A 288358-nucleotide genomic window follows, 5' to 3' on the forward strand; every position below is an offset into this window, starting at 1 on the left:
GTTACCTTAGTTATGTTAGAAGTAGTCTGCTTTTAGCAACTTTAGGCTGGAGTCACACACAATGTATAAAAAAATCGGTCTGTTTTACACAGACGAGAATTGCAGAAATGTTCCCTGAACAATGATCCGCATGTCATCCGTGTGCAATGTGAGGATGCAATTTTCTCTCATCTAAGCATCCGTGTGACATCCGTGTGACATCTGTATGGCGAAATTTTCTCGCCAGCTTGCAAAATGGACATATAATGGATCCATGGCCTCAAATATTCATGAAAACATATATATATACTGTATATTTATTTATATTTCATACAGAGATAGATAGTAGAATAGCCGGTAATTCATTTGTCGGCTTCTGTAAAATCATTACAAAACCCGACAGGATATGAGACATGGTTTACATAAACCATTGCAAATCCGTTAGATTTATATATGTCCCTCACTAATAATGTCAGTAGTGTGTGTGTAAAATTTTGGAGCTGTGGGTGTTAAATTAAAGAATGAAATCAATGAAATGAAATATTCTCTGCCAGAGAGGGAAAGCCAGTGACTGAGGGCAGATATTAATAGCCTAGAGAGGGACCAAGGGACCATGGTTATTGGCCCCCCCCTGGCTAAAAACATCTGTCCCCAGCCACCCCAGAAAAGGCGCATCTGTAAGATGCACCTATTCCGGCACTTAGCCTCTCTCTTCCCATTGCTCTGTAGCGGGTGGCATATAAGGTAATAAGGGGTTACTATCACCTTGCTATTGTATGGTGACATTAAGCCTGGTTAATAATGGAGAGGTGTCAATAAAACTAGTCTGAAAGGGTTAAAAACACACACATTAAGAATAAAGACTTTTAATTAAATAATTAAACACACATTTTTGCCATCTTTATTAAACTCCCAATCCAATCGAAGCCCTTGTTCTCCTGTAAAAAATCCAAAATAAAAAAATAACAATATCCGGTCAGATAGGGAGGCTGTGCAGGCAGCTTTTCATTCATTCCGCAGTGGTTTACAGCCGAGGTGTAGCATTAGCACCGCTCCCGATTGTAAACTATTTAACCCCTTGAGATGGATTGCAGCGTGGGACATTACTGTATGGTGGCTAGGTATGGGATATTGTTGCTTTTTTATTTTGAACTTTTTTACAGGAGAACAAGGGCTTGGATTAGATTGGGAGTTTAATAAAGATGGCAAAAATGTGTGTTTAATTATTTCATTAAAAGTCTTTATTCTTAATATGTGTGTTGTTTTTTTAGCCCTTTCAGACTAGTGAATTAATAATGGATATGTGTCTTATTAACACCTCTCCATTATTAACCAGGCTTAATGTCACCTTACAATAGCAAGGTGACATTAACCCCTTATTACCCCATGTGCCACCCGCTAGAGGGCAATGGGAAAAGAGAGGCTAAGTGCCGGAATAGGTGAATCTTACAGATGCGCCTTTTCTGGGGTGGCTGGGGGCAGATGTTTTCAGTGGGGGGGCAATAAACATGGTCTCTTTCTAGGCTATTAATATCTGCCCTCAGTCACTGGTGGAGAATATTGCGCGGGAGCCCAAGCCAATTTTTTCCGTGATTTAATTCTTTAATAAAACACCTACAGCTCCAGAATTTTACACAAACTCACACACTACTAACATTATTAGTGAGGGACATATAATTAGTGAGGGACATACAGTCATATGTTAAAGTTTGGGCACCCCTATTAATGCCCATCCAGGATCCAGGAACTCATAAATAGCTACAGGAAGCAACTAGAGGCTGTTATTTTTTGCAAAAGGAGGATCTACGAAATATTAATGTAACTTTTATGTTGAGGTGCCCATACTTTTGCACCGGTCAAATTTTGTTTAAATGCAGATTGCACATTTTCTGTTAGTACAATAAACCTCATTTGAATCCAGAAATATAACTGAGTCCATCAGTTATTAGATATATGAAACTGAAATATTTGTTCAAAAACCAAAATTGTTATACAGAAAAAAGGTTAACATTAATAGGGGTGCCCAAACTTTAACATATGACTGTATATAAATCTAATGGATATGCAATGGTTTACTGTATGTAAACCATCTCTCATATCCTGTCCAGTTTTGTAATGATTTTACAGAAGCTGACAATTGAATTATCACCTATTCTGCTATCTATATCTCTATGAAATATAAATATATACATATGTGTGTCAATGACTTATTATTTATTTATATAGCACAATTGATTCCATGGTGCTGAACATGAGAAGGGGTTACATACAAATTACAGATATCACTTACAGTAAGCAAACTAACAATGACAGACTGATACAGAGGGGAGAGGACCCTGCCCTTTCGGGCTTACATGCTACAAGATGGTGGGGAAGGAGACAGTAGGTTGGTGGTTTGCAGCAGTTCCGGTGTTGGTTGAGGCGATATCTCCGGTAGTGGTGAGAAGGTAGCGGGGTCACTGCAGGCTGTAAGCTTTCTTGAAGAGGTGGGTTTTCAGGTTCCATCTGAAGGATCCGAATGTGGTTGACATATATATATATATATATATATATATACAGTATATATATAAAAGGCTGAGTGTAGAGCCCCACCCACTCCGCATAGCCATAATCACTATAATATCCCACATCATCTCGTCAGCCAGAGCTACCGGACTACTACCCCTAATATCCCACATCGTCCCGTCAGCCAGTGTCATCGGACTACTACCCCTAATATCCCACATCGTCCGGTCAGCCAGTGCCACCGGACTACTACCCCTAATATCCCACATCATCCCGTCAAAGCCACCGGACTACTACCCCTAATATCCCACATCATCCCGTCAGCCAGAGCCACCGGACAATTACCACTAATATCCCACATCATCCCGTCACAGCCGCCGGACTACTACCCCTAATATCCCACATCATCCCATCAGCCAGAGCCACCAGACAACTGCCGCTAATATCCCATATCATCCCATCACAGCCGCCGGAATACTACCCATAATATTCCACATCAGCCCCTCTGCCAGAACCACCGGACTACTACCACTAATATCCCACATCATCCCGTCAGCCAGAGCCACCGGACTACTAGCCCTAATATCCCACATCATCCCGTCAGCCAGAGCCACCGGACTACTCCCCCTAATATCCCACATCATCCCATCAACCAGAGCCACTGGACTGCTGCCCCTAATATCCCACATCATCCTGTCAGTCTGGGGTCAGAACCAGAACGCTGAGTGGAATGGTCCTAACTTCCATACCAGGGATCCCTTTAAGAGAGGTCTGGGGTCAGTACCAAAGTGCAGAGTGGATTTGCCCTCAGTTCCATACCGGGGATCCCTTTAAGAGAGGCCTGGGGTCAGTACCAAAGTGCAGAGTGGATTTGCCCTCACTTCCACACCGGGGATCCCTTGAAGAGGGACCTTGGGTCAGAACCTGAGCGCTCTATGGATTAGCCCCAACTTCCATACCGGGGATCCCTTTAAGAGAGCCTGGGATCAGAACCAGATTATTTAAAGGAAATTGCCCTGACTTCCATACCGGGGATCACTTTAAGAGATGCCTGGGGTCAGAACCAAAGTGCTGGATGGATTTGCCCTGACTTCCATACCGGGGATCCCTTTAAGAGAGGCCTGGGGTCAGAACCAGAGCGCTGAGTGGATTTGCCCTTACTTGCATACCAATGATCCCTTTAATAGAACTCTGGGGTCAGAATCAGAGCGCTGAGGGATTTGCCCTATCTTTCATACAGGAGATCCCTTTAAGAGAGCCTGGGGTCAGTACCAGAGCATTTGAAGGCAATTGCCCTGACTTCCATACCGGGGATCCCTTTAAGAGAGGCCTGGGGTCAGAACCAAAGCGCTGGATGGATTTGCCCTGACTTCCATACCGGAGATCCCTTTAAGAAAGGCCTGGGGTCAGTACCAAAGTGCAGTGTGGATTTGCCCTAACTTCCATACCAATGATCCCTTTAAGAGACCCTGGGGTCTCTCTCTCTCCCCTTTTCCAGAGTTCTGTTGCTTTAAATTTCATACACTGGCTGCTGCGACGGATCCGTCCAAAAACTGGATCCGATGCATCAGTTTTTTGCAAATCTGCAACGGATCCATTTTTTTCACACTTTGACAGTTTGGTATGGAGGATGTGTGATGGGTTTATGGGCACGGGAGGGGGGATTCATTTCTGTCATATGCTTGCTGTTCCTTTCTGGGGGGCAGACAATGGCTGGGAGCTGATGTTCCCAGGGATGCTAGATTTCTCCCACCATGTCAGTGTCTGCTGAGGTGTTGTCAAGTGGGAAAACTTGCTCATAGCAACCAATCACAGCTCAGCTTCTTTTAACCAGCTCTGGTGAAATGAGAGATGCTTAGTGATTGGTTGCAAGGAAAACTGTTGCTCATAGCAACCAATCACAGCTCAGCTTCTTTTGAACAGCTCTGGTGAAATGAAAGATGCTTCGTGATTGGTTGGTGATACACACATACATACATTCAGTTTTATATATAGAGATATACCCTGCATATATACACTGCTCAAAAAAATAAAGGGAACAGTTAAACAACAGAATATAACTCCAAGTAAATCAAACTTCTGTGAAATCAAACTGTCCACTTAGGAAGCAACACTGATTGACAATCAATTTCACATGCTGTTGTGCAAATGGTATAGACAACAGATGGAAATTATTGGCAATTATCAAGACATCCTCAATAAAGGAGTGGTTCTACAGGTGTGGAACACAGACCACATCTCAGTACCAATGCTTTCTGGCTGATGTTTTGGTCACTTTTGAATGTTGGTTGTGCTTTCACACTCGTGGTAGCAGGAGACGGACTCTACAACCCACACAAGTGGCTCAGGTAGTGCAGCTCATCCAGGATGGCGCATCAATGCGACCTGTTGTAATAAGGTTTGCTGTGTCTGTCAGAGTAGTGTCCAGAGGCTGGAGGCACTACAAGGAGACAGGCCAGTACACCAGGAAATGTGGAGGGGGCTGTAAGAGGGCAACAACCCAGCAGCAGGACTGCTACCTTTGCCTTTGCTCAAGGAGGAACAGGAGGAGCACTGCCAGAGCCCTTCAAAATGACTTCCAGCAGGCCACAAATGTGCATGTGTCTGATTTCACAGAAGTTTGATTTACTTGGAGTTATATTCTGCTGTTTAAGTGTTCCCTTTATTTTTTTGAGCAGTGTATATACCTATACTATATGTATACATGTATTCTATCTATTCTATTTTAACTTGTCAGTGTGATTTTACAGTATACCACACTGAATTGCCGACTTTTCTAAAGGACACTGGTGCGTATTTCTCGCAAGTCACATGCATGGTCCATCTGTAATCCATTTTTTTCTCGCACCCATAGACTTGCATTGGCGAGTCTCGGGCGTAATACGGTGCAAATCGCAGCATGCTGCGATTTCTCTTTCACATATAAGATGGGCGACAAAGAAACCGATGATGGGAGCTGCCCCATAGAATAACATTGGTCCGAGTGCTATGCGATTTTTTTCTCCCATAGCACTCCTCCGTATTTCTCTCTAGTGTGACTCTGGCCTTAGCCTAATGTACATGGGTGTCTAAGTACAGAGTACATGGTAGCCCATTTGATTAGGAAAATATATGTAGATCGATAGATTATACTCACATATTATACAGTATATAGACATGCGGCTAACAATCGGTTAAGCATATTCTCCATGGCACGCTGTGCGCCTTCACAACTGCTCAGCCCACTCACAGCTCCTCTGCTCCATATCCTCTCCAGCATAGACATCACTGAAGTGTTCAGAATCAGATTATTAAAAAAATACTCCCACTCCAAGCTAGAAAAGTGAAGAAGATCAGAAGGAAAAGTTCATGTTAAAATCTGCTTTCCTGATCAGATACAGAATCATACAGCACAATGCCCACTGCCTTAATGTTCTTTTCAACCTACTGTAGGACATGTTTTCCTAAAAATCCCAATGATAGAGTTTTCCAATATTTGGCTTAAGTCTTTATTTATTATACTTTCTTATATAGCGCTATTAATTCTGCAGCGCTTTTACAGGCATCATCATCACTGTCCCTATTGGGGCTCACAATCTATTCCCTACTACTATGTCTTTAGAGTGCGGTAGGAAACCCGGAGAACCTGGAGGAAACCCATGTGAACACGGGAGAACATATAAACTCCTTGCAGATGTTGAATAATAATAATGCAAACTGCGCGGTCACTGTCAATAAGTCTACATACATCAGGAGGATAAAAAAAGCTAGTTCCTGCTATGATATATCAAGGTAAGGATAACTCCTTGTAAATGTTGTCATTGGGGGGATTTGAACCTAGGACCCCAGCACTCCAGTGCTACCCACTGAGCCACCATCTTAATTTATTTCAATAGAGTTCTATTCACACTAGTAAATATTTCTCAATACGATGCAATCGAACTTCTTTGTATTCTGAGTCAGCAGCTACTGTACTTTCTCCCATGTGGGAATGTTTCCGATATTATCAGCATTCTTACTTGGTATCTATGGAAGACATCTGCATAGAGGTTAAGGTATAACTGCAATTATGTTCCGTGATCATTTAATTCCGGACTTTGGACCAAGGACCTGAATTTCAAGGCAGAGCTATCAATCTCACCCCAGCGCCACCCACAATGAATTGCTTAGCACTATAAACAATTGGGCATAACACCGATTTGGTCATTACAATATCCATACTAGTTTTGAAATGGACACGGAACAGATCCCTTTCACCTTACAAAGACCAAACTAAAATTGTTGCGATGACTAAAAGATGGAATTGAATAAATATATAGAAATGTGCAAAAGCTTTAGACAAGAGTGGAAAAACTGCTGCAAAGTGAGAATACCTGAAACAACAGAGGTATTAATAGCTTATTTTTACCAAATAACAAAATGCAAAGTGGATAAACAAAAGAGAAATAAAAATCCAAGAAATATTTGGTGTGACCACCCTCTGCCTTTAAGATATCATCAATTTTATAGGATTATAACCAGGTGTATCAGTGGCCAATTATACCAAACAGGTGATAATCATCATTTTCATATGTAGATGGAAACAGTCATTAACTGAAACAGTTGTGTTACAGACTTTAATATGGGGAGTGTCACGATCACGTGTGTCAGGACGCAGATGATACCGCAAGGCAAACCCATAACACACGTGACCCTGGATACACCGCCTCCAGTGGGGCGAATTTAAATAATAGAACGTGCAGGTGGATACGCCGCCTCCACCTGGCGAATTTAGGTATTACACGTTATAAATACATTTCTGGAAACACCGCCTCCAGTACGGCGAATTTAAATAATAAGGGGGAACCTGGGTAACTTTAACAATGGTGGGCCCTGCGATAGGGAATGGGGACATGGAGACCTCCTAAGCTCCCCTGAGCCAGTGTCCCTGCACTCCTAACATTCCCTATACAGGCTCCGCACCTGTCGCCGCACGCGAACCTTAACCCCTTGCTCGCCCTGACCCTAAACCCTCACTAGGGAATGGGTCGGTGCGGAGACTAATCCCACCACTGCACTAATAACACACATGAGGAAAGAGACAATACAGGGGAAACACCACTTAGCTTTGCTCTGTTGCGTGCGCTCCTAGCAACAGAGCCCACCACCTGTGTGCATCTTCTCCTCCACCCTGATCCATCACCATAACTGGATCCGTCACCATCGTGCAGCCTGGGAGCAGAGTCCATCACCACTTGCAGCAGTCCAGTACACAGAGTCCCAAGATGAGTCCAGCCTCTGCCAAGAACCCAAGCATGCTCGAATCCAGTTCTCAGCAACCAAGTCGCGAATGCTGAGTGCAACTCTCTTCCTAGTCGCCACTCCTCTAAGCCATGCCCGCACTTCCCGCCGACACCATAAACTGCGACTCCACCAGGCCATGCCAGTCCTTCCTGCAGACACCATTAGCTGGCACTTGTTCTCTCTGGCTGACTGCGCAGGACTCCTATCCAGCTCCATCCTTCCACCAGGCTCTCCAATAACTCAGCAAGAAATATCACCAGCAGTGAGTGAACACCCTGAGACCCATTTATAGAGTGTCACACCTGAACCATAATTAAGTGCAACCTAACCTAAGGTGCAATACCACTAACCACCACCGGGGACAGTCAAAACACCTTTGAACTTAACCAAAGTAAAAAAAGTTCAATTTGTGCTTTTAATACCGCCAGATCCAACACTGGATCATGACAGTACCCCCTCCTTAATGAGGGGCCTCTGGACCCTCAAGAACACCCCTCATTAGGGAAACACCTACAGCGGGGACGCCCAGATCCTGAGTTCACCCCACCATTACCTGACACTTCAGGTTCATGACAAACACCGCTGGTATTGGCAATACATGTTCATTTTGGAGGCACCACTCATCTCCACAGCGCCGACCTGGGGAACGAGATTATGTATGTGTATGTATGCTAAGAGCTGATCAGACTCCACAACACATTTCCAAGATGTTTTTTGGTGGCACCCATACATGCTCGTTCACACACAGGTCCGGACCTGAACGTTTATTGCACACATACATTTGTCATAACTTGGTGAACTCACTCTGGACTTGACAACAGAGGCGTCCCCCTGTCACCACACTCACACCCCCACTATTCACCAAGGGACACCACCCTCCAACCCTTTCACCATGAGGACTGTGCCTCCTAGGGTTGGTTAATGGCGAGGGTAGAGATTTGTCCCTACTCCCCCACAGCACACCTGCTACACACACCAGGAGGAGAAGGGGACCGGGAAATGGAGGAAATATACTCTTGCTGGTCGCCTCCACACGACCAGGAGGGCGGCTTCTTCGATGGTATGAAGATTTGGCGTAAAACCCAGCGGACTATCACACCAGTCAGCTCACCACAGGGGCGTACCCCTTCACCTCGGGGAATACCAGGCAGCTACGTGGGGCACCATTCCTCCCACCTGCCTGGGTGCGCCCGCCTGCATGAACCAGTCCTGCTCCCCAGCAGCGACTCTAGGGGGTTTTAGTACCATAGCCGCCGGAATATGGAGGAAAATATATACACTCGCTGGTCGCCTCCACACGACCAGGAGGGGGCGGCATTGAAGATTTGGCATGAGCCCCGCGGACTATACACCAATCTGCTCCCTACAGGGACGTACTCCTTCACCTCGGGGAATACCAGGCAGCTCCGTTGGGCACCATTCCTCCCACCTGCCTGGGTACCTCCCCGTGCATGAGCAAGTCCCGCTCCCCAGCAGCGACTACACACCTAGTCTGCTCACCACAGGGATGTACCCCTTCACCTCGGGGAATACCAGGCAGCTCCGTGGGGCACCATTCCTCCCACCTGCCTGGGTACCTCCCCGTGCATGAGCAAGTCCCGCTCCCCAGCAGCGACTACACACCTAGTCTGCTCACCACAGGGATCTACCCCTTCACCTCGGGGAATACCAGGCAGCTCCGTGGGGCACCATTACTCCCACCTGCCTGGGTACCTCCCCGTGCATGAGCAAGTCCCGCTCCCCAGCAGCGACTCTAGGGGCTTTTGCCAGACCGCCGCCGCCATTTTTATTTCCTGGTACTCTGAGCACAGGCCCCAGACCCTGATAACTGCTGCTGCAGCGGCTCTAACACATCATGCCGCTCCCCACTGCACCTCAGTGAGGCCCGGCAGCAATTACAAATAGGTCTCCACATGGCCAAAGCTCACCAGAAAAAAAGGTATGGCTGGTGATAATGTCACGATCACGTGTGTCAGGACGCAGATGATACCGCAAGGCAAACCCATAACACACGTGACCCTGGATACACCGCCTCCAGTGGGGCGAATTTAAATAATAGAACGTGCAGGTGGATACGCCGCCTCCACCTGGCGAATTTAGGTATTACACGTTATAAATACATTTCTGGAAACACCGCCTCCAGTACGGCGAATTTAAATAATAAGGGGGAACCTGGGTAACTTTAACAATAGTGGGCCCTGCGATAGGGAATGGGGACATGGAGACCTCCTAAGCTCCCCTGAGCCAGTGTCCCTGCACTCCTAACATTCCCTATACAGGCTCCGCACCTGTCGCCGCACGCGAACCTTAACCCCTTGCTCGCCCTGACCCTAAACCCTCACTAGGGAATGGGTCGGTGTGGAGACTAATCCCACCACTGCACTAATAACACACATGAGGAAAGAGACAATACAGGGGAAACACCATTTAGCTTTGCTCTGTTGCGTGCGCTCCTAGCAACAGAGCCCACCACCTGTGTGCATCTTCTCCTCCACCCTGATCCATCACCATAACTGGATCCGTCACCATCGTGCAGCCTGGGAGCAGAGTCCATCACCACTTGCAGCAGTCCAGTACACAGAGTCCCAAGATGAGTCCAGCCTCTGCCAAGAATCCAAGCATGCTCGAGTCCAGTTCTCAGCAACCAAGTCGAGCATGCTGAGTGCAACTCTCTTCCTAGTCGCCACTCCACTAAGCCATGCCCGCACTTCCCGCCGACACCATAAACTGCGACTCCACCAGGCCATGCCAGTCCTTCCTGCAGACACCATTAGCTGGCACTCGTTCTCTCTGGCTGACTGCGCAGGACTCCTATCCAGCTCCATCCTTCCACCAGGCTCTCCAATAACTCAGCAAGAAATATCACCAGCAGTGAGTGAACACCCTGAGACCCATTTATAGAGTGTCACACCTGAACCATAATTAAGTGCAACCTAACCTAAGGTGCAATACCACTAACCACCACCGGAGACAGTCAAAACACCTTTGAACTTAACCAAAGTAAAAAAAGTTCACTTTCTGCTTTTAATACCGCCAGATCCAACACTGGATCATGATAGGGAGGTTGTGGAAGACTTTTTCATGTCACAGGTCATACACCATGGCAAGACTGAACATAGTATCAGACTGTGAGCCCACGTAGCGATTTTTAAGCGTTTTTGCCGCAATTTTCGGCACGAAAATGCTGCGAAAACGTTTAAAAATCATGTACAGAACGCCCCCCATGGATTCCTATGGGATTCCGCACATGCTGTGCTAATGCTGCGCTTTTTTCCACGGTGGAATCGCATCGCGGAAAAAAGCACAGCATGGTCATTCTTTTGTGCGGAATCGCAAAGAATTGCCACGATTCCGCACCCATAGGAATGCACGAGAATCGCTTACTTCCCGCATGTGGCTATGCCCACCATGAGGGAAGTTAAGCGTCTCATGTGCGGTTGGTACCCACGGTGTGGAGGAGAGGAGACTGTCCTCCAGGCCCTGGGTACCATACCCCTGTAAAAAAAGAATAAAAAATAAAAGCCTTTTTTCACATGGACATTCTGCTGTTGCGTGCATGTTATCCTGTGTCTCTTTTCTCCCTTTTTTTCATATGTTCGCGATTTTGCCGCGATTTTCGTGTGCGATATTCAAGCACTTTCCAAGCGATTTGAAGCATCGCTTGGAAAGTGATTGACAGGTTGGTCACACTCGTCAAACATAGTGTTTGACAAGTGTGACCAGGTTTTTACTATTGAGGCCGCCTATGCGGCATCAATAGTAAAAGATAGAATGTTAAAATGCTAAAAAAAATAAAAAAATCGGGGTATATTTACCTTCCGGCGTCCCGCGCTGCATTCCCGGCCTCAGCGTTCCCAGTAATGCCTTGCGAGACCTGTGATAACGTTGGTCTCGAGTTGCTATAGCGATCTCACGAGACCGCTAGAGTCACGCGAGACTACGTCATCACAGGACCGTGCCGCAAGGCATTACTGGGAACGCTGAGGCCGGGAATGCAGCGCGGGACGTCGGAAGGTAAATATACCCCGATTTTTTATTTTTTATTCTTTTTTTACAGTGGTATGGTACCCAGGGCCTGGAGGACAGTCTCCTCTCCTCCACACCGTGGGTACCAACCGCACATGAGGCGCTTAACTTCCCTCATGGTGGGCATAGCCACATGCGGGAAGTAAGCGATTCTCGTGCATTCCTATGGGTGCGTAATCGCGGCAATTCTTTGCGATTCCGCACAAAAGAATGACCATGCTGTGCTTTTTTCCGCGATGCGATTCCGCCGCGGAAAAAAGCGCAGCATTAGCACAGCATGTGCGGAATGCCATAGGAATGCATGGGGGGCGTTCTGTACACGATTTTTAAATGTTTTCGCGCCGAAAATCGCAGCAAAAACGCTTAAAAATCGCTACGTGGGCACACAGCCTGAAGATTAGGGATGAGCAGACCCTTGGAATTTCGGTTGCTAGAAATTTAGCTGAACTTGAGCCTGAAATTGAACCCCACTGACATCTATGGGGACCCAAACTTTGGAGCTTAAAAATTCTCTTTCTCCCCTTGTCATTTTCCACAAGGATACACGTTCCCCTTTACATCCCAGTCTTAAAGGGAATCTGTCACCCCATTTTTGTCACCCCATTTTTGCCTATCAGCTGCCGGCATCGCCATCAGGGACTTATCTACAGCATTCTGTAATGCTGTAGATAAGCCCCTGATGTAACCTGAAAGATAAGAAAAACACGTTAGATTATACTCACCGGTGCAATTTTTTTCACAAAGGGTAATAAGAAAACACAGACCTTATAATAAGTTTGAAAGGTTTCCTAAACACCAAGCTACCCAATAGATGGTAAAAAATTGCTGTTTTGGTAAATGGCAGGGCTCGGAAAGGAAAGAGAACTATTTGATTTTTGGAGTGTAAATTTGTAGTGGAGTGTAAATTTGTCACTTGTGGGGGGTTAAGCTACGGTGATTCATGAAACTTTATAACATTTAGATGTGAAAACAAAAAAATTACCTTTTTTCCACTAAAATACTTTCTTAGCATCAAATGTATAATTTCCACGAGAAGTAGTAGACGAAAATGGACGCCATAGTTGTGCAATTTTTCCTGAACGTAGCAGTATCACATATGTGGTAGTAGACTACTGTTTGAGCTTATGGCAGGGATCGGGCGGGAAGCAGCGCTACATGGTGTAAAGCCGCATCTTCCATGTCCGTGCGGTAATGAGACAGTGACCCAAGAAAGTTCAGCTTAAATGTCTTTATTTGCTAACTTACAAAAGAAATCCAAACTTTTTCTTCCAGTTCGCAAACGGAAAGTCTATATCATTACGTATCCCATCCACTGCCATGGACGACTGCACCACCATATAATGCGTAAGTGCGGTAATGGCTTTGCTTTAGTCTCTGGCTCTGGTCTGTGTTCCCTCTCACACAGACAGACATACACAGAACCTAGTGCTCTGATGCTTGCAAAATCAACACTGACAGACCCAACCCTTACCTGAAAGTTTAAATGGGAAATGTGATCATGGGCCACTTCCAAGACGAGGACTAGAGTGAGAGATCCATCCCACTTCCTAGAGATCTCTCCAAAAATTAAGCCGATGTCAGGTTTTCCTAAATCTGACTTGGTCAAATAGCTATACCAAGTCCACACTCACTTTTATTTTGCATTGTAACAGCTGTGGCTGTAATTACAACACTCTCCAGCAGGTTCAGTATGTTTCTATGCATATCCAGGGGGACACATAACGACCCTCGTATATGATTCCCCTCACTGCCTCACAATGGCTTTTAGAATGTAGATTCTGTTTGAATAGATTGTGGGCTCCATTTGTCAAGCCCCTGAGGGGGCAAAATAGCTGAAACAAACACCACAAGTGACCTCATTTTTTAAACAAGACCACTCAAGAAATTCATCTATGGGTGTACTGACCATTTTTAACCTACAGGTGATTCACAAAACTTTATAACATTTAGATAGGAAAACAAGTTATACTTTTTTCCACTAAAATACTATTTTAGCACCAAATTTATAATTTCCAGGAGGGGGTAGGAGAAAATGAACCCCATAATTTAATATGCAATTTTTACCGAATGTGGCAGTATCCACACATGGGAATGTGTGGTTGTACACTACTGTTTGAGCACAAGGCAAGGATTGGATGGAAAGGAGCGCTACTTGACTTTTAGAACACATATTCTGTTTAACTAGATTGAGGGCTCCATTTGACAACCTCCTGATGTCACATATAAAAAATACAATTTTATTAAAGCATCTAGTAAAATCCAATCGACAGGTATATATGGGAAAGATGTAGAAAAACGCACACGTAATGGTGGTACATAGGCACATGCAAAGGGACGTGCACATCCAGATTAATATATATTAGCAATATATACAATAATCACACAATTGTGATTTAACCCAAGTGGGGAAGAGAAAACCACTATAGTATATAATATATTGTCAAAGGGAAAATAATGGACACACAAGTGCACAGCTGGGATATATGCCACAATCATTTCCCTTAGCCGTTTCCATAAAAATCCCACCCTGCTAGCTGCAAGTGACCTCCATGTTATTAATCATGCCGTGCTCACCCGGGTTAAACCACTGTCCCTGCTGCTGCTGCGACTGGCTGGTAATTTAACTCCTCATTTATTTGTTACCTTGGGGTAGTGATTAATAACATGGAGGTCACTTGCAGCTAGCAGGGTGGGATTTTTATGGAAACTGCTAAGGGAAATGATTGTGGTATATATCCCAGCTGTGCACTTGTGTGTCCATTATTTTCCCTTTGACAATATATTATATACTATAGTGGTTTTCTCTTCTGTTGTGAGTTCATTTTCCCCTTCATTACTGAGGCCCGAGGAACTCCCTCTTCTGGTAAAGAAAGGTAGTGAGCCTGATTATCAAACACCTGAGGCTGATGATGATGACTGGCTGAGTGGAGTTACTGACTGGATATAAGGCTGCCGACGCCCTTCTGCCCTGCGGGTGATTTCTCTGTGGGATCCTTGGAGACCAGTCTGAATTCCTGCTCCTCTAAAGCTAAGTTTGCTGCTCGGCCTTTTGCTTTGGTGCTTTGACTTTGTTTTGCTTTGTTTTTCTGGATTTCTGCCATTCCCTGCTGGGGTGTGCTGAATTCATTTAGCTCTGTCTTCTGAAAATACCTGAGTGCTGATTTAGTTTTTGAAGCCTAGCTGCTTCAGGGCCTTTTTCATATCAGCTTGTTGGCTTATGTCTTTGATAGGGTTTTGGCAGATTGCAGACAGCAGCCTTCCTGTCCTTTCCTACCTAGGTAGTTTTGGGCCCCGTCTTTGCTCAGTCTATCTTTCTGTCTGTGTTAGTATTTTCATCTTGCTTCACCGTCATTATATGTTGGGGGCTGCCTATTGCTTTGGGGTCTGCTCTGGGGCAGTTTAGATTTCCCCTTTCTTTCTTTAGGCCTATGTAATTCTCCAGCTGTGATCGAGGGGTCTAGGGCATCATAGGAACCCCCCACGGCTACTGCTAGTTGTGTTGATAGGTTCAGGGTCTGCAATCTGATAGTTGCCAACTTCTCTGGTTTTCTGGACTTAGCTTGTATTTCTGCTTTTGCCTCCTACGGTGACTCATTCATAACACTCTTCCCCACTTGGGTTAAATCACAATTGTGTGATTATTCTATATATTGCTAATATATATTAATCTGGATGTGCACGTCCCTTTGCATGTGCCTATGTACCACCATTACGTGTGCGTTTTTCTACATCTTTCCCATATATACCTGTCGATTGGATTTTACTAGATGCTTTAATAAAATTGTATTTTTTATATGTGACTTTGGCCTTGTATTCACCTTTTTTTGGTATAGTTATGTGTTGTTGGTGATAGGTAGCTAAATCCGCAATAAATTTATGGTAGATGTACTAGCAAAATACCATGTATATATGTTTGACCTGCTGGTGTCACCCTCCTGATGTGCCACATCAGCAAAAAACCGTCCAGATGGCGCCATATTGGAAACTCCATTGTTTAAGGATTTCATCCGGAGGTGTAGGGAGTACTTTGATCCCACAAGTGCATTACAGAATTTTATAACATTATGAAGTGGAAATACAAAAATTACATTTTTAACACTAAAATGTTATATTTGCTGAAAATTTGTCAGTTATACCAGGGTTAATAGGTGAAACTGGACTCCACAATTTCTCTCGAACACAGTTATGCCCCACATGTAGTTGAAAACTACTGTTAAGCTGAAGGTCAGGGCTGAGAAGGAAGGAAAGCTATTTGGAGCACAGATTTTGCTGGAATAGTTTGAGGGTGACATTTGCGCACCCTCTAAAGTACAAGAAAAATAGAAAAACCCCAAGAGTGACCCCACTGTAGAAATTTCACCTCTAAATGAATTCATCTACGGCTTCAGGGACTATTTTGTAACTTTCGCTCTGTTTTATTGGACAGAATTGCAAATATTTAAGTTTAGTGCCCATACGTTGTTCCCCCATACAATATAGAGACCCCATATATTGTAGCGTCCCATACATACATTATGCCCAGCTTGTGTTTCTGGAGACACAAACCCCGTAAATTGTTAAGTGTGCTCTCCCTGCTACAATAATACAAAACATGTGGCCGTTTAATGCACAGTAAGGCTTAGAATGAGGTGAGCTTTTAGATTTGGAAGTGCAGATTTCACTGGATTTTATTTGAGAAGGTGTGGGATTTTGTGCGGGATAAATTATGATTTTTATTGGTAACATTTTGGGGTCCATAACATTTTTTAATCACTTTCAGTATAAGGCTGGGATCACATTGCTATGTTCGATGCTGAGCACTTACGTCAGGGTTTCTGTGTAAAATGCGATTCAAATTAAACCCCTAACGGAACCTCCCACCATAATGAGGCAGATGGAGACACTTTGGACTTCTGCACCGGTGGTATCCATCTTTTTAGACATTCACAGAACTGTGGTCGACCACACTTGTGCACTAAAAAGTATCCTAAAATGATTGGACACCACTGGAACAGAGACCAGACAGAGATTAAACTGACTCGATCTGCCACATAAGCGAGTGGTTTCATTGAGTGTTTTGTCTGAATTGCGGTTTTGGGGATTTACACAGAAATACCGACATAAGCGCTCAGCAGTGTGCACAAGATAAATGTGAGCCAAGCCTTGTTTTGATTTTTTGGGAGGCAGAATGAACAGATAGACAGCAGTATAAGAATAGTTCTTATTTTTATTTTTGTGTGGTTCACCCTACAGTATTAGTGATAAGACAGCTTTATTCTTCTTTATTCTTCTGGTCAGTGCAATTCCAGCAGAACCCGATTTATTTGCTGCTATCACACAGTAAAAATGCTTTTTCATTTTAAAAAATAGTTAGTTTGTCACCATATTCTGAGACCTGTAACTTTTTCATTTTTTTTTGTAAACAGAGCTATATAAAGGGCTTATTTTTTTGTGCAACGAGTTGGAGATTTTATTGGTATCATTTTAGGGTACATAAATTTTTTTTATTTTTTTTATTCAGATTTTTCATACACAGAATGAACAAAAAACAGCAATTCAGTAATTGGTTTTAATCTTTTTTTGCGCCGTTCAACATGCGGTAAAAGCGATAAAACTGATGTATTCTTTAGGTCAGTACGATTACAGCGATACCAGATTTATATAGTTTTGTTATGTTTTGCTGCTTTCACAGACTAAAACCAATATTTTGCAAAAATGATTTATTTTTTTTTTGCATCACCATACTCAGAGCTGTAACTGTTTTATTTTTTTCCCGAATGAGCCAAATTAGGGCTTGTCTCTTGTGAACGATTTACCGTTTTTATCTATACCATTTTTTTTTTACATTCTTTGGATCGCTTGTTGTTATTTAATTTTTTTGTTGTATCTGTACGATGAATATCATTTTATGTCAGTACCACATTTTTGGTGTGTTTTTTATTATTTTCTTAAGGTATTCCCCGCATAGATTAAATAACAAGACAGTTTTATAAATTGGTTCAATCCAGACGTGACGATACCAATTAAATCAATAGAGGGATCCATTTATTATATAGTGCTAATACGACATAATGATCCAGTCTGAATCACTGTAACTCTCCATGTGAGGACAGAAAATGTGATCAGAAATAAGCACAATGACAACAAAAATTTAAGAAAATTTAAATTACAGTCTTTATTGATACACAAAATTACATACAAAAAAATAAAGAGTAAAACCAATGCCTCTAATGCGAGGGACGCATCAGGCTTAGGACCCCGTTAAACATTTATAAGAAAAATTATGGAATATAGGCTGTCAGTAGATGGATAGAATGCATCATAGATATGGGACAATTAATCAAATTGCATATCATATGTGAAGGTTCTCCTTAAAAAGTTACATTAATAAACTTGAGAATAATAATAAGGTGCTTGTGCATAGGAGGTAGAGATCACAATATTTAGGCAGTCAATATATTGATAAAGGTGTCTTTAGCATGTATAGAAATAATATTTCATTCCTCAATCTGGGATAAACAAAATAGAAAAACCCAAGCTGTCAATAATGCAATAAGACTCAGTATAGTAAATTAATATCTCTATATATAAATCTGAATGTGTGTTTGTGTTTCACCAACCAATCACGAAGCACCAGAGTGGGACACCAACCAATCACGAAGCAGCAGAGTGGGACACGGTTGGAGAGCAGGGCTGAGGACGGATGCAGCAGGACAGTGCATGGAGAGAGGGGCTGTGAGGAAGACAGTCTTCAGGACAGGGGCCGAATAGTGCCGGCACCCTCCCAGCCCTGTCCCGGCTCAGTCGGTGCTCCCCATCGCCAACTGTGCTATCCCCCCTCTCCCCTGCAGTTTCCCGGCCTAAATTTAGTCCCCGGCTTCTACTGCGGCCTACTACAGCGCTAGGCCACGCCCCCCCGCAGGCCACCCAATCACACGCGCTGCAGCTCTGCTCTAGCTCCGTCCGCTCCCCCAGCTCCTCCCATTCTGGCCGTCCGCGCTAGGCCATGCCCCCCGCAGGCCACCCAATCACATGCGCTGTAGCTCCACCCACTCCGGCCGAACGAACAATCTGCACACCTCTCTCTCCTGGTCCCGGCGTCACCGCGTGTGGTGCATGGAGAGTGGGGCTGTGGAGGAAGGAAGACAGCGGGGCTGTAGAGCAGGGGTCTCAAACACGCGGACCGCGGTGCACCACATGTCTCACTCCCTGAGGCAGGGGGAAGGCACGCATTTAGGAGAGGCGATGTCATTGGCTGTTCTGTGTGCACACACTGCACTGTGTACGAGGTGTATGGAGCGGAGCCCTGTGAGTACGAGATGTACGGAGCAGAACCCTGTGTGTACGAGGTGTACGGAGCCCTGTGTGTATGAGGTGTACGGAGCGGAGCCCTGTGTGTTCGAGGTGTACAGAGCCGTGTGTGTGCGAGGTGTACGGAGCAGAGCCCTGTGTGTACGAGGTGTAAGGAGCGGAGCCCTGTGTGTACGAGGTGTAAGGAGCGGAGCCCTGTGTGTACGAGGTGTATGGAGCGGAGCCCTGTGTGTACGAGGTGTACGGAGCCCTGTGTGTATGAGGTGTACGGAGCGGAGCCCTGTGTGAATGAGATGTATGGGGCGGAGCCGTGTGTGTATGAGGTGTACGGAGCCCTGTGTGTATGAGGTGTACGGAGCGGAGCCCTGTGTGTTCGAGGTGTACGGAGTGGAGCCCTGTGTGCACGAGGTGTACAGAGCGGAGCCCTGTGTGTACGAGGTGTATGGAGCGGAGCCGCGTGTGTACGAGGTGTGCGGAGCTGCACGTGTACAGGGTGTATTAAGTTTGAAAGGAATGCGGCCCCCCAGCTCAAATTTTTTTTTATGTGCGGCCCATTTACTCTGCCGAGTTTGAGACCCCTGCTGTAGAGGGAGAGAGCGGGAGAGCAGGGCTGTGAAGGAAGAGAACGGGGCTGTGGACGGAGAGAGCGGGAGAGCAGGGCTGTGAAGGAAGAGAACAGGGCTGTGGGCGGGGAGAGCAGGGCTGTGAAAGAAGAGAACGGGGCTGTGGATGGAGAGGGGGAGAGCAGGGCTGTGAAGGAAGAGAACGGGGCTGTGGATGGGGAGAGCAGGGCTGCGAAGGAAGAGAACGGGGCTGTGGAGGGAGAAAGCGGAAGAGCAGGGCTGTGAACGAAGAGAACGGGCCTGTGGAAGAAGAGAGCGGGGCTGTGGAGGGACAACGGGACATGGATGTAGAGCGCGGCTGTGAAGGGATAGAACGGGACGGCGGGTGGAGAGTGGGGATGTTAAGGTAGACAGCGGGACCCACAGTTACACAGTTAGGTACTATGCCCGGGCAATGCCGGGCTCTTCAGGTAGTACCATAATAAGCAGGGATAGCTTGGGCTACAATTATAGCCGTAATCGGAGAGTAAAAATACCTAGAGATCAGGGTTGAGGGACGTGGCACGGACCCTGCATTTATTTTAAGTAAGTCATATTATGGGCATTGGCCCACTTGTATTATGCTATAGGTTGATCTATAGGTTTAAGCCCCAATTGGCTCCAAATTCCCGTGGGCGATAGCTGTACATGAGAGCTGCCACAGGGTGTCAGCAGTCATGTAGAGCTATCACCCCTGAAAATTTCAGCTGTGGGGCGGAGCTATTCTTATTCCCGATCACACTTTTAAAATGGCGATAAGGGAAAAAGGCCCCTTAACGGACGCTGTTCTTATGCATATCGGCGGTCGTTAAGGGGTTAAGGTGGAACTTTCACCAAACTTTCCATTTTGAACTGGACACATGATGAAATAGTGGTTTTCCGTTGTGGAGATATTAGTACAAATGGGTGTTATCAGAAAGCAACTCTTACAGGAAGTACACTCCCTCAGTGAAAACACCCACTGATCTGCATGAGAATCTGACTCCAGAGCTTATTTTTTCAATAAAGGGGGCATTACCAGTGTGAGACATGTAACTAACACAGAACAGGATAACTGGACTTTGCCTCCTTATAAACAAATTTGCTGCAGCTCTCACAGCTCAGTCCTCTCTGCCTGTAAGATGGAAGTTGAGAGGAACCTGCAGATGTGTCAGGTATAATCACACACAGCTCTGCAGTGAGATCAGGAGAGCGGCCATTACACATCACACTGGTGATTCCCCTTTTTTTATAATAATCTCTGGACAGATTCTCATGTAGATCAGGCCCATGAAAAGCAAGGCAAAAGTGCGGAGGTTATGGAGGAGAGCCCGAGAATCTGCTGGGACACCGGACACATACGACTTTATATATTAGCTAAAACTTAGTTTTCTCTGTAATTGCCTATTTATCCACTGCAACAAAGGTAAGCAATTATGTTCGATAAGAAGTTATTCTATATAAAGAGCCTATTATATTGACATTGTTTTACTTACTTTGTTGGGTCAGATATTTATAACAGCCGACATTTCAACAGAACAGATCAGATCTGTTTTGTCTGGATTTCCCCTTTGGTTGCAGAGGTTAATATGAATTCAAGATCCCCCCTTTTCTAATTGTACTGAACAATGTTTCGCAATGTCAGTCACTAGACTGTTAAATGGAATCTGTCACCCATTTTTTGAGATATCATGTAAAGATATCATTGAATTGTGTGTTACCCAAGTATTCTAGTCATACTTTTGATCCCCCCTGTCTCCGCACGTTTGATGCATAAATACCTTTTTTATCACTCTTCCGATTTATGGAAATCGCCGCGGTCGGGTCCCATGGGCGTGGCTTATTCTCCTCCCCCCCTTGGCTTGCTGTACGTAATTTCTTCTGTGAATATCACAGATGCCGGTTTATTTGCGCCTGCGCATTGACAAGGCTGTTCGTACTTGCGCAGTATGCTTTGTCCATCTGTGGGCAAAGCATATAATCGCTACTGCGCATGCGCCGGTATTTTTCCCTGCGTCTATGACCCGGAGGCCCACTCTGGATGTCGATAAGGGTCTAAACTGAGATTAGAAAAAATAATTAGTCCGCCCCCACCCCGGTATTGGCACTCCTCTTGTCCATTAGGCTTGTCTGCCATGGCAGCATATAGAGAGTCAATGGAATGCAACTACAATAATGTAATACCAGACATAGGACATGGAATGAGGGTGGTGCCACTTCTGGATGAAAGTGAAGCAGACCCTTTTCCAACCCTCATAAAATAGCAAAATGCTATAATACTCAGGTCCTGCATTTTAACTCCTAGAAATGTTTTTCCTTCTTTCTTCACGTATTTGTATCTAATACCACAAAATATAAACACAATGTACTCCTAATATTCCATTCAGGCAGGTACATGGGATCAATAGACATTGGATAATTGAACCAATTCATCTTCCTATGTGGAACTGAATGGAGCCAGGAAACCCATTGTCACAATCCATTTTTGGATTTGTGACAGGTCTAGCTCTGCTTTAATTTAAACGTTATGTTTTGCTTTCGTGCCAGCAAGGGTTAATGTCAGGTTTCCTTGCTGCAAGCTGCTGAGTTGCTAGGTCAGCTGATGTTGGTGGAGACCACTCCCACCACCCTTTAAATAGTCACATGACGTATCAGCTGACTGTTGGTAATAGAGTTTTCTGTGTGTGCCAGCCTTGGAGTTGCAGCTCTCTGTTGTCAGTGCTGAATCTGCTACTTCTGTGGAGTTTGGGTCCTGCTTCCATATCCCCTGTGGTGTGGAGCTTGGCAGTGGAGCCTGGAGTTAAGTTGCTTGATTATTTACCTTGTCTGTCTCATGCTTGGCACTATTCCCTGTGTCTGTACCATCTACAGTGGCGAGGCTTGCGTCCATGCCGGCCATTGAACTAGCCAGGGTTTAGTGAGGTGACAGCTAGGGACCAGGTTCGTGACAGCAGCGGGGGAAAGGACCTGCATAGGGCATTAGGAGAGCTTAGGACTAGGCAAACTGAGTTAGGAGGTGCCCCATTCCTCGTTCCCTACTATTAGGGCCTTCCTCCTTTTTCCATTTTGTTGTTGGTGTTTGTTGAGCTGTCCGCTGGATCAACCCTTGTGGTCATGACACCTATTCAATGCTTACATCTAATAGCAAAGTGTATTCAATTTTTCAATCAACTCCAAGGTGCTAATCTTGTTGTTTTAAAAGGGTTAGGTCACCATGTTTTTGCTACCTCATCTGAGAGCAGCATAATGTAGGAAAAGAGAACCTGATTCCAGCGATGTATCACTTAGTATAGTGGGTACAGCAGTTGTTCCACAATCACAATTTTTAGACGTAGCAGAGCTGAGAAAGCTAACTCCACCTACACCACAGCTTTCTGTATACAATGTCTATTGACAGTAAGCTGTTTATCAGAGGAGGCATGGGCAGACCAGTGATCACATGAGCATCAATCTGGACAGTGATCATCTCCTGATAATAAAACCTTCATTGTTTGGAAAAAACAGCACACAGTGTAATAAGTGACACATCCCTGAAATCTATGTCTCAACTCCTTTCTCATGCTGTCTTCAGTTAACAAAGCAAAAACTTGTTGATAAATTCACTTGAAAGGATTATTCATTTCTATGTAATTAGCAGGGCTGCCAATTTAACTTTTTTTCTGGACAGGCTATCAAAAAATCACAGCAATCAAAAAAATCACAGAAAAAATATTTTTTGAGGACACACTGTGAATCCATAATAAATCATTAGCTGCATATATGATATACTGTATGTTTTTATATGTAGACATTAGCTGCATGTACTGTAAAATGATAATTAAAGTCAAAATGATCTGTATAAATGACTTTAGGTTTTAAAAAAAAATTAGAACAAAAAGGAGCCCAATTTTTATGGACTCTCCTTGAATTTCTGCACAGTTGGCAACCCAGGTAATAAGACGTCTGGTAGAATTCACTGTTTGCAGTGTCCATTTTTTAGATAAGCTCTTGGAGCTCCCATCAAACGTTACTATAATTTACATATACTTGTACACCTCTGCCTGCCCTGAGATTTGGTCCTGAACATATCCAGCTGATAAAGGGGCATGTAACCTGTGGTGGCGGACAGGTGTTATCAGCCTCCGAATGTTTCACATTCAGACGGCAAAGAAGAGGTCAGGAAAATGCCAAGGATGCCGAAAGTACATCGGAAAGTTGGAGAACTTTTCAGAATGCAATAAATGAGATTCGCTTACGTAAGACTGGAAATCCCTTCTAACAGCTCAGATTTTTTCATGTTAAAATCCTGCATAAGCATCAGCCGCTTAAGATGTTGTGTTCTGGAGAGAAGCCAAAACTTTGTGTTCATGGAGAGAGCAGATTTTGCTAGAATATGTAATGTAGTCATGTGCACTTTGACATATTTTATTTATGATAAAAGTATTGAGAAGGGTAAAGCCTGAAACAGAGATAGTTGTGTGTGTAGAAGGGAGACTCGGACGTATAGACTGGTGTATATAGGTCAGTCTGTCCTCCCTTGCTTCTGGCCGCAGATACTGCAGTATGATGAGATGGTTAGGTCTCTTCTCTCTGTTTCCATGACTACCACTGGGCTTATTCCATGTTGGCTTGATACAGAGCTGAGCTGCATCGTTCTACGTAACACACTCCATCCTCCCTCACTACCTATTACTCTTGCTCCAGCCCACTTTTTATCACGGTCTCCTTCTTACCATTCCGTTTCACTGTCCCCAATTCCTGACTTCATCTCCCTCCGATTCTATGAAAACGGATTACTGCTGACCGTTCAGGAGGTAGGTGGCAGCTCCCTCCCTCCTTCCCACACTAAAACAAAACCTTCACTCGGATCCATCCGGTGTAGGTGGATCAGGGTTACAGAAGAGCGTGCATGAGGTCGCTTGCTAGATGTGGGAGTGTGTGTCATGCCTCAGCTTCTAATTTCATGTAGGCTACTAATCCAACCTTCATTGTCCATAAACTAATTAAAGCAGATCATCATGTCTCAGAATAGGTTCTTACTTTTTTATTGTCTTTTATCCCTAGGGCCTATCCTTCCCCACCAGCCTTTGACACTTTATAGACCTTGCCAAAATGACCAGCAGTGATGGGGATTCATTAGAGCCACTACTTGGTCCTCTAGAGTTGGAGTGCAAGATATGTTACAATGGGTTTGATACTAGGCAACATCGACCTAAAGTTCTGGGTTGTGATCACCGTATGTGTGCTCGCTGTCTCAAGAAGATGGCGTCAAACTGGACTCAAAGCCCACCGGCTACAATAAGCTGTCCATTCTGCCGTCAAGAAACCGCATTGCCTGAAGACCTTCACCTTTTACCAGATGACAGCGGCCTGCTATCCAAACTCAGCTGCCATGAATGGATCCACAGACGTGGTTGCACTGTGGCACCAGAGGTCATCTTAAGTCCTGGGAACTTGTGTCCTAATTCCTCCGAGTGCCTAGTCATCACCATCATGGAAGTCTCAGATGATACTCCAGAGCCTGGTGAGCAGACTCCAGTGCTAGACATCCTAAGGGTGAAGATATCATCAAGTCTAGCATGGCTACCTGGATCATGTATTCCTCACCGCTGCAGTCCTTGCAGGCCTGTGCCACGAATCCTGCTAGGTTTCCTGTGCCTCGTGTACATTAGTTCATTGCCACTTGGTGTTTATCTCATGATGACTGGGCATCTTCTAGGCATTATCCTGGTCAGCCTAGTGCCATGCACCCTAATTCTTAGTCTTTTGTGCTATTGTTTCTGCCATGAGCTAGCTGCCTGCCTTGCTAACTAAAACCAACACTGATTGTGTAAAAACTATGTCACCAGCACCCCTTCACCTTCACTGACAGTGCCAAGCCTATGCCTCTAATACACTTTGGTGTGCCAAGCCCTACACCCTACTTCTATTCCATTTGTGTTCTTCGGTATAATCCATATCATCAATTTGAATCACAAGAGTCTGTGCTTGCACATTGAGAATATGAACCTCTCACCCACTCTCCCTCACCATTATTCTGCATTTACTTCATGTAATATTACCTAACAAGCATCAAATTGATATTTTCTGACAACCTCAACCCCAGAAGATATCATTAGTTGAAGGTTCATACATTGGACACTTTTTCATTCATCAAGGCAATAAAAGTTGCCTTGGCCTAGGTGTTCATAAAACTAAGTGTAAAGGTAAAATTCACAACATTTCTACAAATGCAATAATAAAACAACTCAGAGGACATTTCTAAGCCAAAACCCTTGAGACAAACCTGTTTCATTAACAAAGCAATCAAACATATACATAATCTTGCATGCAAGAGATTGATGAGATTAGCATAAGAATTACTAGTACCATTCATTTTGCATAAAGTACTAATATGCAAAAGTAAAGTGACGTAACCATAGAGAATGGAATATATTGTGCAGACTCTTGTAGTGTTAAGAAAGTTACTGATGCCCTCCAGAGAGTGATGATAACGGAGGCACTTATGATAGTACTGGTCATGCTATGTTATTAGGCAAGGGCTAAGGCTTCTCATATTTATATGTATATTTTATTATCCATGCTAGCAAAATCATGTTGCAGATAAAGTGAGTTTATTTTCTATTTTGTATGTGTATTTCTTATATGAAGGTTATCTACATCATGTTTTAATGCACAAAATTGATTTATATTCCGTTTTAAGAAAGCAAAAAAAAAAACAAGGATAGGTTTTTTTCCCATGGTTTATGCTTGATGATAATTTTAGCATATTTTAACCTATATTTACACCAATATTTTGTGCCAAAATGTTTATGCATACTTTTTAAAGCCATGCGCCTTTTCTCTACGCCACACCCACTTGTTGAGCGAATCGCAAAAAAGTGTTTAAAATATACAACAAATGTGGTGCAAGGCATGTATGACACCTTTTTGGTGCAAATTGAGCCATTATCCATGAATGTAATGTAAATATCCCCATTGTCCTATCATAATAATAATAATAACAACAAAGAATGTATATGAGATATTACATACTTCTACAAATAGTTTACAATACATATTTGAACAACAAGATATATACTTCTTCAACCACACCAAAATCCATTCTCAATTTTTTTCTACAAAGATAAAAAAAAGAGTGTCAGGTTCAGATAAGGGAGCTAGGAAGTCCGCTCACCTTGCAGATATATTTTACTACCAAACAATTTCAAAGCAATCGTTAGTATATATCATCTGACGCCACCTCTATGCCCTGTCTAGGGCTGGCACCAACTCTCTTGGCAATTAATGGAAAATAAAAAATAAGGGGATATAAAAGTGCTGCTGACAAATCCAGAGGTGCAGTATATACTTAATTTATTGATAACAGCAATGCATTTCAGCATCATTCAGATGCTGTTATCAGGCTCACAAATACAACTTGGTGGGGCATTATCAATTTTTTACCTTTAGAAAAGAGCCAGAAGGTTGTATAACTTGGACGAGAATCATAACGTAAAACTGGAACAGGTTGTCAGCTATCCCACCTGAGCGTGCCAGCTGAATAGAATTACATGCTGTCACGCATGGGCTGGGAGATCAGTTGGTCAGTCCGTGCATTGCGTTGCGTTCCTCGTTCGAGTTATACGGCCTTCTGACTCTTCCCTTAGATTCGTTATGATGACTCTTCAGCAGAGTTTATCTGTCCCCTTACTTTTGGGTTCCCATAAATCGATTCTAGATTTCTATTACTGGAGAGCATTGTGGGAGCTCAGATGACTCCTTTAAAGTTGGGTGTAGGACAGATTCAGCAAAATATTTAGACTTCTGTAATACAGACTTGTTATGTTCCTAGTGGCAACCAAGAAATTTCTTATTTATCAGTGTAACGGTAAAAGACAAAATATCACTCAACTTCAGTAAAAGTGTGAGTTTGCAACGTCACTCTGTAAAGAGGACCTTTCATTAAAAATTTCAGGTTGAGCTGAGTACACAATATTATTTTATAGTGGCTGCACAGCGGAATAAAATGTTTTTTTTTTTAATTTTGCCTCTCCATAGTAAAGATATTAGCAATCTAAGTATTTGGCAGTTGGCACCTAATGAGTTAACCTTTGATAAGTTCAAGTGGGTGTTATCAGACAGTTTTCACTGGGGGTGTGTGCTATGGCATTGCCCAATCAAAGCAGGCAGCAACACAGCTGCTATTACATTGTGTGTCCAGTTTAATATGAAACATTTGGTGAAAGATTCTCTTCAACTTTTAACTTACAGTGGTTGCCCCCTTCCTAATTCTCTTTTATTTTGCGTGTTTGTCACACTTAAATGTTTCAGATCACCAAACAAATTTAAATGTGAGACAAAGATAACAAAAGTAAACATAAATTGCAGTTTTTAAATGAAGATGTTTACTATTAAGGGAAACAGACATCCTAACCTTCTGGGCACTGTGTAAAAAAGTGATTGTCCCCCTCTTAAAACATAAATTAATAAATTAACTGTGGTTTATCACATCATTGGGAAGCCAAGTTCAAATTCCCTAGCCACTCCCAGGCTTGATTACTACCACACCTGTTCTCAATCGAGAAATCACTTAAATAGAACGTGAACAAAGTGAAGTAGACCAAAAGATCCTCAAAAGCTGGACATTATGCCGCGAAAGAAATTCTGGAACAAATGAGAAGCAAAGTAATTGAGATCTATCAGTCTGGAAAAGATTATAAAGTCATTTTTAAAGCTTTGGGACTCCAGTGAACCATTGTGAGAGCCATTATCCACAAATGGCAAAAGCATGGAACAATGGTGAATCTTCCCAAGAGTGGCTGGTTGATCAAAATTACCCCAAGAGCCCAGTGAAGACTCTTCCAATAGGCCACAAAAGACCCCACCAACAACACCCAAAGAACTGTAGGCCTCACTTAAGGTCAGTGGTCACGACTCCACCATAAGAAAGAGACTGGGCAGAGTTCCAAGACGAAAACCACTGCTGAGCAATAAGACCATAAAGACTAGTCTTTTGCCAGAAGACATCTTGATGACCCCCAAGACTTCAGGAAGAATACTCTGTGGACTGACTAAACAAAAGTTGAAATATTTGGAAGGTGTATGTCCCATTATATCTGTTGTAGAAGTAATACAGCATTTCAGAAAAGGAACATCATATCAACAGTAAAATATGGTGGTGGTGGTAGTATGATGATTTGTGTCTGCTTTGCTGCTTCAGGACCTGGAAGATTTGCTGTGGTAAATGGAACCATGAATTTTGCTGTCTACCAAAAAATCTTGAAGGAGAATGTCCGGCCAACTGTTTGTGACCTAAAGCTGAAGCGCACTTGGGTTATGCAGGAGGACAATGATCCAAAATACACCAGCAAGTCTATCTCTGAATGACTAAAGAAAAACAAAATTAAGACTTTGGAGTGGCCTAGTCAAAGTCCTGACCTTAATCCAATTGAGATTCTGTGGTATGACCTGAAAAAATGATCGGAAACCCACCAATGTTGCTGAATGACAACAATTCTGCAAATATGAGTGGGCCAAAATTTCTCTAGTGCATTGTAAAAAGCTCATTGCCAGTTATCGCAAAAGCTTGATTAATAAGGGTGGCCCAACCAGTTCTAGATTTAGGGAGCAAAAAATTTTTCACACAGCGCCCTGGAGGTTTGGATTTCTTTTTCATTTAATAGTCAAGATCTTCATTTAAAGACTGTGTTTTGTTTTCTTGCGTTATCTTTATCTAATATTTAAATTTGTTTGGTGAACTGAAACTTTTAAGTGTGATAAACATGCAAAAGAATAGTAAATTAGGAAGGGGGCAAACACTTTTTCACACCACTGTATGTGCTTTGAAAAGTGATGCCAGGCATAGCACTTATGATAAAAAAGGTAAGTGCAGGTGTGAGACTAGGCAAAACTGCACCCCATTGGCCAATGGCTTCACCATGTGGTCTCAACCTCAGGTCTCATTCATCCATTTGTGATTTTTCTTGTATGTAAAAACATACACCTTTGTTGAATGTTTTGGATCAGTGTCAGTTTTTTAATCATTTCCTATACATCAATTTAAATTTGGACAGCACACGGATGTCACACTTATGTCATCCATGTGCTGTCTGTGATATCCATGGATTCATAGACTTGTATAGATAAATTTGATCTTAGATTTGTATCAAAAATAGACATGTATCTATTCATTATAACAGGTACGTGTTTTATCTGTGAAAAATACTTATGCAGCACACATGGGAAGCGGACGTCTGAACGAGGCCTTAGGCTGGTTTCACATACAGTAAGAGGCTGTTGAGTTTTGATCAGGAGACTGTCCTCTTCACACGGATGGCCATCATGGACTGCGAATGTGAATGCAGCCTTAATAATGGTCAGTGCAGTGTCAGACTGAGGTGCCAAGGGCCCACCAGTAACATTGACTTTGGGGGCCCACTTTTTACCTGCATACAGATATTTCACTCCCCTCATCCACTAATTTACCTATATCTCTATATAATAATGAACTGGGTAGTTTGGTAAATGAATGATGAGATGCTGCTTTTTTTCTGTACAGAGTGAATCAAGTGAATTGCGCCAAATATTGACCATACAGTGGGATTTGGGGCTCAGATCTGAACAGGGGCCCACCGGGGGATTCCCCTGTTACCCTATGGGCCAGTCTGAGCCTGGGTCAGTGCATCAGTAAATGGCATAGGCCAACTGGAATCAGTTAACCGTTCAGGTTTTGTGACAAATGGCACTGAAAAAACGCCGCAAAAACACAACATGTGCACACAGACTTACAGTTAGGCCAGAATCACACTTGCAGTGTTGTGCTTTTTTTTTTTTTTTTATAGTCAAAGCCAGGAGTGGATTCTAAAGGAATAGGAAATATAAAGGAAGTATTTTTTCTTTGTGAATCTACCTTTGGCTCAAAAAAGTGCATGTGTGTTTCCTGCCAAAATTAAAAAGCATTTTTCACATCTTGGCTTTTTAGAAATCTAATTAAAATGATTGCTCTGTCAAAACAACTACGATACTTTAAAAAACAAAAAAAACCTATTAATAGATATTAAACCTGGTGTACTTACTTTTAGAATTCGTGTCAGAATGGCTGTACAGTATATTAAAATAAGCATTTCACGAGTTCAGCTATAGAGCGAGATTGCTCATGAGTCCAAGTGTACTTAGTGACAGCTCCCCCACAACCTGACAAGTAGCGACGTGTACTGAAAAGGGTGAGATTTCAGCGGAAGCAGGGAGGAGGGACACTGAGGAACTGCCATCTAGAGAAGTGGGTAAAGATTGAGTTTACAGACATCCTGGAATTTATTTTCAAAGAAAGCTCAGCAGATTCATAAGGTGTAATTTCTATTTAAATGTGTGCAGATTGTATTATGAATCCTGGTGACCGGTCCGCCTTAAAAGATATGTACAGTTTGAAACTCTGTCAGAACAGGATGACTGACAGATTCTCAGTTAACTCTTTCTGCAGTCAGCAATGAAGTACAACACCAAGGTGGTAGAAGTCAAATGGTCCAAATTTTTTAATGAAACTCTTATGAAACCTTATTATTATTTCAAAATGCATGCATTTAAGTATTAAAAGAAAGCCCCAGAAGGTGTCCATAACCTTTGTCATGTAGAAGTAGAGCAAGGCACTCCTGACAACAGGTGCACCAGTAGGAGCCTATGTCTAGGAAGAACTTGACACTCAGTTGATGTAGAAAAAAGATGATTTATTTGCAATCCACAGTGAACATACATGACGTTTCGGTCTCCGTTTAGACCTTCTTCAGAAATACTGTGTATAATACAAGCGAAAAATAGAAAAAATAAATAATGTGTAAACAAGTATAATTCTAACCATCTAATTCCTGATAATCATGGTGTTCATGTCAAGTTCTTTATAGATATCATAACCTATGTGATCATCCATTCATTTGAACTTGCAGGATTTCGAAAGATGGCTAAAAAAAAAACACTACAGTCTTCCCTGAATAATTTCTAAGGGTGGCAATTAACTATCCTGGGACGAATCGGTCTGAGAAGTTAGTTAATGCCATGTAAAGTGGGCACTTTTATAATATGGATAAAAGAAATACAGGGGGCTCTTAAAGAACTGATTCCAATAATTTACCTTTAAGTGTCTGTAGGTCTGTTCAACAAATCATCCATTCTGATAGATATTTTAGGCCCCATTCTTGGAATCGGGGGTGACCTCTGGATTAACAATACTTTGAAATGTTGGGGCTATCCCTCTAGTGTGAAGGATGCCAATTATGCATTGTGCTTCTGGATAACTGTATGGAAGCCACACGACCTCTGCAGATTGTCACTCCTGAGAGACCACACTCTTTTCTGTAACAGTTTGGGAGTTCCAAACCAACTCTGCTTTTATTTCATATGTCATTTCTCCCCAGGTGAGGTGGCCAGTCTCTAGGATGTGTGATATAGTACAAATACAGAAAATATGTATCATTTATGCACAATACAGTGGGATTTTTAGGTCTATCTACAGCTGCATTTTGACAACTATGCACAATGGCATTTTATACTGTAATAATAATTTCTCACCTCTTTATAATAAGAAACCTTTCAGATTCTTAAAAACTGATGTTATAAAAACAGGAATACAGCGATGCTTCCATCCCACTATACTAAACGTGCAGCTGAAGGTATAGTATGCTGCTCACGTTGGCCATCACGTTAAAAACTAGTAAGAGCTTTCCTAGCTGGGTTTAAAGTGGATGCCCTGATGGACAATTGGAGTAAAGCTGCCCCAGCATTTGCTTTTCTAGCCTCTGTTTATCAGAGGTTAACGCTGGAGCAAGCAGAGCATAGAAACTTGCTGTTCCTACTGTCACGGGGATACCGCAACAGAGAGGAGCCAATAAACCATGGTGTTTAACATACTTATGCACTGATTAGAAGTATTTCACCATCATATTAAACTGTGCAGTTTCTTCCTTTCTAGCAAACATGTGGGGGTTTAATCTGTACAGTTGAAGCTGGGGCTTTCCTACCTGAACTGTCTCAGCTGTTCAGTGTTGGCCACTCCCCTCAGCTATATATGCTGGTATCTGGCACCTAGGGATTGCCAGTGTTAGATCGTACTGCCTGGTTCTGGAGTTGGCATTTCAAGTGTTCAGATTGCTGCTTTGGAGTTTTGTCTGTGTGCACATCCTCATCCTCTCCTATTTGGTATATCCTTCCTTAGGGTGTGTGCACACGTTGCGGATTTGTCTGCGGATGCGCAGCGGATTTGGCTCTGCGGATGTGCAGCAGTTTCCAAGGGATGTACAGTACCATGTTATCTTATGGAAAACAAAAACCGCTGTGCACATGCTGCGGAAAAATCCACGCGGAAACACAGTGGTTTATTTTCCGCAGCATGTCAATTCTTTGTGCAGATTCCGCAGCATTCTTATACCTATTCCATTATAGGAATCTGCAGGTCTCAAAATGCAGGTGAAATCCACACAAAATCTGCAGTAAAAACGTGGGTATTTTGACCTGCGGACTCTGCAGATTCCGTGCAGAAAAATCTGCAGACAAATCCGCAATGTGTGCACATACCCTTAAACACCCTTGTGTCTCACTCTGTTTGGTATGTGTATTTTGTATGGTTGGTATTTTCATGTATCCTTATCCATCTTCCCTTGCTTGTCTGGTTAGTGTGTTCCTATACACTTGAGCTTCCCACTACCCTGGGTGGGGGAGGGGACAGATAGGGGTGGATATAGGAGCAAAACAAGGCAGGTGACCCCGGCGTCTCCATCTTCAAGAGTAATCCAGGGATAGACTAGGGCACCCCTAGCTTTAGGAATCTGGCTTGTGCCCATAGTCCCAACACCATCGTGACACCTACATGAGGCATGACACGGAATGTACAGTGGTGTCTGCCTTTTGCAAAAGCTCTTTTGTTTTGCCTCAGAAGTGAGACCTATTGCAGAATCCTACATTAGTTTATAATGTATCTAAAATAAGTAAGAGTGACAAGTTGAGTGCCAATATTTGCAGACAACAGCAATAAGCCCAATGTGCTGAAGTGGTTTAATTTCCAAAAAATTCTCTATAGTAGACTAACATTGAAGGCTCTGTTTGCTTCTGTATGACACTTGGAGTATACAACTGCATGCTTATGCTGTAGAGGGACTGTCTGTGGCAGACTGCAGATGGTGCTGTTCTAGGCTATATTGTATGACCTTTATGATTTGTTGTGTCTTGTTCTTGTAATGCTCCATGTTCATGATGCAGATAATGGTTACGGATTTCCCAATTGAAACACTTCATACACTTTTTGTCTTTGAAAGAACTACATGCGCATATAAATAAAGAACAACTGAGATTCCAGTAATCAGACATATGGATTTGCTATGGAGGTTTTTTCATAGGATATGCCTTCAATCCTGTGTGTTTGGTCTATTATTTTCAGATATCCATCAAAGTCTATGGTGCTATTCACATGGCCGTGATTTTTTGCGGACTGTGTGTCATTGATCAAAATTACCTATACAAATCTATGGGTATTTGAAAATCACTGACATCATCTGTGTTCTATCAATGTGCAGTCCGTGGTTAACATTGTAACATAAAGTAGAAGATTTTGGGGGGTTTTTCATATGTGAAAAGTCACTGATAAAACTCAGATCCAAAACACTGAATAATAATAATGGTCCGTGTTTTAATGTAAAATATAAAATTAGAGACGTCTGAATTAGGCTAAATGAGGATATTGCAAACAGCAAAATGTTATCACTCAAGGGGAATACATCATCTCAAAAGATATATGCAAACAAAAAACCCACTTTAATCATCTCAGGTCATGTTCCATAGCCATTTGTAGCTTAGCTAACTCACCACCTACTTTACAGGAACACCTGGGTGCCAATTCATCTGCAAGAATCATTTCCAGAGATTATCATTGGAAAGATTCAGGAGGCGCCCGTAGAAATCAGGATGGTTGTAAGGTTGGCACTTGAAAAACGGATTCCATTAATAGCAATAAGGCGGTGTATTACTCTTGAAAGATTTGTGCATATTGGCCCCGGTCATTCAGCCTCGATTACAAGGGCAATGCAAGTATGTTATAACATAGTCACAGACAACTATAATATTATGTAAAGGAGACGACAATGTGGCTGAAATATGATCTATAAATAAATCCCCTTGAGAATAGGACATTGGCATTAAGCAGCGCTTGCTGCGCAAGTAACCAAGGTCAGAACATTGCGCTCCATTCTGCATAATGGCTGAAGTACATAAAAGTGTTACCTGAACATGTGAGAAGCTTCCTGATGTTCCAATACTGCGCTCTGCATATCTGCCGCCAGTGGGGAGATGCTTTTCTACAAGCTACAGAATGACAAACCACAGGGTCCATTTCTTTTTTTATTGTACATTTCTTTATTAAGAAGAAACGTAGGCAACAGTACAGCAAAGGAAACAAATGCAGTTACATCAGAAATCTAAGCATCAAGTATGCTGTGTGTTGCAGATCTTAAGAGCAGTGAAACAGGGAAATAACTATAGACAATAACAGAAACAGCGAGAAATGAAAGAAGTTACCACATTGGAGCATTTATGGCAAAAGGATAATGAATTCAAAGACGATGTCAGCATTGGCTAAGACGGGTCATTAAAGACCCATTATTATTATTATTATTTATTGTTATAGCGCCATTTATTCCATGGCGCTTTACAGGTAAGGAGGGGTATACATAAAAACAAGTACAATAATCTTAAACAATACAAATCATAACTGGTAGAGGAGGAGAGAGGACCCTGCCCATGATAATAGGCCTTATTTAGCAGTAGTTTTGTACGAGCGAGAAGAGCAAGTGGGTGTATCTGCATTGCCAGGGTTCGACCGGAGGCGTGGAAACAGGGGTGCAGATCCCTACACGTTCGGAGAGTCCAAGGGAGGGGACTAAGGCTTTGATAAGGTATGGGGGGAACTGAGTATGGTCACTTTTTGGTCATATGTTGTCTCCAAGGAGCCCATGCCTCCAGAAACAGATGGTGTGAATGGGTCTCCCAACTGGAGAGTTCTTTTAGCCTATATATTGAGTTAATTTTTTCAAACCACTCTGACAGAGTAGGTGGTGTTGGGTTTTTCCAATGGGATGGGATTAAATGTTTAGCTGCACTCAGGATTAGTGCTAACGGCCCATATTTCTTTAGTTTACAATCCGCTGAAGGGCAGGAGAGCAGCACCTCTTTGGGAGAAAGATATCTGGGGGTTAGCTTAAGATCTAAAGGTTTTGTTCACTCCCGACCAGAATTCTTTAAGGAGTGGACAGGTCCAAAAGATATGTGACATGTTACCCACTTCCAAACCGCATCTCCAGCAACTCTTCGACTCAACCAGGCCCAAGTGATGATGGACCTCTGGAGTTCTGTACCATCTAGTGATGATCTTGTATGCATTTTCTTGTAGCAAGGTGCATCTGGAGAAACCCCTTGAGTTGGTTAAAATCTTATGTATCTCTGGATCTCTTAAAGTGATACCCAGTTCTTTCTCCCATGAGAGTAAACAGACTGGTTTCGATGTTAAGGTGGGCGCAGTAATATTCATATAGATTCTGGACAGTAGTCCCTGTATGGGAGTAGGGAGTTTCGTCAACATTTCAATCCAGGACCATTTTTTGGTTGTAGTGTATTTAGAATTTAATTTTCTTAGAATTTCAGTGGCATGAGCTACCTGTAAGAAGTTTCTAGGATGCACCTGGGATCCTTGGGCCAGTAATCAGAGAGGGAGATATTACCTAGGTCTAGATGTGAAACAGCTTGGTATGGCAACTTATGCCATAGATTGAACAAATCTTTGTAATTCGTATCGAGATACAGAATAGAACTGGTGGGGGTCAAAGCGGGGGGGTTGTTCGACGTGTTTAAAGACTTGCTCAAGTCCGCTTTAATTTTTAAGGTAGCTTGGGTGATTGGGTCTAGTTTCAGGTGGGAGGGGGGAACCAGGTTATTCCAGATGTAGTGATACATATCTTCCTCTAGGAGGAGCAGTTCCAAATTATTATGGGTTGGGGATTTTTGAGCTAATGCAAGCTTTAGCCACCTACCAACGTGGATTGCTTTATGATATGCAGGGAGATCAGGGAAATTCAGGCCTCCTGATGATTTTGGGAGGGCTAAAAATCTGTGTGAAAGCCTGGGTTTTTTTGAATTTCCAGACACACTGTGAGATGTTTTTCATGATGGCGGTAAAGAATGTTTTGGGGAGTGGGATTGGTATCATAGACATTGTGTATATTACTTTAGATAAGATATAGGTTTTAAATATGTTTATTCTTCCCATCCAGGACAGATATGGTTGATCGTAGGACTTCAGTTGTCCTTCAATTGTTTTGATCAACTTAACAAAATTTTCCAAATAGAGATTTGAGGGTTGGCTAGTGAGGAAGACCCCTAAATATTTGATACGGCCAGAGGGCCATTTGAATGGAATAGCTCCCATTAGAAAAGAAATGTCATCATTCAGGACTGATACATTCAGACCCTCCGACTTATCCCATTTGATTTTTGAAGTCAGAAAGTTCACTGAATCTATGGAATAGATCAATTATGTTCTGAAGATCCGTCCTGGGGTTAGTAAGAAGGATCAACAGATCATCTGCAAACGCTGCGTATTTCTGTTCAGTATTTTTAACTTTCAATCTGTCGGATAGCCTGAATCAGCGTTTCTATCACTAAAATAAAAAGGGTAGGTGATAGGGGGCAGCCTTGGCGTGTGCCATTTTGGATATTGAAGGTCTGGGAATAGGTCCCGTTTACTTTTATTTTTGCGGATGGGGTAGAGTATAGAGAGAATATGGCTTTGACCAAGGTGGGGGGGAAACCAAAATTTTCAAGAGTTTTTGCCATAAAGTGCCAGTTTATTACACGGTCAAAGGCCTTTTCGGCATCAGTAGAGAGGAGAATTAAGGGGGAATTTGATTTAAGTGCGTGGTTGATGGAGAGGAGAACCTGTATTGTCTTTTCCCTCCCTCCCTTTTACAAATCCTGCTTGGTCTGGATGGATCAATTTAGGGAGGAATTTGCTAATTCTGGTGGCTAGGATTTTAGCCCATACCTTAATGTCCGTGTTTAGCAAGGAAATGGGACGGTAACTGCCACACAGATCCGGGGTTCATTCCTTCTTTGGGGATGATGGTTATGTAGGCTTCTAGCGCTTGCCTGGGAAGGGGTGCACCATTTAGGAGTTCATTAAAGAGGATAGATAGGTGGGGGGCCAGGATATCTGCAAATGTTTTATAGTATAAAATCGAGAACCCATCTGATCCTGGCGCTTTGCCTTTAGGTACCACAGGGTCCATTTCTAAATCTACTTAAGCAAGAAATAGCGCAGAGTAATTGATATACGTGAGACACTTCAGTTTCCCAATGCCATGTATTCACAAGAGTTCAAGTCTTAAAAGGAATCTGTCAGCAGGTTTTTGCTTATCTGAAAGCAGCATGATAGTAGGGGCAGAGACCCTGATTCCAGTTAACTGACTGCTTGCAACAGTTTTGATAAACTCACTGTTTTCACTGAGGCAGATCTAGCACTTCTCTGAATGCTAAGCTCTGTATAACCCCACCCACACCACTGATTGTCAGCTTTCTGCTTACACTGTGTATAGGCAGAAAGCTGCCAATCAGTGGTGAGGTTATACAGGGCTCATTAATATGGAGGACTACCTAGCAGAAAACTGATGATATATTTAAATTAATTTATTCGGAAAATATAAACTACTGCTAAGACCTTGTTCAATGGAATCTGGTTGCAAGTGTTGTATTGTTACATTCTCCTTCCATACATTTTTAAAGATGGACCTGAAGGGGGTGTGGCCTAGCACTCCATGTGAGCAGACTGCTTTTAGGACTCCTCAGCTGTAATCCTGATTTTATCTGGCTAAAAGGACCTTCAGAGTACTGATGCTGCCCTATACCGGTGGCAGAAGATTGCAGGAACCAGCCCTGACGTGCGGTGTGACTGAGGATTGTGGCTACGGTGAGAAGGCAGAAGGATGCAGGTGCTGGGAGCCAGGAGCATGATGGTGCCAACAGTGTGGAGGCAGTGGAGAAATCGGATGCAGCTAATGCAGCATACAAAAAGCGGTTGGAAATTGTTGCTAAACTTGAAATATTTACGTGGGTGGACGGTGCAGCACAGGAGATAGCTGAAGAGGGAGGAGACCGAGGAGAAACTGAATGGAGAAGATATGGAGGATTGTGCAACACAGGAGGGGCCAGAGGGAGAGGAGAGAAGGCAGGAGCAGAAAAGCATGATGCAGGAGACTTCTGAGGAGCCCATAGTAGGGGAACCCACAAAGAGACATATATGATCTGGTTAAGTTTTGCAAAACTGCATTAACTACCCTTACAAAGAGAGTGGACGGTATAAAGGAGGAAATGATCAATATGAAGGCAGCCATTAACAAGGCTGATGCCAGAGTGGGGGTAGTGGAAGAAAGAGTGAGCACACTGGGGGACCAACTTTCTAAGCTGCAGAAGTCTCACACTCAATGTCTGCAGCTGTGTGCCATTCTGGCTGATAAAAATTATTTAGAAAACCGCTCCAGGCGGAATAAAGTGCAGTTGGTGGGCATCCCTGAAAAGGCAGAAGGGACTGATCCTATAGCATTTGTTGAGGACTGGCTCCGCAATAAAATAGGCACTAACAATCTGACCAAGCCGTTTGCAGTGGAGAGAGCACATTGACTCCCCCTGAAGCCCTCCCTCCGGCTTTCTCCCCACGTACCAACCTGGCCAGGATCCTTAATTACAGAGATAGAGACATTATTCTACGGAAGGCAAGAACGGCTAAGGATATGAGCATTAACCGCCAAACAGTGTCCATATACTCAGACTACTCGGCTGAGGTTCAGAAGCAAAGAATGCGGTATGGTGGGTGAAGAAAAGGTTCAGAGATATGGAACTGGCGTACTCTACTTTGTATCCTGCTAAGCTCAGGGTTGTGGCCCTGGGATCTGTTAGTTTTTTCCACCTCCGGAGGCAACTAAGTGGCTAGACTTGAACGAGAAAAGTATCAGAGCTGGTAAAGGGAGAAGTGAGAAGACGTGCTGAGAGACCTGGCGGTTCATATACTTGTGAAAGATGGATGGTGCTGTTATACAGAGGCTTTTTGTTCCTGCGTTCTAGTTATCATGGTTAATGGAGGGACAGTAGATGATAGCGCATATAAGCATAGGAGAAATGGAGGGATTGAAAGTAATTTAAAGTTTCGAGATAATGTTTCTGAGTTTGCTATAGAGTTACCCACTCTCTGGTTTAGAGGGGAGAAACACATTGGGTGTCTTTGGTAATGGTTTATGTTCATCAACAGTGGGGAGGGAGTGGGGGAGGCCCTTCAGGCTATGGGTTGGTTCTAGGGGTTCTTGGGAGAACTGTCCTCTATGGGATTGGGAATGTATACATATAGGGGAATATGGTGGGTAATAAGATTAAAATTATTAATTGGAATGTGAGGGGATTGTCTGATGGAACACGAAGAGCGGCGATTATGGACTATATTAGGAAATGGGGGCCGGATGTGATATGCCTTCAAGAGACACATTTGATTGAGAATGTGGAGATATTGAAGAGAAGATGGATCGGGAAGGCATATCACTCCACATACTCCTCATACGCTAGGGGGGGTTTCGTTGATGGTGGGAGCTTCCACACCCTTTGAGAAAATTGAAAGCCATGTCGACAGTGAAGGCCAATACGTTTTTTTAATTTGTAAAATTTATGAACAATTGCTATGTATAGTGGGCTATGTACATGCCACCTCCGTACTAGGGGAAGAAGATCCAGGAGGTGATAGAATTGTAAAAAAGGGGTGCGAGATTACCGTTGTTAATTATTAGCAATTTTAATAATGTGATGGATGAGGGATGGGGCAAACAGGGAATAGGAAAAGGTGACCGAAAATTGACATAATTTGGGAACTATGTGAAAGAGCTTGGAATGATAGATCTGTGGAGGGTGAGAAATGAGGATGTGGTGTGTTACTCCTGCTATTCTGCTACTCATGGATCTCTCTCGCGAATTGATCTGGTGCTAGGTAATGAATTGTTGACACAATCGATTTGTGGAGTGGAATATCTTCAGAGAGTGATCTCGGACCATAAGTCTCTGGAGTTGCTTATTAAAAAGACGGGGGGGGAAGGTCTAGACAGGGGAGTGGAGGCTTTATCCACTATGACTGGAACATATTAATATGGAAGCAATAAAGGGGAGTTAGATGAATATTGGCAGATTAATAACGGTAGTGCTGACAGGCGAGTGGTGTGGAATGCCATGAAGGCATATTTGAGGGGTCTTCTGTTTCGATAAATTTCTAGATGTAAGTCTAAAACTAGATCAGAAGACAGGGCAGTGATGGAAGCTTTAGAAGGGGCGGAAAGGGAACTGATAGTGAGTGGAGAGTCAGAACGGGCTCAAGGAAGCTCAGGAGGGAGTCAACAAACTATATATAAAGAGAGTAGAGGAAAAGAGCTTTCCAGAAGGCACAATTCTATGATGAGGGAGAAAGGGTGGGGCATTTGCTATCAGTAGTGGCGGCAGCACAGAGGGAATCCTCATTTGTATACAAGCTAAAGATGGATGAGGGGATGGAGGTGGTGGATAGAGGATATACTGGAAGGTTTTAGTCGGTTTTTCGAGCAGCTATATACTTCTAAGTCAGGAGCCTCATCTGCAGAGATGGAAGGGTTTCTTGGGTCGGCGGGACTCCCTAGGATTGTAGAGTGACAGGAGGAGATTGGAAGAGCCTGTAACACAAGAGGAGGTTGAAACAGCTATAGTGTCTATGACAAATAATAGGGCTCCGGGGGCGGACGGACTTCCGGGCGACATCTATAAACAGTTGGTTAAGATGGTTGCACCTAGACTAAAGGCGGTCTTTGAGGAGGCTTTGGAGTGTGGTGCACTGCCGTTGTCCATGAAGGGAGGCTATGGTAGTGGTCATTCCTAAGGAAGGTAGAGACCCGAAGTTGGCAGAGTCATACAGACCCATTTTGTTGCTGACGGCGGATGTAAAAATTCTGGCCAACTGATTAACAAATATGGTGCAAGACCTTGTCCACTCCGATCAATCTGGATTTATGTCGAATAGGTCTACAGCGAGAAACATACGTAGACTCTACTTTAACCTGCAGCTGCCATCGGATAACAGGGGTCGTAGAGTAGTAGTATCATTGGATGCGCGTAAAGCATTCAACATTATCAAATGGAGTTATCTTTGGAAGGTGTTGGAGTCCTTGGGATTTGGACCAACCTTCATATCATGGATACGGCTGTTGTACACATCCCCAACTGCTAGGGTCAGGGTTAATGGGCAGACATCCAGACAATTCGCTCTTCATAGGGGGACCAGACAGGGGTGTCCGCTGTTTCCACTGCTTTTTGCGTTGGCGGTGGAGCCCCTGGCACAGACAACTAGAAAGGCAGCCTCGGTCAAGCGGTTTAAGTATGGACCTATTGAGGAAAAAATAGCTTTATATGCAGATGATGTGTTGCTTTTCCTGGAAGACCCTGATGAATCCTTGCGGGGTGTGATGAGCATCATTGGGATATTTGGGGTTATGTTAGGCCTGGAAATCAATTGGGAGAAATCCAATATTCTAGCTGTGGACGGTAGTGAAGATCTTAGGATAGAGGGTGATGGTAGTAGGCTGGCGGTTCTGCGGCAGTTCAAGTACCTGGGCATTCAGATATTGCTCCTGAGTTATAAAGACTTAAATCTGATCCCGCTATTGGGTAAGTTCAGAATCAAAGTGGGAGCATGGTGTAGATTACATCTATCAGTGTTAGGAAGGACAAATCTGATTAAAATGGTACTGATGCCCCAGGTGTTGTACATGCTGCACAATGCCGCAATATGGTTACCTAAGCGGTGGTTTCGTACAATCAATTCTATATTTAGGGATCTTGTGTGGGGGAAAAAACAACCGAGGATTAGAATGGAAATATTACAGTGGCTCAAAGATGAGGGGGGGCTGGCACTCCCGAGCCCGTGAATTTATTATCTAGCAGCTCAGGACCAACAGCTGAGAGGATGGAGAGAGACAGAGGGTAGGGGTTCCACATGGCAGATATTGACTCAGGTGCTGGGGAGAGATTCATTGGTTCAAGGACTGCAGGCAGGTAGTTTTAGGAAACTGGGACTGTCATGCCCCACTCTGGCCCTGGTACACAAGGTGTAGGAGGAGATTAAAAGGATTAGGGCAATGGAGGCCCTGACGAATTATTCCCCTATATGGCAAAATGAAAAACTGAAGGAGTTTGACAAAATGGGGGAATTTAAAAACTGGACGAGGAAAGGAATTCAATACATGGCCCAATTACAAGACTCGCAAGGACTAGCGACTTTTGAGAAACTACAGGAGGAATATGAGTTATCCGAGATCTGTGGGTTCCAGTATAGACAGCTCTGTCATGCTTACATAGCGCAGAGTAAGACGGTTTCTATGAGGGTCCAAAAAGACATATTGGTGGACTGTGTGTAGTGAGGGGGGAACAAAAGGAGTTATGTCAGATATTTATAAGGACTTAATGCACACCTTTTTAACTAATTACCCGATTAAGACTAAAGAGAAGTGGGAAGACGAATTGGGGCCGATAGAAGAGGATAAGTGGGAGGCGATTATGGAATATATACCCCAATTGTCACTGAGTGAGCCAGGTAGACTCTCACAAATATATGTGCTCCATAGAGTATATAGGACACCCGAAAGACTATTTAGGGCAGGACTGAGAGACTTCTGGATGCCCTCGTTGTCCGGCTGATGGGGCAGGGATCTTACACATGTTGTGGCAGTGCTCCATACTGGACAGCGGTTATTAACACTATAGAGGGAGTGTATGACTGTAGAATTGAGAGGGATCCTGTGGTTGTATTTTGAGTTATGTGGAGGAGATTCAGATTCAAAATCAGTTCAAATTGGCGATAGCTAGGTTGTTATACACTGCGCGTAAATTAATAGCCAGGCACTGGATAAATGAAGAACCGCCGACGATACAAGAATTAATTAGACAATCAGACATTATTGTAAATATGGAAAAAGGTATTCATGCCAAAAGAAAAAGGGAAAAAATGTTCAATTCATTGTGGACACCGTGGGTGGAGAGACGATGATCCCGAAAGGAGGACGTACTTCTGAGTATATGTTGCTGCTTTTACTATAAGGGGGGAGGGAGGGGATGCGCTGTAATTGAAAATATGTGACCTTGTTGGACATTGTAATGTCTGGACTTTGTTCTCTGTTTGAATTTAAAAAAAAATTATCTGATTAAAAAAAAAAAAAAAGAGGGACCTGAAGAGTTCTGGGGGTCACATACATAACAGCAACCATAGAATTACCATGTAACAAACACAAGAGACAAGTGTTTTGTACTTCATAAGTCAATTTAATACACTTGTACAGAGGCCAGAAGTTCTGTACAACCAACGCTCTGTTTTCTATATGAGGTCATCGTCCTTATTATCGAGGAAAGAATTCGTAATTTACACATGTAGCCCATACAATATACAAATATGTACATATCCACATTAAAAAAACACATTCATTTGTTCTATAGTTTAAAAAAAATTACAATATATCTTGTATACCGGGTTATGTTAATGTTCTGAGAAAATATTCGGTTTGATCTGTCATACAGCCCACTACAGCACTACAGAGAAAAGAACAATTATGCCATATGGTGCTCCATACTGCTTCTAGGGGAAAAGATCTCTGTAATACAGATCGATAGAGAAGTCAACAGAAGGAAACTGTATGGAATCAAAGGCACAGAGGTACAGCAGAGCCTTATAAAGGCCCCTTAGGAGTCTTACAGTGCCCCATTACAGTTCCTTACTAGGTCTGGCCATCACTCGGGGTCGTAATTTCACATTGAGGAAAGGTGCAGATGACCATGTATTCTCTCATCCGAGAATATGATCATCTGAAAAGCACTTGTGCGCACTTAGCCTAAATCAGAGCCATCTAATGGTTCCAGTGGTGCAGTAAATTTCTGATCTTCCACTGGGAATGACTAAAAGTCTGTTTTCTTCCAATCATTGATAGATCTGATACCTTGGAGTCTGTTACCGGTAGTATTAGGCTCTCTACAGCCCCGATGTATGCTGCGGTGTAGCCATACAGCTTATGTCAGCCAATAATACTTAATACTCGAGTCAATAAGTTTTCCCAGTTTTTTGTGGCAAAAGTAGGTGCCTTGGCTTATACTCGAGTATATAGGTACTGTCACACTTAGCGATGCACCAGCGATCCCAACGATATGACCTGGTCAGGATCGCTGGTGCATCGCTAAGTGGTCGCTAGTGAGCTGACAAACAGGCAGATCTCACCAGCGACATTGCAGCGGTCGGCGGTCGCTACTTGCCTGTCAGACGAGGCGATGAAGACGTCCTCCCCCCCTTGCCCACGCGTCGCTCGTTGCCACAGCAGGAAGCTGACGACGAGAAACGGCCCAGGCCGTTCTCGCGTGACCAGCGGGGGAGCCGGTCGGAGGTAAGTATCACACATAGCGATATCGCTAGCAATATCGCTGCTGCGTCACAAAACCAGTGACGTTCTAGCGATATTGCTTAGTGTGACGGGCCCTTATACGGTTAATATTATTATTACAGAAGTTGTATGAGAATAGATAAGCAAAAACAAAAGAGAACATTCAGCTCACCCCTGAGATGTAATTCCAAGCACAAGAAGGAGCACGGCTTCCTCACTGCTGCACAGCGTCCAAGGCAATAGGAAAGATAGAAGTGGATCCAGCTCACTCACAGGGCTTATTTAAAAATTAGAAAATTTTTATTGGATGATCCTTAAAAAATTCAAGATGACAAAACAGACATCTCAGATGGCACAGCAATGACGGGGTGATGTGTAATGAGACCATATGCGTTTCGAGCAACAGACATCTGAGATGTCTGTTTTGTCATTTTGAATTTTTTAAGGATCATCCAATAAAAATGTTCTAATTTTTAAATAAACCCTGTGAGTGAGCTGGATCCAATTCTATCTTTCCTATGAGATTAGATACACATGGCTGCAATCTCATCTCCTGAGATCTTGATGCCAAGATCTCCATCTGCGCATGCGCCGCTGGGGACACCCGCAGAACCGGACACCTGCAGCGGCGCACTGCACATTGGACACAACCTCATCCCAGCCTACAGTATCACCCCCTCCTACCTCCTCCAGCAGCCACCCTGGGACCCCAATTCACCGCAGCAATCCCCCTCGGTAAGCAATAAGACGCATGGATTATAAGAAGCACCACAATTTTATTAAAAAAAAAATCCTATTTTTCTCCTCAAAGTTTGGGGTGCGTCTTTTCATACGAAAAATACTTTACATTTCTGAGATTTTTTTTTTTACCATCAAACCAATCAATAAATGAAAAAAATACATCTAGTTTTATTATATAAAGCTAATTCACGGTGAGACAATGTGGTTTTCGAAAACATTTAGTTTAGGAGTTTCTAATGATGTCAATATCTGCGGTTGTAGCTGCTGAACGCAGTCTCCTTGTTTGCAACCAGTCCTGGTCATATCTCATAGCACCGTGAACCGCTGCCACTAACTCATGACCAAAGAAAGCTTTTCATCATCTTGAGTTTAAACATTCAAGGATCCCACTCATTGACTACAAGCACAATCCTTGAAATCCACTAGGAATTGCTGCACAAAGTATACTAGAAAATAGCACACTACATAGTAGTGCAATAATTAGGCCAGGGTCACACAAGCATAGATTCTCTCATGCGAGGGAATTGAGTCGATTATGCTGATGACACGCCACTCAAACTCTGATTCGAGAATAGTAGCAAATGTCAGGAGAAGATGGAGAACTTAATTTCTCCATCTTCTCCATTCTGAGACTGCGGATGTTGGACCGCTCTCGGATGAGATTCAAGTGCAGTCCTATGTCTTACACGCACCTGTAGACTTGAATGGGTGCGTCTCATCCGATTTGTGGAGCAAATCGCAGTTCAGGTCTGTATAAAAAATGCAGACCTAAACTGCCCAATATATAACATTGGTCCAAGAGCTATTTGATAAAATATTGTATAACACTCGGCCGAGTTATACATTTGTGTGAACGAGCCCTTAAAGTGAGAAAAGTGGGATTTTATTTATAGTGTCTCCGACTGATAAAGTTTTTTCTATTACCTTCCTGATGTACTGTGAAATACCATAAATTATTAAATTGGATGATTTCATAGCAAGACATTATTAGTATCACACTAAAGAAATAAATATATCCTCAAGGTATTTTCTTTTATCACCTTCGTAAAAATTCTTTTAAATGGCTGCCATTACATGTCCCATAGTGTTTGTCTTCCAGAACGGACAGCCTCTTAATTAATTTCACTAATTATAGCAATGATATGTTCCCAGCTCCTGTCTTAGCTAATATATAATTCAGCTGTTAGGCGACGGTTGCACTGTAAGTTGTAATAGCTTTTATAAGTTGCCAATGAGGTTCATCCAGTAATAGATATAGCTAAAACTGCTGAACACATAAAATTTGGGATACAGTGGTATTAAAATACACTGAACACAAAAAATACACAATAAAGTGAACAACCTCAATTCATCTAAACGTTTTGGGTAAATACAATGAAGCATCTGTAGACATTTGCTCATTTAAAATGAGTGCTTCATGTCAATTTCTGTATGCATTTTTTTCCCCGCAAAGTGGCAATGAGACGTTAAAACTTTCATTTTGTTGGTACTGCAATACAACTTCTAATTTTCTGCCTGGAAATCTGGACAAACGAAATATGTAGCATATGTGCTGCATTTGAACATGCTCTTTATGAGAAAGTTAAACACATGACCTGAAGGATTTCTGCAAGAATGTTCGCTGGGAACAGAAAAACAATAAAGGACGAAAAAAATATGGTATTGTAAATAAATTCCTAAATACCTGAAATTAGCAAATGACACTTCTTTTGTTTAGGGAGGGAATCACTATAGTATATTAAAATTGTCGATATCTTGTAAAACTGCCCTACAATGATAACAGGATAGGTGCCTGTAAGCATGTGTAGTAGGAAGCTCTGCTGCGGTGACCTGAGGATAGATAGCTTGAGATTAGTGGTATAAGTTATCTCTAGGTCACCATAGGCACTCAACATTCAGAAAGACAGGTAGGACAACAGTGTGTGCTGCGTCTTCTCATCTCAGAACTCCTGCTATCTCCAGTATTTATATAAAATAGACAAGGTAGACAACACAGAGCAGCTTCCTATTACCTCAGCACCTGTGGCATCTTCTCCACCATTAGATAAGACAGCCAGCAGTGTAAACAGCATCTTTTTACTTCAGCACTCTTTGGTCCTAATGTACCAACTGTTTTTTTAAGCCATTTTCCTTTTTTGTCTTGTGGCATTAGAGTTTGTCGCCAAATTCAGTGAGAACACAATTCACCGGGGGAGGTGGGGAGACTGGGTGAGGTGTTTAACGTATACCACATTATGTCAAGCTATCTCTACGTCACCGTAGACACTCAACATTCAGAAAGACAAGTAGGACAACAGTGTAAGCTGTCTTTTCTTACCTCAGCACTCCTGGTATCTCCAGAATTGGGTTAGAGAGATTTGTTAGACAGCAGAGTAATAAGTCTTTACCTAACTTAGCATCCCTCGTTTCACCACTGTTAGATCAGGTAGAGAGGGAGGACAGCAGTGTGAGAAGCCTCTTCTTACTTCATCACTACTGGTATTTCCAGTATTAACTCAAAAAGAATGGATAGAAAGCAGTGTGAGCAGCCATGTCTTACCGCAACACTCTTGATATCTCTAGTATTAAATCAGATAGATAGGGAGGAGAGCAGTGTGAGAAGCCTCTTCTTACTTCATAACTCATCATATCTTTAGTATTAAATCAGATAAGACAAGGTAGACAGCAGTGTGAACTACCTCTTCTTACTACTCATATCTCTAGTATTAGATCAGATAGACAGGGTGGACAGCAGTGTGATCAGCCCCTGGTATCACCAGTATTAGATCACATGGTCATGGTGAATAACAGCGTGAGCAGCTGTTTTTTACCTCAGCACTCCTGGTATCTCAGATATTAGATCAGATAAACAAGTTGAATAGCAGTGTTATCTTACCTTTTCTTACCTCAACATACTTGGGTACCTCCACCAGTATATCTTCCTACATATGAAGGGAGTGGAGAAAGCCTCCTATTGCATATACTCAAAAGTACATATTACTACTCTAGGAGAGTTTTCTGTCAGAGTAAGAAGATGCTGACCATTTTAATGTACTATAGTGATAACCTCCCAAGCCAAAAACAGTGTGATTTTATAATTCAAGGTATTCATTCCTAACATTTCATTTTTTTATTCCCAAGATGTCCTCTAAAATAGCACTCCATTTTTTAATTCATCCTGTCATAGGTTCCCCAGTTATATAATTCAGTCAGTATTGCCCTATTTAATTGTCCCTTTCTATCTGGAAATTCATGGTATACTTCTCTTCAGGTAGGTTATATGATCACCTGGCGTCCTCCAATTGTATTGCTTGATCTTTTTTTTTTTAAGGAGGTCACCATCTCAATCAAAGATACTGAGGTGAAGGGTATGGGGGGAGAGACAAAAACTGTTATCAAAGATAATAATGATGACTGCACAGTGCCTGTCACACAATTATAACATAGGAGATCGTGGTTCAGTCTCCTAACTATATACTTATAATCTACTGGTTTATTTAGAAGAATATAGGAGAGAAGGATAACCAGAGTGTCCCACAGCAGATGCAGATGGTACTGGCTATAGCTGGGTCATGTGGTGCTGTACGGATTTTCACATTTTCATTCATGTCTACGTTTAAAGTTGCTATCAAAGACTGAAGAGATGCTTTGAACTTTTTGCAATTTTCTATGTAACATATTGTAATGTAAGTATAGATCCCCTTGTAATGTGAGCCATTCTACCACATGACCACCAATGTGAGACACTTTTGATCTCTCACCATATTTTTTTGTCTGTTTCTATAGTCTGAGTGTGGTTCCAGCATCACTTGTTCCAGGGAAAAAAAATCTGCAGAAACTGTGCGGGTTTCTTTTCTGTGGTCAGTCATATCCTGTGTCACTTTGTATAAGTCTGAAAACTTCAGCATTCAGTTTATTTGTTAGTTCACAAACTTGGCTTGTAGTCAACAGACTAATAAAGGCCTGAATGCTGATTGGCTGATACTGCTGCTTTTCATGGAGTAGTCCTGACTCAGGTAGTTTAAGATGCTGATGAAGAGTGCAGGACGCTTCAGACAAAACTCCGTTGACCTCCGTGAGGGATCAGGTGCAGAAACAAGATTCTCATTTGGCACACCATTCTCAAATAGAGGACAACAACATCTGACAAATCAATAGAGACGCAAGAGACAAAACAAAGCCAACTGCAGTGCAGGGTGAAGGCAGAGAATGTCTACCCACACTGCTCCAATCACAGTGAGAAATATAGCAAGCTGCTCTCGGTTATCTGCAATGATAAACAACCCTTCACAGGGTGGATGTCAGATTCAATGGCTAATGTGTAGCCAGATGCCATGGACAAGTGTTTATTGCAGAGGAAAAGGGAGGAAGAGGATTACCGATTTTATGATTATCCATGTACTCGGGGGATTAAATACCAAAATCTGCCCTAATCCCTTTAATCTGATAAGAGGAGGGAGTAAAATCACAGATCAGACACCAGTTCCTGCACCAGAAGAGGTGAAAGTGTAGTGTAACTGTGACATAACATGTATTCTGATCATTGCGTATGATTGTGCATCACCAGATCTGTGTCCATAGAATAGGAAAACAAATGCTTGCAAAAGAGAAAGGAAACATTAGTGATGAATGAGCCCAGGGCAGCGGAGGCTGTGCAAGCAGTTTCCTCAGCAACTGTCAAAGGCTGCCCTCAACATACACAATGCCACGCTAACAACTGCTGGCACGCTCAAGAAAGCCAAGGAATGAATGACTATTTCGGAAGATCCATGTTCAGTTCAGCATGAGAAATGCTCTCATTTATCATTCTCACAGGGCCGGTTATAGTCTACAAGGCGATTTCTGTATCATGATGTAAATAAGTGTAAAGTATAAATGTGCAGATTGATGACATCAAAGATGGCCAAGTCACCGAATAACAGAATTCATAGAACCATGTCTGCCACTAATCTGCCAGGGTGATCACGTCATACTGTATCTCCTGCTGTAGAGCCGGCTCCGTTTCCGCAGTGTACACAGTCTGAGCCATTGCTGCATCTGCCACGGCTGAAATACAAAAGCGGGTAATGATTGTGCAAAGCGAAGCCATGTCTAAATAGTCATGTATTGTACTAGTGATGCCAACCTGTAACGGCAGAGTGGGCTGCAGCTTCAAGTTGTTCCTGAGTCAGAAGTTGTTGCGTGGGAGACATGGGCACAAAATGGATCTGCTGAGTGAAGAAATTCAATGATTAATTAACGCTTTGCCCTGAGCACTTTTCGCCTCACTCCCAATGACCTTGATTATAGGATATGGCTCAGTGAACCAGACAATACCCATTAGCACTCTAATAACATAGGCCACAACTTGCATGGGTGGTGGGCAGGCTACTGTGGCACGCAGGAAAGTCACTACAATATCACAAAGGGTAAACATGGCATCTAGTCACCTGGGGGTCTTGGATAAATTGTCCTCCTGCTTCATACTGAATGTGAGTAATTTGTCCATCTTGAACCTAAAAACGTCACAACATGTAGAAATTAAAAGACAGTAACAACATCAAGTTTACCAGAAGTGTGACACAGTCAGGACTAACTGGTTAAAAAATTCTGGTTTTAGACATTACATGTCAAAGGATAACTAAAGGCGCTTTTGAGATTAGAAGAAGGCATTTGATTTTTTTTTTTCTTACAACAGCACATGGGTTGTATCAAATTATAGACTTGAACCTATTTACTGACTTGTGACTGAGCTGCAATACTAAAGATGGCTCATGGATAAAGCCCCCGTCACATACAGCGATCTCGCTAGCGAGATCGCTGCCGAGTCACTAGTTTTGTGACGCAACAGCGATCTCACAGCAAGATCGCTGTGTGTGACAGTTATCTGCGACCGGCCCCCCTGCCGGGTATCGCTGATCGCTGTTGAAATGTCTGGACATTTTTGAGGTCGCTGGTCAGAACGCATCGCTGCGTGTGACAGGTGGGAGACGAGCAACTAGCGAGCAGGAGCTGGTAACTAAGGTACACATCGGGTTTCTAATGGGGCGCGCTGCGCCTAGAAACCCGATGTGTACCTTAGTTACCAGCGCGCTGATGCAGGGAGCTGGTAACCAAGGTACACATTGGGTTTCTAAGTGCTGCGCTCCCCTTAGAAACCCGATGTGTACCTTAGTTACCAGCTCCCTGCATCAGCGCGCTGGTAACTAAAGTACACAGCGACGCCGCGCGCTCGGCTGATTGACAGCTCACCAGCGATCATGTAGCAACTCACCAGCGATCCTGACAAGGTGATATCGCTGTTGGGATCGCTGGTGAGTCGCTATGTGTGACGGGGTCCTAAGAGTGGTGCTCTTTCGAAGAAAAAAAGCAGGCAACCTCTTCTATTGTAAAACAGATAATAATCACTGGAATAAGCCATGTTGTATGCTCACAATGTGTGGAAGGTAAAACTACATTAGTGAGTCCGCCATCCCAAATAAACTAGTGTCAATAATTAGAAAGGTGGATACTGTGATTTACAACCAGAGGATGAGAAATAGTTACCTGAATATGGTGACCTTCAGGGAGCACAACATATTCCTGTGGAATGAGGTGAGGAACTCCATCTTGGGAAATGATGTACTGAACCTAAAGAGAGGTATATCGGCAACGAAAACAGTAAGAAATCTCTCTAAGGGTATGTGCACACACTGCAGATTCACCTGCGGGTTTTTCCCTGCGGAACCGCAGGTAAAACCGCAGGTAAAGTGACCTGCGGTTTTGCTGCGGTTTTGCCCTGCGGTTTCACACCTCTACTATGTTAAAGGTGTGAAACCGCAGCAGAATCCGCAGAAACAATTGACATGCTGCGGAAAAAAAAACGCAGCTTTTCTGCAGGTAAAAAACGGCAGCGTGAGCACTGCGGTTTTGAAAACCCATAGGCTAACATGGTACTGTACCATGTCTGCGGAACTGCTGCAGTTCTGCAGGGCCAAAACCGCAGCAAAACCGCAGCGTGTGCACATGGCCTAAAGTGTTGTCCGTACACTGATGACAACGATGAAAAATTGTTCGCTATCTGGCTAAATCATTTCTTGGCAAAATCTGCTTGGAATTCAGCAGTGGGACCAAGGCAATCAGCTAATGGCCCCAGGGGCCATATTCTGAAAGGGGTAGTTTCTAATGAAACTGTCCGTGTAAAGAAACGCAAGATAGGCTATCCAAGTAGGGTGCTACTCTGGTCTGCTCTGTAGCTGCAGAGAGCGTCATCTTCTCAAACTTGTGAAGACATTACCTGATTATCTGCTGTTACGAGCTGCTGGAGGGTCTGTCCATCTGCAGTTGTAATTTCCTGAATGTAAGCTGTATCCTCCTAAAGAAGTGAGACCGAAAAAGGAGATTTTTGTGTACTCACCGTAAAATCTCTTTCTCTTAGCCTTTAATTGGGGGACACAGAACCGTGGGTGTTATGCTGCTGTCCACTAGGAGGCGACACTATGCATAATCTGAAAAAGATTAACTTTAGCTCCTCCTCTGCAGTATACACCCCTGGACGGCGTCAGCCTTCTCCAGTTTTGTGCAAAAGCATTAGGAGGAATATACCAGAAACATAACCATGCCTGTAAGAAGGCTACCATAAATGAGCTCAAACAATATGAGAACCCAGCTCAAACAATATGAGAACCCAAACGTAACAACGGCCCGCAAGGGCAACAGGGTGGGAGCTGTGTCCCCCAATTAAAGGCTAAGAGAAAGAGATTTTACGGTGAGTACACAAAAATCTCCTTTACTCTGTCGCCTTATTGGGGGACACAGAACCGTGGAACGTCCCAAAGCAGTCCCTGGGTGGGAAGCAGTGGACGAATATTGTACTGACAGTTCCCTAAATTTGGGGTACTGCCGCCTGCAGGACCCGTCTACCCAGGCTCGCATACCCTGAGGACTGGGTATGCACTCTGTAGTGTTTTGTAAATGTGTGCAGGCTAGTCCAAGTGGCTGTCTTACACACTTGATGTGCCGAGGCTTGATGCTGAATGGCCCAAGAGGCCCCTACCGCCCGCGTAGAGTGAGCCGTGATACCGGCCGGAAGAGCAGAATTGTTAAGGCGGTAAGCTTCTTGAATGGTGGACTTGATCCACCTAGCAAGGGTGGCGTTGAACGCCGGTAGGCCCTTGCGAACGCCTTCTGGAAGAAGGAAAAGTGAATTAGACTTCCGGAAGGGAGCAGTCCTAGACACGTAAATACGCAATGCCCTGACAAAGTCTAGCGTATGCAGAGCCTTCTCCACTCTATGAACGGAAACCGGGCAAAGAGATGGTAATGAGATTTTCTCATTGAGGTGGAAGGTGGACACAACCTTCGGAAGGAAGGATGGCACTGTACGGAGAACCACCTTGTCCTGATGAAAAACCAGGAAGGGTTGTCTGCAGGAAAGAGCTGAAAGTTCGGACACCCTGCGTAGCGAGGTGATTGCCACCAGGAAAAACCACTTCCTGTGACAGAAAGCGGAGTGAGACCTCCTTTAGGGGTTCAAAAGGAGGTGACTGTAGTGCTGTCAAGACCAGGTTGAGGTCCCACGTCTCCGACGGATGTTTGTAGGGGGGAACCAATCGAGAAACCCCTTGGAGAAAAGTCTTCACTTGCGGATTGTTAGCAAAATGCCTCTGAAAGAGCACTGAAAGCGCTGACACCTGGCTCTTAAGCAAGCCCAGGGATAGCCCGGCGTCCAGGCCTGACTGAAGGAAACCGAGGACCTTTGGAAGAGAATTGGGGAGTGGGATGTGCCCACGAAATTCGCACCATGTGAAGAAAGCCTTCCAGGTACGATAGTAAGTTTTGGCTGAAGTTGGGTTTTGAGCCCTGATCATGGTTTTAACAACGTCCGATGAAAAAACCTGCTTGGGTCAAAAACCAGGTCTCAATGGCCACGCCGTCAGATTGAGAGCCCCTGATTTCTGGTGGAAGAACAGGCCTTGTGACAGAAGTTCGGGACGTGTGGGGAGACGCCAGGGAGCGTCTGCTGTGAGTTGCACTACGTCGGCGTACCATGTACGCCTGGGCCAGTCTGGAGTGAATAGGATGGTGGGGAACACCCTCTTGTTTGATCTTCCTCAGGACTCTGGAAATCAGGGGAAGGGGTGGAAAAATGTACAGAAGCTGGAACTGGGTCCAGTCCTGAACCAGGGCATCTGCTCCGAGCGACTGCGGATCGCGCGTCCTGGCCATGAAATTGGGAACTTTGGCATTGAGATGGGATGCCATCAGAACCACGTCCGGGGTCCCCCAACAATGGCAGATCTGATGGAAAACTTCGGGATGGAGAGACCACTCCCCCGAGTCCATTCCTTGACGGCTGAGATAGTCGGCTTCCCAGTTGTCCACACCCGGAATGTGGACCGCAGAGAGTACCGACCTCGCATCCTCCGCCCAGTGTAGGATACGTGTTACTTCGTTCATCGCCTGGATGCTGCGGGTGCCGCCTTGATGGTTCACGTATGCCACCGCCGTGGCATTGTCCGACTGCACTCTGATATGAGAGTCTGCTAGCAAGTGATGGAAGGCTTTCAATGCCAGGAAGATGGCCCGAATTTCCAAGATGTTGATGGGCATGGTCACTTCCATTGGTGACCACTTGCCTTGCGCTCTGTGATGTAGGTGTACCGCGCTCCAACCTGTAAGGCTTGCGCCGGTGGTCAAAACCTTTCAGTGACCGGAGAGAAAAGGATTTTCCCATTGCTAGCGAGGTTGGCTGGAGCCACCAGTGCAGGAAACTCCTGGTTTTCGCTGATAACAATAACTCTCTCTTGAGGGAGAACAGATTCCTGTCCCAGGACTTGAGGATGGGGTCTGAGGTGAATCTGGGCAAATGGTACTGCCTCCATTGCCGCTGCCATCCTGCCCAGTCCGCTCATGGCATACCGGAGAGATCGGGGGAAACCGCGGAGGAGAGTGTGAACTCCCAAACGGAGGACCAGTGCCTTGTCCCTGGGGAGGATCACCAGACCCCTGGAGATGTCAAATAGCATCCCCAGGAAGGTCAGAGACTGACTTGGGGTAGTCGAGGACTTCTGTAAATTGACTAACCATCCCAGGCGACTCAGAGTGTCGATCGTGATTGAGACTTTGACCTCGCAGTCCTTGAAGGTGGGGGCCTTGATGAGGAGGTCGTCCAGGTATGGAACAACTACTATGCCTCTGGAGTGCAGAACGTCCATGGTAGCTGCCATGTCCTTTGTAAATGTTCTGGGAGCAGTGACGAGACCAAACGGGAGGGCCACAAACTGGTAATGGTCTTGGTTGATTGCGAGTTTGAGAAATCTCTGATGGGCGAAGCAATCGGTATATGCAGGTATGCGTCCTGTATGTCTATGGAGGCGAGATATTCTCCTTCCTCCCTGGACGCAACGATTGACCGGAGGGATTCCATGCGAAGGTGACGAACTCGAACATACTTATTCAGTTGCTTGAGGTCTAGTATGGGTCGGACGCTCCCTCCCTTTTTGGGCACCACGAACAGGTTGGAGTAGAACCCTCGTAAGCGCTCGTCTGCTGGAACCGGTATTATGACTCCTGCTTGCAGGAGGGATGAAACCGCTTGATGGAAGGCTCGAGCTTTGAGAGGAGGTTTTGGAGGAACAGAGAAAAAACCTGTGCGGTGGGCTGGTAGTAAACTCGATTTTGTATCCTGAAGACACTATTTCCTTGACCCACCTGTCTTCTGTAATAGGCAGCCAGACCTGCTGAAAGAGTAGCAGTCGTCCGCCTACAAGTGGGGTGTTTTCCGGAGGGGATGAGTAATGATGAATGAAAAGTCTGAGCTTTCCCTCCCTTGGATTTTGCCTGGCTTTCCTTTGACTGCCAGTTTCTGTCCGGCCTCTGTGCCGCCCGTGTGTTGTCCCTGAGAGGGGAACTGTTATGACTAGCCTGAAGAATTCCGAAAGGAACGGAAACGAGATTGATTACGTCTTTTAAACGTGCGTTTTGGTTTCAGCTGAGGGAGGGAAGTACTTTTACCCCCGGTAGCATTGGATATCATTGTATCCAGCTTTCCACCGAAAGGACGGCCCCTGAAGTACGGGAGATTTGTTAGGGACTTTTTTAAGGCCGCACTCGCCTTCCATTGTCTTAGCCAGAGAATATGCCGGATTGTGATGGCATTTGATGCTATTTACGCTATCCCTCTTGCAGAATCCAACGCTGCATGGACCATGTAATCTGTCACTACTGCAATTTGCACCGCCTGGTCCGCCAGTTGAGGATTTGAAGCTTGGAGGCCCTGTTGTAATAGATCAGCCCAGGCCATAATGGCCTTGGCTGCCCAAACTGAAGCAAATGCAGGAGCTAAAGAGGCACCTGCCGCCTCGGAGATTGAACGAGCCATGCGTTCTACCTGTCTGTCTGCTGCGTCCTTGAGGGTTGAGCTGTCAGGCAGCGAGAGAAGCGTTTGTGCTGTCAGCCTAGAGACTGGAGGATCCACTTTAGGCGGATCTGTCCAATCCTTAGTGTCCTTCTGTGGGAAGGGGTACTTTGCTTTCAAGTATTTGCGATTGGCGTTTTCTCAGGCTGCGAAAAATGCTTAGAAAGTATTTTTTTTTGTTTTTTGAAATTCCGGGTGATCAAGAAAGACCTCAGATGGTTTCTGAACACTTTCAAAGGAAATCTTGTGTTCTGGTACTTCAGGGGTTGGATCAGAAAAGTCTAGCACCCGAAGGATGGAAGAGATTATATCCTCAACTAGCGCAGCATTGTTAGGGGGACAAGGGAGCAGAGCGTTCCTTGTTTCGTTATCTGAGTTGGAGTCACATATGCCCTCTGAGTCTTGTGTGGTCTGGGATCGTTGTGGAGATCCACATTGTCTCTCTGTATCAGGGGACGGTCTCGGTGACCTGTAGCCACTGTCTCTCCCTGGAGGGGGACGACCTAGTGCTATGTGAGGACGCAGATGAACGCGACCTGTGGGTCCGCTTACGTCTCGAACTGTCGTAAGCGGCCTGTTCCTGATACCGGACGTCCCTTTGCTTGGTAACGTTCATAGTCGAGACATGACCCTGCAGAGCCTGCAGTAGTGAGGAGGTCAGGTTATCTATAGACTTTGTTATAGACTGCGACATCTGAGTCGCCCATTCTGGCGCAGTAGCGGCCGCAGAAGCGTTGCTGTTCTTTGGGTACAGTCCCAGCAGTGCGGGTACGTGCTGCCGCTGGGGAGAGTGGCCTTGCAGGCTGTGCAGACTGCGCAAAAGCAGTCTTGCCTGGTCCTTTTTTGAGCCCGACATAGTAACTATTCGCAGAGGCCCTACAGGTGTATCTACGCAGAGGAAAGGAGGGGTAGGGGAGCGTTATAGGTTACAGGAACTCACAGCTGAGTACAAAGGACCCAGCTGTGATCTTACCCCACCGGTGCTCCCCCTAGGTCCAGCGCTGGTAAATCCTCTTGTGCCCCCCAGAGACTGCTGTGCTGCCTTCAGTTTCTTCAGGTGCAGCAAGATGGCCACCGGATTCTGAGGTGGAGGGGGAAGGGGGCGGAGAGCTGAAAAGGGCGCGCGGAGCTATGTAAAAGCGCGCCCTTCCTGTCTCGATCCGCCCCTTCTATGACACTGTAGTGTCATTTTTCGTCATCCGGGGGCGGGCCGGGAGGCGGGAATAAGGCGGCGACTTCGGCTAGGCCGAAGCCGCGGCCTAAATTTGATAGCTCATGCCCAGAAGGGCTCCAGGACGGCGCGGTTGTCCGGGGGAGGGTCGGATTCCAACCAGACCCCCCCGGATTGAACGGTAGGCTAGCGGTGGGGACATGAGCGCCACCTGGGCCCTGTGGGGGGTCCCTTTGAGGCGCTATGCAGCTGGTGCTGCCGCAGAGACAGGGGTGCCGGGAGCCCTGTCTCTGACAAGTGCCATGCCTGCCTGCACCTCCCCCGGTCCAAACAGGAGCCCGCAGCTGGGCTGGGGTCCCTGGACATGTAAGTGGCCGAATGGTGCCTGGTACAGGCCATACCTGCGGTGTCTCGACCTAATGCCCCCAGAGGGGGATTAGGGAGGGTGCTGCTGTCACCGTCAGGGGGCTTCGTCCTACCCTCGACCTCAACCCAGAGCCCAAGGAAACTGGGGAAGGAGGGGGGGTTCTCGACTTCGAACCAGTACCCGAGGGACTGGGGAAGGAGCGACATGGGGAAGAGCCATCTCGACCTCAACCGGGTACCCCTTAATAGGGGACCGAGGAGGGAGCCATGCCGGGGGTCTCACTGGAGACCCACTTTTCTTCATCTGTAATCCGTTGAAAAAAATTAAGGAAAAAAACGGAAGAGAGAAAAAAATCTTAGGTGTGCCTCCTTGCGACACTAAGCAAAAACTGGAGAAGGCTGACGCCGTCCAGGGGTGTATACTGCAGAGGAGGAGCTAAAGTTAATCTTTTTCAGATTATGCATAGTGTCGCCTCCTAGTGGACAGCAGCATAACACCCACGGTTCTGTGTCCCCCAATAAGGCGACAGAGTAATAATGATTTCAAGATCTAGGATCTCGTAGATTAGAAAGTTTGCCAAAGTTATAGAATGCCTTAAAGTACAAGTTAGTTAAAGGGGTTTTACAGTTTTTTGAAAGCCCTGTTCCCCGGATTTGCAGATTGCATTGTTCTCCTGGGGATAAGGGGCTGATAAAGATTCTTTACAGTAGAAAACAAAAAAGCACTTGACCGATCAAGTGCTTCTGTGTATGGGAGAGATGGATGAACGATTGGCCGAAGCATTGTTTGACATACAAGAATCTGGTGTGTATGGTCGGCTTTAAGGACTTGCACAGCCCATTAGAGAGTAGGTGGTCATTAAAGGGCTAAGAAATGCTTATTTTTACTATTTAGAATTGTTCTTAAAGGAATGAAACTGATCAAAATCACCTCAAGAGTGTAGCGCAATAAACCATAAAATGTCAGGAAGAAAACATTAGTACAGTATATACATATATTTTGCAAACATAAAACGGGCATAGAAAGTATTTAGCCATAAATCATTATGCACATTCTAACCTGGTTGCTCACAGTTTCCTCTGGAGACAGGAATATGTGCTCTTCATCCAGGCCTGGTACAGATGTCAGTTCTGAAGAAAAATTGACAAATATGGTTTAAGACATCTAAATATCAACATTTCTCCATTAAGACGATGATTAACCGTGGCTTGTGCAGGGGTCGCCAGAGATGGGTAATACAGCTCTACGACTTCTGTCCTAAAACAGTGTCACTCTTGTCCATGGGATGTGTCAGGTATTGCAGATCAGCCCCACTGAATGCAGATAAGCTGTAATACCACACATGGCTCATGTACAAGACTGTGGAGGAAAGAGGAATTTAATTGACAAAGTCAAGTCCTTATGCTCATATTTACCTGCTCGCTGAGGCTGCTCTACAGTCGCTCCAGTGTGAAGTCTTTCAATATGGAATTTTAGATGACCTTTCCTATTAAATCTGGAAGAAAGTAGAAACACAAACGTCTAAGTACTATTAAAACCTGTATATGTTATCTAAATAACAGGGGTCCCTTGCATCTGCTACCCTTCCGGGGTTTAGCGCTGCATGTCGCCGCTACTCCATTGATAGTGTACAGTCAGCAGCGGTGACATTATGTCATGCAGGCTGCTGCCAATCACTGATCTCAGCGGCCCTGATGATGTAGCCAGTGCAAGCTGCTACGGTTAGTTAATGGCTGCAGTGCTGTTTACATGCTGTCACCGCTGCAGTCTGTGCAAAATCAGCGGAGCAGCAGCGAGAGGTAGCACTGGATCCCAGGAGGGAGTAACAGCTCACTTTGTTTTTCTTTTGCCTCTTTGAAACGGGACAACCCTTTCAACTAACACACCGAAAGCAGAAAGATCCTTAGCATAAAGAGGAAATAGGGGTAAGGACCTACATAAACAAACAATACAAGGAAAACTGGTGTGCCTACCTCTGTCCACACAAGTGACAAGTATGCGGCCTGTGGTTGGTGTGTGTCATCGCATGTCTGCTTAAATCTTTCTTATTCCTGGAGGCAAAACTGCATTGATTGCAGCGGTGAGGCCGGAGATCAGAGTGAAGAGTCATATGATCCTGGTAGAAAGACAGGAAGAAAGTCAGACGAATCCAAGAAAGTCAGCAAATTCCCAGCTGAAAATACAAATGTAATCAAAGAAAGGGACATACGGCTAAGCTGCTGGGTGGACTACAGTCCTAAAATCTTACCCTCACGTCAGCCCATGTTTCAGCAAAGAAAGTCCCACAGTCTGGGCATTTAAATCCACTGCCTCCTTCAATATGGGCTCTTTTATGGCTCTCCATTTCTGCACGTCCCCAGAAGGATGAATTACAAATTTTACAGGAAAACTTTTTTGTTGTAGGTGGAGGCTGATCGGAGGAACTCTATTAAAAAAAATATCATTATCATTAAGATATACTGCTGGAAAGAAAATATGGTTAAGTAACTTAGTATGAGAATCTTACTTGAAGATGCTGTGGCTTGTTCAGAAGCTGTACAGTATTTTTGTCTTTCCCATTTTCTGCCATCAGTATATGAGGAGATTTAGGGGGTGCATCATTCTCACTGAAGCCATAAAAATAAAGTGTTACCATTAGCTCCATTCAAAATAGTGCCATGACACATTCCCAATGAACAAATTGTAAAGCCCACGTATACCTGCAAAACGGGGTCTGCATGTTGTCTGCATTTATAAGGCTGTATTCTGCTGTGGTGAAAGCCGTATTGATTGTGATCTGCTGTACGGTACCCTCATAGCCGGCTTCTGTCATGCCAGTCTCTCCATAACCAGCCTCTTGCACTTCAGTCACTTGCCTCTCATCCATATGCAAAGTCAGAACCTGAGCCATTTGTGGTTCCTGAGATGACGCTTCTGGCTCTTGACCATTAATGCATGCTGCCGATTTTACTACAGCCACCTGTAGTGGACCAGAGAAAATGTTTGCTTCACCTTGCTTATACATGTAGACTACACCCAACAAGGCAGCACCTTCTTTGTATCTGTACTGAATATTTATGGCCACTTACTTGTAATGGTCCTCCAGGACCATCTCTTTGGGCGCTCATGTTCAATAGAAGATCGAGAGCTGCTTGAGTGGCAAGTTCATCACCTTCTCCACCTAAAATAAAAATGTGCCCACCAACCATAAGTAATCGGATTTTCTACCTTCTTCTTTGAAAAAGTACAAACACAATTATAATTGGATATTGCAGAAACAAAGGGAATGATATAATCTCACCTTGTTCATAAATTATAGTAGCAGCTTCAAGTGTATTCTGCTCTTGCCCTCCATCCTGGGTGGGATGGTGAAGCATGTGATAGGAAAGATCACTGGGTGGATTCTGTAAGAAAATATGAAAATATCAAATACCAGATTTTCTAATGTCCGCCCATAGTTTTATTAAATTTCCATCATGCCAATTAACATCCAATTTTCTCTTTAAAGCGGCCCCTAATATTCATCAATTTTCTGTGTGAAGTTTGGTTCTGTGGACCGAACAACTGAGCAAAATATACCGATTTACACTGATAAAAATTGATGCAATGGAGCATTCACATCACTTTGTTCAAACCTGATGATATTGGTTTGTGCAAGAAGGGACTGCAGTGACGCCAAGCACTTCATATAGAATAGGAAATGCATTTACCTTTCAATCACACACCACTTCAGGCACTCAATATAATTAAAGGGGACCAAGTAAATGTAGTTTCCTTAACTGTTTTTTCTGAAACTAAGACTAAACATTTCAGGATCTCAATGACCCACTCATCAGATTATTTATATATAATGTAATAATGACCTGCACTTTATTGACCTCTGCTTCTTGCATAGTTTGAGTCTGGACCACTGGTTGTTCATGCTGTTGTTTGAGCTCTTCAATCTGTTGAGGAGAGAAAAAGGGCCGCCGTCGGCATGGTGCTTCCTCTGGGTGTCGCTGCACCCACTCCTGGTACAGTTGCGTATGTCGACACTTAACATGGAGACGTAGATTTTTCTTGTGCTTGGTGGTGAAGTGGCAATACTCACAGGAAAATGGCTTCCCAGCTGATAACACAAATTAAGACCATCAAATTCTATGATATATACAAAAACCATGGGCCACTGTCATACAAAACTTACCGGCATGTTTGGTTGCCTGGTGAGTGAGCAGAAAGTCCTGTCGGAAAGTATGATATTTGCACTGGTTGCATTTAAAGGGCTTGTCATTCATGTGAGTGAGCTGGTGATTCAGCAGTTGCTTTCGGTCTTCACACATGTAGTCACAAAACTCACACTTATACCTGAGAGAAAGAACAATAGATTTCGGAAATGCTATTGAGTAATGTTGTGTTTAAGAAAATACTCTAAAGTATTACTATAGGTATTATAAGCTACATTTACAAACTTTCTGCTTGACAAAACTAATCTAGCAAGGGTCTTCTTCAAGGGTCTTCTTCAAATTCAGCATGAAGTGGTACTTTTACTACTGCATCTTTAGTACATAGTAGAGCACGCATCTTTGACTGTTATGACCTGCTACAAACATGACGCATGGTCAGACACCTGCATTCCTAAGGAATCTTACAACCCCTTCCTCATGATAAATGGCCTCCAGTTCATCAATATTCTTGGGTTTACGCTGCAACCGCCTTCTTCAAAGATTTTTAATGGAGATCAAGTTAGGCAACTGTGGCAGCCACTCCACAATCTTCCAGGACTCCTTCTGAAACAAAGCCTTAGTGGACTTTGAGGTATCTTTGGATTAAGGTTAAATAATGGCTAAGCTTCAGCTTTTTCTCAGAAGGCATGACAAATTCTCTTTAGATCTCTTGATATTTTGATTGAATACATATTGCATTTACACGCTGCAGGTTTCCAATGCCAGGGGAAAAAAGCAGCCCCAAAGCATCACCAATCCACCACCATGATTCTTTGCAGGCAGGGTCCTCTTTTCAGTATATACAGGTGTTTCTCACAAAATTATAATATCATCAAAAAGTTAATTTATTTCAGTTCTTCACTAAAAAAAGTGAAACTCATATATTATATAGAGTCATTACAAACAGAGTGATCTATTTCAAGTGTTTATTATGTTAATGATTATGTCTTATAGCCAATGAAAACCCGAAAGTCATTAACAGTAAATTAGAATACTTTATAACACCAGCTTGAAAAATTATTTTAAAATCTGAAATGTTCGCCTACTGAAATGTATGTTCAGAAAATGCACGCAATACTTGGTCGGGGCTCCTTTTATATCAATTACTGCATCAATGCGGCTTGGCATGAAAGCAATCAGCCTGTGGCACTGCTGAGGTGTGATGGAAGCCCAGGTTGCTTTGATAGTAGCCTTCAGCTCGTCTGCATTGTTGGGTCTGATGGTTTCAAGCAGCGATGGTTTCAAGCAGCTTGGACTGTGTGCCTCTCCACTTTTCCTCCAGACTCTGGGACCTTGATTTCCAAATGAAATGCAAAATTTAACTGAAAACAACACCTTGGACCACTGAGCAACAGTCCAGTTCTTTTTCTCCTTGACCCAGGTAAGACACTTCTGGTGTTGTCTATTGGTCATGAGTGGCTTGACACAAGGAATGTGACACTTTTAGCCCATGTCCTGGATACGTCTGTGTGTAGTGGCTCTTGAAGCAGTGACTCCAGCAGCAATCCACTCCTTGTGGCTTACCCTCCTTGGAAAATGTGTCAATGACTGCCTTCTGGACATCTGTAAAGTCAGCCATCTTCCCCATGATTGTGCAGCCTACTGAAACAGACTAAGGGACCTTTTTAAACATTTAGGTAGCCTTTGCAGGTTTTTTTTGTTAAATTATTCTAATTTACTGAGATAATGACTTTTGGGGTTTCATAGGCTGTAAGCCAAAATCATCAACATTAACAGAAATAAACACATGAAACAGATCACTGCTTGTAATGACTTTATATAATATATGAGTTTCACTTTTTGTATTGAAGAACTGAAATAAGTTAACCTTTTGATGATATTCTAATTTTTGGAGAAGTACCTGTACTTCATTCTTCTTCCTCTAGACACACCTCTGATCCATAGGTCTGAAAAGTTCCAGTTTAGCTTTTTTTCCCTCCACAGAACAAAATCCCAATACTTCTGAGCTTTATGATATGATTTTGATCTTATTGGCACAGACATTTCTTGTGCTTTAGGACCAGTCAAGTTTGTGACGTGAGATTTCATGCTTGGAGACCTTCAGTGCTTAGTATGTGCCTTAACATGCAAAGTGAAATCTCAGTGCTTGCTGACGATGATAGCTTCCTCTTTCTTCCTTGTCCAGGTAGTGTATCTAGTGTTCTTCCCACTGTATCTCTAGGAACATTCAATCCCTTTTCTTATCTAATTGTACGCTCTTGTGCATGCAAGGCAATGGTTTCTTTTCTTAACTCTTGGGACCACACTTGTGACTTATTTCCATTTTTATATTTCTAGAATAAAATCAAATGTCACAGTCAACAAACCCTTCACTAGTCCAGGAAATTGAGGTGATTTATCTCAAGAACACCTGATGCAACAAATGAAGCCCTAGATTCGTTGTATTGGGTATATTTGATGCAAATTTTTGCACTTATGAGCGTTGCTATACAATAGATTGAATAATTTTGAAGCTCCATTAGTCATTAAAAGTGACATATTGTGATGACTTTGGAGAAACCACTTGTTATATTAATTGTATTGAGCTATTTAAACGGTTCTTGTATGATTGCTTTATTGCAATAAATTGTTGCAAAGTAACTTTATTAGCAAACTGTACACTGGGTTGAATAATTTTGATTACAACTGTAATAGGAGTCCTGTGGTCATGCCACAGAAGGAGACGTTGTAGAGCGAAACTCAAATTGGAAAAGCACATAGTGATCTAGCATTAATGAATTGTTATATGCTTCTATCCATCCTTTCTTTTTGAGAATTAATTAATTAATAACCCACTATTATAACCACTCTTAAAAAATAGAGGTTGCTTTCTAACCAGCATACATCACAATTTTTTTTAGAAATCTATATTTTTGTATTCACCTTATTTTTATACAGAAGTTGGACATCTGCCCTGTTGATTTGAGGGTCCTGCAACTTTCGCTCTGACTTATTCTAAACTCAAGCTTCCTCATGAATTCAACATGTTCATTAGCAGCAATAGATTAAGGCCGGGGTCACACTTGCGAGAAACTCGCACGAGTCTCGCGTGTCAATACCCAGCACTGCTGCCGGCACTCGGGACTGGAGTGTGCGGCTGCATGTATTTCTATGCAGCTGAGCGCTCCGGTCCGAGTGCCGGCGGCAGTGCTGGGTATTGAGACGCGAGACTCGTGCAAGTTTCTCACAAGTGTGACCCCGGCCTAACTCTGACAAAGGTCACCCAGCCTGTGATGATAATGTGACTTCTAAAAAGTCTTCTGTGAAGAACAGGAAGTGTGAGTCCAAAATAGCATCAAAGGCTTGTGTAAAACCTACAAGATTTGTATATTAAAAAATATACATTTAATTTTAATTTAATGTTAATTTTATTATTTGTTATGGTATTTTTAATTTTGGTACAATCTGTATTAAAAAATACAGATTGTACCAAAATTAAAAATACCATAACAAATAATAAAATTAACACTAAAACCTGTTTTAAAGAGGTTGTTCGGGACTTTTACACTGATCGTCCATCCTTAGGATTGGTAAAAAATATCCCGTCAGTGGGAATGAGATACCTGGACGCCGATGCCGGATGGAAGTGTTCAATTGTAAAGCTTCATAGCACAGCTCCGTCACCTGCTATGGCCAAGTACTGCACCTCCAATCCTATTCGAAAAAATAAAAGGAGGATGTGCAGTACCCACCCGCGGCCATTATACAGCTGATGCTGATCAGTTTCACAACTGGGCTGTTCCGCCAGCTCTGAGTACAGCTGGTTTTGGGGGTGCCGAGCATCCCACCTCACCTGTCAATATTGATGACCTATGCTAAAGATGGGCCATCAATGCAAAAGCCCAGGGCAATTTCTTTAAGTAATAGGCCATTATCTTATGATACATTCCCCATAATAAATTGATAATCAACAGAAAATAAAAAGATTGCAAAAATGATCTGACATGGACAGCAAAACAAACCAAAGATCAATACAATCCACCATTAACGCCCAACAAAATGAATACATAAACAGGCATTGAAATATGGTCAATATCTATTAAGAATAAATGAATCCAAGGTCATGTGAAGATTTCAAATGAATCGGATACATGTACAGCCTGGAGACAAGTAATCAATGCGTTTAATATAGCGAAATATTTAAAGGCTGATCCATTTAATTAGCAAGTTGTTAATGAGCCAGTGGAAGAAACGGCCACATCACAAAAATCACATTAAAAAGACTACAACAAAACACACAATCGATAAAAGTGACCTCGAGGTAAAGCCTGTGCCAAAGTAAAAATACCATAACATCAAATAATAATGAGGCTTCCAATGGCGGGGCAAAACACATTAGAATTGTAAAGAATAAGAAGAAATCACATGAAGCACATTACTGAATAATGGGAAAAATGCGAAACCAGTATGGGGGTGCAGACTAATCAGAGTAATAGATGGGAGGTAAAAATCACACCAAACTACAGGTAAAATGAGTGTCCTAAAGGCAAGTCGCTATTAATGACGGTATATTAAGTGTTAATAGTCTACATAAGGTAGCAGCATGTGCAAGTAACATGAAATACTGGGGGCTATTAACAAAGAAAGAGCAATCAAGCTTTAATTAGCTTTCATCCATCGAGGGTGCGCGTAGCAATAAAAGCTAAATGATGAGTGGTGGCTGTGGGAGAAGCTGGCGCCACTACATTTTCTTATATATGAGCCTCAGTTTATTTCAAACACAAAGAAATATGAATAGAAAGATATATCGAACCACATAATATAATAACTCAGGAAAGCAGGGAACTAGAACAAAATGTAGGCACTAGGAAACAAATTCCATCTAACAATTAAAGGGAGATAATGGGTCACCATGGTCTTGCTACTTAATCTGAGAGCAGTATAATGTACAGAGAGCCCGATTCCAGCAATATGAAGTTTACTTGGCTGTAGTTTTGATATAAACACTGTTTTACCAGGAGGAGGGTATTACTGGAGGACTAGTAAAGCTGCTGCCATGTAGTCCTCCATATTCATAAGCTTTGTGTAACTCCGCCCACACCACTGTGTGGAAGCTTTCAGACTATGCAGTGTACACAGAAAGCTGCCAATCAGTGGTGTGGGCGGGGTCATTCAGAGCTCAGCATTCAGAGAACTGCTAGATCTGCAGCTGAGAAAACTGTGATTTTATGAAAATGACAGAAGCCCAGTAAGTGATGGCTGGAATAAGGGTCTCTTTCGCTACATCATGCTGCTCTAATAGGGGCTAGCAAAAACCTAGTGACAGCAGTGACAGAATTCTTTTAAACCCGTCCCCCCAATTTCCGTTTTTTCCTTCCCTTCTTCCCAGAGCCATAACACTTATTAGACATATGAGGGTTTGTTTTTTGCAGGACGAATTGTACTCTTTAATGACACCATTAATTTTACCACACGGTGCACTTGAAAACGGGGAAAAAATTCCAAGTGCGGTAAAATTATGAAAAATAAACCCATACAATTCTGACATTGCTTTTTGGGAATTATTTTTATGGTGAACATTTTGTGGTAAAAAATGACCAGTCAATATGATTCTCCTCATCAATACCAAACATGTCCAGTTTGTTTAAATTATTTTAGTGGTGAAAAAAAAATATCAGAAGTTTGCAAAAAAAATTTTTGTTGCCATTTTCCGAGCAATGTTACAAATTTTTTTTTTTGTGGAACTGGAGCGACCAAAAACCCCCATAATTTTAGCGTTCTTTAAATCTCTCCATTTACAGTGTTTACCGATTGGATTATTTGTCCTTATATTTTGACAGATCTGACTTTTCTGAATGGGGCGATACCACATATGTGCATTTTTTAAATATCTTTATTTTCAATGAGGGGGGGGGGGGAGTGGGTTGATTTGATTTGAGGGAAGGAGGAAAACTCTACCTCAACAAAATGCCTGATAAATGAACCCTTCTTGACTTTGGAGGTTGGCAAGCGAAAAAGGCAAGCAGAAATGGGAGCCCCACCCAATGTCGTCTTGCCCTAGGAAGCCCTGCAAATGCAAATGCCAACCCCCTTACAAAAATCTCTAACACAGAGGGGACAGAAATAATATCCATTTAATCAATAATTATCCCCTTACATAAGGGGGACAGGAACCTTATCCATATAACCAATAATTATCCCAAAGATTACAGATAAAACAATATAGGTGCCTTGCCAATATATAGCGACTGTAGACAAGGTGCTATAGTGCTTGTGAAAATGATCTCACTGGGCGCAATAGGGTATATTACTCAGGTAAGGTAGGAAGAGTAAGGGAAATCACAGATAACAAGGAACCACATTTCTACCAAGCTCACCATATTCATAAAGGACAATAGTAGGATAATCTAATACCAGTTCACCGTGACCTCGATGCGTTTCCCCATTGTAATGTTGGATCATTAGGATGTGTATAGAGGGTGTTCCATCATATAAATCTTATTAGGGTGGAGACACATGGATGTCTGCGTGTCTGTCCATAATATGGATGCCTATAAATAGGTCCTCATTGGTCGATGACTAATAGAGAGGCAGAGGGTATAAGGAGACCCAGTAAAATATGTTTCAATTAATAATAAAGCATTTTTAGTTATGTAAACTCTCCAAGATCAGCAAAAATTTCTCCAATTCCGGTGTCTTTGCAGTGTGGTGAAGAGCACCGGGAAAATGACCGACAGTAACCAATCAAAAATAATCATCATTGGTGCATACAAGAAGGGTAATTTCAGGTCATTATATTCTCGCCAAGGCATTGGATGTGGCTTACCGATCCTTAATTGCTGCCGTTGCTTGCGCACGAGACTGTGCTGACGTGAACCTACTCGTCACAGCTCCCACGCTTATAGCCAGTGCATGCGCAGGACCCACGCTGAATATCACGGCTTCTCGGTGAGATTACGCTGAGGATATGTGCATGCGTTAGGTCAGGTTCAGCATCAGCGGCTCATTTTTATGGTCTTTACTACAGGGGGGGGGGGGTATGGATTGAGGATAATGATGCAGAGCAGCCTTAAAATGCACCCAGAGACATGCCATCTTACTAAGCACCATAAAAATTAGCACCAAATAAAAATACACACATCTCTGGAACCATATGGTGGATTTAAGAAAAAAAACAAACTACTAATACACAGAGAAGCAGCAGAAATAAAATAGAAGCAAAAACTGCCACTTTTGACCTGGTGACAGGAACTCTTTAAAATGTACCTCCAATGATAAGGAAAATGGATTTTAAGCAAAAATGTGTCTAACAATCATATTTCTATGCATGCCATCTCTTAATATTAGCAAGATAAGAAAAAAAATGAAAAAGCAGCACAAAAAGGAAGGAAGAAAAAATAGATGGGTGCAAGCCTTCCAGGCATATACCAATCCTCAAAAATAGTCCATCAAAGATGAAAGCAGCACACCATATAGACTTCAAATAGAGTGATGTTTATATTAGCCCATCCGGCTATGTGCCCATACAGCAACATTTAGGTTCAAATGGGTGCAGGACTTTCTGAAGACCAATCAAGATCGTGTTTTTCCTAGTACGCAGTCCTTCTAACGTTTGGGTTGCTACCCAGAGGCAGAATCTGCTGTACAAGTTATTTAGAGAGATGGCCAGACTCTGTACTATATTCGTTTCTCGATACAATTGGAGGTACACTTGAAATCATGGTCAGCGTAGGATTGTTCGGAGAACAGCTAAATCTCCCGACAATGTCCATTTATGATCGCAAGTTAATGTGTCGGTAAGAAGGAAGAGTAGCATTGCTGCTACTCCCAATTTCTTGGAAAAGGATGGACAACGCAATTGTCCCTTATTCTAAAACTTTTAAAGTCTGCTGTCCTATCCATATCATCATCAGCAGAGAAGTCAGCTATGTAAAGGAGTTACACAAACTCGCTACTTAGCATTGGAGTAGTCTTTTAATGAACATTTTTTTGAGTTGCCTAATTTTGCATTTAAGTTAAGCAAATGGAAAACAATGTCCATAGCTTTTTAATGTTAACTGGTTATTGTGGAAACCTTCGGAATTGAGTTAGCAAGACTACAACCTACTATTCTGTTCAAAAAAGCAATGTAATTGCCTTTCACTTGTTTTGCAAAGTCTTTAGTGGACGAGCAACGAGCATAGCAAAAGTCTAGTTTTGAGTAAAGACAGTAAAAAACATTCTCAAGGAACAGATCAACCTATTGTGGTTTTATGAAATGAAGCCTACTCAATACATTGGAGAAAGTAATATTTTTATATAGGGGTGTCCACTACTATCTGAGGACAAACTGGAATTGTGAGGTGGTGGACCAAAGAAGAGAAAATACTAAAGGAGCACTTGAAGTCAAGAAGATGAAAATGTACTGAGATAAACGGCAGCTTTGGTGATGCAAGGCATACTATGAAGTTCTTCTTAGAGAAAAAAGGGCACAGAATTTCAGGTAAAGAACATCACGCTTACCATTAAGCATGGCAGTGTATCAGTCATGCTTTGGGGTTGTGTTGCAGCCAATGACACAGGGAACATTTCAAGGGTATAGAGAAGAATGGATTCAATGAAATTTCAACAAATTCTTAATGCAAACATAACACCACATGTAAAAAAAAAAGCTGAAGTTGAAAAGAGGATGGCTTCTACAAATGGATAATGATCCTAAACACACGCCAAAATCCTCAATAGACTACCTCAAAAGACGCAAGCTGAAAGAATTTTCCTACTTTCAAAACGGGGTGCTCCTATGTACTAACCATGCAGGTTGCCCAAACATTTGCATTGGCCCATTATCCTTTTGTAATTTTTACAATGCAAAAGATTAAAATAACTATATATGTTTACCTAAAGTACAAAGGAAATGTGTCATCTTTAACTTTACGCCTTTTAGAGATCATTTCATCTTCAACTTACTTAGGCTAGGTTCACATTTGCGGATGTCCGAGCTGCGGAGGTCTGTGGACTTTCTCCGTGAAGCTCCGTCCACTGCCGCACTTCCTCCGGTCAGCTCCGCCTATGTCCGCATACGGCCTGCGTATCCTATCTTTAACATTGGCTACGCAGGTCGTGCGGATGCGTTATTTTGACGATGCGGCGGCTGCATCAAATTCCAACACTTTGCGTTCAACGCGGGTCGACGCATCGGCAAAATGACGCAAGCGGAGGCATCCGCATGACCTGCGTACCCAAACTTAAAGATAGGGTACGCAGGCCCCATGCAGAAGTATGCGGATGTAGGTGGAGCTGACCGGAGGAGCTACGGCAGTGGGCGGAGCTTCATGGAGGAAGTCCGCAGACCTCCGCAGCTCGGACATCAGCAAATGTGAACCTAGCCTTAACTGTTCACAATAACAGTATTTTGACCAGGGGTGCCAAAACAATTACATGCCACTGTATAATACTCAACAGAAAAATGGCCACTACTGACCTGATAACAGATCCTGTAACTCCAAAAGCCCTTCCGCCTTCGCCTATCAACCACATCAGGGCCATTGCCCCCTTTCATTAGCAGTCTGTCAATGATAAGTCTACCTTCAGCCCAGGCTCTCCCTCTCCTTGCAGTATCCAGAATGTTTCCCATTACTTATCTCAACATGCCCTCTCCAGACAGAAAATAACATACAATTATACAGACCATTGTATGCAGCTCCCGGGATCAGTCTTTGCTAACAAATGAAAAACAATTTCTAACATTTTCATTAAAAAATAGAAAGAAATCCATTGCTGTATTTTTCAGCCTTCCCTATTATCTTGTTCAAAAAGATTTTGAAATATTACTCACTGGGCACTTATACTGCGCTTGTTGTACTCAGGACGGAGGTCATTCAAGCCCAACATGAAGATGAACCTGGAAATAAACTCCGGCTTTCAAGGTTGCCATGACAGTTCTTTATAGAAGGCTGGCTTTGCTCAAAGTTACTTCATCCTTGACATTCATTTAACTAGAAATGATGTTGGTGTAATCATTCAGACCCGATGTCAAGGTTATACCAGGCAGGCTATGGTACTTCCAAGAGGAGCAGAGTGGTAGTCTCGGGGAATGAAGGAAGAATAACATTCTGCTTTGAGCGATGTTAGCATCCAAGTCATAACCATATACCAATTTTAGATGGTGTAGTCTTGACGAAGAAAAGGAGAACTCTTCTTTACTCCACCATCTGTGCCAGGGTCATGGAGGGCTAGCCGAAGCTGAGCGGGGGCACCATACTGACTCTTAGGGTGCCAATCTCCACAGCATCGTAGGGAGAACATTAGGCCTTAGATTAGGGTGATTATCACCCATACCCTTTGCTATGATATATCTGTGATCCATTTGGTCTATTTATCAAAGTAGCCCCTCTGGTGATGTGTGTAGCAACTAGGACCTCACTCACCTGATGAGATATATGTGCACTGTAGACTAAGATACTTACCATTTTTTGCTCTCATAGATGTCTATATGTGTGTTTGTTTTTGATTCACGGTGGTGGTATTCCTTTTCAGCGTTCAACAGGGTCAGTAAGGGTGAGCCGACGTTGAGGGGGGTGCCACACACTGCAGTCTCCCTTCGACTTTCCCTGGATTTGCTGGGGAAATTTTCTACAACAAATCTTATACATGTGAACAATCACTATGAATGCATGGGGTACATATTTTATCTTATATTGGCCTGAGCTACAGTTATGGCCAAAAGTATTGACACCCCTGCAATTCTGTCAGATAATACTCAGTTTCTTACTGAAAATGATTGCAAACACAAATTCTTTGGTATTATTATCTTCATTTCATTTGTCTTAGATGAAAAAACACAAAAGAGAATGAAGCAAAAAGCAAAACATTGATCATTTCACACAAAACTCCAAAAATGGGCCAGACAAAAGTATTGGCACCCTCAGCCTAATACTTGGTTGCACAACCTTTAGCCAAAATAACTGCGAACAACCGCTTCCGGTAACCATCAATGAGTTTCTTACAATGCTCTGCTGGAATTGTAGACCATTCTTCTTTGGCAAACTGCTCCAGGTCCCTGATATTTGAAGGGTGCCTTCTCCAAACTGCCATTTTTAGATCTCTCCACAGGTGTTCTATGGGATTCAGGTCTGGACTCATTGCTGGCTACCTTAGAAGTCTCCAGTGCTTTCTCTCAAACCATTTTCTAGTGCTTTTTGAAGTGTGTTTTGGGTCATTGTCCTGCTGGAAGACCCATGACCTCTGAGGGAGACCCAGCTTTCTCACACTGGGCCCTACATTATGCTGCAAAATTTGCTGGTAGTCTTCAGACTTCATAATGCCATGCACACGGTCAAGCAGTACAGTGCCAGAGGCAGCATAGCAACCCCAAAACATCAGGGAACCTCCGCCATGTTTGACTGTAGGGACCTTGTTCTTTTCTTTGAATGCCTCTTTTTTTCTCCTGTAAACTCTATGTTGATGCCTTTGCCCAAAAAGCTCTACTTTTGTCTCATCTGACAAGAGAACATTCTTCCAAAACGTTTTAGGCTTTTTCAGGTAAGTTTTGGCAAACTCCAGCCTGGCTTTTTTATGTCTCGGGGTAAGAAGTGGGGTCTTCCTGGGTCTCCTACCATACAGTCCCTTTTCATTCAGACGCCGATGGATAATACGGGTTGACACTGTGGTACCCTCGGACTGCAGGGCAGCTTGAACTTGTTTGGATGTTAGTCGAGGATCTTTATCCAACATCCGCACAATCTTGCGTTGAAATCTCTTGTCAATTTTTCTTTTCCGTCCACATCTAGGGAGGTTAGCCACAGTGCCATGGGCTTTAAACTTCTTGATGACACTGCGCAGGGTAGACACAGGAACATTCAGGTCTTTGGAGATGGACTTGTAGCCTTGAGATTGCTCATGCTTTCTCACAATTTGGTTTCTCAAGTCCTCAGACAGTTCTTTGGTCTTCTTTCTTTTCTCCATGCTCAATGTGGTACACACAAGGACACAGGACAGAGGTTGAGTCAACTTTAATCCATGTCAACTGGCTGCAAGTGTGATATAGTTATTGCCAACACCTGTTAGGTGCCACAGGTACGTTACAGGTGCTGTTAATTACACAAATTAGAGAAGCATCACATGATTTTTTGAACAGTGCCAATACTTTTGTCCACCCTCTTTTTCATGTTTGGTGTGGAATTATATCCAATTTGGCTTTAGGACAATTATTTTTGTGTTTTTTCATCTAAGACAAATTAAATGAAGATAATAATACCAAAGAATTTGTGTTTGCAATCATTTTCAGGAAGAAACTGAGTATTATCTGACAGAACTGCAGGGGTGTCAATACTTTTGGCCACAACTGTAACAGGAGAAGTTGTCCCTGAACTGTCACTGTATATAAAGCTGCCTTCTTCCACCAATGGTAAGACAATGATGTACTGGGGTGTTTTGATAATCCGATTTTTTTACTTTGACAAAATTGTGAATTGTAGAGAAGGCACATGGCAAATGAATTTGATTAAATCACCCTACCTAGGCGGCATCTCCCTGAGCCATTTACAAGGGGTTGTCCATTAGTGGAAAACCCCTTTAAAGAGAATCTGTCACCCCTTTTTTGAGATATCCTATAATGATATCATTCAATTGTGTGTCACATTAGGATTCAGTTAGTACTTTTGCTTCCCCTTGACCCCGCACCTTTCATGCATAAATACCTTTTTTATATCGGTTCAGATGTATGTAAACTGCCGCTGTCCGGTCCGCTGGGTGGGGCTTATTCACCTGCTCCCCCCCCTCCCTGTCTTGCTCTACGCATTTTTTCTTGTGTAGAGCAAGACAGGGAGGGGGGAGCAGGTGAATAAGCCCCGCCCAGCGGACCGGACAGCGACAGTTTACATACATCTGAACCGATATAAAAAAGGTATTTATGCATGAAAGGTTCGGGGTCAGGGGGAAACAAAAGTACTAAGAGAATCCTTATGTGACACACAATTGAATGATATCATTATAGGATATCTCAAAAAAAGGGTGACAGATTCCCTTTAAAGGAAAATTCCAGTAGAAGTTATCTCCTATCCATAATATAGGTGATAATGAAAGTTCAGCATTCTAGCAACTGATGGGAATGTCAGAAATAAAACACCCGACCTTTCTCATGGTTATCATGTATACTCTGGAGAGGTGGTAACTTCCTGCTGCCAGAATACCCCTAACTGACATCGGACGTAAAATTACGCCGAACTCAGTATCCCCCGCTTTGACGGCGGTGAGCCCACCTCAAAGCCGGGACATGTCAGCTGTTTTGAACAGCTGACGTTTCCATATTAGCCACGGGCGGAATCGCGATCCGTCAGCGGATATTAACTTGTTAAATGCCGCTGTCAAACTCTGACAGCGGCATTTAACAATCGCTTCCGGCCATCCGGCCGGAAATGCGCTCACCGTTGACCCACGTCACGTGATTGCGAGTCATCTGTGTGTCGGCATGACAACCAGAGGTCTCCTTGAGACCTCTATGGTTGTTGATGGCGGATTCTTGTGAGCGTCACCCGGTGGTCGGCGCTCGCATCAAGTCTGCAATTCAGCTACATAGAGACGATCTGAGCATAGCCTCTATGTAGCAGAGCCGATAAAGTTGTGGCAGCTTCTAGCCTCCCATGGAGGCTATTGAAGCATGCCAAAAGTAAAAGAAAAACATTTTTAAAAATATTAAAAAAATAAAAAAACACTCCCCTTTTGCCCCATTCAAAATAAAACAATAAAAATAAAATCAAACATAGACATATTTGGTATCACTGCCGTTCAGAATCACCCGATCTATCAATAAAAAAAAGGATTAACCTGATTGCTAAACGGCGTAGTGAGAAAAAAAAATCAAAACGCCAGGATTACGTTTTTTTGGTCGCTGCGACATTGCATTAAAATGCAATAATGGGTGATCAAAAGATTGTATCTGCACCAAAATGGTATCATTACAAATGTCAGCTCGGCGAGCAAAAAATAAGCCCTCACCCAACCCGGGATCATGAAAAATGGAGACGCTACTGGTCTCAGAAAATGGCGCTTTTTTTTTTTTACACAAATTTCGGAATTTTTTTCACCACTTAGATAAGAAAGAACCTACACATGTTTGGTTTCTAGGAACTCATAATGACTTGGAGAATCATAATGGCAGGTCACTTTTAGCATTTAAAAATCCAAACAAAAAAACAAGTGGGACTGCACTTTTTTTGCAATTTCACTTGGAATTTTTTTCCTGTTTTCTGTTATAGGACATGCGAAAACCAATGGTGTCGTTCAAAGTACAACTCGTCCAGCAAAAATAAGCCCTCATACGGCTATATTGACGGAAAAATAAAAAAAAAGTTATGGCTCTGGTAAGAAAGGGAGCAAAAAACTAAAACGCAAAGCCAAAAAAGCTCCAGTCATGAAGGGGTTAAGCCTGCCATACATTTTAGATATGTATATGTTCAAGCCTTCTTTGACTACACAGCATTTAATCAGATGGCCATTTTCAGTAAACCAAGTGGCTTAGACTTTTATCTTTATGTTGACTCTTCTTGAAGGTTGAATTGATATTTGTAAATTGATGAATGGTTGTTATTTACCTCTTAGATCAGCTCCTACAGTTTATTGTCTGCTATCTTTACAAAACAGGGATGCATGGTCACTGAACAATGATATTTGCTGATATGTTGATGACACATTATACCAGGCCATGCACTTGCAAACATTGACTTGGAAACATTGAAGGACAAACTAAATAATCAAACAATGCGAGTTAATCTCCTCACCCCTTCCCCTTGACCTGTGAGTAAAGGCTTGAAGAACAGATGGGCATTATAAAAAAAAGGGGATATGCCTCTGTAACAATATAGATCCAGACTTCCAAAGCATCCAAAGAAAGCTCCATCATGAGGGACACAGATTTGAGGCAGGATGCCAGCTTAGGAGACCACGGCCCTGGCAGACAGAATACAGATCTGCTCCACTGACCATCGCTGTATGGTTCATTATAGTATTGCCACACTGGTTTTTACCCGGATAAAGTAGAGTAGTATTTATGCCCACGGTAAAAGGAGAGTAGAAGTTTGGTGGGATGAGCCCTGGTCCATGCGGTTATGACTAGCGGACTAGAGCACCCACTGACCCCTGTGTCTACACACCTACATCCTAAGGTAGGTAGGGGGTCATGAGACCTTTAAAGATCCAACAGACAAGTGATTTCCAGGGAAACTGCTTTTGTAAGATGCAAAGAAATATTTTTGCACAATCACATTTTTCCAACTTCTTGGTAAGCAAAAGCAACTGTAAGTGTTGAAAAGAAAGCATTAAAACTTCTATTCAACATTTTTATTTTTAGGACTAATGTGTAATTGTACGATTTAGGATTTGTACTGCATATGAGGTGGTGTAGATAAATTAAGCTGCTCATAAGACCAAGTGTGCTTAGACATCCGGTATCTCCAGCTGTTGTTTATGCTCTGCTGTCTGCTGTACGGCACATTCAGAAAACCACAGAGCGAGCCTTTTGTGTGTAGCTGCGATAATAAATGCGGTATTATAGTAACAGAATAGATTGCATATTGTATATGAGTACTTGGGTATTACCATACAATAAAGAAGAATACAGAGATATTTATCCAGCTATAAATAACTATATTAAAAAAACATTTAAATAAATCACTTGTGGAGAGGTTACAATCACATAATTACCTGTTTTCTTCCACGCAGTGCAGGTGAGTCAGAAGATGATTCTTAAATGTATACCGCTTTTTAAAGGCTTTACCGCACTGCAAGAAGACCAATGTCACCAGAGCAGTTTTAAAACAAAATGTATATATAAAAGTCATATTTTTTGGACTATAAGATGCACTTTTAAGCAAGAAAAAAATCTTGATAAAAATTGTGTGCATGTTATAGTCCAGAGGCAGATACTGGCTAGCTGAAGGACCTTTCTTGTCATGGGATCTGTCAAATGAATGAAAATTCAAAATCTAATAGTGTATACAGCAGCAGATGTGTGTGTGTGTGTTTGATGCTGTGGCTGTCCTGTGTTTCTATGCTGATGTAGCAGTGCTGTGTGTGCTAATGTAGCAGTGCTGTGTGTGCTAATGTAGTAGAGCTGTCTCTGTTTAGCTGGGCTGTGTGTGTCAATGTAGCAGAGCTGTCTGTGTGCCAATGTAGCAGAGCTGTCTGTGTGCCAATGCAGCAGAGCTTTCTGTGTGCCAATGTAGCAGAGCTGTCTGTGTTTAGCCAAACTGTCTGTATGCTAATGTAGCTGAGGTGAATCTGTGTATCAGAGCTGCATGGATGTGTGAGAACTGCGTGAGTGTATCAGAACTGTGTAAGTGTAGCAAAGCTGTGTGTGTATTAAAGCTGAGTGTGCATGTACCGTGCATGCAGTTTACTATGCGTATTTGTGTGTGCAGCAGAGTGTACATAAGAAGCGTGCTGTAAAGCTATATCTGCAAACACTAACAATAGATCTATTATCTCTCTAGTCTATGCTCCTGCATTAAAATTAATGATATTGACCTGTATACATCATTACTCCAACAGGGATATTTTAATTAGTAGGACATTTTTTTTACAATTTATTGCTGACTAAAACCTGGGTTGCATCTAATAGTAAGGTGCATCCTTATGGGCTGAAAAATACAGCTAAATAAAATGGCAACTGTTTTGGGTAATGTACCTTGTCACACATGTGTGGTTTCTCAGTGCTGTGTGTCTTCATGTGCTGCGTCAACCGTTTCTGCATGGTGTATACCCGATTACACACAGGGCAGGGGTAGCTGATGTTTTTTGCGATCTGTAGGGACAAAGCAGAAAAGAGGTGTAATCCAAAAGGAAGACAGTTCACCCACAACCTGGAAACTCATCTATGACTGCAGGTAACCCTCATCGAAGTAGTGGCTCAGATGGAGAATCTATTTGAGGCTGCTTTGCCTTGCACAACCATTATTCTGAGTCATGTAAAGAAATGGGCAGCTAAATGCTGTCCCCCCTCAGATCACACAGCCACTGGGCCGCCGTTGGGAATAAAGAAGGAAGGATGACTGAATCAGATAAACGTTTTTATCATAAGAATGAGGCCTTTTGTTAATCTCAAGTTTCATTTATTATACAGCAGGAATACAATAAAAAATAACACCTCTATGATGAAACTTGGGGAAGATTCCCCAGAACTGATCACGTTGTCATTATTGGATGATGGAGACAGCTTAACGCTCTCTCTTTTTCCTCCTACAGGCCCATCATCTCCTGCACGCCCATTACACTCATATGCAATAATGTACATCAGTGATCCTCCATAAGACCCTCACATCCGTGTGGGGAAAAAAAATCACATCATGCACTTTTCTTTTTCATTTTATATATGGCAATAGTGGACATAATGGTAGATAGCTGCAACACCCATTTGGATGCAGACCAACCCCCAAAGCTACACAAGGACCCAACACATCCACACTTTGCGGACTTGACTGGCCCAGTTGTTACAATGGCCATTGGAATCTGGCCTAAATCAGACAGCGACTGACAAATGCGCTTGCTAGAACGTAATTCGTTGGAACTGCCATGTAAAAAACTTGCCTAAAATCATGAATGGTTAACATTTTGAGTACAGAAGGGCTTTACTTTTGATGTACAGTATAAGGGGATCACAGGACAAGGCAAAAACAATATTGTAAATTATCTCTTTTCTTACCATTAAACATTTCTTTTTTCTGAAAAAAATGGAAAAAAAGTGTAATGTTATAAAGGGATATCAGTAGAACTAATCTATATAAAAAGAAAGATATGAATTTTATTCCATTTATATAAAACAGTACATCAATCTGGAAAAGATGTAGATATAATTGACCCCACAACATTCTGGTAAAAAACTAACAAAGGCCTAGAGTTGGTGTAAATTGATTTGCAGAACCAGATCTAGTGATCTGTGGCCATTGGATGGGTGCCCTCCCTGAGAATCACCTGTTACCTACTAGCATCTGCGGCTCTTGTTTTGACTAGCCACCAGGGGCGACATCACATGTGTGTCATACCACACTGATAATGTTGTGTCAGGTGGATGTCGGCAGGTCCAATGTGGATCCCCGGAATCCCGTCCAGTGGCCACAGAGCAGAGGCATATCTGGGGGGGGCAGCCTTGGCATGTGCCACGGGAACAACCGGCAAGGGGGACAGTCAGGCCACCTAATGCAGTGATCCGGAGTGTCTCCATCGTTGGCTGCATTCTGCATTGCTGACAGCTGGCACAGAGAAGCTGCAGCGCACCGGCATCCAGCGATCAATTGTACTTACAGACAATTGAAGCTCTGACCGCCGGGCCACAGAGATGCCAGCAGTGTGATCAGGTCATGTGATCATGCTGCTGACCTCACTAGCCGGCGTGCAGAAGAGAGAGGTGGTAAGTGCTCCTGTGCCTGAGGAGCTGAAGACACCGAAGATGTGTGTTCGGGGGATTTATTCAGTGAGTGAGTGTGTATGTGTGTGTATTTATTCAGAGTGTGGGGGGATTTATTCAGTGTGTTTGGGTGTGTGTGCTTGTGTGACATTTATTCAGTGTGTGTGCGCATGCGTGCGTGTGTATTCAGTGCGTGTGTATGATGTATTCAGTGTGTGGGATTTATTATATGTGTTTGTATAATTTATTCATTATGTGTGTGGGGGGATTTATTGTGTGTGTATGATTTATTCGGTGTGTGTGGGGGGGGATTTATTGTGTGTGTGTGTGTGTGTGTGTGTGTATGATTTATTCAGTATCTGTGTGTGGGGATTTATTGTGTGTGTGTGTGTGTGTGTGTGTGTGTGTTACGTGTATGATTCATTCAGTATGTGTGTGGGGGGATTTATTGTGTGTGTGTATGATTTATTCAGTATGTGTGGGGGGGGATTTTTTGTGTGTGTATGATTTATTCAGTATGTGTGTGGGGGGGATTTATTGTCTGTGTGTGTGTGTGATTTATTCTTATTCAGTGTTGTGTGTGTGGGGTATTTATTCTGTGTTTGTATGATTTATTCAGTGTGTGGGGGGGATTTATTCTGTGTGTGTATGATTTATTCAGTGTGTGTGTGTATGTTGTTATTCAATGTGTGTGGGGGATTTATTCTTTGTGGAGGGGGATGGATTTATTCTTTGTGGGGTGTGATGGATTTATTCTGTGGGGGCAATGGGGAGATGGAAGTGTATTCAGAAGGAGTAGCAAGGGGGGAAAAAATGTGTGTGGACACAGTATGGGGAGCGAGGGTGATGGATGTGTGAGGAGGAACTATGGGGAGAAAGGGTGCTGTGATGTGTGCGGACACAGTATGGGGAGTCGGGGGGGATGTGTGAGGAGGAAATATGGAGAGCGAGGGGGTAAATATGTGATGAGACAGTTTGGTTAGGAGGAGGGGCGTACATGAGGAGGGAAGGGGAAACGTGAGAATACCTTATGGGGAAAGGAAAGTGTGAGTGGGCACAGAATAGAGACTGAGTAGGGTGGTGAACAGTGTAAGGGCACAACCAGGAGGAGACAGTATGAGTAGGAGGAGTGTAATGAAGGGGAACAGTATAGAGACTGGGCAGTATGGGGGGGGGCAGAGTGATAGAGGACAGTGTGAAGACAGGGTCCAGTATGGAAAGGAGGGGGAGTTGTGGAGGGCATTTTCTATAAGAAGGACAGTGTGAGGGTCATATCTTGTGCAGGAAATACAGTGTGGGGCAATTATTTATTCAGGGGCTCAGTGTAGGGCAGATATTTTTTATTCATGATTATTATAATGACACTGCTATCTTTAAGGGCATCGTGTGGGAATGTGCTGCAGAAGACTGGAGAAGATGGAAGTCTGCAGAGAAGAGCTGGAAAAGATGTAAAAGAAAAGAAAGAACGACTCCAATCAGAGACAATGTCAGCTATCAGTTACCTGGATGTAAATTTTTTATGTGATACTGACCAATTCTCATATTTTTATTTACCAAATATACTCGTGTATAAGCCGACCCGTGTATAAGCCGACCCCCTAATTTTGCCACAAAAAACTGGGAAAATATATTGACTCGTGTATAAGCCGAGGGTGGAATCCATAGACTATGCCCCCATATGCTGCTCCATAAGTAAGTTAGGAGTATTAAATGAGTTGCCAAGTTTGTGCTGAGTCTGCAGTCACTCTATGTGACTGCAAAGTTCTGAATTCTCACAGTGCGCACTGCACACTGTTAAGATTCTCTCCAGCTGGCAATTTGCATATATGAAGTCACATACTGACTAGACATATGTGGCCTCACTGAATGAAAATGAATTGAGCGAGGCCAGACACATCTTTTGTCGCGTGTAGTCAGAAGTATACAAATCACATACTTGTGCTGACATAACCGTCCCCTCTTGCCACTGGCAAGGGAGAATCCTAAAAGTGTGCACTACATAGACTGACTGCAGACTTTGATCTCACACCTGGACGCACCCTTTCATTATAAAATGAAGTTCTGTAGCCAATCCTAACAGCGTGTAATATCCTCACTGTCAGGATTCAGATCTGCAGGTTCCATCAGTCATCACATGGCCACTTCCCTCATATGCGATTTTCATACCGACGGTCACGTGACAATGAGCTTCTCCTAGTTTTTCACTAAACATTGAGAGAATTAGGGAGAGCAGCTCGTCGATACGTGACTAAGTGTGTAAATCACATACAGTCGTATGTAAAAGTTTGGGCACCCCTATTAATATTAACCTTTTTTCTTTATAACAATTTTGGTTTTTGCAACAGGTATTTCAGTTTCACATATCTAATAACTGATGGACTCAGTTATATTTCTGGATTCAAATGAGGTTTATTGTACTAACAAAAAATGTGCAATCTGCATTTAAACAAAATTTGACCGGTGCAAAAGTATGGGCACCCTTATCATTTTCTTGATTTGAACACTCCTAACTACTTTTTACTGACTTGCTGAAGCACTAAATTGGTTTTGTAACCTCATTGAGCTTTGAACTTCATAGCCAGGTGTATCAAATCATGAGAAAAGGTATTTAAGGTGGCCACTTGCAAGTAGTTCTCCTATTTGATTCTCCTATGAAGAGTGGCATCATTGGCTCCTCAAAACAACTCTCAAATGATCTGAAAACAAAGATTATTCAACATAGCTTTTCAGGGGAAGGATACAAAAAGTTGTCTCAGAGATTTAACCAGTCAGTTTCCATCTTGCTGCAGATGGTGTCACTGTGCATCGGTCAACAATACAGCGCATGCATAACGCCTTTTTGTATGACCAAACAACTCAATCTTTGTTTCATCAGTTCACAGGACCTTCTTCCAAAATGTAACTGGCTTGTCCAAATGTGCTTTTGCATATCTCAGACGACTCTGTTTGTGGCGTGCTTGCAGAAACGGCTTCTTTCGCATCACTCTCCCATACAGCTTCTCCTTGTGCAACGTGCGCTGTATTGTTGACCGATGCACAGTGACACCATCTGCAGCAAGATGATGCTGCCGGTCTTTGGAGGTGGTCTGTGGATTGTCCTTGACTGTTCTCACCATTCTTCTTCTCTGCCTTTCTGATATTTTTCTTGGTCTGCCACTTCTGGGCTTAACAAGAACTGTACCTGTGTTCTTCCATTTCCTTACTATGTTCCTCACAGTGGAAACTGACAGGTTAAATCTCAGAGACAACTTTTTCTATCCTTCCCCTGAAAAGCTATGTTGAATAATCTTTGTTTTCAGATCATTTGAGAGTTGTTTTGAGGAGCCAATGATGCCACTCTTCATAGGAGAATCAAATAGGAGAACTACTTGCAAGTGGCCACCTTAAATACCTTTTCTCATGATTTGATACACCTGGCTATGAAGTTCAAAGCTCAATGAGGTTACAAAACCAATTTAGTGCTTCAGGAAGTCAGTAAAAAGTAGTTAGGAGTGTTCAAATCAAGAAAATGATAAGGGTGCCCATACTTTTGCACCGGTCAAATTTTGTTTAAATGCAGATTGCACATTTTCTGTTAGTACAATAAACCTCATTTGAATCCAGAAATATAACTGAGTCCATCAGTTATTAGATATATGAAACTGAAATACCTGTTGCAAAAACCAAAATTGTTATAAAGAAAAAAGGTTAATATTAATAGGGGTGCCCAAACTTTTACATATGACTGTATGTGCTGGAGGGGGGACCAAACTGAATTCTTGCCCCAGGTGCCACAAAACCAAGACACAAGACTTAAGTCAGAATGAAGACTATTACGTAATTCTAGTTGTCCGCAACTTTCTTTACATTATTATGGTGTTTTTTCTTCATTTTTTTTGTGTCTCTTTATAGTGTAAATAATAGTGTAGCTTTAAATCACAATAAGACAGCTTTTCAGTATTTGCACTGCAGCGTCTATCATTATAGGACAAGATTAGAATAAATGGTATCAACCTCTATTATAAGTCTGGGGGAGGATAGGTAACATAGGATCCAAATACTGACAATAGGTGATGGTGACCACGCAGGTCCTTCTTCCCCACTCTGCATGTCACAGAGCATGCCCACTGCCACATAGATAGTGCACAGCTCATGACTCACAAAAATGCTGGTCACTAAGGTTAAATGTCAAAAAAAATGTTCCTTAAACACTCGGGTAACTTAAGAACTATATAATTATCTGATACATCACATCTTACCGTTCTTGCTGGTGTACAGCAGAGTGTCTTATCACATCCTTCTTGTAGACACTTGTATAGTTACACTGATCACACTTGTGCGGTTTGTTTCCCTGGTGGTTGAACATGTGTTCCTTACAGAAAAATAGAATGCACTTAATATGGAATCTAAGAAAACACAAAATATTTCATGTAGCCCAACAGAAAGGAATCACAGGATGTTAAATTTGGGAATCGTTGAGGCCAGTGCAACATTGGTGAATTGACCTGAGACGACACATCACTAAAACAGTGGAATCCATATCCGAGGACAAGCTGAAACGCATCTGGACAGAATTCGACTACTTTAAATATTTGTAGCGTATAGAAAATCTTTGATCGATACTTGTGTCTTTTCATGTTAATAAATGTGTTATGTTACTTCGGTTATGAATACTGAGGCTATAATTTTACACCATCCTTTTTTAATCACCCTGCAAAAAAATTAGAAAAACATGGTTGCTTTCTATCAGAAACCACTCCACTCGTCTATGGCTTGTGTCTGAGCACCACTGAAATAAGACTGAGATGCAATACAAAACACAACCTGGAAGAAAGTACCCCTGATAGCAATTTTTTTTAAAAATTTGTACAACCCATAAAGTCTTATCATTCTACTGATCCTAGTTCATCAATGCATATACAATATGTATACAATATATATACATACAGTACATCTACACTCACTGGCCACTTTATTAGGTACACCTGTCCAACTGTGTGTTAAGACTTAATTTCTAATCAGCCAATCACATGGCGGCAACTCAGTGCATTTAGGCATGTAGACATGGTCAAGACAATCTCCTGCAGTTCAAACCGAGCATCAGTATGGGGAAGAAAGGTGATTTGAGTGCCTTTGAACGTGGCATGATTGTTGGTGCCAGAAGGGCTGGTCTGAGTATTTCAGAAACTGCTGATCTACTGGGATTTTCACGCACAACCATCTCTAGGGTTTACAGAGAATGGTCCGAAAAAGAAAAAAAATCCAGTGAGCGGCAGTTCTGTGGCCGGAAATGCCATGTTGATGCCAGAGGTCAGAGGAGAATGGGCAGACTGGTTCGAGCTGATAGAAAGGCAACAGTGACTCAAATTGCCACCCGTTACAACCAAGGTAGGCAGAAGAGCATCTCTGAACGCACAGTGCGTCGAACTTTGAGGCAGATGGGCTACAGCAGCAGAAGACCACACTGGGTACCACTCCTCTCAGCTAAGAACAGGAAACTGAGGCTACAATTTGCACAAGCTCATCGAAATTGGACAGTAGAAGATTGGAAAAACGTTGCCTGGTCTGATGAGTCTCGATTTCTGCTGCGACATTCGGATGGTAGGGTCAGAATTTGGCGTAAACATGAAAGCATGGATCCATCCTGCCTTGTATCAACGGTTCAGGCTGGTGGTGGTGGTGTCATGGTGTGGGGAATTTTTTCTGGGCACTCTTTGGGCCCCTTGGTACCAATTGAGCATCGTTGCAACGCCACAGCCTACCTGAGTATTGTTGCTGACCATGTCCATCCCTTTATGACCACAATGTACCCAACATCTGATGGCTACTTTCAGCAGGATAATGCGCCATGTCATAAAGCTCGAATCATCTCAGATTGGTTTCTTGAACATGACAATGAGTTTACTGTACTCAAAAGGCCTCCTCAGTCACCAGATCTCAATCCAATAGAGCATCTTTGGGATGTGGTGGAACGGGAGATTCGCATCAGGGATGTGCAGCCGACAAATCTGCGCCAACTGTGTGATGCCATCATGTCAATATGGTCCAAAATCTCTGAGGAATGCTTCCAGCACCTTGTTGAATCTCTGCCACGAAGAATTGAGGCAGTTCTGAAGGCAAAAGGGGGTCCAACCCCTTACTAGCATGGTGTACCTAATAAAGTGGCCAGTGAGTGTATATTTATAAAACTGAATGTATGTATGTGTGTATCACCAACCAATCACGAAGCATCTTTCATTTCACCAGAGCTGTTCAAAAGAAGCTCAGCTGTGATTGGTTGCTATGAGCAACGGTTTTCCTTGCAACCAATCACTAAGCATCTCTTATTTCACCAGAGCTGGTTAAAAGAAGCTGAGCTGTGATTGGTTGCCATAAGCAAGTTTTCCCACTTGACAACACCTCAGCATACACTGACATGGTGGGAGAACATAAATTCCAAGCCATTGTCTGCCCCCCAGAAAGGAGCAGTGAGCACATGACAGAAATGAACACCACCTCCCGTGCCTATATACCCATCACACATCCTCCATACCAAACCGTCAAAGTGTGAAAAAATGGATCCGTTGCAGATTTGCAAAAAACTGATGCACTGGATCGGGTTTTTGGATGGATCTGTCGCAGCAGCCAGTGTATGAAATTTATAGGAACAGAACTCTGGAAAAGCGGAGAGAGAGAGACACCAGGGTCTCTTAAAGGGATCATTGGTATGGAAGTTAGGGCAAATCCACACTGCGCTTTGGTACTGACCCCAGGCCTTTCTTAAAGGGATCCCCAGTATGGAAATCAGGGCAATTGCCTTCAAATGCTCTGGTACTGACCCCAGGTTCTCTTAAAGGGATCCCTGTACGGAAGATAGGGCAAATCCCTCAGCACTCTGATTCTGACCCCAGAACTCTATTAAAGGGATCATTGGTATGCAAGTAAGGGCAAATCCTCTCTGCGCTTTGGTACTGACGCCAGGCCTCTCTTAAAGGGATCCCCAGTATGGAAGTTAGGACCGTTCCACTCAGCGCTCTGGTTCTGACCCCAGGCTGACGGGATGATGTGGGATATTAGTGGTAGTACTCCGGCGGCTCTGGCTGACGGGATGATGTGGGATATTAGGGGGAGTAGTCCAGTGGCTCTGGCTGACGGGATGATGTGGGATATTAGGGGGAGTAGTCCAGTGGCTCTGGCTGACGGGATGATGTGGGATATTATAGTGAATGTGGCTATGCGGAGTGGGTGGGGCCCTACACTCAGCTTTATATATGGATATAAACATCATAATTTGTTATAACTAACCGTAGTTTGTTACTATGCCTGGGCAGCGCCGGGCTCTTCAGCTAGTATAATATATACAACACGTGCCCTCACTTGTACAAGGCTCCTTCATACTCCAAAATAAAGACATTAGTTTGTGAGTCCCAGCAGGGGAGAAATATTTTCTGCGTACAGCACCAAACGAAGGTGTTATTAATATAGAAATAATAAGAAATCAGAAATAAATACAGCAATAGATGTTAAACAGTTGTGTGAAAAAGTGTTTGCCCCGTTCCTGATTTCGTATTCTTTTGCACGTTTGTCACATTTAAATGTTTCAGATCACTAAACAAATTTAAATATTAGACAAAGATAACACAAAAACACAAGATGCAGTTTTTAAATTAAGGTCTTCATTATTAAGTAAAAAATAAATCCAAACTTACTTAAAAAGTGATTGCCCCCTAAACATAATAACTGGTTGCGCCACCCTTAGCGGCAACAACTCCAATCAAGCGTTTGCGATTACCGCCAACGAGTTTTTTTTTTACAATGCTCTGGAGGAAATTTGGCCCACTCAATTTTGCAGAATTGTTGTAATTCAGCCGCACCCTCCACACTGGAGGGTTTTTGAGCATGAACTGCCTTTTTAAGGTCATGCCACAGCATCTCAATCGGATTAAGGTCAGGACATTGACTAGGCCACTCTAAAGTCTTAATTTTGTTGTTATTAAGCCATTCAGAGGTGGACTTGCTGGTGTGTTTTGGATCATCCTGCTGCATAACCCATGTGCGCTTCAGCTTGAGTTCACAAACAGATGGCCGGAGATTCTCCTTCAGGATTTTTTGGTAGACAGCAGAATTCATGGTTCCATTTACCACAGCAAGTCTTCCAGGTCCTGAAGCAGCAAAACAGCCCCAGACCATCACACTACTACCACCAGGTACAGAGACTGGATGACTCTTTGATGAGTCATTGCAGTGATCTTGGGGTAATTTTTGTTGGCCTTTCACTCCTGGGAAAGTTCCCCACTTTTTCATGTTTTTGCCATTTGTGGATAATGGCTCTCACTGTGTTTCGCTAGCGTCTCAAAGATTTAGAAATGGCTTTATGACATTTTCCAGACTGATAGATCTCAATTACTTTGTTTCTAATGTGTTCTAGAATTTCTTTGGATCTTGGCATGATGTCTAGCTTTTGAGGATCATTTGGTCTACTTCACTTTGTCAAGCAGGTCCTATTTGAGTGATTTCTTGATTGATAACAGGTGCGGGAGTAATCAGGCTTGGGTGTGGCTAGGGAATTTGATCTCCGCTTCCCAAAGTTGTGATAAATCACGGTTAATTTATGCTATAAGGGGGGGCAATCACTTTTTTCACACAGGGCCCTGTAGGTTTAGAATTCTTTTTCCATTCCCCTTCCCTTCATTTAAAAACAGAATTTTGTGATTACTTGTGTTATCTTTGTCTAATATTTAAATTTGTTTGGTGATCTGAAGCATTTAAGTGTGACAAACATGCAAAAGAATAGGAAATCAGGAAAGGGGCAAACACTTTGTCACACAACTGTACATGCAATGTGGAAACTTTTTACGTGAATGATAATGGACTTTGACATGTTAGCAGCTATGATTTAATACATAAAACTAGGCTTTAATACATTCATGTTCAATTTAAAATAAAATATAATGCAAAAAAATTCTTACCTTTAGAGAAGACCATCTCCGGCACTGATAGCTACACTGCTGGCACTTAAACATTTGAGGGTCATTGCTATCATGTGAGTTTACATGGAAAGAATAATCTTCTTGTGTAAGGAACCTAGAGCCACAGACCCGGCAGATGAAAGGTCTGAGCAAAGGCTTATTTGGTGGTTTATAGTACCTGCATTGAAAAGGAAAAATCAATAACAATCATATATGTCATGCTCCTGAAATTCTACATCTCTTCAATCTAAAATGTGTAACCCAAAATAGCTTTTTGCACTTAAAGAGTACTTTTCACAAGTTTGAGCATGTTAAATTAGCTACATCACGGAAGTCACTGCAGAGCTGAATAACATATCGTTTTTATTTTTTAATTTCTCCTCTCTGCTCGGGAGATATTAGCTTGTAAAGTTTAGGATATAATTTATGATAAGTCCAACTAGGCGTTACTAATAGTGATGAGCGAGTATACTCGTTGCTCGGGTGTCCTCCGAGTATTTTGGCGTGCTCGGAGATTTAGTTTTCGTTGTCTCAGCTGCATGATTTGCGACTGCTAGACAGCTTGAATACATGTGGGAATGCCTGTTTGTTAGGGAATTCCCACATGTATTCAGCCTGTCTACAAGTCGCAAATCATGCAGATTAGACGAGGAAAACTAAATCTCCGAGCACGCAAAAATACTCGGAGGACACCTGAGCAACGAGTATACTCACTCATCACTAGATACTAGACATTTGTCTCTTGGGGAGTGTGCTTTTCCTATGCATGAGGTTGACCAATCATATGCAGGCAGCAACACACGGGTGGTTGGAGAGGACACGCCCCCACAATAAGTTAGACCAGGGTTTCTCCTGTGTGAGGCATGTGATAACAGACATTCTGCTCTCCCTGAAGAGCTGGGTGTGATAAAGTGCCAGTGGAGCAGGGTTGAGTGTGATTACGAATATCTTTCATCTCATGGCAGTCAGTGTGAAGAGAAGGGCTGACTGACATCAGAGCTAAAAACACTGACAAGCAAGCTGCAGCTGCAGAGGTATTTGTAATGATGAAATGTGTATGTAATCACAATCATCTCTGCTCTACTCCCTGCACTTTCTACTTTCACACCACTCTTCAGTGAGGCCAATGACGAGAGCAGACGGTCTGCTATTATATGTCTCATAATGAGAATGCCTGTTACAAGCTATTGTGAGGGCACCTTCTTTTTCCCCTGTGTGTTGCTGCTTGCTTATGACTGGTTAACATCATTCAGGGGCATAAGTACACACGCCTGAGAGTAAAATGCCTGGTGACGCCCCTTCGACTTACCATAAATTATAACCTAATCTTTACAAGCTAATATAAGAAGAAAATATAAAAAACTATGTTTTACTCAGCTCTGCAACCACTTTTCCATGAAATGGCCAGATTAACCTGCTCATTCTGGCAAAGGTCCACTTTAAAGGGGCTTTCCGCTAGTGAGATGCCGTTGCTGATATAATTAAAATTGCAACCCATCCTCAACACGTGTTAGTACGAGCAGCAAACTGATGACATATAGCTCCCGAGCCATGTGTTTCAACTGGAAAGAGCTGTATCACATATTCCTCAGTCGGCAGCTGGAGAACGGCTGTCATATGTTAAGAAATATCTCTCTTCCTTGAAGGAGATTATCTCATGCTTCATCCTTCTCAATGTTTATTTATTTTCCAGTTGGGCACAGACAGTTTCTATGCTCTGCTATAAAGCTGTCAGACTGACAGTGGAGGAAGACCAAATTTCAGATCCTCGGGAATCACAACACGGGTTAAAACAGATTTCTTCACATATCTCAGGCGTGCTCCTTGCTGCTGACGGTGTATGTGTGATACACCTTTTGTCAGTTGAGACACAAGTCTTGGGGAGCTGTATGTCTTCAGTCTGCAGCCCGTACTGATACGTGATTATGACGGGCTGCATTTAAAATAATATTAGGTACTTCATTTTATCGCATTCTTTCAGAACCCTTTTAAGGACGAGACCAGTTCTTCAGTCTTTTGTGTTGACATCTTTTTTAACTGACAATTCATGAGTACTTTCTATTCAGTTAGGTCATGTGATCCCACGATGACCTCCTGAGAATTACATGTCTTTATCTTCACCCTAGTAGGTTACCATCACATTTGCCAGCACTGCGTGTGATGAAACTGCATGGAATGTACCACAACTCTGTCAGAGGGAGAAAAGAATCTTCTATCACAGGTAATAAAGGTTATTTACACAGCTCCCATTACACAGTTATAATGTAGGAAATTAAAGCTCAGCCTCCTGATTGTATGCTGATAATCTTGTGCTGCCCTATACAAATCAGTATGTACTATGCACACTGCTTTGCCATTTCGGGACCTCCCACCTATTTCTTTATGCAATCCTGACCACCTCTTGCTGCCATACGTAGACAGATATTTCTATTTTTATTTCATTATTATGCACTCACCTTCGGCTTCTATAGCGATGATACTTTCGACCCCGGAAGTGTTTAGGGGGACGACCTCGTGGCCGACAAGTTAGCTTTTGCTCTTCTTGGGGTGAGCAAGAAGAAGGATGCTTGTTTTCAAATTCAGAGAGGATGACATTAATTTCCACTGGTTCATTCATTGTAGACAATTGTGGTGGACCAGTATTCACGTCAGGAGCTAGGAAAATAAAAATGCTTTGTCTCCACTAAGATGTCAAAAAATAAAACATACAGTCTTCCATAATCAAATCAGATAACTGGAGTCGTCAGAAAACATTTTATTTTCTATTACTGCTATATGTACATTCAGCAGATTTGATGCAAAAAAACAAACATTCATTGTGATTTTCACTGCAAAATCACCAGAAATCCACAGCGAAATGTGTTTCATCTACATTGCTAATACTGGATTACGCTGCAAATATGCCACTAATACGTATCTTTGCAAAGCCAATTCACATGTGTATTCAGCCTAATGCTGTTTATATAGCTAAATGATAACTTTTGCCATTGTCATACCTAAAAGACACGTAAGTCATACCTAACACCCCTCCATATAGAGAAAGCATTAACAATTTTTATACCACATCATACAATATAATGTATGATGTAGAAACTGATACATTGTACTGTTGCCCTTTACTAGAAAATGTCACACACTATACTAGCTAGACAAGCCTATGTCACTGTGTGCAGGTCTTCATCATCAGTGACAGTAGAGACTGCTTTGCTTTTCAAGACAGCAATGGACTATTGTAATGGGGAGACACACAGTACCTTGTGAACGTGGAATCTTACGTGGGCGCCCAGGCCGTCTGCGTGGCCTCTCTTTTGCCAGAACACCCATAGAGGATTCAAAGTGTGGATTACGAGTGGCATCCTCTCCTGGACTATAATCACTATCATCTGCAACCCGTAAAAAGGGAAACAGTGTATGAAAAGAAAGTCATTGTATAATAGGCATTGTCATCCTGAGAGTGTAGCCGAATACAAATCAATTACAATATTAAGGGCCAAGGTCATCTTTGATATGGAAAAACTATCATTTTTTATGTTAGTGGTTACATTTATGTAAAAAAAAATTAGCAAACGTTTCAGTTTGCAATTTTTATATAGCGCTAACATATTCCGCAGCGCTTTACAGTTTGCACACATTATCATCACTGTCCTCGATGGGGCTCACAATCTAAATTCCCTATCAGTATGTCTTTGGAATGTGGGAGGAAACCGGAGAACCCAGAGGAAACCCACGCAAACATGGGGAGAACATACAAACTCCTTGCAGATGTTGCCCAGGACTCCAGCGCTGCAAGGCTGCAGTGCTATCCACTGAGCCACCGTTCTACCCTACCATGGTTATGCATTGTGCAGATTAATCCAAATGCGACTGCTCTCTTGTGGGAACGTCTCTCCCAGTAATATGGGCAGCATGTGAGATCTGCGTTTGTTTCTCTGCGGATATCAGGACAGGTTGGACCCTGCATTTGTGTCCTCTTCATGAGCTTTCCTCCTTATGTTTTCTAGTTTCTCACTGAGACTGTAAATGTGCTGTGCCCTCTCCACACTGCAGATCTGTATACAACAGTCTCTCCCACCCCTGCTGCTATCTCTAACACTGAGAGGTGAGGGAGCAGCAGAGAATCATCACAGCCACGAGCCCTTATGGATTTCTGACAGTTTTGTAGCTCATTTAGCTAAATAGAGGACTTACAAACATCTTAAGCAGCAAAATTGTAAAAAAAAAAATTAACAAACTATTAGAAAGTTGCTTACTCATGTATTTAGGAAGCAAATGACCCCCCAAAAATTTTCCATGGAAAGGTATACATAGCTTTTAAAAGTTTCCTGTATAAAACCTCAAATGAGAACACAACATTTCTTACCATTGGGATCATCTATTGCTCCAGCATCCATAATATCATCTTCATCTTCGTCCTCCTCTTCTCTCGGTCGTACCAGCTTGCGGACTGTTTTTTCATCTTTATAAGCTAAAAGAAAAACAAGTGATGAAATGTGCCTATACCAAAACTAAGTGGATGGGTATCATCAGCACAGCACCACATTCATCACTTAAAGATGATTAACACTCTGATGACAGCTAAGAATAAATGGCCACCAGGTAGAAGTTCAAAATAAGGAATTGAGACAAGAACATACAAACTTTTCTAATATTGGAGATCTACTGTGTTATAGATTTTATTGAAACATGACAGGAGACCTCGCACATTAAGGTAGGGTAAAAACAATCAAGTTTTCCATTTGTCTTCTATTAGAAATCCTCTCTGTAACCAAGAACAGAGGTATATCTAATTAGATAGGTTACAGCACAGTCTAGGCTACAACCACCTCTGTAATGGCTGGTTTCCTAGGCAAGGAGCGCACACTTGCAAACTGTTTGTTGTACACCTTGCAAGTGCTACTGCGAAGCTGGCAGGTTTGTTGGCTCTGACCAACTTCAGTGTCCCTGTGCTCCCCCTGTGCAGAGAAAGGTCACCTCTGCTAGCAGAATTGAAGAGCGCACACTTCAGGCAAATGGCTCATCAATGCAGCTAGCTGGTCAGAAATCTTCAGGAGCGCACAGGCAACCAGAAAGCCAGTAGACAGGGGAGTAGTGAGCTCCTGAAGAATAAATCAGAGACAACCCCTTTAAAGGGATTCTGTCATTACAAGATGACTGTTCAAACCAAGTATAGGCGCTCAGTGCACACTTAGTGTGGCCAAATATTTAAAATACACCTCCCCACTTGCTTGATTTCCATTTATCTCCATCCTTCTCTGGCTCTATGAAGCTAGAGCTGTGAAATCATAGAAGAGGAGGTGGAGACAGATAGAAAACAAGCAGGTGGAATGTGTATATATAGGATTGGGCCCGCCATAAGTGGCGGGACTTAGTTTGAACAGTCGTCCTGTGCTGGCAGAGTCCCTTTAAATCTGTGATATCTATGAAACCATTCTTTATTTAATTTTAACATTTGTTTTGAAAAAAAGAAAGCTGATCTCTTATTGGTTGCTATGAGCACTGCTGACACTTTACAGTGTTTCGTGCATGATGTCAGATACTTTCCAAGAGCAGCTTTTAATGAGCCATATTGCATATATAGACCTCAGCTATATCAATGTGATGAGACTGCTTCATTTTCCATTGAGCACCAAAGATTATACGCCAAATATTATGCCACTTGGGAAAATACGTTGTGGTGTTTTGGGGGCAGTGACATAAAGGCACTGCAAATTGTAAAACTGAATATGCCATCATATCTAGAGCTTCTGGGCCTTTTTGATGTTCCTCTGAATGTAAATGAGTGCCTTACCTGACTGGATGTGGCGCTCTTTCACATGGCGGAGGAGAGTTGACTTGGACGTACTCTTGTATTGGCACATCTTACACTTATACTGCTGAACCACTACAACCTCCATCATCCCTTCTAGAGCTTCTAAGTCAGGCACTAAGTCCGGAGCACCAGATGACCGTGATGGCGATCTCTCTTTAACAGCAACAGGACTCACCGTCAGCGGGTAACTAGATGGGACTGTAAATTAATGAAAAATAAGTTTCACACCTTGAATTTTTGTCTTTCAGTTTTGCAGTGTAAACACAATACACAATGGTCTACATCCCATCTGAAAACTTCCCCTCTCTGCTAAAGACAGCCAAATATCTCTACATCTGGCAGTGAAGAAGTTAGCCACAGCGTCTCAAATTTAGGGTCCCGTCACATTTAGCGATGCACCAGCGATCCCGACAACGATACGACCCGGTCAGGATAGCTGGTGCATCGCTAAATGGTCGCTAGTGAGCTGCCACACATGCAGATCTCAACAGCGACGTAGCAGCGGTCGGCGGTCGTTACTTACCTGTCAGACGCGGCGATGAAGACGTCCTCCCGCCCGCGTCCACGCGTCGCTCGTCGATGCCAGCAGGAAGCAGCCGACGAGAAACGGCCCAGGACGTTCTCGCGTGATCAGCTATAGTCAGCGGGGGAGCCGGTCGGAGGTAAGTATCAGACAAAGCGATATCGCTGCTGCATCACAAAATCGGTGACGCTTAAGCGGTATTGCTAGCGATCTCTCTTAGTGTGACGGGGCCTTTAGTCATTGTACCTATTTTATACCACACTCCCTTCACCAGCAATATCATGGGGTTTTAGGCCCAAATGGAATCTTCCATGGTAGGCGAGGTAGATCGTATCCCATGTCTAGCTATTGTTCACACGTATGATCATTTAGAACAGATCACACATTAGCCTCCTGTATCTTTTTAAGTCCTTTAATTGGGTCCTAAAAAATAAACTTGCTACGAGTTGATGATAAGCTCAGGAAATCAAGCTACAGAACACAATGAATTAGCATTATGGTCAGAGACAGGAATCAGTGGTGATGTCTATATACATAGCATGATATCGCTAATGGCAGTGATTGGCTGCCACATGTGTGTATAGACAAAATGTGATCAACTGCTGGGAGGAAAAGAGACTGGCAGGATCAACTAAACTGGTGGTGTTGAAATGGCAGGGGGCTAGAAGGGTTAGCAGCTTCTTAAATAAATAATATATGATTTTATTACACACACACACACACACACACACACATACACGCAAAGTGTGGACAATATTCCGCAAAGTAAGAATGCTTAAAAAAAAGTGTAAATCGGCTCGTGTTTTGTTAATTGATAAAAATATGAGTAAATGAAAGAGTAAACTAAATTGAATTAAGATTTGGTGTGTGCAGCTTTTGCCTTCAAAACAGCATATACAGTGGTACTGTGGCATGTAATAGTTTTGGCACACCAGATCAAAATTACTATTACTGTGAACAGTTATCAGGCAAAAAAAATCTATATACATTTTCATCTTTTACATTTTAAAAATTACAAAAAGAAAAATGGGCCGATGCAAAAGTTTGAGCACCCTGCTTGGCTAGTACCTAGTAAAACCCTTTTTGAATGCACTGCAGCTTGTAAACGCTTTTGGTAGCCAGCCAAAAGTCTTTCTTTCTTGTTTGAGGGATTTTCATCCATTCTTCCTTGGAAAAATCTTCCAGCTCTGTGAGATTCCTGGGGCGTCTTGCATCCTCTGCTATTTTGAGGTCTAGCCACAGATTTTCAATGATGTTCAGATCAGGGGACTGTGAGGGCCATTGTAAAACCTTCAGATTGCACCTTTTGAGGTAGTCTATTGTGGGTTTTCACATGTGTTTAGAATCATTCATTTGTAGAAGTCATCCTCTTTTCAATTACAACTTTTTTATAGATGTTACACTTGCATCAAAAATGTGATGAAATTTCATTGAATCAATTCTTCTCTCTACACGTGAAATGTTCCCTATTACAATGGCTGCAACACAAAAATAAAGCATGATTGATCCAATGCTATGCTTAATGGTTGGAGAGAGGTTCTTTTCCTACAATTCTGTGCCCTTTTGTTTCCACATATACCTTTGGTCATTGTGGCCAAAGAGTTGGACTTGTATACAAAATACATAAGGCTTGTTTAGATGTTCTTTTTTATTCCGATGATTCTTACATCAAGGCCATATTTGTGCAAGTGTCTCTGAACAGGAGAACAATGTACAACCAGAGTCTGCTAGAACTTTCTGGAGGTCTTTTGTAGTCAAGCGACGGGTTCTTATATGTCTCTTTAGCAATCCTATGAGCAGCTCTCACTGAAATTTTGCTTGGTCTTCCAGACATTATCTTGACCTCCACTGTTATTGTTAGCTTCAATTTCTTAATTACATTTCGAACTAAGGAAAGGGCCACTTGAAAACGCTGTGCTAGCTTCTTATAGCCTTCTCCTGTTTTGTGGGTCTCCACCATTTTCAAAGAGCTAGGCAGCTGCTTAGAAGAACTCATGGCTGCTAATTTTTGGCACAAGGTTTGAGGAGGCTTGATTTTTATAAAGCTGTGAAATTTGCATAACCTGGTGTTTACTAACAATGATAGTGAACAAGCCATAACCATAACAGGCTAATAAAGGTCTGAGACCTTGGTCAAAGTTATCTGAGCACACAAATCTTCAAGGGTGCCAAAACTGTTGCATTTTCCTTTTTGTAATTTTTAAAATGTAAAAACTCATAGAATCATAGAATGTTAGAGTTGAAAGGGACCTCTAGGGTCATCGTGTCCAATCCCCTGCTCAAAGCAAGGATTCACTAAACCATCTCAGACAGATGTCTGTCCAGCATTTGACTGAAGACTCGCCACCTCTTGTGGCAGCATGTTACACTCATTGATCACCCTCACTGTTAAGTTTTTTCTAATATCTAATCTGTATCTTCTCCCTTTCAGCTCCATTCCATTGCTTCTCGTGTTCCTGTGTGAAAATGAGAATAATGATGATCCCTCTACACTGTGACATCCCTTCATATATTTGTAGACAGCTATTAAGTCTCCTCTAAACTTTAATTTTTGCAAGCTAAACATTCCCAAATCCATTAACTGTTCCTCGTAGGACATAGTTTGCAGTCCGCAACTGAAAATACCATATATACTTGTGTATAAGCTGAGTTTTTAAGCACTTTTTTGTGCTGAAAACGCACCCCCTCGGCTTATACACAAGTTAATTGTCCCAGAGGGCCGGTGGGGAGAGGGAGCAGCAGAGCAGCGGGTCACAGGAGGCTGTAACTGTGCCCGCTGCTAAAGAGAAATTAATATTCATTCACTGCACTGGCAATGAATTTTAATTTCTCTTATAGCGTGCACAGTGACACTTGCAGCTTCCGGCTTCCAGAAGACATCCTACTCACTTTCCTGCGTGTCCTTGCTGCATCTTGTTGGTTACGGCGCCAGCAGCATTTCCAGCTGAGCGATCACTTGGCCCTGCTAATTACGGTCATGAATATGCATGCCTCTCGACTCCAATATTCATTACCTTAATGAGCGGGGCCACATGTCGCTCGGCAGGAAGAGCTGCTGGCACCGCAACGAGATGCATCGAGGGTGCGCAGGAAGGTGAGTTTGTTTTTTTTTTTAAAAAGGAAACATGCATACAAGGACAGGGACGAGGAAGATATGCATACCAGGACAGTGACGGGGGAGCCATGCCTACAAGGACAGGGACAGGGGAGCCATGCATACAAGAAAAGGGGATAAGGAGCCATGCACACAAGGACAGCGATGGGGGAGCCATGCATACAAAGACAGGGACCGGGGAGCCATGCATACAAGGGTAGAGGATAAGGAGCCATGCATACAAGGATAGGGACGGGGAAGCCATGCATACCAGGACAGCGATGGGTAAGCCATGCATACCAGGACAGCGATCGGGGAGCCATGCATACAAGAATAGGGGATAAGGAGCCATGCATACAGGGACAGGAAAGGGGAAGCCATGCATACCAGGACAGGGATGAGGGGACAAGGCATAACCGGCTTATACTCGAGTCAATAAGCTTACCCAGTTTTTTGTGGCAAAATTAGGTACCTAGGCTTATACTCGAGTATATACTGTATGTTTTTTTCCTAAATTACAAAGGAAATACGTCATCTTTAACTTTATGCCTTTTAGAGATCAATTTATCTTCAACTTGCATAACTGTTCACAATAACAGTAATTTTGATCAGGTGTGACAAAACTTTTCAATGCCACTATATTCTTCTAGGTAAACTTGGACAGTTTTTGAGGGAACTTTGTAAGGAGGTTGGTTCCAAACATCTAGAACAACTAGCCCCTTTAAATATTTCACCATCTTACAATTCATACACAAGCTTGAATTTGACTTAATTTCCACTGTTCCAATCCATCCAATCAATAGAATTCCCACAATTGTAGATTATTCCTCATAGGCATATATTTGGTGCACTAGTCGGAGTTACAATAAGTATCCTGAGGGAAAGCTACTTAAACCTGTGTGCTTCCAATGATTTCAATGAATCTAATGGGGGTGGCGCTCCAAGTAATGTCTAGATACCTTACTCCGAAAATCCACCCAATTTAACCCATCCTTATATAGATGAAAGCTGAGATACTAGGAAATACACCCATGTACTTGGTAAGCAAGTAAAAGAAGGTTTAGGTTACTATTCATATGTCCATAAATTTTAGTACCTGAGAAAACAGGAGTTTTGCTCATTTGGTCAAAAAGATTCAAGCTCTGAGCACATATTTATGTGTCATGTACAGGTGATTCTCACAAAATTAGAATATAATCAAAAAGTGAATTTATTTCAGTTCTTCAATACAAAAAGTGAAACTCATTATATAGAGTCAATACTAACTGATCTTTTTCAAGTGTTTACTTCTGTTAATGTTGATTATTATGGTTTACAGCCAATGAAAACCCAAAAGTCATTATCTCAGTAAATTAGAATACTTTATAACATCAGCTTGGAAAATTATTTTAAAATCTGAAATGTTGGCCTACTGAAATGTGTATTCAGTAAATGCATTCAATACTTGGTCGGGGCTCCTTTTGCATCAATTACTGCATCAATGCAGCGTGGCATGGAGGTGATCAGCCTGTGGCACTGCTGAGGTGTTATGGAAGCCCAGGTTGCTTTGATAGCAGCCTTCAGCTCATCTGCATTGTTGGGTCTGGTGTCTCATCTTCCTCTTGACAACACCTCATAGATTCTCTATGGGGTTAAGGTCAGGCGAGTTTGCTGGCCAATCAAGCACAGCGATACTGTTGATACCAGGTATTGGTACCTTTGGCAGTGTGAACAGGTGCCAAGTCCTGCTGGAGAATAAAACTTCCATCTCCAAAAAGCTTGTCGGCAGAGGGAAGCATGAAGTGCTCTAAAATTTCCTGATAGACGGCTGCGATGACTTTGGTCTTGATAAAACACAGTGGACCTACACCAGCAGATGACATGGCTCCCCAAACCATCACTGATTGTGGAAACTTCACACTAGACCTCAAGCAGCTTGGATTGTGGCCTCTTCACTCTTCCTCCAGACTCCAGACCATGATTTCCAAATGAAATGCAAAATTTACTTTCATCTGAAAACAACACCCTGGACTGAGTAACAGTCCAGTTCTTTTTCTCCTTGGCCCAGGTAAGACGCTTCTGGTGTTGCCTATTGGTCATGAGTAGCTTGACACAAGGAATGTGACACTTGTAGCCCATGTCCTGGATAAGTCGGTGTGTGGTGGCTCTTGAAGCAATGATTCCAGAAGCAGTCCACTCCATGTAAATCTCCCCCAAATGTTTGAATGGCCTTTTATTAACAATCCTTTCAAAGCTGCAGTTATCCTGGTTGCTTGTGCACCATTTTCTACCTCACTTTTTCCTTCCACTCAACTTTCCTTTAATATGCTTGGTTACAGCACTGTGTGAACAGCCAGCTTCTTTAGCAGTTACCTTTTGTGGCTTTCCCTCCTTGTGGAGTGTGTCAATGACTGCCTTCTGGACATCTGTCAAGTCAGCAGTCTTCTCCATGATTGTGGAGCCTACTGAAACAGACTAAGGCCTGTTTCACACTTCCGTTTTTGTGTCCGCCAAACGGATCAGTTTCCGTTTTTTTGACGGAAACGGATGCCAACGGATCCGTTTTTAAAAAACCAGATCCGTTTTTTTGACGGATCCGCGGTAACCGTAATGGAAGTCTATGGGACAAAAAAAACGGATCCTGCAAAAAATGGCGGATCCGTTTTTTTTACGGAAAACAACGGATTTTGACGGATTTGAAAAAACGGAAGTGTGAAACAGGCCTAAGGGACCTTTTTAAACACTTAGGAAGACTTTGCAGGTGTTTTTTGTTAATTATTCTAACTTATTGAGATAATGACGTTTGGGCTTTCATTGGCTGTAAGTCATAATCAACAACATTAACAGAAATAAACACTTAAAATAGATCACTCTGTTTGTAATGACTATATAATATATGAGTTTCACTTTTTGCATTGAAGAACTGAAATAAAGTTTTTGATGATATTCTAATTTTATGAGAAGCACCTGCATGTGGCATATAATAAAGTCTCTATAAATCCAAACTCTAAATATTTGTTGCTAAACAAACAACATTTTCACTTTGCCTTTATCCTTTAGAAAAACCATCATGCTGCAGTCTGGAAACTATCTACAAGCTTACTACTGACTACACAAAGCGTTAAAGAGGTATGCCCATCTGGTACATTTCTGGAGTAAGGACTAGTTATGATATAAATGTCGAATAGTGGGACGGCCATCTATCTCAAAAAACAATGCGCTTTCCAACTCATAAATGAAGGTGCGGACATGCACATGCTTCTTTCTCCATTTTTTCCATGGGGGGTTTTCAGAGCCATCATGTAGGCAACATATAGCAAAATGATCTTTGGATAATAATTTAGATAAGGTACCAATTTGATATGTATTACTAAGTTATCTGACTTTCTAGTAGACCAGTAAGCTGCTAGGTGCTTCCTACTGGGTCCTGGCCACCAAGCTTCCAGCCATATAGTTGGGATAGGAAAGCTAATTATCAGTGTTGTGTGTGAAGAGAGTCAGATGACTGCTGCTTTCAATAGACCCCAGAATGAAGCAGCTTACAGGAGAACAGGGACACCTGGGCTAATTGGACTACTGTATATTAGTAAGTTATCTACTGTACAATTGAATTATTACAAAGTAACACAATATAACCCATTAGTCACGATTCCGCCTATCAGTGTGTCTGGACGCAGTGAATGACAGCATTGCCAGTCCAATCTAGAACAGGGGCATGCTGAGTTGCCAGAATGGTGATTGACAGGTCAGCTATCCAATCGTATGCTGGGACGTGCTGAGCTGTCAGTATTCTGAGTGACAGTTTAGCTGTTCAATCAGGACCAGGGTGTGCCAGAGCTTCATCCATGTGTTTTTCAGAGTAGTTACCTGGCTATTTAACCAGCTCTCTGCCTTAGATTGCTGTCAATTGTAGCTTTGCTCAAGAAATGCGTGTTTGCTCTGTGCTCGTACTCTTGTATTCTGATCTTTGCTGCTCGACCCCGGAATTAACTTGACTATCCGTTCTTGGAATTCTGACCTATGACATACCCGCCTGACTTTTGACCTCGGATCTCTTATCTACCTTTTGTTCATGAGTATTGACTAGCGTCACACCAAACAGCTCAATTCATAAATGTTATTAACAAAAACAATAAGATCTGCCAGAACCAGCCGGCTCACTGACAATTATTGATATTCTGTACTGAATAAACCAAAAAAGATGAAGACATAATCAGTCAGTGAAATATGGACCTTCACTATATTTTTAGCCCAAATAACATATTTTTCCTTACCGCCCTCAGGTTCCTGCAGGATCAGATACTGGGTGATTTCAGAATTTCTTCCTTCGGTACTTGTAACAATACAGCCTGAAATGTAGAATTTGTCTGATTTACTCTACATGTACACATCTGACAAATAAAATGACAATGTTTCTGACATTATCCGTCAGATGTCTGGTCACATGATCATAGAAGATTGGTCTGGCAAGATGATCTTATGTCCCATCCAATAAAGTATCTCAAGAATGTGAAGATAAGGGCAGTATCATAATTCTACTGCATAAAATAAATTAGAAAAAAAATAAATATTTTGCCAAAATTTGTCAGTAAAACATATAGGCTCCTTGAACTGTGTCTTCTGATCCAACAGATCAAAATAAATATATTATATTAATATATGACATATCATTTGTATAACCAGTCAACCTAAGTGTACACGTAGCATGGATTGTCAGTACCTTAGAGATACATTTTTTTTTTTACTTTGTATGCATGAAAAAATCTGTGCTTTAGGTAAGCGCTGATATAATGTCCATTTTGAGAACACGTTTGTAATTTTACAACCCTTTTAAGAATAAACGTTCTCTCTAAAAGTACAAGGGGCCAATTTTTCCTATCATATTTATGAGGCACTTAAGTGTAGGCTGCATATAAACTTCTTATCTCAATGAGAAAGTCAAAGGAAAGTTTATGAGAACCAGTATTCCATTTACACTGGGAATTTTATCGTATCGAGAGAGTATTGCATCACATGAAAGTTGCAGTTGTCTACAGAATGACCTGATCTGGGAGGGATCCACACTTCTTTTCAGACGATGCAATACCCTCTCACAAATTATATGCTCTCCTATTACTACCAGTATGTTTGGGGAGGCAAAAAATGTGGCACTAGTGAAATGAAGCTGGTAGCCCACCATCTTCAGCCCAGGCATTATCGCTTGGTCAGTGGCTTCTCTTCAATCACAGTTACAGAACTGAGGGAACCAACTTCCAACTTGCCTTCTGATAGCAGATAACTAACTAGGCCCATACAATATGATATTACTAAAGGCCCCCATACACAGAGTAATGTTAGCCGAAGACACCAACATAGACGTCAGCCAACACTCGTAATGCTTATGGGAGCACCGGCCAACTGATGGCTGGAGAAGAAGCCGATCAAGCCTGTCCAATTTCGGACTGCCATTCAGAAAGGTCAGCTGGAGATAAGCTGCCAGGAGAGATATCTGTTGGCGGCCTTCTTATAGAACACATGAGCACTTGTCTAAGCGTGCGCTCCTGTGTATGGGAGAGACAGCAGAAGCAGCTATTGGATGAACGATTGGACAAAGCATCGTGCAGCCGACAGCCATCTAATGTGTATGGCCGTCTTAACTCTTGAATCTTATTTTAACGCCTCTTCGTTTGCTCTCTAGATATGCCCATTGTAGCAAATATTTGTCTGATTAAAAGATAATTAACTCCTGCATAGATGAACAGATTTCACTCTGCTTTCCTGTTCATATTGATGGCCAATTGTTGGATTCTTATACACAGCCCCAATGTTGCATACTTATGGCAGTCCCAAAGTTGTCACCATGGCTACAGTGGGAAAAAAAAGTATTTAGTCAGTCACCAATTGTGCAAGTTCTCCCACTTAAAAAGATGAGAGAGGCCTGTAATTGACATCATAGGTAGATCACAACTATGAGAGTCAAAATGAGAAAACAAATCCAGAAAATCCCCTTGTCTGATTTGACAAGATTGATTTTTCAAATTATGGTGGAAAATAAGTATTTGGTCATTAACAAAAGTTCATCTCAATATTTTGTTATATATCCTTTGTTGGCAATGACAGAGGTCAATCGTTTTCCGTTAGTCTTCACAAGGCTGGCACACACTGTTTGTGGTATGTTGGCCCATTCTATCATGCAGATCTCCTCTAGAGGAGTGATGTTTTGGGCCTGTCTCTGGGCAACACGGAATTTCAAATCCCTCCAAAGGTTTTCTATGGGGTTGAGATCTGGAGACTGGCTAGGCCACTCTAGGACCTTCATATGCTTCTTACGAAGCCACTCCTTCATTGCCCTGGCGGTGTGCTTGGGTTCATTATTATGCTGAAAGACCCATCCACGTTTCATCTTCAATGCCCTTGCTGATGGAAGGAGGTTTGCAAACAAAATCTCACGATACATGGCTCCATTCATTCTTTCATGTACATGGGTCAGTCGTCCTGGTCCCTTTGCAGAGAAACAGCCCCAAAGCATGATGTTGCCACCCCCATGCTTCACAGTAGGTATGGTGTTCTTTAGATGCAACTCAGCATTCTGTATCCTCCAAACAAGAAGAGTTTTGCTTCTACCAAACAGTTTTACTTTGGTTTCATGAGACCATATGACATTCTCCCAATATTTTTCAGGATAATCTAAATGCTCTCTAGCAAACTTCAGATGGGCCCGGACATATACTGGTGTAAGCAGGGGGACATGTCTGGCACTGCAGGATCTGAGTCCCTGGCAGCTTAGTGTGTTACTGTTGGTAGCATTTGTTACGGTGATCCCAGCTCTATGCAGGTTATTCATTAGGTACCCCCGTGTGGTTCTGGGATTTTTGCTCACCATTCTTGTGATCATTTTGACCCCATAGGGTGAGATCTTGCGTGGAGCCCCAGATCAAGAGAGATTATATGTGGTCTGGGAGGTCTTCCATTTTTTTTTTATTATTGCTCCCACAGTTGATTTCATCACACCAAGCAGTTTGTCTATTGCAGATACAGTCTTCTCAGCCTGGTGCAGGGCTACAATTTTGTTTCTGGTGTCCTTCGACAGCTCTTTTGTCTCCACAATAGTGGAGCTTGGATTGTGACTGTTTGTAGACAGGTGCCTTTTACACTGATAACAAGTTCAAACAGGTGCCATTACTACAAGTAATGAGTGGAGGTCAGAAGAGCCTCTTAAAGAAGTTACAGGTCTGTGAGAGCCAGAAATCTTACATGTTTATAGGTGACCAAATACTTAATTTTCCAACATAATTTGCAAAATAAATCTTACCAAATCAGACACGGTGATTTTCAGAATTTGTTTTCTCATTTTGACTCTCATACTTGTGGTCTACCTATGATGTCAATTGCAGGTCTTTCTCAGCTTTTTGGAAGAACTTGCACAATTGGTGGCTGACTAAATACTTTTACCCATTAGCCATTCACACACATATCTCTATACTTCTTCACAAGTTGGTTCTACAGTATATGTGAATATATATTTGTGTTTATGTATTTAGTTGATTAATATATACTTTCTTACCAGATTTTATTCTAATTTTTTTACACTGACAAGCAAAAGGTTAACAATGTTTTGAACTTTTGACTTTCAGGCTCCATATCTTACCATCCACTACGGCTTCCAATGTGAGACTACCATCATTTTATAGACAATCATCTTGGCTATCTCATACCTACATTTGACCTGAAACTATTTTGTATATGACTAGTTATGCAGATTCTTGTAATTTCACTGCATTGTTCTCATTTTGTTCCTAAAAAAAGCTAAATTTTAATTTGTATTATTTGGTAGTATTTTGTAAATTAACCTTTGGCTTTTAACACTTCCTGAATCCTTTTGGGCATGCTCTCAGTCAGTTTCAAACATGTCTTGACCGAAACCTGATCCCTGGTCTCTTCTACACGTTCCCATAGTTGGTGCAGACTGGTTGACTCACTTGGGTATGCATACAGTTTTTTCTTCAACTCTACCCACAAGTGTTCGATTGGGTTAAGGTCTGGGGACAACGGAGGACAATCCAGCACCTCTACTTTATTGTCATTGAACCATTTTTTCGCCAATCTCGATGTATGCTTTTGGTCGTTGTCCAGATGGACACCAAGTCATCCTTTTCATACCCATAGTACTCCAGTGTAAGAAGTAACTCATCTTGTAGGATGCTCACATACAATTCAGCATTGAGACCATCATCGATGCTGGTCAAGTATCCAACACCTTTGTCTGTGAAACATCCTCATATCATCAAGCATCCTCTATCGAACTTAACAGTTTCTTCAATTTTTCAATCCATTAGCCACTTTTTCCCTTGTTTCTTTCAGACCCATTTGCCCCGTCTAAGCCTAGTCTCATAGCTCCAAAACACTGTTTCCAATCTTTTTCTGTCCATTTTTCTGACATTTTTGCAAACTCAAGCCAACGCTTCTTATGCGAATATTGAAGCCGAGGCTTCTTCACCTTTTTTAGGCCCACCATTCCAGCATCGCATGGTGCTTGCATAGACATCTGTGATCACATTACTACGAAGCATACGAGCCACCTCCACTGCCATGATTGTCGCGCCACAACGGATAGAACTTGTGCTGAGCTGTCTTGTTGACTCCGATATTTTGCCTGGACGTCCACCCCTTGGGTTTTGAACAGATAGATGGACTGGACTTCGTTTCATATTCTTTCAACTTGGCACTCACAAGCAGTATTTTTTTGGTTGAGACTGCCATCGATGATTATTTCTCTTTTCTGGGGAAATCTTCATGGCTGCTCCTCGATTTAAACCAGTGACCTTTCGCTTGGGAATCAACCTAATAACACACTGAGCTATTAGGGAATGTGAGAACAGGATGTATTTTGTAGTATACAGGAAAAAAAAAAGATTTTTCCATGACCATGAGCGAAACAAATAACAATGCAGTGACATATTAATCTGCATAACTAATCATATGCTAAATAGTTGCAAGTCAAATTTATGTATGATATAGCCAAGATGATTGCCTATAAAATGATGGCAGTCTCGAAGCAGTAGTGATTGGTGAGATAGGGAGCCTGAAAATCAAATGTTCAAAACATTCTTACCCTTTTGCTCTTCACTGTATATTTGTATTCTTACTAGTTATGATTAGTGAGAACCTGTTATGCACATGTGGTAGTAAACATGGGGTAAAGGATCTAACTATGAAAAAACTGCACAAGCCTCACCTGGTTTCTGTACAGACTACAGTATCCAGTAATGCAGGCCCTAGAGGCTCCAGAGCGACCTGGATAAATCCTGAAGGTAAAACTAGAGAGGAAAACTTGGACCTGGCTCCCTGAAAGGTCGTCGAGTGTATTACGTACCTCCTGAAGCTAGGGAGTTGTGCAGCATACGAAATAAATCCCAGCAGTACACTTATCTGACTGGCCTAGTCACTTGGAAGTAGTACTAGAACTCCAAGCAGAATCCACTGAAGACTATCACCAGCAGAGAAGCAGGAGGGAGGTTTAAGTAATAGCACCTACAGTGTGACAGGACGACTAGATAATAAATTCTTTCTTTATTCTTTATAAATTAAAAATACCTGCTGTCTGAAAGAATTCGACAAAGATAAAAGGTAATCAGCACCCAGACAGCAAGAGAACCTGCTGTGGCTCAGCGGACAGAAGAGCAAAGGGCCGCAGGATTGAACCCCGAGGCATGACAGAGCCCCTTTCAGAAGGGGACCACTGATCACCGCATGTCCCACTCCCACAGCCCCATAAAACAACCAATTTGATCGGCCAGGAATTTTTTATGCAGCAGAGGTAATGTACTTTAGTGTTACGTGCCAGCCATCTAGACCTTGTTAGGCTTGAGACGTACAATGCAATTCAAGTGATTTAGCTCTTAAAATAATCTCTCCTGTTAAAAAAAAATATGAACAGGGGCTGAGTTCATGAAGCAACCTGTTAAATATTTTTACTAAAAATGAATCATATGAGACTTTTTGCAGCCATCACACATTGTGCAAGATGCAATTGTGCATGTCAGGGCAGCATTTGCCTAGCATTCCTCTTCCCCTCATCAGTAGTCCTCTGTAGATTACATTGTTTTGTTGGGAAATATTTAAGCATTTTTTTCCACCACAAGATCCTGAGGTTTTTTTGGGTGGTAGGCATGCATATCCTTCTTCACTGAACTGACAGGTCACAGAGGCTAGAGCTACATAAACACTCTGAACTACAGAACGGCAGAGGTCACACAGGGACAAATTTAGACTGGCGGCTGGAGGTACACTTGGAACAAGTTCTGACTCACAGTGTGGCTGACAATAAATGTACATACAAACGATGGAATGAACGGATTAAAAAGTGGAGTTTTTTTTCCTTACCTTGAATAAGCTGAGGGTTGATTGAGCCATGTATAATTCGATCCACAGCCGAGTTGGCAGAATAGGTGTTTGCCGGGAATTCAGAAGGTATAATCACAGGCCGATGAGTCTGGGTAAGGATGGACTGACATATGCTGCATACCCCAGGTACAGAGCAGGCTTCAGGCTGGCAAGGAAGGATCTGCGTGTTCGATACGGCTCCCTAAAAAGAAAACTCATTAAGCAAAAGTCGACATACATAGTAAAGTAAATAAGCGAATACAAGCAAACTGTGACCATTGTTATCCACATAGGGATAAGAATTTTGAGTCATAAATCTACCAAGTCCAAAGCTGCTTTCTATCTAGGTCTTCCATCTAGGACTCAAGCAAATCAAGGTGACAGCCCTTGTGAGAGATCTGATGGTAGCTGACAAGTTTCTTTTTAATAAATCTACACCAGAACACATCTATTTTTACAGGTAATTTTTCATATCTTATTTAATGGGAAACCATCTTAAATGATCAGTGGGCTTTGTCTGGTATTACAGCTAATCAACATTTGAAGAAAAAGGATAAGATTCTACAGTGGCATGCAAAAGTTTAGGCACCCCTGGTCAAAATTACTGTTATTGTGAACAGTTAAGCAAGTTGAAGATAAAATGATCTCTAAAAGGCCTAAAGTTAAAGATGACACATTTGTTTTGTATTTTAGGCTAAAAAGTAATACACATTGTCATTTTTTCACATTTTAAAAATTACAAAAAGAAAAATGGTCCGATGCTAAAGATTGGGCACCTTTGGAGATTTGTGTCAGATAACTTTGACCAAGGTTTCAGACCTTAATTAGCCTGTAAGGGATATGGCTTGTTCACCCTCAATGTTAGGAAAGGCCAGCTGATGCAGATTCCACAGGTTTAGAAACACATAGCCTCCTTTAACCTTGTGCGAAAAAACAGCCAACATGGGTTCTTTTAAGCAGCTGCCTAGCACTCTGAAAATGAAAATGGTGGAGGCCCACAAAGCAGGAGAAGGCTATAAGAAGATAGCAAAGCGTTTTCAAGTTGTCCTTTCCTCAGTTCAATATGTAATTCAGAAATAGCAGTTTACAGGAACAGTGGAGGTCTGGAAGGCCAAGCAAAATTTCAGAGAGAGCTGCTTGTAGGATTGCTAGAAAGGCATATCAGAACCCCCACTTGACTGCAAAAGACCTTCAGAAAGATTTAGCAGATTCTGGAGTTGTGGTAATTGTTCTACTGTTCAGAGACACCTTATCAAATATGGCCTTCATGGAAGAGTCATCAGAAGAAAACCTCTCCTGCACCCTCACCATAAAATTTAGCATCAGAGGTATGCAAAAGAACATCTAAACAAGCCCAATGCATTTTAGAAATAAGTCCTGTGAATCGATGAAGCTAAAATAAAACTCTTTGGTCGCAATGATCAAAGGTATGTGCAGAGAAAAAATTGCATAGAATTTCAGGAAAAGAACATCTCTCCAACCATTAAGCATGGGGATGGATCAATCATGCTTTGGAGTTGTGTTGCAGACAATGGCACAGGGAACATTTCACAGGTAGAGGGAAGAATGGAGTCAATGAAATTTCAACAAATTCTTGATGCAAACATAACAACATGTGTAAAAAAAGCTGAATTTGAAAACAGGATGGCTTCCACAAATGGATAATGATCACACACATCAAAATCTACAATAGACTACCTCAAAAGGCAATAGCTAGAGGTTTTTCAATGGCCCTCACAGTCCCCCAATTCGATCATCATTGAAAATCTGTGGCTAGTCCTCAAAATAGCAGTGCATGCAAGACGACCCAGGAATCTCACAGAAATGGAAGAATTTTCCAAGGAAGAATGGATGAAAATCCATCAAACAAGAATTGAAAGACTCTTGGCTGGCTACTAAAAGCGTTTACAAGCTGTGATATTTTAAAAGGGAGTGCTACTAGGTACTAACTATGCAGGGTGCCCAAACTTTTGCATTGGCCTATTTTCCTTACTGTAATTTTTAAAATGTAAAAAATGACAATATATAATTTTTTTGGCCTATAATACAGAGAAAATGTGTCATCTTTAACTTTAGCCCTTTTAGAGATCATTCCTTCTTCAACTTGCTTAACTGGTCACAATAACAGTAATTTTGACCAGGGGTGACCAAACTTTTAAATGCCACTGTATTATCTAATATTTCTGTTATGCCCATCAGGTATCTGAATTTACATGGGACAACCAGCTACTTTGGAAAACTACACAAGATGCATTTAGGACTAGTAATGTATATAGGGAATCTGTCAGCAGGTTTTTGCCACCTCATCTGTGAGCACCATAATGTACTCAAACAGACCCTGATTCTAGCAATGTATCACTAAGTTTACTAGGTGGAGCAGTTGAGATAGAATCAGAGTTCTTAGATGTAGAATGCAGCAGAGCTCAGAAAGATAATCCCACCCACACCATGCTCCACGAGTACATTGTCTTTGACAGCGAGCTGCTTATCACAGGAGGGGCGGAGTTGCTGTAGCAAGGAAGTGCCATGTAGTCCAGGCATGATGATCACCAGGTGATAAAACCTTCATTGTAAGCAAATAACAGGACACAGCACGATAATTGACAAATCCTTGAATTCTGTGTTTTAACCTCTAACTCATGCTGTCCTCAGATTACATAGCAAAAACCTAGTGACAGATTCCCTTTAAGAGGTGTTGCTGTATCAAATTCCTACAAACTAAAGAACTATCTCTACATATTTTTCCTTTTAACCTGTAGCAATCGTACATAGGAAACACATAGGAAAGAACATACTGTGTAATCATGATGCACGGTGATGTCTGGCACCTGGGTGAGCATGATGTCTGTGGTCTGCCTCCCGTCAGCCTCCGTATTGTTGACACTGTTCGTATTTAGCGCAGGCTGTTGAAAATCTGCATTTTGCTTCAAAGTCACTTGTACAATACTATTACTTGAACTTGGTTCTGTTGCTTCTTCTACACCTACAGTCTTGGGGATTTGTTGCCTGGTTGTTTCGGGTTCATTTATGCCATTAGGTACATATACAACGTCCATGTCTTGGCTAATTTCTTCATTAGAGTTCTCTTTAGAAGGAGACCTTTCAGAAGCCATATTTTCCCTCTGCATGATATCCAGATTGGGAGTGGCTAGATCTGATGTACTGTCTTCTAGATCCGGGTTAACCAAATGCAAACACTGAGAAATCTCTAGCTTGCGTATCTCTGTGTTGAGCAGATCCTGTTCTTCATGAACCATATCTGAGCTCCTATCTATTGAACTCTCACTTATATCCATGCATACTTGACCATTTGCGTCAACCAAGTATTTTTTTTTGGCTATGTAATCTGAGCTGTGCTCTATCAAATCATTCTCTTTTGTACTTGGTTCAATGGGTTCCTGGCTTAAACCAGACTCTTTTGTGTCCTTTTCCTTCCTACTCAAACTGTTCTCTGACTCCACTGGTTCTGCGCCTCCAAACTCCAGCTTGCGGGATGCAATATCATCTGAAGTCAGTTTATCTAAGCTTTGTGGGTCTAGGTTTAGCTGCAGTATATTGGTCGTATTGCTGGTTTCTGGTGGTGTAGGCAACTGAGGTTCAGGTTGGTTAGTGCCATCTTCATCCATCAACACAACAATGGTCTCTTGTCCTCCATCAGCGCTCAAAACCTCTACATCTTTCTCCATTTCAACAACAGGAATCTGTGCAGAAAATTACAAAGCATACAGCTGCAGTTATTTCTTTTTAGATATGCTTAAAATAAGGACAAAATGCTACTGTACATAATCTTAAATGGCCTCAGATAAAATAATACATATAACATACATATTAGACAGAATAAGCATCATTTGTTCCACCTCTATTATTTATACAGAATATGGTAGACTAAATAACAAATGCAATAATGGTTCATCTTCTCCAAGACCTTAACATAGTAGAATTATGGTGATTGTCTCATCAGAAAAAAACCCCTTTCCAAATACATCTCTGGCCATCAGATGACTTGCAAAAGGTAAGGTGTTGATAGCTCATCATCTTGCGACAGTGGCCATTGCATTGAAAACCTGGTGTGTAGTTACTCAGGGTAAGCGTAGGTCCACCAAAAAGAAGCCAATGATGAAGTTTTCCATTCTAACTCATAGAGGTTGGGTCCCGAGTAGATGGATGAACTCTTTCTACAATGTCAATATTTCCTACTACAATCCATGGACATGGGTTGTGTTCATTTGATAATCCCTTAAAAAATGTCTGTAGGTTGAACCTAATCAGCCTATAATGCTTGGGGAGGTGTTCTGATCCTCAAAAATGGCAGATGTGGTGAAATGGGGGAGAAGGATTGGAAATATTGGTGTTTAACACGCTTGATCCTTTGCTCCTGCGGGATATTATCAGGAGGAACAAGTTAATCCCGTCCTCCCCCAAAGACAAAATGTATGATCGATCAAGTCGATGAAGCATCTGCATGGCGGAGGTTGTAGAAATATTTGTTGGCTCATTGAGTAGTCAGCCGATAGTTATTGTAGAGCATATCAATACTAAAAATATCGTAGAACATTATGTACACAATTTGTTTCCACAACAAAGCCCATATTCAATAATTATATTTTGATACTGCGTGTACTCAGAATTTGGGAAGAACAGTTTTCCACCCTCACATAAACAATTACCAAAAAGTGCTTAAAAGTCCAAAGGTTGGTGATGACATAGAAGTTAAACAAGCAACTGCATCCATGTCCAAGAGCTCATCCATGTACTGACTGTGCTATACGATTTCTGAATGTTTACTTGGGTACCACTGGTGGAGTACTAAATTTAAAAAGGATGAAATTAAAGGAGTTTTCTGATCTTTAAAAAATGTTGGAAATTTTTAAATGTAGTATAATCACTCATTATTGCACTGTCTGCAGCTTAAATGTCTCTGAAATGACCATGTCCGTAATGCTTGTGTGTTCCTGTACTCTGAATATGTGGTTACCCATCTCCTTGTTGTACAGGAGGCCACACATCACATCCCTCTTAAGCCCCCGTTACACATAACGATGTCCCAGCGATCCCACCAACGATCCGACATGATGGGATCGCTGGGACATCGTTAGGCTGATCGCTGGTGATCTGTCACAAGACAGCCCCTCCAGCGATCAGGACCAGCGACGCTGGTTTCTAATGTACGGGTATCCAGGAGCCGCGGCTCCTGGATAACAGCTGTTTACCTTGGAAACCGGCGTACACGCTGGTTTCCAAGGTACACATCGGGTATCTATGAGCCGCGAGACTCCTGGATACCCGATGTTTACATTAGAAATCAGCGTCCAGTGTCGTTGATCGCTGGTCTCTTGCTGCCACACGCAGCGATGCGCGCTGGCCAGCGGGAGACCAGCGATCGAAAAATGGCCCAGGCCGATCGAGCACGATCAGCAATAACCGGCAGGGGGGCCGGTCGCTGATCCCCGTCACACACTGATCTCGCTGGCGAGATCGCTGTGGCGTCACAAAATCAGCGATCTCGCTAGTGAGATCGCTGTGTGTGACAGGGCGTTAACCCCATTATTTCCAGCCTTCCCCCTCTCCATAGGTAGTGTGTTTCACATGCTGGGCAGCAGATTGTGCAGTGTCAGTGTGCAGCTAGACTAAAAAGCAGTATCAGGTCTATGTTGCCTCTGAAGACAAGTAGTAAATACAACACTTACACCCTGAAAAAGAAGAGCATGCAGGCAGCTGTTAAAAAAGGCAATCTCTGTGAGAGTAGAGGTATTATGGCAACTGTTGTGCTATGCATGGCAATCCTACTTATATCAAGCCCTGGCAGCATCAGAATTACTAAGTACTATGCACGGCAGGGCAAGATAATAAAGTAAAAAAATACTTCTAAATAATGATTGGATCATCTAATGAATATTTAGAAGACCAGGAAACTCACCAGAGCTCCTGTAATGCATATGTTATTAGCGGTCCATATAATACCATATTACGGTATTTATCATTTATTCTGGGTACCATACTGATCCATGATTTGCAAGCAAATTGGGTCAAACTTCCTGAACAATTCATTTTTTAAATAATTGTATCACTTCTCCTCTTTGATAGAATAGGAACATTTCAGGCACGGAGCTAAGTGTTGTGAAATGTGTCAAACCTACTAAAGATAAGTATTACGTTTTTGGCTTGAAATAATGATTTACATCTAAACAATCCACGAGGTGACAAAAGGAATAGAAGTGAGCCCAAAGTCCAGTAATCTGCACTATTCGCCTTATATACAGTACTGTATATTCCTGCATTCAATAGTAACACTATTGGCAAAATTGCTTCCATAGTTACTAGTAATGCAAAATGAAACATCAAACAGCTTGATGGGGTAGGATTGAGCAGTATATACAGGATCAGAGAAGGGCTGAAGAAAGCTGTACATATAAAGACACAGGAAAACGGAAGATAAATCATCTTTCAGGCATATTATTTTAATTTATTACTTTAAATACCAGCAACCGGAAGAAGGGGGCAGATGAAACATTATTTCTATCTATTAGTCCTTAGGGATTTTCCACAAAGATGTCCTGTGTCTGGTTTAGTGTGACAACTGTCCTATACGTATGTGAATCACGGCTGAGGAAGTGATCCGGTCGCAGGTATGACTCAGAAAAAGTCACCACCCCTCCACTATCTATATACATGTCTTGACGGAAAAGCGATATCTTATTTGCAAACATTTCCTTTTATGTATGCACAATCAGTAGATGCTGGAGGCCAAACATCAAGGGAAATGGAGGTTACGGTCTTCGCTTGTAGAATAAATAAATCAGGAAAAATAAGTGTGATATGAGAAGGGCTGTATATACAAAATGCCACCAATTTCACAGACCGGTCTGACTTATCTGAAAGAGATGCCTAAAGAAAGGAAAAAAGAAAGGAGCAATGTGCAAAGCCATTGTGTACACACCAGTGAGCTTCTACTGAAAACAAGCCGGAGGGCCTCTCCATGGAGAATGTGCTTGTTAATGTGGTAATAGGAGCTGCAGACCCAAAATATTCCCATTTTAAATAACAGGACATGCTCTGCAAAGCCCTCCACTAAGCCTGGCCAAAGCGGAGCTCACGTCTCCCCATAGCTATGCATTGTGCCCAATGTATAACTGGCTTCTGCAGATGAAATTTATTCACCTCACTGGAGCAAGTAATATGGCAATTGCTACTGGCATTTATGCATGCATTCAAAAAGTAATGTCTTTCAAATATAAATGACAGAACGCGGCGAAGACAAGAGAAAGGAGGGGGCAGATGAAGTTGTCATAAACGGTCTTCTGCCCTTTACAGAGGAACAGCATGTAGCGAAGCCCAGAACGGAGGTCTGGGATAAGATTCATGGCATCTTTTCTTCCCTTTTTATAACATCACAGGTGTAATATCTGTTACCATGGGGGAGCTTGAGGACTGATAACACTGAGTATGGGTATGTGTGAGGCTTTATTCACTAGCATTGGGCTTTATTTGCGTGAATAAAGTCTGAAGTACTTTTCCTGCCACCAAAAACACCAGATTCCAGACAAACACCGTAAAACGTCACGGGATCAGATAAGATTCACCTGTCTCCATTTGACAACATAGAGCGGGTGAAAAAAGTACTGAACACATCACCAATATTTCTAAAAGGTGCTATTAACATGAAATTCTCATCAGATGTCAGTAACAAAACCCATCCAATCCGCACAGGAAAAGGAATCAAACCACAGATATCCATAAATTAAGTTATGTGTAATAATAAGAAACGACACAGGGAAAAAGTTTTGAACACATGAAGAAAGAGAGGTAAAAAAGCAATGGAAAGTCATGACACCTGCTGAAATCTATCAGTAATTAGAAAATAATGCTGCCACTTAAGTGAAAAATAATATCAGCTGGTACATCTGATGGCCTATTAAGAGGCGTCTCATTATCAAGGTGCCACACAAGACACATCTCACGATGGGTAAAACCAGTGAGCTGTCTCAAGACCTTCGCAACCTTATTGCTGCAAAACATACTGAGGACATTGGTTACATCAGAATTTTTAAGCTACTGAAGGTTCCAGGGTGTTAGCACCACGCCGGATCCCTGCTGACAGGCAGGGTCTCCGGTGTGTCATTTCACTCACCAGCGCTGCAGTCAGTTCCTCTTTTCCTCATGCTCTGCACGCTCCCAGCAGCACTTCCAGCCAGGCTTCCAGCTGTATCCTTCGGGCACGTGCGCATGCTCCCTCCCTCTTAAAGCGCCAGCGCGTTCACTTCCTATTTCCTCCCCAGCCAGCGGTTGAGAGGCATTATGTATATATTGCTTCCTCTGCACTGGGGAGGTGCCTGAGCAACCTTCCTGTTTTGCAGTCTAAGGCTAGTTTCACATTAGCGTTTTTTTTGCGCAGGGCATCGTGCGCATAAAAAACGCAAAGAAAAACGCATGCAAACGCAAAACGCGCGTTTTTTTAGCGTCATGCGTACGCCGATGCGTAAAAAAACCGCAGCGTTGTTTGCATTTTACATGCGTTTTTGCATGCGTTTGCGTTTTTTATGCGCATGCGTTTTTAGGTGTGACATTTTTTCCATTGTCTAGACCACATTCCAGACTTGTTTACCTCAAAAACGCATGCGCACAAAAACGCAAGCGTGCGCAAGACCATGCACACGCATGCGCTCCCATAGACTTCAATGTGTTGTTTTTGCGCATTCCGTGCGCAAGCGTGTGCATGCGTTTTTTTGACGAGACAGGGCGGACCTAAAAATGCAACATGTTGCGTCTGGCGCGCCTGGCACGAAAGACAAAAAAACGCATGCGCACGAAAACGCAAGCGTGCGCAAGACCATGCGCACGTCATGTTAAACATAGGTGCGCAGTGCACATGCACACGGGTGCGCATGATGCGCTAATGTGAAACCAGCCTAAGTTGTGTAAGGTTGCATACCAATCCCTGCTGCACTCTCATGCGAACTCTGTCTGCTGCATTCTAATACAAACTCTGCCAGCTGCTCCCTCCAGTCTGTCCTCTGCGTTCAGCTGCTGAGCATCTATTGGCCTGTCCTGGAGTGGCACCTGGCGATCATCGGGAGCCAAGTCTAACCTCACCATCAGAGGTTCTAGTAAACAGGTGTTCGCTTAGTCAAGCCCCTACAGGCTCTCCGTGGCACAGTGGTTCCACAAATCACGCCCGTGACAGTTTGCTCAGGCCATGGATCCCGCTGGACCACAGATTCATGTACCATGTACCAGAAGTTTTGCCAACAGAAAGACACACAGGAAGAGCTGTCCAGACAGTTGCAGTCCTTAACCATTAAGATGGAGGCCTTAAACATCCCTCCAGAGTTCCAGCATGTTGAAGCAGCCTTGTCTTCTCCAGAGACTTCCCAGACAGTTTGCTTAGTTTGAGATCCAGGTCCCTGACTCGCAGCTCCACCATGTTTTGACGGCAATCTGAAGCTCTGCCGCTGGTTCATCAATCAGTGCCGGCTACATTTTGAACTTCTTCAGCACCACTTCCTGTTGGCCCGAGTAAAAGTGGTGTTCCTTATGTCGCACCTTGGAGGCGAGGCCCTGGCATGGTTGAACCCATTATGGGAGAGAGAAGATCCAATCATCTCCAATTTGCCTGTATTCTTGGAAGCTTTTCGCAAAGTGTTCGATGAACCCAGGCGAACCACCTCTGCAGCGTCCGCTCTTCTCCGTTTACGTCAGTCCTATTCTTCTGTGGGGCAATATTCGGTACGCTTTCGCACTCTGGCGTCCGAACTTGGATGAATAATGAAGCTTTGGTGGTGACATTCTGGGAAAGGCTTTCCGGAGATATTAAGGATGAGCTTGCTGGTCGAGACCTACCAACTACCTTCGACACCTGATCTCTCGTCATCAGTATAGACCTCCGATCCATGAGCGTGCTAGTGAGGCGGCACGTGAAAGAGAACCGTGGCGCCTGGCTCTGTCTTTTCAAAGACGGCCTGTTTCTTTGCCCTCACTTGTCGAGGACTCATCTGAACCTATGCAGATCGACCACCTTGCCCTTGCTAGATGGCGACTGAGGGATCATCGAGCTAAAGGCCAGTGCCTGTATTGTGGAGATATGGGTCACTCCATTCGAGTCTGCCTGGTGAGACCGGAGAAGATCCTGCATCTAAGGGCAGTAGGAGAGGCTTCTCTAGATGGAAAGGACATCTCTCTACCCCAAACCCTTACTGTAGCCATGACAATCGGTGAATCCCAGTTTGTTGAGTCAGTGTATTTGGATTCCGGGGTAGCCGGAAATTTTATCCTTCAGGCTGTAGTGGATCAGTTCCAAATCCCAGTTCATCCATTCCAGAACGCCCTGGCAATAACATCTGTCGATGGGAGATCTCTTCAGGAGACGGTTCGTCTGGCTACTGAGCCGCTTGAGGCCCATATTGGGATGCTTCATACAGAAAAGATGGTCTATGTTCTTTCCCACATGTCTCATGCCTTTCTCTTTGGTCTACCATGGCTACAACAGCACAAACCTGTGTTGGACTGGAGAACTGGAGAGGTGCTCCGCTGGGGACATTCCTGTCAAGGGAGGTGTCTGGCTCCAGTACGTCCGGCTAAGGCTCCGTCTAGTCTGGCATTGCTGCCCGGTTTGCTGTCTGCATATTGGTCCTTCGCCGATGTATTTGACAAGAAGGAGGCAGAGCCTTTGCCTCCCCACAGGCCGTTTGACTGACCCATCGAATTGATTCCCGGAACTACATCCCCTAGAGGCCGAATTTACCCTCTTTCCCCATCTCAGACTCAAGCTCTGTCGGACTACATTCAGGAGAATTTGTCCAGGGGCTTCATTCAGAAGTCCTCCTCTCCTGCTGGCTGGTGTGGGGTTTTTCTTCGTTAAGAAGGATGGATCATTCCGAACCTGTATTGACTACCGAGGTCTCAGCCAGATCACGGTGAAAAATAAATACCCTATCCCACTGATTCCTGAGTTTTTTGACTGATTAAGAGGTGTCAGCATCTTCACCAAATTAGACTTAAGAGGCGCCTACAATCTAATCCGCATTCGCGGATGAATGGAAGACGGCTTTCAACACCAGGGACGGACATTATGAATACCGAGTGATGCCCTTCGGTCTTCGTAATGCACCAGCATTGTTCCAAGAATTTGTCAATGACATCTTCCGGGACCTGCATTATTCCTGCGTTGTTGTGTATCTGGACGATATTTTGGTATTTTCCACGGATCTCGCCTCCCACAGACGAGCAGTTCGGCAAGTTCTTCAGCGTCTTAGGTAGAATCGTCTCTATCCCAGGTATGATAAATGCGTTTTTAAACAGTCCTCTCTACCCTTCTTGGGTTACATTACCTCGGATAACGGAGTCAGGATGGATCCTGAGAAAATCTCTTCCATTCTTAAATGGCCGCTACCCGTGGGAGTCAAAGCAATACAGCGATTTCTTAGCTTTGCTAATTATTATTGGCAATTCATCCCTCACCTCTCCACACTGAACGCTACCATCTCTGCTATGACCCGAAAGGGAGCCGATCCAAAAGAACTGGTTCTCCGAGGCTGAAGAGGCCTTCCACTCTCTTAAATGGTCCTTCTCCACCACTCTGCATCACCCATATTTGAACAAGTAGTTCTTCCTAGAGGTGGACGCATCCTCGTTAGGGGCTGGAGCTGTGCTCACCCAGAAGTCCTCCCTCGGGTCACCGCGGGTCCTTCTCTAAGGTTTTCTCTGCTCCTGAGCGTAACTACTCCATCGGGGACCGAGAGTTACTCACCATTAAAATGGCTTTGGAGGAGTGGCAATACCTGATGGAGGTACAGTCTTTCCAGTGGTCATCTACACGAGGGGTCTCAAACTCAATTTACCCGGCGGGCCGCTGGAGGTAGAATCTGGGTGAGGCTGGGCCGCATCAGGTTTTCCAGAAGAAAAGCTCTTACAAAAACATTCCAATGTTATCAAATGTCTTTATTTTTTCATCTTATTTTGTGTTAAAAAATAAATTAACAAAATCATAAGAAAAAAATAAATCAATCAGTAATAAATAAATAAAATGAAAATGATAATAATACAGCAGATATAGAAGACTGAAGAAACCACATACAGTTGCTGCCTAGAGAAATGTAATTATTATCATTCAGATTCAGAGGTCTGTATTAACAGTTCTTTAATATTTAACTTTCTGAACATGAATGGAACATTGAACATAAGCTGTTTTGAACATGGCTTCTTCTGCCTACTTCTTGCTGCTAGAGATCTGGCAGTGCTTACTCTCGCATAGCCGAGCCACATTTGGCTTAAGGGAGGAAGCAGTTGAGACCCTCAGTAGGGCTTGAAGATGCTCATCAGTAAGTCTGGACCTGAATTTGGACTTATTGAAGTTCAAGGTAGAGAAGAGCTTTTCGCACAAGTATGTGCTCACATAAAGACACATGGTCCGCTTGAACATTCGGGAAAGCTCAGGGAAGCTGGGGGGCAATTCTCTCAAAAATGGCCCGAGCTTGTCTGCTTTTCCACTCACTTCCCTGAACTTGGCTTAGAGTTCAGAGTTGCACTGCAGGTCAATGAGCTCCATTTGAAGCACAGGAGGGGCATCTTGCACATCAAAGGAGAAGGGGTCCGCAAAAATTTGAAATGTGGCTCTGTGCATCTTGAAGTCTGCAAATCTGTGATCAAATTCCTCCTGTAGCTTCAAAATGACATCCATATACTCCTCACCACTGAATGGTGTGCCTGCTTCCATGCGTGCCTTGCATGATGGGAAATGGCAAAGGTTTATCTGGGAAAGCTGGGCTTTCCATAACATAAGTTTTGTAGAGAATGCTCTCATGTTGTCATAGGCAGCACTGACAAGTTGCCCCTGGCCTTGTAACTTCTTGATCAGTACATTAAGCTCATGTGTGATGTCAACACAAAAAAAGCTAAGTCCATGAGCCATTTTGGATCACTTAGCACAGGAACAGCAGCCCCATCTTTCTCCATGAAGGCTTTCACTTTCGCTCTCAACGCAAAAAAGCTCTTCAATATGTTTCCCCTGCTGAGCCAACGTACCTCGGTGAAGTAGAGCACATCCCCATATTCTGACTCCATTTCCTCTAAAAAAGCACGAACCCTTCTGTGGTTTAAGCCCCTGGATCTGATTTGGTTGATGCATTTCACAGCGAAAGACATCACATTGTCAAACTTCAGGCATTTGCTGCTGCAAGGCCTGCTGATGAATAATGCAGTGCAGAGCAATGACCTCCTCCACACCTTCCTCTTCCAGTTTTTTTTTTAACAAGTGCCATCAGTCCATTTTTCCTCCCTGCCATTGATGGCGCTCCAACAGTTGTTATTCCAACAAACCTCCTCCAAGGTAAACCGGCATTCTCAATGGCATCACACAGCTGGTGAAATATCTCCTGAGCGTGATCTGGCCATGCATTGGAATCTCTGTGAGCAACTCCTCTATGACTTCAAAATTGTCACCAACACCACGGACATACAGTAGTTTGCGAGCTGGGCAGTGTCGGTGATGTCTGTGGTCTCATCAAGAGCAACTGAGTATACACTGAAACATTTTGCTTTCTCACACAGTTGATCATAAATGTCACTTGACAGGTCAGAAATGCGCTCTGCTACGATGTTGACAGAAAGGCTGATGTTGCTAAACTGACCTTTCTTTTCTGGACAGACAATACTTGCAGCCTGTAATATGCACTTTTTTACAAATTCACCTTCTTTGAATGGCTTTCCTGCTTTAGCAATCACCTCACTAACCACGTAGCTAGCTTCCACTGCTGCATCATTCTCTTTGGCAGCTTTCTTAAAGAAATCTTGTTGCCTCAGTAGATATCTTTTAAGATTAGCAACCCGGTTTGCTCTTTCATCTCCCTGGTATTTTGCATACTCCTCAGCATGTCTAGTTATGTAATGACGCTTCAAATTGTATTCTTTGTGCACTGCAACTTTCTCTGTGCAACTAAGACACGTGGGGATGCCCCTGTGCTCAACAAAGAAATATTGCACTTCCCACTTTTCCTGAAATTGTCTGTGCTCATCACCAACCTCTCTCTTCAATGCAGGCTTTGAAAAAGACATGTTTGGGGCTGTGTCATAGATAATTCCACTTGGGGTCACTGTTTCAGTGTTAGCCGAAGCGTCTTTTCCCTTTTTTTTTCTGTCCCGCTGAGCAGCAATTTCTGCGTCCGACTCCGCTTCTGAGCCCGGGGTAATGGCGCAAGTTCGCAATAAGGCCGGCTGATATCCCACCTACGAGAGCAATATACTGCACTGCCCCACCGCTCATTCTGAACCCGGCGCACCTGAGTCTGTGGCGCGGTCTGGTCCCTGCTCGGCTGCTCCTACTGCATGTGCTGTGAGTGTGACTCATATGCCTTGCCTGCTGACAGCAGGCTGCTGTGACTGTCTAGCCATCATCATACTCACCTCATCCTGCAGCAACTCCGATGGTCCAGCGCCATCTTCTTCCTGTATGAGCACGCGGCCACACGTCAGGTGGTACCGCTCATTAAGCTCATGAATATGGGTGCCACGCCTATGAGAGTGGAGTGGCGTCCATATTCATGACCTTAATGAGCGGTACCACGTGTGACTGGGATTTCACATGCGAGACTCGGCCGTGTTTCTCACATGTGTGATCCTGGCCAAGATGAGGGCCGCAAACTATTGTCCCGAGGGCCCATGGGGTGAGGGCTGCAAACTATTGTCCCGAGGGCTGCGAGTTTGAGACCCCTGATCTACACGGGGCATATAGCCAGTCTGCCCAGAGACTTAATCCACATTAACCCCTTCACCCCCAAGGGTGGTTTGCACGTTCATGACCGGGCCAATTTTTACAATTCTGACCACTGTACCTTTATGAGGTCATAACTCTCGAACGCTTCCATGGATCCCGGTGATTCTGACATTGTTTTCTCGTGACATATTGTACTTCATGTTAGTGGTAAAATTTCATTCAAATAACTTGCGTTTATTTGTGAGAAAAACGGAAATTTGGCGAAAATTTTGAAAATTTCGCAATTTTCCAACTTTGAATTTTTATGCCCTTAAATCACAGAGATAAGGCACACAAAAAACTTGATAACTAACATTTCCCACATGTTTACTTTACATCAGCACAATTTTGGAACCAAAATTTTTTTTTGTTAGGAAGTTATAAGGGTTAAAAGTTGACCAGCGATTTCTCATTTTTACAACACCATTTTATTTTTAGGACCACATCACATTTGAAGCCACTTTGAGGGGTCTATATGATAGAAAATACACAAAAGTGACACCATTCTAAAAACTGCACCCCTTAAGGTGCTCAAAACCACATTCAAGAAGTTTATTAACCCTTTAGGTGCGTCACAGGAATTTTTTTGAATATTTAAAAAAAAATGAACATCTAACTTTTTTTCATAAAAAAAATACTTCAGGTTCAATTTTTTTTATTTTACCAAGGGTAACAGGAGAAATTGAACTGCAAAAGTTATTGTGCAATTTGTCCTGAGTACGCAGATACCTGATATGTGGGGGGGAACGACTGTTTCGGCGCATGGCAGAGCTCAGAATGGAAGGAGCGCCGTTTGACTTTTTCAATGCAAAATTGGCTGGAATTCAGATTGGACGCCATGTCACGTTTGGAGAGTCCCTGATGTACCTAAACAGTGGAAACCCCCTACAAGTGACCCCATTTTGGAAACTAGACCCCCCAAGGAACTTATCTAGATATGTGGTGAGAACTTTGAACCCACAAGGGCTTTACAGAAGTTTATAACGTACAGCGGTACAATTAAAAAATCATATTTTTTCCACAAAAATGATCTTTTCACCCCAATTTTTATTTTCCCAAGGGTAACAGGACCCTAAAAGTTATTGTGCAATTTGTCCTGAGTACGCTGATACCCCACATGTGGGGGTAAACCACTATTTGGGCGCATGGCAGAGCTCGGAAGGGAAGCAGCGCCATTTGACGTTTTTGGCTGGAATTGAGATCGGACACCATGTCGCGTTTGGAAAACCCCTGATGTACCAAAACAGTGGAAACCCCCCACAAATGACACCATTTTGGAAACTAGACCCCCTAAGGAACTTATCTAGATGTGTGGTGAGAACTTTGAACCCCCATGGGCTTCACAGAAGTTTATAACATAAAGCCATACAATTAAAAAATCATATTTTTTAAACAAAAATGATCTTTTCACCCTCAATTCTTATTTTTCCAAGGGTAACAGGACCCTAAAAGTTATTGTGCAATTTGTCCTGAGTACGCTGATACCCCACATGTGGGGGTAAGCCACTATTTGGGCGCATGGCAGAGCTCGGAAGGGAAGCAGCGCCATTTGACGTTTTTGGCTGGAATTGAGATCGGACACCATGTCGCGTTTGGAAAACCCCTGATGTACCAAAACAGTGGAAACCCCCCACAAATGACACCATTTTGGAAACTAGACACCCTAAGGAACTTATCTAGATGTGTGGTGAGAACTTTGAACCCCCATGGGCTTCACAGAAGTTTATAACATAAAGCCATACAATTAAAAAATCATATTTTTTCCACAAAAATGATCTTTTCACCCTCAATTCTTATTTTTCCAAGGGTAACAGGACCCTAAAAGTTATTGTGCAATTTGTCCTGAGTACGCTGATACCCCACATGTGGGGGTAAACCACTATTTGGGGGCATGGCAGAGCTCGGAAGGGAAGCAGCGCCATTTGACGTTTTTGGCTGGAATTGAGATCGGACACCATGTCGCGTTTGGAAAACTCCTGATGTACCAAAACAGTGGAACCCCCCACAAATGACACCATTTTGGAAACTAGACCCCCTAAGGAACTTATCTAGATGTGTGGTGAGCACTTTGACCCCCCCAGTGCTTCACAGAAGTTTACAACGCCCGGGCGTGAAAATAAAAAATTCGTATTTTTTCCACAAACATGATCTTTTAGTCACCATTTTTTTATTTTCCCAAGGGTACCAGGAGAAATTGGACCCCAAAAGTTGTTGTCCAATTTGTCCTGAGTATGCTGATACCCCATATGTGGGAGAAAACTACTGTATGGGCACACGTCGGGGCTCGGAAGGGAAGTAGTGACGTTTTGGAATGCAGACTTTGATGGAATGGTCTGCGGGTGTGATATTGCCTTTGGAGAGCCCCTAATGTACCTAAACAGTGGAAACCCCCCACAAATGACACCATTTTGTAAACTAGACCCCCCAAGGAACTTATCTAGATGTGTGGTGAGCACTTTGACCCCCCCAGTGCTTCACAGAAGTTTACAACGCCCGGGCGTGAAAATAAAAAATTCGTATTTTTTCCACAAACATGATCTTTTAGTCACCATTTTTTTATTTTCCCAAGGGTACCAGGAGAAATTGGACCCCAAAAGTTGTTTTCCAATTTGTCCTGAGTACGCTGCTACCCCATATGTGGGAGAAAACTACTGTATGGACACATGTCGGGGCTCGGAAGGGAAGCAGTGACGTTTTGGAACGCAGACTTTGATGGAATGGTCTGCGGTTGTCATGTGCGTTTGGAGAGCCCCTGATGTACCTAAACTATTGAAACTCCCCACAAGTGACCCCATTTTGGACACTAGACCCCCCATGGAACTTATCTAGATGTGTGGTGAGCACTTTGAACCCCCAAGTGCTTCACAGAAGTTTATAACACTCGGACGTGAAAATAAAAAAATCATTTTTTTTCCACAAAAATGATATTTTTGCCCCCAATTTTTTATTTTCCTAAGGGTAACAGGAGAAATTGGACCCCAAAAATTGTTTTGCAATTTGTCCTGAGTAGGCTGATACCCTACATGAGGGGGTAAAACACTGTTTGGGCGCATAGCAGAGCTTGGAAGGGAAGGAGCACCATTTGACTTTTTCAACTCAGAATTGGCTGGAATTGAGATCAGACGCCATGTTGCATTTGGAGAGCCCCTGATGTGCCCAAACAGTGGAAACCCCCAATTCTAACTCCAACCCGAACCCCAACACGCCCCTAACCCTAGCCCTAACCCTAGCCCTAACCCTAGCCCTAACCCTAGCCCTAACCCTAGCCCTAGCCCTAACCCTAACCCTAGCCCTAACCCTAACCCTAACCTAACCCTACCCCAACACACCCCTAGCCCTAACCCTAGCCCTAACCCTAATGGAAAAATGGAAATAAATACATTTTTTTTATTTTATTATTTTTCCCTAACTAAAGGGGTGATAACGGGGGGTTTGATTTACTATTTATGGCGGTTTTTATGTTTGGCGGCTGTCGCACGCTAAAAGACGCTTTTTATTGTAAAAATAGTTTTTGCATCACCACATATTGAGAGCTATAATTTTTCCGTATTTTGACCCACCGAGTCATGTGAGGTCTTATTTTTTGCGGGACGAGTTGACGTTTTTATTGGTACCATTTTCGGGCACGTGAAATTTTTTGATCGCTTTTTATTCCGATTTTTGGGACGCAGAATGAACAAAAACCAGCGATTCATGAATTTCTTTTGGGGGGGGTGCGTTTACACCGTTCCGCGTGCGGTAAAATTGATAAAGCGCTTTTATTCTTCGGGTCAGTACGGTTACAGCGATACCTCAGTTAGGTCTTTTTTTATGTTTTTGTCGGTTTTATGCAATGAAAACTATTTTATATAAAAAATAATTATTTTTGCATCGCTTTATTCTGCGAGTTATAACTTTTTTATTTTTTTGCTGATGATGCTGTGTGGCGGCTTGTTTTTTGCGGGAAAAGATGACGTTTTCAGCGGTACCATGGATATTTATATGCGTCTTTTTGATCTCGCGTTATTGCACTTTTTGTTTGGCGGTATGATAATAAATCATTATTTTTTGCTTCGTTTTTTATTTTTATTTTTTAAGGGGTTCGCTAAAGGGGTTAACTAATGGGACAGTTTTATAGGGCAGGTCGTTACGGACGCGGCGATACCTAATATGTGTACATTTATTGTTTTTTTTTTTTATTATTTTAAAAAAATGAATTTATTGGGGAATATTTTTTTTTTTTTTACTAATTTATTTGGCGATTTTTTTTAATTTATTTTTACACTTTTTTTTTAATTTTTTTTTACTTTATTACATAGTCCCAGGTGGGACATCACTGTCCTGTGACAGATCGCTGATCTGTCACATCACAGATCACTGTGACAGATCAGCAATCTGTCACAGGCAGTGCACAAGGCTTCCTCATGCCTGCGCTTTGCAGGCACTGAGGAAGCCAGCTTCCCCAGGCCCCCGAAGGCCCCCGTCGCCATCTTGGATTCGGGGGCCTGGAGGATAGGAGTCCCCCGCAGCAGCGCTGCACATTGCGCTGCCGTGGGGGGCTCAGGGAAGCACGGAGGGAGCCCCCTCCCTGCCGATGCTTCCCTTTAACTCCCGGTACACCGCGATCGCGTTTGATCGCGGTGTGCAAGGGGTTAATGTGTCGGGGGCGGTCCGTGACCGCCCCTGACACATTGTGCCGGGTGTCAGCTGTGATAATCAGCTGACACCCGGCCGCGATCAGCGGCGCTGACCACGTGGGCTCCGCTGATCGCGGTAGACGTACTATCCCGTCCCCGGTCATACGGGCCCGGGTACCGTGGACGGGATAGTACGTCTCATGTCAGGAAGGGGTTAAGCTAGGTGGTCTTTGTTTTTTGCCCGCTTTAACTTTCTTTTACATTTCAGGTCCGGTGACAAGAAGGTCAGAGCCGATGCCCTCTCTCGCTCTTTCCTGTCTGAGGATCAAGAGGAGGATCCACAATTTATCATTGAACTGTCCAAGATGGTCACTGTTGCTCCAGTCTGTCACGAATTCCCCCAGGGAAGACCCTTGTGGGTGAATCCGAGAAGAGAGTTTTGTCTTGGGGCCACTCGTCCAAGGTGCCTGGTCACGCGGGACAAAGGAAGACACTACAGTTGATTTCTCACCACTACTGGTGGCCGTTTATGAGGAGGGAGATCTATGCTTACGTGGCTGCATGTCCGATTGGTGCGCGCAATAAAGTCCCCAGACTTCCTGCTAGTTCTCTCCTGCCGTTACCTGTACCATCTGGTCCATAGCAGCACATAGCTATGGACTTCATTACAGATTTGCCAGTACCCGAGGTTGCACTGTCATCTGGGTAGTCGTGGATCGCTTCTCCAAAATGGCGCACTTCACCCCATTGTCTGCTCTTGCTTCATCATACATATTTTCCGCCTGCAAGGATTTTCTCATAGAATCATAGAATCGTAGAGTTGGAAGGGACCTCCTGGGCCATCTGGTCCAACCCCCTGCTCAAAGCAGGATTCGCTAAATCATCCCAGTCAGATGTCTGTCCAGCCTCTGTTTGAAGACTTCCATTGAAGGAGAACTCACCACTTCTCGTGGCAGCCTGTTCCACTCATTGATCACTCTTACTGTCAAAAAGTTTTTTCTAATATCTAATCTGTGTCTCCTCCCATTCAGTTTCCCTCCCATTGCTTCTAGTCTTTCCTTGTGCAAATGAGAATAAAGTTGATCCTTCTACAATGTGACAGCCCTTTAGATATTTGTAGACAGCTATTAAGTCTCCTCTCAGTCTTCTCTTTTGCAAACTAAACATTCCCAAATCCTGCAACCTTTCCTCATAAGACAGGGTTTGCAGACCGGTCACCATTCTGGTCGCTCTTTTCTGAACTTGCTCCAGTTTGTTGATGTCTTTTTAAAAATGTGGCGCCCAAAACTGGACACAATATTCCAGATGAGGTCTGACCAAAAAGGAGTAGAGGGAAATAATGACTTCACGTGATCTAGACTGTATGCTTCTGTTAATACATCCTAGAATTGCATTTGCCTTTTTTGCTGCTGCATCACACTGTTGACTCATATTCAGTCTGTGATCTATTAGTATACCCAAGTCTTTTTCACATGTGCTGTCACTTAGCCCTATTCCTCCCATTCTATATATGCTTTTTTCATTTTTATTGCCCAGATGTAGTACTTTGCATTTCTCCCTGTTAAAAACCATTCTGTTAGTTGCTGCCCACTTCTCCAGTTTATTTAAATCTTTTTGAATCCTCTCTCTCTCTTCTCTAGTATTAGCTATCCCTCCTAGCTTTGTGTCATCAGCAAATTTAATCAGTTTACCCTCAATTCCTTCATCTAAATCGTTGATAAAGATGTTGAACAATACAGGGCCCAGGACAGAACCCTGTGGTACCCCACTTGAGACATTCTTCCAACTGGATGTGCAGCCATTTACGACCACTCTTTGGGTCCGATCACTAAGCCAGTTATGAATCCACCTAACAGTTGCCTTGTCCATTCCATACTTAGTCATTTTTTCAATAAGGATTGTATGAGAGACTTTGTCAAATGCTTTGCTGAAGTCAAGATATACTATATCTACAGCATTTCCTTGATCCACCCAATCAGTGATACCGTCATAGAAGGAAATTAAGTTAGTCTGACATGACTTATTAGCTACAAACCCATGCTGACTCTGTTTAATCACTTCATTCTTATCCAGGTATTGACATACATGTTGTTTAATAATTTGTTCAAAGATCTTTCCTGGTATAGAAGTCAGACTCACCGGCCTATAGTTGCCTGGGTCCACCTTCTTCCCCTTTTTGAAGATAGGAACAACATTTGCTCTTCTCCAGTCTTCTGGCACTTCTCCTGTTCTCCAAGAATTTTCAAAGATTATGGAGAGGGGTTCAAAAATGTCTTCTGCTATCTCCTTCAGTACTCTGGGGTGTAATTCATCTGGACCTGGAGACTTGAATTCATTTAGGTTAGCTAAGTGTTTCCTCACTGTCTTTCTGTTTATAGATATCCTGGATTCTTCTATTCCCTTAATAGGACAGTGAATAACAGTTGATGTTACATTTCCTTTCTGAGAGAAAACAGATGCAAAATAGGAATTTAAAAGTTCAGCCTTCTCAACATCCTGTCTTACCATTTCATCATTTTCATCCTGTAAAAATCCTATAGCATCTTTGACTTTTCTTTTACTTTTGACATATCCCCAAAATCCTTTATTATTGCTTTTGACATCTCTTGCAAGCCTCAATTCATTTTCAGCTTTAGATAATCTGATTTGTGCCCTGCAGGTTCTGCAGACAGCATTATATTCTTCTTTAGATATGCCTCCCTCTTTCCGTTTTATAAACATTTTTTTCTTCCTTTTTAGCATGTGGTTAAGTTCTGTGTTCATCCATCCTGGTTTCCTTAAATGCTTCCTATTCTTCCCTCTTTTTGGAATTGTTAACAACTGTGCTTTGAGAATTTCATTTTTCAAGATTTCCCATCCTTCCTGGACATTTTTGTCTTTAAGGATATCCAGCCATTGGATCCCTCCAATTCTCTTTCTGAATCCCTTAAAATCTGCCTTTCTGAAATCTAATCTTGACGTCTGAGTCTTCACAGGTCTTCCGCCTCTAGTTATCCAAAATTCTAAAATAGCATGGTCGCTACCTCCTAGGGTCCCAGCCACTTTTACCTCCTCAACCATTTCCTCCCTGTTTATAAGGATTAGATCCAAGGTAGCAGTTCCCCTTGTTTTCTCCCTTACCTTTTGGAAGATAAAGTTGTCAGCAAGAGAGGATAAGAATTTCCTTGACCTGTTAGTTTTGCCTGAGAGAGATTCCCAACAAATGTCTGGATAGTTGAAATCTCCCATGACAACTATGTCATATTTTTTGGAGAACTTGGCCATTTGATGCATAAAGAGTTCATCCATATCTTCAGCTTGCACAGGCGGCCTGTAGTAAATGCCTACAATGGTGTCCTTTCCATTGTTCTTTCCTTGTATTCTTACCCAAACAGTTTCCACAGAACTCCCAGTCTCTGAAGCTTCAATCTCTGTGCAGATATACGAGTTTCTAACATACAATGCGACACCTCCTCCTCGTTTATCAAGTCTGTTTCTTGCAAATAAGTTGTAGCCTTCTAGTCTTGTATTCCAATCATGTGTATTGTCCCACCAAGTTTCAGTGATTCCAATGACATCATATTTCTTTTCCTGTGTTAGTAGTTCCAATTCTCCTTGTTTGTTGCCCATGCTTTGTGCATTAGTTTGGAAACATTTTAGTTTGTGATTGGTTTCTCTTTCTCCAATATTTTTATTAATTAGATTCTTTCGTCTTTGTTCTTCCTTTCCACTTCTAATAGCAGAGTTCTCAATAGCATTTGTCAGGTGTATGGCTTTTTCTGGTCTTTTGCTTCCCTTCCCATGTTGTTCTAGTTTAAAGCTCTCCTTACAAGTGTAGCAAGGCGACTTCCAAATACATGCTTTCCAGTCTTCGTCACATTGTGTCCAAATGAGGTTCGCAGTTCACTCTAGATTCTGGCGATCTCTCTGTAAACATCTGGATATTGCCTTGGATTTCTCATTGGCCTATCACCCCCAGTCCAATGGGCAAGTGGAGCTTGTCAACCAGGTCCTGGGCAATTACCTGTGGCACTTCGTCAATGTCCACCATAATGATTGGGTGAAACTGCTTCCCTGGGCTGAGTTCTTGTATAACAATCACATTGGTGAAGCCTCGGGAGAATCTCCTTTCTACATTGTGTTCGGTCGGCAACACGAGGTTTCCCTCTCGGTGACGATTCCTTCTGATGTCCCTGTGGCAGATGTCCTCTCCAAGGATTTTGTGAATTTGTGGGAGGACACCAAAGCCACTTTAGAATCATCCTCCGCACGTATGAAGCGACATGCAGACAAAAGGCGTCTGGATCCTCCGTGGTTATGCCCTGGTGACAAGGTATGGCTCTCGTTCAGGTATGTCCGGCTGAAGGTTCCTTCTTACAAGTTGGGTCCTCGTTTTATGGGGCTTTTCAAGGTGTTGAAGCGGATCAACGAGGTCTCCTATAAATTGAAGCTGCCTTCTTCTTTACGGATTCCAAATTCCTTCCAATATCTCTACTAAATCCAGTCATCCTGAGTCCCTTCTTCTAGGATCCCAGTATCACGCCATGCCAACTGCCTCAGATGATATTTTTGAAAGTGGAGAACATCTTGGCCATGAAGAAGGTGACGGGAAGGGATTTGATCCCGAAGACAGATCCTGGGAGCCGAAGGAGAACATTCATGCTTCGATTCTCCTCTAGAAATACCTCAATGGCCTGAAGAGGAGGAGGCGTAAAGGGTGGTACTGTTAGCACCATGCCGGATCCCTGCTCTGACAGGCAGGGTCTCCGTCGTATCATTTCACTCACCGGCGCTGCAATCAGTTCCTCTCTTCCTCATGCTCTGTATGCTCCCAGCAGCACTTCCAGCCATGTCCTTAGGGCACGCGTGCTCCCGCCCTCTTAAAGGTCCAGCGCATGCACTTGCTATTTCCTCCCCAGCCAATGGTTGAGAGGCATTATGCATATATCGCCTCCTCTCCACTGGGGAGGTGCCTGAGCAACCTTCCTGTTTCGCTGTCTAAGTTGTGTAAGGTTGCATACCAGTCCGTGCTGCACTCTGGTGCAAATCCTGCCTGCTGCACTCTGATGCAGATCCTGCCTGCTGCACTCTGATACAAACTGTCTGCTGCACTCTGGTGCAAACTTTGCTGTCCTCAGGGTGCATATGCTGGGCGTCCGTTGGTCTGTCCTAGAGTGGCACTTGGCGTTCATCGGGAGCCAAGTCTAACCTCACCATCAGAGGCTCTAGTGAAGTCAGGTGTTTGCTTAGTCACACCCCTTCATGGTCTGTGGCACAGTGGTTCCACAAACCACGTCCGTGACACAGGGTGCACTGTTGTGGCCATAAACCAGACAAGACTAGGATCTCCTCGTAACATTTCAGACACAGGAGTGAAAATAATTATCAAAAAAGTAGTCCAAGAGTCAAGGACTACCTGTAGAGAGCTACAGAAAGTCTTGGAATCAGCAGATACCATTGTTTCAAAGAAAACTTTAATACAATCAACCTCCATGGCATGTATCAACTCTCACAACCTAAGACTATCGCTGAACAAAAAGCATGTTCAAGAGAACTTTCAATTTTGCTCAACAACATTTAGAAAAGCCCGTGAAACACAGAGAATATAATCTTCTTAGATGAGACCAAAACTGAACTCTATAGATGCCATAATAGACACCATGTTTGGAAGCCAAAAAGCACTGCATATCACCCCAAAAATACCATACCAACAGTGAAGTTTGGAGGTGGGAACATCATGGTGTGGGCTGTTTTTCAGAATACAGCACTGACAAACTTCATATAATTGAAGGAAGGATGAACAGACAAATGTACCGAGACATTCTTGATAGAAATCTGTTGTCAAGTACCAGGATGACGAAGATTAAACAAAGGTGGACATTTCAGAAAAACAATAAGCTTCTACAATGGCCCAGCCAATCACATGGCCTGAATCCAATCGAAAATTCATGGTTAGAAACTAAAGCTCAGAGTTCACAGAAGTAGCCCACGGAACGTTCAAGATTTGAAGAGTGTGGAAGAATGGGCCAAAATAACACTTGAGCAACCAGTTTCTCCATTCTGGAGGCATCTTGAAGCTGTCATCACCAACACAGGCTTTTGTACGAAGTATAAAATAAATTTCAGTAAGCGCGTTCAATATTATTACCTTGTGTAATTTTTCATTATTACACATAATTTAATTGATGGACATCTATGGTTTGATTTGATTTTGATTGTGGATTGGATGGGTTGCTACTGACATAAGGTGAGAATTTCAAGTCCATAGCAGCTTTGGAAAAATATTTACTTAGAAAATTGGTGATAGACTAGAAGGGGCTTAGCTGAGAGGGATTCTGGTCTACGCTCAGTATAATCAGCACATACATGTTGCAATAAAGGTAAAGTTATCAAGTTTATCAAGGTCTAAGATCTATGTACTGATTACCAGTACAGTAAAAACACATCGACCCAAAGTCTTTCAACTGTATACGTCGAGCAGCTAAATGAATATTGTGGTTCTCCTGAGGAAGAGGTTGGCTCAACTTCGAAACACACTGAGAATAAACCGCACAATCTAATCACTATTCACTTACTATGCTCTCCGGATTTCTTGAATCTAGCACTGCAGCTCAGGCTACTACTCCTATCCTCCTACCAATTGTTCCCAATACTAGCAGTGGGATATTGGCCCCAAACAATTTATTTTTTGGGCACGAGAGACAGATTTCATTCTTATCAAATGGCCATTTATAATATCTGCTTAAAAGAAAAAATATATATGTATAAGAACTCATTCAGACATCCATTTTTCACATTTGCTCCATCCATGTTTTTCATGGAAAGAACACATACCCATTATAGTCTATACAGCGATTTACAAGTCTGTGACTCTCATAAATAAATCAGGAAGACATGTCTGATTTTGTTCCATGCCACCCATACAAGGCTATGGGTCCGTGAAACTCACAGACAGCACACAGGTGACATCCGAATACATGCATGAACATGGTAATGGGTTGGAGAAGCTTTGCATTATTTTTACATTTGAGAAAATCACTGATGGTAAAAACTAACAATTGGTAATTTTTTTTGCATGTACAAGAAAAATCGCTGAAATCTGAATGATCAGGGAAATGCAGTAGATCTCAACTTCGGCAAAGCATTTGATTAAGTTATACTATCCTTATTGAAAAAATAAGTGATTGACAAGCCTACAGTAGGTGGATACATAACTGGCTCAGTGATCATACTCAAAGAGTGGTAATAAATGGTTGCACATCCAATTGAAAGAGTGCTTCAAGTGGAGACCACAAGACTCTGACCTAGCCCCAGTGTTCAACACTTTTATAAATGATTTAGATAAGGGATCTGAAGGTAAACTAATCAAATTTGCAGACAATGCAAAGCTAATGGTACCGTCACATTTAGCGATGCACCAGCGATCCCGACAATGATACGACCCGGTCAGGATCGCTGGTGCATCGCTAAATGGTCGCTAGTGAGCTGCCACACAGGCAGATCTCACCAGCGACGCAGCAGCGGTCGGCGGTCGTTACTTACCTGTCATATGCGGCGATGAAGACGTTCTCCCGCCCGCGTCCACGCGTCGCTTGTCGGAGCCAGCAGGAAGCCCAGCAGGAAGCTGCCTACGAGAAATGGCCCATGACGTTCTCACGCGATCAGCGATAGACAGCGGGGAAGCCGGTCGGAGGTAAGTATCACACATAGCGATATCGCTAGCAATATCGCTGCTGCGTCACAAAATTGGTGACGCTTAAGCGATATCGCTAGCGATCTCGCTTAGTGTGACGGGGCCTTTAGAGGGATAGCCAACACTAGATAAGACAGAGAAAGGATTCAGATGGATCTAGATAAGCTTAAACAATGGACAGTGACTACCGCATTTTACGGACTATAAGAAGCACCGGACCATAAGACGCACCTAGGTTTCAGAGGAAATTAATTAAAAAAAAATTGAAGCAAAAAGTGTGGTCAATTCTGTTATTAACATCCCCTATCCTGGTATATATGGTCCCATCATCCCAGTCCTGATACACATGACCCTCTAATTCCTACCCTGGTATGCATGGCCCCCCTCATCCCTACTCTGGTATGCATGGCCCCCTCATCCCTATCGTGGTGTGCATGGCTCCCTAATCCCTATCCTGGTATGCATGGATGCAGGGCCCCCATCTTGTCCTAATATGCATGGTCCCATCCTTGTCCTGGAATGCAGAGCCCCCATCCCTATTCTGGTAGAACAGTGAGTATTTATTCCTCTTCAGTAGCGTGCAGTGTCAGCCACCAGCTTCCTGCTGCTGACGGTGGTCACGTGTGCAGCTACTTAAGAGAAATGAATATTAATTTTTCGGCATGACGTCCCTGCCATGCGCTGATTACAAGCATAAAGAGGTTGCTGGCACCGGAGCAGGACACTGCAAGGAAGTGCCTGGTAGGTAAGTGTAATGGCTTTTTTTTTTTAATGTTTTCTGATGGGGTCATGCATACCAGGATGGGGATGGGGGTGGGGGCCAATTATAAGGATGGGGCCATGCATAGCAGGACCGGGTTTGGGGGAAATCATACCAAGGTACTATTATTAAAGAGAAATGAATATTCATTGCCCTCCTCCTTGCTCCGTCAATGCCGTTCCTCCACCTCCCCACCACAGCCAGAGCTGGTACATTTGGACTATAAAACGCACCCCCCATTTTCCTTCACATTTTTGGAGGAAAAAGGTACGTCTTATAGTCCGAAAAATAAGGTAATAAAATGGTATAAAACAGGGAGAAATGCAAGATTCTACATCTGGAGAAGAAAAAGGAAAATTACGTCTACAGAATGAATGGAATAGAACTAAGCAATAGCATGTGTGAAAAAAAAACTTGGGTATACTAATAGATAACAGACTGCACGAGTCAACAATGTGATGCAGCAGCAAAAAAAGGCAAACACAGTTCTAGGATGTATTAAGAGAATCATAGAGTCTAGATCACGTGAAGTCATTAACCCCCTCTACTCCTCCTTGGTCTGGACTCATCTGGAATACCGTGTCCAGTTCTGGGCATCAGATTTTAAAAAAAGACATTGAAAAACTAGAGCAAGTTCACAGAAGAGCTACCAGGATAGTGAGCAGACTGCAAACTATGTCCTACGGGGAACGGTTAACCGTTAAAGCATCGGGGAAACTTTAGCTTGTAAAAAGAAGGCTACGAGGAGACTTAATAGCTATTTACAAATATCTGAAGGGATGTCACAGTAGGGATCATCCTTATTCTCATTTGTACATAGAAACATGCAAAGCAAAGAAATTAAACTGTAAGGAAGAAGATACAGATTAGATATTAGAAAAAAACTTTCTGACAATGAGGGTGATCAATGAGTGGAACAGGCTGCCACACAGGGTGGATAAAAATCAATGTTTTGTTTTTTTTAAATAAAAAAAAAAAAAAAAAAAAATCGGATTTTTTTTATTTAAATCAGATTTTTTTGATTTAAATAGGATTTTTTCAATAAACTGCTTTTTGAGGAAAATATTTTACCATCCAAAGGTTCTTCCATCATGAGATAAAGCTGAGTTGTTTAACTCAGTAGAATAAAGGCTGTATATGTGTAACATTCACAATGCCATGCTCTTCCAGAGGTTTCTGTAGGATTAGTGGGCAGTTTCTCTCCTATATTATCACAGACGCTCGCTTTACTTACGCAGTTCTCAAAACTGAATTTGACTCCGCAGAGGTCCCAGCCTCTTCTTCACGGCAAAAATGTTACAACATGAACAGAGTTGAGAAAAAGACCTTAATCCTATTGTTCTACAAACCTATGAATACAGAATCAACCCCTTCAGTGCCAAGTCCAAGAAGTTAGACAATATGTTTCTGATTGTTTGGAGTGGAATAGATCTGCACAACACAAGAAGAATGTGAATTTAAGTGTGAGGAGGAGGAAGGGCAAGCAGACAAGAAATGAAAGTGAAACTTTGAGCACAATACTGCAGCATAGCCACAGACAGACAAGTCTGGATCTGTTTGTGTGTACGATCTGAGGTTTATTACATTCTTTCCTTATAATGGCAGCAGGACGTAATAGAGACCCAGTTTGGGAATATTTTAATGAAGCTCCTTCGCCTATCGGTAAGGCAGACATGCGTGCAAAATGCAAACGATGCAACAAAGAGATGCAAGGCCTGGTGGCGCGAATGAGGCAACATCATGAGAAGTGCGGTGATGAAGATGACCAAAGAAACACTTCTGAACAGGCAGGATCTTCAGGTTGGTAAACATTTTTATTGAATCCTATTTCTAAAGACTGAACTGTCATGTGTGAGAAAAATTATATTTCTTATTATTACTGCATGTTACTGTCATTTGGTACAGTTATGAAGAAAAACAAATATTCCTTTTGGGGCAGGGGCAGTGATGTGTTGTGTACAATAAGCAGAAATTGTATAAACAATAAAATAACAGCATTGACTTTTTTTGTTTAGGGGAATTCATGGATTCTGGAAACTATCCACCTCCAAGATCACCATCATCCTGTTCTACAGTTTCAGAGTTATCCATCCAGGATAGTGCTTCATTAGCAGCAGCAGCATCATCATCAGACACCCACAGCCACATAACACCATCACCCAAAAGGAAGAAAAAACCATTACCTCCTGGAACCACCATAGATAGGTTTGTGATAAGAACTAGCAGATTAGAAAAAGAGTTGATTGATGAAAAAATTGCCCAGTTTATTTATGCAACGAACTCTTCTTTCCGTCTGACTGAGAACCCACATTTCATTAATATGGTTCAGTCACTGAGACCAGGATACAGTCCACCCAGCAGAGCTGATGTTGCAGGGAAACTGCTGGATCAAGTGTATGACAGAGAAATGGAGCAATGTGCAACAGCTCTGGAGGGTAAAATTGTTAACCTAAGTATTGATGGGTGGAGTAATGTCCACAATGATCCTATTGTATGTGCTTGTATAACAACAGAAGAAGCTAAAGTCTTCCTTGCACAAACAACTGATACGTCAGGAAATGCACACACAGCAGAATACTTACAAGAAGTGGCAGTAAAAGCTATAACGACATGTGAACAAAAATCCAAATGTCTAGTACGCGGTTTGGTCGCTGACAATGCTGCAAACGTATCCAAGATGAGAATAGATTTAGAAGAGCAGGGAGGGAATACAAAGCTGCTAATAACATATGGTTGCAGTGCTCATTTGCTGCACCTCTTAGCCAAAGACTTAAGTGTTCCAGAAATAAAGGCTAATGTTGTTGAAATTGCTAAATACTTCCGTAATAATCATTTTGCTGCAGCAGCTCTGAAAAGGATGTGTGGAACCAAGCTAACGCTCCCACAAGATGTTAGATGGAACTCTGTGGTGGACTGTTTTGAGCAGTATATCAAAAACTGGCCTATTCTGATGACACTTTGTGAAGAAAATCGAGATAAAATAGATGGCACTGTCACGGCCAAAATCCTCAACATTGGGCTTAAGAGAAATGTTGAACATATGCTGAGCTTCCTGAAACCCATCTCTCAAGCTTTAAACAAAATACAGAAAAATAGCTGTTTTATTGCGGATGCTGTTGAAATTTGGAAGGAACTGAGTGAACACTTAAAAACAGAACTACACATGGACAGAATTAAATTACAAGCAGTAAACAAACGAATGGGACAAGCACTGACTCCAGCTCATTTTTTGGCAAATATTGTCAATATCCAATATCAGGGTCAAAACCTAAGTGCTGAGGAAGAGGAGTTAGCTATGACATGGGTATCCAGCAATCATCCATCTTTAATGCCAACTATAATAAACTTCAGAGCTAAGGGGGAACCATTCAAGAAATATATGTTTGCTGAAGATATTTTAAGGAAGGTCACACCAGTAAACTGGTTGAAGTCACTTAAGCGCTTGGATTTAGAGACTGTTCAAGTAATGATTTCACTTTTAACAGCAGTAGCTTCTTCTGCAGGCGTTGAAAGAATATTCTCTTCCTTTGGACATTCTAAATTGAGAAATCGGTTGGGACCCAATAAAGCAGGAAAGCTTGTTTTTCTTTTCCAGATTATGAATAGGAACAAAGAAGAAGATGATGATGAAGATGACGACAAGTGAGCTACAGAGGACAGCAGGGACAGTAGTATTTAAGTTTTTCATGTGTCGGCTGGGCTGACAGTCTAAGTTTCTTAAAATATATATATATTTTGTTTAGCCAAATTAGTTAACAAACATGGATGTTTGTTTAAGCAAATAACTTATGCTGTAATGTTGTTATTGTTTGAGTTGAATAAATCTATTTAAATTGTTAAGGTCAGGATTATTTTTCTCCTTCCTAAGTACAACAGAACAGTGGTGTCCAAATATGAATGATTAACCCATTAAACTGGGGAGAAAAAAGTAATATAAAAAGTGATTCTAAAAATCTTCATCTACTTGCATGTTAAAGTAGCAAGAACTAGTTTAGGTAGAAACTTTGATTTAAATCACTGATTTAAATCAAGCCTTACTGACTAGTGATTTAAATCGTGATTTAAATCGTGATTTAAATCAGTTGGATTTAAATCAAATCCACCCTGCTGCTACAAGAGGTGTTGAGTTCTCTTTCAATGGAAGTCTTCAAGCAGAGGCTGGACAGACATCTGTCTGAGATGGCTAAAGGCCCTTTTACATTTAGCGATGCACCAGCGATCCGACCAGCGATCCGACCCGGTCAGGATCGCTGGTGCATCGCTAAATGATCGCTAGTGAGCTTTCATACAGAAAGATCTCACAGCGATGCAGCGCACGATACTCACCTTTCTCACACAGCGATCCTGACGTCCTCCCGCCCGCCTCCACGCATCGCTCGTTGTCACAGCAGGAAGCCCAGCAGGAAGCAGACGACGAGAAATGGAGCCGGACATTCTCGCGCGATCAGCGATGGACAGCGGGGGAGCCGGTCGGAGGTAAGTATCACACATAGCGATATCGCTAGCAATATCGCTATAACGTCACAAAAGCGGTGACGTTTTAGCGATATTGCTAGCGATATCGCTTAGTGTAAAACCCCCTTAAGTGACTCCTGCATTGAGCAGGGGGTTGGACACGATGATCCAGGAGCTTAATTTACGAGGCACAGTTTGATGTGATTCGATAGGAAGCTTAAATAATATTTTAATATTTTTTTTATGTTGGCTTTTGGAACAGCATCTACCTTAAAATCTATGTAACAAAATCGGTGGGGGGCATGCAGTGGCCTTTTTATAAAGGGTTTATCTGGTTTATAAACCCCATGTTCAAATACCTCATCACGAAATTTTGTGTTAATAGAGCTGGGTGTCCCAATCCATTATAGGAGGATAAGGCTACGTTCCCACAATGAGCTTTTAGTGTTGCAGATTTTCTGCACTCATTAAGTAAAATACGGTAGGTTACTTGCATTTTTTTTTTCAAAAATACGCAATGTAAAAAACCCAACAAAAACTCATCGTGGGATCATAGCCTAATCCTTCACTTACTCTGAGGAGGTGCTCTATGGCAGCAATCAAAAAGAAAAGAGAAAGCAAGACCACTATATGAAGTGCACACCACCAATACATTATAAAGGGGAAAAAGCTTTATTGACAACATGAATAAAAACATTTAAAAAAACAAACAACCGGCATAAACCCTGCTTCCACACTTTGTGCAGGCAAATATATATATATATATATATATATATATATATATACACACTCACTGGCCACTTTATTAGGTACACCATGCTAGTAAGGGGTTGGACCCCCTTTTGCCTTCAGAACTGCCTCAATTCTTCGTGGCAGAGATTCAACAAGGTGCTGGAAGCATTCCTCAGAGATTTTGGACCATATTGACATGATGGCATCACACAGTTGGCGCAGATTTGTCGGCTGCACATCCCTGATGCGAATCTCCCGTTCCACCACATCCCAAAGATGCTCTATTGGATTGAGATCTGGTGACTGAGGAGGCCATTTGAGTACAGTAAACTCATTGTCATGTTCAAGAAACCAATCTGAGATGATTCGAGCTTTATGACATGGCGCATTATCCTGCTGAAAGTAGCCATCAGATGTTGGGTACATTGTGGTCATAAAGGGATGGACATGGTCAGCAACAATACTCAGGTAGGCTGTGGCATTGCAACGATGCTCAATTGGTACCAAGGGGCCCAAAGAGTGCCCAGAAAAAAATTCCCCACACCATGACACCACCACCACCAGCCTGAACCGTTGATACAAGGCAGGATGGATCCATGCTTTCATGTTGTTTACGCCAAATTCTGACCCTACCATCCGAATGTCGCAGCAGAAATCGAGACTCATCAGACCAGGCAACGTTTTTCCAATCTTCTACTGTCCAATTTCGATGAGCTTGTGCAAATTGTAGCCTCAGTTTCCTGTTCTTAGCTGAGAGGAGTGGTACCCAGTGTGGTCTTCTGCTGCTGTAGCCCATCTGCCTCAAAGTTCGACGCACTGTGCGTTCAGAGATGCTCTTCTGCCTACCTTGGTTGTAACGGGTGGCAATTTGAGTCACTGTTGCCTTTCTATCAGCTCGAACCAGTCTGCCCATTCTCCTCTGACCTCTGGCATCAACATGGCATTTCCGGCCACAGAACTGCCGCTCACTGGATTTTTTTTCTTTTTCGGACCATTCTCTGTAAACCCTAGAGATGGTTGTGCGTGAAAATCCCAGTAGATCAGCAGTTTCTGAAATTCTCAGACCAGCCCTTCTGGCACCAACAATCATGCCACGTTCAAAGGCACTCAAATCACCTTTCTTCCCCATACTGATGCTCGGTTTGAACTGCAGGAGATTGTCTTGACCATGTCTACATGCCTAAATGCACTGAGTTGCCGCCATGTGATTGGCTGATTAGAAATTAAGTCTTAACACACAGTTGGACAGGTGTACCTAATAAAGTGGCCAGTGAGTGTATATACTGTATATATATATACACACACAGACATACAGTATATATATATATATATATATACACACATACATACACACACACTGTATAGATAGATAGATATAAACCATATGTTAATAGATCAATATACAATATGGTCACGTGTAAACAATTATATTTATATGGCAGCAATAGCACACCCAGGAATTCAGATCCTAATGGGACACACCTTAGGCCTCTTTCACAATTCAGTTTTTTGCATCAGTTCAAATCCGCCAAAAAGTCAGAGAAGCGGATCCGTTCTCAACTGATGTGAACGGATGGCAAAGGATTCGTTCTCAGACGGATCCTGAAAATGAGGAAATTTAAAGGAACCGGTGGGGGGGGGGGGAAGAGAGAGAGAGAGAGAGAGAGAGAGAGAGAGATTTTTTTTATCCAGCACCCAAAAAGAATTTCGGGTTAAATCAGTGTCTGGAGGATCCGCCAGAGAAAAAAAACGTTGCAAGCTCCGTTTTCAAATCTTTGAGGATGGTGACGGACAGCAACTTTTGGCGGATCCTCAAAAAAAACGGATGCAACGGACGGCAATCCGTCACAATCCGCCATTAATGGAAGTCAATGGGGAAAAAAAACGGATCCTCAAAAGAAAACTGAGGATCCGTTTTTTTCAAAACCTGGCGGATTGTGACTGATTGTAAAAAACTGAAGTGTGAAAGAGGCCTAAGAAAAAGTGTTTGTGCAAAGTGGGCATGATTTTTAAGCACAATTAATAGCTTACATGTACTGTAACTAATGGACCTAACTAGCTTGAATAGCAATTCCAAAACATTATGGCCTCGATTCGCTAAGACTATCATTTCATACGTAAATATAAGAGATTTTGTTTTACATCTTATCAGAAAAATTTGCTTCATTGCCAAGTTATGAGCCACTTTTTCCCTCCAACCTGAACTAATCGTCCATTCTGAAACACAACTGAAATCTTGATCAAAGCAAGATGGACGATCAGCTCTACTAGGTGTCAGGATACACCTCTTTTCAAACACTATGGAAGGAGGAACACTGAGTAAACAAAACTGTGAGAGATCGGGCAGATTGTGCTGCAGCCTTTCGCAAACGTATTTAACTTTACTGCTGGATCACAGCAACACAGCTCAGTACTTTAGTATAATGTCCTCCATGCTGATGCATGCTACAATGAAAGAAGAGCAGAGAACCTGTGTACAGGAGACATCATAGCAGTTTGTCTCCTCTAGTATATACTTGCCTTATTAATTCCCCCACTGGACCTCTTCCAATCTTGTCCAGGTCGTCTATCAAGCTCTGATCTTCTGCTAGCAATCGCTGGCTGTAGTGGTGTCCAACACATCACTGCTATGGTCAATGATTGGCTGCAGTGGTCCAATATTTGCATAGCTGTGGCTGGAGCAGAATGTACAGAGTTGCACAGAGACCTATCCGGTCTTCTGATACTCACTTTCTAAATTGATCAACTATCTAAATGGACATGACCAATCAGCATCCAGTATTTGCTCACTGTCACCAAAGGCCGAGAAAGCACATACGGTATGTGTTCAGCTCTTGGCTATATATTCCCGCAAGACTAGATATATGAATCTAAACTGCTAAAACTTGAGCAATGAAGCAAAGCTCTCTGATAAGCCTGTCTACATAGAGCTTGATTAGAAATTTTCAGCATGGCATGGTCTCAAAACAGCACTTCAATAAACAAAAACATGAAAACAATAAGAAATAGCACTTTCATTATGCACACTATGCATATCAAATTAGTAGAAAATTGTTTTGAGAACCTCATAAGCAGGGTATTGTATACTACTGCTTCCTGCTAAAATCAATTAACCCTGCCATGATTGTCCCAGGAGCCTATGAACATCCAAACTTTTTTTCAAGCCATTGTATTAAGAGACGTTATTGAATTTTCAATCATTTTATTTTGTATACCACAGCATGCTTACACTTGTCAGCCATCCAGGCCATCTACTTTCTGCAAAACAGAAACATCAGCCCTCCAGCTAGTTAAAATAGGTAGCGGTGGCAGGAGCGAGATGTGACAGACGCAAAGCTGGTTGTTTGAATGTCACATCCTCCTGTGAAGCAGCAGAGCTATAAAAATGACTAGACATCTGCTGTGTGTAGTTATGGTTATCACTACTGCCAGCATTGGAATAAATGGTAATTATAAGCTAGATTTAACACCAAGCCTCGTGCCAAATCTTATATTGCCAAGACTCCCTAGTGACATGATGAGAGTAAAAAGACTGGCATCTTGTTACACAAATTATGTTGTTGTAAAGATTCTTTGGGATAATATTAAGATATTCGAAGGACAAGGGTTATTCCCAGAATTGCATAATTTTTCACAAGGCACAGTAGATGCATACTAATTGATAAAGGGGATGACTGCAGACTTGGAAATCTTCACTGGAGTCTCCGATGCTGGGAATGAGAGGCCAGGTGCGTGACAACAAGTATGCAATTTGCATGCATGTTGTTATGTGCCGACTAGACGTGAACGGCTCGCTCAATACAAGTAAACTGAGCGACGCTGTACATGTCTAGTCGGAATGTGCCAGTACTATACAAATCCCAGCACCAGAGAATCCTGACAGCGTACGGTGAGGATTCAGAAGTCTGCAGTCACATACAATGCCTGCAGACTTGAATCCCAAGCCTGGACAACTCCTTTAATATACAGACTAAAGGGGGTTTTACACTAAGCGATATCGCTAGCAATATCGCTAAAACGTCACTGGTTTTGTGACGTTATAGCGATATTGCTAGCGATATCGCTATGTGTGATACTTACCTCCGACTGGCTCCCCCGCTGTCCATTGCTGATCGCGCGAGAATGTCCGGCTCCATTTCTCGTCGGGCGCTTCCTGCTGAGACTTCCTGCTGTGACGACGAGCGACGCGTGGAGGTGGGCGGGAGGACGTCTGGATCGCTGTGTGTGAAAGGTGAGTATCGTGCGCTGCGTCGCTGCTGCATCGCTGTGAGATCTTCCTGTGTGGAAGCTCACTAGCGATCATTTAGCGATGCACCAGCGATCCTGACTGGGTCGGATCGCTGGTCGGATCGCTGGTGCATCGCTAAATGTAAAAGGGCCTTAAGGCCAACATAATGTTTCTTTCTTGTACCTTTGTGTCTTTTTTCATGTTTATCTGCCCATCTATGCATGGAGTTTCACATAGCCAAATAGCCAGCCCTTTTCTTAAGGCCCCGTCACACTAAGCGACTTACCAGCGATCCCGACACCGATATCAAGGTGTCACACAGACAGCTTCACCAGCGATCAGCACAGCGATGCCGAGCGCCCGGCATTGCTGGCCATCCCTGTAAAAAACAGAATCAAAATAAAAAATATAGTTATTCTCACCTTCCGACGTCCCGTTCAGCCATCCGGCCTCTCTCCACGCTCCGGTCCCAGTAATCCTTTGCGAGAATGACCGCGAGATGTCACGGTCTCGAGGGATAACAAAGTCTCGCGGTCATTCGTGCAAAGGATCACTGGGACTGGAGCGTGGAGAGAGGCAGGATGGCTGAACGGGACGTCGGAAGGTGAGAATAACTATATTTTTTATTTTTTTTATTATTTTTTACACCTGATCGCTGGTCTCCCGCCTGTCACACACAGCGATGCGTGCTGGCCAGCAGGAGACCAGCGACCAAAGAAATGTCCAGAGGTTTCTTCTAGCGATCAGCGATACCGGCAGGGGGGCCGCTGGCTGATCGCTGTCACACACAGCGATCTCGCTGGTGAGATCGCTGTTACGTCACAAAAGTTGTGACTCAGCAGCGATCTCGCTACCGAGATCGCTTAGTGTGACGGGGCCTTTACACTGCTAAAACTACATTTCCCAACAGCACTCTGCTTCTCCTCAATGTTGGATATCCCTACTTCTATGGGCTATTGACCATATCAAACTTCTGAGTTGATTACTCCGATTTGTGTTGAAAGATAACTGATGACTGTGGCAGCTATGCCATGCAATACTCCGCTTCATCCACCACAGATATTTGGCATGTCATAAAGCTAATCTAAGTGTAGTGCCCTGCTTAGCCAATTATATCTTCTACCATCTTCTACTATCTACATCAGTATAGCTGACTGTGTATTTTTACTTCATTTATCTGTTAACTGGTTTCAAGCATATCTTAACTATCCTCTACTTCACTCGGCTCTGCCTGTACAATGGAGCTTGTAATAACTAGGTAGTGCAGAGCTGAGACAAGCAGGATTGCGCTGTATTTGATGCCTGCAGCAGACATATCAGTGATGTGAAACTGCAAATGCTGCTCTGTTGATACATGTGGCAGAAGATTATTATTGTCTGCCATATTCATCCTCCACATCACTAATCTGTCTGAAACAAGTTTCAGCTCGGCACTGTCAAAGAGGAAAATGGGGATTTCAGCATCTGCTTCATGTTGCGTTTAAAACATGACTTTTAATGATAATATTTAAAATTAAAAAATCATAATGATAAAATAATTGTGGGGAAGAAGGAGGGAAGTGAGGAGTAAGGGGGAGAGGAATCTGGACATCTGTCCACGCACTTCGAGCCTTGAACTGAGGTGCCTACTATGGAGGCTATATTCACACACACGATGAGCTGGAAATACCCCTTTTCCCCCGTTTTTTATTTCAGCTCTTCACTGCCTAGTTATTACAAGCCGCATTGTGAAGGCAAAGCCGAGTAAAGTACATTATAGTTAAGACATGCTTGAAAACAGTTAACAGATAAATGATGTAAAAATACACACACAACTATACTAATGTAGATGGTAGAAGATAACATTGGCTAAACAGGTTACTGCACCTGAGCATACAGTGCATAGAACCATAGAGTGTATTCTAAAAGTTGAAAATACTGTGTTAAATCCAGAGGCAGAGCTATGCTGGCAGAAAGCCAGCTGACAGAGACTGTACTGATATCATCGACCAGGAGCACATGAACTAGAGAGGAACAAATCCAATAGGAGGGTAAATTTAGCCTGGAGAGGCATACATTGGGATGGGGGGGGGGGGGAGTGATATGTGCAAAAAGGGGCAGTGAATGATCCTCAGTATAGAGTTCAGGATGCTGTAGTACAACTTGTGTTAATAGCCCCTGTGGAACCACTGTGAGCCCCCACCTTTCTGGGGTAAGGTGTTTCATTGAGTTCTCTGCCAGGGTGAATGTATATACTCTTGGGCTCAAAAGTTTACATACCCTGCCAGAATTTTTGCTTTTTTGGCCTTTTTTCAGAGAATCTGAATAATAATGTCTGTAAAGCACTGTGGAATTAATGGGGCTATATAAATGAGTAAGATAAGTACCGTAAATAACACCAAACCTTTTTCTCCACTCATGGTTAGTGGTTGGGTGAAGCCATTTATTGTCAGACTACTGTGTTTTCTCTTTTAAATCATAATGACAACCCAAAACATCCAAATGACCCTGAACAAAAGTTCTCATACCCTGGTGATTTGGGCCTGATAACATGCACAGAAGTTGACCCAAATGGCTATGAATGGCTACTAAAGGTTAACATCCTCACCTGTGACCTGTTTGCTTGTAATCAGCGGATACTGTGAGTTGTCATTATGATTTAAAAAGAGAATACACAGTAGTCTGACAATAAATGGCTTCACCCAACCACTAACCATGAGTGGAGAAAAAGGTTTGGTGTTATCATTCATATTCTCTGAAAAAAGGCCAAGAAAGCAAAAATTCTGCCGGGGTATGTAAACTTTTGAGCACAACTGTATATATACAGTGGGGAAAAAAAGTATTTAGTCAGTCAGCATTAGTGCAAGTTCCACCACTTAAAAAGATGAGAGGTGTCTGTAATTTACATCATAGGTAGACCTCAACTATGGGAGACAAACTGAGAAAAAAAAATCCAGAAAATCACATTGTCTGTTTTTTTTTCATTTTATTTGCATATTATGGTGGAAAATAAGTATTTGGTCAGAAACAAGCAATCAAGATTTCTGGCTCTCACAGACCTGTAACTTCTTCTTTAAGAGTCTCCTCTTTCCTCCACTCATTACCTGTAGTAATGGCACCTGTTTAAACTTGTTATCAGTATAAAAAGACACCTGTGCACACCCTCAAACAGTCTGACTCCAAACTCCACTATGGTGAAGACCAAAGAGCTGTCAAAGGACACCAGAAACAAAATTGTAGCCCTGCACCAGGCTGGGAAGACTGAATCTGCAATAGCCAACCAGCTTGGAGTGAAGAAATCAACTGTGGGAGCAATAATTAGAAAATGGAAGACATACAAGACCACTGATAATCTCCCTCGATCTGGTGCTCCACGCAAAATCCCACCCCGTGGGGTCAAAATGATCACAAGAACGGTGAGCAAAAATCCCAGAACCACGCAGGGGGACCTAGTGAATGAACTGCAGAGAGCTGGGACCAATGTAACAAGGCCTACCATAAGTAACACACTACGCCACCATGGACTCAGATCCTGCAGTGCCAGAGGTGTCCCACTGCTTAAGCCTGTACATGTCCGGGCCCGTCTGAAGTTTGCTAGAGAGCATTTGGATGATCCAGAGGAGTTTTGGGAGAATGTCCTATGGTCTGATGAAACCAAACTGGAACTGTTTGGTAGAAACACAACTTGTCGTGTTTGGAGGAAAAAGAATACTGAGTTGCATCCATCAAACACCATACCTACTGTAAAGCATGGTGGTGGAAACATCATGCTTTGGGGCTGTTTCTCTGCAAAGGGGCCAGGACGACTGATCCGGGTACATGAAAGAATGAATGGGGCCATGTATCGTGAAATTTTGAGTGCAAACCTCCTTCCATCAGCAAGGGCATTGAAGATGAAACGTGGCTGGGTCTTTCAACATGACAATGATCCAAAGCACACCGCCAGGGCAACGAAGGAGTGGCTTCGCAAGAAGCATTTCAAGGTCCTGGAGTGGCCTAGCCAGTCTCCAGATCTCAACCCTATAGAAAACCTTTGGAGGGAGTTGAAAGTCCGTGTTGCCAAGCGAAAAGCCAAAAACATCACTGCTCTAGAGGAGATCTGCATGGAGGAATGGGCCAACATACCAACAACAGTGTGTGGCAACCTTGTGAAGACTTACAGAAAACGTTTGACCTCTGTCATTGCCAATAAAGGATATATCACAAAGTATTGAGATGAAATTTTGTTTCTGACCAAATACTTATTTTCCACCATAATATGCGAATAAAATTTAAAAAAAACAGACAATGTGATTTTTCTGGATTTTTTTTTCTCAGTTTGTCTCCCATATTTGAGGTCTACCTATGATGTAAATTACAGACGCCTCTCATCTTTTTAAGTGGTGGAACTTGCACTATTGCTGACTGACTAAATACTTTTTTTCCCCACTGTATTCCCACACAAATACATACATACAGACACTCATTTTTCTACATATATAAAGGGCCTGTCACACTAAGCGATATCGCTAGCAATATCGCTATAACGTCACTGGTTTTGTGACGCAGCAGCGATATTGCTAGCGATATCGCTATGTGTGATACTTTCCTCCGACCGGCTCCCCCGCTGATTATCGCTGATCGCGTGAGAACGGCCTGGGATGTTTCTCATCGTCAGCTTCCTGCTGGGCTTCCTGTGGCGCCGACGAGCGACGCGTGGAGCCGGGCGGGAGGATGCAGGATCGCCGCGTCTGACAGGTAAGTAGCGACCCCCAACCCCTGCTATGTCGCTGGTGAGATCTGCCTGTGTGGCAGCTCACTAGCGACCACTTAGCGATGCACCAGCGATCCATATCGTTGTCGGGATCGCTGGTGCATCGCTAAGTGTGACAGTACCTTTAGGCACCGAATCTCTAACAGTTCAATTAGGTCAATCTAATTCTCATGGTCACAGTTACTCAGGAGCTAAGATACTGATGTCTTATCTTTAGGAAAAGTCTTTATATCAGGTTGCTGGGGATCTATAACCCCCACAATTATTTGACAACTGGAGCAATATTGACCAGATGTGCATAATGTCCATGTGTAGACATGAACCACCACAGCTCTCTACACTGTACAGTGGCTATTCTCATAATATTACATTGACTTCTATGGTCGCTGTGGTGTTCCATCTCCTACACTGCATGTTTCCCGCAGCTATGGGACTTAGTAACGGATGATCGGTTAGGGAAGTCGGACGTCCACTATTTTGATGTTCCATCTCCAAGATAGGTCATCAATACCTAAGTCTTTGACAATACTTTTACATACATGTAATAACTGGGTATCACACCCAATAAGTGGCTTACAGCATGTACATGACTATATTATAGCTCTGTGCATAAAGTATATATTTACTGCAAACAACATGATAGTTTCCATTTCTTCATGACCAGGATGACCTTTACTGAAGACTTCTACAGTGTCAGAGAACTGAAGCATGAACACTTTTATTTACACATGCGTTTTTTTTAACTCTTTATAGAAAAGTCTACAGGAGATACAAAATATGCCACACCTAGAGCATACTATGTATGAGTGAAAAAAGCCTATCCTCCACAAAAAAATGCACCAAAAAACATGTAATTTTGTCATTAGTAAATGCTTGTTTGTTTTAAACAAGTTTTATTCCATTTTGTTTACTGACTTCAACCCCATTTACTTGTATAGAAGTATTATCTGAGCATACTCGAATCTGGGCAAAAGTCACTGTGACGTGAGGGGAAGGTGGTGAGCTGTGATCATCACCTATGAATGGTGAATACTGTGCTATCTACTTTATCTAGGGGCGTAACCTTTAATTATTATCCTGTATGTGATGATCATGAGACTGCTAAAAAGTCATCTGTACAGAACAGGAAGTAGGAGTCTGGTATAAGACTTTGTGGCAAGCGTGAAAAATGGAAGATCTCGGATTAACATTTAAACCAAAGGGGAAGATGAATTCCCAGGAATCTACTTTATGTGTTTCTTACACCTAAAGCCCCTGTCACACACAGCGATCTCGCTAGCGAGATCGCTGCTGAGTCACAAGTTTTGTGACGTAACAGCGATCTCACCAGCGAGATAGCTGTGTGTGACACCTATGAGCGACCGGCCCCCCCGCCGGGTATCGCTGATCGTTGTGGAAAGCCCTGGACATTTTTTTGATTGTTGGTCTCCCGCTGGCCAGCACGCATCACTGCGTGTGGCAGGCGGGAGACCAGCGATCAGTGAGCTGGTAACCAAGGTAAACAGCAGGTTTCTAAGCGCCGCGCGTCACCCCGCTGTTTACCTTGGTTACCAGCTCCTTGCATCAGCGCGCTGGTAACTAAGGTACACAGCGACGCACGCGCTCATCGTCGCTGGTGCTGATCGCTGGTGAAGTTGACTGTTTGGCAGCTCACCTGCGATCGTGTAGCGACTCACCAGCGATCCTGACAAGCTCATATCATTGTCGGGATCGCTGGTGAGTCGCTAAGTTCTTAATCATAATGACTAAAAACTTAGATGTTCAAAATGCAAAATTCCAAGGATTTCATCTTCCCTTCTTTTTAAAGGTTTCCATTTTTTAAGATGAGCTAATACCAATTCTATGGTATACATCCTAATCTGAATATAATAACAGACGTTTACCCATCTGATACCAAAGTGAGCCCACAACACTGAAAACATCATCCCATGGGCCAACAAAGAAGTGAGCGCTCGGAAACGACCACCTGGATGAGAATTGCTGCAGATCATCTGTCCGCTGTTTTATAGCAGCAAAGCGGATAACAATATACAATTCTCATCCACATGCTGAGGGTTTTCCTGGGCAGAAACTGACTTGGCAGCGTGGATTATTTCATCCACAACATGTCAATTTTTATTGTAGAAAAAAATGCCCTTTCATTGCAGAACTTCCACATGGCGGTCAAAATCCGTAATAAAGCCTATTTTTTTTTCCAATTTTGTTGGTTTCTTATCAGAGATTAGAATCCCTAGAGCCATGTACGGACGTTTTCTTCTTCACAAACCAAGTTTAGAGCCAGAATCCGATTTGTTGCCAGCCCAATAATTAGTGAAAAAAGTGTAATATACGGTCTCCAATAAATTTTACTAACACATTATAGGGTCCTGACATTTGAGTAGACACCTATCATTATCAGCTATTCCTTGCACTTTTTTGATTGGTCCCATAGAGATCGTTTTATTACCAAATTAGCAAAGGGGTATGTTCAAGGAACGAGTTGGGTTGGTTTATTTTGCCTGGGTCTGCATACAATTATACAGTGGCATTTAAAAGTTTGGGCACCTCTGGTCAAAATTACTGTTATTGTGACCAGTTAAGTAAGTTGAAGATGGAATGATCTCTAAAAGGGCTAAAGTTAAAGATGACACATTTTGTCTGTATTTTAGGCCAAAAAAAATTATATATTGTCATTTTTTACATTTTAAAAATTACAATAAGGAAAATAGGCCAATGCAAAAGTTTGGGCACCCTGCATAGTTAGTACCTAGTAGCACTACCTTTTAAAATATCACAGCTTGTAAACGCTTTTAGTAGCCAGCCAAGAGTCTTTCAATTCTTGTTTGATGGATTTTCATCCATTCTTCCTTGGAAAATTCTTCCATTTCTGTGAGATTTCTGAGTCGTCTTGCATGCACTGCTATTTTGAGGACTAGCCACAGATTTTCAATGATGATCGAATCGGGGGACTGTGAGGGCCATGGAAAAACCTCTAGCTATAGCCTTTTGAGGTAGTCTATTGTGGATTTTGATGTGTGTGATCATTATCCATTTGTAGATGCCATCCTGTTTTCAAATTCAGCTTTTTTTACACATGGTGTTATGTTTGCATCAAGAATTTGTTGAAATTTCATTGACTCCATTCTTCCCTCTACCTGTGAAATGTTCCCTGTGCCATTGTCTGCAACACAACTCCAAAGCATGATTGATCCATCCCCATGCTTAATGGTTGGAGAGATGTTCTTTTCCTGAAATTCTATGCAATTTTTTCTCTGCACATACCTTTGATCATTGCGACCAAAAAGTTTTATTTTAACTTCAACGATTCACAGGACTTGTTTCTAAAATGCATTGGGCTTGTTTAGATGTTCTTTTGCATGCTAATGCTGATGCTAAATTTTATGGTGAGGGTGCAGGAGAGGTTTTCTTCTGATGACTCTTCCATGAAGGCCATATTTGATAAGGTGTCTCTGAACAGTAGAACAATTACCACAACTCCAGAATCTGCTAAATCTTTCTGAAGGTCTTTTGCAGTCAAGTGGGGGTTCTGATATGCCTTTCTAGCAATCCTACAAGCAGCTCTCTCTGAAATTTTGCTTGGCCTTCCAGACCTTATCTTGACCTCCACTGTTCCTGTAAACTGCTATTTCTGAATTACATATTGAACTGAGGAAAGGACAACTTAAAAACGCTTTGCTATCTTCTTATAGCCTTCTCCTGCTTTGTGGGCCTCCACCATTTTCATTTTCAGAGTGCTAGGCAGCTGCTTAAAAGAACCCATGGTGGCTGTTTTTTCCCACAAGGTTAGAGGAGGCTATGTGTTTCTAAACCTGTGGAATCTGCATCAGCTGGCCTTTCCTAACATTGAGGGTGAACAAGCCATATCCCTTATAGGCTAATTAAGGTCTGAAACCTTGGTCAAAGTTATCTGAGCACACAAATCTCCAAAGGTGCCCAATCTTTAGCATCGGACCATTTTTCTTTTTGTAATTTTTAAAATGTGAAAAAATGACAATGTGTATTACTTTTTAGCCTAAAATACAAAACAAATGTGTCATCTTTAACTTTAGGCCTTGTAGAGATCATTTTATCTTCAACTTGCTTAACTGTTCACAATAACAGTAATTCTGACCAGGGGTGCCTAAACTTCTGCATGCCACTGTATGTCTCTCTATATATCTAGGGTCATCTATGGCTAAGGCTGTGTTCACACACAGCGTTTTTTTAGCGGTTTTTACAGCGGTTTTCACTATAAAACCGCTAAAAATAAGCTTCCCAGCCATTTCTATGCATTTTGCACTTTTTGTGCACATTGATTCGTTTTTTACCGCGAAAAAACCACATCGCGGTAAAAAACGCAGCATGCACATTAATTTTGCGGATTTATCCGCAGTTTTGGCTTCTTCCATGCGTTTTGAAACCGCTGCGGAAAAAAACGCATCAAAACCGTGCAAAAACCGCCGCGGAAAAATAGGTTCGGTTTCTGGGAAGGGAGTCAGGTTTTCAAGCAGAAATTTTCTGCTACGTGTGCACTTAGCCTAATAGGGACAGCCACTGTCGAATCCCCCTAGGGTGCCAACCTCTGCTGGTAGGCAGGCAACAGGATAGGTAATAGGTAGAGCTGAGCGACTTTGGTCAGATCGGGTTTCATGAAACAAAATTTGTTTCAGATGAAACTGGTCCGACTAGGGCAAAAAAAGTCGGCGTTTCGTCCGAAAACCTGATCCCAATGCAAGTCAATGGGAAATAAAAGTCGTCATTGAGCGGATGACATTCATCCGCTCAATGCCGACTTTTATTCCCCATTGACTTGCTTTGGGGTCAGGTTTCAGACGAAACGCCGACTTTTTTTGCCCTAGTCGGACCAGTTTCATCTGAAACAAATTTTGTTTCATGAAACCCGATCCGACCAAAGTCGCTCAACTCTAGTAATAGGCTAAGCTGTGGATAGCGACTCCCTGTTCTCATCCATGTCTATTTTTAATATTTTTTCTTCGTAAGCATGTCTGCTTTTGTATGTGATTTATACTGTTAACATATATCTAATAAACAGTACTTTTTAGGTCTTTAATCTATGCTTAGTAACATTTGTTGCTAACCCAAGTAGAGTAATCCTTCCATCCCAGCACGTCTGAGAACAAGGACAGGTGTAAATATAGCAGGCATCATTCAGACACTGAGGGAATAGCACAACCTTCAGCAGGACACCAAGTATGAACTTACAGTCTGAAAGCGAGCCAAGATCTCGGTACTCATTACCAGTGTCCTTTTCAGTAATATTATTAGCCATTTCAGGATGACAATCAATGCTATGAGGCATAATGCAAAGAGTAAGTTCCTGTGTTATGGAGGAAAGTCTAGAACTCCCGCTAGGGTTTGTGCAAACCAAATCTTTTTGACGCTGGTGTACCCGCATTGTTCTTCAAAAACAATCAGGTCACGTCTAATAGCCGCTTCACGGCTTTCCAAGCCTGATGTGGTTAAGAGAAGTGACAAAAGATGGAACATATGTACAAGTCGTTTTGACATTGCTGTACCTATGAAGGTTCTTTGGGACGTATCGTGTATTCTAATAAATAGGACAGGCACGGGATGCCTGCAGCAAGCATGTGAGCCAGCAAATATCTGTACAAGTGACGTCACTGGCCTAGCTTACCTCCAGTACGGAAATGAGCAGAGCTGGATTACCCCTGTAAGTCTCTAATCATGCCTTTAAGTCTCAGTATTGCCTTGGCTGTGTTCAAGGAATTCATCAATGATATTTTCTGAAATCTTATTTATGTATTTGTTGTGCACAGGGCTGTGGAGTCAGTAAGCCAAACTTCCGACTCCTCAATTTCCATGACACCGACTCTGACTCCATCAAAATGGGCTCCGACTCCACAGCCCTGGACTTGTGCACCTGGATGATATCTTGTTGTTACCAGATCAGCACTCCCCACTGGAAACATGTCTATGCTGTTCTGCACTGACTAGATCCAAATTGGAGAAGAGCCTCCTAAAAAAGACCAGATCTTCCTTCTTTGGTTGGTCTCTTCTAAAAAGGGAGTAAAAGAGAAGGCCTTAAAGACGTCGTACGGCCAAAAGGAAAGGTTCACCGGTGACTGCAGCTGTAAAAATTAAGCTGTGATTTTTACTGAACAGCACCCCGACTGGATCCAAGTGCATGCACTTACATAGAAGTCACCAATCCACCAGTAGTTGGACCGCTGCGCTTGTGATTGGTCAAGTGACTTGAGCAGGGCATCACATTTTTATGATGACACTATAGTGATGCACTTACAAGTCACAAATCACAGGCTGCAAAGGTCCTGCTGCTGGTGGAACAGTGACATCTCCTCTTGCGGGGTCAGCACAGACATTGAGGTGACCAGCACTGGATCCAGGAGGGTGCCTGTAGGCGAGTATCAGTTGGTTTGTTATCTTTTACCACTCCACGTCATCCGGTGATTTTTTCATTTTGCTCAAACAAGCCCCGTGGTCTTTTCTCCAAAGACCATTCTCCGACATAGGCTACAAGACACGCATCTGTTTGACATGTCTTAATGCTATGTTTTTTTCATGGACACTAGACTAACCCATACAATTTTGTTTAGCCACATACACCATTTTTAAAAATGTGTTTGTGGGTCTCAGAGCACATCCTCTTCTCATCCTTCTTGTGGATCAGAGTCCGCAATTTAAATCTATGGGGATCCGTGAGACACGAATGAAACTAGGGAGATGGTAAGGAGATGGTAACATTTGCACAGATGTGTGAATATGGACGTAAAAGAATGATGATAGAAAGATTTTATTCAGGAAGACTGAAGGAAGCAAATTCTTTCCTGGGATCATTCTTCCGCAGTTTGTCATGGGTGTGCACAAAACATTGGACTTACCGTATATACTAGAGTATAAGTCGAGTTTTTCAGCACATTTTTGTGCAGAAAACACCCCCTCGGCTTATACTCGAGTGAGGGTCCCAGATAACGCAGGGGAGCAGCGGGTCACAGGAGGAAGGAGAAGGCTGCTGCAGCTAAAGTCTTTGCCTGCTGCCAAGGAGAACTCTACAACCATGAGCGTGCAGTGAATATTCATTCCCTTTAGTAGTGGGCATACGTGATTGCCCCGCTATTGCAGCTGCTGGTACCGAAACAAGACACTGTAAGGGAGCGCAGGGATGGTAAGTAGGATGATTTTTTTTCAATGTTTTACTGCTGGGGGCCATGCATACCGAATAGGGATGAGGAGCATGCATACCAGAATAGGGATGAGGGGGCCATGCATACCAGGAGAGGGATGAGGTGGCCATGCATACCAGGAGAGCGATGAGGGGGCCATGCATAACAGGATAGGGATGAGGGGGCCATGCATAACAGGATAGGGATGAGGGGGCCATGAATAACAGGGTAGGGATGAGGGGGCCACGCATACCAGGATAGGGATGAGGAGGCCATGCATAACAGGATAGGGATGAGGAGGCCATGCATAACAGGATAGGGATGAGGGGGCCATGCATAACAGGATAGAGTAGAGGAGCATGCATAAACAGGATAGGGATGAGGGGGCCAAGCATAACAGGATAGGGATAAGGGGGCATGCATACCAGGATAGGGATGAGGGGGCCATGCATAGCAGGATAGGGATGAGGGGACCATGCATACCAGGATAGGGATGAGGGGGCCATGCATACCAGGATAGGGATGAGGGGACCATGCATACCAGGATAGGGATGAGGGGACCATGCATACCAGGATAGGGATGAGGGGACCATGCATACCAGGATAGGGATGAGGGTGCCATGCATACCAGGATAGGGATGAGGGGACCATGCATACCAGGATAGGGATTAGGGGGCCATGCATAACAGGATAGGGATGAGGGGGCCATGCATACCAGGATAGGGATGAGGGGGCCATGCATACCAGGATAGGGATGAGGGGACCATGCATACCAGGATAGGGATGAGGGGACCATGCATACCAGAATAGGGATGAGGAGGCCATGCATACCAGGATACGGTTGAGGAGCATGCATGCTAGGATAGGGATGAGGGGGCCATGCATACCAGGATAGAGTAGAGGAGCATGCATACCAGGATAGGGATGAGGGGGCCTTGCATACCAGGATAGGGATGAGGGGGCCTTGCATACCAGGATAGGGATGAGGGGGCCATGCATACTAGGATAGGGATGAGGGGGCCTTGCATACTAGGATAGGGATGAGGGGGCCTTGCATACTAGGATAGGGATGAGGGGGCCATGCATACTAGGATAAGGATGAGGGGACCATGCATACAAGGACGGGGATCAGGAGGCTTACACCAGGCTTATACTCGAGTCAATACGTTTTCCCAGTTTTTTGTGGTAAAATTAGGTGCCTCGGCTTATACTCGGGTTGGATTATACTCGAGTATATACGGTAAATTTTCCCCAGTACTTCTAGCTCAACATGTTAAAGGGGATCTGTCACCCCATTTTAGCCCTATCAGCTGCCGGGGACTAATTGATCATGTTTGTGGAAAAAATATGATTTTTTTATTTTCATGCCCGGACATTATAAACTTCTGTGAAGCCCTTGGGGGTTCGAAGTGCTCAACACACATCTAAATAAGTTCCTTAGGGGATCTAGTTTCCAAAATGGGGTCACTTGTGGGGGGTTTCCACTATTTAGTTACATCAGGGGCTCTCCAAAAGCAACATGACACCCGCAGACCATTCCATCAAAGTCTGCATTCCAAAACGTCACTACTTCCCTTCCGAGCCCCGACATGTGCCCATACAGTAGTTTTCTCCCACATATGGGGTGTCAGCGTACTCAGGACAAATTGGACAACAACTTTTGGGGTCCAATTTCTCCTGGTACCATTGGGAAAATAAAAAAGTTGGTGACTAAAAGATCATGTTTGTGGAAAAAATACGATTTTTTTATTTTCACGCCCAGGCATTATAAACTTCTGTGAAGCACTGAGGGGTTCAAAGTTCTCACGACACATCTAGATAAGTTCCTTGGGGGGTCTAGTTTCCAAAATGGTGTCATTTGTGGGGGGTTTCCACTGTTTTGGTACATCAGGGGTTTTCCAATCGCGACATGGTGTCCGATCTCAATTCCAGCCAAAAACGTCAAATGGCGCTCCTTCCCTTCCGAGCTCTGCCTTGCGCCCAAATAGTGGTTTACCCCAACATGTGAGGTATCAGCGTACTCAGGACAAATTGCACAATAACTTTTAGGGTCCTGTTACCCTTGCTAAAATGAAAATTGGGGGTGAAAAGATCATTTTTGTGGAAAAAATATGATTTTTTTAATTGTACCGCTGTACGTTATAAACTTCTGTGAAGCCCTTGTGGGTTCAAAGTTCTCACCACATATCTAGATAAGTTCCTTGGGGGGTCTAGTTTCCAAAATGGGGTCACTTGTGGGGGGTTTCCACTGTTTAGGCACATCAGGGGCTCTCCAAACGCGACATGGCGTCCGATCTGAATTCCAGCCACTTTTGCATTGAAAAAGTCAAACGGCGCTCTTTCCCTTCTGAGCTCTGCCATGCGCCGAAACAGTGATTCCCCCCCACATATCGGGTATCAGCGTACTCAAGACAAATTGCACAATAACTTTTGCAGTCCAATTTCTCCTGTTACCCTTGGTAAAATAAAAAAAATTGAACCTGAAGTATTTTTTTTTTGTGAAATAAAGTTAAAATGTTCATTTTTTTTTAAATATTCAAAAAATTCCTGTGACGCACCTAAAGGGTTAATAAACTTCTTGTATGTGGTTTTGAGCACCTTAAGGGGTGCAGTTTTTAGAATGGTGAAACTTTTGGGTATTTTCTATCATATACACCCCGCAAAGAGCCTTCAAATGTGATGTGGTCCGTAAAAATAAAATGGTGTTGCAAAAATGAGAAATCGCTGGTCAATTTTTAACCCTTATAACTTCCTAACAAAAAAAAATTTTGGTTCCAAAATTGTGCTGATGTAAAGTAAACATGTGGGAAATGTTACTTATCAAGTTTTGTGTGTGCCATATCTCTGTGATTTAAGGGCATAAGAATTCAAATTTGGAATATTGCGAAATTTTAAAAATTTTTGCCAAATTTCCGTTTTTTTCACAAATAAACGCAAGTTATTTGAATGAAATTTTACCACTAACATGAAGTACAATATGTCACGAGAAAACAATGTCAGAATCACCGGGATCCATGGAAGCTTTTCAGAGTTATTACCTCATAAAGGGACAGTGGTCAGAATTGTAAAAATTGGCCCGGGAGTTAACGTGCAAACCACCCTTGGTAGTGAAGGGGTTAAATTATTCTGAACCCCTTCCCACACAGATGAGAGCGAAGAAGATAGTTGTTCCTCCACAGGAACCCCTGAAGAGTCACCTTTGCTGAAGGTACAGAATACAGAATTGTGGATGGTAACCATATGCACAAAAAAAAAAAAATGTGACTTACCAGTGGACTCACTACAACAATTGTTTAATGCAAACGTAGTCAGTAGTAGAAAAGAAGACCCATCTCCCTGGTTATCTAACACAAAATATGTGAGGTAAGTTTCCAAAGTTTGGCTTAGGCATTCAGCCTAGCCATTAATTTGAGGATGGAACGCCGAAAAAAAGGACATATGCATCCCTAAATGAGCACAAAATGCCCTCCAAAATTTAGATACAAATTGGAATCCCTGATCTTACACCACATCGCAATGAAGTGCACCATTTTACTAAACCCTATCCACCACAAGAGAAAAGTCTTACCAGAGGACGAAGGAAGATCCGTAATGAAATCCATGGATAAATGAGTCCATGATCAGTCAGGAATGGTCAAAGGCAAAAGAACCCTATACGGATGAGTATGAGGGGTCTTGGAACGCGCTCAGACACAACATGAAGACACAATATCAACTACATCCTAACGCATCCTTGGCCTCTAAAAACAAGAATGTTGCAATTTGGTGCGCTCGACGCATCGTCAAAAGGACGCATGCGCCGCCAAACGCATACCTGCGCATGACCTGCGTCTCCAGTGCTAAAGATCGGGGACGCAGGTCGCATGCAGCATCATGCGCCACATTGCGCAGCTACCGGAGGAAGCGCGGCAGGGGGCGGGGCTTAACGGCGGCCGTGCGCAGGCCAACGCTGCTGCTGGAAATACAAATGTGAAACCACCCTTAGGCTCAGCAAAGGAGACAGTCTGGATCGCCATACACGAGGCCTAGAGCGTTAAAAAAAAAAAAAATCAACCGACCGGTGATACAGTGAGTCCACTGGAAGTGAAAAGGCCTAGGATTGACAATCTCCTTGAGGGAGAGAAATAACAATCCCAACCTATTGCTCCTCACTCCCAGATGAACAAGGATGAAGCCTAAAATACAGCTTGCAGGCATCACGGAACACCATAAATTAATCCTGTCCCCCAGAAAACCTATTCGAGAGGGCCCCCTTAGGTTCTGGTTCAGCCTGACTGCCCGCTAGACCAACAGTCTGCTGCAGAGAGACCTTAAGCTGGAGTCACACATAGCGACTCAGCAGCGATCCCGACGATATCAACGTGTCAGGATCGCTGGTGAGTCGCTATGTGATCGCTGGTGAGCTGTCACACAGACAGCTTCACCAGCGATCAGCACAGCGACGCCGAGCATGCAGCGTCGCTGTGTTCGTTTGTTACCAGCGCGCTGATGCAGGGAGCTGGTAACTAACATACACATCGGGTATCCAAGGGACGCACGTCCCTTGGATACCCAATGTGTACGTTAGTTACCAGCTCCCTGCATCAGCGCGCTGGTAACTAATGTACACATCGGGTATCTAAGGGACGCACGTCCCTTGGATACCCAATGTGTACGTTAGTTACCAGCAGATCGCTGGTCTCCCGCCTGTCACACGCAGCGATGCGTGCTGGCCAGCGGGAGACCAGCTACAAAAGAAATGTCCAGCGGTTTCCTACAGTGATCAGCGATACCGGCAGGGGGGCCGGTCGCTGATCGCTGTCACACACAGCGATCTCGCTAGTGAGATCGCTGTTGTGTCACAAAACTTGTGACTCAGCAGCGATCTCGCTAGCAAGATCGCTATGTGTGACAGGGCCCTTAGATAGCAGGTCTAACACTTCAATCGACAGGCCCTGCAATTGTTTGGCAAGGACTACAATGGGATCCATACCAAGATACAAAAAAAAAATGTGTGGCCTGTCCCTGGAACCTTATTTATCACTGTCCCGGGGGTACTCTTGATGGTAGAAAGGCCAGAGTCTCCACCCTCATATACAGAAATATAATATGAACAAGACACACAAGACAAAACAGGGATAACAGAAAACCTCTATCATACAAAAGCACCAACCATCAATAGGAAGGAGAATAGGGACAGGGAGGAATAAAGTTAACGGGAACAGGGACCAGGAGATGAACACACACATACTACAGAAAACCTTCACAACAACTTCTCTTCAAACACTTAGCTTAAACACACAGCACCGGAAGACAAATTTCCAATATTAATTCCTATTCATAACAGCATCTCTTAAGAGCAAAGAAGCAGAGCTTTTACTGGCAAGACAGAAAGGGTCTGGCCAGGTTTTATAGGAAGCATTAACGAACAGATCAGAGGCAGCTGAAATGGAGTTGCATGATTCTGACCATAGAAAGGGTCGTTAAACTATTCAGCACCAAAAGAAACCAAATTCCATGCTCCTTCCTAGGCTATTAATAGTCTGCAGCTCTCTACATAGTCTTTGCTGGTTAATTATTGTAGGGGGACCCTACATCATTTTTTGGGGGAGTCCCCCATTTTAATAACCAAGAAACGTCAAGTATACAGATTTGAGATTATATTAATAGCTTAGGAAGATCCATGGGTATTACCCCCTTTCCAGGCTATAAATATCTGCCCCCAGCTGTCTGCTTTCCCTCTGCTGGTTTGGAATATTAGTGTGTGTGTGTGTGTGTGTGTGTGTGTGCGCGCATGTCCGGGATAGGCATCCGCACCGTCGCAGCTACAGCCACAAAATTTGGCACAGTCACACGTCTGGACCCTGAGAGCATCATAGGCTATGTTGTGAGGCGAAATTTTAACCCCGCGCGTTCCAATTCAACAAACAATTTTGCTCCTATCTACATAATGGGGAAAAAGTGTGTGTGTATCAAGCCCCGCCCCTCACTATGATGTCATAATGGTTGACTATGGGATGGAGGATGTGTGATGGATATATGGGCACTGGACTATGGGATGGAGGATATGTATGACGGGTATATGGGCACGGGACTATGGGATGGAGGATGTGTGATGGGTATATGGGCACGGGACTATGGGATGGAGGATATGTATGACGGGTATATGGGCACGGGACTATGGGATGGCGTATATGTATGACGGGTATATTGGCACGGGACTATGGGATGGCGTATATGTATGATGGGTATATGGGCATGGGACTATGAGATGAAGGATGTGTGATGGGTATATGGGCACTCGACTATGGGATGAAGGATGTGTGATGGGATTATGGCCATGGGCCTATGGGATGGAGGATATGTATGATGGGTATATGGGCACGGGACTATGGAATGGAGGATAATTAAAATTTGCTATAACTAACCACAGTTAGGTACTATGCTTGAGCAGCGCTTTGGTTTTGACACCAGGCCTCTCTTAAAGGGATCCCAGGTATGGAAGTTAGGGCCTTTCCACTCAGCACTGTGGTTCTGACCCCAGGGTCTCTTAAAGGGATCATTGGTATGGAATTTAGGGCAAATCCACTCTGCGCTTTGGTACTGACCCCAGGCCCTTCTTAAAGGGATCTCCGGTATGGAAGTCAAGGCAAATTCACTCTGCGCTTTGATACTGACCCCAGGCCTCGCTTAAAGGTATCCCCAGTGTGGAAGTCAGGGCAATTGCCTTCAAATGCTCTGGTACTGACCCCAGGCTCTCTTAAAGGGATCTCCTGTATGGAAGTTAGGGCAAATCCCTCGGCACTCTGATTCTGACCCCAGGGTTCTATTAAAGGGATCATTGGTATGCAAGTCAGGGCAAATCCACTCAGCACTCTGGTTCTGATCCCAGGCTCTCTTAAAGGGATCCACGGTATGGAAGTTAAGGCAAATCCACTCAGCGCTCTGGTTCTGACCCAAGTCCCATTTTAAAGGGATTCTTGGTACAGAAGTGACGGAAAATCCACTCTGCGCTTTGGTACTGACCCCAGGCCTCTCTTAAAGGGATCTCCGGTATGGAAGTTAGGGTAAATCCCTCAGCCCTCTGATTCTCACCCTAGGCTTCTATTAAAGGGATTATTGGTATGGAAGTCAGGGCAAATCCACCCAGCGCTCTGGTTCTGACGCCAGGCCTCTCTTAAAGGGATCCCCAGTATGGAAGTTAGGACCGTTCCACTCAGCGCTCTGGTTCTGACTCCAGGCTGATGGGATGATGTGAGATATTAGGGGTAGTAGTCCGGTGGCTCTGGCTGACGGGATGATGTGGGATATTATGGGTAGTAGTCCGGTAGCTCTGGCTGACGGGATGATGTGGGACATTAGTGGTAGTTGTCCGGTGGCTCTGGCTGATGGGATGATGTGGGATATTAGGGGTAGTAGTCCAGTGGCTCTGGCTGACGAGATGATGTGGGATATTATGGGTAGTAGTCCGGTAGCTCTGGCTGACGGGATGATGTGGGATATTATGGGTAGTAGTCCGGTAGCTCTGGCTGACGGGATGATGTGGGATATTAGTGGTAGTTGTCCGGTGGCTCTGGCTGACGGGATGATGTGGGATATTAGGGGTAGTAGTCCAGTGGCTCTGGCTAACGGGATGATGTGGGATATTATGGGTAGTAGTCCGGTAGCTCTGGCTGACGGGATGATGTGATATTATAGTGAATGTTGCTATGTGGAATGAGTGGTGCTCTACACTCAGCTATATATATATATATATATATATAATCATTATAATTTGTTATAACTAACCGTAGTTAGTTACTATGCCCGGGCAGCGCCGGGCACTTCAGCTAGTGTGTATATATATATATATATTTAATATTATATATTAGAATATTTCCTTTGATAGCTATGTGTAAATGAAATAGCTAATTGCTCTATGTGGGTGTGAAAAATCAGGTTGTACTCACATGAAAAATCGCATGACACTTGTCCTACTTTTCTAGACCGAAATCGGAAAGTTTTTTTTTCACGGAGATCGGTACGAGCCCTAAATGGAAGATTTGCGATTCACAATACGCAATGATCTTCTACCTCCAGATCTCCCAGGTTGGCATGACACACTCGTGACATGTATGAATTCATGCATGTATACTGTATGTAAATGATGGAAAATTATATTTTGAAAGTTTATGTTGCATTCTGTGAATTCAAGTTTTATATAATCATGGCACTGAACATCTGATTTCTTCTTGTAATTTGTGTGCATTGAGTCTATGTTATCAATGCACAGAAAATAATAAAGCATAAACATCTATCTATACATTATATATACACATATACATACACACACATTCATACATACAGTACATACATATACAAATATAAAAAGGGGATTGATTCGTTTAGGAGGAGCAGTGACACAACAATTTGTGACAATAAAAAGTTGTGATGAAAGATTTAGAAAAAAAAAGAAAAGAGAAGCCAGCGTTGCCAAGGTCTGAACGCATAACATAAAGTGCATTTGCACATAACATCTAACTGTATTCAAAATGAGATATTTAGCAAAAAAATTGATCAATTCAATTGAGCCACCCCGCCGCGCCAAGGCAATCTCATGTGGGGGGTCCTACTCTACGTTTTTAATAAACACTGTGCCATTACGGCCTCCTAGATACATTAAAAGCAAGACCACTTTAAATGCAATCCGTACCTGAGCATTTCTGGATCGCTCCCATGATGCCAGAAAAGGCAAGTGCGGATGAAGGCCAACCAGGTCTGAATGCAGACGTGTCAGGTTTAGCCTCCACACATTGCCTCACCAGCAATCATAGATGAAGGGCAATGCAGGTTCAGATACAGGTTCAGATACAGGTGCACAATTAAATAACGCTTGGGGCAGGGTGGGGCTGCTGTGTATGTGTGCACAGCAGCCTAGATCCATCACAGTGAACACAGAAAAAATGGCGAACACAACCCAGCGCGCACGGCAATATTGATCAATATTTTGCTAAATGTCTCATTTTGAATGTAGTAAGAAATGTGCATATGCACCTCATGTTATGCGTTCTGACCACTGGCAGTGCTGGCTCTTCTCTTTTTATTGCAAATTGGTTTTGTGGCTGACCACCACTGTTGCCGTGCACGCTGGGTCATGTTCGCCATCTTTTCTGTGTTTATTGTGATTGATCTAGGCTGCTGTGCACACTCACGGCAGCCCCGCCCTGCCCCAGGCTTTATTTATTTTTGCATTCATGTCTGAGCCTGCATTGCCCTTCATCTGTGTTTGCTGGTCAGGCAGTGTGTGGAGGTCAAACCTGAAATGTCTGTGTTCAGACCTGGTTGGCCTTCATCTGCACCTGCTCCATCTGGCTGTACGGGAGTGATGCAGATATGCTTCAGGGATGGATTGCATTTGATATGGTCTTGCTTTTAAAACATTTAGGAGGCCGCAATGGCACAGTGAATAAATAAAAATGTAGAGTAGGACCCCCCATATGAGATTGCCTTGGCGTGGCGGGGTGGCTCAATATATTGATCAATATTTTGCTAAATGTCTCATTTTGAATGCAGTAAGATATGTGCATATGCACCTCATGTTATGCGTTCTGACCACTGGCAGTGCTGGCTCTTCTCTTTTTATTGCAAATTGATTTTGTGGCTGACCACCACTGTTGCCGTGCACGCTGGGTCATGTTCGCCATCTTTTCTGTGTTTATTGTGATTGATCTAGGCTGCTGTGCACACTCACGGCAGCCCCGCCCTGCCCCAGGCTTTATTTTTGCATCCATGTCTGAGCCTGCATTGCCCTTCATCTGTGTTTGCTGGTCAGGCAGTGTGTGGAGGTCAAACCTGAAATGTCTGTGTTCAGACCTGGTTGGCCTTCATCTGCACCTGCTCCATCTGGCTGCACGGGAGTGATGCAGATATGCTTCAGTTATGGATTGCATTTGATATGGTCTTGCTTTTAAAACATTTAGGAGGCTGCAATGGCACAGTGAATAAATAAAAATGTAGAGTAGGACCCCCCATATGAGATTGCCTTGGCGTGGCGGCTCAATATATTGATCAATATTTTGCTAAATGTCTCATTTTGAATGCAGTAAGATATGTGCATATGCACCTCATGTTATGCGTTCTGACCACTGGCAGTGCTGGCTCTTCTCTTTTTATTGCAAATTGGTTTTGTGGCTGACCACCACTGTTGCCGTGCACGCTGGGTCATGTTCGCCATCTTTTCTGTGTTTATTGTGATTGATCTAGGCTGCTGTGCACACTCACGGCAGCCCCGCCCTGCCCCAGGCTTTATTTATTTTTGCATCCATGTCTGAGCCTGCATTGCCCTTCATCTGTGTTTGCTGGTCAGGCAGTGTGTGGAGGTCAAACCTGAAATGTCTGTGTTCAGACCTGGTTGGCCTTCATCTGCACCTGCTCCATCTGGCTGCACGGGAGTGATGCAGATATGCTTCAGTTATGGATTGCATTTGATATGGTCTTGCTTTTAAAACATTTAGGAGGCTGCAATGGCACAGTGAATAAATAAAAATGTAGAGTTGGACCCCCCATATGAGATTGCCTTGGCGTGGCGGCTCAATATATTGATCAATATTTTGCTAAATGTCTCATTTTGAATGCAGTAAGATATGTGCATATGCACCTCATGTTATGCGTTCTGACCACTGGCAGTGCTGGTTCTTCTCTTTTTATTGCAAATTGGTTTTGTGGCTGACCACCACTGTTGCCGTGCACGCTGGGTCATGTTCGCCATCTTTTCTGTGTTTATTGTGATTGATCTAGGCTGCTGTGCACACTCACGGCAGCCCCGCCCTGCCCCAGGCTTTATTTATTTTTGCATCCATGTCTGAGCCTGCATTGCCCTTCATCTGTGTTTGCTGGTCAGGCAGTGTGTGGAGGTCAAACCTGAAATGTCTGTGTTCAGACCTGGTTGGCCTTCATCTGCACCTGCTCCATCTGGCTGCACGGGAGTGATGCAGATATGCTTCAGGTATGGATTGCATTTGATATGGTCTTGCTTTTAAAACATTTAGGAGGCCGCAATGGCACAGTGAATAAATAAAAATGTAGAGTAGGACCCCCCATATGAGATTGCCTTGGCGTGGCGGGATGGCTCAATATATTGATCAATATTTTGCTAAATGTCTCATTTTGAATGCAGTAAGATATGTGCATATGCACCTCATGTTATGCGTTCTGACCACTGGCAGTGCTGGCTCTTCTCTTTTTAATGAAAGATTTAGGGACTGAGATTTTTGGCCTATGTTCTCCACAGCTTTAAATATGTTTCATAGACATTATGAAAGATTATTACATCATACACGACATAGAAACCACTTCCCAAAAATACATTTAAGAGAAATGCTTTCAAAATTTGTTGTGAGAAGATGTCCAAGTGAGGAAATTTAAAGTAAATGTACCACCAAAAATGGGCAAAGTGGGGCACTATTAAATGCTTAAATCCTTATTGATGGGACCATTTTTTAGATTTTTGCATTTCAGAAGTCATGTTTCCACCCCCCCGCCCATGGTTGGTGTGACACGACCTTAATTAAAGAGAACTTGTTACGTCCAAAAGTACCATTTTCAAAAAATTAAAGGGTTAATCTGCAGGTAGATAGCATTAAAATAATGCCTGGACTGCCTTATTGGAGCAGTGGCTACAAGGAGGAAAATGAGCTTACATGGTCCCTATAGCTGCTCGTTTTGACTGACAGCCTGCTCTGCAAAGTGTGTGTGCAGGGTGTGTGCAGAGTTGGTTGTCTGGGGAGTGATTACAGTCTTGCCCACAGTAAAGTGAGCAGTGAGTGGAACCACTCCATGCACCACCCCAATGAGTGTAAGTGATCAGCTGCAGGGAAGATAAAAAATATTTTCTCTCATATGGAAACCAAGCAGTATTTTAACCAGTGCTGTGAAGTCAAAGTTCATTTTGCTGGAGTCGGAGTCATTACAAAATGGACCGACTCCTAAAATATATAATAAATTGGGTACAGTAGTTCAGTGTAGGATGTGCTGTAACGGTTTTCATAATAATTTGGGAAAGTTATGAAATGATCTATAAATGTCTGTCCTGTTCCTGATCTAAGGATCTCGGCTCTTAATTGAGATGAATCTGTGCTGCACTTTATGCACATGTTCAGTAGTGACCACTGCTGTGGAGTTGGAGTCAGGGAAATTGAGGAGTCAGCTTAACCCAATATATGCTGGTAAATGACGTTCCCTTTTACCCCTTAACGTCCAATGACGGACACAGTCCAACACGGCTGGGTGTCAATTCCCGCACCAGGACGGTCTGTGTCCGTCATGCATTTAACCCCTCAAGGACCGGGGTTATTTTCGTTTTGCGTTTTTGTTTTTCGCTCCCTTTCTTCTCAGAGCCATAACTTTTTTATTTTTCCGTCAATATGGCCATGTGAGGGCTTATTTTTTGCGGGACGAGTTGTACTTTTGAACAACACCATTGATTTTTACCATGTCGTGTACTACAAAACGGGAAAAAAATTCCATGTGCGGTGAAATTGCAAAAACAAGTGCAATCCCACGTTTTTTGCTTGGCTTTTTCCTAGGTTCACTAAATGCTAAAACTGACCCACCATTATGATTCGCCAGGTCATTACGAGTTCATAGACACCAAACATGTCTAGGTTCTTTTTTGATCTAAGTGGTGAAAAAAAAAAACCAACGTTTGCAAAAAAAAAACCAAAAAAAAAAAACCACCATTTTCCGAGACCCGTAGCGTCTCCATTTTTCATGATCTGGGGTCGAGTGAGGGCTTATTTTTTGCGTGCCAATCTGACATTTTTAATGACACCACGTTTATGCAGACACGTTCTTTTGATCGCCCGTTATTGCATTTTAACCCCTTAACCCCCAAGGGTGGTTTGCACGTTCATGACCGGGCCAATTTTTACAATTCTGACAACTGTCCCTTTATGAGGTAATAACTCTGGAACGCTTCCATGGATCCCAGTGATTCTGACATATTTCTCGTGACATATTGTACTTCATGTTAGTGGTAAATTTTCATTCATAAAACTTGCGTTTATTTGTGAAAAAAACAGAAATTAGGCGAAAATTTTTAACATTTCGCAATATTCCAACTTTGAATTTTTATGCCCTTAAATCACAGAGATACGGCACACAAAACTTGATAAGTAACATTTCCCACATGTTTACTTTACATCAGCACAATTTTGGAACCAAAATTTTATTTTGTTAGGAAGTTATAAGGGTTAAAAGTTGACCAGCGATTTCCCATTTTTGCAACACCATTTTATTTTTACGGACCACATCACATTTGAAGCCACTTTGAGGGGTCTATATGATAGAAAATACCCAAAAGTGACACCATTCTAAAAACTGCACCCCTTAAGGTGCTTAAAACCACATTCAAGAAGTTTATTAACCCTTCAGGTGCTTCACAGGAATTTTTTGAATATTTAAAAAAAAAAAAATGAACATTTAACTTTATTTCACAAAAAAAATACTTCAGGTTCAATTTTTTTTATTTTACCAAGGGTAACAGGAGAAGATAGACTGCATTAGTTATTGTGCAGTTTGTCCTGAGTACGCTGATACCGGATATGTGGGGGGAGGGGGGGAACCACTGTTTCGGCGCATGGCAGAGCTCAGAAGGGAAGGAGCGCCGCTTGACTTTTTCAATGCAAAATTGGCTAGAATTCAGATCGGACAGCCCCTGATCTACCTAAACAGTGGAAACCCCCCACAAGTGACCCCATTTTGGAAACTAGACCCCCCAAGGAACTTATCTAGATTATGTGGTGAGAACTTTGAAGCAACAAGGGCTTCACAGAAGTTTATAACGTACAGCGGTACAATTAAAAAAATCACATTTTTCCAAAAAAATGATCTTTTCACCTTCAATTCTTATTTTTCCAAGGGTAACAGGACCCTAAAAGTTATTGTGCAATTTGTCCTGAGTACGCTGATACCCCACATGTGGGCGTAAACCACTATTTGGGCGCATGGCAGAGCTTGGAAGGGAAGCAGCTCCATTTGACGTTTTTGGCTGGAATTGAGATCGGACACCATGTCGCGTTTGGTAAGCCCCTGATGTACCAAAACAGTGAAACCCCCTCACAAATTACACCATTTTGGAAACTAGACCCCCCAAGGAACTTATCTAGATGTGTGGTGAGCACTTTGAACCCCCAGTGCTTCACAGAAATTTATAACGACCGGGCGTGAAAATAAAAAAATCGTATTTTTTCAACAAACATGATCTTTTAGTCCCCATTTTTTTATTTTCCCAAGGGTACCAGGAGAAATTGGACCCCAAAAGTTGTTGTCCAATTTGTTCTGAGTACGCTGATACCCCAAATGTGGGAGGACACTACAGTATGGGCACACGTCGCGGCTCGGAAGGGAAGTAGTACCATTTTGGAATGCAGACTTTGATGGAATGCTCTGCAGGTGTCATGTTGCCTTTGGAGAGCCCCGAATGTACTTAAACAGTGGAAACCCCCCATAAGTGACACCATTTTGGAAACTAGACCACCTAAGGAACTTATATAGATGTGTGGTGAGCACTTTGAACCCCCAAGGGCTTCACAGAAGTATATAATGCCCGGGCATGAAAATAAAAAAATCGTATTTTTTCCACAAACATGATCATTTAGTCCCCATTTTTTTATTTTCCCAAGGGTACCAGGAGAAATTGGACCCCAAAAGTTGTTGTCCAATTGGTCCTGAGTACGCTGATACTTCATATGTGGGAAAAAACTACTGTATGGGCACACGTCGGGGCTCGGAAGGGAAGTAGTGATGTTTTGGAATGCAGACTTTGATGGAATGGTCTGCGGGTGTCATGTGCGTTTGGAGAGCCTCTGATGTACCTAAACTATTGAAACCCCCCACAAGTGACCCCATTTTGGAAACTAGACCCCCCCATGGAATTTATCTAGATGTGTGGTGAGCACTTTGAACCCCCAAGTGCTTCACAGAAGTTTATAACGCCCGGGTGTGAAAATAAAAAAATCATTTTATTTTTGCCCCCAAATTTTTACTTTCCTACGGGTAACAGGAGAAATTGGACCCCAAAAGTTGTTTTGCAATTTGTCCTGAGTAGGCTGATACCCCATATGTGGGGGTAAAACACTGTTTGGGCGCATAGCAGAGCTTGGAAGGGAAGGAGCACGATTTGACTTTTTCAACGCAGAATTGGCTGGAATTGAGATCAGACACCATGTTGCATTTGGAGAGCCCCTGATGTGCCCAAACAGTAGAAACCCCCAATTCTAACTCCAACCCTAACCCTAATCTCAGCCCTAACCCTAGCCTTAACCCTAACGGGAAAATGGAAATAAATACATTTTTTTTATTTTATTATTTTTCCCTAACTAAGGGGGTGATAACGGGGGGGTTTGATTTACTATTTATGGCGGTTTTTATATTTGGCAGCTGTCATACGCTAAAAGACGCTTTTTATTGTAAAAATAGTTTTTGCATCACCACACATTGAGAGCTATAATTTTTCCATATTTTTGACCCAAGAAGTCATGTGAGGTCTTATTTTTTGCGAGACGAGTTGACGCTTTTATTGGTATCATTTTCGGGCACGTGACATTTTTGATCGCTTTTTATTCCGATTTTTGGGACGCAGAATGAACAAAAACCAGCGTTTCATTAATTTCTTTTGGGTGGTGCGTTTACACCGTTCCGCGTGCGGTAAAATTGATAAAGCGGTTTTATTCTTCGGGTCAGTACGGTTACAGCGATACCTCATTTATGTCTTTTTTATGTTTTGGCGCTTTTATGCAATGAAAACAATTTTATATAAAAAATAATTATTTTTGCATCGCTTTATTCTGCGAGCTATAACTTTTTATTTTTTCACTGATGACGCTGTATGTCGGCTCATTTTTGCGGGACAAGATGACGTTTTCAGCGGTACCATGCATATTTATATGCGTCTTTTTGATTGCGCGTTATTGCACTTTTTGTTCGGCGGTATGATAATAAATCAATATTTTTTGCTTCGTTTTTTATTTTTTAAGGGGTTCGCTACTAATGGGAAAGTTTTATAGGGCGGGTCGCTACGGACGCGGCGATACCAAATATGTGTACTTTTGTTTTTTATTTCCAAAAAATGAATTTATTAGGGAATATTTTTTTTTTTTTATTTAGCGATTTTTTTTATTTTTTTTTTAAATTATTTTTACACTTTTTTTTTTTTTTTAACTTTATTACATTGTCCCAGGTGGGACATCACTGTCCTGTGACAGATCGCTGATCTGTCACATCACAGATCACTGTGACAGATCAGCAATCTGTCACAGGCACTACACAGGCTTCCTCCTTGCCTGCGCTTTGCAGGCATGAGGAAGCCAGCTCCCTGCAGGCCCCTGAAGGTCCCCGTCGCCATCTTGGATTCGGGGACCTGCAGGGATGGAGCCCCCGGCAGCAGCGCTGCACATTGCGCTGCTGTGGGGAGCTCAGGGAAGCACGGAGGGAGCCCAGTACACCGCGATCGTGTTTGATCGCGGTGTGCAAGGGGTTAACGTGTCGGGGGCGGTCCGTGACCGCCCGACACATTGTGCCGGGTGTCAGCTGTGATAATCAGCTGACACCCGGCCGCGATTAGCAGCGCTCACCACGTGGGCGCCGCTGATCGCTGTGACGTACTATCCCGTCCCTGGGAATTAAGTCCCAGGGCACATGGACGGGATAGTACGTCACATGACAGAAAGGGGTTAATGCATTGTCACAGAGATAAAAAAAAAAAAAACGTAATTCTGGGGTTTCGATTTTTTTTCTCGCTACGCCGTTTAGCGATCAGGTTAATGCTTTTTTTTATTGATAGATCGGGCGATTCTGAACGCGGCGATACCAAATGTGTATGTGTAATTTTTTTATTGTTTTATTTGGAATAGGGCGAAAGGGGGGGTGATTTGAACTTTTATTTTTTTCATATTTTTTTTAAAATACTTTTTTTTTTTTTAATTTTGTCATGCTTCAATAGCCTCCATGGGAGGCTAGAAGCATGCCATACTTGATCAGCTCTGCTACATATAGGCGACGAGCAGATCGCCCATATGTAGCAGAATTACTGCATAGCTGTGAGCGCCGACCACAGGGTGGCGCTCATAGCAAAGCGGCATCAACAATCAAAGAGGTCTCCAAGAGACCTCTGGTTGTTATGCCAACGCATCACTGACCCCCGATCACGTGACGGGGGTCAGTGATGACCTCATTTCCGGCCCGGCGGCCAGAAGCGCCGGTTAAACGCCGTTGTCAGCGTTTGACAGCGGCGTTTAACGGGTTAATAGGTGCAGGTGGATCGCGATTCCACCTGCGCCTATTGCGGGCACATGTCAGCTGTTCAAAACAGTTGACATGTCCCAGCTTTGATATGGGCTCAGCGCCGGAGCCCTCATCAAAGCAGGGGAGAAGTCCAATGACGGACTATGTAAACACACAGTGACAGTTCAGTGCCGACAGCTATTTGCGACAGCTGATAGGCACAGGAAGGGGTGCAGGAACCCATGCTGTCGGTCCCTGCACCCAGATCACTGTGATCGGTCAGGAGTAGTGATGAGCGAGTATGCTTGTTGCTCTGGTTTTCCCAAGCATGCTCGGGTGGTCTCCGAGTATTTGTAAGTGCACGGAGATTTTGTTTCTGTTGCCGCAGTTGCATGATTTGCAGTTACTTGATAGCCTGAATACTTGTGGGAATTCCCTAACAAACAGACAATCCCCACATGTATTCAGGCTATCAAGTAACCGCAAATCATGCAGCTGCGACAACAGAAACGAAATCTCCGAGCACTTACAAATACTCGGAGATTACCCAAGCAACGAGCATACTCGCTCATCACTAGTCAGGAGCACTTCTTGCCCAATCAGTGCAGGAGCTCAGCGCTGCCAGTGGCTAAGTGTCTGCACTAACAGCCATGAACGGTGTCCACGCCGTCCCTGGCTGTTAACCTCCTAATTGCTGCTCAGAAGGGAGGCAGAGGGACAGGAGCTCCCTCTGCCTTGAGATCGGCATCATCGCGGGGCCCAAACATTGCCATGGTGACCTGAGGACGTCATTACGACCCCCGGGTCATCAATCTACGGAAAGACTTTGAGACCATGCTCACAGCATGGTGTCAGAAGCTTTCAGTATAGGAAGAATGCAGTGCCATGCTAGTGCATTGCAATGTATTATATCTTCAAAGTGAAAAAAAGAGAAAATTCCATAAAGGGACACGGTAAAAATGAAAACTTCTTTTTAAGAATATGCATAAAAAATTACAAAATAATAATAATTAAAAAATCCACTAATAAATACACATTCTTATGTAAAAAAAAATTAAACAAAAAAGTAAACATGTTGGTATCGCCGCATCTGGAAAAATCAGATCTATAAAAGTGTCACACTAGCTAACCCCCCCAAAAAACACACAAAAAAGTAGCAAATTATGCTTTATCATCATACCACTTGGAAAAGGTGGAATAAATGCGATCAAAAAGACGAATGTAAATAAAAATAGTATAACTGAAAACGACATCTTGTCCCGCATAAAACAAGCCCCCCCCCCCCCCCATATAGCTCCATCAGTGGAAAAATAAAAAAGTTATAGCTCTCAGAATAAAGTAATGCTAAAATACTCCTCTCATCTTTTCTATAAAAGTTTTTGTTGTGTAAAAGCACCAAAACATAAAAAAAGATATAAATGTGGCATCGCTGTAATTGTACTGACCCGAAGAATAAGGGTGTGTGCACACACTGCGGATTCTGCTGCAGTTCCACAGCGGATTTGGCCCTGTGGATCCGCAGTAGTTTCTGCTGCGGTGTACAGTAGTGTACATTTCCCTATGGGAAATGGAAACCGCAGTGCAGATGCTGCGGAATTTTCCGCGCGGATTTTCTGCGGTTTCTAAACCACAGAAAGAATTGACATGTCAATTCTTTCTGCGGATTCCGCAGCGGTTTACCATCTCCTCCATTGTGGAGATGGTAAAACCGCAGGGCAAAACCGCAGGATAATCTGCAGATAAACCGCAGGTCTCTTGACCTGCGGATTTATCTGCGGATTTTGAAAGTCCACGTGGATCAATCCACAGCAGATTCCGCAGCGTGTGCACACAGCCTAAAACTGCCTTATTAATTTCACCACACGCAGAACAGAGAAAAAAAATTCCTGAATTGCTGCTTTTTGTTCATTCTGCCTCCACAAAAATAGAAAGCGATCAAAAAATGTCACGTGCCCGAAAATGGTACCAATAAGTCAGCTTGTCCTGCAAAAAACAAGCCCTCACATGACTCTGTGTAGCTCTCAAAATATGGTGATGCAAATACTTCTTCTTGCAAAAAAAAGCGCCTTTTAGTGTGTGACAGAAGCTAAACATTAATAAAAAGGATATAAATCTGGTATCGCTGTAATCGCAGTGACCCGAAGAATAAAGTCGCCTAATCACTTACACTGCACGAGGAACAGTGTGAAAAATATAACCAATGCTTCACCTGCTGTGGATTTCTTCATTCTGCCTCCCAAAGATCACAGTAAGGCTCAGCGCATATTTATCCTGCGCTCTACGCTGAGAGCTTGCATCAGGGTTTCCATTTAAATCCCTGAAATACGTGATTCAGACAGAACGACCAGTGGAAGATTCCCTATAATGAGGCAGATGGAGGCAATGTGAACGCCATAGGACCTGTGATCCGGCGGTGTCCATCTTTTTTTGGCGTGCATAAAAACACAGTACACCATAGTTTTGTGCACCTCTGAAAGGAAGGGCGATGCTGAACATAGGGTAGAGTAACTCTGCTGCCTCATTATAGTGAATTGATCCCTCAGGGGTTTCATTTGTCAAGTAGCTTGGAGATTTAGATGGAAACCCCAAAGTGTGTGCTCAGCGTAGAGTGCCGGATAAATGTGATCACAAATGTTATGAAAAATGTTTCCAATGAAAGCTTTAACTCAATCTACAAAAAAAGTCCCTACTCAGGTCTGTTAACAGAAATATAGGAGGATTCCACGTTACAAAGGCTATGGAAAAGCCAAAAGAAATTTGGCACATTCTGCGCTCCCAAATCAAAATGCCCCCCTCCCTTCTGAGCCCCAGTGTGCATAAACCACCTTTAGCATATTTGGCAGGAGTATAATTTCCAAAATGGAGTCACTTGGGGGGGATTCTGCTCTCTAGCACTTAAGCGGCTCTGTAAAGTATATGAAGTTCGCAATCTATTCGAGGAAAATCTGCGCTTCAGGAGGCAAATAGCGCTCCATTCCTACTGAGACTCTCCATATGGCTAAACAGTACTGTACAGTCACATATGGAGTATTTCTATATTCAGCAGAAATTGTGGGACACATTCTGGTACCAATTTTACTCACTTCTTGTGTGAAAATGTTAAATCTGGGGCTAAAACAAAATTTTTGTTGTAAAAATGTAATTATTTTTTCTTCACTGCCCAATAGTCTGTGACACACCCTTGGTATCAATATGATCATTACACCCTTGAATTAATTAATTGAGGTGTAGTTTGTAAAATGGGGCCACTTATGGGGCATTCTACTTCTCTTGCACCTCAGGGGCTCTCCCAGAGGGTCATGGCACCCTCAAACAATAATAGTAAAATCTGCACTATAATATGATGCTCCTTCCATTTTGAGCTTTGCACTGTGCCTCAAAAGTAGTTTTCACCCACACGTGGGGTATTGGCACACTCAGAAATTGCACAACAAATTCTGGGGTCCGTTTTCTGCTGTTACCCTTAAGACAATTTAAAAAAATGGGGCTAGAAGAAAAATTTTGCAGGAAAAATGTATTTTTTAAATTTTCTTAGCTCTGTTATAAACTTCTGTAAAGCACCTGGTGGTTTAAGGTGCTCACGACACATCTAGATAAGTTCCTTGAGAGGTCTAGTTTCCAAAATGGTATCAAATGTGGGGGGTTTCCACTGTTTAGGCACATCAGGGGCTCTACAAATGCGACATGGCGTCCGATCTCAATTCCAATTTTACGTTGAAAAAGTCTAATGGCGCCATGGGCCCAAATAGTGGTTTACCCCCACATATGGGGTATTAGCGTACTCAGGACAAATTGCACAACTACTTTTGGGCTCCAGTTTCTCTTTTTACCCTTGGGAAAATAAAAAATTGAGAGCAAAAGCTCATTTTTGTAGAAAAAATATTTTTTATTTTCACGGCTCTATGTTATAAACTTCTGTGAAGTACTTGGGTGTTCAAAGTGCTCACCACACATCTAGATAAGTTCCTTGGGGGGTCTAGTTTCCAAAATGGGGTCACATATGGGGGGTTTCCACTGTTTAGGTACATCAGGACTCTCCAAATGCGACATGGCGTCCGCTATTGGTTCAAGCCAATTTTACGTTCAAAACCTCAAATGGTGTTCCTTCCTTTCTAAGCCCTGCCGTGTGCCAAGAGTGGTCTTCCTCCACACATAGGGTATCGGTGCACTCAGGCGCAATTGCACAACAAATATTGTGGTACGTTTTTTTCTCCTGATACCCTTGACAAAATAAAAAAAATTGTGTCCGAAGTAAAATTTTTGTGAAAAAAAAGTTAAATGTTCATTTTTTCCTTCCACATTCCTTCAATTCTTGTGAAGCACCTGAAGGGTTAATAAACTTTTTGAATGTGGTTTTGAATACCTTGAGGGGTACAGTTTTTAGAATGGTGTCACTCTTGGGTATTTTCTGTCATATAGGTCCCCCCAAAGTGAAATGTGACTTGGTCCCTAAAAAAATGGTTTTGTAAATTTTGTTGAAAAAAATAAAATTGCTGGTCAAATTTTAACCCTTATAACTTCCTAACAAAAAAAAATTATGTTTCAAAAATTGTGCTGATGTAAAGTAGACACGTGGGAAATGTTATTATTAACTATTTTGTGTGAGATAAGACTCTGATTTAGGAGAATCTAAATTAAAAGTTCGAAAATTTGGAAATTTTACAATTTTTTGCCAAACTTACATTTTTTTCACAAATAAATACAATAAATTTTGAAGAAATTTTGCACTGTCATAAAGTACAATATGTCACGAAAAAATCCAACTCAGAACCAGTGGGATACGTTGAAGCGTTCCAGAGTTATACCCACAAAAAGGTGAGAGTAGTCAGATTTTAAAATTAAGGCCTGGTCATTATTAACCTACAATGTGACTTGGTCCTTAAGGGGTTAAAGCATAATACATTGTGTTATCTTTTGAGGGCACATATAAATTACTGTCAAACAGTTTTTGAAATGCAAATATAGAAACAGGTAATTCTTGACATTTGTTCATATTTCTCAATAAGTAATTTGGTAGATTATCTATCTGGGTTATTATAGTCATGTTGCTAACACATATGGGCAGTTTTTAGTTCTGATAATGTAACATACGTACAATAAAAGTGTATATTTATTGCATAAATTACATAATCAGGAGGTCACAATCTCTGAGGAATATTACCTAGTATTTCACTGTAACTGGGCATTCATATGAGCCCCAGCAGCTGGGAAGAAAGGCGCTGCCATTACATAAATCACTGAGCTGATCTGCTAAAAGCTCCACTAAGCCAGGCAGACATCACATGATTGCTAGGTCACAAAGCACAGGCACCGATGATGTTTCTATTAACTACACAGCCAAGGACCAGACCTGCTCCCGCCAGACTGCCAAAACGTTATTGCAGCAACATGAAAAACACCATAAGTTAAAAAATAATGCCCAGTCATTATGGGGCTATGCAGATATTTTGGGCTCTGAAGATAAACCAAGTTGTTTTTCAATGCGAGAGAGAGCGATCTATAAGCAAAAAAGTAAGGTAGCAGTGTATATATACATACATATATATACACACACAGTGCCTTGCGAAAGTATTCAGCCCCCTGGAACTTTTCAGCCTTTTCCCACAAATCATGCTTCAAACATAAAGATACCAAATAAAAAATTTTGGTGAAGAATCAACAACAAGTGGAACACAATTGTGAAGTTGAACGAAATTTATTGGTTATTTTAAATTTTTGTGGAAATTAAAAAACTGAAAAGTGGGGCGTGCAATATTATTTGGCCCCTTTACTCACTCCAGAAGTTCATTGTGGATCTCTGATTGATCCAAAGTTGCCCTAAATGACTAATGATGATATATATATAATCCACCTGTGTGTAATCAAGTCTCCGTATAAATGCACCTGCTCTGCGATAGTCTCAGGGTTCTGTTTGATGCACAGAGAGCATCATGAAGACCAAGGAACACAACAGGCAGGTCCGTGATACTGTTGTGGAGAAGTTTAAAGCTGGATTTGGATACAAAATGATTTCCAAAACTTTAAACATCCCAAGGAGCACTGTGCAAGCGATCATATTGAAATGGAAGGAGTATCATGCCACTGCAAATCTACCAAGACCCAGCCGTCCCTCTAAACTTTCATCTCAAACAAGGAGAAGACTGATCAGAGATGCAGCCAAAAGGCCCATGATCACTCTGGATGAACTGCAGAGATCTACAGCTGAGGTGGGGACAGCCTGTCCATAGGACAACAATCAGTCGTACTCTGCACAAATCTGGCCTTTATGGAAGAGTGGCAAGAAGAAAGCCATTTCTCAAAGATATCCAGAAAAAGTGACGTTTAAAGTTAGCAACAAGCCACCTGGGAGACACACCAAACATGTGGAAGAAGGTGCTCTGGTCAGATGAAACCAAAATCGAACTTTTTGGCAACAATGCCAAACGATATGTTTGGCGTAAAGGCAACACAGCTCATCATCCTGAACACACCATCCCTACTGTCAAATATGGTGGTGGCAGCATCATGGTTTGGGCCTGCTTTTCTTCAGCAGGGACAGGGAAGATGGTTAAAATTGATGGGAAGATGGATGGAGCCAAATACAGGACCATTCTTGAAGAAAACCTGTTGGTGCCTGCAAAAGACCCGAGACTGGGACGGAGATTTGTCTTCCAAAAAGACAATGATCCCAAACATAAAGCAAAATCTACAATGGAATGGTTCACAAATAAACGTATCCAGGTGTTAGAATGACCAAGTCAGTCCAGACCTGAATCCAATCGAGAATCTGTGGAAAGAGCTGAAAACTGCTGTTCACAAACGATCTCCATCATACCTCATTGAGCTCGAGCTGTTTGCCAAGAAAGAATGGGCCAGAATTTCAGTCTCTCGATGTACAAAACTGATAGAGACATACCCCAAGCGACTTGCAGCTGTAATCGCAGCAAAAGGTGGCGCAACAAAGTAGTAAGTTAAAGGGGCCAAATAATATTGCATGCCCCACTTGTCAGTTTTTGAATTTCCACAAAAATTTAAATTAACCAATAAATTTCGTTCAACTTCACAATTGTGTCCCACTTGCTGCTGATTCTTCACCCAAAATTTACATTTGGTATCTTTATATTTGAAGCATGATATGTGGGAAAAGGTTGAAAAGTTCCAGGGGGCCGAATACTTTCTCAAGGTTCTGTATATACATACACACTATATATACACTCACTGGCCACTTTATTAGGTACACCATGCTAGTAAGGGGTTGGACCCCCTTTTGCCTTCAGAACTGCCTCAATTCTTCGTGGCAGAGATTCAACAAGGTGCTGGAAGCATTCCTCAGAGATTTTGGACCATATTGACATGATGGCATCACACAGTTGGCGCAGATTTGTCGGCTGCACATCCCTGATGCGAATCTCCCGTTCCACCACATCCCAAAGATGCTCTATTGGATTGAGATCTGGTGACTGAGGAGGCCATTTGAGTACAGTAAACTCATTGTCATGTTCAAGAAACCAATCTGAGATGATTCGAGCTTTATGACATGGCACATTATCCTGCTGAAAGTAGCCATCAGATGTTGGGTACATTGTGGTCATAAAGGGATGGACATGGTCAGCAACAATACTCAGGTAGGCTGTGGCGTTGCAACGATGCTCAATTGGTACCAAGGGGCCCAAAGAGTGCCCAGAAAAAATTCCCCACACCATGACACCACCACCACCAGCCTGAACCGTTGATACAAGGCAGGATGGATCCATGCTTTCATGTTGTTTACGCCAAATTCTGACCCTACCATCCGAATGTCGCAGCAGAAATCGAGACTCATCAGACCAGGCAACGTTTTTCCAATCTTCTACTGTCCAATTTCGATGAGCTTGTGCAAATTGTAGCCTCAGTTTCCTGTTCTTAGCTGAGAGGAGTGGTACCCAGTGTGGTCTTCTGCTGCTGTAGCCCATCTGCCTCAAAGTTCGACGCACTGTGCGTTCAGAGATGCTCTTCTGCCTACCTTGGTTGTAACGGGTGGCAATTTGAGTCACTGTTGCCTTTCTATCAGCTCGAACCAGTCTGCCCATTCTCCTCTGACCTCTGGCATCAACATGGCATTTCCAGCCACAGAACTGCCGCTCACTGGATTTTTTTTCTTTTTCGGACCATTCTCTGTAAACCCTAGAGATGGTTGTGCGTGAAAATCCCAGTAGATCAGCAGTTTCTGAAATTCTCAGACCAGCCCTTCTGGCACCAACAATCATGCCACGTTCAAAGGCACTCAAATCACCTTTCTTCCCCATACTGATGCTCGGTTTGAACTGCAGGAGATTGTCTTGACCATGTCTACATGCCTAAATGCACTGAGTTGCCGCCATGTGATTGGCTGATTAGAAATTAAGTCTTAACACACAGTTGGACAGGTGTACCTAATAAAGTGGCCAGTGAGTGTATATATATATATATATATATATACACACATACAGTACATACCAAAAGTTTGGACACCCCTTCTCATTCAAAGAATTTTCTTTATTTTCATGACTATGAAAATAGTACATTCACTCTGAAGGCATCAAAACTATGAATTAACACATGTGGAATTATATAATTAACAAAAAAGGTGAAACAACTGAAAATATGTCTTATATTCTAGGTTCTTCAAAGTAGCCACCTTTTGCTTTGATTACTGCTTTGCACACTCTTGGCATTCTCTTGATGAGCTTCAAGAGGTAGTCACCGGGAATGGTCTTCCAACAGTCTTGAAGAGTTCCCAGAGATGCTCTTAGCACTTGTTGGCCCTTTTGCCTTCACTCCGCAGTCCAGCTCACCCCAAACCATATCGATTGGGTTCAGGTCTGGTGACTGTGGAGGCCAGGTCATCTGGCGTAGCAACCCATCACTCTCCTTCTTGGTCAAATAGCCCTTACACAGCCTGGAGGTGTGTTTGGGGTCATTGTCCTGTTGAAAAATAAATGATGGTCCAACTAAAGGCAAACCAGATGGAATAGCATGCCGCTGCAAGATGCTGTGGTAGCCATGCTGTCCAAACTTTTGGTCTGTACTATAAGTACACATATACACACATGTACTTCATTTCCCGGAACAATTTCAACATTTTTGGCCATGCCTCTTATGATGTGTGTGTGTGTGTGTGTTATATATTTGTCCCAAAAGATTAATGCAATTACACATGTCTTGTTATACATGTTTATTTATTTTGTGTATATTAGAACACCACAAAAAATGAGAAAAAAAGTGAAATTGGAAATAATTCCACACTAAACCGCAACAGTGGGCCTGATAAAATTGTTGGCACCCTCAACTTAATATTTGGTTGCAAACCCTTTGGAAAAAATAACTGCAATCAATCGCTTCCTATATCCATCAACAAGCTTCTTACACCTCTCAACAAGAATATTGGACCACTCTTCTTTTGCAAACTGCTCCACGTCTCTCATATTTGAAGGGTGCCTTCTCCCAACAGCAATTTTAAGATCTCTCCACAGGTGTTCAATGGGATTTAGATTCGGACTTATTGCTGGCCTCTTCAGAATTCTCCAGCGCTTGGTCTCCATCCATTTCTGGGTGTTGCTTGAAGTATGTTTGGGGTCATTGTCCTGCTGGAAGACCCATGACCTAAGACACAAACCCAGCTTTCTAACACTGGTCACTACATTGCGACCCAAAATCCTGTGGTAATCTACAGATTTCATTATGCCTTGCACATAGTCAAGGCGCCCAGTGCCAGAGGCAGCAAAAACAAAACAAACAAAAAAAAAAAACTCCTTTGAACCTCCATTTTTTTGAATGTAGATACTGTTTTTTTTTCTTTGTAAACCTCATTTTGTTTTTGGTAAAGAATAGAATGCTGTATTTTACCAAAAACCTCTATCTTGGTCTCATCTGTAAACAAGATGCTTTCCCCTAAGGATTTTGGCTTACTCAAGAACATTTTGGCAAACTGCACTCTAGCCTTTCTGTGTCTCTGTTTCAGTAGTGGGGTCCTCCTGCATCTTCTGCCAAAGCTTTTCATTTTATTCAAATGTTGCCAGATAGTTTGTGCTGAAACTAATGAACCCTGAGCTTGCAGAACAGCTTCAAGTTCTTTGGAACTTGATTGGGGCTGCTTATCCACCATACAGACTATGCTGCGTTGGAACATTTCACCAATATTTCTCTTCCATCCACATCCAGGAAGATTAGCTACAGTGCCATGGGTTGTAAGCGTCTTATGTTGCAAACCGTGGACAAAGGAACATCAAGATTTCTGGAGACGGTCTTGTAACCTTGAGATTGTTGATACTGTTCAAAGAATTTGGTTCTCAAGTCCTCAGACAGTTTTCTTTTCTTTATGTTCTCCATGCTTAGTATGGCACACAGACAAAGATTGAGTCAACTTCTCCCCTTTTTATCTGGTTTCAGGTGTGATTTTCATATTGCCCATACCTGTTACTAGTGTGAGGTAGCGCTGTCATGTAAGTAGGCGATCACTCGCTTGCAGCCACAAAACCAGATCCGGCACAGATTTTCCATAAACTCATAACAGTCCATGCGGTTTTATTCAGCAGCATAAACCCATAGAAGCAACATAAAGTTCATATAACAGCATAGCGTCCATGACAGAGTTCAGCTCTGTAATCCCTGTGGTCACACAGGTTAAACCTACACAGGCTTTCTAGCCTCAGTTATCTCACCCACATCAGGGTCACTCATGGTTCCTTTAGCATACTGCAGACGTCCATTCCCTCCAGGGAACTCCCAGGCACGTGCAGCCATTAACACAGCGTTCACTTGCTGTCAGAAGGCAGCCCCATCTCACTCAGATGGGACCTTCCACACTGGACCAACCAGGTCCCAGCATTCACCCCATGTGACCTACCCTGGCCACAATATATGGTCCATAGCCACGCCCACCGGGTCACATGACTATGACCTCATCACAGGTCCTTCACACACACATATACACTTTACAATAGCGTTATTAAACACACCCCCTGGGTGAATTTGTAGGTAACTAGTCCCTGACACATTGAACCAGCACCTCAGCAGTATCACTGCTGATTAACACACACAAATCTCCATCTCAAGGCCACCCACCTTGAGATACATAACGGTCATTCAGCATCTTGCCATTCATTCACTCTCCTGGGACATCCATACAGCTCCCCCTAGTGGACACAGTGGTCACTACACCACACTAGCCACAGGTGAGTTTGAACGAGCATCACACGCTTGAAACAAACTTTTTTACCCACAATTTTTGAAAGATGACAAAAATTTGGGCCAATCCATTTTTAGGGTTGTGTGTGAACCTAAGTCCAATTTACCTTTTTTCTGTTTTTTTTGCGTTGTTCCAATACACACAAAGGAAATATACATGCGTATGACAAAACGTGATTTTGTAATAGTTTTCTGGGAGAAATACTTCATTTTCGTCATTTCATGGGTGCCAACACTTTCGGCCATAACTGTATATCAGTCACAGAGACAAGCAGTGCATAAATGCTTGACAGTGAGCGTGTTTATCGGTTTCAGCATTTCCCGCATGTTAAAATGGAGATTTATGTATTGAAAATACATAGCAACATTATTTTTCCCTCACCACATGTTTTTTCCAATATGGAAACCTATAGGAATAAGCATGGAAAACAAACCACACCTAGAACATGCTGAGTTTAGAAATCACAATGAAAAAAAACAAACAAAACCCACACCTATTGCGTATGAACGCAGCAATCAAATTTCCCTAGCGGAATCGCTTCAAGAATAAGTATGAGTATAGAGGAGCATGTCCCTTCCTTTAACCATGATGGTTTCCAAGCCTTGAAGCAAGTAAAATACATGCCACTAGGAAGAATATGTGCACAGCAATGTTGTTTTGACATTACTGTACCTTATGTTCTTTTTATGGAGCTTTTTTGAAGCGCTGTTTCAGGAGGATTCCGGACTGAAACAGCCTGAAAAAGACGTTATGTGTATAAAAGATTCGCAGGGTCCTTGTCCCACATCGATACTTCATGGTCCCTGAACCAGAGCACTGCATATCCGCTGGTTAGTAGGCAATCACGATGTTATGGATGTGTCGCTCACAATGTAATGGCCTACTAATGACAGGAGGTGCTGGTGTTGCAAGTAGTTCTCAATGCTCTGGTGCAGCAGCCAGAACAAAACAAACAGGGTCTTGCAAATCTTTTTGATCAACTCCATGAAAGAGCTACTTAGCGGGGATACCAGGTGGAGGACCCCCATCGATATCATATGAAATTACCTATCTTAAGCATGGGCCAGAAATTATCCAAGTCCTAACAACCAGATTTTAACAAAAAAAAAAAAAGTGTTAAAGGGAATCTGTCACCCCATTTTTCGAATATGAGCTGCCGGCACTGACATCAGGGGCTTATCTACAGCACTCTGTAATGCTGTAGATAAGCCCCAGATGTAACCTGAAAGATAAGAAAAAATGAGTTATATTATACTCACCGGGGGGCGGTCGGGTCTTGGTCCGATGGTTGTTGCGGTCTGGCGCCTCCCATCTTCATACAATGCCATCCTCTTCTTTTCTTCCTGTCGTGGCTCCTGCGCAGGCGCACTGCTCTGTTCTGTTGAGGACAGAGCAAAATACTGTAGTGCACAGGTGCCGAACCTCTCCCGGCGCCTGCGCACTGCAGGACTCTGCTCTGCCCTCAATAGGGCAGAGCAGTGCATCTGCACAGGAGCCACAACGGGAAGGAAAGAAGAGGACGGCATCGTATGAAGATGGGAGGCGCTGGACGGGACGGCGACACCCATCGGACTGGATGCCGGGGTGAATATAACTTTTTTTTCTTATCTTCCAGGTTACATCAGGGGCTTATCTACAGCATTACAGAATGCTGTAGATAAGCCCCTGATGTTGGTGCTGGCAGCTCATATTCGAAAAAAGGGGTGATAGATTCACTTTAATAAGGAGTTATATGTTTTATGTCAAATATATTTGTGTTATCATCTGATGTGTGTTCATCAGAGAGTTTGAGCTCTGTCTGTGAGCTAAAAATGTTTTACTAATACTTTTAAGAAACCTCATAGACGGATTAGTTTCCTGATTTCTCCCCGCTGGAGTCGCGCACAATTTGGTTTTATATTAAATAGCAATTTTTCTTTTGTAGAGAAAATTGCCATGTAAGCTCCAGATCTGTAGCACTGAGGAGCAGATAAGTTTCAGTGGACATTGAATCAAAATGTTTTGAATGATATTATTGCTATTATTTCCATTTAAAGGAGTTTACATTGTGACTGTGTGCAGATCTACAGAAAGTGACGCTTCCATTGTGTGAAGTAATCTGTAGCAATTCTCCCTAGAGATGTAAGAAATGCACAAGCTGCTGTCAGGAGACATCCACGCGTCACCATGTGTCTGATGCAACGCAAAATGGAGACATTTGCTGTTTTGGTATGAATGCAATAGATGCCGGGTTTAAACCAAATGTCATTACTACACCTATATCATACTCATTGGCAGAGACAGCCAGGAGGACCCCTGTGCAATATATGGGCCCCTTTGCAGTCCATAATGCACAATCCCACCTGCTTTGGAGGTAGCAGTGACCCCCTTATCGCTTGGGCCCTTCTGCGGCTGCACAAATGGTAAATCCGCTTCTGACCATAATATACATTAATAATAGCAGACTTAGGCCATGTTCTCATGTAGCTTCTCCACTGCGGACTGCAAACAAGTGAGGGAGATGCACATTCAGATTCTCACCTTTGTTCGCAGCATAAATTTACATGCAATGGATCTCAAACCTGCAGCTCAAGTTAATATACTAATATTATGCAGAATGTGCATGCTCTGAAACTCATGTACTATGCTGGTACTAGAAAACACAGTGGACTTTCCTCAAGAATACATAGTGGAAAGAAAAGTAGAGTAAGGCTATGTTCACACGTTGCATTTTTTTCAATGCAAATTTTAAAGGCGCGTTTTACAGAACCAGCAAAAGCTATGCGATATCAGAAATCTCATGCACACACAGTTTTTTTTCTTGACTGAATTGGAAATCTGCAGCATGTCACTTCTTTCAGGAGTTTTTCACCCATAGAAAGCAATGAATAAGTGCAAAACATAGCTTGTTGCAAAAACCTAAGGAAGTTGCATCATGGTTTTTTGGGGGGCAATAAACTTTTTCAACATGCACAAGAGACAATAAAAATGCAGCAAATATGCAACAAAACCTGCTTTTTGTAAGCAGCTACATTAACCCCTTCCTGCCATCCGACGTACTATCCCGTCCACTGTACCCGGGCCCGTATGACCGGGGGCGGGATAGTACGTCGGCGCGATCAGCGGCGCCCACGTGGTGAGCGCCGCTGATCGCGGCCGGGTGTCAGCTGATTATCACAGCTGACACCCGGCACAATGTGTCAGGGGCGGTCACGGACCGCCCCCGACACGTTAACCCCTTGCACACCGCGATCAAACACGATCGCGGTGTACCGGGGGTTAAAGGGAAGCATCGGCAGGGAGGGGGCTCCCTCCGTGCTTCCCTGAGCCCCCCACGGCAGCGCAATGTGCAGCGCTGCTGCGGGGGACTCCCTTCCTCCAGGCCCCCGAATCCAAGATGGCGACGGGGGCCTTCGGAAGCTGGCTTCCTCAGTGCCTGCAAAGCCTGCAGTGCCTGTGTCAGATCGCTGATCTGTCACAGGACAGTGATGTCCCACCTGGGACTATTTAATAAAGCAAAAAAAAAAAAAAGTGTAAAAATAATTTTAAAAAAAAATCGCCAAATAAATTAGAAAAAAAAAAAAAAATATTCCCCCAATAAATCCATTTTTTGGAAATAATAAAAAAAAAAAAAAACAATAAAAGTACACATATTAGGTATCGCCGCGTCAGTAACGACCAGCCCTATAAAACTGTCCCATTAGTTAACCCCTTTAGCGAACCCCTTAAAAAATAAAAATAAAAAACTAAGCAAAAAATAATGATTTATTATCATACCCCAAACAAAAAGTGTAATAACGCGCGATCAAAAAGACGCATATAAATAGCCATGGTACCGCTGAAAACGTCATCTTGTCCCGCAAAAAACGAGCCGCCACACAGCATCATCAGCGAAAAAGTAAAAAAGTTATAGCTCGCTGAATAAAGCGATGCAAAAATAATTATTTTTTATATAAAATAGTTTTCATTGCATAAAACCGACAAAAACATAAAAAATGACCTAAATGAGGTATCGCTGTAACCGTACTGACCCGAAGAATAAAACCGCTTTATCAATTTTACCGCACGCGGAACGGTGTAAACGCACCCCCCCCAAAAGAACTTCATGAAACGCTGGTTTTTGTTCAATCTGCGTCCCAAAAATCGGAATAAAAAGCGATCAAAAAATTTCACATGCCCGAAAATGGTACCAATAAAAACGTCAACTTGTCCCGCAAAAAATAAGACCTCACATGACTCGGTGGGTCAAAATACGGAAAAATTATAGCTCTCAATATGTGGTGATGCAAAAACTATTTTTACAATAAAAAGCGTCCTTTAGCGTGCGACAGCCGCCAAACATAAAAACCGCCATAAATAGTAAATCAAACCCCCCGTTATCACCCCCTTAGTTAGGGAAAAATAATAAAATTAAAAAAATGTATTTATTTCCATTAGGGTTAGGGCTAGGGTTAGGGCTAGGGGTGTGTTGGGGTAGGGCTAGGGTTAGGGCTAGGGTTAGGGGCGTGTTGGGGTTCGGGTTGGAGTTAGAATTGGGGGTTTCCACTGTTTGGGCACATCAGGGGCTCTCCAAATGCAACATGGCGTCTGATCTCAATTCCAGCCAATTCTGAGTTGAAAAAGTCAAATGGTGCTCCTTCCCTTCCAAGCTCTGCTATGCGCCCAAACAGTGTTTTACCCCCACATGTAGGGTATCAGCCTACTCAGGACAAATTGCAAAACAATTTTTGGGGTCCAATTTCTCCTGTTACCCTTAGGAAAATAAAAAATTGGGGGCAAAAATATCATTTTTGTGGAAAAAAATGATTTTTTTATTTTCACGTCCGAGTGTTATAAACTTCTGTGAAGCACTTGGGGGTTCAAAGTGCTCACCACACATCTAGATAAGTTCCGTGGGGGGTCTAGTGTCCAAAATGGGGTCACTTGTGGGGAGTTTCAATAGTTTAGGTACATCAGGGGCTCTCCAAACGCACATGACACCCGCAGACCATTCCATCAAAGTCTGCATTCCAAAACGTCACTGCTTCCCTTCCGAGCCCCGACGTGTGTCCATACAGTAGTTTTCTCCCACATATGGGGTGTCAGCGTACTCAGGACAAATTGGACAACAACTTTTGGGGTCCAATTTCTCCTGTTACCCTTGGGAAAATGAAAAAATTGGGGACTAATTGATCATGTTTGTGGAAAAAATACGATTTTTTTATTTTCACGCCCGGGCGTTATAAACTTCTGTGAAGCACTGGGGGGTTCAAAGTGCTCACCACACATCTAGATAAGTTCCTTGGGGGGTCTAGTATACAAAATGGTGTCATTTGTGGGGAGTTTCCACTGTTTAGGTACATTAGGGGCTCTCCAAAGGCAACATGACACCCGCAGACCATTCCATCAAAGTCTGCATTCCAAAACGTCACTACTTCCCTTCCGAGCCCCGACGTGTGCCCATACAGTAGTTTTCTCCCACATATGGGGTATCAGCATACTCAGGACAAATTGGACAACAACTTTTGGGGTCCAATTTCTCCTGGTACCCTTGGGAAAATAAAAAAATGGTGATTAAAAGATCATGTTTGTGGAAAAAACACGAATTTTTTATTTTCACGCCCGGGTGTTATAAACTTCTGTGAAGCACTGGGGGGGTCAAAGTGCTCACCACACATCTAGATAAGTTCCTTAGGGGGTCTAGTTTCCAAAATGGTGTCATTTGTGGGGGGGTTCCACTGTTTTGGTACATCAGGAGTTTTCCAAACGCGACATGGTGTCCGATCTCAATTCCAGCCCAAAACGTCAAATGGCGCTGCTTCCCTTCCGAGCTCTGCCATGCGCCCAAATAGTGGTTTACCCCCACATGTGGGGTATCAGCGTACTCAGGACAAATTGCACAATAACTTTTAGGGTCCTGTTACCCTTGGAAAAATAAGAATTGAGGGTGAAAAGATCATTTTTGTGGAAAAAATATGATTTTTTAATTGTATGGCTTTATGTTATAAACTTCTGTGAAGACCATGGGGGTTCAAAGTTCTCACCACACATCTAGATAAGTTCCTTAGGGGGTCTAGTTTCCAAAATGGTGTCATTTGTGGGGGGTTTCCACTGTTTAGGTACATCAGGGACTCTCCAAACGTGACATGGCGTCCAATCTGAATTCCAGCCAATTTTGCATTGAAAAAGTCAAACGGCGCTCCTTCCATTCTGAGCTCTGCCATGCGCCGAAACAGTCGTTCCCCCCCACATATCAGGTATCTGCGTACTCAGGACAAATTGCACAATAACTTTTGCAGTTCAATTTCTCCTGTTACCCTTGGTAAAATAAAAAAAATTGAACCTGAAGTATTTTTTTTATGAAAAAAAGTTAGATGTTCATTTTTTTTTTAAATATTCAAAAAAATTCCTGTGATGCACCTAAAGGGTTAATAAACTTCTTGAATGTGGTTTTGAGCACCTTAAGGGGTGCAGTTTTTAGAATGGTGTCACTTTTGGGTATTTTCTATCATATAGACCCCTCAAAGTGGCTTCAAATGTGATGTGGTCCTAAAAATAAAATGGTGTTGTAAAAATGAGAAATCGCTGGTCAACTTTTAACCCTTATAACTTCCTAACAAAAAAAAATTTTGGTTCCAAAATTGTGCTGATGTAAAGTAAACATGTGGGAAATGTTAGTTATCAAGTTTTTTGTGTGCCGTATCTCTGTGATTTAAGGGCATAAAAATTCAAAGTTGGAAAATCGCGAAATTTTCAAAATTTTCGCCAAATTTCCGTTTTTCTCACAAATAAACGCAAGTTATTTGAATGAAATTTTACCACTAACATGAAGTACAATATGTCACGAGAAAACAATGTCAGAATCAACGGGATCCATGGAAGCGTTCCAGAGTTATGACCTCATAAAGGTACAGTGGTCAGAATTGTAAAAATTGGCCCGGTCATGAACGTGCAAACCACCCTTGGGGGTGAAGGGGTTAATTACAGAATTCCAGAAGTCCATACATGTGCTTATGGAGGGTTAAATAACTATACCTGAAAGCGGTGCCTGCTGCTTTCAGGTATAGTTATTTAACCCTTCATTAGCACATGTATGGACTTCTGGAATTGGGCAGCTATTGTATTTATTCAGCACTTTATGCCTTTTCTGCATCAGTCACTTTTTGCACAAGCACTTTATATAAGCGATTGTTGTTATGCTGGGAAGCATTGTGTTGCTCCCTATATCTTTGATTGGCATTTGGCTTTTACAGTATTTGGAACACTCCTTTTTATGCCCTCTTTTTGTGCAATATATATACTATGTTTACACTATATCATGAATTTTTTGTGCGGCTTTTAATTGTATTGTTGTACCTCTCTATACCTTTGTTGCACTAATGCCTTATACAAATTGAAATAAAATATTTGAATAATTTTTGGTGAAAACTTCCTTGTTTTTTTTTTTTCGGATTTTTGCATTGTTTTTGGGAGTACCAACCAGTAGGCATATATAAACTGATTTTTAAAAAATAATAAGCAGAATTAAGTTTGACCCTCCACAACAGTCAGAGCCTCTCATGTGGCCCCTTGGGAAAATTAATTGCCCACCCGTGACTTTGGGCATGTTATTCACATCAATCACAGCAAGTAGGTATACAGGATTGGTCTTTGAACTATCATCGGACCCGAAAGGCAATTTTTATTTATTTATTTTTTTAGGAATTTTGCACAAACAGTGGTAGTACAGAAGGAAACAGAAAGAACAAGAAACTTGCATCTGAAGAAATGATGGAACTATTATTACATGAACAGCAGTTATGCTGACGGAATCTGCAACAGAGCAATTCACTATTGAGGCCAATGGAGTCACTTTGGTGCAGGTCTGAAAAAGATGAACACTACCAGGACAGAGACGAGACATGGCTTTATTTTCTGCTCCTCCTCATTCACAAGTCAAATTTAGAGTATATTTTAAGCCAGAAATGCATCTACAATTGACATGTGAACTATCCTAAAGGTATGTTCACACAATTTCTGTGCTAGGCTGAAAAAATCCACAGCAAGATCTTAAATTGTTTTGGCGTGTCTTTTAGGCACGTGGCATTTTTTCAGCTGCAGTCCATTCAGAAATCACATTTGAAGCAGAACGGTCTCTCAAATTGACGTGTTGCTTTCCCTTCCATGTGAAAAACAACAGCACCATGTGCACTGTAGGTATAGTAGTTTGTTTATACGGATTTTTTCTTGCAGACCAGGCTCCAAAACCCACATGAAAAAAAACACTTCAAATACGCTTTGCAATACTCCTTTTCAAGGAAAAAACACAACAAAGTTTTTTCATTAAAATGAGAGCAGTTTTTTTGTGTGACTTTTGGCTTAAAATCTCCTAAAAAAAATCCATGTCAAACCTAACCTAAGGTTGCAATCAAATGTATGCAGTCAGTAAAAGGGTTAGTCACAAATATTAAGCTATTAAAGAGTAGCGGACATTTTAATTTTCATTTCATAATTCAATAATACACATAATAATAAGTAACTTTGTAATCAGAAAAATCTGCTTCTTTCTCTGCCAAGACAGATAAGTTATTTTTCTAACTTCTCAATTCGGAAATAAAATTAGTGTTCAATGAAAACAGACTGTCCCATTACTGAGATAGGAAATGGCAGTTGGTGCTCATAAAGTTCTATGGAGAGGATATAGAGGAAGATATAAGGGAAATGCTTTCTTTACTGAATACAGATTTTATCCATGAATTGAAAACAACTAATGATGATTCCTGCCAAAGAAACAAGCAGATTTTTCTGATAAGGCTGGAGTCACACACAACGAATAAAAAAAAAATCGGTCCCATTTTAACGGTCCGAAATCGCACAAAGGTATCTTAACCAGTGATGCGTTTTTGATGCGATTTATCTTCATTGATGCGATTTTAATCGCATGTAAGCATCCTCTTGACATCCGTCTGGCGAGATTTTCTCGCAGGAAAGCAAAATGGACATATAATGGAGCCCAATGACAGGTTTCCCCACACAAACTAATAGATATAGACACATTAATTAAATATATATATATATATATATATATATATATATTTTATACATGTTATAGAGACACATTAATATATATATTTCTAGTTCATACAGTTCTTAATTGCAGAATAGCCGCTGACACATTTGCCGGCTTTTGTATAATTATTCTCCTGCCCGACATGAAATGACACATGGTTTACATATAGTTAACCATTTCATTTCATGGTTTTTTTTTTTTTATGTCTATCACTATTAATTATATGAGGGCTTGTGGGTTAAATTTTGGGCTTGTATGGGGTTCATTTAAGGGGTTAATTCGTTGTATTAAATTGCGGAGACTCCCGCTGACGTCACTGAGGCTGCAGGGAGTCCCCGTAATTTAATACAACGAATTAACCCCTTAAATGAACCCCTACAAGCCCAAAATTTAACCCACAAGCCCTCATATAATTAATAGTGATAGACATAAAAAAAAAAACATGAAATGAAATGGTTAACTATATGTAAACCATGTGTCATTTCATGTCGGGCAGGAGAATGTTATACAAAAGCCGGCAAATGTGTCAGTGGCTATTCTGCAATTAAGAACTGTATGAACTAGAAATATATATATTAATGTGTCTCTATAACATATATAAAAATATATATATATTTATTTAATGTGTCTATAGCTATTAATTTGTTGCTTTATTTAACTGGACACTGTGATTTTACTGTATTTAGGAAAAAAATTGCCGGCTTTTGGTGCGATTTTTATCGCAACTCACACATCGGGTCCGTTTGCAATCCTATTTTTTCTCGCCCCCATAGACATGCATTGTCGAATCCGATCTGAAAATCGGTGACAATCGCAGCATGCTGCGATTGTCTCGGTCAGAGGATCGGATGCGATAAAAAAAAAATCGCATGATGGGAGCTGCCCCATAGAATAACATGGGTTCGAATGCAATGCGATTTTTTTATCGCATTGCATTTGTCCGTTTTATTCGCCAGTGTGACTCCAGCCTAAGATATATTTCAGTTTCACATGTACTATTGATTTAAAAAGAAAACTTAAGAGCAACCGTAATTTTAATTTAGCTACAGAGCCCACTTCTCTGCTCCAGGGACCCAATCTCAAGGGGTTCCAGCAGTTGGACGCCCAGCAATTGTTAACTTTAAGGGCTTGATCAGACAAGCATACGATTGGTGTGTATGTGCCATGGACCAAACGGACCCATTTTAGCCAGTGCAAAAGGCCGATTTTCCATGCACACTTATGATCTGCATAGGAAAATAAATAATAATAAAAACAAAGCTGCAGCATAAGCAGAATCCTGCATGAAAAGTAAATGTAGCTCCTGCACCTGTCCCCAGATTGTGGACACATTTGTCCCTTTTGTCCATACGGCCGTCTGAACCCTGCCGTAGCCTCTCCACCTGAATACATGCTAAGGCCATGTGCACACGTTCAGTATTTGGTGAGTTTTTTAACCTCAGTATTTGTACGCCAAAACCAGGACTGGGGCCGAGTGCACACGACCCGGAAGTAGCAGCACTTTGGACGCAGCGCATGTTCGTTGTGTCCAAAGCGCTGCCGTCTGTTGCCGGTGTGTTCACTGAACCGCGCGGATTCACCGCATTCAATACATTGTACAAGTGAGATTTCTCTTGTGGAGAAATTGACATGCTGCGGTCTGGAAAGACGCACCGCCTGTCTTCCTCCGTGGGTGATCCACAGGTGACTATGGACACACAGTAAACATTGGATTTCTTGAAATCCCATCCACTACGCTGTAACAGTTAGGCTGTGGGTTGGACCCTGCACAAGTACGCAGCGTTTACTGATCTTGGGTACATTCCCTGGATCCAGGGCTGTGGAGTCGGAGTCGTGGAGTCGGTGCTCATTTTGGTGGAGTCGGAGTCGTAGCTCATTTTGGTGGAGTCGGAGTTGGTATAAAATGGACCAACTCCTAAAATATATAATAAATTGGGTACAGTAGTTCAATGCAGAATGTGCTGAATATTTTTTCATAGGAATTTGGGAAAGTTATGAAATGTCCTATAAATGGCTGTTCTATTCCTGATCTAAGGCTACATTCACATACAGCGTTTTTCCTGCGTTTTTTGAGGATACGTTTTTCAGTTGCAAAAGCAGATCAGCTTTTTAAAAAACCGCATCACCTGAAAGGTTTTTGACCTCATAGATGTTTTCAATAGCAAAAGCAGATTAGAAATCTGCTCTATCTATATCTGTCTATCCATATCATATCTGTACCAAAAAGAATGAAAGCCGGATAGCACACAGACTAAAGGGGGTTTTACACGTTTTAGCGATATTGCTAGCGATATCGCTATGTGTGATACTTACCTCCGACTGGCTCCATTTCTCGTCGTCTGCTTTCTGCTGTGTGAGACGAGCGACGCTGGACGCGGGCGGGAGGACGTCAGGATCGCTGTGTGTGAAAGGTGAGTATCGCCCGCTGCGTCGCTGCTGCATCGCTGTGAGATCTTCCTGTGTGGAAGCTCACTAGCGATCATTTAGCGATGCACCAGCGATCCTGACCTGGTCGGATCGCTGGTGCATCGCTAAATGTAAAAGGGCCTTAACACTCCTTTTTTTTTTTAGCACCAGTCAGTTACACCTCATAGCTGTCCAAAAGGACGCCCAGGACAGGCATTGCTCGTCTTCTGTAACATCAACTGATAGTTGGAATAAATAGACTGCATTCATCACATCTTCTTAAGGTGCAGGCTTTATTTTCAAGTGTAGGGGTGTGAAGTATGAGGTTCTGCAGCAGCTGAGGTGTGCAGTATGAAATTCTGCGGAACAGTATGAGATTCTGCCCCCCCCCCCGGTTTGATCCTGGCCACACCCATAGTGTGAATGTAGCCTGAGGATCTAGGCTTTATCTTAGCCGAGGTGTGTGTGTGTGTGTGTGTATATATATATATATATATATACACACAGTACAGACCAAAAGTTTGGACACACCTTCTCAATCAAAGCGTTTTCTTCATTTTCATGACTATGAAAATTGTAGATTCACTCTGAAGGCATCAAAACTATGAATTAACACATGTGGAATTATATAATTAACAAAAAAGTGTGAAACAACTGAAAATATGTCTTATATTCTAGGTTCTTCAAAGTAGCCACCTTTTGCATTGATTTCTGTTTTGCACTGATTTCTGTTTTGCACACTCTTGGCATTCTGTTGATGAGCTTCAAGAGGTAGGCACCGGAAATGGTTTTCACTTCACAGGTGTGCCCTGTCAGGTTTAATAAGTGGGATTTCTTGCCTTATAAATGAGGTTGGGACCATCAGCTGTGTTGTGCAGAAGTCTGGTGGATACACAGCTGATAGTCCTACTGAATAGACTGTTTGTATTATGGCAAGAAAAAAGCAGCTGAGTAAAGAAAAATGAGTGGCCATCATTACTTTAAGAAATGAAGGTTAGTCAGTCTGAAAAATTGGGAAAACTTTGAAAGTGTCCCCAAGAGCAGTGGCAAAAACCATCAAGCGCTACAAAGAAACTGTCTCTCATGAGGACCGCCCCAGGAAAGGAAGACCAAGAGTCACCTCTGCTGCGGAGGATAAGTTCATCCGAGTCACCAGCCTCAGAAATCGCAGGTTAACAGCAGCTCAGAATAGAGACCAGGTCAATGCCACACAGAGTTCTAGCAGCAGACACATCTCTACAACTGTTAAGAGGAGACTTTGTGCAGCAGGCCTTCATGGTAAAATAACTGCTAGGAAACCACTGCTAAGGTCAGGCAACAAGCAGGAGACTTGTTTGGGCTAAAGAACACAAGGAATGGACATTAGACCAGTGGAAATCTGTGCTTTGGTCTGATGAGTCCAAATTTGAGATCTTTGCTTCCAACCACCGTGTCTTTGTGCGACGCAGAAAAGGTGAACGTATGGACTCTACATGCCTGGTTCCCACCGTGAAGCATGGAGGAGGAGGTGTGATGGTGTGGGGGTGCTTTGCTGGTGACACTGTTGGGGATTTATTCAAAATTGAAGGCATACTGAACCAGCATGGCTACCACAGCATCTTGCAGCGGCATGCTATTCCATCCGGTTTGTGTTTAGTTGGACCATCATTTATTTTTCAACAGGACAATGGCCTCAAACACACCTCCAGGCTGTGTAAGGGCTATTTGACCAAGAAGGAGAGTGATGGGGTGCTATGCCAGATGACCTGGCCTCCACAGTCACCAGACCTGAACCCAATCGAGATGGTTTGGGGTGAGCTGGACCGCAGAGTGAAGGCAAAAGGGCCAACAAGTGCTAAGCATCTCTGGGAACTCCTTCAAGACCGTTGGAAGACCATTTCTGGTGACTACCTCTTGAAGCTCATCAAGAGAATGCCAAGAGTGTGCAAAGCAGTAATCAAAGCAAAAGGTGGCTACTTTGAAGAATCTAGAATATAAGACATATTTTCAGTTGTTTCACACTTTAATTATATAATTCCACATGTGTTAATTCACTGTTTTGATGCCTTCAGAATATGAAAATTGTAGATTCAGTCATGAAAATAAAGAAAACTCTTTGAATGAGGTGTGTCCAAACTTTGGTCTGTACCGTGTACATGTATACAGTGTATTACATATTTACAATTTATTAGTTTTTTTGTGTTCTAAAGTTGTATTCCAATAAATAGAACATAATATCTATCTAAATATCTTGATTATTGGATCATAGAAATGATTAAATGTCTGATGTTCACATTGTACTACAATAAATTTTTCACTTAAATATAAGCAATATATGTGGGAGTCGGAGTCGGTGTAAGGGAAATTGAGGAGTCGGAGTCATAGGATTGGCTTACCGACTCCACAGCCCTGCCTGGATCAGAGGAAAAGTATAATAGAAACACGTCCCCACTTCTGTATTTATCACCCACTCCTGGTTTTGGCTTACAGATACTGAGGTAAAATACTGACCAAATACTGAATGTGTGCACATGGCCTAATAGAAACACGTCCCCACTTCTGTATTTATCACCCACTCCTGGTTTTGGCTTACAAATACTGAGGTAAAAAACTCACCAAATACTGAATGTGTGCACATGGCCTAATAGAAACACGTCACCACTTCTGTATTTATCACCCACTCCTGGTTTTGTCTTACAGATACTGTGGTAAAATACTGACCAAATACTGAACGTGTGCACATGGCCTAATAGAAACATGTCACCACTTCTGTATTTATCACCCACTCCTGGGTTTAGCTTACAGATACTGAGGTAAAATACTGACCAAATACTGAATGTGTGCACATGGCCTAATAGAAACACGTCACCACTTCTGTATTTATCACCCACTCCTGGTTTTGTCTTACAGATACTGTGGTAAAATACTGACCAAATACTGAACGTGTGCACATGGCCTAATAGAAACACATCACCACTTCTGTATTTATCACCCACTCCTGGTTTTGGCTTACAAATACTGAGGTAAAATACTGACCAAATACTGAATGTGTGCACATGGCCTAATAGAAACACATCACCACTTCTGTATTTATCACCCACTCCTGGGTTTGGCTACAAATACTGAGGTAAAATACTAACTAAATACTGAATGTGTGCACATGACCTAATAGAAACACGTCACCACTTCTGTATTTATCACACACTCCTGGTTTTGGCTTACAGATACTGAGGTAAAATACTGACCAAATACTGAATGTGTGCACATGGCCTAATAGAAACACATCACCACTTCTGTATTTATCACCCACTCCTGGGTTTGGCTACAAATACTGAGGTAAAATACTAACTAAATACTGAATGTGTGCACATGACCTAATAGAAACACGTCACCACTTCTGTATTTATCACCCACTCCTGGGTTTGGCTTACAGATACTGAGGTAAAATACTGACCAAATACTGAATGTGTGCACATGACCTAATAGAAACACGTCACCACTTCTGGATTTATCACCCACTCCTGAGTTTGGCTTACAGATACTGTGGTAAAATACTGACCAAATACTGAACACTGTGCACATGGCCTAATAGAAACACATCACCACTTCTGTATTTATCATCCACTCCTGGTTTTGGCTTACAAATACTGAGGTAAAATACTGACCAAATACTGAATGTGTGCACATGGCCTAATAGAAACACGTCACCACTTCTGTATTTATCACCCACTCCTGGGTTTGGCTACAAATACTGAGGTAAAATACTAACTAAATACTGAATGTGTGCACATGACCTAATAGAAACATGTCACCACTTATTATTATTTATTGTTCTAGCGCCATTTATTCCATGGCGCTTTACATGTGAGGAGCGGTATACATAAAAACAAGTACAATAATCTTAAACAATACAAGTCATAACTGGTACAGGAGGAGAGAGGACCCTGCCCGCGAGGGCTCGCAATCTTCAAGGGATGGGTGATAATACAGTAGGCGAGGGTAGAGCTGGTCGTGCAGCGGTTTGGTCGATCGGTGGTTACTGCAGGTTATAGGCTTGTCACCCTTGGCTTGTCACATGGCCTAATAGAAACACATCACCACTTCTGTATTTATCACCCACTCCTGGTTTTGGCTTACGAATCCTGTGGTAAAATACTGACCAAATACTGAATGTGTACACATGGCCTAATAGAAACACATCACCACTTCTGTATTTATCACCCACTCTTGGTTTTGGCTACAAATACTGAGGTAAAATACTGACCAAATACTGAATGTGTGCACATGGCCTAATAGAAACATGTCACCACTTCTGTATTTATCACCCACTCCTGGTTTTGGCTTACAGATACTGAGGTAAAATACTGACCAAATACTGAATGTGTGACCATGGCCTGAGGGTTCGGCGTCACATTGCACCTGGCCTTGCGGGTGAAGCTCCGACCACCGATGTCATAGGCGACTGCAGAGTTCGGCCTTATCATAGCAGTATAGTCACACAAATAATTACAAATAAATCAGGTTACCCTCTATGCATTGGATAAAGGATACCTCGCTCATCGCCGGGGGGACGCCTGCTGGGCCAGATTTTTAGACCCTCTTGTGAATGGAGCAAAGGGGCACACATGCTGCTATTAGGGTCTACAGGACTGCTGTCTTCACGTCACTTGTCTTATCCATTACATTATTTCTGTGCTGTTTTGTGCATAAATGTTATTCTTCAGATGTTGTATTAGTCTATGCCTGATGAAGAGACCTGAGTAGTCTCGAAAGCTTGCAATGTGTTACCATCTTTTCAGTTAGCCATTAATAGGTATCAACCACTGAGGACTCTCAATTCTAAATATTTTTATAGGACTGCTGGGAAAAGCCGAGAGCTGCGGTGGGCTTTCTCGGGCAGTCTAAGGGTATGTGCACCCATTGCAGATTTGCTGCAGATCCGCAAGTGTGCGACCAATGTAATTCAATAGTAAAAAAAAAAAAAAGCTGCGCACATGCTGTGGAAAATTCTGCAGGGAATCCGCAGCGGTCTATTTTCCGCAGCGGTCTATTTTCCGCAGCATGTCAATTCTTTTTGCGGCTCCGCATGTGTTCTTACACCCATTCCATTAATGAAATGCGCAGGGCCAAAACCGCATGCCAATCCGCACAAAAAAGCGCAGATTTTTACCTGCGGATTCTGCCATTAGATGCAGAATCTGCTCCGGAACTTACGGAGCCCAATCCACACTGTGTGCATATACCCTAACAGAACATGCATGGGGCAGACATGTACCTCCGCTCTATCCAGGACTGGTGGGATCACTGGCCAGACCCCTAGTGATCAGCAGGGTATCCTCTATGCTATGGAGAGGACAACCTGACATCTTGGAGGAATAAACCTTTAAACGTGGTGGATTTCTGTGTAGGCCATATTCACACATGCGGGGACAGCCGTTGTGGGACTGTAACTCCCAGCATGTCCCCACGAGCACAGTGCCGCCTCCAGCTCCCCAGCACTATTCTCCCACCATATATCCCTGTGCAGGCCCTCGCTCCCCCCGGGGTCCTCTCCTCCGGGCTGCCCCTCCACTGCCTGCCTCTAGCCGCCATTTTGTTGCCGTAATCCGAATGAAGCGAACACAAGAGTCACACGGACCCACACACAACAAACACTCCATACCGTTCTGCTGGGGGTCTCCTCGCCGCTTTTTACCGCCAATATCACCTCCGGTAGCTTCACACTATACACGGGACTTGTTGCGATGTTTACTCTGGCACCTACAAAGACACCAACGGATCACTCCGCCAGGATCTATATTATGTCATGAACTCCGATCTTCTCTACTTAACGCCATTAATGTGCGTTCATTTATGTGTTTCTGACATTTCTCATGTTTCAAGTGAAGTTACAAACGCTTCCAAAGTAGAATAGAATTAGGATTATGTTTAGTCAGACAGCGGAGTGATACCGCAGGGCCTCTCAGCAGAGGCTTTTTTTTACCTCATGACGTCATCAGTATGCCAGGCTCTGGCGGCCATGATTGATGTGGGCAGGAATACCTACATGGAAGCTTAGCACAGTAAGGAGGCACAGTAAGCACTTACTGTAGATACACAGAGATTAAAGAACTGCAAACAGGGAAGCAAAGTGTTAATTACATGAATTATCCATTCCTGTAGTTTGTCACAATCAGGTTCTTTTTAATCCAGTGACAATGCTGATCACAGCCAATAAACATTTCCTATAATTACTCAAAGGGGTATTATCCAGTTTGGAAGCTATTCCTATCACTTGGGGTCTGACCTCTGACCCTCCCACAGATCCAGAGAACCGTAGCTCTGAAACGCCCCAATTCTTAACACCGGTCTGACCCAAGGTGACCGGAAAGTTACGTCATATCCAGTACGGCAGGGGATAACTTTTAAACCTGACAATACCCTTTTAAACATAAGTGAAATAAGTTCTGTAACTTGTTCATGGATAGCGATCATTCGCATGACTGGGCCAAGTCCAAGGTCAATCTGCTTATAGTCATCGGAGATAATACAATGGAGCTCTCCTACACACTGAGTCTCCCCACGTCCCATACTCATTAGACAAATGTCAGGCAAAGCCCCCGATAATGAAGCGTTCAGCCGAAAGTCTAATGTGTCTGGGGGTCTCCGGACAGATGCATGGGAGAGATGGCCAAGATGGGTGCCCACTGAACCATCGCTCTACCCACAGCAATCTAAGGTGCATGGGGGACTTGAGAGTATATAGCAGATCCTTACTGAATTGATCTAAACTTCTTAAAGGTAGTGATGAGCGAACGTGCTGGGATAAGGTGTTATTTGAGCATGCTCGTGTGCTAACCGAGTGTCTTTGCCGTGCTCAAATAATATGTTCGAGTCCCCACACCTACACCTGTCTCATGGCTGTTAGAAAGGCTCAACATGTGCAGGGATTGCCTGTTTGTTAGACAGCTGCGACACATGGGAGATTACCTAACAGCCTCGGGGACTCAAACATATTATTCGAGCACACTGAAGATAGCACACGAGCATGCACAGATAACACCTTATCAAAGCATGTTTGCTCATCACTACTTGAAGGGTATCGGTTCTCTCCAGAGTGATCCTAAGGACAGGCTGTTATTATCTTGTCAGAGAACCCCATTTACGCCGGGTTCACACAGCCTTTTTTATTCTCATATGTTAAAAACTAGACCCCTTTTTGATCCGTGCATGAATTTTACAATCTTTGTTGCATCAATTTTTCACCACATATGAAAAGAAAAAAAAACTTGGCTTCTCCTACCAATTAAACAGTAATAATCATTTGCTTAAAGAAGTTTGTTCATTCATTTTCATCAACTAAAATCTGATGTTTATTTGCACTTTAAAGTTGTTCATGGACCAAGCGATCAATGATGGTTTTTACCGTTCAGCTATAACGATTTCAGTCTTGAGGTTCATGTGATGACTAATCAGTTAGATTGAGGTCCTACATCCTGGAAAGGTGACATCTCAATAATAATTACCCAATAGAATATTCTGAACCAAACATCTCCTGTAATTATTTAGAAAAAAGGGAATAACATTTTCTTTCTTTTAGGCTGGGATCACACATGCGAGGAATACAGACGAATCTCGCATGTTAATACCCGGCACTGCCGCCGGCACTCGGGAGCGAATAGCAATACATAGAGCCGCACGCTCTGCTCCCGAGTGCCAGCGGCACATGCGAGACTCGGCCGTATTCCTCGCATGTGTGATGGCCTTACACCTGGCAGCACTGAGGCAGTTTGGTTGCTTTTTTAGTTATGTTCTATATAAAAAACATAGTCACCTTACCGATCACCCGCCACTTCTCTCCCAGTGCTGCTTGTTAGCAGGTGATTATACACTGCAGATTATGGGAGAAGAAAACAGCAAATAATAAAAATGACCACAGAGATTATCATGAGAATTTAATTTATAACATTTTATCTCACCTCTGAAAAAGCCCAACTATTTCCCTGAAAGCATGCCCATTTATGTGCTAGCTTGTGATATCTAACTATGATGGTGAACTATGGTCATCTCCAATTTGGGTTCATTTTTGTGGATGACAACAAGGAAGCTTGGAAGGTAAGTTTTGATGGAAATTTCTTTAAGGCGACCTTCTTCAAAGGAGAAATTTGACTGATACTATGCCTCTGTGTAAATATGGCATTGGTTATGGAGTGACTTTTTCTTCACTGTTTTTGATATGACTTATAACGCAAAATTGGATTGTGGCTATGTTGAGAGTGACACCAGCAAGTTGCAGTTAGTACAAGCTTCCATGTGGCTTCTCATGTGTGAAAATCCACATAGTGAATGTCTTTGTCTAGTGAACAATATACTTGTCAACCCTTATGAATGAACCTCTTAAAAGGGATGTCCGGTCTTGTGCTACAAGTTTCTATGAGACTGCAGACTTGTGAATCCTGACGTCACATTCACTGCGCACTGTGAGTATTCTCAGGTGTCAGCGCCAAGCATTGCAAATGCAATTGAGAAGGACATCAACAATACTACTACCAGAATAAGAGGTCTGTAACAAGATTATTGGTTTAATTTGTTCTACTGGTCAATCTCACTCTGAACCAGATGGGAAAATGTCATCAAACAATGTCAAAGTAGCAAGTCCACTGGTTTATAGATATGACTTCACCATATGGAGGGCACTAGTAACTCAATATTACCCTCAGACATTCTCAAAGGAAACATCTATAAGAATCTACATTGCAAAAGTGTTAGTGTCACGGTCACGCGTGGCTGGACACAGCGCCTCCAGCAGGGCAGATTTATATGACACGCGCGACCCTGGATACACCGCCTCCAGTTGGGTGAATTTAAATAATAAAACGTGCAGCTGGATACGCCGCCTCCAACAGGCGAATTTCGGAAATACACATATGTCTGGAAACCCCGCCTCCAGTAAGGCGAATTTAAACAATAAAAGGGAAAACCTGGGTAACAATAACAATGGTGGCCCTGCGATAGGGAACGGGGAAGTGGAGACCTTCTGCACTCACCTGAGTCAGTGTCTCTACACTCCTAATGTTCCCTAGGCCGGTTCCGCATCGGGCGCCGCTCAGGATACCTTTAAACCCTAGGTCGCCCTCCACCTACCCCTTTCTAGTGTAATGGGCGGTGCGGAAACTAATCCCACCACTGCACTAAAACACACATAAGGAAAAGAGACAAAACAGGGAAACACCACTTAGCTTTGCTCTTTTGCTTACGCTCCCAGCAACAGAGCCCACCACCTGTGTGTATCTTTTCCGCCGACCGGGTCCAACACCATAGTGCAGCCTTGGAGCAAACAGAGTCCACCACCTGCGTGCAGCAGTCCAGAAATAGAGTCCAGCATATGAGTCCAGCTTTCCAGCAAAAGAGTCCAGCATCTTGAGTCCAGCTTTCCAGCAACCGAGTCCAGCATCATGAGTGCAGCTCTACACCATAGCTGCCACTCCACCAAGCCATGCAAGAACTCCTTGCTGACACCATAGCTGCAACTCCACCAAGCCATGCCAGCCCTCTTCGCAGACGCCATAGCTGCCACTCCAGGACTCTCATTGAGCTGCCCGGGACTCTCCTTCAGCTCCATCCTTCACCCAGGTTTGCTTGTAACTGAGGACTATCACCCACCGGGATTACCACACCTGACACTCTTTTATAGAGCAATCACACCTGTTTTATAATTACGTGCACAAAACTAAAGTAACCAAAGTGCAATGACCCTAATGGCCACCGGGAGGAAACTAAGAAAAAGACACCACTGTGTAATAACCCTTAATTGCCACCGGGGGCAAAACCAACCCTGAGCAAACAGCTCACAGAAAAAAAAGGTTACTTGTGCATTTTCTCTGTCATATCCAACCTGGATTATGACAGTTAGGAGGACTTTAGTTGGGTAGACAAACAGATCCATATGTGCCTCCCTCTAGACCAGGTGTGGACAATTAATTTAATAATAATAATAGTCTTTATTTATATAGCGCCAACATATTCCGCAGTGCTTTACAGTTTAACAGTTTCAAAACACAAGTCATAAGTAACAACGTTAACAATACAATAATTAAAGCAAAATAAGACGACCGTGCTCGTGAGAGCTTACAATCTACAATGAGGTGGGGAATACAGGTGTGTATTTACAATGGTGTATTTACAATGATGGTCCTGCCATCTTGAGGGAGTGAGGGATGGATGGAGGTAGTGAATGGGCTACACATGCACACTTACACATAGAATGATTTTGATTAGTGAACGTGATAGGCCGCTCCAAACAAATGTGTTTTGAGGGAGCGCCTGAAACTATGCAAATTGTGGATAGTCCTAATTTCTTGGGGGTAGAGCATTCCAGAGGATTGGCACAGCGAGGGTGAAGTCTTGGAGTCGGGAGTGGGTGGTACGGATTAGTGCAGAGGTTAGTAGAAAGTCGTTTGCAGAGCGCAGCGGTCGGTTAGGCAGATAGACAGAAATGAGGGAGGAGATGTAGGGGGGGTGCTGCACTGTGGAGAGCTTTGTGGGTGAGAACAAGTACTTTGAATTGGATCCTATAATGAATGGGCAGCCAATGTAAGGACTGGCAAAGAGTGGACGTGTCCGAGTACCGATTAGCCAGATGGATGACCCTGGCTGCTGCATTAAGTATGGACTGGAGAGGGGATAGTCGAGTAACGGGGAGGCCAATTAATAGAGCGTTGCAGTAGTCCATGCGGGAGTGGATCAACGCGACAGTGAGGGTTTTTGTTGTTTCCATGGTGAGAAAAGGGCAGATTCTAGAGATGTTCTTTAGGTGTAAGCGGCAAGAGCGAGCAAGAGATTGTATATGGGATGTGAAGGAGAGATTGGTGTCAAACATAACACCCAGACAGCGCACCTGCTGCCGGGGTGTTATTATGGTGCCACCCATGGAGAGGAAAATTTCAGATTTAGGGAGGTTAGTAGACGGCGGGAGCAGAATAAGTTCAGTTTTGGAGAGGTTGAGTTTCAGATAGAGAGCGGACATGATGTTGGAGACTGCGGACAAACAGTCACTGGCATTCTGTAGTACAGCGGGGGTAAGGTCGGGGGATGACGTATATAGTTGTGTGTCATCAGCATAAAGATGGTACTGAAAGCCAAATCTGCTGATGGTCTGTCTAATTGGGGCATTGTAGGGAGAGAAGAGAAGGGGGCCAAGGACTGAGCCCTGAGGTACCCCGACAGCGAGAGGAAGAGGAGATGACATGGAGCCAGAGAACAAAACACTGAAGAAGCGGTCAGAAAGATAGGAAGAGAACCAGGAGAGAGCAGTGTCCTTAATGCCTAGTGACTGGAGCCTAGAGAGTAGGAGACGGTGGTCAACAGTGTCGAAAGCTGCAGATAGGTCGAGAAGAATGAGCAGAGAGTTGTCACCGTTACGTTCTGCTGTCAGAAGGTCATTGGTCACTTTGATGAGTGTAGTTTCAGTCGAATGTAGGGGGCGGAAGCCGGACTGTGAAGGGTCTGGACGGGAGTGAGTGGAGAGGTAACGGGTAAGGTGGGAGTAAACTAGGCGCTCTAAAAGTTTAGAGATGAAGGGGAGATTGGAGACTGGTCTGTAGTTTGTGCAGGATGGGTTGAGAGCGGATTTCTTTAGTAATGGAGTAATGATGGCGTGTTTGAAGGAGGATGGGAAAATGACCGAGGAGAAGGAGAGCATTTCTTGCTACATGTTCACAGACTTACCAGTGGAAAAGCCAAACATCACATGCCACAAATGCAAGCTTGTGTCCCTGTTGGAGGAAAAGTTGCAAAATCTCGAAGAGAGGTTAGCTACGTTGAAGATCATTAAGGAGGGTGAAGAGTTCTTAGACAGAGCAGAATTATCCCTTCATGTTACAGAAAGAGAATAAATTCAAAGTGCACCTGAAGAAACAGAGGAATGGAGACATGTGACCCAGAGAAGCAGGAGGATCAGGAGGCAGTCAGCACCCATACTTCTCAGGAACCAGTACCAGGCTCTCACGCAGGAAAACGATGAAGAAATACATCAGGATAAGACTTTGCCCACAAACAGCAACCTTGAACGCCTTCAGAGTCCCCCTGGATGGAGAAAGAAAAATGTTGTGAAGAAGAAACGAAGGGTGGTGGTCATGGGGGATTCCCTGTTGAGAGGAACAGAGGCCGCTATCTGCAGACCAGATATAACTTCAAGAGAAATGTGCTGTCTTCCAGGTGCAAAAATTAAAGATGTGTCTGACAGGATATCAGGACTCTTCAGACCTACAGATGACTACCCATTCCTGCTACTACATGTGGGGACAAATGACACCACAAGAAACGACCTGGAAACCATCTGCAGAGACCTTGAAGACTTAGGCAAGAAAGTGAAAGAACTGGGAGCGCAGGTGGTCTTCTCTTCCATCCTCCCAGTGGATGGCCATGGAACAAGGAGGTGGAATAAGATTCTGCAGGTGAACAACTGGCTACGCCGATGGTGCCATCAGCAATGATTTGGATTTATGGATCACGGAGTGAATTACCTTTACGATGGACTACTTGCTAAAGATGGGGTGCACCTTACGAAGACTGGAAAACATGTATTTGGAAGTCGCCTTGCTACACTTGTAAGGTGAGCTTTAAACTAGAACAACATGGGAAGGGAAGCAAAAGACCAGAAAAAGCCATACACCTGACAAATGCTATTGAGAACTCTGCTATTAGAAGTGGAAAGGAAGAACAAAGACAAAAGAATCTAATTAATAAAAATATTGGAGAAAGAGAAACCAATCACAAACTAAAATGTTTCTATACTAATGCACAACGCATGGGCAACAAACAAAGAGAATTGGAACTACTAACACAGGAAAAGAAATATGATGTCATTGGAATCACTGAAACTTGGTGGGACAATACACATGATTGGAATACAAGACTAGAAGGATACAACTTATTTGCAAGAAACAGACTTGATAAACGAGGAGGAGGTGTCGCATTGTATGTTAGAAATGCTTATATCTGCACAGAGATTGACGCTTCAGAGACTGGGAGTTCTGTGGAAACTGTTTGGGTAAGAATACAAGGACAGAACAATGGAAAGGACACCATTGTAGGCATTTACTACAGGCCGCCTGTGCAAGCTGAAGATATGGATGAACTCTTTATGCATCAAATGGCCGAGTTCTCCAAAAAATATGACATAGTTGTCATGGGAGATTTCAACTATCCAGACATTTGTTGGGAATCTCTCTCAGGCAAAACTAACAGGTCAAGGAAATTCTTATCCTCTCTTGCTGACAACTTTATCTTCCAAAAGGTAGGGGAGAAAACAAGGGGAACTGCTACCTTGGATCTAATCCTTATAAACAGGGAGGAAATGGTTGAAGAGGTAAAAGTGGCTGGGACCCTAGGAGGTAGCGACCATGCTATTTTAGAATTTTGGATAACTAGAGGAGGAAGACCTGTGAGGACTCAGACGTCAAGATTAGATTTCAGAAAGGCAGATTTTAAGGGATTCAGAAAGAGAATTGGAGGGATCCAATGGCTGGATATCCTTAAAGACAAAAATGTCCAGGAAGGATGGGAAATCTTGAAAAATGAAATTCTCAAAGCACAATTGTTAACAATTCCGAAAAGAGGGAAGAATAGGAAGCATTTAAGGAAGTCAGGATGGATGAACACAGAACTTAAGCACATGCTAAAAAGGAAGAAAAAAATGTTTATAAAATGGAAAGAGGGAGGCATATCTAAAGAAGAATATAATGCTGTCTGCAGAACCTGCAGGGCACAAATCAGATTATCTAAAGCTGACAATGAATTGAGGCTTGCAAGAGATGTCAAAAGCAATAATAAAGGATTTTGGGGATATGTCAAAAGTAAAAGAAAAGTCAAAGATGCTATAGGATTTTTACAGGATGAAATTGATGAAATGGTAAGACAGGATGTTGAGAAGGCCGAACTTTTAAATTCCTATTTTGCATCTGTTTTCTCTCAGAAAGGAAATGTAACATCAACTGTTCTTCACTGTCCTATTAAGGGAATAGAAGAATCCAGGATATCTATAAACAGAAAGATAGTGAGGAAACACTTAGCTAACCTAAATGAATTCAAGTCTCCAGGTCCAGATGAATTACACCCCAGAGTACTGAAGGAGATAGCAGAAGAAATTTTTGAACCCCTCTCCATAATTTTTGAAAATTCTTGGAGAACATGAGAAGTCCCAGAAGACTGGAGAAGAGCAAATGTTGTTCCTATCTTCAAAAAGGGGAAGAAGGTGGACCCAGGCAACTGTAGGCCGGTGAGTCTGACTTCTATACCAGGAAAGATCTTTGAAGAAATTATTAAACAACATGAATGTCAGTACCTGGATAAGAATGAAGTGATTAAACAGAGTCAGCATGAGTTTGTAACTAATAAGTCATGTCAGACTAACTTAATTTCCTTCTATGACGGAATCTCTGATTGGGTGGATCAAGGAAATGCTGTAGATATAGTATATCTTGAGTTCAGCAAAGCATTTGACAAAGTATCTCATACAATCCTTATTGAAAAAATGACTAAGTATGGAATGGACAAGGCAACTGTTAGGTGGATTCATAACTGGCTTAGTGATCGGACCCAAAGAGTGGTCGTAAATGACTGCACATCCAGTTGGAAGAATGTCTCAAGTGGGGTACCACAGGGCTCTGTCCTGGGCCCTGTATAGTTCAACATCTTTATCAACGATTTAGATGAAGGAATTGAGGGTAAATTGATTAAATTTGCTGATGACACAAAGCTAGGAGGGATAGCTAATACAAGAGAAGAGAGAGAGAGGATTCAAAAAGATATAAATAAACTGGAGAAGTGGGCAGCAACTAACAGAATGGTTTTTAACAGGGAAAAATGCAAAATACTACATCTGGACAATAAAAATAAAAAAGCATATACAGAATGGGAAGAATAGGGCTAAGCAACAGCACATGTGAAAAAGACTTGGGTATACTAATAGATCACAGACTGAATATGAGTCAACAGTGTGATGCAGCAGCAAAAAAGGCAAATGCAATTCTAGGATGTATTAACAGAAGCATACAGTCTAGATCACGTGAAGTCATTATTACCCTCTACTCCTCTTTGGTCAGACCTCATCTGGAATATTGTGTCCAGTTTTGGGCACCACATTTTAAAAAAGACATCAACAAACTGGAGCAAGTTCAGAAAAGAGCAACCAGAATGGTGACCGGTCTGCAAACCCTGTCTTATGAGGAAAGGTTGCAGGATTTGGGATTGTTTAGTTTGCAAAAGAGAAGACTGAGTGGAGACTTAATAGCTGTCTACAAATATCTAAATGGCTGTCATATTGTAGAAGGATCAACTTTATTCTCATTTGCACAAGGAAAGACTAGAAGCAATGGGATGAAACTGAATGGGAGGAGACACAGATTAGATATTAGAAAAAACTTTTTGACAGAGTGATCAATGAGTGGAACAAGCTGCCACGAGAAGTGGTGAATTCTCCTTCAATGGAAGTCTTCAAACAGAGGCTGGACAGACATCTGACTGGGATGATTTAGCGAATCCTGCTTTGAGCAGGGGGTTGGACCAGATGGCCCAGGAGGTCCCTTCCAACTCTACGATTCTATGATTCTAAAGATTGCAGTTAGGTGAGTTGTGACGACTGGAGAGAGAGAGACTGGAGGAGATGTGAGGGAATGGGGTCGGTAGTGCATGTAGTCGGACGAGAGGAAGAGAGGAGTCTGGAGACTTCTTCTTCTGTGATGGGATCAAATGTGGAAAGTGAGCCAGGGGAGATGCAGGGAGGGATGGAAGTCACAGCACTTGGTGGTTGGGAGCAGATTTCCTGACAGATATTATCTATTTTTTCTATAAAGTGGGAGGCCAGGTCATCAGCACAAATGTCTGTGATAGGGGCTTGTGCTTTTGGCCTGAGGAGGGAGTGAAAAGTGTCAAAAAGTTTTTTGGGGTTGTTGGCTATTGAGGAGATTGGGGTGGTGAAGTAGGTATGTTTGGCGAGGTGCAGAGCAGGGTTATAGGTTCTTAGCATAAATTTGAAGTGGATAAAGTCTTCTGGTGTGTGGGTTTTTCTCCATAGGCGTTCAGCAGTCCTAGAGCATCGCTGGAGAAGTTGAGTTTGCGATGTGAGCCAGGGCTGTTTTACTCTGTGCTTGGAGGTTCTGAGGGTGAGGGGAGCTACTTGGTCAAGGGTGCTTCTAAGAGTGTCATTGTAGTGATGAACAACCAGATCAGGACAGGAAAAAGAGGAGATTGGAGATAGTGATGAGTGTAGGGAGTCTGAAAGTGTCTGAGGGTTAATGGCTTGTAGATTTTTGAATGTGTGGTAGGTAGGAGTGAGCTGGTGTGGGCGAGGATTTGTGAGCATGAAGGAGAGAATCTTGTGGTCACTGAGTGGAAGCGGTGAGTTATTTAGGTGGGAGATTGAACAGAGCAGGACAAAGACCAGGTCAAGGGTGCTGCCGTCCTTGTGTGTCTCAGAGGTTGAAAGCTGCGAGAGGCCTAGTGAAGTAGTTAGTGACAGAAGCTGGGATGCAGATGTGGAAGTAGGGCTGTTAATGGGGATGTTGAAGTCTCCCAGGATAAGAGTTGGTAGTTCTGAGGACATGAAGTGCGGCAGCCAGGCTGAAAAGTGGTCAAGGAAGTGGGTGGGTGAGTCTGGGGGTCGGTATATGACCGCTACTCTGAGGGAGAGGGGACGGAAGAGCCTGATGGTGTGGACCTCAAAAGAAGGGAATGAGAGTGATGGAACTGGGGGGGATGACCTGGAAAGTGCATTGTGGGGACAGGAGTATGCCGACTCCACCACCATGTCTGTTTGTGGGTGTCGGGGAATGAGAGAATTTTAAGCCACCATAGGAAATGGCAGCAGGGGCCACATGAGAGACCATGACTGTTGTGAAGGGCCGAACCAATAGCTTGAAATTAATTCTACTCAATATTAATTTATTAATATTAATTGTATCACTTAATATTGAGCAGAATTAATTACGCTGACACCGATCTATATATCTTTAAACCCCCTCACAGCCCCTTATATACAGCATGAGCCTCACACAGCCTACTACATATGCGGCATGAGCCCCACACAGCCTCCCCCATATGCAGCATGAGCCACACACAGCCTCCCCCATATGCAGCATGAGCCTCACACAGCCTACTACACATGCGGCATGAGCTTTCACACAGCCTCCCCATATACAGCATGAGCCCCACACAGCCTTCCTATATACGGCATGAGCCCCACACAGCCTTCAGCGTCCCTATATACAGCATGAGCGCCACTCAGCCTCCCCATGTACAGCATGAGCCCAACGGCCTCCCCATGTATAGCATGAGCCCCACACAGCCTCCCCATGTATAGCATGAGCCCCACACAGCCTCCCCATGTATAGCATGAGCCTCACACAGCCTCCCCATGTATAGCATGAGCCCCACACAGCCTCCCCATGTACAGTATGAGCCCCACACACCCTCCCCATGAGGGAGTATGAGCCACAGTTTCCCCATATAATGCATGAGGCTCCACACAGCCTCCCCATTTACTGCATGAGCCCCACACAGCCTTCTTATATACGGCATGAGCCCTACGGTCTCTCCACATACTGAATTAGGCCCCACACAGCCTCCCATATACTGCATTGGGCCCCCACAGCCTCCCCATATACTGATTGAGCCCCACACAGCCTCCCCATATATTGCTTGACCCCCACACGGCCTCCCTATGTACTGCATGAGCCCCACACAGCCTTCCCATATACTGCATGACAGTATACAGCCTTCCCATAGCCTTCTCATGTGCTGCACGTCACCCCTATAGAATCCCCATGTGCTGCACGTCACCCCCATAGAATCCCCATGTGCTGCACGTCACCCCCATAGAATCCCCATGTGCTGCACGTCACCCCCATAGAATCCCCATGTGCTGCACGTCACCCCCATAGAATCCCCAAGTGGTGTACGTCACCCCCATAGAATCCCCATGTGCTGCACGTCACCTCCATAGAATCCCCATGTGCTGCACGTCACCTCCATAGAATCCCCATGTGCTGCACGTCACCCCCATAGAATCCCCATGTGCTGCACGTCACCCCCATAGAATCCCCATGTGCTGTATGTCACCCCCATAGAATCCCCATGTGCTGCACATCACCCCCATAGAATCCCCATGTGCTGCACATCACCCCCATAGAATCCCCATGTGCTGCACATCACACCCATAGAATCTCCATGTGCTGTATGTCACCCCCATAGAATCTCCATGTGCTGTATGTCACCCCCATAGAATCTCCATGTGCTGTATGTCACCCCCATAGAATCTCCATGTGCTGTATGTCACCCCCATAGAATCTCCATGTGCTGTATGTCACCCCCATAGAATCTCCATGTGCTGTATGTCACCCATAGAATCTCCATGTGCTGTATGTCACCCATAGAATCTCCATGTGCTGTATGTCACCCCCCATAGAATCCCCATGTGCTGTATGTCACCCCCCATAGAATCCCCATGTGCTGTATGTCACCCCCCATAGAATCCCCTTGTGCTGTACGTCACCCCATAGAATCCCCATGTGCTGTACGTCACCCACATAGAATCCCCATGTGCTGTACGTCAACCCCATAGAATCCTCATGTTCACCTCCATAGAATCCCCATGTTCACCCCCATAGAATCCTCATGTTCACCCCCATAGAATCCCCATATTCACTTCCATAGAATCGCCATGTTTACTTCCATAAAATGCCCATGTTCACCCCATAGAATCCCCATGTTCACCCCCATAGGATCCACAAGTTCACTCCCATAGAATCCCCATGTTCATCCCCATATTCATACACATGAAAAAAAAAAAAACACCACATACTCACCTCGGTCCCGTTTCTAGGCGCCCTGCATCTGCTGCTGACTCTCCGGCGGTACACAGCTGACACGATGAGATGACTTCATTACGTCAGCTGTTTCACACGCTGATTGGTGGAGGAAGTGGCCGGAGGCCCCTCCTCCACCAATGCTGACTGCAGGAGACAGCGATCGGGCAGGTAAAGGTACTGTCACACTAAGGCTACTTTCACACATCAGGTTTTCGGCGTCAGGCGCGATCCGGCGTCGTGCCGGAATGCCGGATCCGGCAAATGTTTTGTAAAACCTGAAGTGCCGGATCCGGTTTTCTGCCGGATCCGTCTTGTTTTTGACGGACAAAACCGGATCCGTCTCATCCGGTTCATCCGTTTTTCTATCCGTTTTTCTATCCGTTTTTCGACGGATTACGCCGGATCCGGTTTTTAAAATTGACCCTTGTGGCCTTCCGAACGGGATTGGCTACTGGAAAACTAGATATAGCATGTTCCTACAGCCCTTCTTTGACAGGTTGTAGAGAAGAAAGTGCAGGTTGGAGAGAAGAGCAAGTTACTGGCGAAGATGGATGTTGTCATTGGAAGTATTACCACTAGAAGTTCTGTGACGGTTTCAGTAATGAGGGACAATTTTGCACTATACTTTGTCAGCTCAAGGCAGAGTACACTGGCAGGATGACAGAGTGTGAAAGATTTGTGCCCTAACCAAACTTGTGTACCTTCTGGACCAACAGTATATACCTTTGCCAACCAAAGTTGGCTATCTTGTCATGGTCTTACTATTTTTACCTTTAGGCCACAGGTGTGTACCTGGTTGTGTTTTATGCAAAGTATTTCACCTTTTAACAAAAGTTGTGTACATTGGTAGGAAATCACCAACAATAAACACAACTTTTTAGGTGAAATACTTTGCTTCAAACACAACCAGGAACACAACTGTGGCAAAAAGCTAAAATTTACCCACAGTTATATACCTGGTTTTGAATACCTTTTTACCTTTGAAATACCCTGTATTTAACCTTTTTTTAAAACATAGTTCGCCGCAGAAAGAAATGACAGACAACCATTGTGAAACGATAATTTAACTTTTATTTAAATTTTTTTTTTTTTTTGTAAAATGTTTTTAAAGTGCAAAAAACTTTTTTAATAAAGGTTTTAAACCAAATGGGCATTTTTATTACAAAAAACACACATTACAAATCTGTGTACTGTGGGGTGGAAATACTGCTGGAGGGGCTGCGGGACACTTCGACACTGGGTGTGTGGAGAGAGGACTGGGATCGTGGTGGGGAAGGAACAGTTAGAGGTGAAGGTGTGGAAAAAGATACAGAATGGGTGGACATGTGGGAGGCAGAAGAGGTGGTGGGCGGTGGAGTGGAGGGTTGGGCAGGGACTGTAGGAGCAGATGATGTTGATGGAAAGTTGTATTGGGGAAGGAGTTTGGTACAGGGAAGGAGTTTGGTACGGGGAAGGAGTTTGGTACGGGGCAGGTTGCTGGAAGTGGGGAGATGTCTGGTACTGGGGAGGTTGCTGGTACTGGTGAGGTTGCTGGTATGTAATAGGAGGGGGAGGATGGAAAGTGGCTGGAGGGGGTGCAGATGTAATAGGAGGGGGAGGATGGAAAGTGGCTGGAGGGGGTGCAGATGTAATAGGAGGGGGAGGATGGAAAGTGGCTGGAGGGGGTGCAGGTGGAGGAACTACAGTGGTGGGAGGTGGAGGTTGGGAGGTAACCTGCTGTAGAGCACCATGGCACGAATGCATTACATGCATCTGCTGGGTAGGAGATAGCGTTTCCATGCGCTCCACAACAGACCTGAAAAAGGTGTGGTTTGGCGAAGATCTTGCTTCTGAATGCATGGTTTGCAGAAGTGTCTTCACCTCCAGAATGCTGGAGTTGATCTGCTGAAAGCCTGCGGAGATTTGCTCTGACAAGACTTTGAGACAGTTCTGGAAAGATGCATTCAGATGCAAGAACTCTTGCGCATAACTCTTTTCCTGACCCCTCTGCCGCTGCCGCCCAGTACCCGCAGGTGTACTAGAGGTGGCAGGGGCAGAAGGGTGGGGTAAAGGGAAAGCGATCTCCTCACCAGCAGCTTCATGTAATGTAGGCGGCCACGATGCTCCTGTGCTGGTGGATGGGACAGATGGGTCAAATGTGTGGGAAGGCTGGGAAGGTGCAGATGTACCGGGGCGGTCGAAGTGTCCCTCGGTGCCGGTCTCCTCAGGGATCGCCTCAGAAGGGTCCAATCGTGCAGGTTCCCGAGTGCTGCTCACCGTGCTGTGTAATAAAGAGAAAAAAAAACAATTAAAATACTGACATGGTATGGCCCTGGCTGAAAAAAAAAAGTTACATCTAACATTTTTTTCACATGTGGTGTGTAATATTTACCTTCTGGTGAGCATTGTTTCCCGGAGGAACGACAGGGCTTGTGCGTACTTGTACTTGCTCCTGCGTCCTCCAGATCCACTCGGGGCCCGCATCTCTTTATTGAACTCCTTCTTGAAACGATCCCTCACAGACCGCCACCGATTCACAATTCTGTTCCCTGAAACGAGAAAGGAGTGGTTAGTATACAACATCAGTGTTTCACAAACTCCAGTCCTCATGGTCCCCAGGGGTCATGTTTTCAGGATTTCCATAGTAAATAGAAATCCTGAACACATGATCCGTGGGGACCACGAGGACTGGAGTTCGGGAAACACTGGTTTACATCAAGCAACCGGTACTGTATATACTTACGCTCTTTAATCTGGGCCCGAGCTTCGAGGTCCTCCCAGCGGCCCACAAGGAGAGAAAAGATTTCCTCCCAGAGTCGTCGGGTAACGATCAGGTCAGCGTGGTGGCGGTCAGCCATATTCCAGAGCGGCTCCCTTTCTCTGACGAGATCGATGAGGCGGTCCACATCAATCCCTCCATCCTCACCGTCAGAGTCGGGAGCACGCTGTGAAGGCTGTTAAAGAAAAAGACAAAAAAAACATAATTAGCCTCCACAAAAGAAATGAAATAAAAAGTGCAAAAAAAGCAAAAATATTTATACTTACACGCTGGTGACCGCCGCGTTGCTGTCGCCGACGACCCTGGGAGGCACTGCGAGGACCTCTTGGCCGAGCACCAGATTGGGAAGACTAGAGAAGAAAACAAAAAATGTTATGTCTTTGGATGTAGGCATTTGTTTGCTGTGTGTGGTCTGCAGAACATTGTTTTCTATGTGTTGTGTGTAGTGTGATGTTGTGTTTCTGCGTTTGATGCAAAAAACTTACCAATTGTGAGCCCACTCCAGGTGTCTGTCCACCCCTTCCTTCTTCTTCTGGGAGCTCCTCTTCATCTTGTGATTCCTGTTTTGAAATAAAAGTCAATGAATAGACATATATTACAGAGATGATGGATTTTGGAAATAAAAACTTACCGTCAAACGCTGACGATGCGAGTGTAAGGTACACCTGGGGTGGACCCGCTAGACCGTGGCAACGAACCTCCCGGGGGCGAGCTGACCAGGTGGACCACCCCCTATACAGGGAGCGTTTGGGGCAAGCCCGCGGGTAACTATTACCACGGCAGCTGGTACCCTGGAGAGTAACGACAGACAGACAACTAGAGCCGGGTTGGGGGTACAGGACTGACGGTACCGGCTTGGAGACACAGGACAGGCGGGCACGGCTGGGAGACACAGGACAGGCGGGCACGGCTGGGAGACACAGGACAGGCGGGCACGGCTGGGAGACACAGGACAGGCGGGCACGGCTGGGAGACACAGGACAGGCGGGCACGGCTGGGAGACACAGGACAGGCGGGCACGGCTTGGAGACACAGGACCTAGGAGAGAGGAAAAATGGAGAGGTGAACGAGCCACGGATGGACAGGACGCGATAGCGTGCATAGAGGGCGGCCAGAATCACTAGGGAAAAGCAGTGATACTCAGGCACCGCAGGCAGGAAGAGGCGGCCAGATATAGGGGCTAGTAGGAGGACTTCCGGGTCGTGTCCTAAGGTGGAGGAGGAGCAGGCGCGCGTCCTCAGGAGGAGGAGGAGCGCGCGTGCCCAGGCACAGTATGTGCGCGCGCCCGCCGAGCAGGAGGGGCGGGAGCGTGCACCCGGCGCGGTCCGGAAGACCGGACGAAGGGGACCGCCGGATAGAGAAGAGGAGCCAGGGAGGACCGAGGACGGCGGCGCAGAGGGAAGCAGGATGCCGGAGGAAGGGTAAGCTGCGGCCGGGAGGAGGCAGAGAGGGGAGCGCGCGGCAGCCGCCGCGTGACAGTACCCCCCTCCTTACGCGCCCCCCTCCGCAGTCCGGAAAAGAATTTGGCCAAGATTCGAGCGGCCTGGATGTTCTCTTGGGGCTCCCAGGACCTCTCCTCGGGACCAAAGCCCTTCCAATCAACCAAGAAAAAGGTTCTCCCCTTTTGCTTCCTCATGGCCAAAATATCTTTAACCTCAAATACATCGTCTGCGGAGACAGGCGGAGGTGAGTGAGGAGCTTTAGAAAGGAAACGATTGAAGACGACTGGTTTTAGTAAGGACACAAGAAAGGCATTAGGGATACAGAGAGAGGCAGGAAGCCGTAGTTTATAGGAGACATCGTTAATACGGGACAAGATCTCAAAAGGTCCAATATAACGGGGACCCAGTTTATGGGAAGGGACCTTGAGGCGAATAAACTTGGAGGCCAGCCAAACTTTATCACCAGGGTGATATGGCGGAGCATCCAGGCGTCTTTTGTCGGCGTGTCTCTTAACTCTGTTACGTACCAACTCGAGAGCGGCCTTGGTCTCCTGCCAGATCCTGGAGAATTCCCCGGTCAGAAGGTCGGCCGCCGGTACACCCGAGGCAGGAGGAACCGGTAGAGGTACACCAGGATGTTGCCCATAGACGATAAAGAAAGGGGACTTGCCTGAAGACTCGCTGGCGTGGTTATTATAGGCGAACTCAGCCCACGGGAGAAGTTCAGCCCAGTCGTTCTGGTGGACATTGGAAAAATGCCGAAGGTAGTTCACCAAGCACTGATTTGTCCGTTCAGCCTGACCGTTGGACTGGGGGTGGTAAGATGAGGAGAAGTCGAGAGTGACATCCATTGATCTGCATAGGGCTCTCCAGAAGCGAGAGGTAAATTGGACTCCTCTGTCAGAAACAATATGTTGGGGCAGTCCATGAAGACGGAAGATGTGCTGAACAAAGATCTTCGCCAAGGCTGGAGCTGATGGTAAGCCGGAAAGGGGAACGAAGTGTGCCATCTTAGAAAACCTATCAACCACCACTAGGACGACTGTACAGTTGGCAGAGTGGGGTAGGTCCGTAATAAAGTCCATGGCAATGTGTTGCCAGGGGGACGAGGGTATAGGAAGCGGGTGTAGAAGCCCAGAAGGTAACTGCCTAGGCACCTTGATTTTGGCACAGGAGAGACAGGAGGCGACGAAATCCCGGACATCCTGGGGAAGAGTCGGCCACCAGTAGTAGCGGGATACCAGGTGAAGTGTCTTCTTAATCCCGAGATGGCCAGCCAGCTTGGAAGCGTGTCCCCAGTGAAGGATTCGTCCTCGGTCCTTCTCCGGCACAAAAGTCTTGCCAGGTGGAGGTGAGAGGAGAGAAAGTGGTGCCACCGTGATGAACCGGGATGGATCCAAGATATGCGTGGGTTCTTCTTCGACATCTGAGGGAAGGAAGGATCTGGACAAGGCGTCAGCTTTGAGGTTCTTGTTGCCTGGGCGAAAATGTAGATCAAAATCGAATCGAGCGAAGAACAGAGACCACCTGGCCTGGCGTGGGTTGAGTCTCTGCGCAGACCGAAGATAAGCTAGATTCTTATGATCTGTGAAGATTGTGAAGGGATGTGCGGCGCCCTCCAATAAGTATCTCCACTCTTCTAGAGCTAACTTGATGGCCAGCAGTTCTCGGTCCCCTATGGAATAATTCCGCTCTGGGGTGGAAAAGGACTTGGAAAAGAAGCCGCATGTGACGAGTTTACCGGAAGAAGATTTTTGAGACAAAACCGCTCCGGCTCCAGTTGCTGATGCATCCACTTCGAGGACGAACGGTTTGTTGGCCTCAGGACGATGGAGTACGGAAGCCGTGGTAAAAGCTCGTTTTAGAGATAGGAAGGCCTCCTCTGCTTCAGGGGTCCAGACGTGCGGGTTGGCTCCTTTACGAATCAAAGATGAGATAGAGCCGGCCAATGAGGAAAAATGAGGGATGAACTGCCGATAATAATTTGCGAAGCCGAGAAATCGCTGAACGGCTTTCACCCCTTGGGGACGTGGCCAGTTGAGCACGGCAGACACCTTCGCCGGATCCATACGCAGGCCGAAGTCGGAGATGATATATCCCAAAAATGGAAGGGAGGACTGTTCAAAGACGCACTTCTCCAATTTGGCGTACAGGCGATTCTCCCTCAATCGGAACAGCACTCGGCGGACATCTCTTCTGTGGGTGGACAGATCGGGAGAGAAGATCAGGATATCGTCAAGGTATACAACCACACTGGAGTACAGAAGGTCTCGGAAGATGTCGTTCACGAATTCTTGAAAAACTGCGGGAGCGTTGCACAACCCGAAGGGCATGACGAGGTACTCGTAGTGTCCATCCCTGGTGTTGAAGGCGGTCTTCCATTCATCTCCGGAGCGAATACGGATGAGATTATAGGCTCCACGGAGATCCAATTTAGAGAAGATTCGCGCACCTCGCAGCCGGTCGAACAGCTCGGGGATGAGAGGCAGAGGATATCTGTTCTTGATGGTAATCTGGTTAAGACCTCGATAGTCAATACAGGGGCGGAGAGACCCGTCCTTTTTCTTAACAAAAAAGAAGCCAGCCCCAGCGGGAGAAGAAGACTTTCGGATGAAGCCTTTGGCCAAATTCTCTTGTACATATTCAGACATGGCCTGGGACTCGAGTGGACTCAAGGGATAGATTCGCCCCCGGGGCGGAGTCGAGCCGGGAACAAGCTCGATGGGGCAATCATATTGCCGGTGCGGTGGAAGAGCCTCTGCCTCTTTCTTATCAAAGACATCTGAAAAAGCCCAATAGACCGAGGGCAAATCCGCAGGACCCGAGACAGGAGACGAGCATTTGAGGGGTTGTACTGGACGAAGACATCTAGTCTGGCAAACGCAGCCCCAGCGAAGGATGTCTCCGGTCCGCCAATCTAGGACAGGTTCATGCATCCTCAAGCACGGAAGGCCCAGGAGCAAGGTGTGGGAAAGAGATGGCAGCACGAAGAAGGTTATTCTCTCACGGTGCAGGACCCCGATCTGTAATTCCAGCTCTTCAGTGACCAACGTTACGGTCTCGCGCAAGGGAATCCCGTCGACTGAGGCTAACTGCTGGGGAACCTCCAAGGACCTAACAGGTATCCCCAATCTCTTCACCGCCTCGAGTTGGATGAAATTACCAGCAGCCCCTGAGTCAATATAGGCTAGCTCCGAGAAACGTTTGGATCCCTGGATAAACAAAACAGGAAGGGTCAAAGGTAGAGAGGTGTCGAAGGCACCTAGGGAGGCCTCTCTTACCTGTCCTAGGTGGAGGAGTTTCCCGGCCTCACAGGGCAGGAACGTAGAAGGTGGGAGGCACTGCCACAATAGAGACAGAGACCATGAGTGAGTCTCTCCTGGCGGCGTAGCTCTGCGGGCCTGAGTCGGTCAACCTGCATGGGTTCAGGGGCTGACGCCGAGGTGGAAGGCCGGGCGCGGGGAGGACTGCGCCTCGGAGGAGAGAACCGAGTGGGTCTTCTCTCCCTGACGACCTCGCGGGAACGCTCGCGGAAACGCAGGTCAATTCGCGTTGCCAGCGAGATGAGATCCTCCAAAGAAGTAGGTGTATCCCTGCCTGCCAACTCATCTTTGATTCGGGGCGACAAGCCACGCCAAAAAGCCCCTACTAAAGCCTCATTGTTTCATCCTAGTTCAGAAGACAACGTACGGAACTGGATGGCGTACTGTCCCACAGAGAGAGCACCCTGGCGAAGGCAGAATAAGGACTCGGTAGCGGAGACCAGACGCCCGGGCTCATCAAAGACCTTGCGGAATGTCTCCAAGAAGGTTGCGAGCTGGGAGACTATCGGGTCATCTCGCTCCCACAAAGGATTCACCCAAGCCAATGCCTCACCCTCTAAGTGGGAAATCATAAAGGCCACCTTGGCCCGGTCGGAGGGATACTGCAGGGGTGCCAGCTCGAAGTGCAACTGACACTGGTTAATGAACCCCCGACAGAGCTTGGGATCCCCACTATAGCGTGGGGGTTTAGCCAAGCGGGGCGAGGACTGGGAAGCCGCAGGCACAGGGACGGCGGCCGCCGTCTGTAGAGCTAGAAGGCGGTTATCTACAGAAGCTATGTAGTTTAAAATATGGGCCTGGGTGTCGCGCTGCTGAGCAAGCTCCTGCTGTAAGCCGGAGATTTGGGAGGCAATCCCCGGATCGGAGGTTTGCAGAGATGAAAGTCTGGACTCCATAGACTTGAGGAACGACATGATCCTCGCCTGATTCTCACGAAGGAACAAAAGTTCCTTTTGGGTCGGGGTCGGGGTACCAGCGGAATCCATGGCCTGAGTATTCTGTAAGGTACACCTGGGGTGGACCCGCTAGACCGTGGCAACGAACCTCCCGGGGGCGAGCTGACCAGGTGGACCACCCCCTATACAGGGAGCGTTTGGGGCAAGCCCGCGGGTAACTATTACCACGGCAGCTGGTACCCTGGAGAGTAACGACAGACAGACAACTAGAGCCGGGTTGGGGGTACAGGACTGACGGTACCGGCTTGGAGACACAGGACAGGCGGGCACGGCTGGGAGACACAGGACAGGCGGGCACGGCTGGGAGACACAGGACAGGCGGGCACGGCTGGGAGACACAGGACAGGCGGGCACGGCTGGGAGACACAGGACAGGCGGGCACGGCTGGGAGACACAGGACAGGCGGGCACGGCTTGGAGACACAGGACCTAGGAGAGAGGAAAAATGGAGAGGTGAACGAGCCACGGATGGACAGGACGCGATAGCGTGCATAGAGGGCGGCCAGAATCACTAGGGAAAAGCAGTGATACTCAGGCACCGCAGGCAGGAAGAGGCGGCCAGATATAGGGGCTAGTAGGAGGACTTCCGGGTCGTGTCCTAAGGTGGAGGAGGAGCAGGCGCGCGTCCTCAGGAGGAGGAGGAGGAGCGCGCGTGCCCAGGCACAGTATGTGCGCGCGCCCGCCGAGCAGGAGGGGCGGGAGCGTGCACCCGGCGCGGTCCGGAAGACCGGACGAAGGGGACCGCCGGACAGAGAAGAGGAGCCAGGGAGGACCGAGGACGGCGGCGCAGAGGGAAGCAGGATGCCGGAGGAAGGGTAAGCTGCGGCCGGGAGGAGGCAGAGAGGGGAGCGCGCGGCAGCCGCCGCGTGACAGCGAGGGAGGGCTCTCAGAAGAAGATGTGCTGTCCTGTTGATGGCCAGACTCCATGGCTGTGGGTATTGCTGCTGCTGTTGCTGCTGCCAGTGATGCCATTTCTGCTGCTGCTGCTGCTGCTGCATCTCTTTGGCGGCTGTTGAATAAAGAGAAACAAAGGGCCAATGAATATCTTGATATTCCATGGCCCTAGTTTGGAGGAATGGGGGATTTGATAATTACCGTCTCTCATCTGCTTCTGGACTCCCCTCCTCAGCATGTTCCATTTGCTGCTCCATTTGGGGTGGTGGTGCTGATAGTCTTGCAGATGTCTGCTGCCTTCTCCTGGTTCTTGGCTTGGGTGGCATGTTGGGTGTGGCTGTGGGTCCCACTGTCTTGCTTTTGTATATGTCTTGTGGGCAGAGCTACTGAGCATGCTCAGACCAAAAAAATCGGATCCGGCCACCGGATCCGGCTTTCGCCGGATCCGGCGCATTGCGGCGCTCATAGGCTTTCATTGTGTGAAAAAGCCGGACGCGCCGGATCCGGCGTGTCCGGCTTTTTCGCCGGAGACAAAAAACGTTACAGTAGACGTTTTTTCCAGACGCCGGATCGCGACACATTGCCGGATCCGGCGAAAACTGGATGAAACGCATGGCCATCCGGCGCAAATGCAAGTCAATGGGGGGGAAACCGAATCCGGCATTGCATTTCGCCGGATCCGGTTTCTGTCAAAAGCGCCGGATCGCGCCTGACGGCGAAAACCTGATGTGTGAAAGAGGCCTAAGCGATATCGCTAGCAATATCGCTATAACTTGTGACGTTATAGCGATATTGCTAGCGATATCGCTATGTCTGATACTTACCTACGACCGGCTCCCCCGCTGGTTATCGCTGATCGCGCGAGAACGTCCAGGACTGTTTCTCGTCGTCAGCTTCCTGCGGCGCTTCCTGTGGAGAGACGAGCGACGAGCGTGGAGCCGGGCGGGAGGACGCAGGATCGCCTAGTGTGACAGGTAAGTAGCGACCCCCAACCCCAGCGATGTAGCTGGTGAGATCTGACTGTGTGGCAGCTCACTAGCGACCACTTAGCGATGTACCAGCGATCCTGACCACGTCATATCGCTGGTCGGGATCGCTGGTGCATCGCTAAGTGTGACAGTACCTTTAGGTGCGGCCCGCGGACCTCAGGTTTCTAGCCCCACGGCTGTCTCGGTCCGCGGGCCAGACTGAGACAGCCAGAGGGCCGGATGTCGCCCGCAGGCCGCACTTTGCCCACGTCTGCTCTAGACCGATGTTCCCCAACTCCAATCCTCAAGTGCCTCCAACAGATCATGTTATCAGGATTTCCTTAGTAATACACAGGTGATTATTTCATCATATGTGCCATACCTAGGAAATAGTGAAAACATGATCTGTTGGTGGCAGTTGAGGCTGGAGTTGAGGAACGCTATTCTTGCCCTTCGACATTGTCTGAGACCCTCCTGCTGGAGTGCTCCCTTTGTGACATCTCACTTTTACTTTCACAGACCTGTTATGAATTTAAAAAAACACACTCCATGATGCATCAACTATCACGGATGCAATATTAGAATCACACGTCAGTATGTAATTCTAGCTTAAATAAGATCTTTCTTCAAGATAGATCTCTTTACAAAAGGGCATCTATCCGATCCCCTAATTGAGAGAAGCCAGCAGATGCCACTGCAAGAAAGAGTATGGTAAATGTTAATTGGAGTGGCATTCATATGTTAATTTTAGTAGGCATACAGGAAAGGCTGTCAATCATTGAGGGTCACTGCTTGGGCTAACATTCAGATATACTGAGTATTTTCTGAGAAAACTATATTTCAGGTACTGTTCAGCGTAATGTGACTAGCTGTGATTGCATTGATGCCCCATGTTAGAATAAAATCTTGTCAGGCCTATATCAATGGCCCCTTACCAGCCTGAGAATACCAGCCCCCAGCTCTGAGCTTTAGCAAGGCGGGTTGTCAAAAATGGGGGGGACCCCATGCCGTTTTTTTTAAATTATTTATTTCAATAATTTAAAAAAACAGCGTGGGAACCCCTCTATTCTTGATAGCCAACTTTGCTGAAGCTGACAGCTGAGGGTTGCAGCCCCCACCTGTGAGTTTTACCTGGTTGGTTCAAGAAAATAGGGGGAACCCACGTCAGGTATTTCATTCTTTTATTTCATTAGATCGCAGGCGGCGGCTGAGGAATACCCCGATCATCCGCTCCTGCTGTCACTGTTATTAGCGGCAGCAAGTGTCGGATGATGGGCGTAATTTTCCCAAAAGCCCCCACCTGCTGTCATCATTCTGACTTTAATATGACTCTTGTCAGTCTCCTCTGCTCGCTCCGATCGCTGGCAGAGCAGGGGAGAATGATGAGAGCCGTCTTCAGCACCTGCCACCGGGGAACAGCGCTAACTGTAGTGCTTCTTCCCCGGTGCCGATGCGTGTCACAGGGAGGACATCAATGTGTGTTTTCTGTGTGCACGTGTATGGGATGTTTTGCCGTCCGTGCTGACAGTAAAAAACAGACATGTCAGTGTGTTTTGTCCATGTACACACGGTCCGTGGAAACACACTGACATGTCCACAGACCCATTCATTTGAATGGGTCTACATGTGTACGTGTCTCAGGTACGTGTGAAAACTGTTACCACACGTACCAGAGACACAGATGTGTGAAAGAGGCCTTAATGGAGTATTCCAGTTTAAAATATTTCTTGCCTTACCATTAAATAGGGGATATCTTTCAATTAATTTGGTAGGGGTCTGACCACTGAAACCCTCAATGATTGGTAGAATGGAAGACTTTGTGTTGTCCTAAAAGATTAGAATATGAGTTGGCCAAACCTGCTGATTTCAGTGTAACACACTTGTCTGGATGCTACAAACAGAGATATGAGGCCAGAATACCAGGAGGATAGAGGATCAGAGCAGAAGGGGTTAAACAGACGGATAGTCAGAATGAGGTCCAAGGTCCAGCAACGAAAGATCTAGAAATAGAATGTAAGGCACAGAGAGACAAACCACAGAGTAGCTGAATGTATGTCTGGTAGAGGTCTGGGAGTAACAGCCCAGTTAAGTAGCCTGGCAAGAACCTGGAACAATGAACACCTGGAGATAGACACACCTCCCAGTCTCAGGTTGGACGGCCAAGATGTCAATCAATACTCTGACAGCTCAGTACGCCCCTACACCAAATTTGATGACTGAGCAGTCAATGAAAGTACTAACAGCTTCTGCACACCCCTGAACCATATTGGATGACTGAGCTGTCAGTAATTGCATCCCAGAAACACTAAGAGGTGGAACCATGACACTCTACCTGCACACAAACTCATATTCGTGGGTTTGTACCCACTGCTGAGATCAGTGCAGTCCCATTTTTGCTTTTTGTATACAAACCCATAGAGGAAAAACTGTCAATTATTGCAAAAAAGGTGGCTAACGCAAGAATTAAATGCTTTCTATAGGAGTCTTGGTTGCATTAAAAGCTCTTAAAATATAATAGTTGACATAGTGCATTGTTGCGGGGTTGGTGCAGTGCGACAGATAGGCAGTGACAACAGAAAGTTCAACATAAACCGTGTCTTTATTTTCAGACTCACATAAAGGAGTGATATCCTCCAGATCACAGCTGGGTTTCCACAAATATAGTATGTGTTCAAAACCTGTTGCTGTGGACAATGGCACTGCCATGTCTCTTGGGTGCATCAGCCGCTCTGTGTTAGCTCCATACAGACCTGGGTTGCACAGAAACTTCTGCTCTGCAGCTTGCAAACACCAAACTGACACACCCAAGACAAAACTGACAGACTTGAAATGAAATTGTGTGGAGTGGAGAGAGGGATTTGCCCCACTACAAAACCTGCAAATAAGGTACATCTAAAAATAACCCTTGACCGGTTTTCCTAAAAATCTGACTGGGTCACTACTTGGACCCAATCCGCTCTTTCTTTTATTTTGCCTTGTGATTCACATGCATTCTGCTGTGAACACAAGGCGCTCCAACGGGTTTAATAAGACTCTATCTGCGTCCTGGGGGATACATATTGACTCACTCATTGCCTCACAATAGTCACATGACATGAATGTGAGACCATCATATTGTGATTGTAATATAACTACAATATTGCTGAGATTGCAATTTCTTGTTCTAAGCTATCATGAATAATAAATGTCTTCTAATTTTGCTTTTATTTTCCAATAGACACTCATCCATCTTGCCATGAGCCTCTACATATTCATGAACAGTTAATTAATTAAATGTATGATAAAATTGTAAGGTCATGTCTATATATACACGTTACTTATAGCTTTACAAGCTGCTAAATACATAATAATGCCAGGGTATTGATTCACACTTGACATCATGACTTATATTGATGTACATTGCAATTTTCTTTTCAACCTGTCTTTTAAGATACGTTATGTAAAATATGAGCTTGGAAGATAAAAATTCAATATGCTCACATGTTCCTAATAACGTGAGGCAGATGCATAATTCTCTCATCCAAAAAGCATAGCCAAATAGATTAAAGGGGTTGTCCCACTTAAAAATAACTCATTTTTAAAGATAGTATTAAGCCATTCTGGGTGAGGTCTCATCTATTAGCCAGGGTGGCCACAAAGAGTGGTTATCTCTCTGAAGGGCTCAAAGCATATGTGTGGAGATGAAAGGATCACTTTGCACAACCCCAGTCCATGGTCCAGATCAGTTTCTTTCTGGCCTTGGACAAGAGCTTTGGGAATTTCCTGACTAGTGATAGGCGGACCAATGGATGTTCAGGTCCAGCGGGTTCTGCCGAACATTTATAAAAATTTTGGTTCGGCTACCCGAACTCGGATCCCATTCAGATGAATGGGGGGCCCAAGCATCTGTTGCTTGCCATGCTGTCATCTGCATGACAGCGCGACAAACACTGCCTCTGATCGCCAGTAAGATCATTATCGACGGTCAGAGAGCTGCGGTTCCCAAGCTGTCAGATGACAGGGTGAACCAGCAGCTGTGATCGGCGGTAAAACTGCCGGTCACAGAGCCGTCGGCCGATATGAGTACTACTCCCAATTACCTATTCCTGATGTCGCTGTTAATAGCAAGAGCAGGTACCGTTGATGGGAATATTCATTAGCCGGCGCCTGCACTATAAATTAATATATTTTAAAAAAATGACGTGATGTCTGTTCTATTTTTGATGCCTGGCATGGCAAAACTGACAGCTGTGGGCTGCAACCCTAAGCTGTCAGCTTTATCAGGGCTGGTTATCAAGAATAGAGGGGACCCCACGCTGTTTTTTAAATGATTAAAAAAATGGTGTGGCCCCCCATTATTGACAATCAGCCAAGCTAAAGCAGACAGCTGGGGGCTCATATTCTCAGGCTGGTTAGAAGCCATATATATGGCCCCCCTAGCCTAAAAATAGCAGCATGCAGCTGCCCCAGAAAAGCTGCATGCATTAGATGTGCCAATTCTGGTGGTTTACCTGGCTCTTTCCCACTTGCCCTGTGGCAGTGGCAAATGGAGTTAATATTTGTAAAGCTGCTGTCACCTTTGTATTGTCAGATGACATCAAGCCCACAGGTTAGTAATTGTCAAGCGACTATAAGACACCTATCCATTACTAACCCATAGTCATATTGTAAATATACACCCAGAATAAAGTCCTTTATTTGAAATAAAAATCCACACCCTGCATTATACTGTGTGGGAGCTGCATTATACTGTGTGGGTGCTACACTATACCTGTGTGTGGGGGGGACTGCACAATACTATCTGTGTGTGGTGGCTGCATTATACTGTGTAGGGGGGCTGCATTATACTGTGTGTGGGGGCTGCACTATATTATGTGTGTGGGGGCTGCACTATACTGTGTGTGTCAGCTGCATTATACTGTGTGGGGGAGAGCACTATACTGTGTGTGGGGGACTGCACTATACTGTATATGCTGTGTGTGGGGGACTGCACAATACTGTTGTGTGGGGGCTGTATTATACTGTGTGTGAGTGGAATGGACTGCACCACACTGTGTGTGAGTGGGCTGCAGTATACTGTGTTGGGGGTTGCATTATACTGTGTGTGGTCGGCTGCACTATACTGTGTGTGTGTTTGTGGTGGGGCTGAATTATACTGTGTGTGGTGGGGGCTGAATTATACTGTGTATGGTGGGGACCTGAATTTTACTGTGTGTGGGGGCTGCATTATACTATGTGTGGGGGCTGCATTATACTCTGAGGGGGCTGATTTATACTCTGGGGGGCTGCATTATACTGTGGGGCTGCATTATACTCTGAGGGAGCTACATTATACTCAGAGGGGCTGCATTACACTCTGAGTGGGCTGTATTATGCTCTGAAGGGGCTGCATTATACTGTGTGTGTGGGGTTTGCATTATACTCTGAGGGGGCTGTATTATGTTCTATGAGGGGACTACATTATACTCTGAGGGGGGCTGCTTTATACTCTGGGGGTTGCATTATACTGTGTGGGGGCTGCATTATACTCTGAGGGGGTTGCATTATTCTCTTAGGGGGCTGCATTATACTCTGGGTGGCTGCATTATACTCTGAGGGGGCTGCTTTATACTCTGGGGGGCTGAATTATACTCTGAAGGGGCTGCTTTATACTCTGGGGGCTGAATTATACTGTGTATGGGGCTGCAGTATACAGCAGGATGTATTTTTCTATATGTACTATATGGACCTGCATTATACTGTACCGATGACTATCTGTACCAATCATCCTTCCTCACCCGGAGCAAGGGTAGGTGCACACGGTCAGTAAACGATGCGTGTTGGACGCTCCGTACTTGTGATGTTACAGTACAAGGCCCCACTTTAAACTTTTGCCCAGGGCCCCACTTTGTCAAAAACCGGCCATGTGCCTAATCCACCGATAACCATGTACCCTGTAAAAAAAGAAAAACAATAAACAACCATGTTCCTCACCTGTCCAAAGTGAAGATGTCCCACGCCGTAATACATGTTTGCGATGTGTAGCTTTACAACCTGGATGGTGCAATGATTCAACCGTCCAGGCTTAAAACCACGGTAGAATAAGGTGCTGCAATCGCAGCCACAGTGACTAGCGGTGATGTCATCGAGGTTACCGACGGTCACTGAAGCTGCATTCCCACACTTCACAATGACCCGGGAAGATGAACTGCGGTGACCCATGTTTGGTACAGACCCCGAACTTTAATGTGCAGGCTTACAGATCACTATTCTTGACCTTTCGGGTTTCCCGGCACCATTTGATTGGCGTCATGCAGAGGCATTGCTAGGGGTTTGGTTCAGGAGGGGCAAAACTTCTGGGTGGGCCCCTAACCAATGTCACCCTGATTACAACTATGCTGGTGCACCCTAATATTGGATGTAGGAGAACCTCAGCGGATGACAGAGCTGTTACTAAAATTAATCTCTATACAAAGACCAACATTGATCATGCCGCCATTTGGTGACCTGCAGAAAATATAAGAGATCACAGTACAATTATTGATGGTGTCTTAAAACTGACAATCCTTCTGGTGGTGTCATTCACTTTTCCCATCTTTTCTATCTGGCCCTGACCAACATGGCAACGTCTTCCAGCCAGGGCTCGGATGCAGAGATTACAACAAAGACACATCTGACTTATCACATTTCAGGCACCATACCCATCTATCCCCAACCTGCACAAACTCCTTATCCTGTTGATTCCCCAATGCTGAGCCGCTGCTGCCATATGTGTCCCTATTACTGCACCTACTGTGTGGTACTGTTTGCCCTCTAATTTTCTTCCTACTGGAGTCCTAGATTCCCCTTTCATTGCACTCATACAGTACCCTCCACATGCACAGTATGATCACCCTACTGTACCCCACCCCTCAACTGACCCGGAAAAGTATAGTGACCCCAACACAGTATGACCCCCCCAACTGTGACTCCCACACAGTCCTCCATGCAGTATAATGGATCTGTAATGAAACCTAAGGTGTCACTGGCGATGCCTAGGGCACGCTATTAGGGGGCACGTGAATGAGCGCAGGGAGTGCAGGCAGAAGGCACGCAGTGCACAAGGACCTGAAAAACCAAATCATACACAGCAAGGCACACAAGCACAGAGGCACACATTTAAGGACGTGTCACCTGGGTCAGCAACCACTAACCGAGTATACAGAAGTATCACCAATACTAAATCCAAGTACTGCCAACATCAGATAGCCACCCCAAAACCAAAGAGAGTCGGACTGAATTAACCCTGACCTGACCAGGATGGAGGCGGAACTATCGTGTCCAGAGTCATGACAGTACCCCCCTCTCAACGGGGGCCACCGGACCCCCAGGTTTCCCAGGAAACCGGGCGTGAAAGGAGCGCACCAGACGATCGGCATGAACCGATCAGGCAGGAACCCAGGATCGGTCCTCAGGACCATACCCCTTCCAGTGCACAAGATACTGGAGGGAACGGTGGACCAATCGGGAATCCACGATGTGCTCCACATTGAACTCCTCCTGACTATCCCCAACACAGGCAGCGAGGGACCCAATGACGCTTCTTCCACAGCCCCCAATGGTTTCAGCAGGGCCCTATGGAATACATTTGGGATCTTAAAAGACGCAGGAAGATGCAAACGAAACGCCACTGGATTAACCACCTCCGTGATCTCATAAGGGCCAATAAACTTAGGCCCCAATTTAGCCGAAGGAATCTTAAGTTTAATGTTCCTGGTGGACAGCCACACTTTATCCCCAACCCGAAGGGTGGGCCCCACCGTCCGCCTCCTGTCTGCAAAAAGCTTAAATTTCCTCTGAGCATCCCCAATATTCTTTTGGACCTCCCGCCATAAATTCTCCAACTGCTGCACAGCAATATCAGCCCCCAGGCAATCGGAATCAAGGGAAGAAAACTCCCCAAACTGTGGATTAAACCCACACTTACAGAAGAAAGGGGAGTTACTTGTGGAGTGGTTAACACGGTTATTAAACACAAATTCTGCTAAAGGTAAGGCACCGGACCAGTCCTCTTGACTGGAAGTGGCAAGGCAGCACAAAATCTGTTCTGACTGATTGGTCCGTTTGGTCTGACCATTGGTCTCTGGATGTTAAGCAGATGGGAAAGACAACTCAATACCCAAGCCAAGGGGGTCAGATAACCAGGAGAGGCAGAGCAGTACAAAAGCAGGATAGAGAGGCAGAAGTCAGAGGACAAACCGAATCATAGCATTCCATAGCCCATACAGTGTAATACACCCCATGGTCCATATAGTATAATGTACCCAATAGTCCATACAATATAATGCACCCCATAGCCCATAGAGTAAAATGCACCCAATAGTCAATAAAATATAATGCACCCCATAGACAATAGAGTATAATGTATTCCATAGCCCATACAGTATCATGAACCCCATGGGCCATACAATATAATGCATACCATAGCCCATACAGTATAATCCACTCCATGGCCCATAAAATATAATGTACTCCATAGTCCATACAGTATAATGCACCCAATAGTCTATACAGTCTAATGTACCCCATAGTCCATACAGCATAATGCATCCCATAGTCCTCAATACAGTTTTATGGCCACCACAATGTTCTAAATAAATAATAAAATACAATACTCACCTCTCCTCCTTGTTTCTCTGCTGCTCTGGTCTCCGCAGGTTGTCTTCTGAAGAGTCGTACATCTCAGTGTAGAGTATGCCATATAGTGTCGTCATCGTGCTGAGATGTCAGACGCTGAGGAAGTATGATGCAGGAGTAAGCGTCAACTGACGCTCCCTCCTCCATCATTGCTTTCAACTGTATCACTAGTTGCCGACACATTTGAACTTGGGGGGGGGGGGCAGCGCCAGCACCAGAGAACACACCGGGCTCCCCCACTCCCAGATCATGGTTCCTATAGGGCAGTGCAGGGAGATCGTCTCTACCTGCTCTGCCGCAGAGTTTAACTGTATCTGCGAGCTGCGACTACTGATACAGGTAAAAGTAGCGTAGCTCTAGGTGAGCCCCTTAGCTATGCTACCGGCGTCACATCATTTGTGTAGTTAATCATAAGCCGAGCCTAGAGTCCCAGAGGATAAAGAAATTCATGCAGCTCCTGTCCACAACCATAAAGCACTGACCATGGACCAGGGTTGTGCGACGCTATCCACTCTTTTCCACACCTGTGCATTACATGCTCAACTATTGATCTCAATGGGCATTATGTATTGCTCCTTCTTTGGCAACACTATAGGACACGTACAGTTAGATACCCTAGTAGGTTTAGCTTTTATTTTTAATTTTTGTCTTAAAAATCCTCATCTCCCACAAAGAAAAAAAGACCAGGAAACTGCTTTGTAAGATAGGATTATTAATTATATCACAGCCTAAGTTACAGTCCTGACGTTTCGGACAGCCCCTTCTAGCATGAAAGAACCCCCAATACTTCTGATACCTTCTGTGATGTCCCATGACTTGGGAATCATACAGTATTTTATTTTTGCAGTTGCGATGCTATGCAAAAAGGTTTACCATTAAGTAATTTGTCCTCTCTCTTTCTGCCTCCCTAGTTCTGAAGTCAATAACCCTTCCCTTTTTCTTGCTTATTCTCTGTATGGCAGCCATCGTAGAACCTCATGTCTTGCAGCTGTGGCTAACAATAGTCATTTTATCTACTGAAGCTGTTACAGCTACTACTACTGTTATTGTGCATAGCTAAGAGAATTCAGCTTGAAAATAAACCTTGTTCTGGAATTTTCATAAAGTGCCTCTGCAGTCAAGACAAGCTATCTGATGAAACATCTCTTTGTGTGAGTAATGGTACATAGAGACAACCAAGAAATGGTGTCTCAAGTGCCCTACACTCGCAGCCTAGTTATGGAGTCAGAATACCTTCTGTAATCAGCTGAATTCTGTAATTCTACATGAATCTAGTATGTACCTATCATACTCATTTTTAGATCGTTTATCCCGTGTTCTTAATTTAGGAGTTGACTTCTCCGTTGCCTCCTAACTTCCTGCTTGCCTCGGTGCTGACTCGAAATGTTGCCCTCTACGATAATGCATGCTGATTTGGCAATTTCAGGGCAGCCCTTGCAAGCTCTATAGTAAAGAGCTTGCAAGTGCTGTACTCTTTGCCTAGGAGACCCCACTGATAGACTGCAGAGGTGACTATTAATCTAGCACAATAAACAATAGAATTAAAGATCCCTGCGGTTTTGAGAGCGAAGAGGATTTTTTAATAACTAGGAAATTGCAAAGTTGCTTTTTTTAAAGAACCTAGCAATTTTACCAATTTAAGATTAGAAAACAAGTTTAATTATTTATTGTGAAGAATATTCTTGTAAAAACATCCGCACAAAGATATGAAGAAGTGTGCATAAATCCTAAAAGGGGGCTAGTAAGCAAAATTTTGTTTTCATACTAAAGTTTTCTTTCGGGGATAAGTAATGCTGGAAAACCTTGTGCTGCAGAAACATCTCTTTGTGCTTGCTTTATAAACATTATCAATGTCTAAAAAAGGAAAAGCAAAATAAATGTAATACTATAAAAATATCACAAAATTGCAAAAATGCATTCCTATAGCTTTGATGGGACGGCAGATGTTACTTCTTTAGTACCCTTTGCTACTCATTACTATAATTAGATTTTTTCCCTGTAATTTCCCATGAGTATGGCCACTTCCATAAGTGGGAAAATTCCCCATGATTCAGCTTCAAATGTAAGAAGTTCCCTGAAATGCAGGCTGAAATGAACACCAGGCATATGGGTTGCAAGTTATACAGGTCTCTACGTGCAGAAGAAATACCTGTTGACATACTTTTACATTCTGGACATCCTAGCACACTCTTATGGTGAAACCTATTGCCGTTTTCCGGTCTTATTCAGGAAGCTGTTTCTCAAGAAAACATTTGATAGTAGGTTCCAAGAATATTAAGAAATGCACCAAAACCACATAGTTAGGAGGGGGATTGAAGCAAAGCTGCAGTAGACAAAATAAGCAAAAAAAAAAAGATTTTGACTAGAGATGAGAGAATCAATTTGATGTGGAACAATTTGATGTCGAATTCTATGAAATTCTCAGGTGCTGTTGAAATCGATCAATTCGCGATTCGATTTGCACGAATCACCGAAATCGTACCGCCATTTTACATCTTACAGAAGAGTGCATCAGCCACAGAAGGCTCACATGAGATCTTACGCAATTGCGCCGACTCACCCATATTGACTTGCAGCCATCAAATCACACGGAATAATGCAGCCAAACAAGAGGGACAATCGTATTCAATATAAAAGCTGAGGCTGGGAATGCAGCATCTATTTTAGGGTTTTTAAAGGGTTTTCTCACAAATAAAAGTTCATTTTAATCAAAAGTTTTTGGAATAATAATAATTTCCACAATTGGATGAGTTTAAATAAAATGTTCCTGTGCTCAGATAATCTTATAAATGTGCCCTGCAGTGTACTGTGTAATGGCTGTGTCTTACCATACAGGAACATGGTCTGATCATACCACATCTCCTAGGCAGATTTACTTTATGACATACTATGAGGACCATCACCAGTATGCAGAGAGGATTTTGTTGCCTGTAGTGTGGACACTATAGTACTGTATTAACAGAGGAAGGTTCAGAAGGACTGGATTTTACTGTGTCCTCACTGCTCAGTATCTCATGGATGAGAAATAAAAAGAATACCAAATACATCTAACGCAATAAAAAATGATGGCAAATTTTAATGTGACTCAGTTGTGTGCATGGCCCTGTGACAAGGTCACTGGTAAAATACTGGAGGGGAGTTAAGCATCACTGAGGATGTTAGCTTCAGTGATATAAACCTGGGAAATTGCTGCAGCACACTAAGTAAACAACAGCATGCAGCCTGACATATGACTCATCGTTGAAATCTGTATTTTAACCCCTACCTTCTGCTGTCCTCAGATTACCTAGCAAAAACCTGCTGACAGATTCCCTTTGAAGGGCAGGCAGGATCCAATGCTAATTAATAACAGCCTTAGACTGATGGTAGTAGTCTGATCAAAGAAAGGTTGCCTTGTCGTGGCTGGCGGGCACACACGAATCAGCCAATTTGTGTGTTCTGTATATTGATATAGAATGGAATGTTATAAAAGCTCTTGTGCGTGTAATGTGTTGGTTTTCCAATGCTTTTGTACATATAGACTATTTAACTCAAGATCATTGGCAAGCTCAGCTTTGCTTTTAATATAATGTGTATAACAAATACAGACATTGTTAGCACATCTCAAAAAATTTAGCTGGATTTATCAATGGCCTGCAGACACATGTCCCATGTAGTTTTTCAACCATAAGATATTCAACTGTTGATTGAATATTGAACATTGCTGTATTGACCACTACAGGCTCATGGATGGTAGTAATTGTGAAGGCATCTCCATGGACACGTAGGAGCAAGCTGCATAGCAGCACTTACGGTAGGGACAAAAGTGCTCACTGACATTTAGCATGAGAAGCTTCCTTTCGAATTATGGTTATTTTTAGATGATGCACATTGATGGAGCGCCCTGGTTAATGGAATGCAGTTTTACCTGCATGCTCATACTTAGAGCTAAGGAACATATATCCATTGTGGCATGAAAAATGTACAATGCCTAGATAAAAAGAATGGTCACTATCTCCGCTTTCGTAACACAAAAATATAGTTACAAATCATACTTAGATCCTCCTTCATGGCTAATATTCCTTAAAACAGCACACAGTATTTATTTAATGAAAATGAGTTGTATTGCTGCATCAGATAAGTCAACTTGGAGGCGCCAGCCCTTGGTAATCCTTGTATCTTAATAGAAAGGAATGGCGCAGTCGTCCCTTTTCTTTTCTGCAAAAATATCACAGCCTTGTTTCAGGAAGCATATACAATATTTTTTATTCACTTTTATGAAGATCTTATGGCATAACTAATGCATGTGTTTTACTTGAGTGAGCTTACTCTTAACATGTTGTAACTTTGGAGCATGGTATTTATTAATATTTTTTCCTAAAATGGTTGTCCGATTTAGAAAACCCTCTTTGAAATATCCAATTAAAACTTTTTTGTTACTAACCTTCCCTGGTTTCAACGTTGGTTTGCACATCTTCCCTCTTTAGACGCTGGTTTTCTTTGATCTAGACGTAAGGGGTATACTATATTTCTGCTATACCTTTCTTTTCTTGTTCATTCTGGTGCTGTATGTTATAGTGTATTATAAGTGTATGTATAATTGTTTCTATATACTGGTTCTGCTGCACTATTATGTGTATTAGGCTAGAGTCACACACAACCATTAAAAAAACGGTCCCATTTTAAAGGTCCGAAATCTCACAAAGGTATCTTAACCATTGATCCGTTTTTGATGTGATTTATCTTAATTGATGCGATTTTAATCGCATGTAAGGATCCGTTTGACATCCGTCTGGCGAGATTTTCTCGCAGGGTAGCTAGATGGACATATAATGGAGCCCAATGACAGGTTTCCCCACACAAAGAATGAATAGACCTAGACACATATATATATATATATATATATATATTTTATACATGTCATAGAGACACATTAATATATATATTACAAATTCATACAGTTCATCATAGCAGAATAGCCGCAGAAACATTTGCCGGCTTTTGTATAATTATTCTCCTGCCCGAAATGAAATGACACATGGTTTACATATAGTTAACCATTTCATTTCATGTTTTTTTTGTTATGTCTATCACTATTAATTAGATGAGGGTTTGTGGGTAAAATTTTGGACTTGTAGGGGTTAATTTAAGGGGTTAATTCGTTGTATGAAATTACGGGGACTCCTGCTGACGTCACTGAGGCTGCAGGGAGTCCCCGTAATTTCAGATGTTCCTTTGTGCTGCTATGTATAGGGTAAGTGCAGCTGTAATATTGGCCATTAGATGGGGGAATCATAGTAAACGTAGTTGTAATGTCCGCGGCTGTCGCAGCCGCGTCCTCCGCAACCACAGCTGCCCCGCCCCCCAATACTTACCCCTTCGTCCTGCTGGCCGGGGGTCACGGCACATCTCTCCCGAGCTGTTGGTCCCACGGTCGGCAGCAGTTCTGCGCAGAAGCCTTAGGCTGCGTGCTCTGCCAGCTCCTTAACTGTGCGGCACCTGACCCAGAAGTCCGGCCGCTCCAATCACACTCCCTCACTGGCTATATTACGCCGCCCTCCCTTAGTGGAGGCGCCTGATTATTGTGTGTATACCTGCCGTGCGTACTCATGCTTAGGCCATCTCTCCCTGTACCTGTCCGCTATTATCTATTAACTCTATCCCTGCTGCTGTCACCCGCAGTGACTAGTTCTTCCTGCCTCTGGCTTCCCTGCTCCTGCTCTGCTCAGCTCCTGGATTCTGCTCTGTGGTACCTATCTCCCTCCTGGTCCCGTTCCCTGGTGTCTTAAGGGCTCTCCTTCCTGTGTTCCCTGCAGCCGTCCTTGTCTCTGTTTCCCCCTTCCTGTATTCTCTGAGCCTGCTCAGCCTTCCTAGGTTCCTGCCTCCCTGCTACCCTGCCTGCGGCTGTCCCGCCAGCCCTATCTTTGTTGTCCCACTGCTTCACAATGAGCCGTCCCTCTTGGTACCAGCTGCCTCGGTATCTGACTCCCCCGGGCCTGCCCCTAACAATCCCTGTATAGGGGTCGGGTCCACATGGTTCGCTCACCCAGGGGAGGTTCAGTACCATGACCCAGAAGGTCCACTCCTGGAAGCTCGCCTCTCTTAGGCTACTTTCACACTAGCGTCGGTACGGGCCCGTCGCAATGCGTCGTGCCGACGTACCGACGCACGTTGTGAAAGATTTGCACAACGGGGGCAGCGGATGCAGTTTTTCAACGCTTCCGCTGCCCCATTGTAATGTCCAGGGAGGAGGGGGTGGAGTTTCGACCGCGCATGTGCGGTCGAAAATGGCGGACATGACGCACAAAAAAAGTTACATGTAGCGTTTTTGTGTGCGTCGCGGCCGCCAAAACACGACGCATCCGTCGCACGATGGATGCGACGTGTGGCCATACGTCGCAATGCTTCGATAAAGCAAGTCTATGGAGAAAAAACGCATCCTGCGGCAACTTTGCAGGATGTGTTTTTTCTCCAAAACGACGCATTGCGACGTACGTCACACGACGCTAGTGTGAAAGTAGCCTTAGGCGTCACAGTATAATAAGGCCATGGACCCCGCTGGTGCCTCTGTCTCTGCTCAGAAGGAATTGGTGTATCTGCGAGAAAATCAGACCCGCATCATGTCTTTCATGAAAACCATGGATTCTCGACTGTCGGCCTTACAGGCCGCAGATCCTGGAAGTGCCTCCCAGTTAGCCAGTCTCCAGCACGATCTTAATAATAAATAATCTTTATTTTTATATAGCGCTAACATATTCCACAGCGCTTTATAGTTTGCACATATTTTCATCACTGTCCCTGATGGGGCTCACAATCTAAATTCCCTATCAGTATGTCTTTGGAGTGTGGGAGGAAACCGGAGTAAACCCACGCAAACACGGGGAGAACATACAAACTCCTTGCAGATGTTGTCCTTGGTGGGATTCGAACCCAGGACTCCAGCACTGCAATGATAACCACTGAGCCACCATGCTGCGATCTTGTTCAACAGCGCGACACGCAGGCCACATATTAACGTATTTGGCCTCCGTATATGACCGTCTGCTCTCCTTACAGTCTGCCGCCTCGTCTCGCGTCCCTGATTCCGCTCCTCATCCTCCTTCTCACCTCGGGAAACCACCCCGGGATAGTGGCGATCCTAAGCTGTGCAGGGTTTTTTTTAGATCAGTGTCGTCTACACTTTGAGTTATTACTCCAGCAATACCCCATTGACCGGGCTAAAGTAGCTTTCATTGTGTCTCATGTGGAGGGAGAGGCCATGTCTTGGGTAAACCCCCTTTGGGAGCGAGACGATCCCAGAAGTCTCTAGTCTTCCGGTCTTTTTAGATACCATCCGTACGGTCTTTGACGAACCCGGTCGTGTAGCCTCCCTCACTGAGTTCCTCTTTAATCTCCACCAGGGTGCTCTTATGGTCAGACAGTACGCTATTCGCTTTCGTACGTTGTCTTCCGAGTTGGGGTGGAATAATGAGGCCCTGGTAGGGGCTTTCTGGCGGGGTCTCTCAGGCAAAATTAAGGATGAGCTAGCAGGTCGGGATACCCCAACCTCTTTGGAGGATCTCATTTCGTTATTTACTCGCATAGACCTACGATTCCAGGAATGCTCCCGAGAGTCGGCTAGGGAGAAGAGGTTCTATAGATCGTCCCCCTCAGTGAATTGGCCACCTAGTACGCGACCAACCATGACTCCCACTGTATCCACTGCGGAACCTATGCAGGTGGATCAGCTCAAGGTAGCGGAACTCCGTCGGCCTTTGCTTCTATTGTGGAGGGTCTTCACATTTTCTCCGTTCTTGCCCTGAGAGACCGGGAAATTTGTCCACCTAGGCTAGGTAAGAGAGGTCTCCCTAGGTGCACCTAATTCCTCTCTACCCCTTACTATGTCTATTCTTCTAGTTTTTGGACAGAGACATGGGTCTGAGGAGGCGTATGTGGATTCGGGTGCGGCAGGCAACTTTATTCGGCTTGAAGAGGTGAACAAGTATCAGATTCCGGTAGTAACCCTGAAAAACCTACATCTGATTGCTTTGGTGGATGGCAAACCCCTGCAAGAGTACGTCACTATGGTTACGGCGGAGGTGGTGATGCAAATAGGAACCTTACACCAGGAAAAGATTGCCTTCTACGTCTTGCCCAATCTATCTCACGCACTGCTTCTTGGCCTTCCCTGGCTCAGGTCGCACGAATCAGTCCTCGACTGGCACTCGGGTGAAGTTCTTCGTTGGGGCCACTCTTGTCACGAACGATGTCTGTTGCCTGTTCCCCGGCTTGTCTCTCAACAATCATCCTCCGATCTACCAGGGCTTCCGGCCGCTTACCAGTCGTTTACGGATGTCTTTGATAAAAAGAAGGCGGAGAGTCTTCCTCCGTATTGGCCATATGATTGCCCGATCGAGCTAATCCCTGGGACCACCCCTCCGAGGGGTAGAATCTACTCGCTGCCTCCAGCAGATACCTCAGCCATGACCGAATACATCTGGGAAAATTTGGCCAAGGGTTTCATATGGAAGTCCTCTTCTTCTGCGGGAGCGGGTTTTTTCTTTGTCCGGAAAAAAGATGGATCCCTCTGACCGTGTATTGACTACAGAGGTCTGAATGGCATCACGGTCAAGAACAGGTATCCCCTACCGCTAATTCCTGAGCTGTTTAACCATCTAAGGGGGCTCCGTTCTTTACCAAATTGGAGCTTCGAGGAGCTTATAATCTGATCCGTATACGTGCAGGAGATGAGTGGAAGACCGCCTTTAACACACAGGATGGCCATTATTAATATTTGGCCATGCCCTTTGGATTCTGCAATGCCCCGGCGGTGTTTCAAGAGTTTGTTAATGAAATCTTCCGTGACCACCTATACTCTTGTGTCGTGGTATATTTGGATGACATCCTCATCTTATCTCCAGATCTTTCCTCCCATGGAAGAAGTGTTCGCCTGGTATTGCAACGTCTACGGGAGAATCGCCTTTATGCCAAAATTGAAAAATGTCAGTTCGAGCAGACCTCGTTGCCTTTTTTGGGGTATATTATTTCTGACACTGGATTGAGGATGGACCCTGAGAAACTGACCGCTATTCTCAAATGGCCTTGTCCTGTAGGAATCAGGTCCATTCAATTGTTCCTTGGCTTTGCAAACGACTACAGGCAATTCAATCCTCATTTTTCCTTGGTATCCAAGCCTATCTCCACTCTTACTCGAAAGGAGCTAAACCTAATACATGGACTTCGAATGCTGAAGATGCCTTTCTAACTCTGAAATGGGCCTTTGCGACTGCCCCAGTCATACATCGGCCAGAAGTCAGCAGGCCCTTCACCCTCGAGGTGGATGCTTCCTCCACGGGAGCCGGGGCAGTACTTTCACAGAAGACGCCATCTGGTTGCCTAGTTCCCTGTGGATTTTTCTCCAAATCATTTTCCCCGTCGGAATACACTCGATTACTCGATTGGAGACCGAGAATTGTTGGCTATAAAATTGGCTCTGGAGGAGAGGCGATACCTTCTGGAGGGGGCCATTCATCCCTTCATAATCTTCACTAACCCCAAAAATCTGGCCTATATCCAGTCAGCCCAAAGACTTAATTCCCGGCAGGCCAGATGGTCCCTGTTTTTGCCCACTTTGACTTCAAGCTTCACTTCCGACCCAGCAATAAGCAATAAGAACATCAAGGCTGATGCACTGTCCAGGTCCCTTTAATCAACTGAGGCAGAGGAGGTTCCTTCGCACATTATTGAGCCTGCTAAAATCGTCACAGTGGCTCCCATGAATCTTGTTGTTCCTCCACCGGGCAAGACCTTCGTCTCTGAAGGAATAAGAGAAGAGGTGTTACGTTGGGGACACTCCTCTAAAATTGCTGGGCACGTCGGGATTAAAAAGACTCTCGCTCTCCTCTCTTGCTATTATTGGTGGCCATCCCTCCGCCAAGATGTGTCAGACTTTGTTGCCTCCTGCACTTCCTGTGCTAAGGACAAGGTCCCAAGACAGTTACCTTCCGGTCTTCTCCACCCTTTGCCAGTTCCCGTGGTTCCTTGGCAGCACATAGCCATGGACTTTATCACGGACCTGCCTCATTCCTCTGGCTGTACGGCTATCCTGGTGGTGGTGGATCGGTTCTCCAAAATGGCTCATTTTGTTCCCCTGCCTGGACTACCATCAGCTCCTGAGTTAGCCAAGATTTTTATTCATCAAATTTTCAGACTCCATGGATTCCCTCTGCGTATCGTGTCAGACCGAGGAGTTCAGTTCACTTCCCGGTTCTGGGGAGCACTCTGTAAACTCATGGGTGTTTCTTTGGACTTTTCTTCTGCTTATCATCCGCAGACCAGTGGGCAGGTGGAACGAACTAACCAGGTTTTGACATCTTATCTGCATCGTTTCTCCATTGCTCATCAAGATGACTGGGTCGGCCTTCTTCCCTGGGCAGAGTTTGCCTATAAGTCCGGGATCACACTACTGTGTGTGATGCGAGAAACTTGCACGAGTCTCTCGCATCAACAACCGGCACTGCCGCCGGCACTCAGAATCGGAGCTGCGGCTGCATGTGTTTCTCGCATCACACACGGTAGTGTGATCACGGCCTAACAACCATCATAGTGAGTCTTCTTCCAAGTCGACGTTTTTTGTTGTCTCTGGAAGATATTCTGGTGTACCTCTCCCCATGACCTCAGCCTCGGGCGTGCCCGCAGCAAACGCCCTGTCCATGGAGTTCGCTATAGTTTGGAAGGAGACCAAGGCGGCCCTCGAAAGAGCTGGTGGTCAGATGAAAAGACATGCAGACAAGAGGCGGATAGACCTCCCACCATATCAGCCTGGCGATAAGGTTTGGCTCTAGTCTAAATATATCTGACTGAAGATTCCGACATACAAGCTGGGTCCTCGGTACATTGGCCCCTTCGAGATCCTTGGACGCATCAATAACGAGGCCTATAAGTTGAAGTCGTTTGCTTCGCTCCGGATCCCTAATGCCTTCCATGTCTCTCTCCTAAAACCGATAGTACTTAATCGGTACCATCCCACACCGCCTCGGTCTCTCAGCCAGTTGTCTTTGAGGCAAAAGATATACTGGCCATGAAGAGACTCAGGGGGAAAACTTTCTTTCTTATTGATTGGATGGGTTTTGGACCAGAGGAGAGATCCTGAAAGCCATGGGAGAACATTTATGCCCCCCATATTCTAGGGAGATTTCTGGCCAACCTCAGGAGGGGAGGCATAAGGAGGGGGTTTCCTCGGTTCCTGGATTGTAGTTACAGTTAGGATGTAGCTTAGTATAGGAAATAGTTAACTATAGGAGGGGCTGCTGTGTAGTAAGTAAGTGTAGTAAGTAAGTGCACAGTTTTAGGAGAGGCAGAAGGGCCCAGGCACCCGAACCGTCCACATGGGTTAAAGGCCCAGGAGGCCGCAACAAACCCGTAATGTTAAGGAAGCAGTGAAGTGCAGCCTTTCGGGAATCCTTAGGACAGAAGAACACTATTAAGTGTCAGTGTTGCAGCAGTTTGGAAGAGAAGAAAGAAAGCGGTTCGGGAAGAGTACAGGGCTCAGATTGTCCAATATGTGGCAGGTCATTGCGTGGGCTGATGCCCTCCGATCCAGGGTGAAATGGAGGAGGGGATCCCCAAATACAGTGAGTCTAGACAAGGAGGACGCTGCGGTACCGCCAAAGGCATTATTACCCCGTAATGTACTAGAGGATGTGGCAAGTAGTGCAGGGAAAGGTGAAGATACATGTCATGTGCAACCTGTGGTTAATGCTGTGAAATACTGTAGTTGGATGTGCTGAGAAATGGAAACAGTAAAGATGTTCAGTTTCAAGTTGAAATGGACCGTGTCTCAATTCTTGCGAAATCGTGTGCAGACAGTCTTCAGTGGCGCAGAAGAGAACCTGACGATGCAGTACCTGAAGACACAGGTATACTGTGTCATGATCCAGGTTGGATCTGACAGAGTAAATGCACAAAGTAACCTTTTTTTTTCTTTGGCTGTGTGCCAAAATGTGGTTTTGCCCCCGGTGGCCATTAGGGTCATTGCACACTGGTTACCTTAGTTTGTGCACGTGATTATGTAACAGGTGTGAGTGCTCTATAAAAGAGTATCAGGTGTGCTAATCACTGTTGGTGATAAGTTCCTTTTGCAAGCAAGCCTGGGTGAAGGATGGAGCTAAAGGAGAGTCACGGGCAGCTCAGTGAGAGTCCGGGAGTGTCAGTTATGGTGTCTACAAGGAGGGCTGGCATGGCGTGGTGGAGTCGCAGTTATGGTGTCAGCAAGGAGTTCATGCATGGATTGGTGGAGTGGCAGCTATGGTGTAGAGCTGCACTCAAAATGCTGGACGTTGTTGCTGAGAGCTGGACTCAAGCATGCTGGACTCTTTGGCAGAAAAGCTGGACTCATTGGCGGGACTCTGTTTCTGGACAGCTGCACACAGGTGTGGACTCTGTTTACTCCAAGGCTGCACTATGGTGCTGAGAAGATCCGTTTCTGGACAGTGCACCTAGATGATGAACACGGTGGAGGAAAAGATACACGCAGGTGGTGGACTCTGTTGCTGGGAGCGTAAGCAACTGAGCAAAGCTAAGTGGTGTTCCCCTGTTTTGTCACTTTTCCTTATGTGTGTTTAGTGCAGTGGTGGGATTAGTTTCCGCACCGACCAATTCCCTAGTGAGGTTTTAGGTGCAGGGCGAGTCAGGGTTTTGAGTTTTCTGATCGGCGCCCAGTGCGGAACCGGCCTAGGGAACGTTAGGAATGTAGAGACACTGACTCAGGGGAGTGCAGGAGGTCTCCACTTCCCAATTCCCTATCGCAGGGCCACCATTGTTATTGTTACCCAGGTTTTCCCTATTCCCTTAGTCTTATTGTATTAGTTACCGGCCTGCGGGCCGCGTCACATAGGACAGTTACACGTGCCGCATCCTGTTGTATCAGTTACCGGCCTGCTGGCCATGTCACTCAGGACGGGGCACGTGACATACTGACTAAGGGACACTATGTTTATGTGAGGGGAGGCCAGGATGTGATGAAGCAGAAGTCCTCAGCCACGACTATGGGTCGCCCTCCCAGGGCTGTGGGGTACTCAGTACCAGGCCGGTCTCTCAGAGGGGATTGTCACAGCAGCGGTGACCCGGTCTGTGTCCCTGGGCGCCCATGTAAAAGGGGTTAAGTTGGGAATAAAGTTTAGAATTGATTCGTGACGCCACCTGTGGTGTTCGGCAAGGAAGGTGTTAAGCCGACGCTGCAAGCAGATCCTCTGGGACAGATGGTGTAGTGCAGCAATGATGTTGTAGCCCTCCACAGGCAGGGCTGTTGGTCCCAGGGCAGTGTAGCGGAATGTTTAGGAATAGGGTGCAGTGTTTGGCACAGAGATGTAGCAGTGCTGAGGATGTTGCAGGAAAGAGGCAAGGACACAACAGGGTGCAGTTTCTTTACCTTTACTTGGCAAACGCAGTCCAGGGTCCTGGTTACAGATGGCACAGGAGCAGGCTAGCCTGGAAGCAACTCGGGGATCTCTCTATCAGATGGATTATGTAGTCTCCTTCCTAGCGCTGGCTTGAGGTACATCCAGTACTGTGTTACACTGAAGTTCCTCCTTCTTATCTTCTCTTAGAACAACCTCGTATGGTAGACAGCTGTAGCCCTCTATCTCTCTTGGCTCACCCGTCGCTGTTGTGCCTCCTAGTCTTAGTTGGGAATCGAGCATTTACAGCTTCCTATTCCTCTGGTTTCTGTTGCAGGACCTTCAGTATCCATACAACCGTGGAGACCAGGCTCCAGATCATGCGCTATCACTGGGAGGGAGCTCTCTATCCTCAGCTCTACCTCCAGCTTCTCTTCACATGTCTACACTCTTTGCTCTCCTCACACTAACTCCTAATTTCCCTTCCTGGCCCTCAGAGAGCACTCCTCCCCCGATTCTGGTTCAGAGCTCCCTCTGCTGGCCTGGAGTGGGAACTGTGTTGCATGACATGGTTAACTGTTAGAGAGACCCTTCATTGCCTCCAAGCCTGACATCACCCTCCCTGGAGGAAGGCAATGGCACTGTGGCAACGATACTCCTGGGGGTGCCACAACTACCACCCTGGCTGAATCTTACATAGTGGTACCCTGATGTCATGTCCCAAGGCCTGTTAAGCCCTGCTCAGACAGTTTCACAACACATGAGTATTCAGGTAGTGGAGAATACAGGGTGGCCACCCTGCTTGGACTGCCATGAACTATGCAATGCTGGTCTCTGCCTCTGTTTTTCTTAAGTGTGCCACATGATAAACTCATTTCTGTTGCCTGCACTCTCCTCTCTGCTTCAGCAATGTGCCTGTCCACTAATTTGGCTCTACTGTTTCTTGCTCCTGCCTGCACACTCAGATCTGCTAAACAAGGTACCTATGCATTAATCTGACTCTTCTGTTCCTGGGTGCTCTCTGCATACTCAATTCTGCTACAATGAAGTTCTTGTCTACTAATTCGGCTCTGCAGATCCTGGATTCTGCTGCTATAAGGTGCCTGTCTGCCAGTGTGGCTCTCTTGTTCCCGGGTGCTTTCCTTTCAGTTAGCTCTGCTACAACCAGATACCCACTCCATGGTTCCACATGCTGTCCAGTTGTACTATTTCTTTACACTACTTCTTCTGATCCAAGCTCTCCATCCAGACCTACTGCTTAGCTTAGCTCCATGTCACCGACTGAGCCATAACAATTCTGAATTATCAGGACTTTCATCTACTAAAAATATGTTGGTGTATGGTGGGAGCTTTATTACCAAAGTCTCATCCATTTATTATTATTTATTATAACGCCATTTATTCTATGGCGCTTTACATGTGAAAAATATACATAACAAAAACAAGTTCAATAATCTTGAACAAAAAGAGTCACCAACTTGTAGAGGAAGAGAGAGGACCCTACCTGCGAAGGCTCACAATCTAAAAGGGATGGGTGAAGATACAGAAGGTGAGGATAGAGCTGGTCGTGCTGCGGTATGGTGGATCGGGGGTTACGCTAGGTTGTAGGTTTGTCGGAAGAGATAGGTCTTCAGGTTCCTTCTGAAGGCTTCCACGTTAGGTGAGAGTCTGATATGTTAGGGTAGAGAGTTCCAGAGTAGAGGGAATGCATGGGACAATCTTCTATGTGATTGTGGAAAGAGGAGATAAGAGGGGAGTAGAGAAGGAGATCTTGTGAGAATCAGAGGTTGCATGCAGGTAAGTGCCGGGAGATTAGGTTACAGATGTATGAAGGAGACAGGTTGTGGATAGCTTTGTATGCCATGGTTAGCGTTTTGAACTGGCGTCTCTGAGCAATGGGGAGCCAGTGAAGGGATTGACAAAGAGGAGAGACCAGGGAATAGCGGGGGGATAAGTGGATTAGTCAGGCAACGGAGTTTAGGATAGATTGGAGGGGTGCGAGAGTGTTAGAGAGGAGGCCACAAAGCAGGAGGTGCAGTAGTCGAGGTGGGAGATGATGAGGGCATTCATTAGTGTTTTTGTAATCTTGGTTGAAAAATGTTGCGAGTTGTGAATCATTTATTGGAGTCTGTACATATTACATCCATCAAATAAAAAAACATTAATGGTCTCAAACAAAAATGTCAATGACAAGGATTGCAAGACTTGTGGGGAATGGTAAGATCATGAACCATATTCAAGAAATGGTTCTTCAATTCTTAATGCCAAAGTTTTAAGGTTTCTATATTGGTGAAAACAGAAAGACTTTATTCTTTCTCAAGAATTTGCAGTAGTCTTCTTTATCCACATGAGGCTCGTTAATGGGTAATTTGCAAACTGTGTACATAAAATGTAATGACGGTAAGTCTCTTCATTATGTTGGTTCTATTAGATTAAAGCATCAATGGAAAGATAGCAGGCATAGCATGTAATGTCGAGACGGCACATGAAGTTTGTAGTCATCACGTCCACTTTTCTGCAGTAACACAGTTGGAATAAGTGTCTTAAAGACTGTTTTACAATTGTACTTTGACAACAATTTTTTTTCGAATGGATTGGATATGCATCCAGATTTATCCTGGATTAATCAAAGACGTTATTTAAAGACATTCCAAAGTGCGTTAAATTCTGCAACAAAACTAGGCTGCCATGAGACCGTATTGGCATTAAGAGCGAATCAAAGCTAATATTGATTCTTGGATTTGATTCCAATTTGAATGTGAAGAATAATAATATACATACAAGGCAACATGGCATAATTTTAACATGTTATTGTTATGGGTATGCTCATGTAATAAAGGTTGGTCAATATCTTTTTCTTAAAGCTCCACCATAAGCATAAATTCTGAGGCTTTTTCTGCCCATCTCCTTTTCCCACACATCAACTACAACCAGTTTTTTATAAAGCCATGTAAATCAACAATGTACCCATAGAAACCCCACCTACATATGTAACTTGAACGCAGAATTGGAGTTCAATCCATAGTTTAGTGCCGCAACAGTGTTAACCAAGTCTGGCCAATGTGAAAAATTAATGTTTTGTGTTATAAAATGTAATTCCTTTCACAAGCAAATGTAAGAACTTTTACGTAACAGAAAGCACAAATTAATTCAATTAATTAGAAAAGCTGGATAGTTCAGTTGACTCGTAAATCTGTTATGTTTGTAGTTGGATTGGCCCCCCATAATAGTACCAGAGGATCTTCAGGTGGGCTGAAGCAGTGACACAATAATTCCCTCTAATGCAACAGATCCTGAAAAATCCAGAAAAAGACAAGTGTATGATTTATTTATTTGGGGTTGATTGATAAATAGGTTCCTATTTTATAGAACACCTGAAAATCTCATATGCCCGATATATATTGACGATCCTGCCAAGACAGAGATTGTATCAAGAAGGTCAATCATGCATAGGAAGGCATGAAGATAGGAGGCAGGACAATTATGTGGGAAGCGAGGTCCTACCAGACTTGCCATGCCACACCTTAAGACATCCTTTCCAAAAGATAGAAAGGAGCCATTTAATATTGTGCCACTTAAAAAAGCTTATTAGAATACAAGATGTAGAAAAAATATACATCAGTACAGTAGCAGTCTTGAACCATTAGGGAATCTTACAAGTTCCCTTTAAGGATATATCAAATAAAAACTGGCATATTATTTGACATGCCTCAATAGTGTGAAATAACACACAATGTGAACAGATTCTGGGGTTTGCGCAACCAATGGCACAATTTAATCTTAACATACTGTCTTGTCAAACGCAGGAAATAAATCCTGTAGGGTAGAGTTTCAGAAAGGACAGCCCGTTGGTCACATCTGACCTTCTAATGCTTTTTTACAGCTCCTACTTTGCCTGCAGAGCTTAGCCATGTCCAACAGAGAAGCAGGACAAAAATACAGTGTCGGACAAATTATAATTATAAAAGAGATAGAGGGCGCGTGCCTGGACCACACAGAGATACATGTTATATAAAGCATGTTATTACAATTCTACAACTTCTGGTTCTCTTTATTGCAATGGTTTATTAAAGGGATTATCTCATCAGAAAACAGCATATAATTTGATTGGATTTTTATTCTGAATAGATTTAAAAAAAATATATTTGGTGGTTGTGCTATTTTCTTATATAATTATTTATCTAAACAAATCTGGAAATATTAAATTTTTTACACCAACTACACAAAAGGCTGACTTTTACTTTTTTCCAATGTTAATCTTATACTCCATATAAGTATAAGTGTATTGATACTTTTCTGACTATTATCACCTAATAATAACAAAAAAAGAAAGAAAAAGATACAATTCTGGCTGGTCACTGTGGAGAGCCATACCTAATTGACTTTGCGATAACTGCATTCACCGCAGGAACACTGGATGCAGTGACGGTATGCTGGCAGCAGAGCAAAGGTTAACAGGTTTATTTACAAGGGGATACTCCACGCAGGGAGGTAAAGAGTTAGACAGCATAAATGGAAGAGGATGTCTGGAGATAAAGGGGTAGACAGGGGAGTCCAACGGTACATTAAGGCAAAGGATATAACAACGGTTAGCACAAATGTAAGGAAGTCCTTAAACTGCAGCTCCTTGTCATGATCCATGCTGGATCATGACAGATATAAAGCACAGGTAACCTTTTTTTTTTCCTAAGCTGTGCTTAAGGTGGGTTTTTGCCCCCGGTGGCGATTAGGATTATTGCACTGTGGTGTCGTTTGTTCTAAGTTTGCCCCCGGTGGTGGTGAGCGTCATTGCACTTTTGTTTCTTCAGTTAAGTGCACATGATTATAATACAGGTGTGATTGCTGGCTCTGCTATAAAAGAGTCACGGGTGTTGCAATCAGTGTTGGTGATAGTGTTCATTTCAACCATCCTTGGTGCAGGAAGGAGCTGGAGAGCGTTCCTTGCAGCACTGTCTTAGCCCTGGTGTGGAAGGAATCATAGGGGATTTCCTTGTAGCTCTGACAGAGCTTGGTGACAGCGATTCAGGAGGAGAGCTGCATGCTGGTGGTGGACTCAGTTGCCAGAAGCAAGTGCAACAAAGTTACACTAAGTTGTGTTTCCCTGTTTGTGATTTTCCTTAGTGTGTATTAGTACAGCGGTGGGGCCAGTGCCTGCGCCACCCAGCTCCCTAGCAAGGGATAGGTGTAGGGTGTGCTAGGGCGGCAGGTTCGTGATCGGCATCCGATGCGGAACCGGCATAAGGAACGTTAGGAGCGTTAGGGACACTGACTCAGGGGAGTGCAGGAGGTCTCCACGTCCCCTTTCCCTATCGCAGGGCCCACCGTTGTAACTGTTTCCCTACCCCTTGTCTTTTCGTTTTAGTTACCGGCCTGCGAGCCGTGTCACACAGGACAGTATCATGTGCCGCGTCCTGTTGTTTTAGCTACCGGCCTGCTGGTCGCGTCACACAGGACGGGTCCACGTGACACTCCTGCTGCGAACTCAGTGGCGCTGGCAACAGCCGACACGGTGTCCTTATTAATGGGGTCCAGCAAGCAAATAATACCCCTTCTTCTGGTAACAGTGGTCAGTCTCCGGTACCTTCCACTGACCCTAGTCTATATACTATAGATGCCTGCAAGGTTACGGGCCACGGTACTGTCTAAGCCCGATGTGACTCTTGCACAACTCTCCTGAAAGTCTCAGTCAAGCGGGCCCAAAGTGGCTAGCAGTAATATGGGTCACGGTTTTGTATGAGCCCAACGTGTCTCGGCAGGTGTTTAATGGCCCAGTCAGGGTGCAAGTGTCTGTCCTATCCCCGGTCACTCTTATGGAGCACGTGTGTTGTACTCACGGACATGGAGCGTTCTGCACCTTGCTTTCTGGCACCCACCGGGCTTGCACTGCACGTCACCTTCTCTCTGGTCCCCGCTGTTGGTGGCGGGCGACAACGAGCACTGGCTTGCACATTGCTGGGGCTCCCGGCTGAAGCACTCCTCTCTGTGGCTGCTGCAACACCCCGCTCAGCTCTGTTCTGTGTGTACGGCTCTGCACGTCTCTGCTCTGAATTGCTGCTGGGCACACTGCTTCCCTCACTGCAGCAGTCCCTGTCCTGGTCGACTGCAGCACAGCCTGTCGCAGCGCCAGTACTCCGTGTCAGGATGGGGAGTGGAGTGCACTGCTCACCCCAATGCATGCTGCTCTGACCTGGCGCCAAAAACTCCCCTTTTTCGTGTGCTTTTCCTTCTTATACTCCTGTGGCTGTGCGCTCTTTCTAGGTTCTCACTTCCCTCTCCTATCAGCAGGAAGCTCCGTATCTTTCCTCCTTCCCTCCTGCAGCAGGGGAAGGTCCTGATCACTCAAGCTTGCCCGGGAACAGAGGATGCAGCCTTCCTAGTTCCAGACCCGGCATGCAGGTACCCGCGGTCCGGTCTATTTCCTTACACATGTACTTAGTAGAGGAGGTGGCGCCATCACAGGAGGCGGCTGCCATCTTAGATTTTGAGCTGCATGGCATACTTCAATGCTATTCTGACCAGCTCTCCACTTTTCCCATACTGATCTCGCCGGCTGCACAGAATGACATGGTGGTCTGGATTCTGCCCTTGGACCTTGATTTTGATACCTATAGCCTAAGGGAATAAGGGATGACTTGATCAATTATACAATACACTGCAATGCTATAATATTGCAGAGTATTTTAAAATTACATATTTCATTGGCTGGGCTTCACAGCTCTACAAATATGGCAGGCACAGGGCATTCAGTAGGCCCCTCATGGCTGCCATGACAATGCCATCGGGAGTACGCAATCATGTTTCTGTAATTGGGGATTAGGTTTGGAAGGGACATCGTCACCCATTTCCAACCCCCTAAATGCAGCTGTTAGGACTGACAGTGGCATCTATGAGGTTAAACTTGATTTTAAAGTGCCACGGTTAAGCTAACTCAGGTCACAGCAGTTACATTCAGGTGCCAGATGCATATCTTTTTCTTTGCACATTGTGACGTCTGACGTCAATATTACATCAGAGGGATCACGTACTAAGGTTTCCCCACTTGTGCCAACATGACGTTCTGCACCCCCTAGGGACACCTAAGGTTAGCTTAGCACAATTTTACACAGATTCCCCCCCTGTCCACACGGGCCCAGCAATGTACAGGGATGGAGAGAAGGTGACCCACGCAGTAACTGATGAGGCACCACATTCAACCGCAACCCAGACAGGCTGAGAGGCCCCTTTCACTTGCCTCAGTGATACAGAACCTTATCAGCCCAAAAGGACTGCCACCAGTTCCTCGTTCTATATATGCCTGGTCCGTTAACAGGGTGATATCAGGCCAGAAACCAGACCCAGTAGCATGTGAGATTAGACCAACAAACGGATTTATGGATTCGTGGATCAAGACAAAAGGTTAAATTACATAGTTAATCGCCTTAAGGGCACAATAGACAATACGGGTGGTTCTCACAAAATTAGAATATCATCACAAAGTTAATTTATTTCAGTTCTTCAATATAAAAAGTGAAACTCATATAACACCTCAGCATTGCAACAGGCTGATCGCCTCCATGCCACTCTGCATTGATGCAGTAATTGATGCCATAGGAGCCCCGACCAAGTATTGCGTGCATTTACTGAACATACATTTCAATAGGCCAATATTTTGGATTTTAAAATCATTTTTCAAGCTGGTGTTATAAAGTATTCTAATTTACTGAGATAATGACTTTTGGGTTTTCATTGCCTGTGTAAGTCATAAGCATCAACATTAACAGAAATAAAAACTGTTTATAATGACTCTTTATAATATATGAGTTTCACTTTTTATATTGAAGAACCAAAATGAATTAACTTTTTGATGATATTCTAATTTTGTGAGAAGCACAGGTATATAATGGTCAGATATGCAAATACAGTAGTGGTAGGATAAAAGGTATAAACCGAACATATATTCAGTTCCCAGTTCGACGAAAGGCCTAACTTGCGGGGGAGGGGCTGCCACATGTGGAGGCTTGTGGTGCCCTCTGTGTGTGATTTGTCCTCATACGATGTCCTCATGACCTCCCAGAGAAAAAGCAATAAGAAATACTGCACGCGAGCATTTAACCCTCTGGGTCACTACCCTCCTGCCTTCTGGGCTGAACTTAAATTACCTCCCCTGGGGGTTTGTAGACAGATCTTCCAAAACCTATGAAAGATCATAACTCCTTTCTGGGCAGTCCTAGGGCAGTGTTTTTGGCACCATTGGATCTAAACACAATTTTGCTACCTAGCTGCTAGTGGCTATTCTATATATCTCCCTTCCTGTGTGTGTTAGAATGACTTGAGAACTAGACAGGCGCTTGACCTGGTCTGGGGATCTTGGAAATATATATATGATGTACAGCTAGGACGAATAGTATTTCCATAACTCCTTTATGAAATCCTATCTGGCTGAACAAAGGACTCATGGCTTGGATACACAGGGGGTCTTCCTGTAGAAAGTTTCATTCCATCTAGCTAGCGGTGTGTGAATCCTTTGTTTGAGCTGGTCAGGTGCCATTTTACCACAGCATGTGCTGAAGGATTTTTTTTTATAATTCAATGCCCAACAGTATACAGATGATGGACATGGAATTATGTCTCCAATATTCTGTCCACACATGTTTCATCTTTTGCAGGATGCAGCCAGGCCCTTTAGTGTTGGCTTGGGGAATTGGGGTGTCTGTGCCTGTGGGGTGCACTTCTACAGTGCTGGGCAGCCCACCTTATTTAATGTGTTGGGGTGTCACTAATAAGCTGTAAGACAAACAAGGTGCACTAGATCTGTATGACTAGTGCCCTATATAAGCCACATCCATGTGCATTTTTAATACTAGACAACCGCCCCTCCATGGAAGGTCGGTGTATGACAGGTTGTTTCATCAGTATTTTGCATCTGTTCTGCCTCAGTCTGTTCATAGGGGTCTGCTGCGTCCTGTGGTGCAGTTAATATTGTGCCTTGGTATATACAGTATTGGTCTTGGTAAATATGGTATTGTGTCCTAATTAAATATGGCTGTCTTTTATCTGTGATTTTTTTTAATAAACAAATTGAAAGGAATAGAGATAAAAATTTACTCCTGCAATACGCCACTAATAACTCTTGCCCAATTTAAAGGGAATCTGTGACCTCAGAAAATGCTGCTCATCTTCAGATATAGGGTTAATCTGCAATAAAATAGTGTTACAATGTTGTATGGCTGCCTTGCAAAAATGCATCCGTAGGGAGAATATTACCTTATATCCTCCTGTGAGGAAATAAGTTCATTTTCTCCTGGTAGCCGCACTAACAATAAGGTGGGTGGTCAGCATTGTAACATTATTATTATATAAACTAGGACTACTGGACTCGTGACCCCGACTAGAACTACTGAATGTAGTCATTCTGACTACTGACTTATTTTCGTTTATTTTTAGAGTTTCATTTGTGGTTATTTATTAATAATTATATTTTTTTCAATGTATTATTATTGTGAGATCCAACAGTAATGCTTTGGAATGTTTTCTTTCTGATTTTTCATATTTTTCTACAGGAAATAACAAAAGTAAACTAAGTAAAACAATAATAATAGACGTTTTACAATCATTTATTATTAAAGTGCACACATATAAACAACAACTCAAGAACAACAAGCAGAGAAAATGACTACTAGGTCAGTCAGTGCTCCTTCTCCTCAGTACCTGAAGAAGGCCGTTGGGTCGATACCGGTTGTACTTCATAATAAAGTTTTATTGAGATTCAGCTCCAATTCTACATTTTCCTTCTCCTCCTAAAAAGTACGGCATAATTGACCTTCTAAACATTTGTTGATTCGCATTTCAGGCATCGTCTTTCGTTTACGGCAGTACATTGCCCACACAAAGACTTACGGCAAGTCATACAATAGCCAACAGATCTATTATTTTTGCATTTTTCTTTTATCTGGCAAAATTTTTTTTGAAGCATCACATCTGAAGATGTAGCAACTTGGGACATGCCACCCTTTCCCCTAGATATAACATAAGGACCACTCAACTCTGTAACAAGCTTTTGCAAAAATGCCTTGCGTGACATTTTTTCAGGGGTCATCTCCTTATATACTAACCAAGCGTGAACAGGCCATCTCCTAGTACATGTTCTTGTGGTGTATTTGCGTGCCATCTGATCTACTACATCTACTCCATATTTTGTTTCATTATAAAACTTTACATTTTCTGGAGATTTTTTAGCAGATTCAGAAGCAACAAGAACATCAGGATGGACGGAACTCAAAATTATCACATTTTTGTTTGGCTTACCTTGATACACGGTAAGTGTAAAATTATCTTCATTTATAAAGGCTTTAGTGCTGTACAATTTTTCTTTCATTGATTTTATTTCTTTAGGCACTTCTCGTCTTATCTTATTTAGCATTCCCACGATAGTCGTTCCCTTGCTTTTTAGCTGTTTAGCAAGTTTTACTGATGTAAAATAATTATCAGTGGTAACATTTTGACCTTTTTTCAAAAACGGCTGCAATAATTTCATGACTACGTGGTCAGCTAAACGGTCATCAGCATGGCGTGAATCATCTTTACCTAGATAAGGGAAGACATTTGCAAGATATTTGCTATCCTTATCTACAGCTAGCCAATATTTATGGCCATATTTATCCGGCTTGGAAGGTATATACTGCGTGAAAGGACACCTGGTTTTGCTGGGGAAAAGTTGTTCATCAACCGTAATATATGGGCCAGGTTTGTAACAAGCAATGCAATTATCAATAAACCTGTCCCACACAATAGAAAAGAGAGCAAACTTGTCGGTTTGCAGTCTCTGCGATCAATTGGACTTCTCAACAAATCTGAGATAATGCATAATTTGTACAAAACGGTCCCTTGACATTGTCGCTTTGCAAAACGGTATTCCCCAGTCAATTGACCAAATACTGGCAATAGAGTGCTGGCTCGTGCCCGATATTCCACGAGCATAAAATATGGCAATAAATGCATCTAGCTCCTCATCAGAAAGAGTAAACTCTTCATTATTGTCCCTGCGTGCTTCTGCAATTGTACAGTTTATTGTACAATTTATTGTATCTGCTATATACTTGTATGAGTTTTTTGAGCTCTTATGTCTGCATGTGTTCTCTTTGTCTCTTCAGCTGAACTGAAAGTAAACTTACTATCCAGACTACTGTCTACTGCTAGGACTCGAGAAAAACAACACCCTTCTTTAGCATAAGATAAGAGCCTACAGTATTAAGCCCCCGATACACACTGCGATATCGCTAGCAATATCGCTGTAAAGTCACCGATTTTGTGACGTAGCAGCGATATTGCTGCATGTGATACTTACCTCCGACCCGCTCCCCTGCTGATTATCGCTCGTCGCGCGAGAAGGTCCTGGATCATTTCTCGTCGGGCGCTTCCTGCGGCGCCGGCGAGCGAGGCGTGGACGCGGGCGGGAGGACGTCAGGATCGCCGCGTCTGACAGGTAAGTAGCGACCCCCGACCCCAGCAATGTCGCTGGTGAGATCTGCCTGTGTGGCAGCTCACTAGCGACCAGTTAGCAATGCACCAGCGATCCATATCGTTATCGGGATCGCTGGTGCATCGCTATGTGTAACGGTACCCTTACAAACAAGCTCTTTTCAGTTCAGCATTACACAGTAATAAAACCAGGTAACACAAGGAAAATGTGAAAAGTTGACATCTGAATTGAACTACCTCTATATGATCATCAGGGTAAATAAGATACTGTGAAAAAATTATGCACAAAACTTTACAGTAACATTTAGTGACAAAAGGACAGCAAAATATAGTAGGTAGTCAAAATGACTACCTTTAGTAGTTAAAGGTAAATTTTGAAAAAAACGCGCAATTTTTTCACCAAAGTTATTTATTGTCACAAAATCTTTTTTCACATCCTATTTGAGGAAAAGTCACCGAGTCTCAAGCCAGAATTCCGAAAAATGTAGTCACAGAAGAGAAATAAAAAGTGCAAGTAGTCAAAATGACTATACCAGTAGTCCTAGTTTAACGGCCTTCAGCTCGATCTCGAGACATGGCAATTTGATGGATGAATGATCTGTAAGAAGATCGATCTTGTGCAAGCTTAGATATGTCCACCAGGGTCTTCTCCGCCGTTGTTTTCATTGTGTCAAGCCATTGGATTGCTGGTCTTCCTCTTCGCCTTGTTTTATTGTATTCTTCCTACCATGATGTCCATCGCCAGTGATTGATCTCTTTGTATAATGTGTACAAAAGAGGCAAGACATCTATACTGTATGCAGATAAATAGTGTTTTCTGAGGTGACAGGTTCCATTTAAAGGGAAACTATCATGTGAAAAAATCTTATTTACCTGCAGATATGAGGTTAATCTGAAGATTATTACAGTTCTGACAGCATGCGACTGCTACACTAAAATCCCGGCTGCTGAGAGGAAATTAATTTTATTCCTCCCAGCAGCCCCGGGCTTTCAGTCATAGAGCTGTGCCCTCTGTCACTACTAGGTACAAAGTGAGTGGCGGCTGAAACCACACCCTGCCATTGACTGACAGCCGGCTCTACAATGCATTAGTACAGAGCCAGCTGGAAGTCAGTGTCGAGGCAAGACTGCAGCCGCCACTCACTATGTACTGAGTGATGACTGATGCCTTGCTTCTGTGACTGAAAGCCCAAGGCTGCCTGGAGGAATAAAGTTAATTTCCTCCTGTCAGTAGGGTTTTGAGTAGGGTGGCCACACGGTTTCAGAACGTTATTAACCTGCAGATTAAACCCATATCTGCAGGTTACATAATTTTTTTTTACCTGACGTGTTCCCGTTAAGTAATTTCCATTAAGAACTAAGAACCTTCTGTTTTATCTAGCTGGCTGGATATTTACTGAATTACAAACACCTTTCCAAGTCCCTGCCTTCTTGTGTACAGTGTAACAGTATCAAAATCTATATATGTGAGCAGGGTCGGGATGCAGTAACAGACAGGAAGCAGAGCTAGGGTTAAAAATTTTCACTGTATTAATTGAACAGGGGGTTAACTCCTCGCAGGGAGATGAAAAGTTAAACGAGGGAATAAACAGTCCAATTGCAAAAAGGATATGCAGAATTAATGAACAAGGTAACTGCAGTTCTTTGGTACACTTATCCTGTCAGAAGTTGGGGGTTTGTAGCACCAACAACGGCTGGTGCGGTGCTTGTCCTAAAAGGGTTCTGTTGGTAACGGCTGTCCGTCTTCTGGTGGCAGCAGTCGGTCTCTGGCACCTCTTGCTGAACCCCTAGTCCATAAGCATACACTACCATTCAAAAGTTTGGGGTCACCCAGACAATTTTGTGTTTTCCATGAAAACTCATACTTTTATTAATCAAATGAGTTGCCAGACGAATTTAAAATCTAGTCCAGACATTGACAAGGTTCGAAAAAAAGACTTTTATTTGAAATAATAATTTTCTCCTTCAGACTTTGCTTTCGTCAGAGAATGTTCCCTTTGCAGCAATTCCAGCATTGCAGACCTTTGGCATTCTAGCATTTAATTTGCTGAGGTAATCTGGAGAAATTTCACCCCATGCTTACAGAAACCCCTCCCACACGTTGATTTGGCTTGATGAGCACTTTTTGCGCGCCATACGGCCAAGCTGCTCCCACAACAACTCAATGGGGTTGAGATCTGGTGACTGCACTGGCCACTCCATTACACATAGAATACCAGCTGCCTGCTTCTTCCCAAAATAGTTCTTGCATAATTTGGAGTTGTGCTTTGGGTCATTGTCCTGTTGTAGGATGAAATTGGCTCCAATCAAGCGCTGTCCACAGGGTATGGCATGGCATTGCAAAATGGAGTGATAGCCTTCCTTATTCAAAATCCCTTTTACCTTGTACAAATCTCCCACTTTACCAGCACCAAAGCAACCCCAGACCATCACATTACCTCCACCATGCTTGACAGATGGCATCTTTTCAGTTGTTCTGTGTCTCACAAATGTTCTTCTGTGTTATCTAAACACCTCAAACTTGGATTCGTCTGTCCATAACACGTTTTTTACAATCTTCCTCTATACAATGTCTGTGTTCTTTTGCACATATTAAATTTTTCCTTTTATTAGTCAGTCTCAGATATGGCTTTTTCTTTGCCACTCTGCCCTGAAGGCCAGCATCCCGGAATTGCCTCTTCACTGTAGACGTTGACACTGGCGTTTTGCGTGTACTATTTAATGGAACTGCCAGTTGTGGACCTGTGAGGTGTCTATTTCTCAAACTACAGACTCTAATGTACTTGTCTTGTTGCTCAGTTGTGCAACGGGGCCTCCCACTTCTCTTTCTACTCTTGTTAGAGCCTGTTTCTGCTCTCCTCTGAAGGGAGTAGTACACATCGTTGTAGGAAATCTTCAGTTTCCTGGCAATTTCTCGCATGGAATAGCCTTCATTTCTAAGAACAGGAATAGACTGTCGAGTTTCATATGAAAGTTCTTTTTTTCTGAACATTTTGAGAGTTTAATTGAACCAACAAATGTAATGCTCCCGATTCTCAACTAGCTCAAAGGAGGGTCAGGTTTATAGCTTCTCTAATCAGCCAAACTGTTTTCAGCTGTGCTAATACTTGCACAAGGGTTTTCAAGGGTATTCTAACCATCCATTAGCCTTCTTACACAGTTAGCAAATACAAAGTACCATAAGAACACTGGAGTGATTGTTGTTGGAAATGGGCCTCTATACACCTATGAAGATATTGCATTACAAACCAGACGTTTGCAGCTAGAATAGTCATTTACCACATTAACAATGTATAGAGTGTATTTCTGAATCATATAATGTTAGCTTCATTGGAAAAAACTGTGCTTTTCTTTAAAAAATAAGGAAATATATACTGGCGAGGTGGGCCGCAAACGTCTGTCCACCACCCGGTTTTCTTTATGGGGCACATGCGCTGTACTCATCTTCACGAAGTGCACGGCACCTTGCTCTCTGGCAGCTACTGGACACACTGCACTTCTCTCTCTCTGGAATGCCCGCTGGTGACGGCGGGAGAACACGGACGCGGGCCTGCGCAGTCCTGGTGCTCAAGGGACAAAGCACTCCTCTCACTGTGCTACGTGATGCCTGCTCCTGCCAAGACTGACTGCTTCCGCGCACGCTGTGGCTGCTGCCGCTTAGCCACACCACCTGTTTCTGAGTGCTAAGGTCTGTCCAGTCTCTTACTCTTTCCCCCGGACAACAGAGGAGACAGCCCTGACAGTTCTGGACCCGGCACAGGACAGGTACCCACGACCCGGTTCTGCTCCTTATACTCCTCCTCTCCTTTAACTCGCCATTCCACTGATAAGAGTTCCTGAGAGTTTGTAGCCATGGAGAGACCAGCTCGCATAAGCAATCACTCGCTCTTTTCCATCCTGCATCTGCAACAATACAGCTCCTAGTCCATGTAGACTTCCATCAGTGTGAAGGATGAAAGGTTGAGAGAAGACTGCATAGGCCAGTACGGGTGCTTCAGTCAGGGCCATTTTCAGGGCTCAGAAAGCTTCTTCCTGGCTATCTCCCCACTGGATGGTCCGATTCTTTGCACCGGACAGTACTCCCTTCAACAATTCCAGAAGCGGATAAGCAATGTGAGTGAAGTTTTTAATGAACCGTCGATAATATCCAGGAAGTCCCAGAAAGCCCCAGACATCCTTCACAGACTTCGGGGTGAGCCAGTCCTGCACTGCTGCTATCTTTTCACATGTTGGTCTCACGCCTTCGGCGGACACAACATGTCCTAGATACTCAATCTGCTTGCTGAAGAGATGACACTTCTGAGGTTTCACTTTCAGGCCGTACTTCTGCAGCCAACTCAACACCTGTTCCAGCTGTTGCAGATGCTCCTCGAAGGTGGCGGCATAGAAGATGATGTCATCTAAATAGATGAGTGTAGACTCAAAGTTCACGCCTCCCAAACATCTCTCCATCAATTGTTGAAAGGTCCCGGGTGCGCTGGTAAGGCAGAATGGCATCCGATTAAATTCAAACAATACCATGGGCAGTATGAAGGCTGTCTTCCCCTGGTCTTGCTCAGACATGTGCACTTGCCAATATCCGCTGGCCAGATCCAACGACGAGATTTCTTCTCTTTTTCCATGGCAGACAATGACTCCTCAATTCTTGGCAGCGGGTACGAGTCTCACACAGTGCAGGCATTAAGCTTCTGGTAATCTACACAGAAACGCTGGGTCCCGTCCTTCTTTTGTACTAAAACAATGGAAGCAGCCTACAGGCTTTGGCTCTCTCCGACGACCCCACTTTGTAGCATATCTCTTTCACCTCCTGGTACATCTGTGGTGGGATTTGTTGATATTGTTCCCGAATGGGTGTGGTGTTTCCCATTGGAATCTCATGGGTGATGGCTGTGGTGCAGCCGAAGTCATCGTCATGATGGGCAAAAACATCCTGATATCACTCTAGCACTGCTTCCACTTGTTGTATCTGTTGTGGTGAGAGTTCCTTTAGTTTGGCCCACATCTGCTCCAGGATTCGGTGTCCTTCCTTAAGATGATTAGGTGGTGGCTCAGTGGACACGGCTACGGCCACTGTCCAGGGATTTCCTTGTTTCACCATCAATTAAACGGCCTCTGGTGATATCAACTCTTCCGGCATACCCATTATCTGTGCTACTTGGGCGAGAGCATAAGGTTGTCCTCTCCTAGGTTGACACATTACACTGGCACATTTCTGTAGTGAACAGTGGCTAGCATCCATGCAATGAGGAGCCCTGGAGGTAGTTGTTCAATTATAGCTGATTCTACCTGGACTTCTACTCCTTCAAGAGGGTGTAGAGATCCACCAAATGAGTGGACGAGAATTTACTTGCTTGACCAGTCTTTGAGGCATACGCGGGGACACTCCGGGTTAAACAGTTCATTCGGTTTATTAAACATCAGCATAAACCACTCTTCATGAACATAATAGCGTGCAGCTTCCAGTACAACGTCTGTTAAACATGCAGTGTTACCACATAAAGAATACAAAGTCTCTTACTGACCCCGGTCAGCGTTACTCACAGTTTATCCCTCATGGGTTATCAGGGAAGCAGCCGCACTGGGTTCACTGTTACAGACAGTGCTTTGTTCATTAGGCCATCTACAGTTCCAGAGCCACAGCCGGGCAGTAGCTCCCCTACGTAGAGCCGTCACAGACTCTACCAGGTCCGGGCCTTTCCATGTGCTTCCCAGGAAGTTCAGTCCCAGGCACTTCCAGCACACACAGGCCTTGCGGGACCTTGCACTCTGACCAATCAGGATCAAAACACACAACCACGTGACCAGACCTCAGACACACTATATAGTACGTGACCACACTCACAAGTGAGGTATGGATCACATGGTCATGACCTCGCTACAGGTCCTATTTCATACGGCTACACACATACAGGCTTTATCTTAGGCGTTTAGGCACACGCCCACATGCATATTCTTCGTAGCATTTACAGCGCCCCCTAGCTTTAACAGAGGTTACCGTACCACAAGGGGTACAGGCTCGAATGGACAGAGTGAACACAGTCTGACCTGGCGGTAAAACGAGGTTGGCAGCGGCCAGAACGACCAACTTCCTCAATGCTTTTCCTTCACTCGACCTCTCTTGGGCCTAGGCCACCCGTATCAACTGTTGAAACACTTTTCTGTGGGGGGATGTGAGGGCTCCATCGATTCAGGAACACATCTTCCGACTCATTGACCAGGATGCTCCCAACACGTTCATTCCTAGAGTCACAGTGGGACCATTGCCAGGGTCCCCGACTGTTAACACGACTCTACATCTTTGCCGCACGCAGTGATTTGCATCCAGACCACCCCTGCGACCGGGATGCGCAATTGATTGGCTGCCATCAATTTGATTACTGGGCCCCAATCAGGCCGCATCACCTTGGGAAAATGACGCCTGAAATAAGTCTCAGACATAGTGGTTACTTGAGAGCTGGTATCAACTAAACAGCGTTGGCCCGACCATCCATTTTGACCCATACGAGAGGACTCAGAGAAACTAAACTTGTGGTGCTTCCTTTTCTCCTTCTTGACTGCTCAGGCTCCGGGCAGTGTCCCCCAGCCATGGAGCCCGCTGATTTAACAGATGGCGGTTGGGGGATCTTCCCTGGCGCGGGCACCCTCGGGCATAATATCCAATGTCTCCACATGTGAAACAGAACGGCCGTCTTTTTGTGTGAGGTTCGGGATCAGTTCTGCCAATGGAGGGGTCCAGGGTTATGGAAGGTTTCTTCCTTAATTCCGACCATTCTTCTTGCATGTCCTGGATTTCCTTATGGATTTCGCTCACCCACCTTGGTTCAGTTGCAAGCAGAACGGATACTTTCTCTCTCCAGACCTCCCCAGCCGGGGCTGTCACCCCCTGCTCTTGCTCAAGCGTGAGCAGAAAAGACATATGCGGTGTCACGATCCATTTTTTGATTTGTGGCAGCTCTGGTTCCACTCAGTTTAAACCTTTTTCCTTCCATCCCGTTGTGTGTGAGTTACGCCGTCCGTTGACCGACCACAAGTTGGGGTCTAGTCATACCGTAACATTATAATCAACCATCTAATTTTTTTCGGTGAGCCAATGCTCAAATGCAGGCCTTTGCTCAACTGATCCAGACCCTCACTGATGAGCTTAGGGAGTTGCGGGGTCAGGTGATGCAGCAGCTTCAGCAGTTGACGGGGATCTGGGCCTCGGCTCAGTTGCAGGCTCTAACGGAACCCAAAATCTCTCTCCCTGACCAGTTTTCTGGAAGGATGGAAGGAGAGATACGTTTGTGGTATTTAAGGAAGCCTGCAAGTTGCACTTCTGGCTTCGCCCTTGATCATTAGGGAGCGAGGAACAACGGGTGGGAATTTTAGTCTCCCTTCTTAAGGGTGATCCCCAATCCTGGGCCTTCTCCCTGCCGACAGATTCACCATCCTTGCAGTCGGTGGATGAGTTTTTTGTGGCATTGGCGCTGGTGTATGGGGATTCTGATGGTGTCTCTCCGGCTTAGTCCCGTCTCCATAAGATCAAGCAAGGGGGTTGGCTGGCTGAGGAGTACTTCTCAGAGTTCAGGAGGTGGGCCACTGACACGCGGTGGAATGACCCTGCCATTAGGAGCCATTTTTGTCAGGGGCTGTATCCTAAGTTGCAGGATACTCTGGTGCAATACGCTGCTCCCAAGTCGCTGGAAGCCACCATGTCCCTTGCTATCCAGGTGGATAGATGCCTCAGAGTGAGGCATATACCAAATCTACCTTGCTAGGGAGGAGGACACATCGGTGCAGGCGGACAAACCCATGGAGGTGGGAAGAGTTGGATCTCAAACGGGGTTGCCTGCATTTTGTCTTGTAATGGGGCATGTTTTTAATGTGGGCAGACTGGTCATTTCATCAATGTCTGCCCAGCTCGTGCCAAAATACCATCACCAACTCAAAAGCTGCGTCCCACTGGGCGTGTGGACGGAGGCAACCAGAGAGTGTATATTTCCTCAGTCTTCTCGTCTCGGTGCACCATCCCTGCTGAATTGGTGACTGAGACAATTCCAGTGCTTGTGGACAGTGGAGCGGAAGTTCTTCTGGTGGATGCTCACTTTGTCCAGACTCATGGCCTGATGAGTAGGACACTAGCGAGACCCTTAAGCGCTCAGGCCATTGACTCTGTCCCACTCAGCCAGGGGAGGCTGACCCAAATTGTAGATGATATACACCTGTGTATAGGGTCTCGTCATGAAGAGTCCCTGTCATGCTACATCTTGGAGGGTATGCCAACTTCCATGGTCTTAGGACTCCCTTGGTTAAAAAAACACAACCCGGTCATAGATTGGCGGTCCAGGGAAGTAGTCAGCTGGGGTCAGTCTTGTAAGGACTGATGCCTGGGAGCTATGATCTCTGCCATCCTTCTACAATCTAAACCTTCTTCTCCGATGGGACCAGCAGAGGTGCTGCCAGGGAGTAGGGGCAAGACTCTACCCTCACTACAAGCTAACCCTGTGTGTCAGCGTCCTCTTAGGAGGAGGGGTCAGGGGAGGGTGGTGGTACCCTCTGTACGTAGTGGGGGTGCGAGTGTGGAGACGAGACACAGGGGGACACCTCTGTTGTTGGTTCCTCAAAGAGTTCACCATCTTGTGGCAAACGTTTGCGTGACAATAAACGTTCAGGTCCAGACCTGTGTGTGAATGAGTATGTGTGGGTGTCCACCAAAAACACTTGGAGGTGTGCTACTGGGACCTGGACTTCTAATGTGATCGGACCATATCGAGTGTCGGCCATTCTCAGCCCAGGGACTTTCCAGTTGGAGTTACAACCAGTTATGCATGTACACAACTCATTCCCCAGGTCAGCACTCTGGAGATTTGTAGTGCCTCTGGAGCCTATTTGCTTGTCACCTCCATCAGGCTGCGTTTGCCAAACACCTGAATATCAAGTGACTGCCAAGATGAACTCTGGTGGATCGAGGCATCCTCACCGTATGTTGTGAAAGGGGCTGTCACCCCCTGCTCTTGCTCAAGCATGAGCAGAAAAGACATGCGGTGTCACAATCCATTTTTGAGCTTGTGGCAGCTCTGGTTCCACTCAGTTTAAACTTTTTTCCTTTAGGACCATCGGGGGTTAATGTAAGTTTTTCCCCGCTGGCAACCTGGTGTTACTGCAGTGCTGCTGGACCACTCCCTCCATCCTTTATAGAGTCACCTGATGCATCAGCTGACTGTTGGTTATACAGGTCCTTTCTGGAGACCAGCCTAGCAGAAGAAGCTCTCTGGTGCCTGCCACAGTTGGTGTTAAGAGCTCTGTTGCTGTTGATATCTGCGGTGTGGAGCTTTGCAGCGGTGCATATAAGTTAAGTGTGGTGTTTTTTTCCTAGTGTTTGTCACTTCCCCCTGTTTGTACTATCTGCAGTGGCAAAGGCTAGAGCTCCTTGCCGGCCAATGCATTAGCCAGGGCAGAGACAGATGACACTAGGGATTAGGTTCCTGACGGAGGCAGGGGGATGGACCTGCATAGGGTGTTATGGGAGTGTAGGGACAGGCTCAGGCTGAGCTCAGGTGGCGACAATCCTTCATTCCCTCTTGCTAGGGCCTTCCTTTCACTATTTCCATGACACTCGGATAAACCCGCAAGCGCTCCCACAGAGCCTGTTTAATCAGCGCATCTCTAGAGCCTGCCACTAGCTGGTCTCTCAGAATTATATCAGGAGGTCATACGCTTACATCATCCTGCTTAGCGATTGCATCATGGATCTCCTGCAGCGCATTCATGTATTGGGTCACCGACTCCCTCTTCCTTTGGACACAACTAAACAAGCGCATGCACAATTCCCCAACGTCCGTAGGGTCCCCGTGCATTTCCTCTAGGATTTTAAACACCTTGGCAAAGGTGTTTCGCTTATGCGCGGGCCGGAACATGACGGAACACCTCGCTTCTCCGTCCAGGGCCATGATGGCAATCTCTGCCTGCATCGCGGGGGTCATCGGGTGCATCCTCAACATGCCCTTGACCAGCTCAGTCCAGTCGCATAGTAAAGTGTTGCTCCTTATGAACTTCGGGAGGTTGCTCAGCATGGCTCACAGTGGTATACTGGCCCTTGGGGCACCCGTGGCTGCTTGGTCTGTCTCTTCTGAGCCTGTGGACTGCATCCTTCTGAGTATGTCAAATGTGAGCAGGGTCAGGATGCAGTGACAGACAGGAGGCAGAGCAAGGGATAACAATTTTTACTGTATTAATTGAACAAGGGGTTAACTCCTCGCAGGGAGATGAAAAGTTAAACAAGGGAATAAACAGTCCAATTGCAAAAAGGATATGCAGAATTAATGAACAAGGTAACGGCAGTTCATTGGTACACTTATCGTGTCAGAAATTCCTCATACTGTAGATACCACTTGGGGGTTTGTAGTGCCAATGACGGCTGGCGCAGTGCTTGTCCAAAAAGGGTTCTGTTGGTAATGGCTGTCAGTCTTCTGGCATCAACGGCCGGTCCCCAGCACCTTCTGCTGAACCCCTAGTCAATATGCATATGTGGCTGGAACAAACAAGGCCACAGCACTATCAGGGTCCCATGCGAGCAGGCAGGTATATACTGGCGAGGTGGGCTGCAAATGTCTGTCCAGCACCCGGTTTTCTCAATGGGGCATGTGCGCTGTACTCACGGTCACTATGCGCATGACATCTCGTCTCTGCCAGCAACCGTACACACTGCACTTCTCTCTCTCTGGAATCCCCGCTGGTGATGGCAGGAGTACACGGACGCGGGCAGCTGAAGTCCCGGTGCTCAAGGGAAGGAGCACTCCTCTCACTATGCTGAGCGCTGCCTGTTCCCACCAAGACTGACTGCTTCCGCGTGAGCTGTGGCTGCTGCCGCTTAGCCACACTCCATTTCCAAGTGCAAAGGTCTGTCCGGTCTCTTACTCTTTTCTCCGGACAATAGAGGAGACAGCCCCGACAGTTCTGGACCCGGCACAGGACAGGTGCCCATGGCCTGTTCTCCTCCTTACATATACTGTATGCAACATCCACAGCCTTTACATGCAACAAGCTTGTGACAAGCTTCTATCTCTGCATTCATAGGGTGAGATCTGTATTGGATAGAGAGAGCTGATGAGTTTATAGATAACTAGTAGAATACCCGCGGCTTCGCTTGCAGAAAATATGTTAAATTGTTGGTTATGATAGCTAAAGTAAAATTTTCAGTGTCACCCTAAAATTGACATTTTTAGAGTGCTACAGTAAAATTTTTTTCCACTTTAAATTTAAAAACATTTACACCCAATTAACAACATAGTGCAACCCTTCCCCCCTCCCTCCATTGTAATTAATAAGAAGTTCAAGGACAAAATAGTAAAATTGGTTTAGGCTATGTGCCCACGTAGCGTTTTAAAACGCACAGTGAAAACTGGACTCCTTCCCAGAAATCGCGCATTTTTTTCCGCGCGATTTCACCGCGATTTTACTGCGATTCTGTTCGCGATTTTGCTGCCATTTTCTCAAGCACCTTCCAAGCGATTTGAAGCATCGCTTGGAAAGTGATTGACAGGTTGGTCACACTCGTCAAACATAGTGTTTGACAAGTGTGACCAGCTTTTTACTATTGAGGCCGCCTATGCGGCTTCAATAGTAAAAGATAGAATGTTAAAAATGATTAAAAAAATAAAAAATCGGGGTATATTTACATTCCGACGTCCCGCGCAGTCTCAGCGATGCTCCCGTTCCCAGCGATGCCTTGCAAGACCTGTGATGACGTTGGTCTCGCATTACTATAGCGATCTCGCGAGACCGCTTGAATCACGCGAGACTACGTCATCACAGGACCTTGCCGCAAGGCATTACTGGGAATGCTGTGGCCCGGGATGGCAGCGCGGGACGTTGGAAGGTAAATATACCCCGATTTTTTTATTTTTTATTCTTTTTTTTACAGGGGTATGGTACCCAGGGCCTGGAGGACAGTCTCCTCCACACTGTGGGTACCAACCGCACATGAGACGCTTAACTTCCCGCATGGTGGGCATAGCCACATACGGGAAGTAAGCGGTTCTCATGCATTCCTATGGATGCGGAATCGCGGCAATTCTTTGCGATTCCGCACAAAAGAATGATCATGCTGCGATTTTTTCCGCGATGCGATTCCGCCGTGGAAAAAAGCGCAGCATTAGCACAGCATGTGCGGAATGCCATAGGAATGCATGGGGGGCGTTCTGTACACGATTTTTAAATGTTTTCGCAGCGTTTTGCGCTGAAAATCGCGGCAAAAACGCTTACAAATCGCATCGTGGGCACACAGCCTTACAGTTAAACAACTATCTATATGTTTTTATGGTGTTTGTGAAATGTTTGTGTGTGGTGGTGCGGCCCCTTTAGGGTATGTGCACACTCTGCGGATTCTGCTGCGGATCCGCAGCGGTTTTGGCTCTGCGGGTCCGCAGCAGATTTTGGTGCGGTGTACAGTACCATTGTTTTCAATGGTAAACTGGAAAACGCAGTGCACATGCTGCGGATTAGAATCCGCAGCATGTCAATACTTTGTGCGGTTCTGCAGCTTTTCTGCACCCATTGACTTCCATTGAGTCATGCAATTCCGCAGCAAAACCGCAGAGATAAAAATATCTGCAGTTTTTGCTACGGAATGGGGTGAAAAAACGCTGCAGAAGGAAGTGATGTCGGGAGGAAGAGGAAGTGCGTGGGCGGAGTGTAGTGTAGGGAAGAAGGACGTCGCCATCTTAACATCATGGAAGGCTACCGTCGCATGGGGATCGATGTGGGCCGTCTCATTGATTTGGTATGTATGTATCTATGGGTGTGCGTCAATCTGTATGTGTCTGTCTGTGTGCGTCAGTCTGTGTGCGTCAGTCCCCATGCGACGGTAGGTCCACAATTGTGCACAGTCGCCGTATGGGACTGCTGCTCCCATCCGGCTATAGGATGGAAGAGTCGTCCCTGCGGCGATCGTGCACAATTGTTAAGTTAAAAAGAAGAAAAAACATACATAATACATACAAAGCATGTAACATACAATAAATGACATACAACATTGAATACATACTCACCACATAGCGATGCTCCTGCACTGTATGGTGGAGTTTACCGGTGTTCGGGCACTCTGTGACCTCGCTTTACGGCACAGTGCCGTAAAGGAGAGTACCGGAGTCAATGAACTCCGGTAAACTCTGGCGCATGCGCAGTAACACACTGCAGGAGCTTAGCTCCTGTCAGTGTGTTTCTGCAGCCATGGAGAACGGTCACATCTCCTGATGTGACCGTACTCCATGGAAGATCGTCGTGGGACCCTCGTTTACGGACTGCGTCAGAACAGGTGGTATAAATTTGTTTTTTTTTTCTTTTTTCTAGGAGAAAGAGGGCGTCGCACTGGATTGAGTGATAAATAATATTTTTGTCAAAAAGTGTGTGTTTTTATTTCATTAAAAAATTTTTTTTTTGTCTCTGTGTTTTATTTCAAATTTTATTTTTTAGATTAATAATGAATTGGCGTCTTATTGATGCCTCTCCATTATTAATTGGGTTAATGTCACCTTACAATCAAAAGTGGCATTAACCCCTTTATTACCCCACATCCCGCCCGCCACTGCACGGGAGTGGCAAGAGAGGGGCTAAGTGCCGGAATTGGCGCATCTTATAGATGCGCCATTTCTGGGGCAGCGGGCTGGTATTTGTAGCCGGGGGGGGCAATATCCATGGCCCTTCCTAGGCTATGAATATCAACCCGCAGCTGTCTGCGTAGCCTTTCTGGCCATAAAATATAGGGGGACCCCACGTCATTTTTTTTTGGGGGGGGGGGTACCCCTATTTTTAAAGCCAGAAAGGCTACGCAGACAGCTGTGGGCTGATATTCATAGCCAGGCTACAAATATTAACCCACAGCTGTCTGCTTAGCCTTTCTGGCCCTAAAATATAGGGGGACCCCACGTTTTTTTTTTTTTGGTGGTCCTCCATTTTGTACACCCAGAAAGGCTGCGCAGACACTAGAGCCTGGGAAGATACATGTCTACATTAACACTTCCCAGGCAACACATAATTGGGGACCCTGGACGTAGGTTGGATTAGGTTTGGGATATTGATTATGGTAGGGATTGTGATAAGGGTAGGGATTACTGTAGGGATTAGTGTAGGGATTGTGATAAGGGTAGGGATTCCTGTAGGGATTAGTGGAGGGATTGTGATAAGCGTAGGGATTACTGTAGGGATTATGGTAGGGATTGTGATAAGGGTAGGGATTAGTGTAGGGATTGTCATAAAGGTAGGGATTAGTGTAGGGATTGTGATAAGGGTAGGGATTGCTGTAGGGATTAGTGTAGGGATTGTGATAAGGGTAGGCATTACTGTAGGGATTGTGATAAGGGTAGGGATTAGTGTAGGGATTAGCATAGGGATTGTGATAAGGGTAGGGATTACTGTAGGGATTAGTGTAGGGATTGTGATAAGGGTAGGGATTACTGTAGGGATTATGGTAGGGATTTTGGTAAGGGTAGGGATTAGGGTAAGGGTTAGGGGTAGTTATTTGGGTAAAGGGTAGGGTTAGGGGTAGGGATTGGGTTGGGAATTTTTTTTTGCGTTATGCTTTTCCCTGTGGTTATGTTATGGTATTTTTTTAAAATATTTTTTGTTAACATAGTATGTAATGAGATAAATCTCTACATTGTAGGTACGTGATTTTCCACCCATATGGGACCCCCCTGACGAGGCCTGCAAGGACCGCTATTACCGCGATCACTGCTGGACGAAAGTTTTACGCCACCTGTATCCTGAATGGGATTCTTTTAACAATGCAACACAGTTGCAAATTGGTAATTCTAATGTTCGTAACACTTTTTAAATTTTTGGACATAAATATTATAATTTATGTTTTTGTGTTTTTTTTCTCTTTTAGAGAAAGATGTAAAGCAACGATGAAGGTCAGTAAAGGACAGATTCAACAAATATATGGCAAGCTGTAACAAAAGTGGATCCTCTCCCACCCGACAATCCTTCCCTTTTTATGAGGAACTACAATTTTTAACTGGCAGGACATTGCGGAGGTAAATAATTATTATTTTTAAAAAGTCTTTTAAAGAAATCTATCCTCTATTTGTAAAGGTGGTATACCACAATCGGCTGCGTATTGAACGCTGCATACAACTGCAGTGTTAAATTTGTATTGCCCAGATAGAACAGAATAGTGGAGGAGATGTGATGAAATTCCCTCTCCACTATGCGTACAAACATTGGAGGTGGCAGACCTACGTCCCCGGACATGTGACACGTGTTTTGTCCCCACAGCATGTCACTTGTCTTGCTTTTGCACTCTGTCTCTGCAAGATAAGTATAACAGTATATTGAGATCATGCGTTGATTCTGCATGATCATGATTCCGGGTTATCAATATGTGCGGCTGAGCGTTCTTTTGGCTGCCTCAAAATCATTGCTGCTATAAAGCATGTAAACATGGCCAATTTTTTTTTTTTCTCAAACAGCAATCAAGGCAACATTGTCACTCTGGCAGAGGAAGAATCGGAAGAAGCATCAGGACCTTCAACTGGAGCTGCCGTGACCTGTTCTTCAGCTGGTGAAGATGCTTCTGGTGGTGTCCCATTGTCAGCAGATGCTGGCGTATCGTCGTCCACCGCTGCTGAACATTCAGTTGTAGCCGAAACAGTTGTTAGAGGAAGGGCTGGCGGGCCGGTGTCAGGAGAGCCAAAACAAAAAAAAAACAAAAAAAAAAACGAGGATAAAACAATAAAAGCAGCAAATGAGACGCTAGCCTTGATAAAAAAAAAGTCTACCACGGAAGACGAATTAGATTTTTTTGCCTTGCAAGTAGCTAACAAGGCTCGCTCTCTGACCCCGGATCGCCAGAACATTTTCACTAGCCTTGTCCAAATGTTGCTTACAGCTTTGCATGATCCCACGCCAATTTTGCCGTATGATGACATTTTGATGTCGGTTTTCGGATTATTCCGAAAAAAAAAAACAAGGACAACCACAAAACCAACAATATCAACCCAGTCGCCCATACAGCAGTGAACTGCTTGGACCCGCAACAAATCCAAGTTACAATACAGATGCTGCAACAAACTATGGGTACTACCCGCAGTACCAGAATTTGAACTAAATAATAAATTTTGTGGTTGACCTTTTGGTTGTTGGGACAAAATGTTAATATGTGGCCATCTGTTATCTTTCAAATTGAAAAACGAATGACAATGTTTGTCATTAAGTTTATTGTTTCTATAATAAATTCTTTTTTGGAAATTTATTTTGTGTTCTTTCTAAAAATTATAAGGGGGGGGCTACACTACGGCTACATACGGACAGTGTCATGAGTACATGAGCAAAACACTATTGGGTAGGGGAAAAGTATGATGGTGTAAGTTCACGGGACTATGGGACGTAGAATAATATTTACAATTTCTTAAAATAAACCGCACCTAGTGCAAATTTAGGCTGGTTTCACATTTGCGTTAAAACAACGCTGTGCCCTGCGTCGTTAAGCCCCGCCCCGAGCCGGCTCCCTGCCCGCCCCATCCGGGATCACCGCCTACTTTCGCATTTGCACGCATGCGATCGGCGCACCCTATCTTTAGCATAGGGTGCACAGATCATGCGCTGCCAGTGTGAAAGTAGCGTGCTGCGCACTTTTGACGGTGCGCCGTGCGCGCCGAAATGCAACATGCTGCATTTCGGCGCGCACAGCGCACCGTCAAAAGTGCGCAGCACGCTACTTTCACACTGGCAGCGCATGATCTGCGCACCCTATGCTAAAGATAGGGTGCGCCGATCGCATGCGTGCAAATGCGAAAGTAGGCGGTGATCCCGGATGGGGCGGGCAGGGAGCCGGCTCGGGGCGGGGCTTAACGACGCAGGGCGCAGCGTTGTTTTAACTCAAATGTGAAACCAGCCTTAAAAATGATGACCATAAAATTAGCAATTCAAAAATTTTTTATTGCATAATGATACATGGAAACTATGTTGTTATCAAGCAAAAAACAAAACACCATAAAAAAATAAAAACTTGACGGGTCCTTCTTTGCTTTCACTCAATCTTCTTCTTCTCTGATCTTTCACTGCTGTTCAGGCTTCCCAACACCAGCACAGGAGTATTGCCAGTGCACGGCACTTTCTGGACTCAGAAAATAGTCAGCAAAGGTTTCTCTCACACGCACACCCAAGTTGGATGGCCTTCCAACATTGCGCACTGGATTACATTGTGGCTGCTGGTACTCCACATCTACCTCGGAGCTGTACTCACGAGCGTAGTTGTGGAGTACACAGCATGCCTAATCACGGTGTCAATGGTGTCTGGATCCAACTGGATGGTAGTGTGAAAGATCCTCCACTGACTAGTCATGATCCCGAAGGTGCATTCCACATACCTGCGTGCACGACTCAGCCGATAATTAAAAATCCTCCGCCGGGCTTTCAGTCCCCTTCGTGGGTATGGGCGCAGCAGGGTTGTCATTAAACGAAAGGCCTCATCCGATACCATTACAAAGGGCACTGGATGTGTGGAACCCGGCAAAGGTCTTGGGGCTGGGAGCGTTCTGCCATCTCAAAGAATTTGCTGACCAACATGTGATGTTAGCAACACCCGAGAATCCCCAGTACTGCCATAGGCACCAACGTCAATGGCAACAAATTTGTAATATGCATCAGCCACCGCCATCAGGACCACCGAAAAATACTTCTTATAATTAAAGAAGCGTGATCCTGATCGTGGTGGCTTCTGCACTCTTAGGCTGTGTGCACACAGTGTTTTTTTAGCGTTTTTTTAGCAGATTTGCCAATAAATCTGCTATAAAAACGCTAAAAATAAGCTTCCCATTCATTTCTATGCATTTTCCATTTTTTGTGCATATCGATGCTCTTTTTTACCGCAAAAAAACCACTTTGCGGTAAAAAAACGCAGCATGCTCATTAATTTCGCGGATTTTTCCGCAGTTTTGGCCATTTCTATTGGTCTGGAGCCGCGCGGAAAAAAACACATAAAAAACCGCGTGGAAAACGCGCAGAAAAAACGCGTGGTTTCTGGGAAGGGAGTCCAGTTTTTAAGCAGAAATTTTCTGCTACGTGTGCACATAGCCTTACATGTTTACCATCAACTGCACCTATGTAGTTTTGGAAATTGGCCACATACTGAAAGCCTGCTGCGACCTGCAGCCAAGTCTCCTCGGTTGGGGAAGGCATCACCATTGGCTGCAACTTCTGCCAGATGACGGCACATGTGCACCTCACAATTTGAGAGATGGTGGATTTACCAACTCTAAATTGGAGGTGTAGGGATGTGTAGCTCTCTCCTGTGGCCAAAAATCTGAAAAGAAAAAAAAAAAATTTGAAATGTCACACAAAAATGTAATGGAACCTGTCAGCATTTATGGGCGCTATAAGATGCGTAAACCACCTTTCAGGTCTTCTATGAAGCATTCTTTGTTGTCGCTAACACCCCGGTGTAAAAAGAAAGCTGGAAATAAACACAAAATTATCCAAAAATGCGTGTGGTGTTCACGTCAGATGAGAGTTTAAGGTACGTGTCCGGCCACTCCAATGTTTTCGCACCTGCTTGCTTCATCGCTCTACTGCTTAGCCGTAGTTATCTGGCCTGTTGAGGTCAGCAAAAATTCATACAGTCATCAAGAGCCAGGAAAGCTCTGCGAGGCACTGCACATGCACACCTCCAGACTTTGGTATATACTCATCAGAACATAAAAGTACGCCTGCGTAGTACAGCGAGGAAGCCAGCAGGAGAGTGGTAGCGCATTCACAGGGGGCTTAATTAGAGAATGGTGTACATAAGCCCTGAAAGAGAGTGGCGGCATCTTATAGCAGCAAGAAATGCTGACCTGTTCCAGGTGTGTTTTAAAGATCATGATATTTGTGGTACAGTAAAAGACATTACCAAACATATCCATGTCAATGTGTCAGTGTGTGCGCGGCACACTAATCACAAACCTAACCCAATCACAACCCTAATCCAAAACCCAACCATAACCCTAATCCCATACCCAATCCCTAATCCCATACCCAATCCCAAGTCTATTCCTAATCCAAACACTAATCACAAACCTAACCCAATCACAACCCTAATCCAAAACCCAACCATAACCCTAATCCCATACCCAATCCCAAGTCTATTCCTAATCCAAACACTAATCAATAACCTAACCCAATCACAACCCTAATCTAAATTCAAACCATAACCCTATTCCCAACCAACCCTAATCCTATCCATAATCTAATCCCAAACATAATCACGGTCCTAACCCTTATCACAAAAAATATCAACCCTAACGTAATCAAACCCTAATCTACTTTCTCATACCTGCTCTCTGTGCTGCATCAGGATTTGCAGCAAACACCCCAGCATGAGTATTCTGAATGGCCTGCGGACCAATAGGCGCTGCACGCTATATCTTCAGCATGCTGGGAACTCTGCTTGGCACTCTGCTACTCATTTCTGGCACTCGTCATTATTGCTTTGGTAAAAGCAAAATGGAGCCTGAAAGGAGGGGTTGGATCAGGAAATTACATCAACCTTTTTTTTTTTTCTTGAGTGTAGTTTGTCCAACTTTATTTATCTGTTTCTCTGAGGAAACCGCAGACAATTCTGCCAAAAAAACGCAGCAAAACCGCAGCAAAACCGCACATGCGTTTTCTGACACAAGGTGCGGTTTTTGAAACAAAAAATCTGCAAGAGACTTTACTACGTGTGCACATACCCTTAGCAGCGACCCTTTGGCGCCGTCGTTATAATCCATCCATGTCAGTCACAACTGTTGTTTTCCTCTCAGCACTTTTACTTTCACCTTCACCTTTCTCCATTATATGTATAGGGCCTAACTTCAGGGGCCCCAATCTCATGACGGGAGGACGCTACCGAGATTTAACGTGCACAGTGTTCTGCTCCTGTGGGTGGAGAGTGGGGCAAGCCAAATTTCACCCAAATCTGGCGAGAACTGTAGATTTGTATAGAGCGGGCTACTACAGATTTTGAGTTTTATATATATATATATATATATATATATATATATATATATATATATATATATATGTGTGTTATGAGATTTGACAATGCGGACCCAATATGAGCACTCTTGCAAGATAATTCTTACCGCAAAAGGTATGGGTTTTCTGAGACCTGGAGGGTTTTTGGAGAAGTCCTGAGCTGTACAGGCAGTCCTCGGGGTAATGATGTCATAAGTATTGAGACATCACACCACATTACCAGAACAGTCAACTATACATAACATCACAGAGCAATGATTGGCTACTGCTGTTGTGTGATGTGACATTACTACCCTTAGGCAGGCTACAGGCCATGAGTGAAAAAAAAGTAAGAAATCCTTTGCATGACTGAATGTTTAAGGCATGTTAGCTTACTGCCATCCTGCACAGTGACAGATTTTCTGGAATTCATCAGGATCTTGTAAAACTACTTTTACGCTTAGGTGGCTAGGTTCTTCTTTATTAAAGGGGTTAATCTTGCCCCACTCGTTTTTGCATTGAGAAGTGAGGGGGACAAGTCATGTCACATCTATTGACACTTACTGGGACGCATAGGAGCTGATCTGCAGTACCCGGCAGCCCTTGCTGCACTTCGAGCGGAGCTATGCTGTTCATGTCCATTAAATGTTTACATTTGGCGGAATATTAATAACAGTTTTTTGGTGTCAAGGTATGGGGAGGCTAGATATCTGACACCTTCAATCTGATATTAAGCAACTATCCTAAAGATACTGTACTGTGTAAAAGTTTTAGGCGGGTGTGGAATAAATTCTATAAAGTAAGAATGATTTAAAAAATAAAAGTATTAACCTCTTTCCTACATTGGACGTAATATTCAGTCCATGTGACCATATTACGTCACAGGCGATCAGCGGCACTCACGGGGGGAGCGCCGCTGATCGCGGCCGGGTGTCAGCTGATTATCACAGCTGACACCCGACACTATGTGTCAGGGGCGGTCACGGACCGCCCCGGCACATTAACCCCTGGCACTCTGCGATCAAACATGATCGCAATGTACCGGGACATAAGAGAGAAGCGCGCAGGGAGGGGGCTCCCTCCGTGCTTCCCTGCGACCCCCGGAGCGATGCGATGTGCTGCGTCGCTCCGAGAGTCGTCCTCCATGCAGGCCCCTGGATCCAATATGGCCGCGGGGGCCTTTGGGGTCCTGCAGGTAGGTGTCTTCCTCACTACCTGCTGAGAGCAGGCAGGAGGAAGCCTGCAGAGCGCCTGTCAGATCGCCGATCTGACACAGCGCTGTTCTAAGTGTCAGATCGGCGATCTGACAAAAGACAGTTATGTCGCCCCGGGAAAATATAATAAAGTAGAAAAAATAAAAAAAAACGTGTAAAAATAATTTTAAAAAATCACAAAATAAATTAAAAAAAAAAAAATTCCCTAATAAATTCTGTTTTTTCTAAATAAAAAAACAAACAATAAAAGTACACATATTTAGTATCGCCACATCCGTAACGACCTGCCCTATAAAACTATCCCACTAGTTAACCCTTTAGTGAATCTCTTAAAAGAAAAGTAAGGCAAAAAGCAATGCTTTATTATCATGCCGCCGAACAAAAAGTGCAATAACGCGCGATCAAAAAGACGGATATGAAAAACGAGCCGCCATACAACGAAAAAATAAAAAAGTTATAGCTCGCAGAATAAAGCTATGCAAAAATAATTATTTTTTTATATAAAATTATTTTTATTTCATCAAAGTGACAAAACGTAAAAAAACGAAATAAATGAGGTATTGCTGTAATCGTACTGACTAGAAGAATAAAACTGCTTTATCAATTTTACCACACGCGGAACGGTGTAAACGCACCCCCAAAAGAAATTCATGAATTGCTGGTTTTTGTTCATTCTGCGTCCCAAAAATCCGAATAAAAAGTGATCAAAAAATGTCACATGCCCGAAAATGGTACCAATAAAAACGTCAACTCGTCCCACAAAGAATAAGACCCCACATGACTCGGTGGGTCAAAATACAGAAAAATTATAGCTCTAAAAATGTGGTGATGCAAAAACTATTTTTACAATAAAAAGCGTCTTTTAGCGTGTGACAGCTGCCAAACATAAAAACCTGCCATAAATGGTAAATCAAACCCCCCTTTATCACCCCCTTAGTTAGCAAAAAATAATAATTTTTTTTTTTTTTATTTATTTCCATTTTCCCATTAGGGTTAGGGTTAGGGCTAGGGTTATGGCTAGGGTTAGGGTTAGGTCTAGGGCTGAGATTAGGGTTAGGGGTGTGTTGGGGTTAGGGTTGGAGTTAGAATTGGGGGTTTCCACTGTTTGGGCACATCAGGGGCTCTCCAAACGCAACATGGCGTTTGATCTCAATTCCAGCCAAAAAAGTTAAATGGCACTGCTTCCCTTCCAAGCTCTGCCATGCGCCCAAATAGTGGTTTACCCCCACATATGGGGTATCAGCGTACTCGGGACAAATTGCACAATAACCTTTGGGGTCCTGTTTCCCTTGGGAAAATAAAAATTGGGGGTGAAAAGATCATTTTTGTGAAAAAAATATGATTGTTTAATTGTACGGCTGTACATTATAGGTGAAGCCCCTGGGGGTTCAAAGTTCTCACCACACATCTAGATAAGTTCCTTGGGGGGTCTAGTTTACAAAATGGGGTCACTTGTGGGGGGTTTCCACTGTTTAGGCACATCAGGGGCTCTCCAAACGTGACATGGTGCCTGATCTCAATGCCAGCCAATTTTGAGTTGAAAAAGTCAAACGGCTCTCCTTCCCTTCTGAGCTCTGCCATGCGCCAAAACAGTGGTCCCCCCACATATCAGGTATCAGCGTACTCAGGACAAATTGCAAAATAACTTTTGCAGCCCAATTTCTCCTGTTACCCTTGGTAAAATAAAAAAATTGGACCTGAAGTAATTTTTTTGTGTGAAAAAAAGTTAAATGTTCATTTTGTTTAAACATTCAAAAAATTCCTGTGAAGCACCTGAAGGGTTAAAAAACTTCTTGAATGTAGTTTTGAGCACCTTGAGGGGTGCAGTTTTTAGAATGGTGTCACTTTTGGGTATTTTCTATCATATAGACCCCTCAAATTGACTTCAAATGTGATGTGGCCCCTAAAAATAAAATGGTGTTGTAAAAAGGAGAAATCGCTGGTCAACTTTTAACCCTTATAACTTCCTAACATAAAAAAAAATTTGGTTCCAAAATTGTGCTGATGTAAAGTAAACATGTGGGAAATGTTACTTATTTAGTTTTTTGTGTGCCATATCTCTGTGATTTAAGGGCATAAAAATTCAAAGTTGGAAAATTGCGAAATCTTCAAACTTTTTGCCAAATTTCCATTTTAAAAAAAAATAAACACAAGTTATATCAATGAAATTTTACCACTGACATGAAGTACAATATGTCACGAGAAAACATTGTTAGAATCACCCGGATCCATGGAAGTGTTTCAGAGTTATTACCTCATAAAGGGACAGTGGTCAGAATTGTAAAAATTGGCCTGGGCATTAACGTGCAAACCACCCTTGGGAGTAAAGGGGTTAATAAAATGTAAAGTGAACGAATAAAAGAGAAATCTAAATCATATCAATATTTGGTGTAAAACAGCATCAATTCTTCTAGGTACACTTGCATGCTATTTGTGAAAGGAATTGGCTGCGAGGTTGTTCCAAACATCTTGAAGAGCCAACCACATATCTGTTGATGTAGATTTGCGCAAATCCTTCTGTCTCTTCTTGTAATCACACACATACTCAATGATGCTGACATCAGGGTCTGTGGGATAACATAAAGAGACATAAAGATTTACACAAGCCTACATCCACAGAAGATCGGTGATTAGTTCTCCAAAATATTTGGAATAACCTCCCTGCTGAGCTCCTCCAAAAACTGTTCACAACTGTACCTAAAAGAATTGATGCTTTGAAGACAAAGGGTGATCACACCAACTAATGATTTGATTTAGATTTCATTTTTGTTCTTTCGCTTTGCATTTTGTTAAATGCTGAAAAAATAAATTATTACATTCTTTAAAATACTGTACATCCTCAGTATTACATGCCAAAGCAACGTCTTAAAAGGTCAATCATGTAATACACACATACGTTAATATATGGGATTTCTTATGTTAGGGGGAATGACCATTTGATGACAGTCATTCATTATTTCTCTTCTTTGTTTCGATAGACATGTTTTCCTGTAAGGCAAAGTAATCAAAGCAACCAGACAGATTTCACCGCATAGCAATGTGAAAAGTTTCACGCCCGATGGCGTTTTTTCCATTTTTGTAGAAGTTACAGTAGATATGTATGATTGATTAGATTGTCATTGTGAGGGTTGGAAAGGTTTTTCCTCTTCTGTTTTATATTGTTGTTATATAACTTGTTAAAACTTGTGCCTGTGCTACCTTCGTTTTTAACTATGTCTAGTACTGTAGCGTAGATAGAGGAGAATGTTAGTTGTGGATCCACAATATTATGAAATCCACAACTAACATTAGATCCATAACTATTATAGGCGATATTTGCATAATAATTTATTAAGTGTCATTTTAGATCCACAACTTACATTCGTCCCGTGACTCTGCTGAACTTTGACACTGTCATGTGCCCGGTTTGGCAGGTTTTTTCAAAAGAGTACAGTATAAAAGTGTAACCATTCCTGACAGTCACACCAGGTTTCTGTCCTGATGAAGAGGTCATGTGCGGCCTAGAAGCGCGTTGACCCTGCAAACCTGTTTTATGAATAAATTTTATCCATTGGAAACCATTGTGGATTCGTCATCAGCAGTGCAGGTGTGACATCTCCCTCCCGATCGTTTTGTATGGGCCCATTCTAGACAGTGGCATAGTCACTATAGTTGAGCATGTACAAAATACAAATCAATGAACTGTTTTGTACGTGTAATAATAATGGACTATTGTAATGTCTGTATACTCTTTTGTTTACTCCCCCACTGCCCAGGAGCTGTTATATGATCAGACCATGTTCCTGTACAGTCAGACACAGCCATTACACAGTACACAGCAGGGGCACATGTATAAGATTATCTCAGCACAGGAACATTTTTTATAATCACATCCAATTGTGGAAATTATTATTATTCCAAGATTTAATGAATAAAATAAACTTTTGTTGGTGGGAAAACCCCTTTAAGGCTTTATTTTATTCAGACCCTTTAAACCCAGAAGTGATTACAGTTGACCAAGTTCATTCTCTTATGTCATATTCATAGCAGCACAGGAATATAAGATGATGTGAAATACTGCAGAGTTCTTAAACTGAAAAGCTGGTGGATGTTGTTTTCTTCTGGTCTAGAAAATAACATGGTTGATGTGATCGATGATCTCCAAGAAAACCCCCTTTAGTTTCTCAATCCCTTTCCCAACTGACCTCCTGGGAGTATGACCTTGAGGAAATAGGAGTACTGTGGGTTATTGCATTCACACCGGAGTTTCCAGTAATGGGAAGCTCATACACTGCTGGCTTGGTTTAATTTTTCCATTCATTTTTTTTTTTTTTTTCATATTAGCAAAACCAGGATTACGCGTATATCCATGAAGCAAAAATACAAAATGATAAAGCTCCGCTTTACTTTTCACCAGTGTTGTATGTAGGAATGTAGGAAAGCGGGGGCACCCCCTACAGAAGGACCTCATATTTGATTCCATGCTTGGACTAATTTCTTGCCCTCTTGTTAGTGATAATGGAGGAGGAGTCCTACATAGCTTTTCCCCAATAGCAAATTTAATGGGTCTCCTCCTTTTAAAGGACCCATTGAAACAGCATGTGTTCCCCAATAGTATGTACTGTACACCCTTGCTATTCTGTAACAAGGGCCGTAAGAAAGAAGACAATGACAGACTGAATAAAATCAATCATGTTAACTTTTATTTATATTTCTGAAAGAACAGCACTACTGTGCTATCACTTTAACAGTACAAGGAGCGTAAGGCCATGTGCACTCACTGAGTATTTGATGAGTTTTTTTTACCTCAGTATTTGTAAGCCTAAACCAGGAGTGGGTGATAAATACAGAAGTGGTGACGTGTTTATATTAGGCCATGTGCACACATTCAGTATTTGGTCAGTATTTTACCTCAGTATCTGTAAGCCAAAACCAGGAGTGGGTGATAAATACAGAAGTGGTGATGTGTTTCTATTAGGCCATGTGCACACATTCAGTATTTTACCTCAGTATTTTACCTCAGTATCTGTAAGCCAAACCCAGGAGTGGGTGATAAATCCAGAAGTGGTGACGTGTTTCTATTAGGCCACGTGCACATGTTGAGTATTTGATCAGTATTTTACCTCAGTATGTGTAAGCCAAAACTAGGAGTGGGTGATAAATACAGAAGTGGTGACATGTTTCTATTAGGCCATGTGCACACGTTCAGCATTTGGTCAGTATTTTACCTCAGTATCTGTAAGCCAAACTCAGGAGTGGGTGATAAATACAGAAGTGGTGACGTGTTTCTATTAGGCCATATGCCACATTCAGTATTTTACCTCAGTATTTTACCACAGTATCTGTAAGCCAAAACTAGGAGTGGGTGATAAATACAGAAGTGGTGACGAGTTTCTATTAGGCCATGTGCACACTGTCGGGATCCCTCAGATTACTCTTTCATCTGAAGGACCGATGTTCTTGGGTGTGAAGCATCATATGTCTCTAATTAAATCAGCTCCGTGGAGAAGAACTACACAGACACCAGCTGTATGGTACAACTCAGGATGCCTCCAAGACGCCTCTGGCTTATCAGTTAGGCTTCCGTCTTTTATAGTAAAGAATTTAAACATTTTACAGACATGCGCAGTACAAATGATTTTACAACTTGTTTTAGACAAAGAAAGTCATTTAGGCGAAAAAGCAGAGGTATTTGACCTTAGTTCACAAGGGAGATGTCTGAGACATCTCCTCGAAGAAAAGATAAGGTTTTAA

The 288358-nt window shown here is 43.7% G+C and overlaps 2 protein-coding genes and 1 long non-coding RNA gene across 4 annotated transcripts; 2 read left to right on the top strand and 1 right to left on the bottom strand.

Annotated features, from left to right (window-relative positions):
- Nucleotides 1-24255: 24255 nt before the first annotated feature.
- LOC141069630 (E3 ubiquitin-protein ligase RNF182-like) lies at nucleotides 24256-26246 on the top strand. The gene is made up of 2 exons (XM_073559354.1): nucleotides 24256-24436; nucleotides 24687-26246. Exon 2 carries the CDS (start codon nucleotides 24735-24737, stop codon nucleotides 25434-25436), a length of 702 nt encoding a protein of 233 aa, XP_073415455.1. The 5' UTR covers nucleotides 24256-24436; nucleotides 24687-24734; the 3' UTR covers nucleotides 25437-26246.
- Nucleotides 26247-46052: 19806 nt separating this feature from the next.
- ZNF335 (zinc finger protein 335) lies at nucleotides 46053-204598 on the bottom strand. Of its 2 annotated transcripts, none has more exons than XM_073559356.1 (28): nucleotides 204490-204598; nucleotides 112728-113633; nucleotides 109933-110134; nucleotides 103845-103919; nucleotides 95954-96172; nucleotides 94526-94630; nucleotides 93420-93548; nucleotides 92622-92820; nucleotides 90166-90343; nucleotides 85477-85589; nucleotides 80537-80555; nucleotides 79523-79639; nucleotides 78541-78617; nucleotides 62904-63064; nucleotides 62584-62828; nucleotides 62022-62124; nucleotides 61810-61901; nucleotides 61441-61700; nucleotides 61248-61347; nucleotides 60990-61166; nucleotides 60715-60857; nucleotides 60157-60236; nucleotides 59801-59871; nucleotides 53082-53159; nucleotides 52352-52435; nucleotides 51256-51321; nucleotides 50952-51033; nucleotides 46053-50872 (listed from the first exon to the last, which is right to left on the bottom strand). In XM_073559356.1, exons 2-28 carry the CDS (start codon nucleotides 113616-113618, stop codon nucleotides 50772-50774), a joined length of 4167 nt encoding a protein of 1388 aa, XP_073415457.1. In that variant the 5' UTR covers nucleotides 113619-113633; nucleotides 204490-204598; the 3' UTR covers nucleotides 46053-50771. The 2 variants fall into 2 exon arrangements, with proteins under 2 accessions (XP_073415457.1, XP_073415456.1); XM_073559355.1 differs by having other exon boundaries at nucleotides 50952-51036.
- On the top strand, nucleotides 92193-104030 carry LOC141069632 (uncharacterized). The gene is made up of 3 exons (XR_012226613.1): nucleotides 92193-92386; nucleotides 102631-102699; nucleotides 103854-104030. It is a non-coding gene; the product is annotated as an uncharacterized lncRNA (long non-coding RNA).
- Nucleotides 204599-288358: the final 83760 nt, after the last annotated feature.

This window comes from Dendrobates tinctorius, unplaced genomic scaffold, assembly GCF_039654945.1.
Source record: "Dendrobates tinctorius isolate UK_male_01 unplaced genomic scaffold, ASM3965494v1 ptg000270l, whole genome shotgun sequence".
Classification (NCBI taxonomy): domain Eukaryota; kingdom Metazoa; phylum Chordata; class Amphibia; order Anura; family Dendrobatidae; genus Dendrobates; species Dendrobates tinctorius.

Excerpts from the sequence above, each read along its gene's own strand:
- LOC141069630 (XM_073559354.1), top strand. The coding sequence starts at position 24,735 with ATGACCAGCAGTGATGGGGATTCATTAGAGCCACTACTTGGTCCTCTA.
- ZNF335 (XM_073559355.1), bottom strand. The coding sequence starts at position 113,618 with ATGGAGAAAGATGTAGAGGTTTTGAGCGCTGATGGAGGACAAGAGACC. Across the intron at positions 103,920-109,932 it reads CAACCCTCAGCTTATTCAAG|GCTGTATTGTTACAAGTACC; the intron begins GTAAGGAAAAAA and ends TCTACATTTCAG. Across the intron at positions 52,436-53,081 it reads TCGTAACAGCAGATAATCAG|GTTCAGTACATCATTTCCCA; the intron begins GTAATGTCTTCA and ends ACCTCTCTTTAG.